This window comes from Gouania willdenowi, chromosome 22, assembly GCF_900634775.1.
Source record: "Gouania willdenowi chromosome 22, fGouWil2.1, whole genome shotgun sequence".
NCBI classification, from domain to species: domain Eukaryota; kingdom Metazoa; phylum Chordata; class Actinopteri; order Blenniiformes; family Gobiesocidae; genus Gouania; species Gouania willdenowi.
In genome coordinates this window covers 23,441,632-23,709,137 of record NC_041065.1, presented here as the reverse complement: position 1 = coordinate 23,709,137, position 267,506 = coordinate 23,441,632, and the positions used below count along the sequence as shown (strand labels likewise).

The following is a 267,506-nucleotide window of genomic DNA, read 5'->3' as shown; positions in this document are numbered from 1 at the left end:
GCATCACGGAGACGGGATGAACCAAATACGTATCGGAGGGATGAGCGGGAGATAGTGAGATTGTGGTGGACCGGTGCTTGACCACATTCCAGGAGTATGAGGTGACCGAGTGTTGACTGGCCCACGAGGAACCCCTTTGATAGTACTGCTATCTGTCTGAAAAGATCAGTACATGGTGCTGATAAAAGAACATGGCTCACATCAAAGCCTGTGCCTGCCACAACATGGAGGAGTAATAAAATCTCAATTATTAATGAAGGGGAAGGGTCTCCTTTCAAGTGGGAGAGAATTTAGATAATGAAAATTAGGATAAATCCATTGTCACCAAATTACATCCCCGAGCTATTCGCATAGTTTCAGTATTCTCAAATCCAGCAAGATTTTTATCTTTGGGTTTTTTTGCCGCTTGAGATCAAAACTCTGTGTGAAAATATGTAACCTTCCCACAACCTTCATACAACATAATTCCACAGCTGCCATGGCCATGAGCCCGTAACCTTTACCCTTTCATCACCCTGGCATCTGTCACTCCAAAGCAGGGATGTGCAGATCCATATTCACACGTACCTGAACCCTCAGCACCTCACAGTGGCTCACGATCAATAAAACGCCCCCAAAGAACTGTTTGTTCTTTCATGTTTTGATTCAACTGGTCAACAAAGTTTTTTTTTTAATGGCTTAGTTTCAGTCTCGCTGACTTTGATGTTTAATCTTTTGATGCAGCTTGTCAGACGCTATGATTTATTGATCAGAATACTGCTGATAATAAAGGAAAAAAAGAGGGCTGGCTCTGCACTTAGGACCCTTCAACTGTTATTAGAGAATGCAAAGCTTCATAGCATACCCCACATGGTGGCGAGGATGTTAAATATTGATGGTAAAAAACTCAACATATGGATTAACATGCATATTTTATGTTGCCAGCCCCATATGGAAAAGAATTGTACTGTACACTGCCAACAGGCTTCAGAGTAGAGAAATGTTTTTTTTTTTTTGTGTGTGTGCAGTCTTTAAGCCTTTTTACTTCACCCCGAGGCAGATTTGTGCTGTCTCCTTCCTACTGTGGTGAGAAAACACAACAAGGATGATCACTAATGAACCTACCAGAGAGTTTCTGGGTCGTAGTTTGCTGCGAAGTTCACTTGAAAGGAGGTTTATTGATCTCTTAGTCCAGACTGTGAAGTTTTCTCTATGGTCCCACCTCGAGCCTCACACCCTCCTTACCTCTGCTGGTGCTGGTTTGAGTTTGTTTGAGGGTCGACGTTGCTTATCTCCATCCAGCAGCTCTGAGAAAATAATCTGCGAGAGCTTTTCTGTCTCATTACATCCAGTATGAATGAAATCCACTTCAATCATTCAGTGATAACTCGTACATTAGGACAGACATGCATTGATTTAACCCTCAGAAATAACCAAAGGTTTGTATGTGCTTCAAATAGCAAATTATTTCTGTGACAGAAAAAAACAAACTACACTTGAGTTATATTGTTGCGAAACAATGTATTTTTGTTATTTGCATTTTTTTTTTGAGGTAATCAGCACATCCGATCCTGGGGAAGCCAGGGTACCTTTCTCCTGCCCCCCCCCCCACCCCCTGTTACTTATCACAATAGCACTGATTCTCCAACTCACAGCAGGGAGCTCCTGGCCACCTGCGGCTGGAGGACAGCCCAGTAATGGACACATCTTTAACAAAGGGACCTCTTTTAGGGTCAAACTGAGATGCCTTTTTGCAGCAGCCAGAGAAACACTCAACAGCCCCAGGGAGGCTGGGTGGGGAAAAAGTTAGAGATTTCTTTTTTATAATTATGTAAAGACTCTTAAATTGAAAGTGATTTGCATTAAAACAACTAAATATATAACTCCAATATATGTATATATATATATATATATATATATATATATATATATATATATATATATATATATATATATATATATATATATATATATATATATATATATTGTTTGTAATGTAAATGTTTATGGTAGACACACACATTTGATTAAAATCAGCAAAGTGCGGCATTTGTTTCAGACTTCATGCCCTTCTGCATGCTGTGGTTGGTGAAATTGTTTTTTTTTAAAATAATGAATTAATTATGAAATTATTATTGACTCAATTCTTAAACTTCCAAATATCAATTATCTAAATGTTTTACTGTAATATAGTAATTTGATTATTTCAGTTACACTATACAGTATTGAAGGTGCTGTGAGATGTTACCTATAAGAGATGTTAAATAATTCAGCAGCTAATGTTAAATGGAAGATCTTTCCTTCCTTCTTTCCTCTGCTTGTTGCTAAAAATTGCTTAATTTTGTATAAAATTACCTGCTCAGTTGACGTTTCGTTTATTTATTCCATTTAGGTTTTTTAGATTATTTTTTTTTTCTCCTGACATGTTTCAACTGACAACTGCCAGTCTTCATCAGAGGATTTCTGCTGCATTGCCTTTGAAGTTTCACTTGACTTTGTAATGTAATGTAATAGTTCCAGCGAGATTAATTTTGTCATTTTTTTAAATTTTTTTATTTTTGATAGTATCTTAAGATATGGTTTCGTTTATACAGACAAGGTTTTTCAGGAATTTTTTTTATCTTCTGACATGTTTCAACTGACAACTGCCAGTCTTCATCAGAGGATTTCTGCTGCATTGCCTTTGAAGTTTCACTTGACTTTGTAATGTAATGTAATAGTTCCAGCGAGATTAATTTTGTCATTTTTTATTTTTTATTTTTTTTATAGTATTTTAAGGTATGGTTTCGTTTATATAGACAAGGTTTTTCAGGAATTTTTTTTTAATCTTCTGACATGTTTCAACTGACAACTGCCAGTCTTCACCAAAGGCAGTTGACAATTGAAAATTGAAACTCAATGAATCTCGCTGGAACTATAAAATTACCTGCCCCGACAATTGCTGTGCAGCAGCTATAATTGACATGGGGTGATAATAGTGGGCTTTTTAAAACCAATTTATTTTTGTCTACACAATGTTTACCGCATCCATAATGATGTCACTGTTTTTCACGTCATCTGTCCCAACAACCCAATTTGTATTTGATCAGTAATTCTTTAAATGACGAGTATTAGTTGATTCAAATATCTTTAATCTAATGTCATCTGATCCTATGCTGTTGTCATTATTTCATGAGCCAGTCAGGTAGGGATTTCTGGAAAACACCAGAGAGACACAGACAGACAAATAAAGCTGCAGGCATCTTTTCAGACAGATAGCAGACAGTCACCAAACCATAACCCAACACACGCCAAGAGAATGATGTCATGCTGTCTCCTGCATGGCAGCAGTGGCCCTCCACAGTCTATTTTACAGCTCAAATCAGAAGTGTCTGCAAGAAATAAGCCATTTCAAAGGCTTCTCAGAGTCAGGAAAAGGACTCATTGCATTATTAAAAACTAATTATAATTTTTTTTAGTCCAATTTCTTTGAAGTATTCTAACAGCCGCTTACAGTAACTCGAGCCCAGTGTGATGAAATTGTCAATTCATGATGAAAGAGGATCTATAGGCGTTTCCTAAAATGAGATCATTCCTCTCTTTATTTGCCCCCTTAAACCAACCTCAGGGGATATTTAGGCACAAAAAGGATGCATATGGTCAAGTGAGGGAACAAATTAGAAAGTGAGGTGAACTTTCAGGAAAAGAGGCCCCTGTGTGTTTTCATCTTTTAAATACATTATACTCACAAATGTTAAGGTGACAAAATCCCATTGGACAAAATCCTATTGGACAAAATCCTAACCCAATATAAGAAAATGGACCAACTCCAAGTCTCATGCATGAATATGAAATGATGAAATGCATTAACTTCCTTTTTAAAAAGAGTTAGTTATGGTTCGGGTAAGGCATTTGATAAATAGAAAAACTAATTTAAACTGGGATTTTTCCCCATACTTTAATAAGGAGTTGGGATTTTACCATGGTTACCTCAGGACTAGAGGAGACGGATTACAATATAGCCACACTTTAAACAAAATGCACTTCCTTATACTGTAGTTGAAATCCAACACAATACAGAATCAATCAGATTACTCATTTATTTTAAACAACATCCCCACAGAACTACTAAAATGCTGTAGCAGATATTCAACACCTCAATCAGGCACCATCCTCGTACCATGAAACATGAAGATGTGTTAATGAATATACCAACTAGAAAAGGGGAAAATAGGTATGGAAGACTTCATTTTATTTTTAACCTTTAGATCCATCTTTGAATCTGAGCCAATAACAAGTTGCTAGGAAATGCACAGTGCCACATTAAAGTTGGAAAATTATTTATTGGTGTAAACAAATTAATTCAATTCAAATTGTTATGTTGATTCAGTTCAAACTGTAAATGCTAAGCTTATGGCTGGTGTTTTTGGGTGAATTAGAGGAAGCTGAGGTTGAACTTTTGCTTTGTGTAATGTTTGAGTTGCCATTACTGATATTTAGATCTGGGGATAGCTTGACTTTCAGGAATTCAATTCATAGTCAAAACGTAACTTATTGATTTCTTTATCATTCAATTTTCAATTCAAATTAAATTTCTTTTTTTTATTGACATGACAACCATGTTTATCACCTTTCTGACACCTACAGAAGACCCCCCCATTGACCACTCATCACTGTCCTCCCTTTTCTCACCTCCATGACATTTATCACATACTTTCTTCTTCTATTGTAATGCGACATCTTTGTTTCGAGACCCCCTTCTGGGTTCTTCACACCTCAGTGTGGCCTTCTCGCCCAACACCTGAAAGCAGATTATCTGACCATCACACCATCTCCCCTCCTCCTCAACGCACTTCCAGAGTCTCCTCACTGATCTATCTCATCCCACCCCCCCCTCCGACCAGCCTGTCTTTGTGTCATACATGACATCCAGTATAGAGTTACTGTGCTGGGGGTCGCTGACACGAGAAGAGGCAAGTTATTGGGTCATGCGGAGGGGAGAGAGACCCCCTGCCTGTTTGCGCACACTGATGTCATGATAAGATGCCCTGAGCATGAGGCACAAAGTGCTGATGTCATAGCATGTTTGAAAATCTAGTGGGTGGGGGGTATGCATGTGCTCATGATTTGTCAGATGTTGGAAAATATGGCAGAGAAACTTCCTGTTTTCGATCTCATCCTTAAAGATTTTCTTTGGGAAACCACAAAATAAGTAAGGATGCCAAATCACTACATTTTTCTCAGCCAAGGACTTTAAAACCATTTGCTCAGATAGTCCAGATAGTAGTCGGATCGTAGTGTGAACACCAACAAAGTCTAGAGCATTTGTTTTTGATGGACTCGGAGCCTACGACTTTTCAGTTGGGCCGTGAACTCAGACGCACTCGGCTCGGACCAACAACAGGAAGTAACAAAGATGATGTGAGCGCATTGGCATTGTGGGCGGGCAAGACAATCGGCCAGGGCATGAAACAAAACATTAAAACCACCAAACTCACATCAACCTGTTGCTGCTCCATTGTTGAATGTTGTGAAAGAACAGACAAAGAAGGAATAATTCTCTGCGTGCTCTTACGCGCTTGCTTTGACCAATAGACGAGACTCTCTTCTTCTGTTTGTCTGCCCAGAGAAGTCTCTACTTTAGTAACTGTGTCCCCAGGCAACTAGCTCATACAACAGCATCAAAGGCTGTTTGAAGGGGATCAAAAACTGGGCTGTGAACATAATATTATCAAGGTGGTAAAATGATCAGCTGTTCTCCGCCTATTCGACCTGAATCTAGGACTATTATACTGGTGTGTGTAAGCAGACTATGAAGGCTAATGATGAAACCACCATAGACTTCATCTCCATCCCACAGTTTATCTGTCCTGTTTGTTTATGCTTGTTGGTATGATTGTTTGTTGGAGGACTGGTAAGGAATAGTGCAGACCAGTATAGATTGCAACCTGTGACCTTGTAAAAGAGAAGTGATGAAATAATAATGAAGGAAAGTCAACCATGTGCTTTCACCTGAAAACAAGAGGGAAAACGTTGTTGCCATGGTTATTTTTGATCCATCCACTACATTCAGAAACCCAATATAAAACACAAACAACTCTAAAGATACCACTGGGGCTCTTGTTGCTTATGAATGTTTATTCATGTCATTTACAGAAGATGTAAATGTGTTGATCCATAATAAACTCATCCCTGTGGTGCAGTCAAAAACTAACACCGAGTGGCTTTTGGAGTGTCATTATGAATTTATGCACTACATGAAGGCTTGAATGTGAAAAAATGCTAAAAATCCATCTCAAGGCCTTTAAAACTCTTAGGACTTCAAAACACTTTGATTACAAGATCCATTTACGACACCAAGCCGATGGAAACATTAGTGGGTGTATTTTGCCTGTCAGATAGTTATAGATTTCATTGTATGGAGGATGAGGTCACCAAGCAAATGCATAGCCGCTCAGACTCACTGTCACTTTTCTAATTGGAATGACAAGCAGGGTCACATCTCTCTTGTTAAGATCCTTATCGACTCAGCAGGATTATCGCCGACAATGTTTTATACCTAAAGAATGTAAATATTGACACGCATAACTAAAAGTGTATGTGACATTATCATCAAACAAAATAGACATTTTTGTCCTGAATGGCAAGGCGTGACATTAGGTTCATGAACAGGACAAAGGGAGAAGGCTAGAGCTGCATGTGAGGACTGTGAGCATGTGGATCTGGCACATTGTCCTCCCCAACAAGCACCAGCATTTGCCACCAGTTTACAGTTAGTCTGCCAACAGGCGTGAAGAAATCACTGCAGCTGCTGTTTGGTAAAGTTAGTATTACCAGGGAAGTTTTCCAGAGTGGATGCCGATCACACAGCTCCACCTTGAAAAAGAGTGGTAGTAGTCAAAGCAATAGCCCAGACATGAAGGGAATGCTGTGTAGAGCTGCCAGAGACGATCCCCAACATTTTTTTAAACTGTAGGCTACCCGTAAGTCATCCAAAAGTTGTTCTCATCCACTACTGATGGCAGCCTGTGCCCAAAAACAGTAGTAGTAGTTACTTCCCAACCCATTTGTCACTTTGGACAAAAGCCTCTACCAAATTCACTTGTAGAATTGTAGAATTTCTGGTGCTTTCACAGATTGAAAGTTGACAGATGTTGATTTTGTAACCTGAATACAATAGAAAATGTACATCTCGCTGAGTCATATCACAGAAAACACCATTAACAAACAAAAAGAACAAAAATGGCATCAAGTGAAGAATTAAGTAAAAACGCTAAATAATAAAAGAGTATCTAAACTCGAAAACCACTTTTTCCTGCTGAATACATATGTATTTGGGTATTAAGTTGATTGATCCTGATCCAACTCTCAACATTTTAGTCAAAGTATTTCAATTTGGTGTATTTTGTTGTAAAATGTAAGAGTGGCTGCCCTATATAGGTTGAAACCCAGCTATTAGAAATGATTTTTGCTCTTGGTTGAGAACAAAATTCTGTGATGTCATTGAACCATTGTGCATCACAAACAAGCACTGTTAACTCCACCCCTCCTATAAGAACTAGCACCTGTGGACTCTTCACTCTGTGTTGAGTACATAATCTGAATTAGGATAATTGTGAAAATAGAGTTGGGTATTAATTAGCTAGTTAGCATAGCAGAGCTTGTTCTTTGGATATATTATAGTATAGACTGGGCGTGTCTCAACTGCTCCAGGAGCCCCGCCCATAATCAAAGTATTTTTTTAACATTTTTTAAATGTAACTTCAAACATTGGCGTCTAACCTCGTATCGTGAAATTAGCTTGATAACATGAGGGACTTCATATAAGATTATCCTTGCCAAATCTGTCATGGGACTTTTCCGCTTTGGTTCCATTGTTGCATTATTCAGCAAGATTCTCAATCCCACGATACAATTTGCGAAACTTTTCCGAAGTTTAAACCACACGAGCATTTGTCAACAAACCCAATGTTTGTGATGGAGTCAAAAACCATAACAATGAAGCATTTTCGACCTGTGAGTAATTGTTCCCATTTTGCGAAAGAAATAGCTTTGATTTATTCGCTCTATGAAGCCCACTCTGTCTTTATCAGTGTTAATTAAAGAGGTAATATTGCAGCTATAAAATCTTCATGTTAACATAGGCGTTTAATGGAAAGTGAAACTCTTCTGCTCAGTTACAAAAGCTAATGACCAACAGGCTAATAATGACCAAAACAATGACATCATAGTTCAATAACTTTGGTTAAGTTAAGACTGTCAATAAAAACTCCATCAAATGAATCCAACCAGGTTTGTTTAGACTACAATCAGGTTTTCAATGTGTTTAGTGCTGCTGGCAGACAGAGTGGAAATGAGCTTAGCAGGATAGCTGCCTGGCTATAACAAAATTATCAACCTGTTAACAACCGCAGAGGCACTTGAGCTATTCCTGCTATCTGTCAATTTATTGCTAGCTCCAGTGTGGTTTGTCTACCGTAAATTGTTTAGCAAGATTTTAGAGGTTTTAATTTGACTTTTTATTTCAAAGGAGGAAGCAGATCTGTGTTTGGATGGGGGTTTTTTATTCTAAGGTGACCCAAGCAGGGCAAAGAGTCCTGCAAGGATGGCAAAGAGGATTAGGAGAGATGCGAAACACCCTATCATAGTATAATAGTACACTACTTTAGAAACTATATGTACCTTTTCACTACATTTGCATGGTTGAAAAAAAAAACACTCATTGAAAGGGTCTGCCTCAAAAACCTTTAGTTCCAAATATTACAACATAAATTAGCAAGTTTTGCCACTTCCTAAACAAGTCGACGTGTTATGGCCACAATCAGGGAATCTATACACAATATCTAATCAATACTCCTAATAATATGGCTCTTCGGTTCTCATGGAGTAAAGCAGTGGAGCTCAATCTATACTCTTAATGTTTTGAAGTTGATACAGTGTGTTTTTATACTAGAATATCAGTGTTTTAACTTTAGCAGTGCTTCTTAAAGGCTGATATGAGAAATACGCAACAGAGTTCTGCAGTTTCAACTCTGTCAAAACATATTATATTGATATTTAATTCTTGTTCATTTCTTGCAATGTTCTTTTAAAAAAAAATTTAGCATCACTGTCTATAAACTAGAATAGTATAGTACTACTTATATGTAATAGTATATTATTACTCTGTTATTACTTTCTTAATTTAACTACTTTGGTAGGGTGACCAAATAGAAAGTTTCAGGTAGGCAGTGCATGAAAGTTTCTTAGTTGTAGCAAAGTAAAATATGACTGCCCTCTATTGGTCAATGTACAAAATTTATTGTTAAATGATATTCTGGAACTGAAAGTACCGTATTACTTTTATACAACTGCATAAGTGTGATAGAAATATGTGTACATTATGTAGGCCTTTTAAGAATAAAGCAACACTTAAAGCCACAGCCATTTATTTAATTATCTTCTTTCTTTTTTCTTTTTTTTCTCCCTTTTACTTGAAATAAACAGGATTTTTTTTAAACTAACTGTACCTTGGGCAGCTCACTCATGTCACCATGCTTTTTTTTTTTTTTTTTAAAGGACAACATCACTGTTTTTATTTCCTATATTTTCACAATTGTCACAAAGCAGCTATCGACATATAGACTATATGTTGATAGTTGCTATGTGAAAATTGTCCTCTAACACTGTTCTTTATTTGACACAAGATGGCAGCATTTGTCTTCCTTCTCTTTTCTTAAACGAGAGTCGCTCCAAACTGAACACTGTGACACACCACTGATCTCTGTTGTACTGCTGGACAGCGGCGCACTGCATGCACAGAGTTGACGTCACCGGCCGCCATCTTGGTATACTGAACAACTGCTAGTAGGGCAATATAAACAACAGCTGAACACGGATTTATGATTCAATTTGGCGACATGTTTCACTTCTCTGATGTTTAAACTTGGACATAGTCACTCAAATAAAATGTAAAACAATTAAGTGAAATTAATTATAAAAAAATAAAATATATATTTACTAAAACAACAATCAAGTTGGTGGTTGGTCTAATTATATATTTATATTTGAAATGTGTTTGATTCCAGTCCATATGCCCTCTCTATACATACTACACTGACATAGCATCCATATACAAACTGACGCATGCTTTGAATTATTTGGAATGTTAAATCTTTTATTGACGTTGTTTTTCACTTTGACTGTTTCTACGCTCTTTCAATGTTTTATATTTGATAAATTCTTCCCGTTTCTGCTTTGTTTTTATCAAGACTTTTTTTCTTTCTTTTTATCACTTTTTTAATACTTTTTAAAATTAAATTACATCTGTGTGCATTAGTCTCGAAACCTTTTTTTTTTTTTTTTTTAATCATTTTGCCTTTTGTCAATTACTTTTATAAAATCCTGTAAAGCACTTTGGACTACAATTGAATTTGTTTAAAAGGTGGTATATAATCAATCTTTGATTGATTGACTGCCACATACATATACGACACTGACAGTCAATGACCTTTAATGTACAGTAAATTCTACCATCTTTTACTATTTTTCCTGAAACGTATATCCTTCTCTCTTTTTATTAGTTTGGTTTACTAACAAACTTTATGTAACTTCTAAATTCTATATTCTCTATTTTTTATACTTCTTATGTTGACATTGTTTTAGTAATTAGAAATGTTAATTCAGTAATACTGCCCTTCTCTGTTTAATGACCATATTATTATTATTATTATTATTATTATTATTATTATTATTATTATTATTATTATGGACCATCCACACATCCATCCATTTTGAAGCCCACTTGCTCCTTTCTTTCCCCTGGGTCGTAGGGGTCTGCTGTAAGTTTAACACATTGGTGGGCCAGCAAGGCCTTTTCTGCTGGCCTGAACATCATCAGAATATTAATTTAATTTTGATATATTTTTCCACAAACAGTTCTTGGTTGTACTGCTTCCAGCCTCAGATTGAGATTTGAAGGGCTGGCCTTTATGTTAGAGCTTGTATTCAATCATATTCAGCCATCATGTGTTGCCAGGGTCTAAAATCTGCGCACAGGCCTTCAGAATCAACAGTGCGGGCACCTGTAGCTTAAATGAATGGAAATGAAACTCGGGGTTAACCAATCAGCTTTCGAGTTGGCTTTTGTAACCTGAACTGCTGTAGCGCCAGTGTAACACTGGAGCCAGCTAGCGTGCGCAGTACATTTTGATTGAATACCGTCAGCTGGTGGAATCAGCTTCAGCTACGTCTGCGGGTGGACTTGACTTTGGCTGCCTGACACGCAATAACTTCATATTCAGAGCTGGGATTGGGCCGTGCCTGGTATCAGTGGATGGGTCTGGTCCTCCAGGGCCCATAAATGTCTCCTGTGGTGGTAGAGTCTGAATTGAGCCCACTGGAGGCAGAACACACCCTTTTTGGTAACAATGAAAAACCTTCTAAAAATGGACCTGACCCGGTCGCGTCTGCTCTCAGTCATGTACGCCCCCTCCTTGTCCTTGTTAATGAAGTTGCTACCACGTCTCCCACACACCCAGGACACCACCCCCCCACCAGCGACATGAGGACAGAGAACCGGCACGATTCGATCAGCTGTTTTAGATGAGTCACACGAAGAAGCGGTGACATAGTTGACAGTTCTGAGGGAGGCTGCGTTGACATGACCAGCACAAGTAGTGTCAGGGTCGGTATGTACCAAACTCGCTGAAAGCCCAGGTGTGAAATGCACTGAACATAAGGTTTGGTCCTGATATAGGTGGTTTGCAACTGACATCACATATCCCATGATTGTCTTTGATTCGCTTGGATCCGCCATCTCTTATGTATACAGCTGCATAGCAACACATCTTCAATGGCGGATTCATGAGATTTTTCCCAAATTTATGAAGGATTAGATATTCCAGATAAAGCTAGGTATCACGGCAAGATAGAGTGCGGTGGGGGTTGAACCCTACAGCAATTCGATGACTGTGAGATACACGGACATCGTGAACTACTTGGTACTCACTACAAGTTTTGTAACAGGGAGACAGATGAAGGCGCACAAAAACCTCTCCTCATACAACTTTTTTGTGTCAGGATAAGTGAGGAATATTGTAGTTAAAGAGACTCACAAACAAAGGAAAATTATATTGGCCAGGGTAGGTAAATGTGACCATATTTTCTTATTATTTCTTTTAGTACAGTTGAGCCAGACAGAGAGACATGCCTGGTATTATGAAGTGGAAGATCCTGTTATTTTAAAAACACACAAGTCAGGGTAGTCATGGACAAAAAACTTACCCTTCACAAAATACTCTTCACATACTCGTGTGTATTTGTAGCTTGAAGGTTTGATGTCCGATCTGTGCAGATTTGCGAGCCACTGTCTTTGACGTCTGCAAGTCAGTCCTTTGATTTCTGGCCCTTCACGCTGTTTAACAGTAGGTAAATGAAAAAACTTAACATTGTTGAGATCAGAATTGTTAGAACACCCGACAACTGCACACATAACTACCATTTTTGCGCTTTTCCCAACGGCTACCGCCGTGTTGTAAATAAAAGTTGTCATAAAAGATGGCGGAAACTAGCAAATCAGAGAGAATCATGGGAAATTTGTGACGTCGTTGCAAATCTCTTCGTATACCTAGAGCATATGACAAGACAGATAGCGGACATGTGTGTAATTATAACAACTTTATACTATACAGCCTGTGCCTAGCTACATAATAATGCCTTGATTTACATTCCTTTTTTTGTTTTGTTTTTTTTGTCAGTCAACGTTTTCCTTAAAATGTACTGGTATTTTTGTAGAGAACCAGTTCTGAGTAATACTTGAGCATTTTAATCCCTGTGATTGTCTTCTTTTGCAATATGATGCATTCTGATTTTAAAATTTGCAAACAGATTAAAAATCTGCTACCCCCCCCCCCCACACACACACACACAGACACACACTGAAAGACTTTGACACAAAGCAAATGACTGGTATGATTCAACACTGCTAACCACCTGCACACTTTCTGGCTCAAAACTCACAAGTGTTATGACTAATCTGAGTACAAACCACAGAGATTAACAGTTTTCTCCTGGTAGCCATTAGTGGGGATGTCATGGTGTTTCTACACATGTCCGGATTTACTCAGGAATTGTTGTGATTCATAGAATCAGTGCTACAGGCATGCACAGTGCATGTTTCAGAAAACAAATACCAGCCACTTATGACTGATGTGAGCGTCATTCATGCTTGTCTTTACAATCTAAAGATGGCAAACCAAACGCTCAAAAAACAAGATGAAGAGAAGTTTTGTCCCTCTAAAGGAGGGGGGAGGGGGAGGGGGGGGTGCAGTTAATGCATTGCGTGCCTGCAGATAATTACCCCGTGCCTGTAGAGAGTAGTCTTTCCTGTACAGGGAGCTAACTGGCAAACAAGAAATGAGCTCATGGCTGCCTATAGTGATAAGACGCCTGCAGGCATGCCACAATTATGGAGATGTTGTCCAAAATGTGATCTTAATATGCCTTCAGTTAAATAAAAGGACCGGACCGAGGGTCTTGATAGAAAGAATTTCATCTAAACAGAAGTGATTTCACGACTTTTTGTTGTGACAAGACAAGGAGTCGGACACAAGTGCTATCAACAATATGCCACTGGGTTTCTATTTGTGTTTTTGTACTGTAAGCTCAAAAGTCCCAGGGACATATTACCTCAAGTCTCAAGATTGTTTGATATGGAACCCAACACATAAAACATGTAGAACTTTCTAATGAACTTTTAATGCACAGAATATAATGGGGAAAATACCATTTTACTATTATGTTATAATGATAATCTGTATTATATTAAAGCACATCGTCTTTATTCACAGCCCAGCCACATTGAGCCTGAATGACAGATTTATGACATGTCTGACGACGATGTTGAACATACATTAAAAAGCCACAAATGAAATTAAGTCAGAAATTAGGTTTCGTGTCTTAAAACTTTGAATTTCCCAAGATTCATTCAAGGCCCAAAAGTTTTTAGCAGAGTTTGCATGTTCTCTACAAATCAGTAGAGTCCAAAAACATCAAACAATCACATGTGTTTCTGATATGCTGTCTGTGTTAGCCGCTCTTGCTATATTAGCGATGACCAACGACGTGACCTGGCTCACAGAACGGGCCTTATCCCTCTGTGACCCTGATCAGAGAAGAAGACAAATGGAAGTTTGTATGAAAATAGGCTAAGTAGGTTGTAGGCACTGTATATTTAGAAAATAACAGAACTTTTGCTGAGCTAGTAGCCTAGCTGCAGCGATTGGAGGTGTAGTATTTTCTTTTGCTTGATTCCCAACTTTGGCTGGAGAGATATTCAGATGGAGTTAAGTCTGTTTATTTATCCATGACTGATTAATCTTCTAAATGACCGCAACGTGCCAGCCAAACCTGGGGTAATTACTGCCATACACATCTGACTTGTGTTGCCCCCAAAAAGGCCTTTCATGCCGAGCACAGCGGGCCTCTATGGCATGGCTGCGTGTGTCCGAGGGTTGAGACGCACAAGGTAAGCCACAGCAGACACTTTGAGGGTAAACTGAGCTTCTACAAGCTGCGATTACAAATTACCACGCTGTGTTAACTGACAGCGAAACACATACAGTGTCAACAAATATTATGGCTTTGAACATTGGTGTTTGACCAAACAGAGAGAGCGAAGTCATTCAGTAGCATAACTTATAGCAGTTCCTTAGTTTAAAGTATCAAATTACGTTGATACGTATAGAATAATTTTATTTATTTGAAAAGGAAAGGTTCACGCAGTTGGCCACTACTAATGTTTTTTTTTACAATTAAAATGGGATGGAATGTTCAGATTTCACGCTCTGCTGTAAAACTTCTACAATTGTTAAAATGTGGCCACCACAGTAAAATTTTACACGTGTTGATGTGTTTCCATTGGTGGAGTGAAACTGAGAAAAAGAACCTTTTTAATTGCTTTCAGTTGCAAACCACATGTACAGTATAGAGGCCTGCAGAACCTTCCTGTCACGCATGTACGTTTTTATGTAGCCGGCTCAAAGGCGGAAAAGAAGTTTATATACCAAATTAAAAATACAGGAAATGGAATTTGAAAACATATTAAAGAGTACAGTGCAAGCGTAGCTCTTAAGCACTCCAGGATCCCAAATATGTTCTGAGCGTAAAAGCGTCTTCCTATCTCAGTACAAAATATAAACCGATACATATTCAAGACTAGGCCGTCAGGTTCATGTTTGTTTTATTAAACAGAGTCAAGACTAGAGTCACGTACCCTTTTTCTCTTAGCTTTGAATCAAAGTACCCCTTTGTCTGACAACTTTTTGCTCAGAATACTATGAAACACTACAGAGTGTAATGATGGAATGAATGAGTGATGACACACATTTGAGAATATCTAATTTTGTAAATAAGTGGAATGAAACAGTATTTAGTGCCTCCTGAATTTTTTTTATTCTGAAATGTCTTTCATTTCCGGTCATCTCCCTCCTGATGTGAGACCAAGATAGATCCTTGTATTTTCAGTTCATGTTTCAATCAAGATAATTACGATCATCTTTTTGTGTGTTTTTGGTGTCATTTTGTGTGTTTTGTTTTAGTTTTTGTATGTTTTTGGGATCATTTAAATTATACTTATTTAAATGTCTGTTTTTGGTGTCGTTTGTTTGTTTCTTATGTCGTTTTGTATGTTTCTCTGTTATTTTTGTGTATTTTGTTGTGATGTGTGTTTTTCTCTCATTTATTGTGTCTTTTTTGTTGTTTTGTCTGTTGCTGGTAATAGTAAGTATTTTTCTCTCTTAGTGTGTGTGTTTTTGCTGTCATTTTATGTGTTTTTTAGTTCTTTGTTTGTTCTTTTTATTATTCAGTATATTTTCCCGTATTTTTTTTTTGTTTTGTGAGTTGCTGGTAATATTTTGTATTATTTTCTGCAACTATTGACAAACATTATAAAATCCCATATTTTTAATGCTTTCATTTGTTGCTGTAAACTAACTCATTGGTGATTTTATAACTCCTAAACTGCACGATCTTGTTCCAGTATCTTTGTGTGTGCAGAGGAAATGTAATAGTGAAATCCATCTGCCATTAACACAAGAAGTATCTTTAACTGAGCTAATTACACCATATATCTGGCATTAATGATGTTGGGGCCTTAGAAATGATCTTTAAACTCTCAAGTTTCCAATTGTTCACTGGGTCATTGCGGCCTCACCGGGGCGCCTGTCTTGCTTTTCTTTTTTCTTCCCTTCTTAAAATGATTTATTTCCTTGTAACCTTGCTTGTGAAATTAATGTGAAGCCGGGGTCTCTGTAGAGTCTGGTTTCCCCCCGCAGGCCGCAATAAAATCAGGCTGAGGGCCAGGAGCGGGGCAGGGTTTGCGTGACTGCAAAACTGGCCATAAGTCTCTGTGGAGGGGCACCTGTGAGCACCCACGTCACAATGTGGCCCCCAGACTCCACACTCAAGGATGATGGATTTGAGAACTGGGAAATGGAGTGTGCAGATTTATGATGGCCAGTTCCTGCGTGTCAGGGAGAGTGTGTTACTTTTGCAAGGAGCACGAGATGAGGCCTCTTACTATCGGAACCGAGGTGGAAAAAAAAAACTCTAAGGTGCTTTTAGGTTTCATGGCCATGACTTTGAGAACTCCCTAAACTACAAAACAACTTCATGATGGTTGGCCAGATGGTGTGGAAGCACACACAGTGCTGCACAGAGATAAACTGTCTTCCCTGACACTTGTACGTCAGTTGAAGCTTTCTCTTTGTTTTTCTTCAACATCTTTCATCTTCTGTGGAGATATGGTAAATGGGGGTTAAATTAGAAAGGGTCACGAAATAGGAGACAAAGAAGGGAAAGGGAAGGGGAGGGAGGTGAGTAAGCAGGCAACCTCTCGAAGCATTCAGATTGAGAATTTGACCCTTGATTTTTCAAGCCTCTCCTCCCCACATTTTCCTGCAGCTCTCCTTCTCACGTCATGTGTAACAGCAGGAAGCGTGATTGCGGCTCATGTCACGTAACATGCCTCGTCCTCCCGTGACCCTTCGCGACTCCTCATCAACCTCATCACTCACTTGCCACTTCATGAGGCACTGGGCCTGATACGTGAAAATGCTAAAGACTGGTACACATGCAAGGGTGTCCATCACATGTCACCATTTATCAAAATCACTCCATCATGCAGTTTACACATAGGAGCAGAGCGCTTTGTTAGCACGTTTTGCATGCAAAAAGGAATTTTGTGGTTAGTTTTGTAACAAACAATGATTAAACACAGATGCAAAGTTTATTGTTTCTTTCTATACAAGATTTTAATAAAACCACAAGCCAAGAACTTGTAATTTTTGTTGTAATTTGAGGATGCTGAGATTTAGGAGGAAGCTAAATTGTTCACATGATTTGATAGTGTCCCGTGTAAGAAAACTGACTAATCTGTAACAGTTTTTCATCTATTTTGTAAATGTTTTGATATCCTAAACATAAACTTTTAGAGCAAAAATGTATCAAGTTATCATATCGACAGGTTGTGTAACAAAAATCGTGGACATGAAAACCATGAAAGCACGTGTCCCAGGGGTGTCTTGGTTCACTCATGCCTTGCCTTGTTTACTGCTGGTACTTGGCTGATTTTTGGGTCTTTAAATCTGCACTTAGAGGAGTTGTGACATCGTCCTCACACTAATCAGGGAAGGTTTTAAACAATTGACTAAAGAGTTGACTACGAGATCAAGTTTAGTGCTGCAGAAGAAGGCCGTCTTGTGAAGTCGTACAGAATCCCTTATAAGATTTGTCGATTGAATCTACGATAAGTACCATAAAGGCCTCATTGATCAATAAATTGAAGATCATTTGCTCAAAACAAACTTAAAAGCTTTGCATTTCCGCTTGAAAGTTTGTTTTAATCTGTTGTTTGATCGATTGTGCTCAATGAATTGTAAAAGGTTAGAGAACAACAAGCAGAGCTATAATATGTATAAAAAAAAACTTGTGTAAGTTTTTTTTAAGGAATGAAGGTGCAAGGAAGGAATTCATATGAGCCTGCAAATATATGTCCACTTCAGGCTTGATATTTCAAAAAACCGCTTAACCTATGGCCAAAAATGTGGTATTGTAAGCAGCTAGACAAGTATACCTACTATTTTAGAGATAATTAGGACTGCGGGTTTTATATTTTGATAGTTAGGCAATTTGTTTGCAAAGATTTAACAGACATCTCCACTCTAAAAATGGGATCAGAGCTGAATACTCATTGTGGTTAAAGAGCTGTAAGTCAAAAACAGTCAAAAATAGTGAAAAGCTGACAATATTAGCTAAAAGGGAACAAAGAGTTGAACATTTTAAAGGTTGAACAGTTGAAATCGGTTGAAGAATGGCTGAACAGTGGAACTTCAAATTTGAAGGCGATAGGTTGTTGAAAATTGGTACTTTGGTTGGTTAAATGAATGGGAAAATGAATGTTTTCCTTCCAGTAGTATCAGTCTAATGAAAATAATCAGTTGCTTGTTTTAATTAAGATAAATGAAGCAAGTGGCAGTCTTGGCCATGTAAAGTTACTAGCCTGCTAGTTAGTTTAACATACAACTACGTTCGAATGCCAAAGGCAAGTGTTGTTGACACACCTCTTAGGAGCATAAAAACATGCATATGAAGTACAAACGTCTTTTTAGCCCTTAGGGATTCGACTTTATTCATTGATGCTAAGTTTATCAGAAACATCCAATCTCTCTCCAAAGCTACTTACAATACACCCAAGTAAGAATTGAGTCTTCTGAGTAAAGTGTTAAATAGCCTAAGAGGAGTGAGAATCGCAGTTCCTCGTGTGCCAATCCTCATCAGATCGTGTTTATAGCAAAGTGTTTACATTTGGGTTATTGGCATTTATTGTGAAGGACCACCAGAAATGTTGGTTTCCTGGAACGGCTGTGGATGGTGCTTGTTTTTTTCACCCACTTCATTTCTCATTTCTTAATGTTTTGTGTTTGTCATTTATGGCTGTCTCATGAAATAAGGATGTGGCTCTTCTGTGAAGTTTTCTTTTTTTTTTTTCCCTGACATGTGGTCCAGCTCTTTCATCAAACTGTACCGGACAAACCACACAATTTGGCCTTGATGAGTGTTCATTTGGAACAAATAAATCTGCCTAAGATGATGGTTTGAATGTGTCTTTGAAAACATGTCATGGAAATGCTGTTTGGGTCCAGTGAGGCAGAACGTTGTCAGGCTTTTCATGTTCAAATATCCTCATGTAACTTTGAAAGGTTGGAAATTCCATGTCATTTTGTCCTAGCAGAGCTATTTACTTAGCTCACGGCAGAGGTTCATTTAAAACATACTGGTGACTGACGACCATGGCAGGTGGTTTGTGATCTGTTCCAAACAGCAGAAACAGGATGAAGAGCGGCTGATTTTCTTAAATATTTTACGTCACAATTATTCTCTTTACTGCATACATGTCAACTCCAGACAGCCGTCAACCATAATCAACCATAATCTAAGAATGAGGAAAGAGTTTGTTATTTTGTTTTACTTGTTACTATACAATCCTAACTTGGCCTTCTATGAACAGTTTGATGAAATACTAGAATTGCAAGAAAGTGTCCAATTGTTTTTTTTTTAAGTAGGCTACTTGGAAAATATTTTATCACTAAAAAAACACTCTGAGGGAATGATGTACTGCAATGAATCCATAACTATGTCAATACTCAATAGAAATGGCAAAAAGCCATAATAAATAGGGATGTTCCAGTCTAGCTTTTCGCCGATATCCGATATGCTGATGTTGTTTACATTTTAAATTTCCAATATTAACTCATTCACTGCCAGCCATTTTCAGAGCAGCCAACCACTCAGTGTCAGGCGTTTTAGATGATTTTCACTGTTGATTTTTCAAGGCCCACAGAATATTTTGTCCTATGACAACCTGGCATCTGAGATTCTGAAAGATTAGACTCTCTACCTTCATCAGAAAAAATAATTTTGTTTCTAGCTTGTTTGGTTCTTCCGTAATCAGCAGTTGAATGGCGGCAAGTTTCACACAAATCGCCAGTTTGTGACAAAAAGCTGAGAAAAACGACTTTTTCTGAAAAAACCTATTAGCGGAAAAAAAAGGTTTTTCTTGTATGGTTGTTAAAATAAAACCAATAAAAGGAAACAAATAACATGTTAAGTAGAAAATACACTGCTGTTATATCATTATTTACTGATACTCGTCTCTAATGGTTGTTCTTGAGAAGCCAGATGTTTGAAAAGTGGATTTTGAGTCATTAAAGTTTTGGCACCTCTGTTGCAGACACTAAAAATGAACTGTATTGGTTCATCAGTGAGCTCAGAAAAAGTCTTTTTAATGCACTCGCCTCAAATGAACCAATTCCTCTTTTTTGGCTGTTTCGTGTCAGCCCCATTCTCTTGTCTCTATCTATTTCTATCTTCCTATCTATTTGTATACCCAGTCAGAGTATAATACGAGAACTTGGCAGGATAAAGAATGTGCAGAGACATGAACGTTAGCGTGAGCATTTGTTGGATTAAACCAGTGGGAACAAGTGAACTCCACACGCGGCTGTGATCGTCATGCTCTCTTTATCGCTGGCAACTCTGTGGATGGCAACTGGGATGCTAACCTCAGATTGACCTGCCTTTGCATGTCATTCCTCAAAACACATAACACTGGGGCATATTTCCTTTTGACTGGTCAAGGAGGTCGCACAATCTGATACACCAGCCACGCACATGCAAAGCACATAGTAGTAACTGCTTATCCTTCCGCCCCCTCCTATTAGCCTACACACACACACACACATCTTCACTATCCAAGATAACCCCTCCCTGAGCGTGGTCAGAATGTGCCTTTCTCACGGGCGGCTGGCCAAAGCAAATAAACCTGCCACATGCCAGCTAACGAGGGCATGAACGGGGTCGGGGGGGGGCTTGTCGAGAGGTGCCAGGAGTGACAGTGGGAGGGACATGGTCACGCAAAGAAAACAAGCCCAACAAAAACCAGTTAGCCTTCTCACGCAGGGGCTGAGACGTGTGTCTTGTCATGCAACAGCCACCCCATCAAGCCAAATGAGGTAATAAAGCAAAGGAGTGATGAGAAGAGCATTAAAGTGAGATGGAGAATATAATGTTGGCCTTTTATAGAACACTTATAAAATATCTCCAGTGACCTCAGTACACCCCAGAGTAGCAGGCTATTAGCATGCTAATGCTGTGCCAGGTGCATCCATCTTATTCACACAATGTCCTCAGTTAACCTTTCATGAAAAACACTTCTTGCTCCAAAAAAGCAGGAGGTTAACGCCTAAAAGGCTGAAATGCAACATTTGTGTTTTGTACAAATTTCTTTTTTTACATTTAGAACTACAACCAATATATTTTGTTTGAAACAAGAGCTGACAATAAAACATGAGGTTTCTTACTGGTCACCATTGTATTCTATAGGGGGAAAATCATGCTGAAATCCAGTAATAAAAGTGCCAAATGATGCTCTGTTTGTCATTCATTCCTAAATTAGGGAACAATTGAACTCAAATCCAAAGAGGGTCATCAGGCCTTTAAGCTGCACTGCTGGATATCCCTAAATTTTAGAGGTACTTCTGCTGCAAACCTGTCAATAATTCTCAACATCTGTATTACCTCTGGCAAGGAGGTACAATTCTCACCAGCATTTATTTATTTATTTATTTGTTTATTTGTTTGTTAGCAGGATTATGTAAAACGTTATTTTGAGGGAAGCTTGATCAATGTGCTGATTCTGGATCCATTTGAAAACTGGAAAAATCCTAATCTCTCATTATTGGTGAAAATACAAAAATTAATATCTTGGTGCGTAATATACTGATCTTTATGATTTATGTCTGGTATGTTCCTCAATTACCCATCTGACTTCAATGCGGATCGTATCTGGATTGCGCATTTCTTTGGGATTTATCAAGAAAATGGTTACGCCCATACATTTGGACCTACTGTATGGTTATTAATAGTAATAGACATTTTTTTCCGAGCCTTTAAAGTGTGAATGATCATGGTACCATGATCAGGATCACTGATCCAGATAAATGCCAATATCTGGCAAAGAGGGTATTTGGAGGTTTGGGATCTGAGTGCATGTTTTCTTTGAAATCAGTCATTGGGATGAACCTTGCCTATAAATACATTGTGTCTTCTGCTTGCTATCAGGAAACCTTGATATTAAACTCTCTTCTGTCTCACATGTTGGTTTTTTCTATATTTACATTTTATAATATACAAAATGTAATATACTCACTTGCCAGACAAAAAGTTAAACCATGATGACAAAATACGATAATAAAAAACCACAAAATTTCTTTCAATAGTTTTGATAAATGAGTCGTACCCTTTCATTAAACATCTTGTAAGTTTGATGTAGCCTATATCAAAGATGCCAAAGTATTGAACTATCGTGCGTCCATAAGCAAACATGGTGCATGTGGGCATGCACATCAGTCTGGCAAACATTAAGTGTAAAGTATCATATTGATTATCTGTAATTATAGATAAACTCATTGTGCTTGCGTGTCCCTGCGGTGCAGAGGCAATCACAGTCTTCAAAGTAGCACACCACCGATGAGGCCTGCCTCCTTCCACTGAGCGGCAGCTGGTCTGATGCACTGAGAGGGGAGCACTAGTCTAGGTGGTCCCTTCCAGATGTATGGTTTAGGGTCCCTCTCAATCTTTGAGGCAGCATATGGAACAGATTGTGTGTGAGGAACTACTCCGTCACGTACTCGTTGGTTTCCGAGTCTGCCCTCTGCTCTTGCCTTCGGAAACTGTGCTGTTTAGACCAAAGAGGCTCACAGAGCACGTAGGGTCAAACTGTCAGGTTATTTGTGTCTCGGTGGGAAGTCTCGGAACAGTCAAGCTTTCATTTGAAATTACACCGTCCATTGAATAGTCAAATTCGAAAGTAAGTTGTGCTTGGAAGCTTGAATTACAGGAGCTTTAGTACGCCACAAAATCACAACCACATTCCGTCACACAATACAGCAATCAGCCCTCTCAACTGCCTAAAATGTCTCTTATTGCGGTTACCCAACAATGTCAAAGAATTACTAAAACATAATGAAATTGGTAATAAAAGGTATCTCATTGCATATAAAACCAATGGATCATAAGTCTTCAAAGTGAGTGTTCCTCGAAAAGACAAGGCGCTGCTCGGCATGGCCTGGAGAGCATTTAGAAACAGACTCCAGTGCTTTCCGCTGACACGTCTGGTTCACTGTCTGTTCTTCAAATTCACAAAACCTGGACATTCTATTTTGCAACAGTAGTGTCAGTAGTTGGAAAAAGTTTGTAGGAAATAAAGAAATTCACTAAATGGCAAATTTTTGTTAACCTGTGCGAGAATAAACACTGGCTTGAATAAATAATGGCTCTGCCAATAGCTTCTGCTTGCACAAAAGCAAGCGGTTCTGAACTTGCACTGTACTCAAACACAAGAGATAAAATGTGATTATTTTCTTTTCTATTTCAAATTCTCGAGTTGCTTGGCTGAATCATGAAGAAAAAAATCAAAAAGAAGAGCATCTTAGTCACGCAGGTCACACACAGTTTGTGTGTGGGCATACTGTATATGAGTGGCAGAATAAAAGTCTCCTAATGCAAAGATATGAATGGTTGAGCGTGTGTGCCTGTGACCATTGTTTCTTCCAGTTATTGCGACATGCACAGGGCTGCAGGCTTTACAAGGCCTATGAAGTGGATTCAGCTGAATAAGAATGGGGCAGTAAATGTGGCAAAAACAACCTTTCGTGAGAAAGAACATATTCATTCATCAGGAGGCCACAGTATTAAAAAAAATGGAACATATCACTTTAGTTTAAAATTGGGTGACCAGACGTCCCGATTTACCCGGGACAGTCCCGGTTTTCAGAGTTACATCCCGTGTCCCGATCAATTTCCCCCAAACCATTGAATTGTCACGGTTTTTCACAAGCTCAGTGTTTGTCCCGTTTATTAAAAAATGGACGTCTGTGGCCGCAGACAGAAAAGACCCTGAAAGCCGCAGCTCTGTGGACTGTGCGCTGTCATCTCAACCGTTGCCATAGTAGCGCATGCAATATAAACCAATTAAAAAGATCAAAAGTCCTCCACGCCTTTGCAACTCGATGCTGATTGGTCGACGGCATTGACAATATTACTCGTTTGCTTCCTCTCATGCTTTCTCCTTCAACATGCCAAAAAGAAAAACTTTTTTTTATTATTATTATTATCATTCAAAACAAATAGTTTCTTTTGAAAATCTGTCGTCTTCTTTGGTTAAATGACTGTAATGGTTTTTTTCAACATATATTCAAACCTAAGCAATCACTTTTGGCAAGGAAATCAAATGTCTTTAAACCTCAGACACAGTGTTGCAATATGTACATTGTAACATCTACTATATTCATATTGAACAATATCACCTGGCACCTACAATGGGCGCTGCACTAAGGTAGAAGAAGAGCTATGAAGCTATGGTATATCTACAGTATACAGTATATGTTATGTCTTTGTAAGGTCACTTAGAAGCTATCCTCTCAATTTTGCTTCTGATAGTTAAAAGAATAAACTATTAACAGCAAGAACAGATAATAAACATGTGTGTCACTTGTGTTTCAGCTAATGCTAGCCGGCCGGCAAATTGTGTGTGACAGACAGTTTTATGAAAACCACCCATTGGAGAGTCCCTGTGGTCTGTTCTCTCCAGCACACAAACGTTATCTGACCCACAGAAGGTCTTGGTGAATGTCTGGGTTTTCTGTCATCGTAAGCCAAACACATCCCTCCCACTTGTGAGAAACAACAAAGGCTGCTGGAATTGTGATTTTTGAGCAAAACAAAATAAGTCTTGTACTCGTCAACATGAACGCGAGGACTTTGGCAGCTTGTGTGAGAACAGAATGAGAATGACTCAAAAGAGTCGAACTTCTCTTATTTAACACATTGTTTTCATTCCCTTAAGGTGTTTAAAGTTGTTTTAAGGTTTCAGGCAATAAATAAATAAATGATTTGCAAGAATATGACCTGAAATGACCTTTCAGGAGCGTGACTCATTGTTTACCTGCAATGAAAGTCTTTGAAAGACTTTTCTGCTCCACAATAACTACCCATTGAATAAAATGGAATACTGTGGATTTGGTTACATTATAATAATCTATTTTCATTCTCTTAATTCATTGAAATCAGTCCTTTTGTAATGATAATAAAGGATTGAATGAAATTGCAAATTCAAATCTCCTTCTCGTTCATGACCGAGCTTTGTATTCACTCCTGAGGTTTGTTCAGGGTCTCGGACAGTGGATGAATTTATCATTGAGGACCCCGCCCCACTGCTGTCATGACACCATCATCTCATTTGTTCTACTGGATCAGAGGAGACGGGCTATAACTCGACCGCTCACTGACCCGGCTTCGTTTTCAGGATGCTAAAATGCATCGAGCTGCTCAAGCAGAACATGTGGAGGTGCCAAAGAGAGGGAATCACGGAACATTATCCGCCCAATTACACAATGAGAAGAGCTACCTGCTGCTAGTATCCCTAGTGCACGTAATGTTCAGTGTGCTGATAGAGGAGCCACTGGTCTCTTTCAGGCTAGTTGAGCCTCTACACCTGCAGGGATTCCAAGCTGGGACAGTTTACCTCACAAAAGGACAGAAACAACACAGCTCATACATAGAGATAAAAGAGGGTCATCCTTTTTTCTCAGTGACGTGCAGTCAGGGCAGGCAAGGTAGGCAGTGCCTACCCAAGGGTGAATTGATATTTAGATTATTTGTTTTAATTATAATATAATTTCCGATAGTCTACAGTACCTATAAGTTTGGAAGTGTCAGCATTTTGTGCGTTTCATAGCCCAAATGACTAAACATCGTTATTTCCTGGTACGGCAGAGATGCTGCACAGTCTCACTCCACTGTAAGGCAGTAGGAGGCCACACCCCCTCCCAAAAGCACATTGCTGATCTGCCTCTGTTCCCATAGCGTGTTTTTATGTGTTTGCGCATGCGCAGTCAGTTCCCCAAGATGAAAACTGCGCAATGCTAAATGCTATACGTAAGTTCACAGTGCATTAGTGAATTGATGTAATATGGCCGCTGCTACAGTCAGGATGACAGCGCAAGAGACAATTAAGAAACTTTCTTTTGAGGGAAAATGACAGCTTAAAAGATGGGAGAGCAACACCTGAGCTACCAGACCTTCAGCAAAGGAACGCTCAGAAAATTGTTCGTACTTTTCACAGTGAATGGAACAAAAGGAAGGATTGGCTTTGTGGATGCGCCTCACTGAGGCTGTTCTGAGTTGTTGTTGTTGTTGTTGTTGATGTTGTTTTTTTTCCATGTTTCTGTGTTTCCAACACAAACAACGAATGCGCTGCCGTGTCATGAGATATATAATTGTTTATGTTTCTTTATTTGGTGTTGATTTTGTTAGATTAACACTTGCCAGCAGAAACATATGGATTGTCATTGGTGTCGACATTGGTGGTCTCGATTTGCAACGCCCTGCCTACCCAACCCTAGTGCTCACGGCACGTCACTGTCTTTTCTATATATGTAGATTTGAAACCTTCTCTGTGCCTAATCATAGCAATATGAGCAAATGCAAGAGATAAAATGATGTCACGGAAAAAAAATCTTCCTCAGAAAAGGTGATGATGTAATGGCATGATCAGATTAGGAGGCAGAAACCTCTAGAAGTGCAAAGGTTGGTCAAACTCCAGCGTAAATAACTTAGCTTTACATTTTTGTTTTTCTTTGGGGATTTTTCAAAGAAAAAATTGAAAGTAGTAGTTTAAATGTAATCTCATATTAATCATCAGATTTTTATTGTTCAAGTTATGTTTCAGTCAATTTAATTCAAAAATTATAATTTAAATGGGAGGATTCTGATTTAAAGTATAACTAAACTCCCCCAAACCACTAATTTCGGCTAAAAACAAATGTATTTTGGTATGAAGTAGTGTTGCTGATTCTAGTCCAACTTATGATAATTTAGTCAAAGTATTTTAATTTTGTAAATTTTGTTGTGAAAATGTGAGTGTGACTACCCTCTATGGGTTGAAACCCGGCTATTACAGTTGCCATTGGCTTAGAATGGTGGCTTGTTGTGTTTTTGTGGCTTCTTATATAAACTAGCATCTGTCAACTAATCTGTGGTGAGTAGGTTGGACTGAGAGAATTGTGAATAGAGAGGTATATTGAGTATTGAGTAGGTAATTAACATAGCATAGATTGTTCTTTGGAGATTTTATAGTATAGTCTGGGCATGTCTTAAATGCTTCAGGAGCTCCGCCCATAATCAAGATATTTTTTCGAATTTCTAGCTTAGACGCCCAGGGTTCAGGGTAACACTTTACTTGAAGTTACATAAGGCTGACATAATTTAATTAAATTCTGTTCAAATGTATTTATATAGCGCAAAATACAACAAAGTCATCTCAAAGCGCTGAACAGAATATAAAGTTCATAGTAAGAATGAAAGAACCCGACAAGATTCACATGAACAAGCATTTAGCGACAGTGGGAAGAAAAAAGTGCCTCTTTTTATAGGAAGAAATCTCCAGCGGAACCAGGTTCAGAGGTGGCAGCCATCTGCTTTGACTGGTTAGGGTTAGTGAACAGAGGGACAAACAGAATAGGATAAAAGGATAGTCCATCCAAGTGTTCCAGACTAGTTGAGTCGCGAACCATTGATCAGGTACTGCCAGCTCCAGCATCAAGACATCTGAAACAGAAAAGAGAACAGAGGGCGAGGAGAAGGCACAGACTGCAGGAAAAACATGATACACTATGATACACTCCTTCCTAGTGGTTAGGTTAACATTAAACGTCTTGTGGCATCCTCCATGCTCTGAAATGCTACCACTGCAGACAAGGTTTTGTCTTGTACTGGTCTCATGTAATGATATATGGGGTGGACATCAGTGTAAATGGTGTGAAGCAGTGTGGGCAGTATGATGTTTGAATATAATGTTGGTGTTCTACTATATACTGTAATCTTAGTTCTTAGTTCCTATTTTATAGATTTATGGCTTTTTTCCTAGTGGTTAAGTAAACGCTATTATACAGTATAGGCTTTAGCTAATAAGTAGGTTTTGAGTTTACTTTTAAAGGTGGAGAGAGTAGCAGCCTCCCATACTAAGACTGGGAGCTGGTTCCAAAGGCGAGGAGCCTGGTAGCTGAATGAGGGGGTAGGGTAACGAACGACACTTCATGACAGCCTTCATGACACCTTATTCAATGATAGGTGTCATGTCACATCTACATCATGACATTGTGGAAAACATGTAAAGCTTGCACCAGTACCTGATTTAAATGAGTTGTTGAAACTGGTGATTTTATGATGCATGTCTGGTTAAAGTGTCTGTTCAAACTCTTACACAAGGGATCATTTAACACAAAGTTTGATGGGTTTCCTGCAATTTCTATCTTCAGATGCCAAATTACCTGTTCTGCCTTTCCCCCGAGCACCCCCCCCTTTTTTTTTTCTTCTGTACTTTTTAACCTTCATGTAAGCCACTTTGCTGACTGCACATCAAATTGTGCTGCCATTGTGTGGTCTTTTCTCCAACTATTAGGCATGCATATGTGGTTCTTCTGTCTGAGAGGAGGTGAGAAATGCGTAATGAACTGTGTCGTGCCCATGTCTATGCCTGTCTTTGATGAGCTCAGGGACTGGGGTTCATGTGGAAGCCATTTCTGCTTGTGCTTTCTCACTCATCTCATTTTAATTACTTAGTGAGCCCCACTTCTCCTAAAACTCCTCCATCTCCTCCTCCAACCCCAGCCCGCTCCCCAGGGGAGTTGGAGTGCAGTGACCAGAGTCTGCGCACGCCAGGCCACCATAGCACGCAAACCCACCCCCACTTATACTTCTACGAGGCACGCAGAAGAAACCAAATGGGATTAGAAGGAAAACTTTTCTTTCTGTACGTTCGGGCTCTATTTGTGGTGTCACGTGCAGTGAATATCATGCAGTTTGCTTCTAAAATAGAGGAAATATAGGAGAAGTCATAAGCCACGGGGGCTTCAGTCATGGTTTTTAGAGCTGATTAACTATTACCGTTCACTGCACCAGGATTAGCTGTTAGCGGTCTCTTGTAATAAACAAATTATGTTTCAAATGTAAATGGTGACACTAAATTACAACAAATTATATCCACCAAAGAAGTAAATAAATGGGCCGACGTTTCATGTCTTTGAAAAACGGAATGAATAAGTTATTCCGTACACACATTTCGTAACAATTTTTTTTTCATGCTGCTTGGAAGGATTTTCAAATGGAAATTATTTCCACGACAATCCCAATAAAGAAAATCCCAACCACTTATTAGAAAAAATGGACAAGGGTTATGGTTAGGGTTATGGTTATGTATTTAACTGCAAAATACAATTTAAACTGTCATTTTGTATACTTTTCTAATAATGCATTATGATTTTGTCTGTTGGGACTTTGTCAGGGATTTGTGCCATTGAGTGACAATCAGCAAGCTGCAAATTTTACATTTTGAGACACAAATTGCCGAACTAGTATTAACATTTTAGCTGAGCATTGCAGTCATGTCAAATCAACTGCTTAGCCCGGAGGGTTTGGGTTTTTTGTAGAAATGTAAATAAAATCCCCAAAATTGAACATTGGACATACAATATAATAATGTAATTTGTGATTATACTAGACAAGGCTTTAAAATAAAGCTTGGTGATAGTAAACATGGAACCTTTTAGAAACTTCAAGAGTAATCTTGGATCAAAAAGAGCTGAAATATTGTAAAAAGACGTCATTATTGAAAGTTCACATTGTGTACACAGGTAAATTTCAGCTAAGTTGACGTCTATATCAACAGAACACATGAGGTTTGTGTGCAGTATAAACTGTATCGTGGGGTTTGGAAATAAATTTTGTGTTCAGTACCTTAAATAAGGCCTCTGCTGAAACCACAGTAACCACCAGTCCATTTAACATCCCCCCCCTGAAGACAAATGTGCTCAGCTTGTCTTTTCTCAGGGTTTTTTATGCACAAACAACAATCAAGTCAGACAGTCACAATTTTCCCAACTATCTTTTTTCTCATATTGTGGTCTGGCAGTAGAGTACGCTCTTATTTCAAACATCACCATCTCTAACCAGCAGTGTCCTGTGGTTACACTCTGCTTGCCTAAAGTGGCGCTAGCTCACAGGAAGTTTTTGTTGGTGTGTTTACCAGCGGTGTCTTTTGGTTGCATCTTTTTTTCTTTAGTCACGGCCAGACTTTTGTCCTTTCAAGCTTTATATCCTACATTAAAAGCCTTGCTGTTCACCTGGTGTTGCTTTCCCCCAAAGTCCCTCGGCTCCCCAAATGCATGTTGGACCCCTGCCCTTTCTTTCCCAGCTGCCTCGCTACCCCCATCCCACCCCCCCGCCTTCCTTCCTCCCCGTCGGTGCTGTGCGTGACAGTAGCTCACTGAGAAGTGGAAATGAGACTAGTAAACGATGATTAGCTCCAGAGAAGGGGCAGCTTGGGCTGCTATTGGTCCTGTCTTCACTCTGTGAGCGCCCACCCGCCGGCACACAAAACGTAGCAACTCACCCTCCCTGCCTCCACCCCACAACCCCCCCTTCTGACTACTCCCCACCAGCACCACCCTCTGCCAGAGTCAACGCAGGGTCACGGCCATCACTTCACACACTGGTAGAGGTGAAAGTAATGGATTACAATTACTGTAACGTGAATACTTGAAGTACTCACGTTACAGTCATTGAGTAGCTTTTATGCGTAATTGTACTTTTTTAAGTATGTTTTTAAATCAGTAATTTTCATTGTACTTAAAGCTGCAGTATGTAAGGTTTTTTTTTCATAATTTGGTCAAATATCCATAATCAACTTTAAGCATATTGTAATCCATAGTATTCTGAGTGGACAGTGAATCTCTTCTCCTTCTCCTGGCCCTGTAAATTAAGTTTATAAATCCAGGAGGGTGATGCTGGATTGCAGCCAATCAGAGATCTTTCTACAAACACGTGTGCTCCATGGGCTGTTTTCAGCATTACTATTGGCTGCTCGACTGAAGTCAGGCGCGTTCACGTACCAAGTGTAATGTTGTAAATGCTAGCAGAAGTCTCCATTGCGGCGTTAGACACAACAGTTACACAGCAAATCAAGCAGAAAAAGGCAAACCGAGGTGGAGAAGCAACAGTTTAAAGTCACAAAACATATTCGGGAGGAACGGACCACTTTGTGTCCTTGCGGATTTCCGTGACTGCGCAGGTTCTGCCGCACACTCTGGTGTCAGAGGGAGAATGAGAAGAGACGGGATAAATTGCTTGTAAACCTACGAGAAGCTTATCCAAGGTAAAATCATTTTACAGTCTGAGCTTTCTGGCAGGGACGAGCTGGCGTCAGCAGGCGCTGCTCGAGGCAGTAACTACAAAGTGATATGTGCATTCATGTCAGAGTCTCTAAAACATCAGAAAACTCTCCAATAACACAAGATAAAGTCCATACATTTGTCACTAGTCTCTATTGAGAAAAAAAGTCGCTCAGAGCATTCACAAAAGATACCGGTAAGGTTTGGTTTTGGTTTTGAAACGGAGCAACGAGAGGATTCTACATACTGCAGCTTTAAGTACTTTTTAAAAGAAGTGAAGTAATTTGTTACATTTATACACCCAACCATTACTGAGTAAATTATTATTTTTTGTGATATGTTTTTTAAATTCTGTTTCATTGCACATTAAGATTCTTAGTCGTGCAATTTTTGATCAACGCCCACCCACTTTCTTGGGTTCAGATTGGGTTTTTTACTTATTATGTTGTTAACCACATGCCACATTTGGCATGGCACTGTTTTAGAGTTAAAAAATGTAGCTACTCTGAGAGCCTGATAATTTTTATTTTATTTTGAATTGAATACATTAGTGTTATTTTATTTAAAAAATAATTGTACATTTTGACAATTTTATTTATTTATTTTTTTATACAGATGCCTTTGTGGGAAATAAATTAAGTTCAAATTGTGCAAGATTTGGTCTCTTCCTTTCTAAGTTTATTCATGAGATGTTTACTGTATATAGGGGAATCGTGAAAAGATTTATTACCAAAAATAAATGTGGGTGGTGAAAGTAACTAGTAACTTTTGCTTGGAGTACTATTTAGTTACACTCCTTTTTACTTGTACTTGAGTATTTAATGTATGACTTACTTAAGTAACAGTACTTCTACTTGAGTAGTCGGATATATCAGTACTCTTTACACCTCTGCACACATGTCATTAGGAGTAATAACAGTCAAACATGGCAGCCACATGACACCACACCTCTTAGCCTCTTCCTGCCTGCTTGTAAACCCTTGACTTTCCCAATACACACAAGCACAAACGTCCCAACAACCCTCCGTGCTGCCACCTTTTTCTTTAGCCACAAACCTGGATCTGATTACCGTGATGGGGATGCGAGTGGCCACATGGTCATAAGGAATGACAGTGTTGGTGGGGAAGCTGCAGGGGCAGATGCTGGACTAGGAGGGGGTATTTCCCTTCATATAAGAACAAAGCAGAATAAACACAGTCGCTCTCATTATAAGCAGCGTATCTGAGAGACACTGCTGTGTCTCTGGTTAACTGAGGAATCACTCTGAAGGGTTTTGGTGTTGAGCCATACCACATTTCTCAAGACTTAACACAGAAGATCCTAGAAAACTCTTGACATCTGCAACAGGGTGTTTTGGACCAGTTATTGAGGAAGGATGACACACACACACACACACTAAGTAGTCACACTTTAACTTCTATTATATTTCAACCTGAGAAGCTATTGTTTGATATTAATTTAAAAAAAAAACAAGTGGTTGGACAGCAGACATAGGCAACTGGTGGCCCAGGGGCCACATGCGGCCCCCAGAGTAAATGCACAAAATGACTCGAAATGCACACAAAATGACTGAAAAATACATGAAAGTACAACAGAAATGGACAAAATGAATCTGAAAACACAAATCCACAACATAAATGCACAAAACGATACATGAAACACAAAAAAAAAAGGCAACAAAAACAGAAAAATACAGACAGAACAAGAGCACTCAGAAAGCGTGAGCCTCCACTTAGATTAAATCAGCTCACCAAATTTTATTTAAATTTGTTCATAACTTTTTGAAATATCCTTGCTCAAAGATTTCTTCTTTATCTAGAGTACCTTCCAGATCATCTCCAAAATCAAACTCCATCTTTCTTTGGACGTTGTCTATCAGCTCATCAAATCTTACTTAAATCCATTCAAAACAGACGAGCGGACAGACAAAAAAACACTGGTGAAAACATTTCCTCATTCGCGGAGGTAATGACAACAAAAACAAACAAATTCTTTGTTCTTTTCTTTACTAAAGCTCAGATTGGCTGACTGACATTAATGTGATAAACATTGCTGTTTAGTCAAGAGTTTAGTTGAGTGACATTGCATCTAAATACAAAATCATGTCTGATTTGAACCAATATGTTTGATGTTTAAGGTATGACAAAGTTTATTTCTTTAATAATACACACATTTAATAGGTGTGATATTATTTCTTCTTCCCGCATCACCTCCCAAAACGACTGCCTATGTGATAGCAACCTCTCTCAGACGTAATGTGTCGCTTCAGAAATGTTTTCGTACCTTCAATTAGGGTTATTACCTCAGTGCAAAAATAAACTTCACAGCTGGTAGAAAAACACGACTCAAAGTCTGTCCTCGGTGAAGAGAAGAAAAATGTTTTGCTTTGGTATAAAGTTCTAAAGCTTTAGCAGAATTTATGGGATTTACATGAAATCCTTTCCAGTGACTTAAGAGAGGAAGAATAGAAAAACGAGTGACCCAAAGTTGAACCGCTTCCTCTTGGCTTCGTTTTATTGTGCTTTTGGAAACCGTGCGGATGTGTTTGATCGGAAACACCTTCGTATATTTTCATTGACTGTGAAGGGTGTCTTCGAAATCAGAAAGGCCTGTGCCAATGCGTAGCAAAATCAAATGTTTTAGAATTGGCACCACATCATGAAAAAACAAACACAATCTTGTACGATGGCGGAAATACCGTAGAAATAAAGAAAGGACTTTATATTGAATATTGTATCAGAGAGGCATAAAAAAGATACATAGGCAAAAAATATGCATGAAGTTATGTGAAATTAAGTGGTGATTAAAGAAGGTTTTTGGGAGAAATTACATAAATTACCAGGCATAATTTTGCAACTGGTCCAAGCCAATCTCTCTTTCTCTCTCTCTCACAGCAGTCACTCATGCTGCTTGCTCGCAGCGTCCCCTAGTCAGCACTCTGGTGCGTGCGCCTGCAGAGATAATATTGCTAGGTCTGCAGGACAACCACAATGGGAGGAGTGTGAAAGTTTTCCCCAGCCCTGCCCACCAACTGCAAAACATATAAAAGGCAGAGTCAAGCAAAATACAGACACTTAAGCCTTAAGTTGAGATAAAAATCCTGAAAGCTTTACTGTTTTTCAGAATGACCTCACTGTCATTTGATGAACACACATAAAAGACATTTTTTTCCATCTCCTATGGTAATATAAGAGAAAAGGAATTTCTTTGCAAATATTTTTTTTCTTGAAAAGCTATACATTTTTTGGATTTCAAGGATCAGATCTTGTCCTTTCTTTAATGATGGCTCATTTGGATACTGATTTTAGTGTCAAGAGCAGCAGCATCATCAGAGAATGGAGTGGGCAGGTCCATCCTGCCCTGGTCGCTTCCTTTGTTTTCCTTTTCTGTCTGGAAGCCTGTCTGTGGGTCAGGAATCTGCGGCTCAAGAGAAGACTGCCGGGACCATTTGCCTGGCCCGTTGTGGGCAATGTCATGCAGCTGGGCCAGATGCCTCACATCACCTTTGCCAAACTGGCCAAAAAGTACGGAAACGTGTATCAGATACGTCTGGGCTGCAGTGATGTTGTGGTTCTGAATGGAGACAGGGCGATACGTGAGGCTCTGATACAGCACAGCACAGAGTTTGCAGGCAGGCCAAACTTTCTCTCTTTCCAGATGATATCTGGAGGCAGGAGTATGACATTTAATAATTACAGCAAACAATGGAAGGCACACAGGAAAATAGCCCAGTCAAGTCTCAGAGCATTTTCCTCTGCAAACAGCCGGACTAAAAGTGCTTTTGAGCAGCACGTGACAGCCGAGGCCATAGAGCTGGTGCAGGTCTTTTTGCGGAACAGCGCGGATGGACGATATTTCAACCCTGTTTATGAGTTTAAAGTAGCTGCTGCTAATATCATGTGTGCTCTCTGCTTTGGGAGGAGATACGGACATGATGATGAAGAGTTCAGAACCTTATTACAAAGAATAGACAAGTTTGGGGAGACAGTCGGGGCAGGCAGCTTAGTGGATGTCATGCCCTGGCTTCAAACTTTTCCTAACCCTGTCCGAAGCATTTACGAGGACTTCAAGAACCTCAATGAGGAGTTCTTTACCTTTGTGAAAGACAAGGTGGTGGAGCACAGAGAATCTTTCAACCCTGAGGTCACCCGGGACATGAGTGATGCCATCATCAGTGTTATTGAACATGGAGAAGACAGTGGACTCACCAAAGAGTTTGTTGAAGCAACTGTGACGGATCTGATCGGAGCAGGTCAGGATACAATGTCAACAGTCATGCAGTGGGTCGTCCTGCTTTTGGTCAAATATCCAGAATGGCAACTAAAACTGCAAGAGCTCATAGATAAAGTAGTGGGCCAAGATCGACTCCCCTTAATTGCGGACAGAACAAAACTGGCACTAGTAGATGCTTTCATCTATGAGACCATGCGCTTCACCAGCTTCGTCCCTCTCACCATCCCTCACTCCACAACCTCTGACGTGACTATTGAAGGTCTCTACATCCCAAAAGACACTGTAGTCTTTATCAATCAGTGGTCTGTCAATCATGATCCCCAGAAGTGGAAGGACCCACAACTATTTGACCCCACACGGTTCTTGGATGAGAACGGGGCCATTAACAAAGACAAAACCAATGGTGTGATGATCTTCTCAACAGGTAAAAGGCGCTGCATTGGAGACCGCATTGCCAAGGTACAGGTCTTTTTGTTCACCGCTGTCTTGCTGCACCAGTGCAGATTTGACAACGACTCCTCTCAGACCCTGACTCTGGACTGCTCATATGGGCTAACACTGAAGCCCATCACAATTGGTGTCAGCACCAAACTCAGGGGGAAACAGCTTGGCTTAGTGTCCCCAGCATGAATGAAAACACCTACACACCCCCACCCCCAATACTGTGACTCCAATGAACACTTTTTTTTCTACCAGTTACATTCCCCAGTGACTATCAATCCTTTGAGAACAAGCATCTATACACCTGCACCTAACAGTAAAGCTATATTTAAAAAATGTATTTAAGTGACATAACATGCTCTGTAATAAATGACTGTGCAGCATTGAGAATGTGTGTTGGTATTTGTTTCAATGCAATAATAAAACATGCATAGCTATTGCGCTACATGTAGTGTTAACCTTCGATAGCATATGCAGACAAGGTAAAAAACAAAACAAAAAGAGAGAATGTATTTTGACTACAAAGTCAAAATTTAAGCTATTTTTGGGGATAAGTATTACATTTCTGCTTCATGAACTACTTTGTACACATATTGCTATGTTATGTGCCATGAATAAGCATATGTAGGTATTCTGTATGTGCACAATTATTATACTTGTATAGATTATTTTTGTGAAGGTTTTTTGACTCATTGTTCTCATATTGTGAAATGGAAATGTTACTCATACTCTTTGCTAAATATAGCAGTTAGATGTGTGTTTTATAACGACAGTGAATTTATTTCAAAATCATAGGTCTCACTAGCTACTGTACTCCAAGCAAATGAACACAATCAAGGATGCATGTTGATCAAAGAGAAACCAAAATTGGCATGTTTATGAAGCAAGAAAGAAGCCTTTCATCAAGGACCTTCCATCACTTTTCAAACACCACTGTGGACCATGAACTCTTCACAGAGCACGTGTATGCACGCTTTGGTTTTCACTGTGCTAGTGCTGCAGCTTCCCCAGCCAAATACATCTCACCACTACAACAAAACATGTGTGCAGTAAATTTCTGGCCCTCGTGAGGCATTCATAAAAACACATTTGTTTACAGTCAGGTTTTTTTTCTTTTCCAAGTTGCATGGAAGCCACTGCACAGCAAGACACTACTACAGTGCTAGAGGAGTGCATTTTTTTGTGTCTGTGTCAAGGCAACATTTTACTACTCAGCAGGCCTTGAATGTTAAAGCATTCATTCTGTCATAAGTACTCTAACATTTGGTGACCACCAATGTTTTCATTAATGAAAAAATAAGCTGCAACTGAGGTGAATAAAATGAATTGTTAATAATCAATGTGTGGCCTTTCATTTCCAATTTGTATATACTTTGCTTTACTGTATTTGGAGTGGACAGTGCACATTAATGAACACCAGTGCAATAAATGGTGTAAATGTGCCATATTTAGCCATGAGCTACTTTTCATCCGTAGTTCTCATACATTTAAAACAATGACAATAAAAGATACAGACACGGACACAGTATACACACGGACATGGACATAATACATACATTATTTACAACCAACTAAGCAATTTCTTATCGAAAAAAAACTTCCATAGGTGATTACGTGACTGATTTACTTTTAACCATTTTTTCAGCTCTTTTCTAAAAGCTGGAAAGGTGGAACAGTCACGAACATTGATCAGATTTTAAACTTATGTGAAATGACTTGTGTAGTCTCACATCATTCAAAGACGCTGTCAGAGCTGTCCAATTTGTTCCAGCAGTGTAACATTATGCACTGCCCATGTATAGATGTCTGTCATTACTCACTGCTCCAAGAATAGAAACCTCTGGAATATTTGACTTAAGACTAAAAAAGCTCAAACCGGTGTCTTTTCCATCATTCCATCATCATTTTTGCATCCACATGAGCAGATTTACTACCAAAGTCATAATAGCTAAATTATTCCAGAGATTGATGTTAGCATATCACTTTTACAGTTCATTGTTATATTAGTTGTTTAAGTGAAAAAAATCAAAAGCCCTTTTTCTGAATTGTTATAATGAATAAATAAATAAAAAGAAAGAAACCGTTTTATTGTAATTCGTGAAAACACATCATGGCTTTGGAAAGTCCATAGGAAAGAGGAAACAGCAAATACAATTTCTGTCTTTAGAACTACTATATAATGCCTTTATTTACATTATATTTGTTTTCATCTATATCTGTTTACCTCAGCCAGTCTGGGTCTAACAGGTCGTAGGTCACACAAGTATTGAAGAGTCTGTTTATCCACAGTTTTTGGCGACACAGCAGAATAGGTAGATGCTTGACAATAGCTGGAGGGAGGCCACAGAGGGAACAGGACGAAGGTCTGGAGGCTGTGCTCTGAATGGGAGGGGAGAGATAATAAAAAACCTGAGTCTCTAAGCCCTCCCACCATAGAGATACATATAAGCCAAGTGTTAAAGCCTGAATCCACATTTCTCTTGAGTGGTCATCTGAAGACGTCCAGCTCCACTGAGGTCTACTCAACCTGATCCCGTGAACGAAGAAAGACCACGTAAGCCCTGCGAGATCCATTATTTCATTTTATTGTATTTTCAGGTGTTATATTATTGAAAAAACATTATTAATATTTAATGTTTTATTATTTTAGGTGAAAACTTTGTTGGATACAGTGAAAACAAACTACAAAGTTTCATGATGACTCATTTGAATGGAGAGTTTGGTGTGAAGACCAGCAGCATTGTCAGAGAATGGAGTGGACAGGTCCATCCTGCTCTGGTTGCCTCTTTTGTTTTTCTTTTCTGTCTGGAAGCCTGTCTGTGGGTCAGGAACTTTCAGCTCAAGAGAAGACTGCCGGGACCTTTCGCCTGGCCCCTGGTGGGCAACGCATTTCAGCTGGGCCAGATGCCTCATATCGCCTTCACCAAACTGGCCAAAAAGTACGGAAACGTGTACCAGATACGTCTGGGCTGCAGTGACGTTGTGGTTCTGAATGGAGACAAGGTGATACGTCAGGCTCTGATACAGCACAGCACAGAGTTTGCAGGCAGGCCAAACTTTGCCTCTTTCCAGTTTGTGGCAGAAGGGAAAAGCATGACTTTTACAAATTACAGCAGACAGTGGAGGATGCACAGGAAAATTGCTCAGACAACAATCCGAGCGTTCTCGTCTGCAAACAGTCAGACCAAAAAAGCTTTTGAGCAGCAAATTGTTGGCGAGGCCACAGAGCTTGTTGAGATTTTGCTTAAATTGAGTGCTCAGGAGAAGTATTTCGACCCAGCTCATGAGCTGACAGTCGCTGCCGCTAATGTGATCTGTGCTTTGTGTTTTGGAAAACGCTACGGACACGACGATGTTGAGTTTAGAGAAATATTACACAAGGTGCATCAGTTTGGACAGACGGTGGGTGCAGGAAGTTTGGTAGATGTCATGCCGTGGCTTCAGACTTTTCCTAATCCAGTTCGGAGCATCTTTAAGAAATTCAAGTGCTTGAATGAGGAGTTTTTTGCTTTCATAAAGAATAAAGTGGAGGAGCACCGACAGAGCTTTGATCCACAGGTGACAAGGGACATGAGCGATGCCATCATTGGCGTCATTGACATGGCTGAGGGCGACATGGAGCTCACTAGGACCCATACTGAGGCCACGGTAGCGGATATGATTGGCGCAGGGATGGACACCGTCTCCACTGCTCTTCACTGGCTCATCCTTCTGCTCGCCAAGCACCCTGAGATTCAAACAAAGCTCCACAAGGTGGTTGACAGCGCGGTGGGACGGAATAGACTCCCGTCTCTTGAGGACAGAACACACATGGCTTACGTGGAAGCTTTTATCTACGAGACTATGCGTTTCACCAGCTTCGTCCCCGTCACCATCCCCCATTCCACTACCTCTGATGTCACAGTCAATGATCTGTACATCCCCAAAGACACGGTGGTCTTTATCAATCAGTGGTCTGTCAATCATGACCCTGTGATATGGAAAGACCCACATACCTTTAACCCGTCCCGTTTCCTTGACGATAATGGCGTCTTGGACAAGGATCTCACCAACAATGTCATGATCTTCTCAGCAGGGAAGAGGAGATGTATTGGAGATCAGATTGCAAAAGTGGAAATATTTTTGATCTTTGCGATCCTACTCCACCAGTGCACCTTTGAAAAGTGCCCGGATGAGGATTTCTCTTTAAACTGTACTTATGGGTTAGTACTGAAACCTTTAGGTTACAAGATCAGGGCCAGATTCAGAGGAGAGTTGGATAAAAGCCAGTAAAAAGTTGTTTGTGTTTCACAGCGTAAGAAAAGAAAAGCTATGTTTTTTACTATTAAAATGTTGATTCCTTAATGCTCATTTTACAGACATGTATTTTACCTGACATTTAAAAAAAAAATGTGAAGAAATGTTTCATAGAAAGTTCTCAGTATATTATTACTGTTCAATTTAAGCTATATATAAATAATACTGTTACACTTTTTTTTTAATAATATTTTGTTTGTCCCCTGTGGAATGTGGTCAATCTTGCAGTGATTGATATCACTAGGATTTGGGAAATGGTTGTTGGTTAAAGCCATTGTGGCCCAAGATGTTTGGTCCAGATTGTTACACAGAAAAGAAAATAAAGACAACATTTTACTCGATAACCAGGATTTTTGATTGTCTGATTACGTTTCTACTTACACTGAATACATATGAAGACATATCTGTAATGATTTAATAAGACACACTTTTGTCTCGTTATTTCTTCTAAATATTGTGCACAAAACATCTTTATCCATGCATGTACTAATACATCACGCCTATTAATGATATATTCAAATATCTAAATTGATATATTCACAGAATAATTTCACATTATGTGCAAAAGCCACAAATTCAACTGCAGGTTGAATAATCCTTCTGTTGTTACTGATTCATAAGCTGATTCTTTGTTTTGTATGAAATCAATGTGAATAAAGAGTATGCAGAAGTGTGGAATGTCTTAAATAATCTTCTGCTGATTTAAAGACAGTCAGGAGTGTTGATAACCACGAGGGTCAGAGGTCAAAGAGATAACTTTGTGTCTGAATGTCTGGGTTCTGTGTTGTTGGAGAAGTTTAATGTGAGTTAAAGTTTAAATCAATGCAGGCGGTCACAAAGTGCCCCCTCGCCAATATTTAACAGAGATCTTGCTGTACTTTAGACCTGTTTTTTTAGGAAAACATTAAGACAAAAATCTGTGTTTGCACAATAATTAGGCTACTGCTAACCAAAGTTTAGCAATCATGCAATAATGAGATGTGTTAATGCAACAGTGAAACCCACAAAATATGCATCATAATGTCTGTAATGTACTTAATCAGTGAACATTTGCTTTAAAATCATAACAACAAATGATAGTAGTTATAAAGGAAGTAGAAAACAATAAAGTTGGTACATTATTAACACGTTTCTCTTTTTTTAATCTTTTTGTGCAGCAAAAGCTTCCGATAACAGCTTCAAACACGTGCAAAGTAGTTTCAGCCCTCATTCTTGTGTTTTCTGTAGTAAAAAATGAAGCGTTAGCAAAGAAAATGTGAGGAAAAGCTCAACAAAAGCCTAAATGATAAGGGAAATCAAAGAAACAAGGTGAGATCTAATGTAAACACTGCATGGGAAGCCATGACTTGGCATCACACCATGCTGAAAATGAAAATACAATCCAAAACACAAGTTTTGTTATTTGGTAATACCTTCAACATAATTTTATGGATAAAATTTTTCCCACAACAGATATCTTTCAACTAAAGGAGATAATGATGATGATAATTAATGTACTGGATTTTAAAAAATGAATACATTCTAGTAGAGGCAGTGAGCTTTTGGTTATCAAGCAGTTACTTATAACCAAATATAATTCCTTTTCCAACTCCTCTTCAATGAATTTTCAAATAAAAATGAAAAGATTCCCCCAAAATGACCAAGAATATAAATATTAGTTTAAGAGTGTCCCTGCAGCTTTTGGTTTGCTTCCTTGCTCTTTTTATTCTGATGCATCCCCTCAGTGAGAGGTGGTGATATCTACCTCTGCACTCACAGCAGCAAACTGAGGTTCACACAGCTTAATACAGAGCAGGTTGGAGACATTCTGTACTGCTGCAGGCTCACTTTCCCCTTTGCTTTGACACCGCAGGGGTCCCAGGGGAGGCGAGGCTGCTTGACCTCCCTCATTTCCATCAACGCTTCCCAAAGCATCCATGAAATGTGTCTGGCTGAAAGACTCCCTTTCACCCCAAGTCACCCGCGAGTTGCTTCCCATACCCCGCAGCCCTCGACCTGCTGAGTCTCACTCAAAGGAAAACACAAAACTATATTGACTGATAATTTTTCATCTCAGAATTTAGTACATTCTGCACGTACACATAGCCACAGTCTGACCTCTCAAGGGTTCCAGCTACCACTAAATACAGCTCGGGATCTTATCCAAAACTTCTTTGGCTCCCACTAAAGGACTTACACGCTGATTAGTCACTGTGTGTGTGTGTGTGTGTGTGTGTGTGTGTGTGTGTGTGTGTGTGTGTGTGTGTGTGTGTGTGTGTGTGTGTGTGTGTGTGTGTGTGTGTGTGTGTGTTACACGCGTCGGCATCTGAATAAGAGAAATTACTTCCTGCTGAAAATCCTCCCTCTTATCCATTGCCATCTTTTAGCTGGAACAACACAGCAGAACAAACGAGGTACATTCGGGAGTGTTTGTGTACTTACTCAAAAACAGTTTTTCACATACCACAGCTCCCATTTACACTACAGCAATCACTGCCCTACCCCAGCCCAGGCGCCGAAACGCAGCGGAGGACTGGTCACTGAACAAAAGATATAAGGCCGAGGAACACGTGTGCTCTCTTTCTATCATGGCAACTGTTAGTTGGTGGGTTTTTATCAGGCAGCAATTGAACATCTTGTTCTGAAAGTGAACACAAGATAATGCTGTGAGATGCAGTGAAAGCAATTGCATACAAGACAACAAAAACTGGAGACCAATTGAAGTTATAAATTTCTTAGTTATGTTAAATACAGTAAATGCAGCAAAAAAAAAAAAAAATTTAAAAAAAAGGCTGAAAACGGAAGAAAATTTGGCAACACTTGGAGTTTTATAAGGCTGACATTACGCTGTCATTATCTGTCATTAGCATGAATAAGGTGTCACGAAGGCTGTCATTAAGCTGCCATTAAGTGTAGTTTGCTAAATTATAACACCTTTCACTAAATGATGGCACTTTTTGAGCCATGTTGGCATTTTTGGGTTAGGTTTCTCATCTCACCTGGATTAAAGTCCTCCTGGAGCCGAAAATAACACCTTCTCAATGAAGACAATACGGTTTATTCAATTATATACAGTTAAAATTATATAGAATATTGTTTGATTTAATTTGATTTGATTCATATTGATCATGTTAATGCAACAATTTAAAAGAAATAACAACAAAACAGTATCTCGCATCTTCAAATTCTTACACATCTCAGTTTACATGAACACAATGTTATATAAAGACGTTTTTTTTAGCTAATGTATATAAAGGGCCACAAACAGTAACTTGAAGTTTGATAACGCATGATCATTGCTAATTTCTTGCCACACATGAAGCATGCATATTTAACTGGCACATTGGCAGTTAAATGAATTAAAATGTGTATTTCCAGAATAGTGTTTTTGTTAGTTTAGTTATCTTAACAGGTATTTAAAACATAAGGTTCGCCACAGGTGCAGGAAAGTTGATAGTCTGTAGATTTTTTGTTTTTTAAGCTTTAAAAAAAAGAGTCAAAGAGCCACATCAGGCTCCAGAGCCACAGGTTGCAGACCCCTGGGTTAGGTGGGGGGATCTAGTGCGGTTAGGTAGTGTTAAGGTATAGGGTTAGGGGCTAAGGTAAAGAAGGGTTGGGTTAGGGTAGCAAACAATACTTAATGACAGCCTTCATGACACCTTATTCATGCAAACGACGAGTGTCATGTCATAATAATGACAGCGTAGTGTGTATAAAACTTCAGTGTTGCCAATTATTTCCAGCTCTGATTTCGATGAGCTAACATTTTCAGCTCTCATGGTATTAAAACCAAGTGAAGCCGTTGCAATATTACGTTACGGTTTCATTTATTTAGACAACTCTTTTATGATGCCTCTGAGGAAGATTGACAGTTGGCAGTCGAACCATGTCAGGATATCAAGACAAAATGAACTTGCTGGAATTAGAACCCAGTGCAGTATATCTCAGTGTTCTGAATGCTTCATGATGTACTAGTAGATTAGAGATATTTGGCAGTGCTTCACATGCCATATTTTAAAACTCTTTCTTCCACTCACTGAGAGCCAGTGCAGTGATTTAAACGCTGGTGTAATGTGGTCCATTTTCTTGGTGTTGGTGAGGCTTCTGGCAGCAGTGTTTATGAGCAGCTTTAGCCCTGTAAAGACACTATTACAATAGTCCCGCCTGCTGAGAAAACTAATGGATCTACGTGAGAAGTGAAGGCATGTGGTCGGTTTCACAGCTGAAGTAATCAGTCGCGCTGGTTCTGATGGTAACAGATGATAATACACAGCTCGTTGCTGTTTGTTATCCACAATGATACACCTGATATATAAATACAGTAACCAGAAATGAAACACTTTCTTTAATAATAAAACCAAAATGCCTCACAGTAAAGATGTATTTTAAAGCAATTTTAGTAACAGCAGTATTTTTAAAGAGAAAACCACTTTTTTCTGCTGAAAACAAATGTATTTGGTATCAAGTAGTGCTGATGATTGATCCTAGTTTAACTTAACTTCATATTTTAGTCAAAGTTTTTCAATTTTGTTGTAAAATGTCAGAGTGACTGCCCTCTATGGGTTGAAACCTGGCTATTACAATTGATTTTTGGCTGAGAACAAGATTCTGGCTGTGTTCGAAACGGCATATTAACGTAAGTCTGACGTCAAAATAAGTATGTAGTGTGTTCACATTATTAATAATAATAATAATAATAATAATAATAATAATAATAATAATAATAATAATTCATTTTATTAAGAAGTGCCTTTTAGGCCACCCAAGGACACTTTACAGTAAAAACAGAATAATAAAAACAGTGCAATACATTAAAAACAGTATAGTACAAAGAAGACAAAGGAAAAGCAATGTCGGTGAAATTAGGGATGATGATTTACAGAGAGTGGGTTGATTGAAGAGATGGGTTTTGAGACTGGATTTGAAGAGGGGTAAGGGAGTTCTAGAGGGTGGGGGTGGGGGTGGGGGGTTCTGGATGGCCTTGAAAGTGTACAGGAGGATTTTGAAGTTGATTCTAAATTTGATGGGGATCCAGTGGAGTTGTTGGAGGACAGGGGAAATGTGGTCAGAGGAGGGGGTTCCGGTAATGATAGGGGCTGCAGAGTTCTGGACCAGTAGGAGTTTATAGAGGGGATTTGTGAGGGACACCGAAAAGGAGTGAGTTACGAAAATCAATCCGGGAAGTGACGAGGTTGTTATGTTTTTGATGTGAGAGTGAAATGATAGGTAGCTGTCAAGGATGACACCCACACTCTTGACTTGATGGGAGGGGGACACGGTGGAGCTGTCAATGGTGAGGGAGGAAGAGTCCGTTTTGGAGAGGATGGATTTGGTACCAATAAGGAGGAGTTCTGATTTATTGGAATTAAGTTTGTGGAAGTTGGAGGTGAACCAGTTTTTAATTTCTGAAAGGCAGTGGGTAAGGGAGGAGGGGGGGAGAGTGGTGTCAGGCTTACTGGACATATAGAGCTGGGTGTCATCTGCAAAGCAATGAAAATGAATGCTGAATTTCCTGAAGATATTGTTGAGTGGAAGGAGATAGATGATAAAGAGAAGGAGGCCCAAGACGGAGCCCTGAGGAACACCAGAAGTGACGGGGGAGGACTGGGAAGTGACGGTTTTGAGTTAGATTAACTGAGTACAGTCTGAGAGGTAGGAGTGGAACCAATGGAGGGGGGTGTGAGTGAAATGTTTTCAGAACTTTCAAAGGTGGCGAATCAACAGATATTTAGCCTCAGTGAGCTTCAGCTTTTTGTCATTGTAAGTTTAAAATGCATTACAGGATCAAATTTATCACTTTATTTAAGTTAAGTCCCATTGATGATAAAATATTATTGAAAGTGAGACCGGGAGTGTGTCCAGAATATGAATGAATAAATGAATGTGTGATTTAGCAGAAGCTCCACAACCCTGATGTATTTTCATTATTATTGCGTGATTCAATTTGTTTATGCATGCTTATAAACAGATGATATATTGTGTGCAATTTTATTACAATAATGTTTTACACTCAGTGGGTAAATATTCAGCGGGTTATAAGGATTTCCACTTTGATTGTGCAAATAATATCACCTTCATATTTGGACCTCTTCCATTGTGAAGAAAAGCTTTTCATATTCATTCACTGCACAGATAGCTTTACTTAGTCTATTTTTCTCCAAAGGGAGGTAAAGGACAAACCTTGGTATGGCTGTGTTGACATATTTCTTTTCCTATAACCATCAATCATGTTCTGGCGCAGCGTCAGGGAGTGATCCATCTTTGGTCAGCATATATGAACACAGCTTGAATGTGGTTTAGCTGATGGCCAAGGATTTAAATCATGTTCTCTGACGTTCATTTGTATTATTCGTGTGGTCAGTTTTGTTTGGTGTGTCTTCTATTATTAGTGATAAGTGAATCACGGTCATGTTATTTGGAGTGAAAGGAAAGGCTTACGTGGGACGAGGATTTGTTCAATTAGGAACTTAAAATTTTAAAGCTGTTTAATGTTGACAGGAAACTTTGCTCTTTCTGCTGTATTGGATTTGTATTTATCACAATAACAATAGAAATCACATTACTGTTGTTATCCTGTGCACTTAACTCTGATTAATCAATGTCCAACATCTTTGGAATGACATCCATCTTCTGCATGGTCAGAGATAACAGTAACACCACACACAAGCAACACAAACATGGACATTTTCCAGAGGGATATTGAAGAATTAAAAAACGGAACAAGGCGTCGTTCTCTCGAAGGGAATGAAATAAATCAGCTTGACGCTCTAGTCCAGTGGTTCCCAAACATTTCACATTCCCGTACCCCTTCAGACATTTAACGGTACCTGAAGCCATGTACCCCCTACTCCTGCACTCTAAAAAACATAATAATGTAATGTCACATACAACATAGCCCTACGGCACAAATATGGCCCTATAGACCATCAAATTTTGGCTTAAAAGTTAAACAGACAGAAAAAAACAAATAATTGTCCAGATTACCAAATAATTTAGTTGTAGATAAATCAGCTAGGATATCTCAGATATCTAAATACACAAATTCAATGTATATTCCACAATATTTGGAGAATCGCAATTTTCCCCATGCTTTTTTCCCATGACTGCAGTCATTCTAAATTTAAAATTGTTCAAAAAAAGTCAACATTCCTGCAATGATTTAACACAATTTCCGCAAAATTAATGAAATTTGAAAGAGCAAATCCTGCAGGGACTGATATGTCACTTATTGCTTGGATATTATTGGTACCTTACATACTTTATGTATGATTTATACGTCATGTAAAGTACAAACTTGGGTATATTAATCAATGTTTTTTTTTTTTTTTTTTCCCATATACGTACCCCCATGACAATTTGCGTACCCCTGGGAGTACACGTACCCCACTTTGGGAGCCTAGGCTCTAGTCTATACATTGTTTTTAGAGAAGAAGAGATGTATCATGCAAGAGTGAAAGAGAGACTTGAATTAAAATTCAGTTGGATATTTCTTTATACTTGAAGTGAATTAATATTGATGGTAGGTGTCCAAATAAGAATCAGATATACAGTACTTTATTGATCCCAGGGCAAAAATAGCTTTTTTACAGATGCTCCATAAATATTTTGAATGAAAAGAAGAAACACTAAACAAAGAAAAGAAAAAGAAATAAAATGTACATAATTAAGTAAAAGACTTTTAATTAAATGTCAGGAAATGAAGATTGAAACTAAATTAAATAAGATAGAATGCATTAAAATGAAAACAGATACAATTTACAAATTAAATTAAAGTAAATTAAACTAAATAAAGTTAAATGCAATTAAACAAAGTGCAATACAAGGAAATCATTGTTATTTAATTAATATGAACTTAAATGTGAAGTGGAAAAATTGTTTAAATAGCTATATACAATAAGAGTATAGTATGGTATGATAATGTACTGACGAAAAACGAAAGTTTCAAGCTGTCAAACCTTTGCTGTAAACAAACCCTCATCCTTCAGAGCTGTATTCCAAAATTAGGCATGAACCAAATTTAAATATGGAATTCTGGATTACATTTTTAGTTGCAGAGAGGATGGCATTATTTGAGCATTTAAAAGCTGGTTGGGTAAGAATGTCAGCATTCAGGTTCACTTCAGACAGGCTATTTAAACATTAGGATTTTCATTTAACACTCACTGTAAGTTGAAATGTTAGAATAGCTTTAGTCAGATAATGAATAGTCATTTCTCCTGAACATCATAATTTCTTGCACATTAAAAAGTGGTTTATAAAGTTACTTACCACAATGTTCCCTGCCATCCGAGCTAAGTGCGTATCTTTATTTTTAAATTTCTTTCCATATTCCATGGATATTTTAAGGGTGTTGCTCACTGTCACTTTAAAACTTTTTTCCATTGCTCAGTCTGTGCTCCTTTCTTCCACCCACTGACAAAGAGTAAAAGTAGATTACTCACTTCATTGGACACTTTAATAGTGCATCACATCTCTAACAGCACATTATTATATCCTATGTGTTGGAAGTATAAAATATAGTATAAAGTATAAAAATAAATTAAACATAATTAAAGGACATTTTGAGATGCCTCAATGAGTTTTTATTACCCTTTAGGAACAGCAACAAACAATAATAATAATAATAATAATAATAATAATAATAATAATAATAATAATAATAATAATAATAATAATAAAGTTGAACATCTACATTTTGGGTTCTGGAGACACATTTGTCATCTCAAAATGCCATTAATCTACAACATCAATATTAATAGGTTTCTATAAACCAAAACAAGAGACGGAATTAAAGAAGCCCCCCAATATAGAAAGTTGAATTTTAAAAGAAAAATCAATTGATCAATTGTAAATCGGTCACAATTGTGTTCCTCCAGATGAAAAAGTACGGTATGTATTCCAGCAGTAAATGTTTAGTGGGTGATCTCATTGTATTATGTAAGACAGCCGTGCCTGAGCCAGATCCTGAGTTAGTGAGCAGGGGAGACACTCAGGTGCATGAGGCCGAGCACGCACTCACGTCTTTGCCAACCATACTTGGAAATAGTTGGTCGGGTCTGCTTAACTCCATTACAATAATAGTCCTCAGGCAGGCCTTTTAAAGATTAGAATGAGACAATTTTTGTTTAAAACAATTATAGTTTTAGTTTACCATTAAAAAGCAACTTTATGCAATCTTTAACCCACATAACTAAGAGATACCTTTGTAGTGTACCAAGATACCAAGACTTGCCTGAGACCAGAATGCACCGAGACCAAGACTGCCGGGAGCCGAGACCGAGTCAAGACCCTCAAAATATATAAATAAATAAAATTATGACAAGGTTCGACAGTTAAATAACATTCTCTCTTTAGTTTTAGTTTATTTTAAATACATTTGACGGACAAAAAAGGTGCCTGCTAAAAATTTACTAAAATATTAAAACTACTACTGCTACTGATAAATTCACAATTATTCTACATATTTGAAAACAACATTTTTATGTCAGCTAAATGTACAGCAAGTGTTTAAAAGTATTTCTGCCAAGAAATAATGATTCTTGATTCTGATTCTTTGAGGTGTGCAGATCAACAGGTCACAGAGTTATAATAGATAATTTTTTAGTTTGAAAAAGCCTTTACACAGGCCATTTTTATTAATTCACTTATTGATATAGTTTAATTTGGTTGCTGTAATATAACTAGGATATTCAATTACAAAGGTTTCCAACTGTAACTGTAAAAGTGAAACATGCTGAAATAAAACTACAAACAAGTTGTCATCAGTCTGAAAAACATAGAGCTACAGGTAGATGTGAAACTAAATGAAACAAACTCAAACCCTGGAACAGTCATGTGACAAATTAATCAATAGTTCTTGTTGAGAAAGATTATTATTATTTTGGAAACAGAAACTATAAAAAATAGTTATATTGTAAACCTGTTTATATTGTGGGGAACATAATATATACATACATGTAATTGGAGTCTAAAGCCACAAAAAAGACCACTTTAAAAGGATAATAGACTATTATAAGACATCTTTGCAGTTATTTGAGTCATTCTGCGCTTGTGCAACTTGTGGTGATGACGCGCTGGTGACGACATAATCCAAGATGGAGGCGGCCCGTACGACAGCCAACGTAATAAAAGCCTTAAAAGACATGGATATAATGATAAGAGTGGATGGACAGAGGCATAAACATACAGACTTTCACACGGACACACACGGACTTATTAAACACACACAGACCTCGGTAAACGAAACAGGCTTCACCGGACGGCAGGCACTAGGACCCAGAGGCAGAGTAAATGCATCCCCATACTGCTGCACAGGCTGTAATATCACCAGTTTATCATTTTACCAGTTATTAGAGCTACTGTCTTTACCAGGGAGATAATATTTATTCATGGTGATTGTTTTCTGGAGTTTTACTGGGATTTTTACCGGTGATTAGTTCATATCTCCCTCGCGCTCCGCGGTCCAAACTGAAACCGTAGCCACACACACACATACACACGCACACACGAGTGTGTCACACACGTCACTCAGTCACATTAAGGAAGGTTGCGGTCATCATACGGGGTGGATTAAAGAATGAATAAAGGATTGTTTTGTCCCGTTCTTCTCCTTGTTATTATCACATTATAAAAAAATTTAAAAATTGCAGGACTTAGTGCTGGTATCGAACGGTCTTGAGGGAGAATCCTGAGTCCTGGCAGCCTGAGTCCGAGACAAGACCGAGTCAAAATGCTTCCGACTCCGAGACGAGACGGAGACCTTTAAAATTTTGTCTCGAGACCGGTCTCGACTACTACAACACTACTCCTTTGTAAAGGGATGATTATAATATAACCCACAGAAGGAGTTAACTCATCTGCAATAAGCTACTTTTGTGTGAACCATAGTGGATGTCGGCTCTCTCACAAAAAGCGGCCGTTAAGCCATTAATGTGTCAATGCAAACATTACCATAAACCTAAAACACTTACTGGTATAATTTCAGCTAAAACGCCAGTATTCTGACACTTTGAGGTGAAGATTGCTGACATGGGAAACAAGTCAAAGCAAATTATAGCAGCAATTTAAAGGCGTCAAAAAGCTGCTGGACCAAACATTTGGCTGAACATTTGGAGGTAAGTTTACTATATATTTATAAAGTGAATGACTTTAAGCCTTTAAAGAGCAGATCTTGTGTTCAGCTGCAAGTATAAACTGCTGTCAGTTCCCTGAGACCTGAGCCATTTGATGACTCGGAGAAAGCCATAACTTAGCGAGAAGTGAAGGTCGGTGGCTCCAATTTATGTTGACGTAGCGGTAGTTGAACCAAAAGCCTGCTGTGGTTATTACGAGCAAAATAAGGTGTGATCTCATCCCTTACTATCACTATCCACAAACCAGCCTGGCCCCATCGCACCATCACACCATCACAGTGGGCAAAGAAGGAAAACAGAGTCAGAATGTCTGCTCCACTTTCCCAAAGTGGGATCACGTAGCAGAGGAGAATCCATTAGGGAAGTCTGGACTTTGGATGACTTCTCGGCAGCACAAGGCCTTTCGTCATACCCGGTGCACTTTCTCCCATCCTTTTACTCCTCCCTAGCACACTCCCACCCACCAACTGCTCTCCTGCCAGATCAACTGCCAGGAACTGAGATGTATGGGCCTCTACAGAGAACTGCCTCCAAGGTAGCACTTCTCTTCACTGCCAGCAAAAATAAGACATTTTGCATTCTGGCCATCTCTACCTCCCACCTCCCCATCACATCTCTGCTACAGCACCTCCCCATCACAGCCATCACAGAGCTGCCAGGAGCTGCAGCCAAGAACTACACTGCACTCTGGCCCCTCATCCCCCTCTGCCTCTGAGAAATGTCTCCTCTGCCTCGGACGAGTTTAGTAGATATAAACTGCTCTATTAGAACGATGTACAAACTCAGACCGCTGACTTTTTACATTTTGTTATTAGCTCAGAAACCAGTCATTACATGAAATGAAGGATATCTTGCCTCATACCCATTTAATGATGAAGATTACTACCATGTATTGTGTATCTGTAGCACTTGTTTTTTAATTGTTTATCCAGTAATTCCAGAGAGAATTCACATATGTCACACCTATAAAGCCTGGAATATTTTTGAGACATACTTCTACATTATAATTTCACTTTTACGAGTCAATTAATTCATTATTGGGTGACCGTAGCGCGGGTGGTAGAGGGGTCTTCTTCTGATCCAGAGGTTGGGAGTTTGATCTGAGTACTATACCAGTCTATGTGGAAGAAATTGAACCCTAAGTTGCTCCTAATGGTCGACTAGCGCCTTGCATGACAATTCAGTCACATTGGTGTGCGAATGGGTGACTGACCTGATATTGTGAAGCTCTTTGCGACTGCCTTGGTGATTGTGAAGCGCTACATAAATCAAGTAATTTTACCATTATGCTGCAAAAATTAAATAAAGTTTTTTTAGACAGTTCTTAGAAGTCCTCACACATCTTGGTTTTCCTCATAACATAAACCAGGCAGAAAATTCTCCCTGTTCTCGATGTTGGTTTGTGAGCCTTGTTATTTTTAAACTCTAGGCTTTTGATTTTGGCTACAGAATTGTGTGATATGGATAAGCCTAGTGACCGGAAGATGACTCTGAAATCTTATTTGGTCCTTTAAAGTTGCACTCCACTCAAGGTGGAATAACATTGATAGCAAGACCTCTTATAAAGGTGTGCTACGGTACTTTTCATACACTGTTGGAAGTGGAAATGTCATTCCGCTAAAGGATAAATATAAATATAGTATCTACTAAATCCATGCACCTATGTACCTTACTAATAAGTATACAGTATATGTATAATTCTGGTCCAGGGTTGTGACTTCCTGTTGGGCTACACAGCAAAATGAGAGCATATAGGAACAGGTGTAAAAACATACAAGACTGCAACTCTCCCGCACTATGTTTGGACATTCCAGCTTCGCAGCTGGTCCCGCGGTTTCTTTAGCTAATGCTGGAGCAAAGAAACTTGGATGTTTGAATATGAACTGGTTCAATAGCCACCATTAGTTCCCTAGCACACATGTAGACATCGGAGTGCAAAGAAACTGCTGACTGTCCTCCCTAGTGGTCCAGCTGAGCAAACACTACATCAGTCTGTGTCTCAATGAAAACTTTCCTTAAAAAAAAGTCTTTGCTTATCTCCCACGGCCTGGAGGGTCTACAGCCAAGGGTTGACATCACACCCAGTAATCATTTTTAATACAATGCTCGAGATGAAGTATTTTTTGGACTGATTTATGACAGGTGAAGAAAAGACAGACTCTGTTGCTCACTCTCATCCATTTCTAGCCTCATGCTAAATTGTGAAAATCAATATGATAGCATTGGGAATTGTGAGTAATCCTGCCTTACAGATAATAGCTTCAAACTTCAGTCCTTCTGTGTAGTTTGCATACTTTACCAGAAGGATGATTTTTTTTTGGCGTGTTCTATCCAGGGCCTCAGCTAAGATAAGCTTCAGCGTCTTTCTAGCAATACAAACGAGATAACTACTGTAGGTTGAATGATCTGTGGGTGACAGCTGATTCTGAGGACCTTCTGGTTGTTGGATCTAGACCACATCGAGGAGAAAGGGTTAGATTGATGGAGTTTCCTTTTTTCCAAATACGTGCAAGAGCACATCCTTTCATGTAGAGCCACAGTCTGAACTAATGAACCCTAAAGAGCTTTGGGGATACCAAGGTTTTATACTGTGGGTTTGTGATGTTTACATGTCGTAGGGATTAACATCATCAAAGGGACACGAAAGGGCTTCCCCTTCCTCTGTGATGGGAAGGAAAAGGAGAGGTGTTGAAAGACACATGGTAACACCAAGATAATTCACATACCGTAAGTCTGCACTCTATTTCATTTTAGAACTTATCCTTTGATATTAAATCCTGAGCCAACGTACAGTAAAGGAAAGACCTTAACTTAAGTATCTTCTCTTCATGCTTTTGAGCAGTTTTGTTTAGTCTGACGACCATCATCAGTGTTTCTTGGATGAAGAGTGTTGATATAAAGGCAGAAAGGATTGTACAAGTGGGGGCTCTAAAATAAACAAAAGTTTCTGTACACGTCTAAAATAAAACACCAAACACCTAACACTCAAATGGCAACGCAGATGTAGCTATAGAAAATGTTTAGATATAATGACAGCCTCTCAGCTTGAAAATACAGGAGGCTGTAGCTAATAAAACTTGCCGTTGCCATGTCACCTTAGGTAAGCTTTCTAGGGGCCTTCAAGGATTGTGTCTTATTAATTCCCCATTTCTTCCAGGTGTTTTTGCAGATTTTAACAACTGGTTTTTGGTTTTTCTACTTTTCTTATTCATCCACTAACCTAAAGTAATCCAGACAGCTGATCTTCATACTCACTTACTCATCTGGAATTGTTGAAGTTTGTGTTGTAATTGGCCCAGAATGATCAAAGTTTCAGTGTTTAAGGCTGAAACATCTCCTTACCTTATTCCATACAGCTGTTACAGATGGATGGCTGAAAGGATGTTAGAGTGGATTCAGTGGATAAAAGCTTAGACATTAACTGTGAAACTACAAATCTAAGAGATTGCGAAAATTCTGAGGTGTTACATCATAAACAAAGGTCCCAAGCTTTCATCCCACAATAAATGAGTTTTAAAGGGCTGTGGAAAGTGTGGATGTTCTTACTTGTGACATTTGTGGTCATATGGATGTTTCAAATGGAGGACAGCGATGTTATGCATTATCCTGTGATTCAATTGGAAATGGGCACAATTTGACAATTTGAACATTTATGAAACATATTATAATCAATCAAAGTCTGAACATCATTTATATTAAGTGGCAAAGTTTGTTTATTTTGAAGAAGAACAAGAGATACAACTCATTGATTCCATGGTGGAGCATCTGAAACAGTGTGGAGTTTGCGTGTTCTACCCGTGCTTAGACAGGTTCTGTCTCAGAAACACGTGTTATTGTTACATGCCGTCGTGTGTGCCTCTGTTCATCGGTGTATGGGTCTTGTCAGTGTCTTTTTTTTTTGGTGTGTGCTCATTTGTTGCAGGTGTGTTAACCAGGACAGGTGGTGCCAATCAGAGGATCTTATAAAAGAGCAGCTCAAACAGGCAGAGCTCCCAGTGGGTCCAGTTTGATGCCTGAGCAGGTCCTCCTGAGCCAGTGGCTCCAGCTTGTGATTAAAGGGGTTAAATGATGAGCCCTTCAGTGGTTCTGGTCTGATCTGACAAACAGAACCTTCTGTATTATCCTTGGTGAATGTGTGTCATCCACTGCTATCCTATCATGTGGTGTCCCCCAGGGTTCAGTTTTGGGCCCTCTTCTCTTTGCCCACTACCTCCTGTCCCTGGCCTCTATATTCAGAAAACATGACATACTTTTTCATTGTTATGCGGATGATATACAATAATATCTACCTGTTAGGAAAAACTCCCAGTCCTCCCAGTAGAATGCCTAGTGGACATAGGGGCTTGGATGTCCCTACATTTTCTTTTTTTTTAATTTTTGACTGTATGCGGTAATTAGTATAACATCTATCTCTCGTCTCCAGGGGGGTATTGCACAAAAGTCAGATAAATACATCAAAATCTGGTTGGCAAATGGTTGATATGGAAGAGCAGTGCTGCTGAAAAGGAGAAAGAGAGACTGGCAGACAATAGTGACCGTATTAATGCGTAAATATCACAAACATGTAGAATTAATAAAGTGAACTGCTATAGTGACAGTAAGAGGAGGTGGAGCTGATCATTTTTCTAAATCACTGATTATTAGATTTATAGAATAGACCTCTATTGATCTCCCAGAGGGGAAATTCACAAAATAAAAAAAATATTCCTAATAAACCGTCTGTCTTCTCACTTTCATTGCTGGAATATTGTCCTTTTTATGTTCTTCATCTTTATATATAAACTATGATGAAACCAAAAGTCAACGGACAAATGAAATGACTATTTATAATATTTGGGTAAAGAAACCATGAACATTCTGTAAAACACTAATTTCTCACGGCAGAGCCACAACAGGGATAACTTTATCCTGGTTGTTAACCCGCTCTGCAGTAGGTTTGCTGTAGAGACTAAATCACCATGGTTACTTGTTCTGGATAAACTTGCTCGGCTTTCGTTCAACCGACTTAAGGATGAGTCTATCCAGGATAGCCAATTTTTCAGGCTTTTTCCCCTATCCTGGTTTTGTGCCGTTTCTGAACGGCTTTTAACGGGCACGAGGAAATGTGAGCACATTTCCCCTGTCCAGATCACTTTACACTGTTCATTTAGGATTGATTTTAAACTCCTTTTTGTTTGCTTTTAAATCAATACATGGCCTTGCACCTAAACATCTGGCAGACCTTTGCTCGGGCGATTAGATCGACTGACCAGCTACTGCTAAGGTTGCGACCGAGCTTTTGCAGCTGCGGGTCTGAAGCTGTGGAACGCACAGCTACTTCACATCAGACAGGCTTCATCTCTGCCTGTTTTTATGTCTCTTGTAAAAATGCACCTTTTTATTTTGACATATGGTTTTTTAATTGCATGGATTTTATGTACACTGTTTTACATTTTGTTTTGTTTAAATTGTTTTATAGTGCATGCACTATATATATATATGTATGTTGTCACCTTGTACACCACTTTGTCCTCCTCTTCCTGGGTTTTAAAGCGATTTATAAATAAAGTTGGATTACGATCATCACTGTTATATGATAAATGCACTGAAATATGGTTTTTTCTGTTAGCGTGAGGTCTTTTTGTCATCCTATTTGCATTATTTTTTGTTTAAGTGTTGCATCTGTCTTGGGGTTTGTTCGTTTTTTTTGGTCAATAAACCTTTGGTTCAGTTTTACACCCTGTGATTTCTGTTGTAATTATTTCTGGATTACACTCGTTTCTTTTAGTCCTTAATTTGCCCCTCATGGATAAAGGTGAGGACATTAACAGTTGTGTTTTTTTGATGTGAAGTGAGTATATGTGTGAACTGGAGTACCAGCTGACCTCCTACTTAGTATGCCAATGACAAAGTACATGGATGTTTATCAGGTAAATACAACTCCTGCACAGTGCAAAGGCAAGAGTCCAGGGCGCAAACACGGCTAATAATTAAGTAGGAAAAGGTTTGTAGTAAGGAAAATTCTAATGTATAATTTAGGCCCTTAATTCCTGATTTAATCAGGAAGGCCCTGTGTTCATTATTCCTATCTTTGTTTTTTTTTTTTTTATAAATGTCATTCTTAACCTTTTAATAATTGAAACTAAATATAATGCCCAGCAATAACACTCCTGAGTTTTAAAATAAAGTATTTTTACTTTTGAGGAACATGAAAATAGCTAATGCTAAGTAGCATTATATGAAAATGTTCTTGGTTAATCTGATATGTAATGACAAGTGTTGAAAAAGGAAATTGGCAATAAAGAGAGAACCATATTGAGAATAATCAAACCTTCAAATGTTTTCTAACATCAGATACGTGGGAATCAGTTTCAAACTTAGTGTTGTGAACATTGCTTTAAGAAAGTAATTATATATACTTGTTCCAAAAAGTAACTGAGTTGGTAATTGAATTACTCCATAATAAAAGTAACTCATTACCAAGGAAAGTAACTATTTGCGTTACTGTTAAAAAAAAAAGTTGTTATATGTCAAAGAATTCAGATTTTGTTCATTGTGAGGTGCTTCATTAAATTTAAGTTGCTTACAACGGATGTCGACAAAGTCTTCGCTCCTGGATATAACGTACACTTCACGTGCACGTTCTTGCCTTTGACCACAATTAATTTAAAGTAGTGTTTGTATCGCCACCTTAAAAATGCAAACTTTTCATCAGACTGCTCCACGCTCGCCATCTCTGCTGCTTCATCAAATCGTGTGTGTGTGTGTGTGTGTGTGTGTGTGTGTGTGTGTGTGTGTGTGTGTGTGTGTGTGTGTGTGTGTGTGTGTGTGTGTGTGTGTGTGTGTGTGTGTGTGTGTGTGTGTGTGTGTGTGTGTGTGTGTGTGTGTGTGTGTGTGTGTGTGTGTGTGTGTGTAAAAATACTGGCTCTGATTGACTACCATGAAACATGATGCCGCCTTAGCCAATCGTAATCGCTCACCTTGTTTTTAACCCACCTCCTCACTACAGCTGCGTATGAAGCCAGGGGTGCTTTCGGATAACAGTTTATTCAATCAAAACTTTACTAAAAAAAAAAAAAAACGCCGTTATTTTAAACGCTTTTATTCCAAACACTGTTCCAACCTGTCAGAGTGCAAGGAGGACAACAGAAAGCAAACTATGATTGTAGTTTAGTAGAAAAACACGAGGACAGAGCATGTATTTACCAGGGCAAACGGCCAAGCCAAACACCCAAAAAGGCAAAAGGTCAAATAAAGTATACAGAGAGCTGATGGGACAAGGCGAGACAAATGCCATTACATAGCATAAATGAAAATATGAGAAGCCAGATGGGATCCTGGGGCTTGTAAGAGTGTTTCCCTTGAGCAGTGGATGGAGCTCTGGTTGCACAGGAACATGGAGCCACCTGTTTAATGAAGCTGAACATCACTTTCTGTACACAAACACATCCCAACCATGTGGAAACATACGTATGCTGCACAGTTTCTGAACTCGTTTTCTTACACACACTATGCAAGCAGCCTGTGTGCTGTTTTTTTTTTTTTTTTTTTTACACGAAGGTATATGTGCTGCCAAATCACACAGCTTGAGCAACAGGGAGGTCTAGAAACCCTGAGGGAGATGGTACGTGACCAAGTGCAGACTGCACAAACCTGTGCATGTGTGCGTCGCTGTAGAGACGCCAAAGTGGATATTTGGCAACATTACTACACTGTAGTATCCTGAGAATGAGTTTGTTTTCATTGACGGGAAATGACGGTAAAGACACTGGACCAACACCGGAGAGGGGCACAACATCTGATGTCCACATGTTCACTGGACTAAAACATTTTAATCAAGCTTGTAACTGCATGGAACCACGTAGCTGCCTGTAAATGAAAGAATACACACAACATTCACCCCTCTTTTTGTTAGTTTGAGTGTATTCGTGTATATGAACTCACCAGGAGAAGGGTACACAAGGGATCACGCTCTCTCTGAAAGTCGTTTTTTTTTTTTTTTTGTATCATGCAGGAAATGATTAATTAGGCAGTGGCCCAGTTGGGATCACTCTGACAAGGAATAAGAAACAGCTCCTAACCCCAGGCTGGTGCTTTTTGAGTTTGGACTAAGACAAAGGGGAAGATGGCACGCGGGCCATTAACGCAACAATGGAAAGCAGCGATGTTGTAATGGCACGAATGGGTACAGGAGGAGGAAGGAAAAGAAAGATGGATTAAAGGAAGGAAAGACAGGAGGAGATGGAGCCTTCGTGGCTTTGAATCCATGTTGCAACAGTTCCCGCAGACAAACTCCTACTGGAACATCACATGGCAACTCAGTCTAAATGAGAGGCTATCGTCCCTCACAGCGTGTTAAACACATATTTGCTAATAGTCTGAGCATCCTGTCTGTATTCCAGCACTCAGGAAACAATGCCCATGCAAACTTTTTAATTTGTAACCTTTTCAATTCATCTGTTTGCAGTTGTTCTGGGATTCATTGGATGCAATTTTCTCTTCTTGCACACAACCTTTGTTTATTTGTCTTGTATTTTTATGATACTAGGATGAATGGGGAAGTGGCAATTTTGCCCTTCAATAAACATTTTTGAACAGCCCTGAATTAATCAGTCAACATTAAAAAATCTCAACAGAATTGAAAAGTCTGAAAACGTTTCATACAGATTTCTGAACTATAGAAGAAAACGTATGGCTCCTTTTTTTTTTTTTTTTTTTTTTTTTTTGTTTTTTCCTGTGGTCAAATGCTTTGCGGTTGCAAATATGTCACCTATCCTAGTTTTAAGGAATTAAACATCACAGAATGTGTCAATATTTTAACAACTTTTTATTTTTAAGTGCAGGTATGTGATTCTTTTCCTATTTTTGATTTTTCCTGTGAAACATGCATTGTCCATCCATCCCACTCATTTTCATACCAGCTTTGTCCTATCTCAGGGTTGCGGGGGGTCTGCTCACACTGGACAGGGCGGCAGTCCATTGCAGAAATATACATTATTTGCCCGTTCCAAATTTGAAAGTCTTTTCTCCTTCCACATCCCAAGGTGACCTTATCCAAATGTTAGTGCAAGATAAGAAGAACCTGATGTACGTGGAATGCAGTGTTATTTAACAGTGAGGAAGATAAACTAGATAGTTTCTAAAAGCAGTTGAAGGTGAATTAATAGAATACCAGCAGGTCTGAGTGATAAGAGAAAGTCTGGATAATGTTTAGCCTCATTATTCAAACTTCCACTCAGTTTGAGACCAAGTGAAAGACGTGGTAAATATGAGCACAGGCATTAGTGTATGTGAACGGTTGTGTTTGCACGCATGTGTGGGTTTCCCTGTCTGTGAGCTGGTGCCACTTGCATTTAAAACATGCAATAAATCATCCAATCAGGGATTAGATAAGTGTCAGTGAGCTACTGGCGTGGGAACCCTTCAACCATCGGATTACACCGCATTTAAGACTGTCTCTCTACCGTCAGCATCTTCTGACATCCTGTAAAGCCACAGCGGCGTGTGTGTGTGTGTTTCCACAAACTACCACTAAATTGCTCACAACAGTCCAGTCACTCTTTACGCCCCTCAAACAACCCAGATAAGATGTGGAATGGTTGGATTCCGGATGCGTTTTCTTGACAGATTCAAGATCCAAGATAGTAATTTACTTGTTATCTTTCAAAACAATAGATCTGCACATGCCTAATGGTTAGTTACTGATGTCTTACACGGAGGCTGTGTTTTTTTGTAATCATCATGACAAATTCCTAATGTTAGATTTGTTTTTGTAACTAACTGGGGTTGTTGGTAAAAACATTTTCCCCACATCCTTGGTTTGCTTCAGCTGATGTCTGTATACTGTTCATTTAAAAATCCTGATTTTACTTTGAAGGGCACACGAAACAAAGGATACAGTGAAAACCTAAGTAGACCTGTGGTTTTAATTCCTCTTGATCTAATGGACTCCTATCAGCTGTGGAGCCATTGATTCTTGAATGCATTTATTTAAGTTCTCTATAATAATCTCAGTCATCTCTTTTCTTTACTAAATTGATACTCAATTACCTTTTTGATGAGGAATAACCAGGTGTTTTGCTTTAAATAAGAATGTTTCCTTTCTTAAAGGCTACTTTCACACCGGTATAGTCTGGACTCGAGTTGAAACAGCTGATTTTCTCACCTTGATTTGGCTCAGTTTGTGTTCACGGTGCAGTTTTTGATCCGCTCCAAACAGCTTCTGATGCAGGTGCATGAGCTAGTCGCTTGGGGACCCTGTTACTGGATTAGAGACGTATCTGGTCAGACAAACAGAAATTTAAAAAAGTGGCTCTCATCTATTGGTTAAAGCATGTACGTAAGAGCGTGTAGAAAATTCTGCCTTTTCCACCTGTCCTTTCACACCATTCAACCATGTTTTGGATGTTTTGTTTTGGTCTATAGCCAGTGTCTTGCCCACCCACAATGCAGTGCGCTCTATGTCATCTCCAATACTTCTGTGGTCATTCCAAGCCTAGAATGTATGTGTTCACGGTGCAGCTGAAGCAACTCTAGACATCAATTCGAAAAGCTCTGTGTCCTGCCAAAACAATCGTTTTTTAATTCACCAGCCTGATCCGTTCCAGACTTCGGTTGTGTTCACACCATCCAAACGAACCGGACTATCCGGGCAAACTAATCTTTTTTTTTTGTGTTTTGTAAAACTTGGTTAAAAATGTTCTGTAAAATGAACAATTCTGTACTTCTGTGATGATAGAGTTTGGAAACCAAGAACGATGGTGTTGTGGTTACAACTTTTTAAAGTGCGTTGACAACGAAGAATCCTGGAGCAATGAAAATACAGAATACTTTTTGTTTGCTTTGATAGTCTGCCTCGTTTGAACAGTGTGAGCAAAATCAAAGTCTCGATTGGATCAAACTGGCGAATTCGAGAACATTTTTAATTAAGTTTTAGTCTAAAACTTAAAGACACGCTGTGTACCTTTTGACCACTAGGGGCACTAAACCTGTAACTTTCACATCAAGTGCCCCTAGTGGCCACAAGTGCCGCATCACTGTCGCAAAAATCAACAGTCAGTCAGTCGGACCAGCCTCCCTTGTCTTTTGATTGTGTATGCAGACAGTAGTTGACCTGTAACTTCAGGATAAAGATCGGTCAGGCTGGGGTGCGAAGAGGGGATGGGCTTGCACCGTGGCTGGAGGAGCAGCCACCGCCCTCCTCTCCCCACCGCTCAGCCCTCCTCGCCACTGTCGTCGGCCTCCTTCGCCAGGGGACGGGCGGAACGGCGTGCGCCGGGCGGAAGGCGGGTTGGTGGCGGATCTTGGCGGCCTCCTCAGAAGCAGTTTTAAACATTTTGCTTGCCTCGGCCATGACCAGGAGTTGATCAGGTGGAAAAATAGTAGCAAAAGCCTTAGCTTAGCTCATGAGTATATCAGAGCCCGTGGTCACGTGACTGCTGTAAAGTGATAAGTTCTCCAGACATTCTCCAGGTCACATGACCTGCCAAAGACGGTCCGTCTCCTCCAAACTTACATGGTCGAAATTTCAAGAAGGAAGCCCCACTTGGAGCATTGTCAAGCGCTGTATATTAGCCTGAGGAATCATTTAAAATAACTCATTTGGGTCAACTCTTAAGGTCAAAAAGTCATCGTGTGCCTTTAATTAAACATTTTCTGTTCAATTAACAATTCTGTACTTCCAAGATAAAACTTTTAGTCATAGTCTTTTGATTAAAATGCAACTTTGTTTTTTTCCAGATTTTTTTAAAGATGTAATTACCATTTATCAACTTGATATGGAATGGTAATAATGTTTGTAAAAACAGATTTGATGTGACCGACACTTCTTCATACACACGTCATCATACACAATCAGCAGTAGTAGTTTTGATTGGATATAGGGATGTAACGATTGATCATGTCAGTTAAAAATCAATTCATAGGTATTACGATTCACATCGATACTGTGAAAATTGAATCGCAGTATTTTTTTTAACCCAGAAGTGTTGGCGGCGGGTGGAATCTGCAAATACTTTCTTTCTGGCCGCCTTCTACTTTTAAACATGTTCATAAATGATTCCTTACCCCTTTAGCACCAAAAAACATCTGTATTATTACGTGAATATCTGTAAAAGTCACGTTTTTCTATTAGCTCTGTCTGCTAGCATAGCATCTCTTCTTCACTGCAAGATATCTGCATGCCAACCGACCACTGGGTTACCAGCACCTTCTGCTGGTCCAAACAAATATCTGACCTAAATACAGTGCAATGACTGTTTTTTTTTTTTTTTTTTTTTTTTTTTTTAAAAAGAACTATTATGCAGTTTTGCATTGTTTACTATAGAACCAGAAGTTAAATTAATAGGCTTCTTCTTCATTTGTATTATTCCTTTATTTATTTCATTCAAGATTTATTTTTAGTTAAATTGCATTGTTTTGAATAGTTTATCAAGGGATTCTTTTGACAATGAAAATTAAAAGGAAAACAGTATAGTTTTTTAGTTTTTTCCCCCAAAAAAATAAAGGAATATTTTTCAGTCATTTTTCTACAGTCCCATTTTGTAAAATAAATCGTGAGAGAATCGTATTGTGAATCGAATCGTATCGGGAGTTGAGTTAATTGTTACATCTCTAATTGGATACCTTCAAAACAGAAACTCCATCGTGCTCGAATTTTGTTTTTTTAAGTTAACGAAAGTATCAATGTATTTTAATATATTTTTTTGTATTTTAATTTGTCAGAGTCTCGTGATAGTCTGTGAAAATCGTTAGTCAATAAATTGAACACTGATGTACTAATGGTGGTTCACTCCATGCTTTCAGCTGCCATTAGTATCTGAAGAACACTGCACATTGTTGATGGCATCATGGTCTGCAGTCTGTTCACTGCAGAAGCATCTCTGCACAGATCGTTTGGCTCTAATGGAACAGAGTCTGTTCCCATGTGCACATAAGATTGCTTTAAATCAAATGCTTTTGTTTTAGGTAAAAATTCACAGGATGGAAAATATCAGGGTGAGTTTGAGTAGTTTTGTGGCAGTCCAGTGGTGCAGTGGTAAGCTCTGTTGCCTCACAACAGATGGGATGTTCTGGGTTTGACCTCAATCATTCCTGCTTTTACCCAAACAGCTTATGTTGCCATTGTTTTCTACATTTCTTTGTGGATTTTTCGTACATTTCTAAACTCTCTTTAATTGTCTAAGGACCAGTCTGTTTTGTTAATTGGGGGATTTTAGTTTAGCGTGTGTGTGATTATTTCTCCGTGTGTCAGACCAGTGACAGGGATGTGGGACTCAACCCAGCTCTTTGTGATGCGGGTCTGGATAAAAGCTGTACTGATGCTGGGTGGTAAAAAGGGACGTAATGTTTCCTTCCTTCCTTCCTCTCTGGATCCTCTAAATCAAACATTGCAGAGTTGACAGTGTTGACAGATAAAATAAATGATAAAAGCGTGAGTTTAGCACAAGTGAGTGAAAACGCCATGGCAACAAGTGATAACAAGTACTTCTTAGCTCAGAGTGGATTAAGCAGAAGGAGTGACCCCCTGATGACATCCAGCGCTCATGCAGCTGCTTCCCCACGTCATCCTAACCCAGCACCTCATACAGCGTGTGCGACGGGAATCTGCCAGGTTAGCGTTCATGCTGTCCCTGTGTTGTTGCTCTGTATTGAACAAAACCAAACTGTCCCCCCTCGCTTCTGCCAAGCTCATTGTTGTTTCCGTTTTTCTAAAGGGGGGCCCCATCTCTTCTGTCCAGAAGCTGCAGCGATACACTGAGCAGATACTTCTGCTGCTGCACTTATTCATAAATAACAACCACATGCCACAACATTTAATAAGAAACATGACAATAACCACAGGCTCGATGAGAGTCATGATTTGACTCAGTCCCATTGGTATTCACTCATTCTGATGTTTCTCTTTGTTTTTTCATTTCTTCTGAGATTTCATTCATCCTATCACCATTTGCTACGAGCACACTGAAAGGGTGAATGTGCCAATAGTCGAGGTTTCAAGAATACTGTAATATTCTGTAGCAAAGAAAAACATGGTCTTCAAATGAGGCAAACCAGGACACACTGGTAGTGATGTAAACACCCTAATTGCAGCACAATCTTGAGTTTGCAGACATGTTGTGAAATAAACTAACCATGCACAAACCGGTCATAATAACACATTGGAATCCAGTGAATTGATTGCCTGGAAAGTAAATTGCTTTTCAATTTTCAAGTAGTAAGGATTTACAACCCTAAAAACTGGCAACTGGTTTCCAGTGCACATTACCTGAAACCAAATGTGAACTAAGATTGTTTCCAGTGGGAAAATGTGGACACGCATCATGTGTAGATGGTTGTTAGGTTGTTAGGTTGTAGGCACGTTGATCAGCGTCTCAGTCAGTGGCTCAGTCTTCTTAAACTTGTAGATATAACAACATGACTAATGCATTTACGCAGAAAATTCAGCCCTAATATACACCTACAAACCTCCGAGTTGCCAGGCAACGGTCAGTGTCATTTCTTACGAAACCAAAAGCTGGAAGTGACGTACACATTATACCATGTAATTTATAAACAGAGTTCATGCACACATAATGAAAACGACCGAGGTTATAAGAAATACAATATTTTGTGATCTGAAAGTTATCTGGTAAAACAGGAAGAAGAAGATAATCATTTATCGATCACCTGTTTGGATTTTTCACTCTCACTATGTTTCATTCTTTTAGCCTGTCTACGATCATCCTTTACAGGTCTGTGAACGAATATGATTGGTTCAGTTCTGCTCCGGGAACTAATGCCTTGATGTAATGATGATTTTACTGATGATTTTAATTGATTTTACTGATGATTTTAAATGTTCTTATTGATTTTAAACAATTGAATGTTTTATCATGTAAAGCACATTGAGTTGCCTTGAGTATGAAATGCGCTATACAAATAAATTTGCCTTGCCTTGCCTATATTGCAGTGATTTGTTCACGGCATATTTTAATGTGCATGTCATTGCAGAACAACTTCTGCATAAAACATGTTAAAGGTACAGTCTGCAATATTGGAAGATTTGGGACAAAGGGGGGTATGGCTCAGGATGGAACATTAAGGCATCTGATTGGTTCTTTCCATTCAGACCGAATGGCAGGGATTGATCAGGATTCCAGCCTCTATAGAGAGGTCTAGTTCTTTGGTAAGACTTTACTTGAAGTTTTATACATAAAGGCTGATATTATTATGACATGACACCTGTCATTAGCAGTAATAAGGTGTCATGAAGGCTGTCATTAAAGGGCCCATGTTAAGGTAAATTGACTGTTTTTTCATTGATTCCCTCAATCGTTAGTTAGAGGGTGATTTGCTCCTTTCTTACTGCAGGGTGAGCCCAAACACCTCGCTTCATTTTGATGACCCGTTCCTACTTTAATGACAAATTTGACTCGGCACTGAGCTGGAGAAGCCGCGCCTCCAGGAAGCTCTCTGCCGTGATTGACATGTAAACAGACACGCCCACGAAGATGAGCATGTCAGCATTCTTCGCGCAGTGCTATGTGTATATTTTCTACAGTCTATGTATGTACTGGTGATCGCCCCGCCCCCACGCTCTGTCTTGTGTTTATAAAGCAGCATGAACTCGGTTACGGAGTGGGAGGGGAGGAGGTAGTCAGTGTCCCGTCTATAGACACGCCCACTGATGAATATGCATAAGTAGGCCGCAAATCAGCCTGTTTGTGTAGAGTTGCTCAGAATGTGACTTTTCAGAGGCTAAAACTCTGGAAAATAAACCTCAAATACTATGTTTTTGGGTTCTTAGAACAAATGGAGATGGGTGAAAAATAGCATGATATGGGACCTTTAAGTGTTTGTTACCCTAACCGAGATCCCTAGCCCCACTAGATCCCTCCACCTAACCCAAAAAATGCCAACATAGCTTCAAAGGTGTCATAATTTGGCAAACACTTAATGACAGCCTTCATGACACCTTATTCATGCTAATGACAGACAATGACAATAGAATTCAGGCCTTATGTATAAAACTTCAAGTAAAGTGTTACCAATTCTTTTCATTGCTTTTTCTATATACATAATGTATTCACTGCTCTAAGGATGGAATCATTGGATGGAAAGACCAATGATTTCACCCAGAACAACATAAATGGTTTCTGAACATAAAAGTAGACGATACGTTTAAAAGAAATCTATATAGGGAACATGAGCTTGATTTTCTTTAGTCATTGAACTTCAACGCTAGGACTGGACTTAGATACTCACAATGCACAGCAGTGATTGCAATCAACCAAATCTTTGATAGCCTGGGCTTGCTAAACCTCTACACACACATGTTAGTGTTTCCAAATGACGTCAACCTGGTGATATATCCTGACTGCGATTTACAGCCATTATATATGTTGTGTAATCCCTTTTAGATAAGCACTCATCTGAGAGTGCAGCGTTACAATGTAGGAGGTAAGGTGAGGTAAGGTAGAAATAAAGAATGACAGGAGATCATTTCAGAGACTGTGATGCAGCTACTTTATGTAACATGTCTCTGTGCAGCAGCAGATTTATCACTCCTACAATAACAGGCTGATAAAAAACAAAAGAATAATTTCACAACTATGTAAGTCTGAGGGAGAAAAATGTCTGTTTAAAACAGGAATTTATCACAATTAAATACATGTAAGCCTATATGGTGAGTAACCTTAACACTCCATTTATCACACAGCGACCTGTTGTCTCTGCTCTCCCCCAGTTTAAGTCTCTCTGCTGAATAATGGGATATCACTCTTACATACACCTACACTAAATCATCAGATGCACGCACTGTCTGCTGTACTTTTCATTTGAATTCACTTTACCTCCGAGCTTTTGTGTTCCGCTGCTTTAGCAGCACAACCCTTCAGTGCGAGGTCTCCACCCACACGCATTCACAGAAAGTAAATCCGTCAGACACATTCATCACAGGAAGATCCACATTGCATGAGATATGGCTGAAAGACTGTGAATGTGACCTTCCTGAGGATGATTGCATCTACATCACGTAACACATGCTATATAGGCTTGGGTGCAGGAAATAAAGAGTATTTCTGATTTATTTTACACCAGTGGTTCCCAAACTTGTAACTGATGAGCTATATTTTTAAAAAAAAAATCAAATAAAACAGGATGATGCTCCAAGATCCTGATTCTTAGGCATGAAACAGAATCAATCCTCTATTTTGAACATGATTGAAGCCAAAATACTCCTTCCTTTGACAATATGCATCCTTCAGGAAGCCAAAATGACTCTTTATATACAAACATGCGACGTCTCAACCAGGCAGGTGATGAGCGCTGTCATAATAAATAATAATTGTATTGTAAAAAGAAGAGGTAGAAAAGGAAGAGGAGAGAGAGAGAAGGAGATGGTTCAGTAAGATTCCAATCAATCTAATGTACATCTTTTTAAGCTGGACGCTAAGGAGAACATGCAAATTCCAGTACTGTTTGGTTCCGCGGAGGCATGCACGGAGGTCTTGCCGTACACAGTCACGTTAACGCCGAGTAAATAAATGTCACTGCATCAGCTGAAATTGCAGGGAAGTCAAGCTGGTCCTGCCCTTCAGCTGTCAGTAGCTGTAACTACTGACAGCATCCATCCCCTAATTCAGTTCATCATCCAGCTGATCATGTTCCATGCTTCCCATTGGTTAGAGTTGGTCTCACTGCTGTATTTAAACCACGGCAACGCGCCTACTTCCGCACATTTTTTCCTCAAACGCCTCGCAACCCCCAGCCACCCCAGCTCCTCCTCTTCTGTCTAATTAAACAATGTCTGTGCTTCTGTTCCAGGGGGGTCCTGCTGACCGCTCTCTCTGCTTATGCCTCTCCATGTAGGTCATCGAAGAGCGAGGAAGAGCTCCCTTCGTTTCCACATAGCTGCTGCAAGGGCAGAGAGGTCTCACCTTACCGCCAAATCTAAACTGCATGCTAAATAAAACAATTTGACTAAAGTATTCCTGACTGAACTGCTATGAAGAGTTGACACACATTACCCTAATCGGGTCACTTATTTCTTGAATCTGTCCTATGCTCCTTTAAATCATACTTCGGGATCACCCAGTGGGTTAAAAGTAATCTTGCAGCTGACACTCACAATTCTTTAGCTGCTAGAAAAGAAAGCAATGGTATCATCAAAAAGATCAAAGTGCTTCCTGTTGAGCCACCAGGGATGTGCTCCATTGTCACCACAGGTCAGAGACAAGCTGACCCATGGAGCCGACCTTGGACTGCAATAACCAGCAGCAGATGAGCGAGTGCAGGAGAACACTGCAGGAGCACAGGAAGTGTCTCGGTAGGAGCGTTCTCAAAGATCATGTTCTGCTTTGGTAAAAACAGGGAGGGAGGTCTCTACTTAGCTTTTTTGTTGCCTTCCTGTTTTGTTTTGGGTCCAGGTTTTCGGGGGCTAAATAAACATGGAAAAAAGACACTTTTGTTTATTTCTTAATCTTCAAATGTGAAAAAACTACTTTGTCAAAGTCAGAAATGCTGATTTCTGCCAGTAAACAGCACATAAAAAAACAGATGAAATACAAATGCAGTGATAAAAAAGGTACAAAATGTTTTTCATTTGATGATAACCTACTCTATTTATTATTGTCTGTAAAAAACATAACAGGCTATTTCTGCCTCAGCTGTGGTTTGAAGGAGTCCGGATTCATGTCTGTCTACAATCACAATATGATGAAGCGATGAGGCTTTAAATGATCCGTTCCTGCTGAGCATGACATGCAAAGCCTCACTGAATGTCTGCTAGGCTTCTCTGGCTTCAGTGGGACATTACATTTATATTACTGATTTTTATCGGAGTCCTCGCCATTGCTGCTTGCCTTTCATTTCCCTTTTTGTCACACGACTCAATTCAAATTTTATTAGAGAGAAGAGGAGGGAATTATTAAATTCCATGAAAGGCCAAAGCTCCTGATGCATGCTTGCATGAACTTGTGTCATGTTTTTTTTTTTTTTCTCAGTAAATGCACTCAGTGAGCTGCATCATTGTGGCGTTAGCATATCAACTCAGCACTTGGAGAGTAGTTTTACTCTCAAGCACGGGTGTCAGTTGGGTCAGTAGCAAAGTGACAGGCGTGGGACAGACGCTGGTGTGGTGTCTCCACAAAGACTGAGTGATAACAGCAGGACTGTGGAGGATCAAAGCACTTTGATCGGCCTTTGAAGGGAGCGCAGTCACCAAATCAACCCCACAGTTAAAGAGGATTCCTCCTCCATCAAAGATGCCTCATGCTTGTCATTTTGATAGTTTGATTGTGACCAAGTTTCTGAGTGTGAAACAGCTTTGTTTGTATACAAAACATCTTGCATACCTTTACATTTTCATAAATAAATATGGCATGAAGACAAAATCTGCTACACAAGGTGCATTCAAGCAATATGCAATGGAATAGTTTTTTTATTTGTTTTTATTTAACTCCTCATTAGCTATTCTGCAGTAGCTATTCTTCCTGGCTTCTACATCTCAGATTATATATGCACAGTGTAGGCGTCATGGGAGGGGGTATTGATAAAAACTGTACCATAATATACATCACTAGAAACTGCTCCCTTTCCTTAGGGAGGGCTGGTGATGGTCACAACTAGGCAATAAAATAAATCAATGTATTTTATTGCAATAACAAAATATGCATTGCTGTCTCATAATGATTGCACTTCCTGTGGTGTTGACCTTTGACAGCATGTGCAGACAAGTAAAAAAAGAAAAGAAAAGAAACGGCACAACCAATAGGTGGTTTTCACGTGACGTCAGTTTGCTGCATCGCGAGAGCGCGAAATTCAGATGGAAGGCAGGAAGTGAAGTAGCTTGAGAATCGGCTGTCTGGAATAATCAAAAAACCCATGTTATGTGTAGTTTATGGCTGCTCCAATCGTTCTAACTGAGAAAAGGAAAATAAATGTATAGAGTATAGGAGATTGTCGTTCACAAAGGTGAGAAATGTAAAAAGCTCACAGGACAAACCTACCTCTGCGGTCGGGAAGAGCAGAGTCTGCCTGTGTCTGTAGCGTTCACTTTCTCAGAGGTATGTTAGCGTCGCAAGCTAACTTTGTTTTTGTGGCTGTGTTTATATAGCATTAGTTTGTCGTTAAATGCTCATTTACTTTTACCTTCTTTCTTTCACCCCTGCTACACACTGTGCACAGTAAAATACTTTTATACGCTTTCATCTGTTGTTTGGTGTAGTGGGATCATGTTTAAATGTTGAATAGTGTTTGACGTTTATTTTAAATGTTGGTACGCAAATAGCGTGCATAGCTACTGTATGTGTGCGCCAGAGAGAGCGAGAGAGACGCTTTCATCAGCTGTGGTACAGTGCCTCGTTTGTGTGAATTTGAGCTTTGCACAATGTTTTGAAGTGAAACTTGCTGTATTTTTAAATGGCAAACATATATATATAATAACTCCAGGAATAAACAAAAATTTGTGCCTCCTGCAGTTTTCTTAATGCCCCCCCATTGAATTTTGTCTGGCGCCGACTATCTTAATGCATGACAGTTCCTGAATACAACAAACAGATTAGATAGGATGCACAAACATTCACACAGAATTTTTTTTTTTTACCAAAATAAAACACAATAACCAAAGGATACCTACATAACAACCTGAACCGAAATACACTCAAAACTCAGTTACAAAAATTAAAGTGAACTAATAATCGCTCATTTAAAAAAAAAACTCTGCCTTTGTAAATTCTGTTTGTATTGCGTTAATCAGAACCCAAAACAACATTAGCCCTATTTTGATTTTGCTGCGTCAAACGTGGTCTGATTAGGAAATGCAGCTGCAGTTGCTAACTTGCTGCGCTAGCTAACTGTTATTAACTTTGCATTCTGCGTTTACATCCACTGAATAAAGATTTACGCTCTGCATCATTGTAACCTTTTCTTAAAATTAAATAAAAATGTATTGGTCCATTGATATATTGCTGAGACACGACAGAACCACTTGAACGAGTCTGCAGTTTAAATGGTTATTGCCGCCTCCTCGCGCCTCGCTGTCATGACTCTGTGTGTCCCCCAGGTTTGCTACCACTGTCCTATGGCAATCAATATGACATTTATGAAAGTAATCGTTTATTAAATTGAACCATCTTGACTCTCCATTGCCCACTGGAGACTCCTCACTCCTACAGCATCTACCAAGAAAATTCTGTCCCTTCGGCAAATGTGCTTGATGACCATGTGACTGCTGCTGATGATGATGATATAAGAAGATTGAATGAATGAAGGTTTCTGGGATAACGTTATAGAAAAACAAGTATTTTTTGTTATTTGCAGTCTTAAATATATATATATATATTTTTTTTTAAACAAACGAGTAATTCTGTTTAAAGCTGTAAAGGTGTGAAAAAAAATTCTAAGTGTTTAGAGGATGAGGAAAGTTGGAATGTTTAAGGCTATTGTGTATGGAGTTTATTTATTTTTATTTTATTATTTTTTTATGGTAGGATATTGTTTTTTTTTTTTTTTATATGTTTAAGGCTATTGTGGGTTTTTTGTGTCTATTTCCCATCAAACAAAAGGAGGCCAACTAAATGTTGTAAATTATGAACATGGAAAAACGTTGCTTATCCAGTTATTTGTGGCCCTTGGATTACCATTAGTTTACCACTACACGAAGCCACGATTGAATTGAAATCAACTTTATTTCTACAGCGCCAAACACAATTCATCTCATGGCTCTTGTCACAAAAATACAGAGTTACGAGTTTTAATAAGTTCGAATAACATTTTTGATGCTGTTTTATTGTGAGGAAGTAAAGTCAAAAGCCACTTCCTTGGCTGATATTTTCAACGTTAATAAAAACTACTGATCCTTGGTTGAGCAACATATGCGCAGCTCTGGTCTGTGTTGCTGCTGGAGGAAAGGCGAGTTGTGATTGGTCCACAGAGGTGGGCGTTTCCCCCGCTGCGCGCAGAGCAGGAGCGCACCTTGGAGAGAGAGCACGAGCAGGGACACCTCAGCACCTAAACCCGGGGAGTGGAAAAGACTGGAGGCCGAACCGCGGGGATGCCTTTCATGCTCATCAGCACACAGATCCGACTGGTGCGTATCACGCGTCTGTGAAGCTCTGAGCTTCAGCTGATTCTCCTCTGATTTGCCTGCATTGCGCACATTAAAATCACTGTCAAATATAAACTCCATCTCTGCATTAACACGCTGGAAAAACAGATAATACATGCTTTAAAAATCAGTTTGTACATCTAGTTGTTGTTTTTTTTTTTTTTTTTGTAGCCTGCCCCCATTTTCCATGGTGCACCAAATCCAAAGCACATGTTTTGATGGCTTTGTTCCCTCTGCAGTCTGCATGCATGCATGCAGCAGCCCAATATCCTCAGAGTATTGGATCATCTATTATTAGCCTCTCCACATATTAGAGATTATGATCTGCACCTGTCAGGTGCTTCAGGTGATGTTCAGCCAGAGCCGCACAAACAGACAGAGTCCCTAATACAAACAATGGACAGTGCATAATGCATTTAAATACTGTCTTTCAGGAAACTGGTCCCACTAATGTAGGGGATGAATTCTCAGATCCTGCACTCATGAATTACCTCGGAGCAAGAAAAACAACCATGCTGGGAAATAACTTGTGAGTACTGAGTATGAGAGGCAACCAAACACATAAAGCCCTGTCCTTCACTGCCGCCATCATCTTCATCATGGAGTAGGAGACTCAATGTGCCTAGACACAGAAATAAACACACATCAGCACTTCACTCATATTGGCTTGTGATCAACGTTCCTTCTGTATGAGAAAAGCAAACAATATCTATAAAGCTGTCATTTCCAGGTTGGAGTTTGTATTTTTAATCATATCTTTATTAATGTTCAATTTTCATTTTTAAAACCATAATATATGATTTAAAAAAGAAGACAGAATGAGCATGCTGGAATAAATACACAGAAGTCAAGAACACATCAAAGTAATCAGCAGACGCCTCTGAAGAAGACTGGCCGCTGACAGTCGAAACATGCCAGGAGATCAAAGTAAATTTCCTGAAAAAACATTGTCATAATTAATTAAACCTTAACATTTTATTAAAAAAGAAGACAAAATGAACTTGCTGATACAATAATGCAGAAGTCAAAGACACATCAAAGTAATCAGCAGACACCTCTGAAGAGGACTGGCCGTTGATAGTCGAAACATGCCAGGAGATCAAAGTCAATTTTCCTGGAAAAAGTTGTCAAAATTAATTAAAACTTAACATATTATTAAAAAAGAAAACAAAACAAACTTGCTGAAATAATAATACATAAGTCAAGGACATGTCAAAGCAATTAGCAGACACCTCTGAAGAAGACTGGCAGTTGACAGTCGAAACATGTCAGGAGATCAAAGTAAATTTCCTGAAAAAAGTTGTCAGAACGTATTAAACCTTAACATAATGAACAAAGGTGTGCGAGAAAGTGGACAATTAACAGCAATAATATATGGACCCAACCCACATCTGTGTTTTGTATGCCCACTGCAGCTCTGAGTACCACGTTGACGAGCCGGCCCGCCTGGTGCTGGACAAGCTGGAAAAGATCGGTTATCGTGTGGTGTCCATGACGGGCGTGGGACAGACGCTGGTGTGGTGTCTCCACAAAGAGACTGAGTGATAACAGCAGGACTGTGGAGGATCAAAGCACTTTGATCGGCCTTTGAAGGGAGCGCAGTCACCAAATCAACCCCACAGTTAAAGAGGATTCCTCCTCCATCAAAGATGCCTCATGCTTGTCATCTTGATAGTTTGATTGTGACCAAGTTTCTGAGTGTGAAACAGCTTTGTTTGTATACAAAACATCTTGCATACCTTTACATTTTCATAAATAAATATGGCATGAAGAAAAAATCTGCTACACAATAGTACAGTAATGAATCATTCTATACAATAAACCTTGCAGCTTCCATGTCAATAATGAAAGATGCAGTTTGCACTGAAAGGAGATAAGGACTTATCATGCAAAATAAGCAATACGTAATAATGGAAAAACTATAGCAAACGAATGCCAGATATGAACGGAGGTCTCTGTGATTGTATTTCCACAATTTTCCAGAAATATGTGGATTAAACTATGGAGTACCACCCATAACCATGGAGGACAGTATAGCTCTGCTAAAATTACAAAAAGAGGAAACATGACAAAAACCTTTTAGAACAGGCTAAACTTTAACTTTCTGTGTGTCACTTTTTCATTTTGCAAAGTCATATTGTCTTTTAACAATAAACGTGTTTCTCTTTCGTGTTGGTGTAGAAGTTAATCAAAGCTCCAACTTTGATCAGCACTAGGTGCACTTCATGTAACATCATTGCCACTGAATTTTAAATACAGAAGTATCAAGATAGTGATAAAATGATTTTCCTACCAAGATACGTCAATTAAAAACAAATAAGCTCTTAGAATATGGGTCAAACTCAAGGTACGGGGGCCAAAAGAAATCCAGCCCTTTGAAGGGCCCGCAGGAGAAATCATGAATCATTTTGTAAATTGTTGTACTTATCTCAGACTGTCCAAATACACAATTTCAATGAATCTCTACAATATTTGCAGTTGATTGCAGTTTTCCCATGCTTATATAATCACATGACTGCAGTCCCTTTTAAAAGCTGTTTTTTTTTTTTTTTTTTTTTTTTTTATAAACAAAATCTTTCTAAAAATCTTTCAGTTTCTCACAAAACTGCCCTGAATTACCCAAAAATGACACATAAACTCCAGGAATTCTTAAGTGAAGATCTTGCAGGGAGTAATATCTGTCTTTTATTACTTGAATATCGTCATTGCCTTACACACAGTATTTATCATTTACATGTGGAAGTGCAAACAGTAATGTTGAAACGCATTCCCAGGTGGGAGAGTTTGTATTTTTATTAACATCTTTGTTCATTTTCTCATCATATCATTAAAGAAAATACTAATTTAAAATGCTAAATTCAAATTAATATGCCGATGGGAAATAAACCAAGGTTTTTCTTTTCAATTTCAATGAAAAAAAGTGGAAGTCAAGGATATAGCAATGCGATCAGCAGACGCCTCTGAAGAAGACTGGCAGTAGATCAAAGTAAATGTTTGTGTGAGGCAGTACGTTGATTGCATATTTGAGATTCTGGACAGACTGTTAAAAAAAAAGAAAAACAAATCACCACCGCAAGTCATAATTATGAGACAGAAAGTCATAATTATGAGATACAAACTGAGCAATTGCAGCAGTCTACTGACACTGTCACCATTTTGAATAATAATTCATTCAAAACATATATATTTGGCTGTTTAATCACTTGTAATTCAACAAATGGTACATATAATGTAGAAAATAGTGGAGGTGCATGAATACGTTTTTAGTGTAATATGAGTCACATTTTTGTATGTTTCTTTGCAACTTTACATTAAAAACAATATTTTCTCATAATTATGACTTTGCTAACTCACAAGTTGACCTACCATAGTGATTATTATTTTTTTTAAGTGGCGGAAACGGGCTTCCATAGCCTCATGCTGCATGTTCAGACAAACCCAGCTGGTGACAGGAAGACCCTGCTACTGGTGCATGAAAGTGCTAATCCTGCTCCAGTAGCACAGTTAGCAACAAAATAATTATTGTTTTATACCTAACCAACGCTGCTCACAGAAAGCTCAACAATTTACAAATATCACACAAATCCGTAGACTTTACCAGTCCACCTGCTGCCTCACACACGTGTGACCTTGTTCTGACCTCCACATCGGGGATTAAGAGAGTGCACCTCCAAGCGCAGTGACCGCAGAGACTTCAGAAGCTGTTTGCCATAGCTGGGTTTCACTGTAATCGTTGACAGCACACCCCACACTCACCCTCCACGTCTGGTTTGCACGCAGCACAAGCAACTGTGGGCTCAAGGCAGGGTTGGTGGTGAATGGATTTCCTGTAAATGTATTTCCTCTATTGTCATTTGGCCTGAGTTTGTGTGTTCTTTGGGGTTTGTGTTTTTGATTTTTTTTTCTCTCCCCCTTGCATTTCTGGATATTGAAATAAGGCCACGCATAAACAAAACCATGTGATGAGGGGAATTTGCAGGAGGAGAGTTAGAAGAGGAGCAGATGTCTCTCACCACATCGCTCTGCTCCACAGCTGGACATTGTGTAACAGAGGCAAGCGCAGGAGTGGCAGGGGGATGAATAACTGGATTGGATGCTGTGGAGCCGCTTTGCTTTGTGGCCCCTAAATAACACAAAGACAGGATCGGAGCATCCGCCACACAGGACTGTAAAACACAGACAAACCATGGCACCATTGCACTGCATAGTATGAAAAATAAAAAATAAAAGTATTTGGAAGGATTAAACATTGTTCCAAATGAGGAACGGGTCAGTCAAAGTGACCGTCGTGCTCTGGCACTATAATATCTGATTTAATGTGGGTCCCTAAATACATGTCTTCTATTCATCTTTTATATAACACTATTGGGAAACAACACGGGAAAAAAAACACACACACAGAGGACAAAACACATTTCTAAGAAAGTGTTTTGTTTTTGATTTAAGGATAAAATATGGGCTGTGTAAATGTTTGACACTGATAAAAACACTGATTTTGTAACGTTGCTCTAAAGGAAGTAAACACATGGCTTCAAATCCTCAGATAAATTACCTCCTGCCTCATTAAAAGAGATAAAGAATAATAACTAAGCTTTAAATGTCATTATTATTTTGAAACATGTTTGATTTAAAACTGATTAAATTGCAACCAATGGCAGGTGAAGTGAATATATCTGACCTCTATGTGCACGTGTCAAACTCAAGGCCCGGGGGCCAAATGTGGTCTTTTCGAGCATCCAATTGTGCTTACAAAAGAAAGTAAAATAATTAAAAACAAAAAAAACCACATCAATCATTGTGTAAATAACCAAATAATTCAGTTGTACATATCTCAGCCCTTCCAAATACATAAAGTCAATGAAACTCACATAATGGCAGTCATTTTAAACCTCAATTGTTCTAACAAATCTAGATCTTTTTTGAAATTCCTGCAACTTTCCTCCACTTATTACACAGAATTTCCCAAAATTAAATAAGTTTGTCACAAAATCAAGGAAATTAAAGGGAAGATCCTGCAGGAATTAATTTCTGTCACTCATTGCATGGATGTTGTCAGTGCCTTATATGTACTTTACACATAATTTAAACGTGAAAGTCCAAGTTATCTGTGGCACCTATAATCTGTGACCCACTTGAGATCAAACTGCTCATTATTTGGCACCTGAACTAAAATTACCTAATGGTATAAGATTACGCATCAAGTGAATATTCTCGTGTCAAATTGAATTATGAATAGGAGAATGAAATACAGTTCTGAGCAAATGAGTGGATTTTATCATTTCTTTTCATTAGTTTTCATGAACGGGCATTTTCAAATCGTGTTAATTAAATCTGGGCCATTAAAATGTCATTAATTTCCAAGTAATGCAAATGCAAATGTACTTGTCTCTGTTGTGTAAGAGGACAATGTGTTTCCATACCCTCACTTTCTACTTTTACTACATTTAAAAAAAAATGCAAGATTTTTTTTTTTGCGGGTGTTTTTGAGGTGCCTTCAACACTTGAAGTGATGTAAATAAATAAGCTTAAACAATAAATCTGTTTGACAGAATCAGTTGCGTCTGCAGCTCCGTTGTGGGAAAAACCTTACATCAAGCTATACACAGTCTAGAGTACAATCATTGAAACCGCACAATATAGAATGCAGGGGCCTCTAGAATCAGTTCACTATTCATCACATGAGGCCACAGAAATTTCCAGACAAGTCAACCTAGTGGCTTGTTTGGATGCAGACTAATTGCAGCTTGATTACTAGTTTAGCATCAGGAGGAATGATTTCCATATAGTGACCTCACAGTCTGCGGTTTGGATAACTGCTAATACTCAGTTTCTGAGGATGCAGACAACAAAGAAGAGATATTTGATAAATCACCAATTTGGCTATAATATTGGGGTAATGAGACATTTAACCCATCATCATTAGTTTTATGATTCTATGGTATTGCAGGGCCAATCTTACCTAAATGTTTCTCAGTAGATAATTTATATCCCCAAACACCTTCATCTTCCTTAATACCATTTATTGTGTTATTTCTTGATCGATGGTTCGCGCCTCAACTCATCTGGAACACTCAGATGGACTGATCAATGGATCATGGCTCAACTAGTCTTTAACACTCAGATGGACTGATCAATGGTTCATGGCTCAACTAGTCTTTAACACTCGCATGGACTGATCAGTGGTTCATGGCTCAACTAGTCTTTAACACTCGCATGGACTGATCAATGTCCATCTGAGTGTCCCAGACTCAACCAGTCTGGGACACTCAGATGGACTATCCTATTCTATTCTGTTTGCCCTTCTGTTCACTAACCCAACCAGTCGAAGCGGATGGCTGCCACCTCTGAACCTCGCTAAATACTTGTCCATGTGGATCATGTGCACTATTATCTCATTATCATTATTATTATTACTAGTATTATTATTATTATTGTCTTATCTTGTTATATTATCTTATTTAGTTTTGCACATATTAGTCTAACTACTGTTTATATTTATGTTTATATATATTTTTTCTAGTTAATTGTTATTATTTAATGTTATTTAATGTTTACACTACTGGAGAGAGAGCACAGTTCACCAAGTCAAATTCCTCGTGTGTATAACTTACATAACTTGGCCAATAAAGTTGATTCTATTCTAGTCTATTCTATTGTTGGGTTCTTTCTTTCTTACTATGGACTATATTTTGTTAAGCGCTTTGAGATGACTTTGTTGTAATTTGCGCTATATAAATAAAGTTTAATTGAATTTACAACACATCTTGAGAAATCAAGCATATGCTTTATTAGACTGGCAAATAATAGTAACATAGAAATTAAAAAAATGTAGCACAGCTTTATGAAACTAAAGTCTGACGGTCAGGTGGTGCGGCACTATGACGTGGCAGCTTGGTCCTCGTCGTCTTCTTTCTGCATTTGCTCTATTAGTCTCTGACGCTCGGCTGCCTGCCTCATCCTCATCATCACCACACTCTCGTAGTCGCGCTCATTTTTCAGAGATCCCTAAACAAAGGAGAGACAAACAATTGTTCAATAAACAAGAAAGCTGAGTCAAACAGAGTCAGAGATGGGACAGATAAGAGGAATGGGACAAAAGTGAAATAAGTTTAGGTTAATGGTGCATCTGGCCTGCAAACAAAAGTGTGTCAGAAATGTCACTGAAAAGGCTGAAGTCGATGTTACGAATCACATTTTGAATTATTAACCTTTAAATTCTTCACCTCACATAAAGTATATGCAATACTTTTTACCAGAGGTGGGAACAAGTCACTGCTTAACACTAATTTAAGTCTAAAGTAAGTCTCGTCATGTCACTAAAGTCTCGAGTCAAGTCTTTTTTTCTGCACATGCTGTCAAAGGTCAACACTACAAGAAGTGCAGTCTTTCTTAAGACAGCAATGCATGTTTTGTTATTGCAATTAAATAAATGAATTTATTTTATTGCATAACTGTGACCTGCCCTCCCTATGAAAGGGTAGGAAACACTTTATTAAAGGGAGGATCTAAAAAAAGAGGGCAGTGTTACACCTTGGTGAGGGGGAAGGGAACAGAGAGGAGAGACTCAAGGTAGGAAATGGAAAGGGTGGGAGAGAGTTGATTATTTTAAAGTGAGAATGAGATGTTAAGTTGTAGTTGTGCATATTGTGCTTATTGTGTTGTGTAATCAAGGCTGTCAAGTCAAGTCTCAACAAGTCATGAGTACATAATCTACCACAGCTAGTGCCATTTTACGGAGCAAGTTTATTCATCTGATACAAACAATGAATTACTTGAATAGAGTACTTGTTTGTCACGTAATAGTGATATAATCTGACAGAATGCTATAATAACAAATCAATCCAGCATCGTTTTAGAGTTTAAAATGTTCCCTGTTTACCAAACAAACAAACAATCATACTGGTAAGTAGAACAAGGTATAATTACTTTAAATCCCAAATAATCACTCTTGAAATCATTTTCTATGCTCGTGCGCGCTCGTCTCAGCCCAGCTTGATGTTTTCAGCTGCTTGCTGATTGGTCAAAGGTGGACCTGTCAATCAAAGTGCCATCCCACAGGGGTTTAAGCAAACTTATTGATCAATAATAATACATTATATTATTTTTGTCATGGTAGTAAATCAAGTGTTCCTGATTCAATAAGTTCAAGTCCAAGTTAAGTCAAGAGTCATTTGTTTTCATTTCTAAGTCGAGATGCAAGTCCTTCTTTTGTCAAGTCGAGTCTAAAGTCATGAAATTTGTGACTCGAGTCCACACCTCTGCTTTTTACAATCTCTCTTGAAGTCTCGAGAAAAGTGTTGTAACCAAAATGGCAATAATGTCTAATGATTTTATGAAATACTGTCCAATGTTGAAAAAAACCACAAATTTCTCTCTGCAAAGAAGGCTAATCAAAACATTAGTATAATGGCAGGAGAATCACTGTGACAGCGTAATCCTCATGATTGAGCTCATCAGGATCTCTAATGTGTCCAGGAGTCAGGGCTGGATTTTGGATTTATTCGCCAGCAGGTATTAATTTATTTTCTACCTTGCTGTATTTTTGCAGCTATCAAACATGTATTATTATAATTAATGTAGGGTGTATTGTTTTTAACATATGGTTTTAAACACGCTGCAAAGTGTTGAAACTGATTTTCAGCGTAATTGATGAGGTATGAGCTTATTTATGTGTTTTTAAATACACAAATTCCACGTGAGGAAGGCCATGTGTCCACAGACTGAGCCATTGTTTTAGGATTATATCAAGGAACTCAGTTGGGCCAAGGAAGCGTCTCTTTAACAAGACAGTGAGCTGCAGGAGGAAGCGGGAGTCTGCGTGTGTGTGTGTGAGAGTCTGTGTGTGTGTGCATCAAGGCCCGTGAGAGCGCAAAGAAAAGCAATTTGAGGAGGAGAGGTACGTTTTTGTCAATGCACTCCCTGAGCTGAGGCATCTGGAAAACATCACAAGGACTCCAGCATCCATGTGCAGAAAGAAAGAGGGTAAAGTATGGAGGAAGACGAGAGCAGAGGGTCGGTGAGGGGAAGTCACCCACAATACCCCCCCCCCCCCCCCCCTTCCCATCCCTGGATTGAGGAAAGCTGCTATTATCATTCCAATATTATGAGCTCAAGCCCCTGTCTGACACGTAACTCTGAAATATCACGCAAACAACACTGGGTAATTAAACAAGTCTTGTATAAAACATGATCAGGTATAAAAGACATAGAATGCTCAACAGTAAATAAACACATCTACTATAACGCCCTCTATTGGTCACAATGCTGAAATCAATGTGAAAACTCTTAGGATTTGGCCTGACCCCTTGTCCACCCGCTGTGTTCATGGACAGAGCGCACACTGCTAATGATGGAGGGGAATTCTGAGCAATAGCAGGTGCTCCTTTGTCATTCTGATGCATTTCTTTCTCACGAAGAAGGACGTTTCCCTGTTTGGTAGTGTTAACTTACAATGTACATGTTTAGCTAGTGCTTCACTCTGTAACCAAACACTTGGCATGTGTGTGTGTGTGCGTGTCAACGTGCATTGCTGCAACACTGGGGCCCAGAGTCTGAAGGAAAACCACAAAACACAAACAACGTGCCCCTAAAAATGTGAAAGTAAACTGCATTTCCCAAAGTAAACGCAAGTGAGGATGCATAAGCGATACCCCTTAGAGTCAGTATAACCCCTTAGCATCACTATATCCCACAGTATAACCCTTCAAGATCAGTATAACCCCTCGGAGTCAGTATAACCCCTCAGAGGCAGTACAACCCCTCGGAGTCAGTATAACTTCTCAGAGTCTGAATTACCCCTCGGAGTCAGTATTCCCCTCAGAGTCAGTATAATAGCAGGGGTCGCTGTGGAGCCGATATAAACTGTATGTATCTTTACTAACCGCAGGGGGCGCTGTTGGAATTTTCCAATAGGTATGAATGGGGAAAAAAAAATAATAATTAATTTTTCAAAAATAATCAATGACAGTTAAACTTACGAAAACACCAGAACATAGCAGGAGTTTCCTTAGTATTCTGTACACTGGGGTACCCAGGTCGATTAAATCTGAATCTTGAAGATTTTTTCTTCAATAATCAACTACACAAAAACAATAAAGCATAGAAAGCTTGTGTGCGACAACACTTGAGGAGCATCTATAATGATACATTATTCCTGAGAAGCTCGTGTATGCTTCCTGGTTCTTAACTTTGCAGCCTTGATGGTTATCTGTATGACTTAAAGAGCTGGATATTAGCATCATTAGCCCTTAAACATCTCCAACCACTAACTGTACCAAGAAGTGAGTTTATAGACTTCCAAGAGAAGAATTGCTTTTGCTTTAACAAGGCTGCTTTGTGGTCAGAGCTAACATTTCTGCCTCTAATGCACTGTGGTGAAGTTAATCAAGAAGCTATTTATCTGGAGCTTGTGTGGTAGCACAGAGGGTATTTCTACGTGTGTGTCACTGAGCTCCACCGAATGTGATTGATGATCGGCAAATACTTTTTTTCTGAGTGTGTGTGCGTGTGGAGGTGCTGGCTAATTCAAACAAACAGGATCATGGCACTGTACATGTATTAGTGCAGTAGAGGTCGAAACTCGAAGCTCAGAAAAAAACATTTGGTGAGTAGATTATTAATCACCAGTCATTACGGGACTCGGCAGACACAAAAACCCTAAAGGTTTAGTCTATTACGATGTTTTTGTTAGTGGAGAACAAACACTTAATAGAGATTAGGGCTTAAATCTACTTCCTGTATTAACCCTTTACCTGCACAGACTGCTATATAGATTAAACTCCGACAGAGTACCTTCTTTTATGTGATGAAATGTGTCGAAACAGAGAAGAAGAAAAAATTGCATACAATCTTAATGCCTTCACTAATTATGTAATTCATTGTTTTAGAAATAAATTGCCTTGAAAATGATTAAACAAGATTACTTCATAATAAGTAATAATTTTGTCTTTTTTAAAAAAAATATGTTAAGGTTTCATTTATTCAAACAACTTAAACAGGAAGTTTACTTTAAAATTTGCTTTACAACCTGTTACAACTTCTGTCAGTCTTCCTCAGATGCATCTATACATGGCTTTCATGTATCCTTCAAAGGATGAGGATGCATCAAAGCAATTCTAATTCTTTGAAGGATAGGGATATGTTTAATTTATTCAAACAACTTTCTTCAGAAAATTTACTTTGAAATTTACTTTAATATCCTGACCTGTTTCGACTGCCAACTGCCAGTCTTCCTCAGAGGCATCTACTGATTGCTTTGATGTATCCTTCAAAGGATAAAGATAAGGATACATCAAAGCGATCCTTATCATTCAAGCGATAAGGATAATGATACATCAAAGCAATCCTTAATCCGTCAAAGGATAAGGATACATCAAAGCAATCAGTAGATTCCTCTGAGGAACACTGACAGTTAGCGGTTGAAAAATGTTAGGAGATTAAAGTAAAATTTAAAGTAAATTTCCTGAAAAAATTTGTCTGAATCAATTCAAACTTAACATAAGATTATTTCATTATTAAGTATTATGATGACATTATTTTATTGAAATATTTTTGGTTCAGGCTTAGTGAGTGTAAAGATGGACATAATATCTGTATCAGACAATTAAAAATGTAAATAAAATGTTTTCTTTAAGCTCTCAAACCAATGCATTTTAAAAGTAGATCTGTTGGGAAGTCGTGTGTGCGTGTGTGTGTGTAATCATGTGGTTAAAGGTGGTCACGGTGTTCATATGAGTGAAGGCCCATTGGGTGTAGACAGAGAGCGCCTTTGGAATCGGTAAAACTAAAAGAAATAAACTGTGAAAAGAAAAATGGGAGCAAAGACTTGAACTCCTGATGCCCTGGAATTTCTCTTCATGATGGATGAGCTCAGGGATTCTAGAATTAGAAAATGTAGGAGTTTAATGTCCAACAATACATAGTTATAAAAGCAAAAGTAGCTCCTTCAAGGGCTAATTTTCCAAGAAAAGCCCACTGACTGTAAAACAAAAGAAGCCATGAAATCTGGACATTGGAAATGTCAACAAAAAAAAGGGGGTGAGGCAAAATGAAAGGAGGAAATAAGAAAAAGTGTGAGATCCAACATCAAGAAGTAGAATTTTCAATTTGTTTATTTGTACTAAAATCAAATCTAAACACTGTAATCTAAATCTAAAGATTAAAATATTTACAATTCTTTATTGACCACACACACACAAACACACAACTGGGAAAAAATATCATGAGTTACGCAATACTGTATGTGCAATAAAGGGTTAAATATCTAAAAGTGGTTTCAAGCAACATGACTTTTTATGTATTTACAAGAACCAACGAAAAAAAAATACAAAGCTAAAATATTTCCCGAAATCCATCGAGTACACCAGCACATACTGGGGGAAAAAGTAGACCTCACTGAGGAAATATCACACGATAATGTGCATATGGTTCATGTTAAGAGGTGGGGAATTTTAATCGATACATGGTGATGTAGCTGCAGGCAATTCAGCATCAATTAGAGCGATGGCCCATAATCGATTACAGCCTCCTTCCTGTCGATACAACACATGGAAATGTGATATTTTGAACGGCTCCACCAGCTAACTACAACTACTGCAACACTGACATCATCCACAGTGTTATGGTCTATAAGAATATCGTTAGTATTTAACGATTTAATGAGAGTGAAGGTAGTCATGGGTGTCATCATTTGTTAGACTTTGGTTTTTCAACCTTTATGACTGAGTTGTGGCTTTGAGTAGAGCCGACTGATTAATCGGATCGATTTTAGCTATCACCGATTAATCGACATCGGTCCATAGCCCACACAATTGATTGGTCAAGCTAATATGTATCTGATGTATTAACATTTTTGCTGTGTGGAAATTGTGTGGCTCTGTGCTGTGTCGTGTTCATTTTGGAATATGTTTTTTTTTTTTTACATTGTATTTACAGTTTGCACAAATTTGCCTTTGGCTTTATAATCCCTATGTCGACATTGTTAATAGCTAAATAAAGTTCCCTATTTTAATTTTGTAGAGTTTTGCTTCTTTGTACTGAATCATATTGTGGTCATATAAGAATTTGTGATCATGTACACTATACTTTTAGGCTCAACGATTAATTGTGTTTGCAATATTATCGCAATATCATAAAATGCAAAGGCTGCAATTTATTTTTTATTTTTTTAGTAATAATTTATTTAAAGTTCTTTGGGAGTTTAATTTACGTAAAAAACGTCCAATTGGTTAAAACAGATATTAGTTCTCCTGACTTTTCCTGCACTTTAATGTGTGTGATGTTACTAACTAAATGTTAGTAAGCTTTATAATTTTTTATATTTGTTTATTTTATTTATTTATAGACTGTCCTGTTAAGTTCAGAGAGCGTTTAAGAAGTGCAGTCCACATGTTTACATGTTTCATGAAGTTAGTTAGTAATGTTGAAGAGGTAAAGCCACAGATTTGTTTGCTCTATTGCTGTAATCTGTGATTTAAAATTTAAATTTTATATTTATTTGAAGTTTAAATAAATCTGAAATTGTTTGTTATGAAACAGATTGATTTAGTGCTTGTGTTTATTGAGGAAAAAAAAATCGCAATTAGATTATTTTCCAAAATCGTTCAGCCCTACTATATATCCTGTGTATATCAATGTTCTTACTTCATATGTCGGCCGATATATCGGTTATCGGCAGATACATCGGATAATGGCTTTTTAAAACCCCCGATATCGGGTTTTAGCATTGACACATCAGTGGCACACCAAAAAAATTATGAAATATAACAATGCAACACCACAACACTGCCACCCAGTGATATGGATGAGTTTTGAGTTTTTCACAGTTTTGGATAGATGTTAAGTTTGCATGCGAAACGGGAATGACGTTGGAACTTCAAATCCACAGTGTTGGTTTTATATAACCATTGTATTTATTGATATATGGGATTTTGTCTATCAAGTTTTCAATCAGTCCATTTACCAAAAAAGAAAAAAAAACAATATTTCTCACATAAAAAAATCAAAAATCAAACAGTGCTTCCAGTAAATCTGAACCAAATGCCGTCCGTCTAGTTGCGATATTGCAGAAGATAAAGAACACATAACAAAGGGCCAGAAAACTGTCCAGTCTTCTGGTGCCAGTCAAAGCAATATCTGGAAACACTTCTGATCCATGGTCAACAACAATACGCCGTGTCCCCAATTTCAGGCCCAGCATTGCTGCATCAAACCACATTGCCCACTATGGTTAGGTCTTTAAAAAAAGGCATTCCCAGAAATCCAGCTCTGGTTGAACGTGTCGGTTTGAAGGCTGCGTAGCATGTGAACACATTACACTACAGAGTAAATGTCTCGCCATGGTCAGTCTGGATTGCACACTGTGTAAAGATGAGGCCAATTTTGTTATTCGCCAACTGTTTATTTAGTCAATGTAAAAAGAGATTTGAAAGATCAAACATGTCTTTCACACCCAGTTTGTTTAGGTTTAGTGATCAAGGCCGAGCATTCAAAATGAGAACGGGAACATCCACAATTTTCCTCGCGCTCTGTTGGATAACTTCAGGAATGTTTTAACTTTCTGGATTTAATGAATTATTCCTAGTATTTCTACAAGCCAAGGAGATTTTTAACAAAACCACTCATGTCCAAATGAGGAAGATGGTCAAAACTTTTTTTTGCCAAGTTTTTTATGCTAACAATCATGCTTGGAAGGGCATTCCTTTGCAACAGCATCATGCTAGAGGAGTGAGAATTGGAAAGGCAACATGTTATCTTGTGAAGCCCAAAATGCATGCTGATACATGTCTGAGTGCTACACTGCAAGTTGATCACACAGATAAGCTATTGGCCTCCAGTGAGGCAGAAAAGCCAGTCAGTGCAGTGGGCAGCACTGGGGGGCTCCCCACAAGCACGCAGGAAATCACCAAAGCATTGGAACAATGACATAGATTAGTGATCAGTTAACCCTTTTTGCTAAAAGGCTGATCTGTTTGCTCATTGACTATGACTTCCTTTTTTTTTCTTTTTCAAAATGCATTGCATTCCAACTCCTTCAAACACAGCCTGCTGCCCAGTCGAGCTGATTCTTAGCCTCTAACTATCACATTTACAGTGTTATAGGGAGTTTCTGTCAATCAAGCTGGTACAAACTGTCCTACGGGTGACGGATGCACCTAACAATTAAACACTGGGATTTACTTACCACCTACAATTCAAAGGTTGAAACACTCCTTAGTACAACCAAGAAGGAAAAACTTTTAATGGGATTTCTGACCTCGGAGGACAAGAGGGCTTGTCTGTGGCTTATCAGGGAGTTGAAACAGACTTTCATCAGCCACATGCCTCGGCCGTGATCTACAATACAGTTGGAATTGTATTCTGGGAAGGGTTGGCAAAAAATGGATGCACAATATATACAGTAATGGTAAGTAAGAGCCTTTTTTCAATGTAAAAAAAATTACACGGTTTAAGCTGAAGACTGCTTTGTTTATCTCGGTGATGAGCAATGTACTCTGTGTAAAAGTCGGCAAGCCCTGTCATGTTCAGCAGGAGTTTGTCAGGCTGTTCAGTTAGAGACGGCTTAGTTTCCTGACAGAGACGGGTGTGCATGTGTGGGCTTAAAATATCCTGTATTGTCTCAGACCAACAGGTAAGAAGAAACGAATCCATCTCAATTTTATTGCTGCTTATTTTACCACATTGACTGCATGCAGAGAAAACCACTATAGTTATTCTAGCTCAGAGTAAAGCCTTTATCAAGGTGATTCTATGGAGATACCAAATGATTAAAATGTGTTTTGTGGCCAATCTGTTTTAATGGACTTCTTTAGTTTTTACTTGGCCATGAAGAGCTTCCTGAGCATAATACCCATGGCTAAAATCCTACGACTCCTCCTTGGCCAAACTGACAGCCTTGGAAAGGAATGCTGTTATGTCCACACTCTCCAATCTCCCGCTGCTACTAAAGAGCCGATAAAACCTTTACAGGCCAACAAAACCTGTTTGCTGAAGTGGCTTACAAATTTACAGAGTGAGTGTTTCAAGTCACGAACACAGATCTGATGTGCAAAGCTGGTGCGAGAAGATTATCTAACCAGCACTCCTGCATTGATGAGCAGAGGTCTGCTTTGTTTAATGAAATGATTACGGATCACGAAACAAAGGAAATTTATGGGGAGATGTTTTCTTTTAAGTTTTCAGTAAAAATAAAATTACTTCATCACAAACCAAAAACTTCTAATAAGCTATTTACATGAAAGTAATTGTTAATTTACTTAAATAACATGCTTGCTTCTTTTGCTTTGAGGTTTGGACATGGTATCATTTTGAGATTTAAATTTCTGTTGGTTTTGTTAATGGAGAATCTGAAGGCTAACCTAACTTAAAGGCACACTGTGTAACTTTTGGACACTAGGGGTGCTAGACCTGTAACTTTCACGTCAAGCGCCCCTAGTGGCCACAAGCGTAGCAGCACTATCGCAAAAATCAACAAATGTCAGTCGGGCCAGCCTCCCTCGTCTTTTGATTGTGTATGCAGACAGTAGTTGACCTGTAATTTCAGGATAAGGATTGGCTTTAAGGGCTGGGGTGCGAAGCGGAGCTGGGCTCGCGCCACGTTGGTGGCGTTTCCCCCCCTACTCACCATCGTTATCCCCCTTCGCTGGGGATCGGCACGGCGGCCGGGGGCGGGGTGGAGGTGTAATGGTCGACCCGGGGTGCGTCGGCGAGCAGAAGGCGGGTTGACGGAGGAGGCCGGGTCTCGGTGGCGTCTTTAGCCTTTTATTGCTTGCCTCGGCCATGACCAGGAGTCCAACAGGCGGAAAGATAGTAGTAAAAGAATTAGCCCAATGAGTATATCCGAGCCTGTAGTCACGTGACTGCCGTAAAGTGATACATTCTCCAGGTCAAATGACATGACCAAAGACGGTCCGTCTCTCCAAACTTACATGGGTGGTATTTCAAGAGGGAAGCCCCACTCGGAGCATTGATAGTCAAGCGCTGTATATTGGCCTGAGGAATCATTTAAAATAACTCATATGCGTCAACTCTGTAGGTCAAAAAGTCTGCGGTGTGCCTTTAAATATATGCAGCAGACCACACCTGAACTAAGGGAAAGAGGGTTATTAAAATTTTTTTATCACAATTGAAGGGAATAGAGCAGCAAAGGTTGATATATTGTCATTTAATGTTGAATGGGACTATGGCAACAAGCACTTATTACGTTTCTTCTTTTTGTTTTGTTACAGAGAGATTAAAAGAAATATAAAACTTTGAAGGATTTTTGGAACAAGCCAACGAGACAACTGGTCAGTTTCAGCCAAACCAGATCAGCCAAGATGCCTCTTAGAGCATCTCTGCACAGAAAGCCTTCCTCGGGCCGTTGGGCCGGCAGACACTCCAAGCGGAAGGAGGTGCTGTCCGTCAACATGATCAGTCTGCCAATGGCCGATTTTCGTCACATCTCTCACATTGGAAATGATGTCCAATCAGACAGCTTTGGCGATCTTTCCTTTTTAAAGAGGGGCCACCGATTGCTTCTACAAAGTTCCCAAAGTGAGCAGAACATCTTCCTGGCCTGTTCCCCCCCTCCAAAGCCACCCCGAGTAAACCTGGATGAGCCGGATAGCATTGAGAGCCAAGAGTGGTCCATGAACCACCAGCGCAAAAGCCAGAAAAGGATCAAATGCAACTCCATGCCGCTACTCGACAGCAAGGATAGAGAGGATATAGATGAGGAGCAGGACAGGTACCAAGAGGAAAATGAAACGCACAGCACAGGTCGGGGCAGCAGGAGTTCAAACAGAGATGGAGACTTTACAGAGACCGGAAATAAAACTGTGGGGCAACAGAAGGACGAGGACAGTGGATTTTCATTCAGCCTGGACCTAGGCCCTTCAATCCTGGACGATGTTCTCCAGGTTATGGACAAAGAACACAACTCATTATAAGGAGGACACTTGTGATTTTTGTGGGCACAACAGATATTGAGTATTTTTCCTGTGATCACATCAACTCTAATTAGCAACTATTCTCACAAAACGTACGACTTTATTGATAGGACTGAATAAAGAACAAGAAACTAAACGTAGTATATTCAGATTTATACTTGTTTCTTTGAAAGGTGTTTCTACAAAATTATTGTACATAGTGACATTTTGACCTTATTTGTTCATTTCATTTTTTGCTGCTGCTTTCCGTAAAACCACACAGTAGAACACTAAAGTCGGCTGGTATAACTTAAAAGTGTTGGGTTTAAGGAAAGAAAAGCTAAGGCTCGAATCCAAGGTCCTCGAGCGGTAATGTCTCGGCTCTTGGATTGCTTGCCAATGTATTGTGTGTAGAAGGCAATTTTTACTCCGCACGCATCCCAGAGGCCCCACTTTAGGTAGACCAAGGTACCCCCCATCTCTCCTTCCCAACAATGCAGTGAAAACAAACACTTAGTTCTGCTTCCAATGAAAGCCTGCCAGCGGTGGCAGATTGGGCTGCAGCCCAAACCAGGCCACAGGTCCAAGACCTTAGAAAAGAATCTCATTGCACGCTGTTTTCTTAGCTGCAAATCAGAGTCTGATGTTGCAGTAAGTGTCGCACGAGAGGGAAAGTGGTAAAGGGTAACATGATACTTCCACATACGTGGGGGGTGTCAAAAGAGCAGGGCCACAGACATCCATTACTTCAGCAAAAGTCTTGATGAGGTTTTAAACACTAACGTCTGACCAAACAGACCCAGAAACAGCATCTCACACACACGGTGAGTGTCAGCACTCACCGAAATAAGAATCATGTCCCTTTTGCTCATGATAGAGGAAACATGACAAAGACCCAGTCTGTGCATTAGTTGGAGGTTGCCAGGTTTGGATATAAGCCAAACCAAGAACCAGACAAATTCCGAAATGCTCAATGGGTCACGCGCCAGAATACAGAACTGTGAGAGTCCCGCTTCGAGCAGTAGATTTTGACATCCTTGTAAGTCTAAACAGAAATGGCTGTGGCTACAACAGACTCTAGACACTATATATGTTTTTGTATTTCCCACTTTAAAGTGGGTATCACTATCCCTGCTTCTTGTGTTATGACAGAAAGCACTTGAAGAATGAAACATTTTGTATTTTGGGTGTATAAAAATATATCTATATCATTTAAATTCCAAGATTGGTGGTTTTGTGGGTAGAAGAGTTTCATGTGAACATGTTTTAAGAACTTGGGGGCAAAGATTGTTTACACACTCAAAGACTTTACTGAGCTTTTCATTGACAAATGCCACTGAGAGGGCTATGTGCCTTGTCTACAGAAATAATAGCTTTAAACATTTAAACAAAACAAGCAGCAGTGTTCTGTTCCCCAATAAAAACACACCATTTTTAACTTGGTACAAACTGCAGGGAGGTCATCATGTATAGTGTATATTATAATACCAAAGCTAATGGCCTTTGACTGCTTGGTTAAAGTAGTTACACTGATCTTTGGACAGCTCTCATGGGCCAAGGCTAATGTCGGTCTCATGTGTTTGTTCCACGTACATCAGCCCCCTTCAATATTTAAAAAAAACTGTGCATTAGTTAATCTGAATTTCTATACTAACTGAAAGATATAAGATCTGTGTGCATTCATATGCTCATTACCACTCCCAGGGAGGGAATATTTTCACATGCATTTAGTGATTTGTTTGTCTTTTGCAAATTTATGTTAAAAGGACTTGTTTGATTTTGACAAAGTTTTAACCAAAGATAGACATAATTCCATGGAAGATTCCAATACATTTTGGAGGGGATCTGGATCAATATACTGATTCTGAATCAGTTGGGTTTTTTTTTTTTTAAATGTAAATCCCTATCTCTCATTATTGGTAAAATTTCAAAAATTCTTATCTCGGTTTGTCATTAACCAATATTCATGAACTTTACTCAGGTATGTCAGGTTGGTTTCTCAATTATCCGATTGAGTTTCATCCGGATCAGATCCAGATTGCGCATTTCATTGTGATTAAAAAAATTAATAAAAAATGTTTATCCCATTATATCGTTATTATTGGGGGATAGAAATTTCTTCCAAGCTTTTAAAGTGTGAATGAATTAAAGATCAGTGATCCAGATTAACTGCCAATATCTGCAATATACACTGTATAATATATAGATATTTGGCGCTTGGTGGAGGTTTGTGCTCCAAGCACTCTAGTTATTATTTGCTCCTCCTATTGTATCAGCCCCAGTTTTAACGCCAACTGGTCTAGTGTTGACCATGTCTTATTTTCATCCACAATATCGTGTGGATTGTAAAACAAATAATGTCAGAAAAGCAAGCCATAAATCAGCCAATGCTGATAAAATATATGATTCCCAAATGACAAATTCATGATGATAACCTTGAAAACAGCCACATGACTGACACGAAAACAAAGAGCCAGTAATTGGAGACAAATTATCTTGTCTGCACTGTGAAAACTGTTCGAACTGTGACGCCCCTCCGATCACATCTGGTACCATTTACCTCCCGCTAAAAATCATACGTGCTGTCATACAGAATTATATTAAAAAAAATAACTTGTCATCTCACTGAATAGTATTCTTATTTTTGGGAGCGGATTGCTAATTAAACCTTGTGAAGAAAGAGAAATTGAATTAAATCTGAGGTGTATTGCAACTTTTTTCCAATGTCATATCAAACTAAAAGATGAATTATTTGTTTTTCCATCTTGTTAATTTAAACACGACATCATTAAATAATCGGTAATTGCTTAAGATGAAGAGAACATTTTCTATTTTGTTCTGATAATTACAAAACACATAAGACTGCTGGCCTCCATCCCAAATAAGCTATTACCTTTTTTTTTTTTTTTTTTAGAAAAAGGTTCATTACGCCTACAGCACGGCCACATACAGTGCATCTCATCCACACTAGAACATTTTAACACAAGCTTACACACTCCAAGAACTAGCAAACCAGTAGTCTGGAAAAACAATCCCAGGACAGTGGATCTGCTGCATCTGGTTTGTGTCGTGACAACCAGCCAAAGTCTCCCTCCTTTCAGAGGGAGGTGGCAGGCATTGGAGGCTTAAATTTAAATCCTTTACAATGGCTTCACTTCAAATAATAAGCAAAGCTAAACTGTGCAGTAAACCGTAAATAAAAACTTGGTGATTAATGATGGCATTGTATCTCTGGAGACACAAACATCACATCAGCCAGGGACAAAGCAGACAGAGAGGGAATCTAAATTCAAGAGTACAGTCTGGGAGCTGGTAAATTATGGGTTCGACCCTGTGGAATTCATACAGTCTGCTAAACAAGTTATTTATTCATATTTAATGAAGCAGCAGATGAAAACAGGGGAAAAAACTCTAAGTTTTGCTGTCTGAATTTCCACCCTTGCCACCACTATGATAAAATGGCAGTTATTCCTTCAGTTTCAATTACTAACAACAGTATACCACCCACTGCAGAAAACATACAGCGCATTATGAAATGAAATGAAATTTTATATCCTACAATACCTCATTTTGCAATCTTTACCAATGAACAAATGTCAGTAGTCCAAAGGGGAAAGACAAAACGGGAATAAAACTAATTAAAAGAGACATTCTTCAGAACATGAGTTACTTAAGTTAAATGCACATGGAGCAACTCCACACTGTGAAGGAGTTAAGGCACCTACCTATTCTCAGATATTTAATTTCTATAACCAGAAAAACAGGGTGAACCCAGTAGGACCAGTTATAAATCATAGCTTACACACTCTGGAGTCAAGCAGAACAAAAACAGAGCCAGGAGTTCAACACTGCCCTCTGTGAGTGCAGTGACAATTTAACACACTGCAGGACAGTTAGTCATGTTCTGCTTCTATGAACTCTGACGGGGGTCTTCGTGGGGGATTTCAGGCCCCATATTTTTATCAGACCCCTCACATTGGCCTCAAATTCATTTAATGAACCCAGCAGAGGATTGAACTCATAAGTGTTAAGTCATTGGCCAGCTTACTCCATGCCCGCTGATGTTTCGGCACAACCAAAAAGAAGATAAAAGGAGAAAAGTTGGAGTTTTTGATCCAGGTGAGTCAGAGAAAAAGGACCAACCAACATGATTCGGGCTTCTAATTACCAGTACCTCCATCTCTCTTTCAAGGCCCTAGCCCCCACTGAACCAGGCCCACACAACTAAAATCCACACTAATTCATTCATTATGTCACCAAGAGCCTCTTTAGCCAGAAGTACTCTCACTGACAGCTAATTAGCAAATTACCTGGCCATCTATTGTAATGTTTTTGTTCCCATTTGCAGGCAAAAAGATGAAGCAATCAAGTTCAGATATGTGAAAAGCAAAACCAGGTTCCCATAATAACATTTGGTGAGATTAGTATGACAAATCCCACAGCGCAGGTCTCAAATGTGATCTCTGGAATGGGGGTCTGAGGCGGAGGGGTGAAAACCAGTTCAGCAGCAGCTCTGGAGACACAGAAAAGTGGAGGAAAGGTCTGTGCTAAAAGCCTGATGTTTTCATAATGACAAGAAAAAAAAGGAAATTAGAGTTTAATTGGACAAGGAAGATATTGAGGCTGCCTTTTCATGTGTTTTGGACCATTGTGATTCCATAAACCACTCTATCCAATAGAATGGACATGAAAAAAGACAAGTACTGGACTGTGCAAAGTAGATATTTGAAAATGAAAAATAGAACTCCCCAAAAAAGTCCCTCAGTTTTAAATTTCACAAACATAAAACTCAAAACAATGAGAGTACATCGATGTTAAAGTAGATTTTAATAATAAATACTAATAAAGACGGACATGTGGTCCGTCTCATGTGCCAGGCTTTCATTATTACACTGGAATAATCACCATTCCTGAGGTCTCCCAGGTCATTTTCAGTAATGGGAGCTTGACCTGCAGCTTTGAGTCAATGTCAGGCCAGCGCCTCGACACTCCAAAACAAGCAAATTGAGCTCCATTAAACCCAACACATTGCTGTGGGCCAGCTGAACAGTGTGTTCTTTGGGGTAATACTTATATCACTAACACAAAAATGTACAAACCTCTGCTTCAGGGCTCCAGTTGAAGCCCGAGTCCGTGTTGGAGGGTGAGCAAATGGGAAGACATTGTAACAAAATTCTGACATGTTTTATGAGGGAAGGAATTGCAGCAATGTGTTCTGCTGTTGTATCGGTACCTGTGGAGACATGAAGTGGCCAGATTGAGATGCTGCAGTGAAAACTTCAGGCTGTCCTTCGAGCCATGAAATCTTCAGAGGGTTCACGCTGAGGCCACTTTCATTCTTAGCAGCGAGTTCCTAACAAAAAGAAAAAAAGACATGAAATATCTATAGGTTGAAATGTTTTACATAACTGTATCTCAAAAAATGTATTCTTAAAATTGAAAAGCTTCACGAGAGCAACATCTGCAACGATGAAAAGGAAAATATCACATTGTGCCGTTAAAACAAAGTCTTTTCAGCTTCAGTTTTTATTCTAACAACTCCAATATGTATGCAATAAAAAATATAATTTTTTGTCCAAATTGTCGCAAAACCAACAAAACAAAAACACAAAAGTAGCTCTTTTGACCTTTGACCTTTATTGGTCTTGGTCTGAAGTGCTAATTGTAGGAAACCAAAGACCATTAGTTTGAACTGACAGCAAAGTAGCCAGTCTCATTATGTTATTATTAAGATACATGATATCATAAAACTCCATCACCCATTAAAATTTCAGTCATAAAAACTGTTGGAAACATTAGTGACAGCTTTTAAAAAAAAAAAAAAACTTTAGGATATAGATTGTATCTCACATGATTGTGTGGGAGTGAGAATTAAGTTGACTTTGTGTAACCAGATATTCTGCAACATTAGCTATAGTCAATGTTGAGTATATCAACATTTATCGTAAATGTGACAGGAACTGAACATTGATGGGTTTATGTTTTGAAAGTTGGCAGTGGTTACTGTTACCTTCTCTTGGTGTGAGGTTGTGGGTTCAAGTCCCACTGATAGAGCTGTCAATTGGGGTTCTGCTATGGGTCAGCTACCTGTCTGTTTGTTTTTTTTTGTTTATTCCATTACTTGAGTCAGGTTATTCTGTGTTTTCTGTCACTGCTGGATGTAGGTTTGAGTAATTAGGTCACCCTTCCTCCTCCACACAGGTGCCTGTACTGTTTAGGGTGTTTAAAGACTGAACTTCACGTGTCGGCATGTTCTCTGCTTAGTTACCAACAAGTCTACTGTTTGTAGTTTCCAGCAGCAAGTGTTTTTGTTAGTTGTTTCCAGTCTTTGGTCTGCACTCTACTTTTGTTTAGATTTGAATTAAGAGGACTTTTGGATGACTCCACTGTTGCCTGCTACTTTGAATTCCTGCAACCTACACCACCCAGTCTGACAATAGGTACTAGACGTAGGGAATAGAAATTATATTTGTATCTAATCCAGTTTTAAAACCAGACACAGAAACATAGAAGCTATAATCTTATAGATTATTTGCATATGTATTCTGCATATGGTGTGTTACGTAGAGCGAAAACATATGTCAGAGTAAAGTGCTCACGACAATAAATCCTAGAATCACGCGAGCAGGATCATCTCACGAGGAGCCAGAGTCGCATAAAACAATGGAAGCCCTACTGTCCAGTGGTTTTTTCATCAGCAAAGAGATTGTTTAAGGACAAAACAACAAGAATTTCAGTGGAAGTCTCAGACACTATCCCAAGGCTCCAAAGTCCTTGACATGTTTCAATCCCAACAGTAATCTAAATCAGGAGGTGACTCAAAGACAATGAGACTGCAGTGAGTCATGAACAAGAGTGCTTCTATGGAAATGTGTCCCGAGGAAAAGCTTTTTTTTTTTTTAATATTGAACAAACACAATGAGTGCACTAAGGAGTTACATACTTACAGCTGCTCTCACAGTTGCAAATTCGACCACAGCGCTTCCTTTCTTCTTACTCGATACAATCACATTCAAAACATCTCCGTACTGGAAGCAAGAGAGCGGAGGAGAAAAGAAAAGCAAAGTGAATGAAGAGGCTAGAAGCTGAACATTTGAATTAGTGGAACTAAACACTAGCACGAAAACAAAAAGCACATGTAGACTTAGGCTGTGTTGGAAATGTCATACTAAGTTTGACGTCAAAATTAGTATGCAGTCAGTTCACATTAGATAGTATGGAAAGACTGAGTACACTAGAAATACCCGGATGTAAACTATATCAGGACATTTGTTAAGTATGCACGGTGGGCACACTAGTCATACTTATCCGCCTCATGATGCATTTCGAGCAGAACATAAAATCGTCCTGGGACCGGCTTTAACCTAAAAATCAATCAAAACAAAAGCATCTCGTCTTCCATTACTTTTTTAAAGCTTTCATAATAGTTTTGAAGTTTACCCCAAAGTTTTGTCAGTAGCACAATGGTGGGTCTCCGAAAACCTCGTAAATGTCGAAATGAAATGTGTTTCTGCGCGTTTTATTCATCCATGACCACATGTTGTTATTCTACTACTAATACCAAGTAATTCAGTTGTAGATACAGTATCTCAGCCTTTCTAAATTCAATGAATATCCACAATAATAGCCAGAGCGCACAGTTCCCCCCACGTCATTTTTAATCGCAAATTGTTAAAATAATAAATCTTCATCTTTTCCAAAATCCTGAAATTTTATTAAAATTCTTCCCCAAATTTTTCTTAAATTGAATAAAAATTGGACACAAACTGAAAGAATTTTAAAGATTTGATATTGCCTGTAACTTCCATTACTTTACATATATTTATAGGGTAGAATAATGTTGAAATTGCTTGTTTTCCCAGCTAAAATTTGTGGCTCACTTTTAAAATGGTCAGTATTTGGCCCTGTTCTACTTGGTCACTTTCTCGCTTAAAATGTTTTCAGAACTTTCAAATGTGGCGAATCAACGGAGATTTTTAGCCTCAGCGTGTTTCAGGTTTTTGTTGTTGTAGGTTTGAAATGCATCTTGGGTAACTTTGAAGTATACTTAAGTGGGAATGGTCAACATCCTAATCATACTTATAGTGTATACGGTAGTAGTATATACTCGTGCATAGTATGAAATGTGCCATTTCAAACACAGCCTTAGACATCCAAAGCAATGTCAGCTAAATCAGACTTCTGGCATTCACTGTGTATTCATAGTTCATATATACATATATGACCTGATAGTATTTATTTATGATGTATTTATGACGTTCCTTTTTTTAAATCTCTACAGCTGGGAAACGGTTTGACCTTAAAACAATGGAAGCAAAATCAGAAAATCCATGAATTTAAACTTAAAGTGGGAGAAATAAAAGGTACACTTCTTTTTGATGATCAATGCGTTTTCATCCTTAAGAACTGCTGGCATAAAACTGGGCTCATGAGTAAGAAGGCTTTTGGGAATTTTATTCTGGAAAACTGTAATTCACTGGGAAAAGGGAAGTCCAAGAATGCTAATGCTCACTAGGGACGCTCTAAAGCAAGCCAACAGTGACAAACAAGCCTCTCAAAAAGGCCTCTGTCTGCTAAGAAAAAAATATGCAAAAAAATCTTTCCCTTCACAAAGAGATGTTTGAGTTTGATGCAGCCAAAAAACACAATTTTGTACACTTACGCAAGCTCACACGCATTCAAGTGATCGCACACAGCCGTGGATATTTTTAGTCCTCAGTCATTTGAGCTCGCAGCCTGTAACTGCATTGAATTTAAAGAAAAAAATCATAATTTCCCATGTTTGCCTGTCTCTGATATTGATTGCGTGCACATAGTCATAAATGATGCCTTTCTTATTTATTACACTTCATCTGACATCATTGAGACTTGACCAATGCCAGTTTTAGGCCAACCCATCCAGCTCCAAAAACCCCATATGACTCGGGGTGTGACGGGGTTGCATGAGAAGAGCACATTTCCTAATGCCTCCCTTGGCTCTCACCTGGCGAGCGGGGCACAAACAATGCTGTGCATGGCTTTAAGAGGGCGATGCAATATTGCCCTCAGCAATTTCACTACAACAAAACTTAATGGGCCTTGTTTAAGGGGGGGAAATAAAACATCTACAGCACTGATGTCATGCAGACCTCAAATGTGGTCTCACTACACATGGTTATTAGCAAACGTAAGTGGACATAAAACTGCTCATTAATTCAATAATTTTATCTCATAGTCATATACATGTGCACCACACAAGAATTCTTAGAAGATTTTATTGAGGAGCATTTTATGAAAACAAAAGCTTGCTATTGTCGTTTGATTTCCCGTCTTTAATCATGAGTTTATTTCGGATTTATCATGATCTTCATATATAAGGACTAAAATATTATTGAAATTTCAAAGCATCTACCGATTTAACGTTACAATATGTGAGAAAGGGGGAAGCACAATTAATCGCATCCAGGCCTGGGCAATATGCCAGGAAAATGTATCACGATATAAGTGTTTTATATCAGTCGATATCGATAGTTTTTTTTTAAGGAACAGAAAATAAATTTAAATCATTTAAATATTATTTATTTTAGTTGTAATATTTTACATTAAACATTTAAAAAGAAGTGAACAGAATTATGAAAAAAAACAAAAAAAAACTTCAATTAAATATACAAACTGGTCAATAAATGCTTGATCAAACAAAATGTGCAGCCGTTCTTCTGCCTACATCCCCCAGACGGAGTTTTAACAGAGTTCAGTGAATTTATTGGACATTCTATCGCACATATTTTCTATTGATATTGATCACACATCTATTGTGATACATATTGTTATTGTTTTTATCGCTCAGATTTAATCGCATCACGTTAAGACATTTTGCTCACCTTTTGAAGAAGTCTTAAAATAACGTCTTGAGAATAGCCTCCATTCATCTCATCATCTTTCTTACACTTCCACTTTAACTGCAACAAAATGAAGAGGGTTTTTTAAGCTGTTAATAAGAAGTTTACATGCAAGACATGGTATAATCACTTGAGCTGCTGTGATTAAACTCAGCTGACACAATGAGGCACAGCGAGCCTCGCCTGATGTGCCTCTGATCAGACAGATTGCTCGAAGCATCAGGAAAAGCATGGAGCTACAGGAAGGAGGCATTGTTAAGATCTTGGAACGTCACTGTGGCACCACCTGTGAGACCTGCAGTCAATTTCCTTTCATGCCAACAGGCCCGACAAATGGGTGACGCTTAACACATGGACTCCCAAGCTCAAAAAACACATTAGTCAAAGAGATAATTTGGCCAACCTGGACATGTTGGTGTCCTTAAACCTAGGCCAATCAATTTCATATTTTTATATATAATTGATTTAATTAGATTTGATAGTTGCTGACCTGACTGCATACATATTCTAATTCTGCCCCAGAAGAAGCCTTGAAACACTTCAAGTAAAGTTAATATATATCAAGGCTTAATTCAGCAGGTTCTAATAACAGTGAAAGAAATAGGTTTTTAGGAACCATTTAAACACTTTTTTTTCACAATTACATAAAGTAATGATGAATTTCTCTCAAAAACAGACTTCTACACCTACTAATAGCCCTCATTCATCTCTGAGTGAGTTGTTAAAACAGTTGAATGATGTGATGTCTGTATTTTCAGCCAACAGTCCTATGACATGGCTGTGTTTAATCGGGTTGTAAATAATGGAACAATAGAAAAGCTGCTGGCTGATCCAAACACTTCTTTCTGCGCCGATTGTTTCCAAACTAATAAAAATAAAAGCGAGGTCACAATTAAAAAGGATTGCTTTAATTTACATTAGGATAAGCAGTAAAAACTTGGGTTTTATTCTTAACATTGGATTTACAACTGAGACTAGAAATTGGTGTAAAAAAAAAACTACAAAAATCATATTATAGTTTATTTAATGTTTTTAATTGATGATTTTGATGTTATTATTGATTTTTAAACTGTTTATTGTTTTCTGTTGCACTTTTAATCATGAATTACCTTATGTATAAAATGCGCTATACAAAAAAATGTGCCTTGCTTGCCTAACACACAACTTGACAGTGAAAATAGAAACCTGTATTACATCAGTGTCAGTTTGACACCAATTTCCCCATCAGTGTACCTGTTTCCTCTATAGGCAGAATTTAATGATGATGGGATGTTCCATCTGTGGTGAAACAGTTTATTTTGTCGCCAAATAAGGATTTATAAATGGTATTTGTTATTATTTGCCAAAAAACAGCAAACCTGGCCTATCGGGAAAGTGTTATGTCTCACTCAAACCTCTCATTAGATATCCTTACCTTCAGTTTAGGGGTTACATTACTCCTTGAAAATTTCTCTGAGCATCCTGAGTCTGAAAAAAAAAAAAAAAAGCATTAAAGAGACTGTGAAGTTCAAAGAACAAAATGAAAAAACAATCAAAGAATTTAAAAAAAGAAGTAGTCTTTTTTTAAATAGGGGACTCAAGAGTGCAGAGGACTTTAGCAGATAAACAGCACTTTTTATATGGCTGTCACATGTTAAATGTACAGGCTGAGTGAGAACTGATCCAGGGAGGACTGTGTGCGTGCAGATGGAAGAGATCCAAAAGACGTGCTGACTATGCATGAGTGATTGTCCAGCCACTAAAATTGTGTGTGTGTGCGTGTGTGTGTGGGGGGGTTAGTTTAAGGCCAAGATCCATTACTCCCCTAAATACACACGCTCTATCATCTCATAACGCAAAGACTTGATTGACAGTGCTGTGTGTGCGTGTTTCACAGTAATCCTCATCCTATGAAGTCGTTTCAAAACTGAGTTTTTCTCTCGAGTTATTTTAAAAATATGCCTCTTCAAGCATGAATTCACTTATTGTTATTATATATAATGTGTATAAACCACAGGGTGCCTGGTGGCCGCTGTGGTTAGACTGTCAGTGGAAGAAGTGAAGAGCTATGATAGTTCAATTTGCTGAATTTTCTTTTTTTTTTTAAAAAAAAAAAAACACTGTTGGATGTTTGGGTCATCATAGCGCACGCCGGTCTGGAACGTACTTGTCTGAGTGTGGTATCCCATTTCTTCTCTTTCTCTCTGGATCTGCTCTCTGATGAGCCTCTGTTCCTCTTCTAGCTGTCTGGATCCCTCCTCTCTTAGCCGAGCAATCTTGCAGAAGAAGAAGATAAATCAAAAATATTTCACTAAGTCGACTGTTGTGCTTTCATTATTAAGGAAGCCATGGCATCAGGGTTGGGGTCAATCATAATTGTAATTGCGTATTTGATAGTTAATTACAATTATGGCGTAAATACAATTGTGATTGTAATTTTAAAAATCTGTTGCTGCCGTAATCTTAATGAAATTGTAATTGAGTTCAGATAATTGACTCTGTAATTGTAATTGCCATGAAAATTCTATAAAAAATTGTCAATTATAATTTAACGCAAAACTGGGGGACCATGTTACAGTTTTACACACATGCAGTTAATTATTAAAAGGTGTTTCATATCAAGCTTTCCCACATTTTACCATTTAAAATAAATTGAAAACGAGGGGTATATTGACACAAAAAAGGCTTCAATTCCCACACCAAAAATATTAAAAAATATATTTTCATTGATTAGGAAGCTTAACTAGGTAACAAATAGATAGGAAAGAAATTAGATGATAGATATTTATTTTTTATGTATTTTACAGCTGATTTAGGACCCGTTATTATAAGAGATGCTAACAGAAAGCTAACACAAGAGTAAGGTTAACTTTTATCAGGTTATTTATTTCAGGCTCAGGAATAGTGATTAATTTTTATTCAACTTTAGTAATTGACAACACAAATGTAATTAACAAAATGCTGGTAACTGTAATCGCGATTGTAAATGGGTAATTGAAAACATATTTGTAACTGAAAAATGTAATTGACCCCAACCCTGCATGGCATTAAAAATTTCATGACAACATTGTTGTAATGGCGGCGAAGTGAGAAAATTATCAAAATGTTAATATCTCTGGAAAAAAAATTATATTTGGTTGCAGAACATAATTTTTAAAAATACATGGAAAACCTATGACTTTTTTTTTTTAGAAAGTTCAAGCTGTATGCTCAGTTTATGCACAACAGATTTCTGTTGTTTGTCAAGAGTATTTTCTGCAGAATGACAAGTCGTTACTATGTGATAAAGCTGTTTTATTGTTATTGTGTTTATTTGACAGGGGTGATGTACATTCATAAACATTACAGTAAATGTACCAGAGTTAGCCTGATGGCTATTTTTCATCTGCTGTCCCTGAAAACAAAATCTATCCACATTAGAACAATAAAACTTTTTAATTCACCTTACTAAAAATGTATAATTCAGTTTCAATAAATAGTTCAATACATATTTTATATGTAAAATAAAATGCAAGATAACTCATTACTATCAGGGCTGATGATTGCAGTTACTGATTACATTTTCTGAAGCTAACACTGGCAAAATAAATCACAATCAGGAAAAACTACAAGTAACTGGATGTGCTTCAGCTTGCTGAGGACGGAATGAGCTGAAACATCCACTAATCGCTCTAATATTTTTTTCTTAGAATACTCAAGTAATAAAGTAATGAAGAGCTGCAACCCTAATATAAAGCAGGATTGAGTTCAGCATATGAACGGCTCTTCAATAGAAAATAATTGCTCAGCTTTGATTTGGCCACACCAAGTTATGGCTGTGACCCATCTTGAAAACATGCGCATCCCCTCATTTATCACTGGCGTCCTGAGAAAATCGCATCAAGTCATGCAACATCACCTCATGGGCGTCGTGATAATTAGGACAAGTTGGTGATAAAATAAAAAAAAAAAGTCCCTGTGATAAAGCCTTTGTTGTCTGACCAAGTCTTCGCACGGTTTTAAGTCAACCAGGAGCGAATGTTTGAGGCCAATAAAAACACCTGGTTGTGTTTCAAACACTATGTTCCCATGTGTACAGCTGTAGTGGAGATGCTTTGTTTTGTTTTGTTTTATTTTGTTTTCAAACTTCTCTTACTTCTTCCTCAAGTGTTCTGGTTATTTGCACCTCCTCCTGGATTTGTTCTGCAGCCAGCCGCTCTCTCGCCTCCAAATCTGTGATATCAATACAAAGTAGTATCAGTACTCCATCGTTTTCTCATCCTGAGCCATATCAACTCATACACAAGTTAGCATTTATTTATTTTTTTCTTTTGCTCAGAAAAATCGAGGAAAAAACACAACCCTGAGATAAAATCTAAAAAAAATGACTCACCAAGCCTAATCTTTTTTCTCTTGTCGTCAAGTTTCCTGTTTCTTTCCTCTGCTAGTTTCTTGGCTTTACAAATCTTGTCATAGGCAGCCTGAAAAACAGCATTGGGGAGAGATAATCAGTCGTAGTTTAAAGTTGTCGAGGTTTGAAAGGTATTTGTACACTTACCTTGGCAGCAGCGTCAGTGAGCACCTCAAGGGCTTGAGACAACTGGTGAAAAAGCTCCACTGTTGAATAAATAACATAAATACATAAATAACTGATGGACAGGAATAATCGTCTTCTGATTCTGAAGGACTTTCTTCATAAAGTATTACTGCATTTATCATTTCAATTAAAAGACCAAAAAATAAGCAAAACATCCACAAGCAGTTCTTAAAAGCATCCTTTCCTGTTAAATAATAGACAAGATGCTGTGATGGCCCATTGTAAAATAACTAATATGTCTTTAAATCAGTGTTTTTCAAACTTGGCGTTGTGACCCCATGTGTGGTTGCCTGAATTATCTAGTAATTGATTAGACAATACTGATTCAAAGTATATAACATATGTTTTTTAATCATTATTAAATTATTATTATTTGTATCATGATTTCATTGTTATTCTTTACCAAACACAATCTCAAATATAAGTATTCTATACTTCCATCCATCCATTTTCTGAACCGCTTGCTCCTTTTTCCAGTGTCGTGGGGGTTTCCTGGTTCTTATCTCCAGCTCTCAATGGGCAATTAGGCGGGAGTACACCCTGAACAGGGCGCCAGTCCATCACAGAGCATATTCTACTTTCTCAAATATAATTATAGTTCAAATAAAATGCGATAGAAAAAGAATATCTGAGCTAGCGCATCTTGTCACTTTGTGAAAACATGATCAAAAACTAATTCTAGGAAAAAATGTCTCGGGGGTCACGCATTATTTGTGATATAAAATGGGGTCATGATCCGAAAACAGTTGGGAACCACTGCTCTAAGTTATTTTTTATCTTATGTATCTCTTTATTTTTCTGTAAATAGCTCTTATATTTTATACCTCATCTGTAAATATTTAACTTATGCTTTTATTTTCCATCTTATTTCTTCCCAGTACACTTTATATTTGATTTTTCTATCTTTTCTACCTTGCACAATACATACAGCATATATTTATTACTTTTTACATTATTATAATTATTGTAATTGTACTTTTTACTATTGTTATTATGCTTTTCTTTGTTTTGTTTTGCTCTTTGTTTCCAAATTGTTTGTTTTTCCTGAAACATGGGCTGAGATGAACTTTTCATGTCTTAAAAAATCCCAAATTCCCCCCCCAAATGACACAACCTCATTCCTATTCATCTTCAATTAAATGCCACAAGCATTGCTATCCCTGTTTGTCATCCCAAACACACGGACAGACACACACGAGGAGACCATAATCCCCTCCACGTCTCCTCCAAACGTCCCACTGCTGCACTATACTAGCCGGGCCTAATCATTCACTTATGGGAGGCCGAGCAGACCGATTCTATTACCGCCTGTAGGGACTGGCAATGCACTCTAACAGGAGGCTCTAGAGATCACGCTACCAGTAGAGGCACTCAGGTTACCTACACACATATAATAGACTGGAATGAAATCCAACTGGGGGAGACCTGCCATGCCCACTAGGCAGCTCGGAGTGTCACAACACAAGGGGACTCAGGAAAAACCAAGGATTGTGGGGGGTATCGTAAAATCAGTGAAGAATCATGACCCCAATGTCACCTCTTACACACATGCAACCATTCCTTTAGGGCTAGCGAGTCCCAAAACTTGATTAGCTCTCGTGCAAGAGAGAGTCTGTGCATGAGCGGGTTCAAGTGTTGAGGCCCTCCAAACCACTTCTTTTCCATTTCTGGGAAACCGACCCCCTGCCTTTCTATTATCCCCAACCCAACCAATTTCCCGGTTTCTTTTTCTTCCTGTCATAATCAGCGATCGTCTACATAAGCCTCACTTAAAATACCTCATTTCCAACCTTTTGTCCAAGGTGTCTTTTTTTCCTCCAATTGACAGAAAACTGCTTCGATGCCAGATTTGATGCTGGCAGCTGGTCATGAAAGGACTCTTGGACCCAGTGAGGATTGTGATGTTTGGGACCCCTTGCTGGTCTTAACTGGGAATAAAAACTAGGAAAAACTAGGCACTGGTGTAAGCTTTTGACCAAAGGATGGAGTAGCTGCTTTTAAACCTCACAGAGTGATAAACTCTATGCTGTTCAGTTTTTTTGGCTTCATAGCTTCATCACAAGAGATGATGGAAATCACATGCAATAAAAACACTGACTGTTGGACACAAAGTTCAGAGAAAATAATCTAATAAACAGTAACTACCAGTACTCACTCACTCACTCACCCACCTGCTTTTGGGTTGTCTGGGTTCTTGTCTGGATGGCAGGTCAAAGCCCTCTGTCGATAGGCTTTCTTTATCTGTAATCATAAGGGGGAAAAAAAAGAACTAATATTATAATGACAATCTGATGAGGAAAGAGAAAAAAATTATCCACTTCAGGATTGATTAAGGCCATGAAATGAAGGAAAAATCCAGCTCTCAGTATGAATTATGTTTATCCTGTCATTCTTGGCCTAAAAGCCCAAAGACTAAAAGTACAAAACATTGATCCAAATGAACTATACTGGCCAAAGTTAAAGACTTGTGGTGAAATGTGCTCTGTATTTGAATGGTTTTGTGTTGTTTGAAGCCAATCAACACCTGAGCTAATCCTCTGCTTTCTGTCCTTCTGACAACTTGTTAATAGTTTCCATCCACTGTGTCATACCCAAACATGAACTCCAAAATACACTTGGACTGTTTGCCAAACAGCAAGTTAAATACAGCCTGAGCTGCCAGAATTGTCCCGATTCAATTATTCACCACCGGTAACACTGTTTCTGTATGCCGTATACAGAGATGAATGTTAGATAATGTGGCCCTTGGATTAGACATATACATTTTTGTGGCCCTTGTTGTCAGAGAAGTCTCCCATATCTGCTGTACAGGCCCTGGGTGTTCAGGGCAGAGTACTGTAAACCAATCACCAGTGTTTTGCAGTTCCAATGTGGAGACAAACACATTTACACATCAGCATTTGCCTTTCCCCCCCTAAAAAAATTATGAAATAGTAAACATGTTTTTAAAAACAAAATCACAAAATAGGAGTAAAGTGTTATTAGTGAATAGCACTAGTTTTTAACGGTAGGGGAAAAGAAAACCAAATTTTGTAAAGCAAGAAAATAATTTATTTGGACTATTGTATTGTCTTCTAAGGTTTCAGTTACAGCTGATTTCTTAACTCCAAGTCATTGCTTGGAATGGTAACCACTAACCATTCAATGGTTCTCCTAGGAATCACTTCATGACAACATGGTTTTCATTACACGTCTGCTTTTTTGGCAAATTTAGCAAAAACTTTCCGTGGAGACCAGAGGGGGCTGTAGAGTGCCATGCTGAGGCTCTGAAACACGCATTGCGTGCAAAGCATTTGACATGTCTCCTTATACATCCAGACTCAAAACAAACACAGCCAGGGATATGCATTTCCTCACACATCTAAATCAGCCATGCTAACACTGCATGTTTTCACCAACCGCCACCCCCGTGCACCAATCCAATCTCCTGCCAGTAACACTCTGGCCCACAGCAAGCTGTCTGAGAAGCGTTTGCATTGGACGCTTTTGTCTTCAGGCAAATGCACTGTGTTCCTGCGTGTTGTTTTGCAAAATTTTATCTTTAAAATGAATGCCAGAGAATACAAGGCTAACTTTCCAAAAAGTGGGAAACAAAAGCTCAGCACGGAACGAACAAACTAGAATGGAATACATCACCATCTATTTAACAACCTCTCCACCATGACAGTAAACTTGGACACATTAGCCTTAATAACCACAATGGTGGTCCAAGCCAAGGTATGATATTGCAGAGAGGTTATTGTGGCCTGACAGCTTCTGTTACAGGCCTTTCTTCTATCACAACTGAATTTCTTTGTTCAGTGTAACTCAAATGGTAAATGAGAACTTAGTTCACAGAGAGGGCTTTGAGAGACTTATCATCATTAGGGATATTGACTGCTGCAGCTTGGAGCTTAAAGCCTTGAAACTGAGACAATGTGAAAAAGACATCTTTCTAAAGGCCAAAACCATAATTCCCCTCTGTAGCATCTTTCTGCCATTATTGCCTTAATATTATTACTAGCTTTGTTCAGTTACAGTACCTGTATTTCATTTTTTTCTATTATGGGACATAACAAACACTGTATGTTAAAAATCTTATCAGTGCAATACAATTAATATCGTAAATTGTAGATTTCCATTGTTAAATGATTACCGGTAGGGCTGGGCGATATTATGAGCCTATATATATATATATAGTATTGAAATACTCATTTTAGGAGGCTCTACTAAGGCTGTGCAATTAATCGAAATTTGATTACGATTTTGATTATTACACTCAACAATTACAAAAATAACATAACATTTATATATATATATATATATGTACATTCTTTTTTGTTGTTTTATTTTCTAAATAAAACATACTTCCACGAATTCGAGCATCTGAAAAGAATGAAGCTTGGCATGAGAAAAAATTATTATTAATACTAACTTTGAGTTGTTTAATGCACACGCATGCTAGCTCCTCTGCCCCGCCCCTCTAAGCTAAAGCTAAAGCTAGCCTGCAGGCCAACACGAGGAAAGTTGTTGCAAGCGGTCTTGAAACGTGGCAGGAGAAACGCAGCAAAAATGCTTTATAAACAAACCAGGCAAGTCAAATTCTCTTCTATGGGAACATTTTGGGTTTGATGATGAAAATCTTGACTAAAGACACATCAAGTGCAAGAAGTGTTTTGTTTTGTGCAAAAAAGAAAATACTTGATTTTAGTGTTTGAAGAATTTTATTTATGTTTAAAAGATATATTTTACATTGTTTTGTACAAAAAATAAACAACTTTTTGGTTGACAAAAAATCATTTGAATGATCGTGATTTCAATTATGACTAAAATAATCACGTTCAAGCGGCCCTAGTTTCTACTGTCGCTACTTCTCAGAACAGCATGAAAGGCTCGGTCAGATTGATTTCTGAGTACGTCCTAACTCAGACCTTCCCCTAAACAAGCCACACTGCAGAACTCACTCACATATGCTGTCTCTTTATAGGAGAAAAAGGCAAAAGTGTCACATATTATGCAGCTGTCAATAAATGAGCCTGTGTGGCATTTTGCATCAGCAAATTTAACCTAGAATTAACTTTCTGGTAAGACTTTATTGAGTTAAAAATATCGATTTATATCGTATATCGTCATTTAGAGAAAATATATCGAGATATGAGTTTTGGTCCATATCTCCCAGCCCTAATTACGGTGATATTTTTTAGAGGTGGGATGATACATTGAGTTTACAATACAATAGCCGACAATGGGCTCACGAATCATGATACAATATTTTGGAAAAATTGCAGTTGTAAAAATAACCATGCTTTTTTACTTTAACTAGTCTGGACATACCTAGTAAGTATTACTTACATACTTACTCTGGGTGTGACCTTTTCAACTCAATTGGAATATAAAAAACAAACACAAACCATAACAATCTGGTGTATAGTAGATCATGTACCCTTAACCTTTAACGATACATCTTGTGACATTTTCATATCGACATGTCATTGCACCTTTAATAATTATATATAATGGACTTCAACAGACCTTTTACCATTTGTACCATCATAAATGTCTGTTTCATGTATTTGAGTTTATAATAACCTTTCCAGATTTCTAACAGGTTTTAAAGTAGACTGGCTTACAATGACAATGGCTAACACTCTAATCTTAATATTGTCATACATTAAAATGATGACAATAGCTTTATACTAGATTTAGCTATGAAACAGGCCTTGAGAATTACTAGTTAAAACAGAGTTCAAGGTTTAACAATTAAAAAAAAAAAGTATTACAAAATATTACATTTGTTTAGTTTGGAATTTACGTGTATACAGGAGCCTTGAATGGGTTATGTAACGTTCATTCCAACTATTACCCTCAACCCCTTGAAATGTATGACAAGTTAAACATGTCTGCACATCACCAGATGCTTAGTTGTTGGGACAAATATTTAGCTAGCTGTCATGACTGTTATAAATCTGGTTGGAAACCCTCAAAATGGGCCGAACAGCGGCAGCACAGTGTGTTAACTTTAGGATCCAGGTTTTTAAGTCTCATCTGCATTTAAATGTGACTCTTTTTCCCAAACTCATCACCTTTTCTTACTTCTAACACCCTTCACCATGTTTTGAACTCTGTTGCCATTCATCTTTACACTCCATGACTGCTCCAAAGGACTATTGCTTAAAATAAATATGTCTTGGAACTTGGAAGACAGTTTACGGAAACCTTTAGAAAGTACTGTGTGAAGACCAAATGCAGGCCCATGTTGTTTTTCGATTTGCACTCCATCGTCTAACTCTTCAAAATCTAATGTGGCAATTTACTTGTTCTCACAGCAGACTACACATGATTGTGTTTGTAGTTGGGAGAAACACAAAATCAAAAATAATGCCGGAATCCTGCTGCAGCTCGCCAACAGTAGCCTCATGATTAGAGCCCTCATGGTGAAAAACAGACGCTTTTCTTGCCCAGATCCCTGTTGTGCCATAGTCTAACTAGAAGCCAACATCTTGTCTTGATTAGAAAGACCTTTGGTGTCAATTACAGCTGACAAACTGGTCCGAGTGGCTGCTGTGGATGCACCAAGTCTGGTAGGAAACAGCTCTTGTACAGGATAGGACCTCTGTCTGATTAGCTGTGTTGTTTGCCATGGGCTCATCTTTAATTACAATCCTACTCAATTCTATTTACAGAACATCAGCAGGAAGAAAAAAAAAAACAATCACAGGCACAGCAGAGACACGCAAAGAGACAAGCGAGGACAGGGATTGATCGGATATGACTACACAGACAAAACAGTGCTCTTAAGGCCAAACATTGATTGAGTAAAAGTAAGATAAACAGGGAGACTCTGTGGTTGACCTTGCTTGTGTCTGGCTGCTGATGAAACTTGACCAGACATATCAACATTTAACAACTTCAAGTGATTACTTTGTTAAATCCTGACATTTACGTGCTTTTCTAAGCACGTTATAAGAGAACAGCTGCATCTTAAATTAATCGCCTATGAAGTTCTGAGAAAACTACCACAAGCAAGCAACCAAAACATGAAGTTACTAGATTTAACAAAAACACATAGGCAAATACAGTGTTTTTCAAACTTTTTTGGCCCATGTACCCCCTGTCTCTTATTTCTGAATCAAAGTACCCCCCTTTTCCAACTACAACATTTTTCTCAGAATACTGTGAAAAAAACAACTATAGAGCATAATAATGATGGAATGAATCAGTGATAACGAAATGTTATGTCTATAACTTATGTTTCCTGAAGGAGAGGAACGAGGTACAACACATATAGTATGGGATATCACGCCCTCATACTATATGTGTTGTACCGAGTGAATCAACTGAAAGGGAACCAAATGTTATGTCTATAACTTCTGTTCCCTGAAGGAGAGGAACAAAGATTTTATTTTTTTAGTATCCTTTTATGATGCTGCTCCTATGATGTAAATGCACCCATGTTTTATTATTCTTTTATAATAATAATAATGCATCAGTTTTATATAGCGCTTTATCATAGACACTCAAAGTCGCTTTACAGAATTAAGGCATTATTCTTTCACTCCACACTTAGTGGTGGTAAACTACTATTGCAGCCACAGCTGCCCTGGGGCAGACTGACGGAAGCGAGGCTGCCATAGTGCGCCATCGGCCCCTCCGACCACCACCGACACTCACTCACACTAGGCAATGTAGGTGAAGTGCCTTGCCCAAGGCACAATGACAGATACCACTGGGTGACTGCCACCCCACTGTGGCACCTGGAATTCTCAGTGGTCTCCCATCCAACTACTAACCAGGCCCAGACCTGCTTAGCTTCCGAGATCTAACGGGATCGGGCAATGACAGGCTGGTATGGCCACATGATGTTGCATATTGCATAGAAGTGTCCGATCCGATATCAATATCGGATATCAGTCCGATATTAGCTTGAAAACGAATATCGAATATCGAATTAAAATTTCCGGATTTTCTGATTTTTAAAAAAAAATTTATTTTATTCAATTGTAACCTAATGTTGCACCTGTTCTATTAATTTATCCACTGCTCTGTACAGCAATTTGTGATTTTATCTGCAAAAGACGCTTTATAAATTACTTACTTCAAAAATCCCAGTTTAAATGAGTGGAAGGAAACAGTATTTAGTGCAGGGGTCACCAACCTTTCTGAAACTGTGAGCTACGTCAAAGGTACTGAATAATATGAAGGGCTACCGGTTAGAAAAGCATTTCTTAAATACGGTTTCACTGTAATTAGAGGCTATGATAATAATGAAAGACAGCAGTAACTTTAAAAAGAAGGAAAAGTTTAAGTTTCATTATGCAACATTTCTCTTAATTTGTACAGTTTAATTTTCATTACATGATTTCATACAAAATGATCATCTTCCTATTTAACAAACAAACTTTTAACTAATCATATAACATGTGAAATTTGTAAAATGTAACAATTGTCATATTTTATGAAAATCCAACTTGTGTTTTTAAAATTATTATATTGTACTGTATATAACATACCATTGACCATACACCAAATCTGCAACACTAAAAAAATATATGTTTTAGTGAAAATAAACATTTAAAGATGGTAATTTAATACTAAAACTTTATCATCTCCAGCAGCATTTAACTCTACTAACTTAATATTAACTACAACTGTCACCTGTATGTATCTTTGTTGGTTTGAATACTGGAAAGTAAATCAGACTTTAGTGGAGCTCATTGGTCACTAGAGCTTCTGAGGGACCCTCACATGGTCCATTAAAAATAAATCAGGGATTTCACCTTTATTGGTCATATATGTTTTTACATACGTATATAAAATGTGTTCTCTGCATCCCTGAGGAACAGTGGCCAGCCATGTTGTGGCACAGTTGGGGGTTAAGGGACTTTCTCAACATCCCACATTGATGGCCTGGGTGAGATTTGAACCAGCAACCCTCAGATGACAAGGCCAGCATCCTTAACCACTAGGCTAAGCCCAAAGGCAATTTGGATGGGAATTAGCTTTGCCTACAATCCTGCATATTCACAGGTACATTTTCTTATTTTTAATATTCATTGTCCCTTGAATAAATAAACAAATCAAACAAAAACACAATTATCTTTATAGTTTTTATCATTTCTGGTCATCTCCCACCTAGTGTGGGGCTAAGTCTGACCCTTGTATTTTCAGTTCATGTTCTAATCGAGATCATTTTCATTGTCAACTAAAAAATAAACATAAAAACAGGTTCTGTGTGGTCTTGACTGTTTAAATGGTTGAAGGAAACAAACTGTGGTAGGTACAAAAGGCAGAGAAAGCATCTCCCTCTGAGGTGTTACCAATAAGCAAAGGTTTAACATGTCGTTTCCTCTGCATTTATCCTCCATCCAAAACAGGAGAGGATTAGATGCAAGGATATTGGGGGAGGAAAAAAGCTAAATAAAAGCAGGAGGTAATGCAGAATGCTCATCAACAACATCAATGCGTTTGGCAGGCTCTAGTCAAACCTACATAAACAGAATTTTCAGTGCGCTTCTTCCCAAACGCACGTGATAAACAACAGGCCTAATAATGGCCACGGTCAGATACACACACTACTTGATTGACTTTAGAGCACCCTACCACCCAGAATAAATGCACTCACACATGCACAGAAACCCATAATCTCTCTCGACCATCAACAGCCTTCACCCATGAAGCCGTCTCCGTTTTGGAGCCTTGACTGTACCCAAACCACAACCGCTAACTTCCTCCAGGATAATCCTCTCGGGTCAGACATAACTTTGTAATCCACTTAAGAAATTAACTTGTTCCCTTATTTTGGCAGCCGTTGTAATTTCCTTTAGGCCTGAGGATTGTAGAGGGCGGATGGTGGATGCATGGAAAACTTTTTTCGCAAAGGTGGTGTTTCGGGAAAAACTCGGGTCTGGGAATTTATTCTGAGATTGTATATCAAATATTGAATTAAAGATCTCTACAGAATCTCTACTATTCAAACACAAGCCTGTGCCTGAAAGTTAATGTAGTTTTTAGTATAATGGTAAGTTGAAATTTGGGGGGAAATTATCTTATTTCCTCACATATGTTGTATTTAACTGTGAATAAGATAACTTTAACTCCTTAGATATTATCAGATATGTGAGCTTCAACAGTGATAAGTGAATAATCAAAAAGGATGCAAACATGTCATTACTGCACTTCACACTGCAATGATTTACTAATACAACATCACAACCTAGTGGCCACAACAGGGTATGACACTTGTGAGGTTTATCATTTGTAAAGGATCCCTTTAAATATGAAGAAAGTGTCTATTTGTACGGACAACCCCCGGTGCTATTGGTACGGTACACGTACGTAGCGTTTTAGGGTTAAGTTTAGGGTTAGGTTATAACCCAATATCGCAACAATTTTTAACATAGAGTTAGGGTTAGGTTTACTCGTAATCAAGCGACCTAAACTGACCAATGACTGATACCCTTAACTCTGGGGGCTATATGGAAACGTATCAATAAACACTTCCTAAAGGAAAATATGTTCATCCCAGTGTTCAACTGATGGAGTATTAACTGCAATGGTAAACCTACTATTACCCTTATTAGTAGTACACTGTGTCACTTTAAAATAAAACACGACAAAAGAAGACCAGGTAAGCAAACAGTGAACGCCTTTTTGCACTATTCCATTTCTACAATGATTCCCTTAAACTGTGATACATTAGCCCTCATAAATCTACCAGCTAGCTTAGTCACGCACCTCTTTAGCTGTAGCGGTGCTTTCAACGCCAAGCAAACCGTATAAATCCATTTGTAAGATTTCTTTGGCCTTGCCAGACATCTTTGTTTGCAAATTGATACAATAACTACAAAGAAAATGTGAATATAACACTGATTTCTAGATATAGTGCTGCTATTTGTCGTTCTTGTTGCTCTTCAGTCCAGGCAGCATTAATATGACGTCAGCGGTGTTTTGGTGCGCGTTGCAACCTGGGAAATGTAATGTACGACTATTTTTTTTTTGTCTTTTGTAGTTTTCTTCTCAACTATTTTTAGGGCCGTTTCTGTTTAAAAACTATTCATAATTTGAACAAAGATCTTAAATGTTTGTATTTGTTAAAATAAGCTCTCTTATTGGTATTTTGTTAGCTGTTAAAAGTATGGGTCAGTTGCCCATTCTTTATGCGCAAATAGGATTTACAGAGGTATTAGATATAGAGCCAAGAAGGTATTGCTACAAGAAAGAAAGAAAAAAAAATCTATCGAACACAAGTTTCCCTACATTTTGTGTTAAATTTATATTAGATATTATATTATATATTATATTAAATATTCCCATCCAGAAATATCATGTTTTTAATGATTTGTCAACCTCAAAAATGAAAAGCGACTTTACAAAAAAATGAATTTCAGATTAAAAAAAAAAAAAAAGAAAAAATGTGTTGTAAGATAAATAATGCAACTGGTCGTCTTGGTGAAAAGTACAACAGCAACCTCTAGTGGTCAGAATATTTATTGGCAAAATGTCTTATTTTGAAGTTGCATTCAATTCTACCTACTGTTAAATCTTATTTACATAAAAAAAAAAAAAAAAAAAAAAAACTACCTTACCTCATTTTGGGTGGACATGGTTTAAAACAAACATGAATTTGTGACCAAAAGGGACAAATGTTCTGTATGCGTGTGTAGTAAGTAAGTAAGTAAGTAAGTCAGTAATTAAGTAAGTAATATTTATTTGTATAGCACCTTTCGTAGACAAAATGCCACAAAGTGCTTCACAACACAGTTTAACATAAAAAATACGCTAAAATACACAGTTTAGAATCAAAAACAGTACACACATTATAAAAATGGGCCAGGACAACACAAAATCATAGTGTGTGTGTGTGTGTGTTTTTAATAGCTTGCTCATAGCCCGAGTGTGTCCCACTATATGAATACATACCGCCGACGGGCACTGTACTAGTAGTAATGATGATAGGACTTAGAGAAATGCACACAAAAAAAAGAATAGAAGAATAAAATTGGAAAACAAACAAAGACATTTTTTTAAAATATATATGTGTGAAATTGATTTGGGAAGAAACTATGAATCCATTTTCTGACCCGCTTGTTCCTATTTTTAGGGGCGATGAAGAAACTCGCTACATCAAATTTAAATAAGTTATGCTATTTAGTTTTCAGTTTGCTTGAATTATATATTGTGTTTCTATTTTATTTTTATTTTTTTATATATATATTTTGAAGGATGGGGTTTCCAATGGTCTTACATACTTTAAGTTACAGTTTCACATAAGTGAAGATACATTTTTACATCCTCTTGTGATGACTTTCTCTCTGATCAGTGATCATGGTACCTTTTTTGAACACAACTTGAACATCCTGTGACTACTGACATGAGGAATAATGGGAAGGCCCAGTATTTGTTAACCAATAAAAATATGGACAAAGACCATTAACTCTGTACACACTGTGGCTTTTATTATAAACCTGACGTGATGTTGATTTTGGATGCAGCAGATGAAACGATTAATATCGAGAGATGCATGACACAAACCAGTCTGGTTGAACAAGCTCTACAAGTGGACTGTCTAAATATTGGCTCACTGAGCCTATTTATTGTTGTTCACTTATAAGCAGTCTAATGTTAAACCATTATATTCTCAGTGACGGGCGGTAAACAAAGCTATCCACTGGTCTTTGTTCTTGTAACTTGAGCACTAAAGCTGCTGGATTCTCTCACACTAACTCAAGTCTTGTTCTCTCTTAATTACACTGTTCAAACTTCAGCTCAGGGGGGCCTAAAGTTGTCAGAGATTGTCACCATCTTCTAACGTTTCATTTTTTCTCGTCAAAAGCGAATTCCCTCAGGTTACAGATAAAGAACAGCAGTGTAGGAAGAACCTTCAAACACAAACCAGAGGCAAGGTTGCTGCTTTGATCCTGTCAGAATTAGCCTCGAAAATCACACAATTTCTGACTCATTTCTTGTCTATGTGCCAAAATGTGTCATTAAATGGAGTTGCACCCTTTCATCCTACATCTACATTAAATGCATGATGCAGAACACTTGCATATTATATTAGTTGGTCGAGAATTTTCCAAAATTCCTTAAACTATTTGAGGAATGTTGAGTCTCCAAATCCTGTCTCTAACTTTCATTCCAGGGCAAATGACATGCATATGACGTTTCCCAGCTGGGGAAAAAAAAAATGCACTAACTTAGCTGGAAAATAGAAATACTTCAGTAGATTGCTCCATTTGTACCAGTGTAGATATTAAACACCAGTGTTTTGATGGTTCATGTTCTGGGAGTTTCCTGTTTCTGCACATTTTGCAGACATGAGTTGTTTAAAAGTGGAAATGCAGTGAACTCCACATGTTTTTCCTCCAGCTGTTGCCTTTGTGGGGTCAGATCCTCTTGCTGGGATGGGGAGTGTGAGGGGAAGGCCCAACCAACCCCTGGCAGCATTCAGCATCACAAACAGCATCAAGTTAGATAACATCAGCAACGTCAAACCCGGAAATGAACAAGTTTAGCTTTCAAAATACAGCTTATGCGTGTTCTAGGTATGACTTGGATAGGATGTGGTTTTATGTTGTGTTGAGAGGCGTTGACCCTGCAAACATTGCTGTTTACTAAGTGCACACAGTTGTTTTGGGGTTTTTGAGGTTAAGTTTGCCCAGTGGGTGTGTGTGTTCTTAATATTTCCAATGCTTTTTGAAGAGTCTTGGTCTTTGGTCGACCATTATTTACCTGCTAATTAGCTACATTATTTATTCTTTTATATTTTTGCACTGTTATCTATGTTGGTATTTATTTCAGTTTCTTACTGCATGCTCTTTGTTATCCGGTTTAATAATGGTATATTCCACATGTGTCAAACTCAAGGCCCGGGGGCCAAATCTGGCCCTTTGAAGCATCCAATTTTGCCCGTAGGAGAAATTAAAAATGACAGAGAAAATGTGAATCATTGTGTGAATGAAACTCAACAATATTTTCAGGGGCTCACAGTTTTCCCGGTGCTTATATCAAATGACAGCAGTAATTTCTTTTACAATTTTTTTCTCAAATTGTTACATAACATTTTCCTTAATTAAATAGAAATTTGTCACAAAATCAAGGAAATTTAAAGTGAAGATTCAGTTGGGACTCATATCTGTCACCAATTGCTTGGATATTGTCAGTTTCTTACATGTTTTGGATTTTATATATACGTAGAAGTGCAAAGTAGGGCACAGTAATGTTGAAATTACTAGTTTTCCCGAATAATATGTAGCCCCTAAACTAAAATTAGTTTCATTGTATTCTATTCTATTCTATTCTATTCTATTCTATTCTATTCTATTCTATTTGTTGATCAATGTGACTATAAAGATAAAAATGCCCTCAATATTGGAATTTGGTATCTGGCAAATTAGTTGTAAAATGTCTGCATATCAGATATTGGCCAAAAATCCAATACTGTGAATTCCTAATATGGTCCATGTGATTGCTTCGTTCTCTACGTTTTATTGTGAAAGGTCGGGCTAAAGGAAGTTCCTCCATCACTGCTGCTGTCTTCACAGCCTCAGTCTGTCACAGTGAGTGAGGTCCAGGGGCTGTGGCGGTCTCTGAGCGGCACTGATCGCTCTGCAGACGGGCTGTGACCCTCCTCTCATCGCTCAGCTGATCACAACCCTTTAATTCCATTATAAATAAATAGATAAATTTAAAAAAAAAAAAAAGAGTGGACTGAACCAGAACCAAAGCGTCATCGTCATCTCCCCCAGGAGTCCAGAGAGGACGTGTGTTTAATGACATAAATACAGGTAAGGGGTAATTCATTCCTGTCATTGATGATGAATATAATGTACATATGCGTTAATATGAGCTTTGGGCAGGAGTGATAGTTTTATGTTGCTTTTCTGCTGCTGGTGTCCCGTTACGTCCTGTCGGTATGGGATGAAAATCTGTGCGCAAAGTGGCAACGATGAACCGTTATTGACGTTTTAAATCTAAATGTATCCTGTACCTGTGGCTATTGCAGACTGGTTCAAGTCACCTGTTTGTTGCTCCATTGTTTTTCTTTAATGATTATTTTTGTCTTTAAGGCAAGGGAATGAAGGAGGCAGAATGTGAGTGTATGGGGTGCCTAAGGTAAAAACTCGGTCACTTCATTTTTCTTTCATTGAGAAAGAAATTCAAGTAAAACAGCATGTTCTATATGATTGTTATAGATGGGTACACATGAAAAATCAATATAAATCTAAATCTAAATGTTAAATCTAAATCTAAATTTTAAATGTAAAACTAAATGTTAAATGCAACTCTAAATGTTAATTGTAAATCTAAATGATAAATGAAAATCTAAATGTTAAATGTAAATCTAAATGTTAAATGAAAATATAAATGTTAAATGAAAATATAAATGTTTAAAGTAAATATAAATGATAAGTGTAGATCTAAATGCTATATTTATATCTTAATGTTAAATCGGTCGCCAAGTATAAAGCTAAATGTTTAGAAATTAATAATTTTTCTTTAAAGATTATTTTTGTCTTGAAGGCAAGGGAATGAAGGAGGCAGAATGTGAGTGTATGGGGTGCCTAATGTAAAAACTCGGTCACTTCATTTTTCTTTCATTTGAGAAAGAAATTCAAGTAAAACAGCTTGTTTCCTTATGATTGTTATAGATGGGTACACATGAAAAATCAATATAAATGTAAATCTAAATGTTAAATCTAAATCTAAATTTTAAATGTAAAACTAAATGTTAAATGCAACTCTAAATGTTAATTGTAAATCTAAATGATGAATGAAAATCTAAATGTTAAATGTAAATCTAAATGTTAAATGAAAATATAAATGTTAAATGAAAATATAAATGTTAAAAGTAAATATAAATGTTAAGTGTAGATCTAAATGCTATATTTATATCTTAATGTTTAATCGGTCGCCAAGTATAAAGCTAAATGTTTAGAAATTATGCAAAGTGAGCAGCTCAGCGCCCACACTCCACACACCCCACCACTCACTGAGCCGCAGTCAGTTGTGTGGGCGGGACCACGTTATTGACAGGTGCTGACCAGCCCGCTTTGTATAATTTCTAAAGATATGGCTTTATACTTGGCGACCAATTTAACATTTATATTTAATATTTAGGGTTACATTTAACATTTATAATTAACTTTTACATTTAGATTTATTTTTTATGTTCACACAGATACTGTTTTACATACACCAGCTCCCTTTGTGTAATTTCTAAATAATTAGCTTTACACTTGGCGACCGATTTAACATTTATATTTAGATTTAATATTTATATTTAACATTTATATTTAACTTTTACATTTAGATTTATTTTTCAAGTTTACACAAATGCTATTTTGCATCAAATAAAAGGATAATGAGCTAAATGTGAGTAAAGTATGATAAAAGAGTTCTTACATTTGGCACCCCATCTGCGCTGCAAAATGAAATCCTCACAGATTGCAGTTACAATGCTTTGTGAAACAAGTCAGTTGGTTTTTGTCAATGTGCTGATAGGACATTGGACCTGCAGTCACATTTAGACGGACACACATCACTTGGTCATCCATGCTGCAGACTTTGCAGGTTATTTGCTGTTGGGCCAGTGAAGTGGAGCAGGTAAGGTTGTACTCTGGATAGTTATAAGTAAGTGCCAGATGGTTGCTGTTAAATATTTATCTTTGCATGATTTAAAGCACAGGTTGTCAACATGTGGGTCAGGACCCAAAAGAAAGTCATAGGTCTGACTTCAATGGGTCACAGTCTCATTTATTTCCAAGGTGATTCATTTTGGCAATATTTGCAAGAAATGAAAATCGATTTAAATCAATTTCAATGGCACAATATCGATTCGTGAAATCCTGAAATCAAACATTTATTTAGTCTTTTTTTTTAATCAGGTGTGATGCAATGCTGTAGGCTCAATTCTTAATGGAAACATGAATATGTTTATTACTGCAACACGCTAGAGCTAGTTTCTACTGTTTACAGAATTCATTATCTGAGAATCTCTTCCCTATGCTATCCGGATTGTTAACTCCACTCTCCTCAGTTAAAAAACTTTAAAAAAAAAAAAAAAATCAATCTGCACATTGCACTTTGACACCTCTGGACACTGTTTAGATTTGTCTATATTTTTCTATCCTGTACATTCAATAATCATTTTTCATTTTTTTAACTATTTTACATTGCTATTTAGCTGGACCCTGGTCACTATGAACTTTTTATATTTAACACGTTGACACTTGCACTGTCTACAGTATTTGATTCTGTATTCTATGTTTGTGCATTCACATAACTCTTTTTATTTTTTGCATTTATGTATATTACTAGATTGAGTGTTTGTTGTTGTTGCATGGCCTTGCGGGGCAGTCTTTTACATTTGTATTAGCATGTGACAAATAAAAATCTTGAATTTTGAATCAAGTGAACTTGGTACTGTAACTAAAAAAATCATTAACCGAATCGAAAATTGAAAGGAAACAACTTGAATCGGAACAATTTGGGAAGTCTGAGTCTATACCCGGCTTATAGAGCTAAAGATCTTTGCCTGAACCCAACGGTTTATATGGGCTCGCAAAGTTTTTAAAATGAATATGTTTATTCGTAATTGACTGATCCTTAATAAATCTGACTCGGTTATGTCAGGTTGGTTCCTCAATTACGCCACCAAGTTTAATCTGGATTGCGCATTTCATCGCGATCTTTTGAAAAAAAGGGGGGTCCCTCCCCATTCATTTAGATCTACTATATCATTGTTAATGGGGATATACATTTTGGTAACACTTTACTCAAAGTTGTATACATAAGGCTGACGTTACGCTGTCATTATCTGTCATTGAATAAGGTGTCATGAAGGCTGTCATTAAGTGTCGTTAGCTAAATTATCACAACTTTTGCTAAATTATGACACCTTTGGAGCTATGTTGGCATTTTTTGGATTAGGTGGAGGGATCTAGTGGGTTAAGGTAGGGTTAGGGGCTGGGGTGTTGAAAAAAAATTGGTTTGGCGATATATCGCAATATTATGTCGCGCAATTCTCGGATCGATTCAAAATGCATCCATATCGATTTTATTTTTATTTAAATTCTTTTTTAAAAACCTGGGCATGTTGACCAGCTTGTGTTTTTTCAATAAAATCTAAAAAGAAAGAACTAACTTTCTGCATTTATTTGTTGTTCTAGGGCATATACCTCAGTTAAGTTGCACTAAAGTCAAAGTTGGTTTTAAAAGCTACAGGCAGATTGTATGTTATTTTTTTTTATTTTAAGTTGCTGGCACATGGCATGTTAAGGCCAATGTTTTGAGTGTAAATATGCCAATAAAATATAATTCATGCATAATGTTCATGAAGGTGTACACATTTACAGACTAGTTGTTTCTAAAGTCATATATTTAAAAATCGCAATAATCACTTTATAATTAAATATTGGGATATATCGTATTGTATCGTATCGTGACCTATGTATCGGGATACGAATCATATCGCGAGATGCCAGGCAATACACACCCCTAGTTAGGGGTCTGGTTTAGGGTCAGGAGTTAGGGTAACAAAGGGTTAGGGTAAGGGTCACGAACGACACTTAATGACGGCCTTCATGACACCTTATTCATGCTAATGACAGGTGTCATGTTATAATAATGACAGCGTCATGTCAGCCTTATGTATAAAACTTCAAGTATAGTGTTACCAAAATTTCTTCCAAGCCTTTGAAGTGTGAATGATCATGGTACCATGATCAGGATCTTTGTTCCAGATAACTGAGAATGTCTGTCAAAAAAGGAGATTTGCTTTGTTTACTAGTCTTTTTGTTTTACTGTATTTATTGCTTTATTATTGGTTTAGTATTTCTTTTATTCCAAATGGATCTTTGAGTTTGGAACAAGTTTGTTGACGACTTTTTTCTGGTTCCTTAAAGGGCCCATGTTACGCTAAATTGACTTTTCTGTGCTTTAAACATGATAAAAGTGCTATTTGGGCTTCATACACATGTCCAAAGTGTTTTTTTCATGGATTCCCTCAATCGTTAGTTAGAGGGTGATTTTCTCCTTTCTTACTGCAGGGCGAGCCCAAACACCTCGCTCCAATTTCATGACCCGTTCCCACTTTGATGACGATTTTGACGCAGCACTGAGCTGCAGAAGCCGCGCCTCCAGGAAGCTCTCTGCCGTGATTGACATGTAAACAGACACGCCCACAAATGTGCACATTCAGCATGAGCTTGGGTGGAAGTCAGTGTCCCGTCTATAGACACGCCTACTCATGAATTGTGTAGAATTGCTCAGAAAGTGACTTTTCAGAGGCTAAAACTCTGGAAAACAGGCGAGTTTGGGAAAATAAACCTCAAATACTATGATGTTGGGGTTCTTAGAACTAATGGAGATGATTGAAAAATAGCATGACATGGGACCTTTAATTAAGACAACTGGACTTGAAGACATTTGACCTCATATCTAATAAGTTGACCAGTTGGGAGTCTGGGATCTACACTGGGGAGTTGATGAGCCTTGATTAACCTTTTGTGTGGCTCAGTGACCCTGGTATCAGTTTGAAATGAAGAAAGTTAAGAAATGATGGGATTATATAGATAGTCCTCTGTTCAAAGATGGCCTTTTGCACTCTCTCCCAACCCGTCACTTTAAGACCTGAGGAAGGGTACAAGCTGAAACGTTTTCATGCAAAACTTCGACGAAGCTAAAAGAATCATCCTTATCTGGATTACTGAGAACTTTCACAGACATTCTGCCTACTTTGTGCTCCTATGCAGATTTTCTTTCTGTACATACGTCAGTCCTTGGATGTTGAAGTTTTCTTGTGTTTTCCTTTCAAAGGAGAGGAATAGGTACAGCAGTCTGTAAAGAGCTACAGGCGTGGGCTGCTGCTGTTGCTGCTGCTGCTGCTGCTGCTGCGTGGGAAGCTCAACCAGAGGCCAGCTGAGTAGGCTTGTCCTGTGTGCTGTGAATCAGCCTGCTATTAGCGGTACATGTGGGGGCTCTGGCAGACAAGGTTGACAATTCAAAGTTGCACAAAAGCCAATTGAAATGCGGTTACCTTGTGGTCTTCATTGGAACTAAAGGCGAATGTTTCATTTTTGAGTATGAAACAGCAATTTTGAAAGAGGAACTGGATCTGCTGCAGCGTGTTTATCTAGCCACGAGTTTCTGCCTGTGACCAGCCCTTTCCTTCCTGAGTCATTCCATGGAGCAGAGGCCTTATATCACATCGAGGGCCACAAAAATGTGATTGTCTGATCATTTTCCGCATTCATGTCAACATTTAGAATAATGACCAATCTGAGCAGAGGGTTTTTTTCTATTTTTGAAGTCATTTTGTGTTGTGTATATGTATAGTTTTTTTGTATTTTATTTTATTTTTTTGTCATTATGTATAATTTTCTCTCAATTAACATGTTCCTCCAGTCACTGTGTATTTTTCTTGTGATTTTGTGTTTTTGAAGTGGTTTTCTGAGTAATTTCTGTTGTCATCCTGTGTAGTTTTCTCTCATATAACTTGTTCTTCAAGTAACTTTGAGTATTTTTGTTGTGTATGTTTCTGGAGTAATTTGTGTGTGTTTTTGAAGTCATTTTTGTGTGTTTTTGTTGTAATTTTGTCAATTTTTGTTGCCATTGATAAGTTTTTTGTCATTGTATGTGTTTTGATGGTCAATTTGTGTATTTTTGTCATCCTTGTGTTTATTTTCTTTATTTTGTGTCATTTTGTGTGCTTTTATTACATTTTGTGATGAACTTTTATTGTCATTCTGTATAATTTTCTCTCATATAACGTGTTCTTTGAGTCACTTTGAGTATTTTTGTTGTTGTTTGTGTTTTTACAGTAATTTGTGTGTTTTTGACGGCATTTTTGCGTGTTTTTGTGGTTATTTTATCCATTTCTGTTGTCACTTTATGTGATTTTGGGTTCAAATTCTGTATTTTTGTGGTCCTTGTGTGTATTTTCTTTATTTTGTGTTTTTCTGGAGTCATTTTGGGTGTTTTTTGCTGTCATTTTGTGTATTTTTTCCATTTTTGTTTTTCATTTTGTCTGTTTTGTTCATTTTTGTTGTAATTTTTGTTTTGTTTGTTTTTTTTGTCATTTTGTGCATTGATCCATATTACCACTGAGTTAGTAACATCCTTATACTCGACATGAAGCTTGCATAATGTGTACTTAAGGATCATAAAGAGTTTTTTTCTGGCCAGAAAATGATTGTCCTAAATAGGAGAGGAGAAAATCCTGCTTACTCAAGGCTAATCAACACAGCACAGTGAAATGCATTGAGAAATCACCATTGTAAGAGACCATTGTGAGTCGCTCGCTGCCACGGTAACACTCTCACACTGGCAACAGCTCTGAAGTGCTGCAGTCAGGCTCCTTCGCCAGAAAATGTGAGAGAAGAAAAGTCTAATTTTACCTTGATTTAAGAAGTACATTAAAACTCAATTTGTCAGATTTTTCACAAGTCATTACTATTCGCTTTTCTAACATATGAGTCATCCTAGCTCTTAGGAAGCTGTTAATAACTACGTGGCTTTCTTAGCCTCTGACAAGCAGAAAAAGTCAAAATTCCTGAGGCAGGACTCACACGGTCAGGCATGGAGTTTGTCATAGCTTTAATTTTTTTCCGAGCTGGTGATTGGGTTGACCCTGTGGCGAATATTTTCCTTGTCTGTGCTCATCACTCCCTGTCTTATATGTTTGTCTAATCTCTGCCAAGTGTAAAGTCAACAGCAGGAGATGGAGGGATAATGCTGACCCACCTTACAATAGTTTTTTAGCCCTGAGTATTTTTAGAGTTTTAGAGAAAGTTTCCCTTTTTTGGATTCAACCCCAAGCCCTGTTGGTTTTATTACAGTGTGGGAATGTGTTTATATTGGTTGTTTTCAATAGTATTGGATAGTTTTAGGATGCCTGGGCCGGGGTTAGGTATGTTGGTGAAAAGAAGGGACTTTGCGGTGGAAAAATGTCAGGAGGAGGGGACAGTTTGGACCATATGTGTGCACTTTAGTGACTTTTCTTGTGTGCGCTGGAATGCCAATGATTTGTAAACACTTAGATTTATATTGCAGATAATAATTTTCACTGCCCAGACATGACCGGGCCTGGGTTTTGCTGGGTTTTGCTGAGCGAACAGTGAGACTCTTTCAGTTAGGATTAAGGTGGAATGTTTGGGAGAGCGGCCGATGGCTAGACTGCTGACATATTCACACTTCAACTCACCCACAATGTGCAGAGCTGTCATTTCCTATTCTTGTTTCCTCTCTGATATGGCTCGATTTTTTTCTTTTTTTTTGCCTGCTTCCTTTGAAAAGGATAGCAATGCCAATCAGTCACTGAGCATGACAGTTGGACGTCCACAAATAGATGCAAACCGGAGTCATTTTTATTCTTTTTTTTTTTTTTTTAAATCTGATTAATATATTTTTTAAAAATGCTTGATTATCTTTACATGCTGTTAAAACAATCATTTCATCTTAGGTTGAGTCTACATGCAATGTAAACTTTTCAAGACGAATGCATGTTTTTTTTCTTGGAGAAAATATTGTTATAGAGGGCAGTGCTACTCCTGAGTACAGGCAGCACTTAAAGGAGAAGGAAACAAGGAAAGAGAGAGAGGGTTTAGGTAGTATTTAGGTGGTCCTGGTCCCATATTGATATTGGACATCGGTCCAATATCAACAAAAAACGATTATCAGATTATGTCAGCCTGCATTTAAAATTTCCAGTAGAAGCACTCAAATACAATGTAGAATGTAAATTGTAGAATATTCTCATGTTTAATTTACACTAGTGCTTATTTTTCCCTTTAAAAGTACTAGTGCAGGGCCCATAGGAAGTATGTATTGCTATAGAAAAGTGGATTTTTTTCATGGATGGCCAAATGAGGTTGTGTTTGAAGGTGAGATGTTAGAGACATTTAGGTTTGTTGTGAAATGTGTAGTGTGATAACTATTGTGTTTTCATATATTTTGGCTTTTAGCAAGGACACTGTAGGGGGTTGATCCCCAACTATTCCGATTCCAGTTTGTTGGCGGTTTGCCGGATCTCCTCAGACCGGAACAGAATCGGTCCGGACTCGTTTAGTGTCATTATTCCACAACAGTCAGTTTAGATGCACACGGAATTTATAGAGCTTTTATAAAATCATTTATTAACGGTATCATTGCAGTCCAAACCAATGTGACGTAGCACACCTTTGAACCAAGCAGCAGCCATGTTGAAACTCTCAGGTCAGTCTGATCTTTTCTTTTCTTGACTGCAAAAAAAAAAAAAACAATCCTACAGGATTCAGTTTAATATTGGCAAATGACAATGTTTTGTTTAGAGTTGATGAATTTGTCTGCTGTCATTGATGTCTAACTTCACCACTATTATCGTCAGTAACTATCTAAACTGGTAATTATAGAAGCCGATCCGCAGAGATATTTGACGATCACACACACACACACACACACACACACACACAGACATTCTTCTCCTTCTTCTTGCTTTTGAGGGAAGGACTGATGACATTTATCTATAATACATTTGGACCATTGGAATATTAGAACATTAGAAGATTGGAACATAGGGATGACATCATCACTGTGGAGGACCAATGTTCTAATGTTATATAACTGATGACATCATCACTGTAGAGCTTACTGTAGAGCTAGGACTGATGACATCATCACTGTAGAAGTAGGCCCAATGTTTTAATGTTATAACTGATGACATCATCACTGTAGAGCTCACTGTAGAGATAGGACTGATGACATCATCAGTGAGTCCGTCGACTCAGGAGGTGGGGCACGGGGGATGGGGCGTCCAAACAAATCTGACATTGCACACCCTTGAACCAAGCAGCAGCCATGTTGAAACTCTCAGCTTAGTCTGATCCTGATCTGCAGATATTTGAGGAACACAGACAGATTCCTCGTTTTTATAGATAGATTTTTTTTTTTAATTGGATTTATCATCTGACTGATTTTTTTTATTTTTCTATTTATTCATTTATGACAATTGTAGAATATTCTCATGTTTGAGGTCAAAATGTATGTAACCCATTGGTTAATAATTAATGCTTCAGATAACCATAATGCATTGGATTTTATATAGCGCTTTATTCTAGACACTCAAAAAGCTTTACAGAATTAAGGCATTATTCTCTCACTCCACACTTAGTGGTGGTAAACTACTATTATAGCCACAGCTGGCCTGGGGCAGACTGACGGAAGCGAGGCTGCCAAAGTGCACCATCGGCCCCTCCGACCACCACCAACACTCACTCACACACTACATTCATACTAGGCAATGTGGGTGAGGTGCCTTGCCCAAGGACACAATAACAGATACCACTGGAGCACCTGGAATTCTCAGTGGTCTCCCATCCAGCTACTAACCACGCCCTGCTTAGCTTCCGAGATCTAACGAGATCTGGCAATGACTGGTATGGTATTTTGTCATACCTACTGGGGCTGACTATTGTTCTCTGAATAATATCACTTGATCAAGCTTTTTCTAACATTCCATATAACAAAATAAGTAATAAAAGTATGTATAATTTGTGCTGCTATCGGATCAGATTGGTTCAATGTCAGTATCTGCCAATACAATACTCATGGCAGCAATATCGGAATTGTAACGAAAGTAAAAAGACAACCCAAGTGTTAGTAATGTTATGAGTGGTAGGTTGAGTAAGGTTTTGCTTCAAGTGTATAGTGAACTATAGACAGGTGTAAAGAGTACTGATATACTCCTTCTACTTAAGTAGAAGTACTGTTACTTGATTGAAATTGTACTCAAGTAGAAGTACAAGTAAGTCATACATAAAATATTCAAGTACAAGTAAAAAGTAGTGTAACTAAATACTACTCAAAGTAAAAGTTACTAGTTACTTTCACCCCCCATGTTTATTTTTGGTAATAAATCTTGCCACGGTTCCCTTGCATACAGTAAACATTTCATGTATAAACTTAAAAAGGAAGAGATAAAATATTGCACAGTTGGAACTTAATCTATTTTCCACAAAGGCATTTGTATAAAATAAAAGGTTTGTCAAAATGTATTAAAAAAAAAAAAAAAGAATAGAATAACATCAATGAAACCAATCCTCAGACTGAAATAACCTCCGTTCAGTACTGTTTTAGCGCCGTGTGTATTACATTTAATCTGTTGGTCATTTTTTTTTTATAGTTTAACAATGTCTGTTAATCATTTTAAAACAAAAAATAATAATGTACTCAGTAACTGTTGGGTGTAGAAACGTAACAAATTACTTGCTTCTTTTAAAATGTACTTAAGTACAAGTAAAATGACTGATTTAGAAATATACATAAAAAAAAGTACAAGTACCCATAAAAGCAACTCAATTACAGTAACGTGAGTACTATCGAAGATGCTTCACCAGTGCAATGACTTATTTGGATGCTTGTCCCAATGCTCAGTTATTATTAGTCTTTGTATGTGTGAATAAAATGCCTTTAATCCATTCTGTGCAGTTGTCCCAGCCATCATGTCAGTAAAATCCGACGGGAAAAAGAAGTGGGCGGCGGTCAGGGGTCGCCTGGGTTCCTCACAAGACTCTGACACGACTCAGGAGGCCAACCTGGAGAGTGCCGACCCTGAACTGTGCATCAGGCTGCTACAGGTCCCCACAGTGGTCAACTACTCCGGGCTAAAGCGTCGCCTTGAAGGCAGCGACCAGACATGGATGGTCCAGTTCCTGGAGTTATGTGGGCTGGATCTCCTCCTGGAGGCTCTGGATCGTCTGTCTGGACGCGGATGCTCTCGCATTGCAGACGCCCTCCTGCAGCTCACCTGTGTCAGCTGCGTCCGTGCAGTGATGAACTCATCAGCAGGGATCCACTTCATCATTGAGAATGAAGGATACATCCGCAAGCTCTCTCAAGGTTAATAGCATTCATTTAAAACACATTATGCAGATTAATAGAATAGAATAGAATCAAATCATTTTATTGTCATTGCACAGCGTACAATGAAATTGCACATGCCCCTCCCAACAACAATCAAGTACACTTCAAAGATTGACAGACACAGTTATCATAAAAACAATATAAGGTATGGTAAAAGTCTCTCGAAATAAAAAAAGTCCATCAGCTTAAAAGCGCATGGGTATAAAATATTAGAAAAGAAACAAATTTAAAAAGAGACAGTATTTCATTTTCATATATTAGTAGTGATGCTGGTGTCTATGGTGTTAAGAACAGAGGTATTCAATCAAAAGCACTGTAAAAAAAAAAAAGAAATAAAATAATTGGATAATACATTTTAATTAAATTTGTTACTTAAGATAAATATACAGGGTTTTTTCCTTAAACCAAGAAGACTTTGCACTCATGAATCATTGTCAGAGGTTATGCTGAAAAAAATCAAAAAAGGCTAAAAGAGCTTAACCCTTTAATGCAGGGGTGTCAAACTCATTTTGGACCAGTTTGAGTTTAAGTGGGGCCACAGTTTTTAGGTGGAAAAAAAGAGAAAATTCAACTTTAATGTGCCCTGGTTTGCACTTCCACTTATACATGATATTCATTCTTCACTTAAATGTCCCTGATTTTGGGAATTTGGAGACATTTCATGGAATAAATTGATGAAAATGATTTTTTTTAGTGATTTGAGGTTAAAAATGACTGCCGTCATGTGATAATGGAACTGGGAAACTGAGATGTGCAAATATTGTGGATTTTAATGGATTTTTTGTATTTGGAGAGGCTGAGATTTGTTGGTAATTTACAAAATGTTTAATGTTTCTTCTATTATTTTTACATTTTCGAGCAGGCCAAATTTGATGCTCTTAAGGGCCGAAATTGGCCCCCGAACCTTGAGTTTGACACAAGCAGAATTTAGCGTATCTCATTTCACAACGGCATCATAATGTTATTATCTCCCTAAAGTTACACAAAACACTGAGATAGTGTTTAATTTAAACCATGTACAGTAATTCCAGTACACATATTTAAAAGTATTTTTTGCGTGTTTGTTTGTTTGTTTTTACGTAATCAATCCGCAATTTTCCGGGATTTTTATTTTAACATAGATTTGTGTACAAATACAAATCATTGAGGTTACTTAAGGGCATTCCACGATAAGTAAAGTTAAGTGACGTGCCTATATTGGATTTCTCCACTTTCAAACACACATTACACAAACAAACACATGTTTATCTCACACGCCACATCTTTAGAGGACAGAGTTCAATGCTGTTCCGTCTAAATGAGCAGTCAAACAAAGCCTCGTGCAGTGGTTAAGGCACAAGCGACAGAGACAAGAGGGACAAGTTCATCTCAGACTTGGGGAGTGGGAAACACATTTTTGGGGGGGGGGGGCCAAATGCTATCATTAACCTGTACTGTCTGTGATGTGCCTCATGTCGTAGCTTTGGACACTTCTAACACCATGGTGAAGAAGCAGGTGTTTGAGCTCCTTGCAGCCCTCAGCATGTTTTCCATCGATGGTCATCGCTTGGCACTTGATGCTCTGGATCATTACAAGGTATGTAAATAAATAAAATACGACTCTTTGCATTTACTGCCACATTAGCTTGATTGCACATTCCTACATCACCAGTCTTGATTAATGAATCTCACAACAAGGCGTTTCATCTGGTGCAGAATGATGTTCTTTTAATGTTTCCACGCACTCAGGGGGTGAAAACACAACAGTATCGCTTCAGCATGGTCATGAATGAGCTGCAGGCAACAGATAACATCCCTTACATGGTCACACTCCTCAGCGTCATCAACGCGCTCATCTTTGGGACGGACGACCTCCGGCAGAGGGATAAGATGAGAAAGGAGTTTATCGGTAGGGTCTCTGTTCAGCTGTCATTAAGAATTAATGACTTTACCGTCCTATTGTGTGTAAAATTACACTGTGATTAACTGTTAGCGTCCAAATAAATGCTAAAATGGGGGAAAAGCAGGTCAGCAGTTACAAAGATCTTTGTCGGGCTAAGAATAGGTCAAGTGACCTGATTTTACTGATTGACAAAGGGGAGGAAAAGATTTGGGTAAGTCTATCACAGCGGGGGCCACAAAAAGGTGATTGTATCTGATTTGAGGGCCACATTATTAATATTCATGTCAGCATTTTAGAATAATGACTCATTGAGTATTAATCCCAGGTTATTTTGTGTGTTTTTGTAGTCGTGTGTTGTTATTTTTTTGTGTTCTTGTTGTAATTTAGTGTATTTGTCTGTCATTTTCTGCATTTATGTTGTCAATATATGCGTTTTTGGGGTCGCTTTCTGTATTTTCGTTGGGTTTTTTTCTGTATTTTCCAGTCATTTTGTTTCATTTTGTTGACAGTTTGTGTGTCTTTGGAGCTATTCTGTAATACGTTGTTATTTTGTTTGTTTGAGTGGTTGTTGTGTCTGTTTTAGTTGTGATTTTGTGTATTTTTGGAATTTCTTTGTGCGTTTTGCTGTCAATTTGTGTGTTTTGAGAGTTATTTTGTGTATTATGTTGGGCTTTATATTCTTTCCAACTTCTTGAAATACAATCGAAATATCTATACTACAGTGGGCAGCCATGTTTTTGGTGATTTTTCAAGGAAATAATGTTTGTGTGAACAAAGTATGATTTTACAGAATAGTGATTATTATTATTATTATTATTATTATTATTATTATTATTATTATTATTATTATTATTATTATTATTATTATTATTATTATTATTATTATTGTGTAGCATTGTGGTTCCCAAACTGGGGTACGTGTACCCTTAGGGGTACTTGAACAGCTTTCAGAAGATACACGAAAACATTTGTTAGTTCATTTTTTTTTCCAACATTATAGATTTATTTATTTTTTTACATGCACACAGACTTTTTTTTTTGTCTCATCCATCAATAATAATTTGTGGCACAACTCTTAAAAATACACCAAAAAGGTGAAGTTCAAATTCTAAAATGAGCAAAACCTCAGAAAGAAATGAATTAAAAAAAGCCCAATTTCAAGGTTAATGTTGGACAACAGGAAAGAGTTTAGACAAGGCTGCAGACACAAATAAATAATATATAACATGAGCTAAGGGGTTCTTGCGATAAGAAATAAAGGCTAAGGGGTACATGGGGCAATAAAGTTTGGGAGACACTGGTGTAGTACATTTCAAATTCACGCAATGCATTAAAACATGACATTGCACAAAAACAAACAAATAAATAAATAAAATTGAAGTCATAAAAAAAGAGAAAATTTTAAAAAGAAGCGTTTTAAATGCATTTTTAGTATGAAAAAAGTTTGTTTAAAACCAAATTGGAATAACATAAATACAGCTGTGTTCCACAATAGCGGTATAAGTAAACTGTAAACGTGGTGAAAATTGTTATTTCCTAATGTTTTTTGTCAGTTAAAATGCTTTTAAACAATATTTCACCAATGGTTCTACACAGATGTAAACATTGTTGTTTGACTTCAAACGACTGATTCTCGAATTATTTTCTGACTTCACCGAGTGGGAGCTCCGACATCAGCTGGCCTTATAGTCACTTTTTCAAGTAGGAGGGCGAAAAAGTCTGAGTCGCCTTGAACGCAGCATAATCAGTCTCTTGGCTAGCCACGCCCCTTTGTGATTGCTCACCTGTGACTCTGCCACTTTCTCTAATCTATAAGATAACCTGAAGAAAACTTGCACTCTCTTAAAAACCAAATAACTGATTGTGGTGATTCTCAGGTCTTATTGTCTTTTTGCCTTTGTTTGTTTGTTTGTCTGTCTTTGTGTAGGACTTCAATTACTTGATATCTTGCCAAAGTTGAGGTAAGAGTTTCCTTCAAACACGTTTGTCTTAAGTTTAAGCAAATTTCATCACTTTAGGGAAAGAAAAAAAAATGAATAAGAAAGCTTCTAATCTAAGAAAGAGATTTGGCATTTAGATTCAGTAATGGCAGTGATTGAAGCGAAGGTCACTTCTGACTGCTTTTGCAGATAACGTTTGAGTGATTTGCGTGTTTGGTGTGCAGGGAGCAGGAGGATGAGGACTTGATTATTCAATGTGAAGCGTTTGAAGAAGCCATGGCTGAGGATGAGGAAGAGCTGCTGCGAGTGTATGGGGGCATAGATATGAGCAATCACCATGAGGTCTTCACCACCCTCTTCAACAAGGTGAGTGCAGACCATTCAAAAGCCCTTTATCAGGAATACTCATTTCAATCAGAGCACTGATTTTTTTTTAAAGGGTGGGGGTGAGCAATGCTCTGCTCTGTGCTCTACAAAGGAACAGCAACAGTGTGCAAACAACTTTCTTGTCGTTGCGTATTTTAAACTCTAACTAACTCCACCTCTAATTTTTTATAAGGCAGTGGCAATCCGTACGGTTGCCGTATCAATATACCGACATTCTATCCGTACGCAGCGCCCCTCATTGGCCAGTTTAGGTCATATAATAGGTCAGTCATTGGCCAGTTTAGGTCATGTGACTAAGACCAAACCTAACCATAAGACGCTATGTTTGTGTACTTCGGTAAACGTACCAATAGCACCGGGAATTTGCCCGTAGGGTAATCATAGAAATAGACACTACCAAACTGACCTGGGATAGGAATGTCACCATGCGGGAAGTTGTTTATGTTCCTGGGGCCACAACTTCCTGTTTATGGGTAGTGCTTCCTGTATTATTAAAAAAGAAATAAAACCTTTTTTTTTTTTCAACACAGTGAAGTGTGACCTAGACACTGAATATAGTGTATCTATATAAACATAACTTTATTTTATGATAGGTGCTGTTAGATGACTTATTGCTATATTTGCTGCTATATAAATAAAGTTGAATTGAATAGCGAAAGAGTTGCATTAGATGTAAGGCTGTATTATAAACAGTAAACTCTGACCTCTTTAATGGCTTCTTTAAGAAAAAAACGGCGAAAGTAAACGACTCACATTGTTTTAACACTTATTTACTGCAAGTGGTTTTACCATACAGGACTATAACAGTAGCACCTCCAGGAATATGGTGATTTCTACACATGTAGAAGGTAAAAAAAACCTACTGCCATCTACGATGGTTGAACTGGGTGGGTGGGTATGTGTGGTCCTCTTCCTCCTCATTGTCATAGTTTGCCTTAGTTACTTTCATGGTTTTTCACTGAATCATTTTACTTCAGTCATTTGTTGATGTTGTTTTTAGTTAGTGGTATTGTTTGTATGTTTTTACTTGAAGAAAAGAGCACACAAAAGTTGATTCATTCTATACTTACAGTGTATGTTTATATACTGCCTGAAAATGCTCTCATAAAAACATTTGAGAAAAAAAAAAGAATTTAATGGTTGGCAAAATGGATTATTTAAAAAAAAAAAAACACTTTTTTTTTTAATGGGCTTGTGTAGGTGAGCAGCTCTCCAGCCTCGCTGCAGTTCCTGTCCATTCTGCAGACTCTGTTGGTGCTCGGACCCAGCCGCACCGACATCTGGCTAGCTCTGGAGAACATCACTAACAGAGCTATACTGTTAGCCCACGACTGTGAGTTGGTGAAGAGTCAAACCTGAGCATTGTAATCAAGTAAAGTGTTGAAAAGCCATCCCTAGTCTCAACCCCAGACTAGTGTCTCTGGTCCTGATCTACTCAGTGGCCACTTCATTTGCATCAGCCCTCCCACACACAGGATGTTTAAGTTGAACACAGATGTTTGAGGTTAAGGAGGTAATGTTTTATATCTGATGTGGATGTTTGTTAGCAGGATATCTCAAACAGTTTTCTGGATTTAAGTGAGATTTGGTGAGCTGATAGGCACGGGTTCATGGTACTGTAGATACAGTATCCAGGAGAGGTTTTTTGAGCAAGGATATTTCAAAATTAAAATTAAATTTGGTGAGCTGATCTGAACTTGCAAACCTCTGTGTGCTCTTGTTTATTACTGAAACTGTTTCCTCATACTCTGAAAAGTGTTATATTGTAAAGTAATTCATAATCAAGCCACACAAATTATTAAATCTTCTTTATTTTACAAACACAAAGTAAATTTTGCCCTTTTTAAAACCATCATTGTAACCCTGATCTAAATTACTCCAGTCCTGCATGTTTTAGCCTTAAAACACAACATATTCACACTGTACAATCTGAGTTATAGTGCATCAGAAACAAGCCGCAGTTCAATAACTAACACTTTTGATTAGAAGATGTTTTTGCAAATGCTGGGTTCATTTGTGTGTGTGTCTGTCCTCCAGCCCAGATGCAGTCCAGTGAGAAGATCTTGCAGCGGCTGATGTTTTTCAAAGGGAGGAGCTCTACAGGTCTGCATGAGTTGGATGGACAGCTGGTCAAAGTGGACAAAGCTGTGCAGACTGAACTGAGCTCATTCGAGGTGGACAATCCCATTAAATGCACAGCCAATAGGCCAATTTGTGCCTCTCCTCCTCCTCTACCTTCTCAGTGCCCACCTCCTCCACCGCCCCCTCCTCCACCAATGCCAGGAGGCCCAGGTGCTCCTCCTTTGCCTGGACTTGTTCCACCACCACCACCACCACCGCTGCCTTTTAGCCAGGGCATGGCTCCTCCTCCACCTCCACCACCTCTGCCAGGAAGTGGAGGATGCCCACCACCTCCGCCTCCCTTACCTGGCATGGCTCCTCCTCCACCACCACCTCTGCCAGGAAGTGGAGGATGCCCACCACCTCCTCCTCCCTTACCTGGCATGGCTCCTCCTCCTCCTCCCTTACCTGGCATGGCTCCTCCTCCGCCTCTCATGGGATTGATAATGGCTCAGAGCAGCCAGACTCTGGGGTGCAGCACTCCCATGAAAACAAGTCGATGCCCGACTTTGAGAATGAAGAAGCTGAACTGGCAGAAACTTCGTGCTGTTACAGGTACGTCAAGCATCACAAGCATGGATCATTGTTGTACTGGGAAGCTACCATTTACATTAAAAGATGTGGTAACGCTTTACTTTTAAGTTTTATACATAAGGCTGATGTTAAATTGTCATTATTATAACATGATACCTGTCATTAGCGTGAGTAAAGTGTCATAAAGGATGTCATTAATTGTTGTTAGTTACCTTAACCCCAGGGGTGGACTGGTACAAAATTTAGAAATTTTCTGTCTAAACCAGCCCACTACATTATTAGCGTACACCACGTAGAAATCATCGTTAGTAATGCTCAACATGTGGCTTTTTGTCTTAATTTTAATTATTATTCCCCCAGAAAACCTTAAAAAAGAGAAACTGTTTAACCCATTTTTACCCATTTCCTTTGTCCCATTTTTGTTCCTCTTCAAAAAGTTCTGACACTTTTTTCAGACTTTCGCTACCTTTTGCCAATAAATACTTTTTTTTTCCTATTTTTGGGCTCATTTTCATCTAAATAACTTAACTTTTGCGCAATGAATACCACTTGTTTACTTTTTTCCTACAGCCTCCTTTTGTTCCACATTTTGCCCATTTTTGCTATTGTTTGCCACAGTTGGCTCTTTTAAGCTACCCTTTGCCATTAAATACCACCTGGGTTACTCTTTATTTGCCCATTTTTTTAATTTTGTTTTTGGCCTCTCTTGACTGTTTTTTTTTTTTTTTTTTTTTTTTTTTTTTCCCATTTTAGTCACTTTATTCTCTCTTTTGCCTCGTTTTTTGCCGACTTTGGACCATTTTTGGTCTCCTGTTACCTTATCTGCCTCCACTTGCTCCATCTAACCCGAAAAAAGGCCAACATAGCTCTAAAGGTGTCATAATTTAGCAAACAACTCTTAACGACAGCCTTCCTGACACCGTATTCATGCTAATGACGGATAATGACAGCGTAATGTCGGCCTTTTGTATAAAACTTCAAGTAAAGTGTTACCAAAGATGTTAAAGCAAGTGATTTAAAAGCGGACCTCTCATTGTTTTATAAGACACATTCAACAGAAGCATCACATCAGCTGATAGGTCGTTATCGTGTCCCTTTCTGCACACAGATGGTCACTCCATGTGGGCCTCGGTTCAGAAGGAGCCAACATCTCGGGAGCCGGACTACAGCAGTATCGAGCAGCTCTTCTGTCTCCCGGTGACAGAGCACAAAGACAAGGGGGCAGCTGCTCCTGTCAAGAAGGAGCCTAAAGAGGTTTGCTCAGTCCACACTCCACATAGTTCCTCTAACACACACGCGCACACTAAAAAAAATTCTATTTTTTCCTCTACAGATTACTTTCATTGATCCAAAGAAGAACTTGAACTTAAATATATTCCTAAAACAGTTCAAATGGTGAGGATTTCCAGCTTTATGTATTTAAAGAAAGCGAATTTTTACTGATTTAGTAGATTGTTTGTTTTTTTTACTTCTTCTTCTATCCAGCAAAAATGAGGAATTTGTAGCCATGATCCAAAACGGAGACCGGAGCAGGTTTGATGTGGAGGTGCTTAAACAGCTTCTGAAGCTTTTACCTGAAAAGCATGAGGTGTGTTAACATCACGTCTGTATTCTCACCTTAAGAGTATTACCTGCCAAGTAGGTGCCCACCTGAAAAATGAGTTTACATTTGAGTCCTGTCTTTTTTTTTTTTTTTTTCATGTAGATTGAGAATTTGAAGTCCTTCCAAGGAGAGAAAGAAAAGCTGGCGAATGTCGACCGCTTTTACACCTCCCTGCTCACTGTGCCGAGGTAGCTTTCATTATTGCTAACAGTTACGCTGCCTATATGACATTATTATATAAGTGATGGTCTCACGCCAAGTTCATAATTCACATGTCAAACTCGAGGCCCGGGGACCAAATCCGGCCCTTTAGACCATCAAATTCGGCCTTCTTGAAAAAGCAATAATGATAGAAACTAATTGTATATCTCAGCCCATCCAAATACAAAAATTCAATTAAAATCCACAATATTTGCAGAGCTGTTTCCCAGCCCTTATTTCACATCACTGCAATATATATATAAAAATATATATAATATATATATATAATATAATATATATAAAAAAAAATATATATATATATATATTTTTTTTTTTTATATCTCACATTTTGAAAGTACTTTTTCCAAAATCTCGCAAATTTTCTTCTTCAAAAAAAAAAAATTTTAAATGCACATATGTATTTTTTTTCTTAGCTTTTATTCCTGTGTTTCATTGTTTTTGTGTGCACGTCTCAGCGGGAGCCCTCCTGAATTTCATTGTACCTTTACAGGGCAATGACGATAAACAACTATTCTATTGTTATTCCACAAAATTTCCCCAAATCAGGGAAATTTAAGTGAATATGCTGAAGGTACTGATACAGGCTACTCGCACTTTATAAGTGCAAACTAGGACACAATAACATGGAATCTTTCTTTTTCCACCTAAAATCTGTGCTCAAACTGCTTCGTATTTGGTCCCTGAACTAAAAAGAGTTTGTCCTAATTTAAGTGACTTTTTTTTGTCCCAGTTATCAGCTCAGAATCGAGTGCATGCTGTTGTGTGAGGAAACTGCGTCAGTGTTGGAGATGCTGAAACCCAAAGTCACACTGGTGGAGGAGGCCTGCGAGGGTGAGCTTGTATTGATCAACCTGATGTCCCCTGCATGCAGCTGCCACTTTGTACTATTCCATCTAACACACGCCGTCCCCTTTTCTCGCTCAGCTCTCAGAACCAGCTTGCTTCTGCCCAGTTTCTGCAGACTCATCCTGGATGTGGGAAATTTTCTCAACTATGTGAGTAACCACTTCCCACATTTCATTTCCACTTCCACTGCCGAGTTTGCATTTTTAATCGCTGTTCTACTTCCAGGGAAGTCACACGGGGAATGCGGAGGGCTTTAAAATCAGCTCTTTACTCAAGCTGACGGAGACGAAGGCCAACAAAAGTCGCATCACGTTGCTCCATCACATCTTGGAGGTACACCGAGAGGCTGCAAGCTGCCATATTTTTTCTAAATCAGTCATGAGCCATGTTTAATTACACACTGTGGCTTATTTTGCAAAGGAAGCGGAGGCGAACCACCCGGAGCTGTTGGCACTGCCGGATGACATTGAGATATGTGAAAAAGCAGCTGGGTATAGAAGTCTTATTCCGCCATCTTTTATTTAATTTCTTATTTTTTTTTTGTAAGTATTAACAGAATTCTTTGCATTCAGGGTCAATCTGGACTCCGTTCAGTCAGAATCCAGTGCCTTACTCAAACAACTGAACGAGACGGTCAAGAAGGTGTCCAACTCTCTGGAAGAGCTGAAGGAGCAATATGCAAAAGTTCTGGATGTGAGATTTCCTCCTCAATGATTGAAAAATGAATGACTGAAATATTTTTAGGGTCAATGAATCAGCGTATACTGGTCCTTTTCCTTTGCTGCAGGAAAATCTGGAGGCTTGCAAAGCTTTGAACCAAAGGTTCACTGAGATTGAAGTGATGAAAAAAGAACTGGCTGTGTACTTGTGCGAAGACGCTAACAAGCTGGTGCTGGAGGAGCTTTTTGGAACAATCCGCACTTTCCGAGGACTTTTTATCAAGGCTTTGAAGGTCAGCGAGCGCACAGTTTTACTTCTAGGAGTAGAGAGTTCTCTGCAAAATATAACTCCGTCTGCTGATAAGTACAGAATGTGACTAAATGATACCCTGACAAAAATGGCATTAAGTGTTTTGTACTGCAGTGACTGACTTTCTTTATGTGACGACAGGAAAACAAAAACCGAAAAGAACAAGCCGCAAAGGCTGAGAAGAGGAAGAAGCAGCTGGCAGATGAGGAATCAAAGAGACAAAAAGGAGAAAATGGAAAAATAAGTATGTATCAATTTGTTCAGTCTCTTTCATCACTAAGCATTTTGATTACTTTTTTTTCTTTTTTTTTCTTCCAGTCAGGAAAGGCTTTGTACCTCAGAACGACGGCTGCATTATAGACCACCTCCTGGCAGATATCAGGAAAGGCTTCAGCCTAAGAAAGACCCGGCCCAGGTGCGATTCGGAAAGCCTTCCTTCTAGTGAAATACATAAGAATGCCTGCCCACCTGGTAAGGGTAAGAGACCGTGGCCTTCACCTGCAGCTTAAAGCTCCGCCATCCACACTTTACTGCATCCCCAAAAAACAGCTTTTTTACTTTTACTTTTGCATGAGCCTTACTATCTTATTTTGTACTTTTTATTATACCTTATTTTATTTTTTTGTCGACAGTTTTATAGGACTCAAAAATGATTTTTAGGCCTACCAGGAAATAAGTTAAAAGTTAACCCAAATTGCCTATAAATTAATGTTTTTAAACCAAAAGTAAAAGAAACAAATGCAGTTTGTGCTGCCAGATGCAGTTTCATGCAGTGCACTGACGTATACTCTAAATATCTTTATTTCGTACTCCAACTACTCCAAGATTTTTTTTTAGTCATTGTTCAGAGTAGGATCCAGCTTTGCCTCCTTAGTCAGTGAGAATGGTTAGGGAAACATAACAAACAATAGTGGATCTAGTTTTACACAAAGTTGAAGTTTTCTGCCCAAATATGATGAAATAATATCCCTGTCCACATGTTTTTGTTGTACTAAAATTTAAACATAAACGAGTCACCAGTTATAATGATCACCAGTTGGGCCGATACGCCGACACTTAAAATGGTTGGACACACTGGAAACACTTTGCCTGTTGGTGTTAGAGTTCCACAAGTGATCATGTTATTGAGTGACTGATTGAAAGTGTTCATGAGCAGCTCCCATTAATTCAAATATTGATACTGTTAAATTTTAACCATTCAATGTAAATATGAGTGTTAGAGTTCCACTGGTTATAGTCTTGTCTTGTGACTGGTCAACATAAAATTTGTGCGTTAAACATGGACTTTGTAACAGATTATGGCTGTTTTGGAACAAACTAAAAATGTCTGTCAATGTAGCTAAAAGCCAACTTTATGCTACTGCAGCAACTAATCTATCATATACTCTGCATCCATTTTCATAGAGAATAACAGTATATTTGGAAAGTAAATTGTGGCTTTTAAGTTTTTTCATGACTTGAACTTAAACTGAAACAAAGCAAAAAAATATTCCTGTGTCCAAATAAAAAAGTTTTCAAATTGTGAATTTAATCCTCGAAAAAAAACAAGAGTAATGGCATTATTTGGCACAAGAGCAAAGTAGGAAGGGAGAAGAAAGGAGTGTTGTGGTGAGTCATTTTCCCAGTGGAATAATTGTAAAAATGACAAAGGCCCACAATTCTTAAAGTAGCGTGAAGTTTATATGCTCATCACCTTTTATGTTTGGGTTTTTTTTAACACTACTTTTCTTTTTCTTTTCTTTAGCTTTTTTTTGTTCAAATATGTGCTCTAATTCCAATAGAGAATGCTGAAGAAAACATTACTTGGCTAAATTACATTCAAAAATTGTAATTCAAGTAATGTGAAGCACAACAAAATACACAATCAGTCCAAAAACACACAAAAGAGCAAAATACGCGAAGCAACAACAAAAAAGACACACAAAACGACATATATACAAAATTACACCAAAGAAACACACAATGCTAACAATTACACAAAAATTCCAAAAAGGCACAGAATGACAATAAACAAAATGCAAACATAACACAAAAAAAACAAACACATAAGGACTAATAAAAAATACAAAATGACTCCAAAAATGCATAAAATAACCAAAACAATGATTAAAAAAAAAAAAAACCTTTGTTCTTTCCTGTTAATGCTCAGATTTGTAGTTATTCTTAATAATAGCATGAATGCTAATAATGTAGCCCTCGGATCAGAAAATCACATTTTTGTGGCCCCGCTGTGATAAGTTTCCTATCCCTGCTTTAAGTCTTGATGGAGAGGGAGAAACTATTTGATAACTTCCTCACAGCATCACTTGTGTTTAAATAACAGTTGTCCTTTTGCATATCTTACATCAGTCTAACCTATTCTTTCAGAAACAAGTGTGAAGCCTGTAGACGAAGAAGCCGACGAAGCAGCCACCATTTCCGCTCCCACCAATCCTCAGGCAGAGGATCACCCGTCGTGCGCGGGAGAAGTGAACGGTTATCACAGCCAGTCAGAACCGGCTCCACTGAGTGGAAGGCAAGACGAGGCAGCCATTCCCCCCATGGTACTGCCAGGAGGAGTGAGGCCTGTGGTGCTGCCGGAGGGACTGGACTCACAGACGCCACCATTAACGACGCTGGATGTGACTCATACCCAGCCTGGGAGTGAAAGTGAACAGCCTCCTTGTCCCTCCACAAATGGCTTCACAGTGAGTTCAGCTGAGACCAGCGTCCTCAGTCCGACTTCTCTCTCAGATTCAGACCTGCTGTTGGAAAACCTTTCTAGCCCTTCAAGTAATAAAGACACCGATGTCACAAAGAGCCTGATGAGCAATACAGTGAGAGATGAAGGTGAAACCAGGGATGAAAAAAGCCATATAATACTGACCACAGGACAAAAGGCGGTGGAAAGAAAGGAATGCATCACAAGGCCGTTGAGTCAACATGACGTTGTGGAGCCCATGAAGAGTAATGTGATTACACTAGATGAGGGCATCGAGGGGTGTGATGTTCCAGATGGAGTGGAGCCAGAAAATCTGCCATCAGCATCTGAAGTGGTGCATCCATCCCCCCTTAAACCTGAATCAAAGAAACCCTTCGGGCTCTTTAAACGAAACAAAAAGAAAAGTACTCCAGGTAATCCATCCATCCACTTCAATAAAGATGTTTGTAAAGCTAGAATCACCACGTGTCTCAAAAAGAAGTCTTTATTGGTTTTGCTTTTAACACCTTTAACATTTTACATTTTATCTATGGGTTATAAACATGTGTGTCAATAAGTATTTTATATAGCGACGTGTCTTTTTATTAAAGGATAACAAAGCCGTGATGTAGCAGTTATTAAAGTCATTGTTGAATGGATTTAAAGTCTGGCCAGTTTGTTTGAATGCTCTGTTTTCCGTTCTGACTCTCTGAAACACAAGGTAACAGTGGAAAAGGACACAGTAAGCATAAAAAAGGCTGTGTGTTGCAGTGAGGTAGGTCCAATGGGCGAACTGTGAGCAGGAGTATCCTCCGCCTTTTTTAAACCCAATCATCATCCCAGCTTTGTTCCAAATAACACGTCATCTGTTGATATAACTGGAATCTGGATTCCATTTGTCTGTGTTGTCCAACTTATAACACTCGCTTGCTCTAACGCTGAATTTACAGTGAATATTAAAATCTTGATGATTTATTCCATTTTGTTTAAGGGGTAACAATAAATAACAAGAGCTAAATAATCCTTTTTAATCAGCAGCAACATATTTGTCACTTCTTTCTCCTGATTTCCACTGCCTTGCAGCTTTTGAAGTCATCTGTGAAGTCATTGTGGACTGAGTCGCTTCATAAAAGTTGTCACTTTTGTGTCTTCTCTCTCCATGTTTTCTCGCTCTCCTTAAAATGTTGTATTGTTCAAGCTAACAATTCTGTCATGTGCTTTCTGTGTAAATGTCCTGTTAATCAATTTTTAATAAATGAGTCTTTATCCTAAATTGCAGCATTAAAATGTATTCCTTAACATTGCAAAGTTGATCATTTGGATTGTGACGATAAGGACTAGTTTGTTTGGCTGTAAATGGAATATTCTCAAAGGGAAATAAAGTGCTTTGCCATGTTCGATGGCCCTCATTCATTCCACTGTTTGTTTCCGTAGGTGACTCCAGAAAAAGGAAATCAAGAGGAAAGAGAAAATGTTAACCCTGAACTGGAAGAACATAGTTTAGTTTTAAAAATGGCGACGGCAGGAACAGTAACTTTTCCTGGTGGATGTGGAAGTCTTCCCTCTGCACTATTTTCCCGACAAAGAAGAGTAAACATTCCACGGCTGGGATTTTATACAGCCTGGGTCTAAACATGGCAAATTATGTAAATATTATTTTATGTATATGTGCAAAACTATTCCAAAAAAAAAGTGGCTGCGCTTTCTGTTGTATATTTGTTGGAATATGATGTGATTGTGTGTTTTCTTTGCTAAGAGCTTTCTTTTGCTGCTCCTGTAGATACGGATGCAGTGCTGGTGCAATATATTTACATTAGAACTATTTGGATCTTAAAACTTTTTAATGTGCTGTGTTGGATTGTTTCGAACACAGTGAGAGGATTGTATGGATTGTAACTTTTAATGTATGGTATATTTTAATAAAATTAAATTTACTGTTTATGGTGTCAAGTATTTTCATCTGTATTGGAATTGATTTTGGAAGTCACCCTTTAATTTTTATTGTGTCATAATCCAGCAGCTGTCTATGGAAGCCCCATTTTAATCAGTCATATATATGAGATACAAAGTCATAATTATGAGATATCTATACTATCACAACACATTATCAGTGGGGTAAAACTAACCTGTGTCATGACTCTCTAAACCAGGGGTGTCAAACTAATTTTGGTTCAAGGGCCAAATACGGACAGTTTGAACTTAAATGGGCCACAGATTTTAGTGGGAAAAGGACCAAATTAAGCATTAATGTGCAATTCCACTTAAAAATCATTTATAAATGATAAAGTACAACAGTCCCTGCAGGATTTTCACTTAAATTTCCCAAATTTGGGGAGTTCTTTCAACAATTTCAGATTAACAATGACTTGCGCCATGTGGTAAACTGAGCTCTGCAAATATTGTGGATTTTAATTGATTTTTTTTATTTTTATTTGGAGGGGCTGAGATATCCATAATTCTGCCGACTCTTAAAAATGATAGAAAAAAACATTTTGTAAATTACAACTGTAGTTGTAATTTACAAAATGTTTTTTTCTATCATTTTTAAGAGTGGGCCGAATTTCACCTCCGGGCCTTGAATTTGACACGTGGTTTATGAGATACTAAGTCATAATGACTTACAATTATGACTTAAGAATTTGTATTATTATTATTTTACTTTTCCTAATTTTTGTTTGTTTTACTGGTAGGAATAGGCTTCCATAGCTGTCTTCGTGGATAAGATGAAGAAATTGTTTATTTGTAATGATCTTTGGATGCATTTTGCTCGAGATTATGAATGTCATGAATGGACAATTTGTGTCAGGTGTCAGCTTTCCACTGAGGGAGTGTTTGCAAACACTCCAAGTGCTATAAGTTTCCATTGGACATGTCAAAAAAGAAGCGATCAGACAAGCTAGAGAACATTATTGTGAAGGAAATGCTCTCTGTGTTAACATTACTTCAACTCCTATATCTATTTTTCTAATTTCAGTTACAATGTTATATGATTTTTTTTTTTTTTTTTAATACCTAAAGACAAAATGAATCTCTAAAATTTATAAAATAAACATGTGGTAAAAGCAGCTTTTGGAAGAAAAATAATAATATTGGAGGTTGCATATTACGGAGTTTAATTTTGTTCCAAACATCTGGCACCATAAGATGACAGAGTAGATATTAAGTTCGAGTAGCTTTTTGTGATTTAATGTTTTTTAATTTTTTTTTTTTTATTGAACAACAAGATACAGTCTTGCAGTAGTAGAACAACTATACAATTCATCACAAACCAAGCAAAGAGACAGTAAAAACAAAAACAACACCCTAACACACACACATCACATATTGTAAAGCAGAGAAAAATAAAAAACAAAATGTATACATTTAAAACAAAAGTAAGACAGATAAGTCAGATGTCATTTTTGTAGCATGGTCAGTTTTCAACAGTTTTATTTGGAGGTAGATTTGTGTCTTTATTATCCAATCCAAAAATAATAATAATTTGAAAATCAATTATTTCAAAAAAAAAGTTTACTTCAATCAAAGAAAAAAGTCAGTCATCTTTATTGTCAAATCCACTGTATGTACAAGACATGTAGAGATTCGAAATTATACTATTCTCTCCGCCCCACACATTTACAAACACAACACGACAATGTAAAATATATAAAATATAAAGACGGGACAACAACAACGCAACAAGCATTATTCCAGAGAAAAAAAGAGTTAAAATGCAATTATTTGGGTTTTCATGTGAACACTTTTTTCTTTGACTGAAAATATTTATTTTTGATTTAAGTATTTTTTATATATATATATATATATATATATATATATATATATATATATATATATATATATATATATATATATATATATATATATATATATCTTTATTGATAAAATGGTTGATGTAAGGGGTGAGACATTCTCCACTTACAGCAGTGTATATATTTTGCAAAGAGGAACACAATATTCACCTGAATACAGTCCTGTCACTTGAAGCGCTCTGCTGTGAAGCCACAGCGCGTTATGCGCCCCCGCGTCCCCGCTTTGCGTCTGGCTCTGACATCACAGCCGTGCACTTACAGATATGGCAATGCCACTCTTGGAAACAGTCGAGTCGTCTTGAGAGCCATACAGACTAGGAACCGCCGCCGTCATGTCGCTCACCTGGTCCGCTAAAGACCACAAAAACTCCAACCAAGGGGCCGCCGCCACCGGACAGAAGCGGCCGCGTAACGAGTTTGGGAACAAAGTGACTGTGGTGCTCGGTGCTCAGTGGGGCGATGAGGGCAAAGGGAAAGTCGTTGATTTATTGGCCACTGAGGCGGACTTTGTGTGCAGATGTCAGGTAAAGCATTGGGTGTGGAATTGATTTTATCTGTGGTGGTGAAAACGTATTTTCTGTCAATAAAACGAGATGTGTCTGAAATCAGGCACTAACATTCCTAACAACGTATTTAACTATGATTCAAAAGATCTTATTGATATGTGGTGCATGTAAAAAAAAAATAATAATAATAATCCACTCGAACCTTATCAAATACCGATTATATTAATATTCTAAATTAATTTATAATAATTTGACATATTGATTAATCAAATCAGCCTTGAAAAGTCACTTTCTTTCCACACACACTGCAGTTACTTCAAAGGTCACTCACACAGGACACACACACAGAGACCTGCCAACAGTTGCTGTGTGAGGCCCGATGGCCACGCCCACTAGGCTACAGGGGTCACATTCCCAGGGTGGCTGGACATGTGAGAAGGCCAGGTCTCAGACTGGGGGGATCCACACGCACACCAGCCAAGCCATTAAAAGGGGTTGATGGAAAATCATGGAAAATGTTAACATTTTCTGGTTGTTTTATTCTTAGTAAAAACAATATGAGACTTTGGTGCATATACTGTAGCTGTGATACATGATGTTTTGTTTTTTTCATTGAAATGATTTGCTGTATACATTCACTTATCTTGACTTGCAGGGAGGCAACAATGCTGGTCACACAGTGGTGGTGGATGGCAAAGAGTATGACTTCCACCTGCTCCCCAGTGGAATTATTAATCCCAAAAGCATATCCCTCATTGGTAAACGCTGTGATTTATCATGTTTATGGAGAATACATGGTTAAGTTGGTCATTTAAGTGAATTTCTCACAATCATGTTCTCTGTCTAGGTAATGGAGTAGTCATCCACCTTCCTGGTTTGTTTGAAGAGGGAGATAAAAATGACAAGAAAGGTATTTGGGATCTAAAATTGTGAAAACTTTTGTAGATTTGCACCTGTGTGCACCCACTTAAACATAATTTATCTTTTATTTGCAGGTCTGAAAGGCTGGGACAAGAGACTGATTGTCTCAGACCGAGCTCACATTGGTATGTGTCGATAGAGGTTTGTTTATCAATTACCAATGTTCTTTACAATAAGAATTACGCTCATTTTCTCCAGCAAAGAGGCAATATTTTCACTAAAGTTTATTTATTTGTTTTGAATTGCTTCCAGTGGTTGATTAGCGCCTTGCATGGCAGCTCTGTCCCTTTGGTGTGTGAATGTGAGTGTGTATGCGTGAATGGCTTGATCTTGTGAAGCGCTTTGGTACTACCTCGGTGGTTATAAAGCGCTATATTATAAATCAAGTCCATTTACTATTAACCTTATGTCATGGAAGATTCCATTACATTTCGGAGATGATTCCTATCAAAATACTGATTCTGGAACACTCAGTTATGTCCGGTGGGTTCCACAATTGCCTCACCAAGTTTCATCTGGATCGGATATGAATTGCTATTTGAATCGCAATTTTTTTCAAAAAAAACAATGGGGGTGTCCATACATTTGGACCTACTGTATTGTTAATAATGGGAATGGAAATTTCTTCCAAGCCTTTAAAGTGCAAATAATCATTGTATCATAATCAGGATCACTGATCCATAACTGTAAACATCTGGCTAAGAGGATATTTGGCACTTGGTGGCGGTTTCTCTGTTTGACAACAGTTTGCCATGTCTTTACAGTGTTTGATTTCCATCAAATAGTGGATGGCTTGCAGGAAAGTGAAAGACAAGCACAAGAAGGAAAAAAGTAGGCGTGAAGCTGGAAAATGGCTTTGAAAATACATTTGTCAATAAATACAACAAAAGTAAAATGTGGAAGCATATGATCTTATGCAGTATATTTATCATGGTCTTCATAAACAGCATTGGAACAACAAAGAAAGGAATTGGACCTGCATACTCCAGCAAAGCCTCTCGCACTGGCCTTCGTGTTTGTGACCTTTTGGGCGACTTCAAGGATTTTTCTACCAGGTAGCAATTTAGAACATTTCTATCCCATTAATCGATGATTAATTGTTTGATATAAAGTTCCCTTGAATGTTTTCAGGTTTAAGAACCTTGTCCGCCAGTATCAGTCCATGTATCCTTCCTTGGAAGTCGATGTTGAGGACCAACTGAAACAACTTAAGGTAGATTCTGATAAAGTTGCCCTCTCCAGATTGACTTCCTGTTATGTGTTCAATGATAACACAAGTTTGTCATGTTTGGCCACTCTTAGGAATATGCTGAGAGATTGCGGCCAATGGTCAGAGACGGAGTGTATTACATGTACGAAGCTCTACATGGACCTCCGAAGAAAATCCTTGTTGAAGGAGCCAATGCTGCTCTGCTTGATATTGACTTTGGTAGAATCACACACAAAATCTTTGTTTTTAAGACAAACTGCTTTTGAATTTATTGTGTCTTCTCCTCAGGCACGTATCCCTTCGTTACATCGTCAAACTGCACTGTAGGAGGGGTGTGCACTGGTCTTGGCATTCCTCCACTCAACATTGGTGATGTGTTTGGTGTATCAAAGGCCTACACAACCCGAGTTGGAATTGGAGCCTTCCCCACAGAACAACTCAATGTGAGCTAAACCATTAGCTTCCCAAAAAGTACTTTTACAATTAGTAATTGTCCAAATGTGGTTCCTTTATTATTTTATTTTTGCTTTTGCTTTGACTGTGGGGAGACACATGAGAGAAGTTATGTAATCGTCTGATAGACAGCATGGCATGTAGCCTTGTAGGCTATGGTTTGTGATCATGTGACCAACACACAAGCAGCTGTCAAATGTTGTGAGATGTACTCAAACACACTCTTGCTAATGACACACAGTCGCATAAGGATAAAATTAGGGTTGGAGTCTGTGTGAGGGATCTAAGTTGGGATTGTCTTACTTGTCACGGGAACCGAGCATGGGCCAAAGAGAGGAAAATTTAGCCTGTCCCGTCATGTTTTGTTGTACTTCGCTGGATGTTTTGCTGATGATGTACAATAAATGTCAATGACAATGAGAAAAAGAAGAGGTTAATTTTTTTTTGGTTTCAATTATTGCACAGGCAGTGGGAGAGCTCCTGCAGACGAGGGGCCACGAGGTGGGTGTCACCACAGGAAGGAAGCGTCGATGCGGCTGGTTGGATCTGGTCATTGTCAGATATGCTCACATGATTAATGGCTTCACCGCGTGAGTGATTGAATTAAAAAGAAACAGTCTCTGCAACTCACATGTACCATCACGCTCCTATTCTTATCCAACAGCATTGCTTTGACGAAACTAGACATTCTAGATGTGCTGGATGAAATTAAAGTCGGAATTGCCTACAAACTGAATGGCAAGAGAATTCCTCATTTTCCAGGTAATTTACCCAAAATCGCCATGTATTTTATCACTTTTTTCTTCCAAAAAAAGTTACATTTAACCTTGAGCCACCATTGAAAGATGGTCCACAATCCACCTTTGGGTAATAACAGCCCAGTTGAAAATGCCTGTGTTGGATCATCTAAAGGATTATCTATAGTTGTCAGTAATTGCTTGTCTTTTTGTCGTCACAGCCAACATGGACGTATTGCACAAAGTGGAAGTTGAGTATGAGACGTTCCCTGGTTGGAAGACAGACACGTCCGCAGCCAGGAAGTGGAATGACCTTCCATCCAAGGCACAAAACTACATCCGCTTCATTGAGAACCACATCGGAGTCCCCAGTATGTGTGACGCAAATCATCAACTTTACATTTCTTAAGTTTTGCTTTCCAGAACACTGAAAACTATTAAAATCAACATACAGTCATGTTGATCTATGTGCAATGTGATATGATTTGGACTGATCTTTACTAAACTTTATCATTCTCTCTTTTTTTTTTTTAGTCAAGTGGGTCGGCGTCGGAAAGTCCAGAGAGTGCATGATCCAGATGTTCTAAGCCTTTGTCCCTCCTTGGTGGAAACAATCACCCTTTGGCATCATTATGGGGCAAATTATTGTCACCCAAATGTGAATTATATTCTTTATTTAATCATCACATAAAATCTGTGAGCTGTGGTTTGTGTTCTTCATTGCCATCTTTGTGGATTTTAGTTCAGTTACTGAAGCATAATATGCCAGGTTTTCAACAAATGACAGCCCTATTTATGAGTTATAAACCTACACACATGGCTTTTGGATTGTTGAATGAAGCCTTTTTAGTTTTAATGAGGAAACATACATACTCAGCCATCACCTGATGACCTTCCAGCTGTGAGGCGGTGCAGAGTGTAAATCACCAGTTTCACGACGATACAATATATAGATTCGTTGGACAAGACACATATTTGAAAGTCTGTAACGAATCATTTCTATTTGATTAAGAGACCTCCAATCAATTTAAGAGATTATTATAGGCTAAAACCATTTAACACAATAAGTTACATTTCACTAAAAGCTTGAAAAAAAATACCAAGCAATTATGATGTTTTGATAATTTTATTGGTTAAACATTTCATACATTTATTTAAAAACCAATCTTTAACAAATAAACACAAAAAACGATGCTGCGTTGCACTGACAATGTTGATTGATGGTTTGAGTTCCCATGGATTTGATTGGATTGTTGTCTAACTAATCAATATATCAAACCAGATCGATGGATCATAACAAACAAATAACAAATAAATGTCTGCTTTGAAATATTTTTTGATTAATACCATTGCTACCTAAACTGGAACAAGTTAAACAGATAGTTAGGCTTTACAGTGGCTGTACTTTGACTGGTATTTTTCATTGTCAACCAACTAACTGTTATGGAAGCCCATTTCCCCCAGGAAAAAAAAAAAAACAACTTGGAAAATTAAAATAATAAAAATAGTAAAAAATTATGAAGTGATAATTGTGAGATACTATCTCATATCTATGAGATATTAATTCATAGTATAAGATAGTATCTCATACCAGTAATTATGATTAAAGAATTCTTTTTTAAATTTTTTTTTTTTACTATTCTTGTTTTTTTTTTTTTTTGGTTTTTTTTACTGGTGGAAATGGACTTCCACAAACCAAACTTTAACTAATAATCCCAAACAATGAAACCAAAAATTTAAATATAATTCAACCATTAATGTCTTTAAATTATTATTATTATTATTATTATTATTATTATTATTATTATTATTATTATTATTATTATTATTATTATTATTATTTTAAGGGAAGTCATTTTTTATTTTATTTTTTGTATTTATTGAACTTTATTTTAATACTAACAATACAGAAAAAATCTGATATTAAATTAAACTGCAGTTTTTAAATATACACAGAAGAAGGCAGCAGCAATGAGTAATGACGCAGTTTGATAGAAAAAAAAAAAGTATCAGCCACCACGTGAAAGCAGTACGGATATATGATTGGACCTCAGGTTGCACATGATTACAGAAAGGTTTGTGATTGGCTGAGCGTTTACCGCTGGGTTGCTCATTTTCCCGCAACAAACAAGTTTGTAAGTCGACGCTTGGAGCTGCGCAGCATTCTTCGCGGGCAAAAATGCCTAAACGAGCCTGTCCTTTCCCCGAAACCTTCTCTTCTCAGTACAAAATACACGTTGGACCGACAGAGCTGAGTAAATATGGTGTATTTGGAAACCAATACAGACAGGAAATATACGGTAAGTGAGGGTTTGTGGCTGTGGTGTAGCTTTAGCTCGCGTTAGCTTCAGTGTTTTGCTCTTTACTGTGGTGGTCGGGACAGCTTTATGATGCCAATGCGGGACTACTAAACTATTTGAACACAAAATAAATACTGTGTCACTCAGTAATGCAATAATGAAGTTTATCTCCACTGGTATATTTCAATGTCCATGTCTTTTGTCACGCAATACAAGAAACAAATATAGCGGTTTCCCCACATTTTACCACTACTCTAATTATTTCTAAATCGGACCAAAGTAATATTTACGGGAACATTGCTGACTAAATACTATGGTGTCGGTTATCTGGGTTAGAGCCTCCTACTGTGAGGGAGAAAATGACAGCTAATGTTACGCAAGAAATGTACACCTACTGTCAAAGTGATTTACTAATCCATGATAAATGTATACTTCTTAATATACCCATAGATTCTAAGCCTAAAACCCAGTGGTTCACTGTACAATTTTTTTTTTTTTTTGTAAATCTAAATCATCAGAATAAACTATAAACCATAGGCACATCACTTTTGGGTGGTTTCTTAGTGCCTCTTTGCCATAGTTCATTCACACCAACACTGAATAATGTGACATTTAACCTTAGTTTGACCTCATAAAATAGATACAAACAGAACATTTTCTGTCTTCACAACCTCACGAAATTTGAAGCTTTAAGTTGTTATTTGTGTACTTAACATGCCTGCCCATAGAATATATTGGTGACAGCTTTCAGTATTTGTTAATAGGCCATGGCTATTGATACGGAAAGGTATTCATAGACCCCCAGTCTATTCATACGGAGCGCCCCTCATTGGCCAGTTTAGGTGACGCACCACGTGACTTAAAGTTCCGTCAGTTTTATTTTTGCTCATATTTATTTTTAGCTACCACACTAACCCTTTTATTTTAACCCTAACCTACGAAATACCGTAATTTTTTATTTATTTATTTTTTCTTGTGTATGTATTTTTAAAGGTGGAATTCGCCGCGTTAAATATGTTAAAATGAAAAAATATATTTTACAAAAGTGGGATTCAAACCCAGAAAAAGGAGCCTTGAGTGCGGCGCCTTAGACCACTCGGCCATGTAGAAAAGGTCTGGAAAACGTACGTTTCCGTATCAATAGACACTTTGTTGAGAATATGTTGATATTGGATCTTTGTTTAAAAAAAAAATACAGATTTTTAAAAAAGCTGTAATTGCAATACAAACTTATGGTTAAAAGATGGATAATGCACAATCCTGGTAGACTTGAACAAACAAAATATTATTAAAGTGGGTAAAGGGAAATCTTTTGTTTTCCACTTTCCCAATTTGCAGGCTTATGTTTACTTTCATTCGATTCAGATCAACTTTATTTAGTTGCACCAAAAACAATAAGTCGTCTCAAGGCACTTTCCACAAATTCTAAAGCTATGAATTAATGAAGTTGGTTTTCTCTGCTGGTTCTTATTATAACTGGCTCATTTTGAATCAGTTGAATTTCTTTAACATCTGCAGATTCATTGATGTGTGCATCTTTCTTTTTTTCCCCCTTTCTAGATAAGACCAAGAATTTGCTGTTTGTGGGTGCCAAGGCTGTGACTGAGAAAATCTGGTCAGGAGACGATCGGCAACCCACAGCACACACTGATGAATCGTTGTCCAACCACTCACTGCTAAGAGGACAGACTCAAATTGGACAGAATGGACGACTGATGAGAACGAGCTCCACACAAGGTAAGCAGTCCAAAGTAAGTGTTCAGTGTAAGGGAAGCAGGTTTGCTCATATCCTTCTATGTTTTATTGAAATACACTCTCATTTGTGGAAAACACAAGGATCAATTCTTGAAATCAGTCTGAGCATTAAAAATCACAGTTTTGTTTATTTAATTTCAGCAAAATCTGAAAGTCACTTACATGCCAGGGTTCCCGCGGATCCTTTAAAAGTCTTAAAAGGCATTAAATTCATGAATCTAAAAATGAGGCCTTAATTGTCTTTAAAATGTTTTAAATCAATGTTTCAAAAGTCTTAAATTTTAACACAAGTATGATTTTGTGACTGTAATTAGTCTCAAAATAAGTGGTCACATTTGTTTTTTGTTTTTTTAAGAAAATGTATAACCAACTTGGGAAAATGTAAATTTAACAAAAATTGCCTGTCCAACAAATATTTTTCTTAATGGTTTTTATTTTTGTTGTTTGAGATTTTTGAAGTTAATTTTGGAGTTAATTTAATAATAATTAATTTAGTGTATTTTACTGCGTTTATTTTGGGAGCCACCAGTTAGACATCTGCACTAGACACGAGAAAGAAATGACCCTAACCCTATGTAATTGATGTGGATTTTTTTTTTTTTTTTTAACCTAATTATGTTTACTGTGAAGTTGGTAAAACCTTTGTCCTACTCTCTGCTACTGTCCTGTGCTTGGTACAGAAAGTGTAAATAAATAATACAGTATTAATTAGTCTTCACTGCCAAATAGATTTAATTTGCTCCACCTGCCAATGAACTGATCCATGGAGCTGATAGAATTAAATAGTAAATATAGTGAAGTTTCCTCCAATGGTAGATGTTTTTTTTTACTTTTACCACTAGATGTCAGTGTTGTTTTAGGTTTTGTTGTTTAGTGAGTTTTTTAAGTTGATTTAGTTTTGTGCTCTACCTCAGGTTTGAGTTCATACGTGTTTTTTTTTCTTATTTTCTTTTCTCTAGCTGTGCCAGGGGCTTCCACAGGCTGCTGTGTGTGTCAGAAGAACCACGGTTCAATGACATTGTGCTCACAGTGTGACCGTCGTGTCTGCTCCTCCTGTACTCGACAGTGCTCCAGCTGTGTCAACCTCTGCTGCTCCGTCTGCACCATCATTGAGTATGTGTGGCTTGAATTTCCTACTTTTTAGACTTACATGTGTTACTTCAAAGATATTTTAACTGCCATGCAAACATATTGCATTCTGCCATGTTTGTTTGTTTGTTTTTTTTCCCAATTGTGTTCATTTCCAAAAACACTGAAATACAATTATTTTATTGCCTTAGCATTGTGGTTACAGTCTAGTAGCAACTGTTAAAACTAATTTTAAAAAAGAGACTCAAAGCAAAGTTTTCACTCAAAAAATCTGCTGTTGATAAATTATTTTTTATAATAGCAACAAACATAAGTTTGGTCACATTATGTTTGGGTTTGAGCAGCTTTTTCCCATGGGTCATGATGCACTGGCTGTGGAGGGTGGTGGTAAGCTACTATTGTACCCACAGCTGCCCTGGGGCAGACTGACACAAGCGAGGCTGCTATAGTGCATCATTGGTCCCTTTGACACCACCAACACATTCATTCTAAGTAATGTGGGTAAAGTACCTTGCCCAAGGACACAAAGATGACTGGTTAGAGCGGGATTCAAACCCCCCCCAACCCTTCGGTTATTGAACGACCCACTCTACCACTGAGCTACAGTCACCCCAATAGGCCCCAGTAGGGCTGTAACTATTGATTATTTTATATCATCTATTCTAATACTATCAGGGTTGTACAGTCAGTGCAACACATTTTGTCATATTTACCAATAAAAATCTTTCTGTGTGGACAGAAACATATATATACTCCAACACATATATACTGTACATGGTAGTTGGCCACATGTCTAAAAAAAAAAAAATATTACTGATTATTATCCGATACAAGTACATGTTCGTTGTTGGTTTGTAGTTCTTGATGTATGATGTGTAACATCTAAAAAACTACATTTCCTACACGTTTCTACTACAGTCTGTTAAAGAGAGAGAGATTAATCATGAGAATTACAACGCAATAGATCACATGCAGCAGAGATGCAAACCTCGTGTCCAGTCAGCTAGGATTGTAAGGGACAGTCTCCGCTTTTAGCGAACAACTCAGTAAGCCGAACAAGGACGTACTAAGAGAGCTGAAAATAAAGATGAACTTTGCAACCTGTAGAGTAGCTGCCCTGCTTCACAAGAAGAATGTTTAAAAAAAATAAAAATAAATAAAGGTCAGTGTAATGCATGACAGACGTGTGCAGTGCTGAAATGACCAAATTAAATACTGCTGACAAAATTAAACGTGAGCTGACCACTAAAGTGGAGAATGTTTCTAGAAAGGGGTGCAACGTAGTGTAAGTCCGGCTCGATGATGAGAATACGCTCGTCAGTACAGCACGCTCATGCTGTCAGCCTGCAGCGTGGTACCTGTGTGTGTATTTGCCAATCCTGAGTTCCAGAAGATAATGCCTTGCTTCATTTGTATTTAGGAAATTTGTTTAAAAAAAACACCCAAAGAGGTCTTAAAGTCTTCACCGGGGCAAGTTTTGTGGCAATAGCAACTGGTAAAATATTTACCTAATTTAGCTGAGGTGTCTGACCCATATCTGCTCATTTTCACTGTTTCTGTAGTAAAAGAGCTGGAACTGATTTAGATTGTCACAGACTGATGTGAATTGGAAACATTCAACACTATTAATTTTTCATCTTTATTACGGTTCAATAATATTTACCTAAATATCTGATTAATATGATATTGATTCCACCCATAAACATGTTAGCTAACTGTCCATCTGGGAGTGCTACTAGGTGTGGCATCACTTTTATTTCATTTCTTTTGAGGATTTTTTCAAATGCATTTTAAACATTGTGCTGATGTGAAATAAGTTCACTAATGTTTTTCTTGGCTCCACAGCTACAGCGGTCGTTACGATGAAGTACTTTGCTGCGGCTGCTCGACGTAAATGAAGACTAAAGGAAGGATCAGAGGTTTATGCATGTGGATGTGGAGCTGCCACCCATGAGATGTGGACAAGACTGCATTTTTACGTGTAATTTATGTAATCCAGATGTCCATTTTGTATATATGTATGTATGTCATTTATTGCAAATGTATCTGAAATAAACTTGAATACTTTTATCAACTTAACAGTTTATGGTTATCTCTTGTGTTTTAACCACAGTTAATGAAATTGACTGTGGGTCAACTTTTTGGTGGTAAACATCAGTAGATGGCAGCAGACACAAAGCTGATCCCATTCACAGCTTTCTCACTGTGTTGACGCTCAGCTTCTACTGTAAAGCCAATAAGTGTGAATGTAGTCTTTGCAATGATGATAGAAGTCAAGCCTGTGTGTCCTGGGGGTAAAAAGGTATTCAAAGACAAAGGCAGACATTTGCAGAAAATGATTTAGCTTCATTAACTAATGCTTTAGCCTCAGGTTACAGTTGGTCACTGATGGATGTTAAGTTTTCAGACTCACTTTTTGTACATTTTGAGTCTTGGTGGTTAAAGACTGCTGCAAATCTCTGTCCCATGACTATTGTGGTGTTGAACTTGCATGAGTGCACCTCCTGGAGCCTATTTACATGTGAGCCGTTGTTGACTCGCATCCTGCTTAGCGGGCCAGTTGTGGCCCTGGGCTGTGGGGACCGCTTGCAGTTGATGTCCGAGGGCCAAAGCGCTTGGTTTCTGGCCGAGTGAGCAGACAGCTGTTGGCAAGCAAGGCGACACAATGTCTGCACATTTCTTGACGCTTTGATGAAGTCACAGATGGATGTTCAAACAATTCACTTTTGAACGTGCATTGTTGTATAGAGTAGATATTGGACATCAGTGGCTTTTCATTAAAATAAATCAAAATTATGTTGCTTAAATGCAAGATTTGGGTATAGTGGTTAATAGTTGTGATTTGGACAATTTCAAACTTTTTTTTTTCTTCTGAGGTGCACACAATAAACCTCCATGTTTTGTGTCTTCTTCATATTGACAACTAAAGAGTTTGTTGTATCAAAGGTTCAGATAAAGTGCAGTGGAGGAAATACATCCCACTTCTCTGTCTAGCAAACTTATGAACGAGTCTGGATTTGGTGGTTGCCAGGAGAATGCTCCATGCTAAACACCATTGTGTAATGAGTCAAGTTTGGTAAGGGGAGGGTTCGGGTATATAAATGTTCATAAGAGGTTGAGGCTTCACTGAAAACAGGTCTGAGGGTGACGCATACAAAGATGTAATGAATTGTACTCTTCACTATGAGCAGACAGTTTAAGGATGGTCCCATTCTGCCCTAACATCATCCTGCACAGAAATAGATCCATGAAGGCAAGGATTAGTGTGGAGGAACTTTATTGCAAACTGTGAAGCAGGCCTTTTCATCCAACATCAGTGCCTGAGGTCACAGATCATATTCTGACGCAGCTTTAGCTGTAAATGGTTGGTAAGCGGGTGCACGGTGGATTAGTGGTTAGCACATCAGCCTCACAGCAAGAAGGTCCTGGGTTCAAGCCCTGGGGATGACACTTGGGTCCTTTCTGTGTGGCGTTTGCATGTTCTTTCCTGGTTCTCCGGCTTCCTCCCACAATCCAAAAACACGTTGAGTTGATTTAAGTCTCTAACTTGAATGTGTGAGTGGTTGTCTGTGTGTGTTGCCCTGCGATGGACTGGCACCCTTTCCCGGGTGTACCCCAGCCCAACACCCAGTGAGAGCCGGAGATAGGCACCAGCAGACCTCTGCAATTCTGAAAAAACAAGCAAATTGATTAAGATATGGATATCAGTTGTGATATAGGCTATTTTCTATAATGAAAACTTGTATTTTTATATAAAATAAAGAACTTTATATAATAAACGTTGCATTTCTTATAATTTCTTGGGTTTGGAGGAAAATGACGATGAGGACTTTCTGCACTTTTTCTGACAGGACAGTGTAGCTGTTACATTCCCAACCTGGTTTTAATTAAATTCAAGATCTGAGGAACTTGTCCTCTTGTTGGGCATGCTTGGTGTGGGCTGGGTGTCTGGACAAGGAGGCCACATGATCCCCCCCACCATGCAGCAGCAGACAGCACCAACTGCAGTGGAGCAAAGGGAGCACGTGGCTTTGTCTTTCACCCATTCTTTTGGAGACCAGCTGTGGTCTGAACGCAATGAACGTCAGGACCAGTGTGATGTTGCTGCTATAAATATGCATCAATGAGTGTGGCGTAAGTGACAGCTGTGTGGTGCACCAAGGACACTGTCTTGGAGCTGTCAGAGGGAAAACCAGCCCAAAAAAGGGAAACAGTGGAAGCACTGGTGGGTTGATTTTTACAAAGGTGTCATATTTTAGATTCAAGATTGATCTTTTGGCATAAATTACAGTTTGAAATGTTTTAGGGAAGGAAGGGGAGGGCGTGAGTAATAGTGTTATATTATTAGGTGTAATTCAAATCAACATTATTTGAATTAGATTTTCTGAAAGTCAAAAGTATTGCTCCTCCGAAATTAAGTGGATGGTAACAATATGCATGTGTTGATATTGAGGCGAAAACACACAACTCATGTATGCATGTGTGTATTGTCAGTACACAAGGGCGTGTGTGACTGTTTGTGTGCCCTTTTCAAGTGTGACCACCTGTCTTTTGTTAAGAAATAAATAAATAAGCCCGGGCCACACCAGCTGTCCCTGGCACTCAGTCCCTGCAGAGGTCAAGGGCTCCCACCGCTGGCCTTGTTGAGAAGGTGGACACCTACAACTTCCTTTAAAGTGTTTCTAAACACAGTGAGATACACACAACAACACAGGCCAAAAAAGCCTGAGCCTCAGAGAGGAATGTTTTATTACTTGGTGGAGTTGCATGGCACATATCCCAGCTCCTCACCCTGCAGCTAAGCCCCATCACATGGCCTCTGCTTTCCATGTGAAGGTTTGGGGCCTATAAGAAACACACACATACACACAGCAGGCTGTTTAGGCTCTGGATCCTTGTTTGGCAGATGTGAGTTGTTGGTGCCAACACGCACCCTGAGGACCTGTGGCTGTGGATGTTTTGCAGTGTTGAGGTGGCCACAGCATTGCACACGGCCCTTATTTACTGTGAGCTGGCTGAGGCTGTTTGGGGTGTTTATGATTGTTCTTGGGAAGGACATTGTTTTCTTTATGTTGGAGCTGCCCTGGCCAGCGCCGTTGTGTCGTCTGTGCATAAAGTACGTGCTGGGGAGTTGGGCCAGACAATAGCCTGGCTGAGCTACTACCCACGCACACAATGGAGTGGTGGGATGAGGCTGAGGTTTGGGGGCGAGGTTTTGGGGACTGTGGGGTTGGAGGTTGGATATAGATGGGGGCAGGGGCAGTTGGATGCTGCTCTTATTCTATATTCCCAGAAGGGGTGAGCTGGGATTTGGGGGAGGGTGGTGAGAACCCTAGCACATCCCTATTGGGATCACGTAGCGGAGCAGCTGGATTTCTTTCATGGTGCAACAGGGAAATAATTAAAAGTTGTGGCTATTGAAGATGTCCAGTGAATTAGTATAACGTTCCCCAGACAGATGCACATTTGTTATGCATTTATGCACCAAAAGGTGTGTGTGTGCTTGCCATATCCTTTGGTGCAGCAGACATAATCAATTGAAGTTCATGTAATAATTACACCTTGGAGTTAACTGGCTTTGTTACGCCAACTTTTTCTCCTTTGGCAACAGGTCAGGTACAATAGGAGCCCGTCTTAAAACTGCGGCGTCCTTGAGCTCAGTTTATGGTTTCAGAGGGATCGTGCCTGTAAGACCTGCTGTATTATCACATTCTGTTGTCTCTGTACACATGGAAGTGCAGCCCTCACATCAAACAGTCTGCCTGCTTGTGTACTACACTATTTAACACATCATCATGTCTCTACAGCACTCCTACTCTTTCTTAGTGTCCAAATCTGCAGTTATCAAAGACATTGTCAGTGCAAATAAATCAACTCCACACACACAAGAGAAAGTTCCTCCATTTAATTCTATGCATCATCTTAATAAAGACCTAAATCAAGATTGTCACATTTCCACAGCACACACACACACACACACAAGCACACTCGAAAAGCGGCAACAAATAAAAATGCACATACAGTTATAGGTCAAAGTAAATTGCCTCATTATCTAAGCAATGTCAATTCTGCCAAAAAACGATTGTCTTCTAATCTCTACACCACTAACACTGAAGCAATCGATTACTTTAAAATATACATTTATTATTAGAAAATTATATTAAATTCTAATGGCACTTCTAAAAAAAATCTATTTAAAAGATTTTCATTTGATATTCAGAGGCTTTTTTTGTTGTTGTTGTTGTTAACCAAATTAAAACAGCGACAGTCAAATGTTGCACAGGAAGCCAATGCAATAAATATTTCTCATGATTATACACAAATTCACAGTTGTAACCTGCAGAGGAAAAAAGTTCCAGTATCAGTACAAAGTCATTTTTTTTAGACTTACAAATATTACACAGCATGAGATAGGCGATAATAGCCCTCGATCAACAGTAGCACTGTTTCAAGTCAACAATCAAAATCTCTGTTTCAGCGGCATTTGAAAAGAAAAACCAAAAAAAAAAAAAAAAGAATCAAGAGCAAATTTATTCATACAACTTTTTCAAATCCTCACAATGAGCAGCACAAGAGTGTTCACTTTATTTTGAACTTTTTTTTTCTTCATTGACTTTTTTTTTTGGATTTGATTGAAAAACAGTGGAGCATTTCAAGTCAGCGGGTCGCGGTCGCTGTGACGCGAACTTCGCCATCTCAGTCAAGGAGGACCAAATAAATGTACAGTGTTTTCAAAAAAAAAGAGCTTCTCCAGATGCAACACTCATTAATGTGTCTACAAGGCACGGATGGTGACCATCCTGGAGGTATAAATACAGACTGCAAGATTACAAAGAAAACTTTAGTGTTTCTTCCTCTGTATAATACAGAACTTAATGCTCACACTAAATAGAAAAGTTTCTTCTTTTTTTTCTCAAAAAAATGTGACCCAAACCTACATTCCTGTGTGAACTGATTGAAATATACATTATCAGCACTGTGCAGAGTGAGGGGAGTGCTTTAAACCAAGAGTCAGAACATCCATCTCTTTCAACCAGTAGTTACTAGACAATCGCAGGCACACAAACCTCCACTAATCCACTCTGGATTCAAGATAACCTAATGTCTGTATTTTTGCACAAACGAAAGTGTTTGAAGCCACATGCAGGAACACAGCAGAGGCTAATGCGTCATCTTGGAGTGAAATTAAACCATTTCCTCTTACAGACTTCATCAGGTTCCTGTAAAACCACTCATGGAAGTGAATGCAGAAGACTTGAAATGAAGATTTTTCCACAGTCGTCCCAAATACCTGACAAATAAAGTGTCAAGTTTGAATGTTTTCTAGATCTAGCTTTTTTTTTTATTTGTCTGGAAGTCATTGTAAATCTTGTTAAGACCTGCACCCTCATGTGGAGAGACAATGAAGCATCTATCTACTGCCTGCTGGGAAAGGTGGAGGAGGGGTTGGGGTTGTTCTTGCTACCTCCAAACAATACACCTGTTTACAGTCTCCTTGGTCTGCCTTTGCTAAATACATTTCTCACATTCCAGCTGCTCCATTCAATAGAGGGGGAAAAAAAGTGCAAAGAGGGACGGCGTTTTCTTATTACAGCACAGAGGGAGAACTACCTGGGACTAGGTGGTTGAGATCGAAAATGGACAATGACTATATTGTCTTATGTCCTATATAGGTAGCCAGAATGTATCAGTGTGCTTGTGTTGTGAGCGACGGTTTCCTCTGCCAGAACAGCAGTCAGAGATATTAACCTACACTGATTTATCAGGTAAAGTCATTAAAGTCTTGATTTCGGACCAAACTTGTAGGAAAGAAGACGTGACACTAAGAGACATCAGCCTCCATAAGACACCTGACTTGTGTTCTTACAAACTATTTGATAAATATATTATATTTACAATAAATATACAAACAGTAAAGAGATAGCAGCCTAGACAACAATAGTTGAACCTACACTCATGCTAAAATCAAGTGCTTCTCTAGAATTCCATCATGAGGCCAATTTTGAATAATCTGCCGTGATCTCTCCGCAATATATTAAACCTAAGTTACACAACTCTGTTTACAGAGAGAAAACCGACAGCCGCAAAACAGATGAGTAGAGTACCATTGCTAGGCAAAGTCATTCAAGCTTATAGAAATAACAAACTACAGCTACAGTAAACCCTGAACCAAAGTCAAACTAATAAATAAATTCTGATCAAGTCTTCTCAGGACAGATTAGTCGTCAACTTTTAGCGCTACAGCTCCGGTTATGCACCCATACTGCAAAATACACCAACAGATGGAAGAAGTATACATCTTAAATCTTAGCGGGGGGGGGGGGGGGGGGGGGGGGGGGGGGGGGGGGGGGGGGTCTCCTTCAGGGTCAGAATCATTAAACATTTCATCAGTAGTAACCTAAACACACATCAACAACAAAATGTTAAATCAAAACAGTTTTAACAAAGTGGCACAGATGTAAATGAGAAGTGATTCAAATATTACCAACTTTGATCAACTTTTTCTAATCAACAACACTTATAGCTACCTTTGATAATTAATTACATGACCATTTATCTTTACCGAGTACGAGCATGCATTCGATGAAAAAAGGCATGACGATGTAGCTCCATTTGTGCTTCAGTAAGTAGGACTGGGTGAACTGACAAGAACTCTCGCAGAACCAGAATCCACAAAATAAAACTTAAAACTTCTCTTCGAACCCTCCTCTGATTATACAGCTTTGAGTAAAAAGGCCGATACATCTACATGTTTTCGTGTGCGTTAGCAACAATTGTTAACAAAGCAAATAGAAAACAAAGTCATTCTCTTCACAAGACATTCAAACTTCATTTTTGAACAAGTTCTACCTCATGAAAAGAAACGAAGGAAAACTAAACACAACATACTTCCAGTAGTCAGACTTCATTAGTTCTGCTGCCTTTTGATAACTTACCAAAAACGGCTAAACAATAAATCCCCCTAATAAATAATTTTTATGTGTGTTTCATTAAATATGTTATATTGCTACTGATGGACGGCTCCGGTCTCCCATGCGCTCTAAAGATTGTATTAACGTATGTTTAGCACCTTTATCCACAGGTGCTTTTACCTATTGACATATAAACATGAACAGACTTACAACTATAGATAAGTAAACAAGTGCATCATCTGATTTGTTCAACTTTGTCCAAACAGCCTCTGACCATCACACACACACACACACCTGTGACACAGTCCAGCTCAGGGAAAAGCTCCAGCATTAAGTTGTTTTCAAATCTTTAGGATATAGAAAAAAATGTCATGATAGTGTAAAATCCAACAGAGAAACTGTTCAGTAGTAGATTTCAGAGGAGTGAAATGAGAATGTCCTGGCACTGGTGACAGATGTGTTTCATCCGATGGAGAGAGTCTTAACAAGGCCGCAGTGAAACTTCCTGATGTGGCGGTAAAGGTCCCCTGACTGAGTGAAGCGCCGTTCACACCACTTACAGGCGTGCGGCTTCTCACGAGTGTGGACTACAGCGTGCCGACTCAAATTATGCGAGTACTGGAAGCTCTTGCCGCACTGGCCACAGGTGTAGGGCTTCTCGCCAGAGTGTGTGCGTTCGTGGCGCTTCAGGGTGTACATGCAGGAGAAGGTCTTGTTGCACTGCATGCACGTGGGGACCGAGCCGTCGGGGGACAGCTTGGACCGAGCTCCGTCCTTCTCTCTGAAGTGTGAGCTGAGGTGCACTTGCAGCACGTGGGGGCTCGGGAAGACTTTGCTGCAGAGCGGACACACGCACACCTGTTGGCCGGGGGGCAGGAGCACCCCGCTGGAGGTGGAGATGTCTGAACAGGCCAGGTCGTCCTCCTCCTCTTCCTCGCTGTCCCCCAGCAGTCGACCCCTCCCATCCGCCTCCCTGCCCGAGACGCCCTCCCCCTCCTCGTCCATCAGGTCCTCCTCCTGGGAGAGCAGGGCGGCTGTGGTGCCGTTGTTGCCTGGGAAGAGGGCAGCGAACCCTGTCACCACTGAGCTCCTGGCACTATTCCCAAAGCGCTTGCTCTCAGGGCTCATCGGCTCACTGTCCTCCTGCTCTGACAGCAAGTCGTGTTCGTCTTTAACAAGTGGCTCAGTGCCCTGCTGCTGGCTGTCGAGGGCCAGCTGTCCCGAGACGTAGGAGGGGTGTAAGGGATCTCTGCTAGACAGAGGCTTGAAAGACAAATCCAGAGCACAGTCCATGTCATCCGAAGCCCGGGACCTCTGGGACAGCAATATGGTGGAACTACTGACATCAGCTTTTGTTTTTCCAGCTGTTTGGATGCAGGGCTCGGCCTCTGCTGACACATAATTGACACCTACAAGGTCCGGGGACCTGCCAGAGTGACCGTTTGCCTTCTGCCTGCTCAGCGCAGACCTATCACAATCTGTGATAGACAGCCTGACTTCGCTTTTGTCCATGTCAAACTCATCTGGAGGGGGGGCCTTGATAAACCCCTGAGACAGTGTGTGGGGCAGTCGCCGGATGACCTGCTTACTGTGCAGCTCGCTATCCAAGGAATTCTCCTTGTCCAGACAGCCAAGTCCAAAACTGTCTTCCATCCTTTCATCCAGGGAGGACAACTCTTTATCCTTCAGTTTACCTTTGCACACTTTCACTATGTCATACATGTGGAGATAACTGGCCGCCGCGAGGACATCCTCCACCGGCAGAGTGCTGAACTCCAACTTCCCCTCATACATGAATTCAAGGAGCAGACTGAAAGCCGGGGCTGTCACAATGTCATTGTTGAGATGCACAACGTCCCTTTTGTCTAGCTGGTCTCTGTAGAAGAGATGGAAGTACATGCTGCAGGAGGCCAGCACGGCTCTGTGCGCTTTAAACCGAGCCTCCCCAACGAGAACAGTGCAGTCACACAGGAAACCTTGGTGGCGCTGCTGACTCAGACACTGCAGCAACTGGCGGCTATGGTCTGGGAACTCCATTCTTCCTTCATAACCTAGTGAAAAACAGGAAAAACAGGATACTGGATAAACGCAGTAAAGCCATCAGCAAAGGAGGAATGGAGCTTCTGTGTTGTGTCCAGGTGCAGAAAAAACAATCACAAGTTGTGCCAAATTTTCAATTGTTAATAAGTTAGTAATAATGTCACCAAACACTTTATATAGTTTCATTCAAAAGTTAATAAATTAAAAAATAAATACATAGCTCATTCATTCAATGAAAAACCATCCCCCTCTATGTCGAATAACTTTGTCCAACTTTAAAACAGAAAATCTACATTTGTTCCAGAAGTGCTGCGCTCACCCACCCACCCATGTATCCCGGTTTAAACGGATCCCGTTCCCAAAGTGTCCCGGGTTGTGGCGCTTTTTCTCTGCGCAGTGACGCGCCGGTTCGTCCCTCACTGTTCACCGGAGAAGTCAGAGGGAAAAACGGACCTCAGTGCTCGTCCACGGGATAAGGAGGCAATAAATAAGCCCCCGGTGCAAAGCGAGCAAACTGGTCTTCTGTTTGCTAATTACACTGCAAGCTGTGGAGTCAGCTGCTCTGACATCACCGCAATGGAAACGGTACCTCCAGCTGTGCTCGCCTTTATACCATATGTTTAACCACGGGGCTGGGCTGTCCAGAAACACACGCAACTGGGGCAAAAACGGTGATTTTAACTTTTTAAATTACATTATTGACAATGAAACTCCCTGTGGTCCTTTTTGCGCACCGGGAGTGCGTGTTTAAAAGAGTTTAAAAAAAAAACATTTGAACAAGATCAAAGCCTTGTCTGGGGAAAAACAAAAGTCAGGATAAAAGTGAACAAGTATAAATGCGTGTGTTTTTATGGAAAAAAGTCAAAGTGCGGGTGGCTAGAGGCGCAGTAAGCCGAGCTCCATGTCCGCGTCGGGAAACGAATCGCTGGGAGTCTTTTAAAAGGAACTCAGTGGCGAACAAGGACACGCTCTCTGTCTGTCTTTTTTTTTTTTTTTTTTTTTTTACTTTCACTCCTTCTTTAAAGTGTTAAACATAGTACTCACACGTATTCCTCGCCGCCCGTTTCCTGCTCTACGAGCCCCGGTGTCCCTTCATGATGTGCGGCCAGATGTTCGCTTCGCCGTGCTGGTTTCTCGAGCTCCAGTCCGACCCTGGTGCTGGTGAGGCAGCCGCACTCAGCGCTGCTGTGTGTGTCAAGCAGGTTGATAATGAGCCAAGTCTCGCGATATCACAGCTCTCCCCACAGTGTGTTGTCTGCTGCTGCGTGAATTCACACAGCGGCAGAGCTCGCCACACCACGTCAACTGGCTTTCCTTCTAAAACACCTGCCCACACACACGCACACACACGCGCACGCGCAAAGTGGAATCTGCAGGAGGTTTGCATCGTGAGGGAAGTGCATTGACTTGCCTTAAAAAGTTGTATTTTGAATGAATGAAATACATTATTGTGTTTATTGGCGTAATCCATTTTGATAAGTGGCCATAAGATTACGTTGTTATGGATACCCATTCCTGCCAGTAAAAAAAAAAAAAAAACTAGAAAAGTAAAATGATAATAATAAAAATGGTTTATTTTCTTGTTTTTTTTTTCTTCTTTTCGAGCAATTTAACACAAACAGAAAAAGCTTTAGTAGTACATTTTTCCATTTGTAGCTTACATGGTTAATATACATGATTAACATTCACATAAATACTGTCGATAACATAAATAAATACTGCTTGAAATGAGATACTTAGTATCGCATAAATATGACTTAGTATCTCATAATGATTTGTATTATTATTTTATTTTTTCTAGTTATTTATTTTTTTTATATTTTTTTTACTGGCAGGAATGGGCTTCCATGCATTTGACACTATATAAATATAAATTCATTGAACTCAGGAGTGCCAAACTCATTGTGGTCCAATTAGAAAAATCCTACCAAGATTTTCTTTTAGCAACATTTACGGTACATCTAATTATATTTCCAATTAACTTCTGTGAAAAGTATTCAATAACTAATATATGGAATTCTTTAACAAGGCATCTTACTTAATAATCATTGTTTTTCTCTGTGCGAAATCATTTTACGGGCCGAATTGGATACTCTAACAGTCCCAATTTGGCCCCTGGGCCTCGAGTTTGACATGTGTATTAAAGGACGGTTCTTCATGCTTTGCTTTAATGCAAACCGGAATTTTAACATTGAAGTATACTCCTGAAAAAGGAGATGTTCGATGTATAGGCTATGTTTAAATAAGCTGAATTTTTTTTTATCATCTTAAACAGTTGAAATGTCATCATGAAAGGTTTAGAGTTTAAAAAAATAAAATAAATATCAACCTCCAGAGTTTGCTGCTGAACTGAGTAACATCTGAATTATACAGCTATTTTCCCCCAAGTATGATGTATGAGAAACACATTGAAGGTGAAATTTAGGCATAAATGCTCATTTTGATACCTTATTAAGTCTCACAAAACACAGTGTTTTCATTTTAAATAATAAGTAAAGTGCTGAGAGCACTGTAACAGTGAAGGTCTTCTTTTTATTTCTTTGGTGAAGCTTTTTTTCTAATCCTGCTCAGAATTTTGGAATTCCTTGGCTCCGAACCACCTTGAGCCTTTGTTTTTCTATAGACAACCTGCATGTGAATTTTTGTGGCTCAAATCTCCTGAAGTTATTTTTTAGTTCTAAAATAAGTTTTGGAGAAAGTGTCCCAAAAATGTTAAAGATAATGGCCCAGGCAGAGGAACAGAGGCTGGAGGTTGCAGCTGCTCATCCCATGCTCATCTCCCCCCCACCACCCTCAGTCCCTCCCCATGCACCCCCAACTGTCTCAGTCACCTTTGCCCTGTGTTCCAGCTGTCGTGCGTTTTGAAAGGGCCATTTGCAGCTCCTCACAGCCTCCTGACACAGAGGGGAATGAGCAATGTGACGGGAGGCGGCAGCCACTGGTCGGAAGGGGCCACCAGCTAGATTCTTATCCACTTACAGCTTTATTCCATTTTTAGTCTGCCTGTTACTGTTACAGAGGCCGGATGTCATAGGGCCTGTGGTCGTGTCCAGATGATCGTAAGCCAGACAGCATCATGATCTTCTGATATGAGCAAAAACTTTTTACTTCTATGTCACTGCAGTCAGCCAAATGTTTTCACAGGAGTGTCAGATGTGCAACCGCATGAGAAACAATCTCCAATTCACTGCAGATACACACACACATCCAGGGGTGGAGCAGCAATATTTAAAAGTGAGGGTGTTCTAAGAGTAGACTCACAATTTAGTTTATTAAATTAATTTACTAAAACCATGATAAAACTGTTATTAAGTCAGTGATATTCAACATATGGCTTTTTATGTCTGAATTTTACTTATTATTTCCCCAAAAAACCTTAAAAAGAGGAAACTTTTTTACTCCCTTTTTACCTTTTTGACTCTTTTTGATTTTTTTCAGATTTTAGCTTCCTTTTGCCAATAATGATTCCTTTTCCCTAATTTTTGTAAGTTCTTTTTGACACTTTTATCCATTTTTTGTCGATTCTTTAACCAGTTTTTGACACTTTTCATCCAAATAAGCTATAACTTTTGCCCAATAACACTTGTTTCCCTTTTCCCCTACTTTTTTCTTCATTTTGTTCCACATTTTTGCCCCTTTTCACTATTGTCTGCCACATTTTGCTCATTTAAGCTACCTTTTGGCATTACTTACCACCTTTTTTCTCTTTTTTTGTCAATTTTTTTGCCATTGTTGATCGCTTTTGTCCCATTTTAGTCACTTTTCACTCTTTTCTTGCTCCACTTTTTCCACTTTTGGACCATTTTTTGCCACCTGTTACTCATTTTTTGTCAGCTTAATCATTGCTGTGAACTCTGTGTTTACCTTCTTGGAACAGCAGCTTCGTCAAATAACTGGCTGTGATTGGCTTGATCACCATTCAGTCAATCTAACTGGACCAATACATTTTCAACAATGAATCCCTCTGTAAAAAGTGATGAATTTTAGTTTTTTATGAAAGTGCGGGTGTCGCATCCCCCCACTTCCCCCACGGGTGAGACGCCCCTGCACACATCATCCATGCAGCAGGAGCAGTGATGTGGACTAGAATCGAAGCGGTGGCCCAGTGTTTCTCTGACCCTGGCCAATGCGGGCACCCAGTAGAGGAGGGGTGTGCGTTCACAGGGCAAGACAAAGCAGTGGTTGTGCCTGGGGAACTGTGGCCTCAGAGAGAGAGGCTCAGCATTGGTGAAGGTTCTCACACATGGAAAAAAGACACACACACACACACACAAGGCAGAGAAAAGGGAGAGACAGTGAACGAGTGAGAGAGAATGACAGTGGGAGATTGGGGGAGCTAGAAGAGAGGGAGAAACACTTCCTGGAGGTTCATTCTTCCTCTGTGCAATCATCAATGGCATTCTCCTCCTGACCCACTCCTCTCTCAGACAAACAAAAGATCCCACATTCCAGTGTAGCCTGACCAGCCAACCAACCAGCCCTGCATACACACGTTCCAACCACATCACTCTTCCACTGGACCTCATCACAGTATATTAACACCCCCCCAATCTATTCCTTTAGAAAAACCTACTGATATTCCAGAATAACAATAACAATTGTTTCAAAAACACACCCAATAATTTCATTAATATTTACAAGTTTTGTCCAATCTATCACCAATAAAATCTATGTTTTCACAAATCAATTCATGACCTGGACGAAAAAAAAATTTGTTTAAAAAATCACTTATTAGCTCCACCAAAGAGGTAATATTTTCAAGAAAGTGTCTATTTGTTCGGTTGCCATACAGACAACCTCCGGTGCCATTATTACAGTTACCGAAGTACACGTAGCGTCTTAGTGTTAGATTTAGGGTTAGCTTATAATCCAATATTGTAACAATTTTTAGGGTTAGGTTTTGGTTTACGGTTAGGTTTAGTCTTAGTCACGTGACCTAAACTGGCCAATGAGGGGCGCTGCGTACGGATAGAATGTCGGTATATTGATACGGAAACCGTATGATAGCCATTGTCTATTTTCAATATTTTATTTATTTGTTTGTTTGACTGTTAGTAGGATTACGTCAAAAGTACTCAATGGATTTTGACAAAATTCCAACCAAAGATAGACCTTACACCATGGAAGATTCTATTACATTTTGGAGATCCAGTTCAGTGTTACAGATTCTGGATTAGTTTGAAAAATCCAATTATCCCTAACTCTCATAATTGGCGAAAAATTCAAAAATTCATATCTCGGTTTAGAATTGACTGATTTTTATTAAATATGACTTAGTTACACGGGGTTGGTTCCTCATTTACCTTACTGAGTTTCATCTGGATTGGATTCAAAATGCACATATCATTGCCATTTTTTGCAAAAAAAAAAAATGTTCATACCTTTGGACCACTGTATATATTGTATAATGGAGATAGAATGTATGTTGTGTGTGAATGATCATGGTACCATGATCATGATCACTGATCCAGATATTTGGTTCCTGGCAGAGGTTTGTGCTCTGTGAGTGCTCTTGTTTATCTATTTTTTATTTTATTTTATTTTATTAATTCATTTTGACTTTTAAATAATGTTACTTATTGGCTTTGAACTTTGTAGGACCTTGTTGTGATATCAACATTTCTTTATTACTCTATTGGCCAAAAGTAATCATACAATTCAAGAGTAAGACTTCTTTTCATGCGCCATTTATGTTATTTTCATACTGTACTGTTTCTTATAACCTCTTTTAACGTATAATGTAGACAGACACGAATCAGATTAAATACAAATATTGTCAGGGAAGACCTTAGGAGAGGAGGACAACTGAATAACCTCGTTAGAAAACATGCGATCCCTCAGCGAGTCCTGTTTGTATGACAGGAACAGCTTGGTGAAATGATGCGGAGCAGCAGTGAGGAACACACTGCAGAGTGAGCGACAAAGAGCGGAAATGACAGACACAGAGGGCACAGGCCAATTGGTTTTTCATCACAGAATGGCCTCAGACAGCTGTCCCCCCAGTTATTTTGATCAGTTATAGTGTAACTTTTTCAAAGTCTTTATCTTCTCATCGCTCTCGTGTATTTATATTTTCTCTCATTCCAATCCTGCAATAAAATAAATGACCAATACCTAATATAATTGAACCTATATTTTACCACTCACACACTGAGGTGAAGGTCCCCTCCTCTACTGACCCATACATGACAAATTATAACGCACTGACACATTTTAGGAACCAGCACTAATTTATTCAGATTTTCAGTCATTGGGTTGAACATTAAAAACCCATCAGTGGCCCCTGCTCACATGACCATACACTGCTTCCTTTAATAGGGACCACTTTGGACAGACACCCCCCACTACAGACTGTCAACAACCAATCACGAGGTTCTTTGGCAAACCACATCAACTTTGTGATTAATATGTTTAATTTCTGCCTGAACAATCCTACGCTCTATAGAAGATACCATGACAACATGCTAATAGGACAGAAGTCATACTCTAGTGCAGTGGTTCTCAAACCTTTTTAGTCCGCGACCTTCAAAATAAAGGTTCCAGGGGCCCCCGCTGTATCTGATGGTGGTTAAACACAAACATGAACATTGAAGAACAGTCATGTGGAGACAGGACCATCTGTACGAGGGAATAAAGGGGACAGCTGTTTGGGATCCATCCATGAAGTCTGCGTCCATTGTTATATGTATTTATTTAATTATCCGAATAATTTCCACTGTTATAAATCAGAAATTAAAAAAAAGTTAAAAGTGACAAAAATGGTGGAAAAGGTGGTGAAATGGATTTTAAAAACCACTGACATTGGTTAAAATTTTCAGAGTGGCTAAAAATGGACAGAAAAAGTGGTAAAAAGGGTTCAAAGTATCAATATTGGCTTACAAGTGGCAGACAAGGGCATGTAGGGTAATGTAATTAAAAAAGTTGGAACAATTAGTTTAAACTGGTAAATAATGGGCATGAGAAATCGGGATTGTGGTTGAATTGGCAAAAATAAGCATAAAAGTGACAAAATCAAATGAAAATTTGATGGAGAAGTGGCAGAAATGGGAGTAATGTAGCAAAAATGCATTAAAAGGAGCAAAAATATGGCAAGAAAAAGAGATGAAAATAGGTTATAATATGGCAAGAAAAAGAGATGAAAATAGGTTAAAATATGGCAAGTTTGGTGTAGTTGCAGAAAAAAAGGGTAAAAATAAGCATAAATGGGCTTTAATTGTTCAAAAAATGTTCTTAGTTTCTTGACTGCATCTGGCAACCCTCTCCCAGTGTCTTGCGACCCCAAATAGGGTCCTGACCCCAAGGTTGAGAATACATTTGTTTTTATATAGTTCCCACACAGGCAGAAGAAATCTGTTGACGTTTCCAGATGATTAATAAGCATCATAGTTTCTGTGCTACGGGCAGGTAAATTATGTCTATTTCTGATGCTTCCAGACTTCTTTGAAACAGACTGAGGTGGCCAGCCTATACATGCCCGAAACTGGTTTAACTCGTGCTTCTCCAGCAGCGCACGTTTCATTGTATCTGCTCATGGCAGTTATTTCTAATTTTACACATCTGATGTGATACACGTTGGATAATATGTAACGTGCTGGGCTTTTTTTTATGATCTCAGGTTTTGTTTTTCTTGATAAAAGTATTTATTTCTGCCTTAAAAAATTAAATTAAAAAATAAATTAAAGTATAGGCCTATTACAATCCAACAGACAAAATGTGGTTGCAGGTTTGCTCTCTTTATTGTAGGCACATCTGAGTCAGAAAACATACGTGATTTAATCGCCTGGGAGGCTTGTAGTAGAAATGTCAATAGCCCATTTCAAAGAAACCCAGAGAGGAAACATGTCTTGTTTCGTATCAGCAAGCTCAACTTCTGTTATGCTTTTACAATCAGGTGTCTCCAAAACCAAGTCATAAATCAACCAGTCAAGCCACAATGTTTCAGAGCTGACACAACAGGAAGTTCATAGAATTCCCATCCTTTCCTGTATTTCTTTAGGTAGTTTCTGATAATGTATATCACAGTGGTTGCCTGAGATGCAGACATGTTGATTTAATGTTATACATGAACCATATTTATCCTTTTCCTGTGTGAAACAGAACTACAACTGCAGCATATGTTAGTAACAGAAACACCCTAAATTGATTTTATTATTATTTGACCAAACAGTCATTTGAAAGAGCTCAAATGCACTGCATTAAATAAAAACACAAATTCTGAATGATTGTTCAATGTACTAAAATAACCATTACAAGTTATTTAAGGTAAACCTGGATTTACTTTCCTAATTCAAAACTGATTGCTGTTTACTTATAGCTTTAAATGCCTGAAATTTGAATTAATTGGATTCAAATTAACACTGTGTATTGACATTGCCCGGTTAACCTTCTGTTTTATATATATATATATATAATATATATATATATATATATATATATATATATATATATATATATATATATATATATATATATATATATATATAAACAAAAACTATATCAAAATATATTTATATTTTCTTCTACTAATAAATACAAAACTATAATTTTATCATATATATAGGAACTCTGTGTGTATCTACACACAATAATACCATCCCAAATCAGATTGATTAAATGGTAATTTAATCTTTTTTTTCCAGCCATAAACTATTTTCATGTATAATTAACTAAAATCTTCATGTAATTTAATGTTGGCATGTCTTTTATTTTGAAAGACATTTTCCTTTTTACAGGCATGCTGTGAAATGCATGTTGCACAGAAAAATATTTGGATTTATGTTTTGAAAAAAGATTAAATGTGTGTGTGTGTGTGTGTGTGTGGTGTGTGTGTGGCTCGATTGTGTGTGTGTCTCTTTTGTGTGTGTGTGGGGTGTGGGTGTGTGTGTGTCGTGTGTGTGTGTGTGTGTGTTTTCATCAGCTGTTTTTGAAAAACTAAATTTGGTTGGTTGAATTCTTAAAAAAAAAAAAAAAAAAAAAAGTGGGTAGCGATTTAATGACCATAGCAAAACGTGGGTCCCAGGGTGAGATCAGTTGAGAACCCCTGAACTAGACTATATCTGAAATAGTCCTGATGACTAAATTTGGACTAAAACTACATTGTATTTTAGTAAAAAGGCTATGACCAAACAAAAAATGATGATACAAATCAATGCTTGAATTCAGAAGACCCTCGAGAGTGAATTCTTCTGTCATCAATGATGTTCATCGATTTGCATGGCGATTTACTTGATTTTTTTTTTTTTTTTTTTTTACATAATGCCCTAAAAATAATTTAAACTCAAAATTAAAATTATTTGAAGGCGGTTCCAAAAATTTTTATTTATTTATTTAATTTTTTTTTGCAGTATGTTGTTGTCTTTTTGTTTTTTTTTTTGTTTTTTTAGTCAGAAACATAGAAAAAATACAAAGTCAATTCACAAAATCTGATATCACAACAAAAAAATAAGCAGTGATATTTATACCTCCAAAAAAATTTTGGGAGCAAATTGCACTTCAACATTCATCTGAGAGTATTTAAAGAAACATGTTAAACTATCGTGCAAGATTGTAAAATATTCTAAAAACTAAAACATTTCAATTAATATAGTAAATTCACAGGAATAAATGGGTAAACATAAAATAAAGGATATCCATTACATAGGGGTGTGTATTGCCTGGCCTCTGGCGATACAATTCGTATCCCGATACATAGGTCACACTACGATACGATATATCCCGATATTACAGTATGAGGCAATGATTGCGATTTTCTTTTTTTAAATATTTGATTTAAGCAACTAATCTGTAAATGTGTACACCTTTATGAGAACATTATGTATGAAATATATTTTATTGCTATATTTTACACTCAAAACATTGGCTTTAACATGCCATGTGCCAACAACTTGAAATAAAAAAATAACATACAATCTGCCTGTGGCTTTTAAACCAACTATAACTTTAGTGCAACATGACTTTAGTGAAACTTACCTGAGGTTTATGCCGAGAACAACAAATAAATGCAAGAAAGTTCATTTTAGATTTTATTGAAAAAACACAAGCTGGTCAACATGCCCAGGTTTCAGTGCACTTCTTTGTGTAGTTACAATGTCTCCTGCAGTGGAAAAAACTTTCCTGGATAAATGATGGTTAAAAAATTAATAATAATAAAATAAAAAAAATTAAAAAAAAATCGATATGGATGCATTTTCGACGTAATATCGAGATATATCGCCGAATCGATTTCCCCCCCAACACCACTATTATTACATAAGTTGTTGTGTATCTGTTCCCTAATGGGACCGCTGACAGTTTACTATGACTCTTCCTCTTCCTTTGCAGAAGCGGCCGTTAAAACGGGCGGCGCTAGGACCCGGTGGAGCGTGCTTTCTCGGAGGCACCGCAGACAGCGCGTGAAGGGAGGTGTAGTGGAAGAAAGGCTGGAGAGAAACGGAGTCAATGAGAGCACTTTTCTCCAGATTGTTGAAGGACTTACCCACTCCAAACACCGCCGAAAAGGCTCGCCACAATGACACGGACACGCTGTTGACTGCCTGTCCAGGTAAATGTGCTCGTTTTCCTCCGCATGGCTCACAACAAGAGGTCGACAGCTAGACAGGGTAGGTCCCCATTGTACTTAACATGGGATGCGGTTATTCTCACTCAAGCTGCCCTGCTAGGCCCCATATCCTTTAATCGATTAATGCAACTATAAAATCAACCACTCTCCTCACATTCTCCTCAAATTATCCTCGTAAAGCGACGTTTAGGGGACTTACACCGCCTGCTTGCTCATCTACAAACATCTCGTAAGCTCTTTAGCAGGTCAGCCATTCATTTTCTTCTTCTTTTCTTTACAATGACTACTTTCAGAGACGCAGCCCTCAGGCTAGTCATGTTACTCTAAACGACTCTGCTCTGCTAGAAAGTTGTTTTTGTTTGCTTTCTGGCCCAGGAGGCAGGGAAACGAGAAGCTCAAGCAGGCTCATTCATTGTTATGAACCTCTACTCAGTTTGTTTACCTGAGCGAGAAAGCTGCAGCTAAGCTCTCATTTAAAACCAAGGCCATTATACACACTTGTATTCACGTCTACACTATGTGGCACACCATAAAGTCCACAATTGGGATCTTTTATGTCATATTAGGTGTTATTTTTCCTGTTATGAGGTTTTTTTTTCCCATGTGGGATGTTGTTTTCTGTGATCAACCCACTTACAGAACAGAATTGTGTATCTACACTAAAATATGTTAACTACAGGGTTTTACAAGCATGTTTGTTTTCATAGTGTGTGTGTGTGTGTGTGTGTGTGTGTGTGTGTGTGTGTGTGTGTGTGTGTGTGTGTGTGTGTGCGTGTGTGTGTGTGTGTGTGTGTGTGTGTGTGTCCAAATCACAGGATCGTTCTGCTCCCCATCAAAACAGCACAAGTTTAAAAAACATGGACCAGAGCGCTCACATTACTCGCACTTAGGGATGTCGCGATACGACTTTTTCACTTCACCGATATGATGCCGATATTGCAGCCTTGAGTATTGGCTGATATCAATTCGATGCGATATCATACATACTTTTATTACTCATTTGGTAGTGTAGAATGTTAGAAGAGGCTGGATCAAGTGATGTCACTCAAACAGAGAACAATAGTCAACAATTCAATTTCGCTTCAGTTGTTTTTTTACGGTCAATTAATGGTGGGAACAACTAAGGGCGGGGACAAAAACCTATCGGAGCGCTTAAATTGGAGATTTTAGATGTAGTCCGACAAAATCCCTTATTCGTTTTGTGGCTGATAACGGACCGATATCAATATCGGATCGAGACACCCCTACTGTCTGCTTTTTTCCTTCATCTCCCAGGGTTCATGGTGCATGTAACGTCTAGAAACAGAACATTTTCCCCCCGGGTATGTGGTGTCAAAATGTGTTTGTTTTTTTTTTTTTGAGACTGTGACGGTCTAGTGTGTGTGTATACGCAGGAGGATTCGACATGTGACCTGAAGAAGACGCAACAAGCTGGTCCAATGATGCACCCAGTGACATCCCACCTCTCCTTGTACTATTTAGAAAAAATACCAGTCACCTCCCACCCAATCCCAGGGCAGCACTCTTTGACGCATGTGCCACCAGTTGCATGGAGAATCTAAGGAATGTTGTTTGAATTTTTGTCCTTGTGAATGGGCAGACTTGCAGACAGGCCTAGGAGTCTTTAAGATGGTGGCTCAGCCTATCCCAAGTCTAAGCCTGACCTCTAGTTTGACCAAGCCTGGAGTGGGAAATAATCTGGGAGTTTGTATAAATTGAAAAGCAGAGCGTGCAATGAATATGTTTAGAATCCAGTGCTTTTAGATGGTTTTGAAATGAGATAAACTTAATATCTATAAATATTTTGTGTCCTTATTCATCTTTGGTTGAGGTGAAAGGAATTTGGGACAACAGCACTAACAGACTAATTTAAATAAAATCTAAATAAAATAAATCAAACAGCTAAGCAGGAATACAAATAGACCCACGTGACTTATATCACTAAACATGTAACATTTTATTCCAACAAGTTCATTTTGTCTTCTTCATTTGAATAATATGTCAGGGTTTTTTCAGGAAATTTCCTTTGATCTCCTGACATGTTTCAACTTCCAACTGTCAGTCTTCCTCAGAAGCGTCTGCTGATCACTTTGATGTGAAACCATAACATATTATGTGTAACATTGCGTGAAAAATCCCTCCACAGGTAGTAGATCCTTTAGAAGTTAAGTAAAGTTTTCGTTTATGATAGAATATATAAAATTCTTTAAAAGTAATGTACATCAAAGGTTAAAATCACAGTAGGCTAGGCTAACAGTATCCTAACAGGCTCCTAAGCTCCTCCTCCAAAGCAAAGCACTTTCAATAATTAGTCAACCAAGTTGTCATCCTCTTTTAAAAATGTGAAATTTCCTGGGACAAGATCATATAGCAACTCCTTATGAATAATGCTCAACATAGTTGAACATGGGCAGTATTTTCTCTCATCCTTATTCTTGACATAGGGCCCTGACTGTGGAACAAGATGCTGTATGTTTGTGTGATAATGTATGTGTTGTTGTAACAAAACTATAATTTATTTTAATGTAATGTGAATAAGTGTCAAATCCATGTGAACAGTTTAGCCCTAATTGCATTAAGTTGAGTTATGGTGAAGTTGTTTGTCGTGACAGGGTTTTTTAAAAAAAAAAAAAAAAGCAGGTTTATTTTGTCTTTTAAGGTTGTTGTTGTTGTTGTAGCTGTTGTTTGGTATTCAGTAAGTCACAGACACGTTATTCTCACCATTAATGGTGTAATTTCAGGGAACTCAAAAGAGGAACTTCCTACTGTACTTTGGAGTGTACTAACTCTTTTCACCATGGTGACCTTTTACAATAACAACAAATGTAGCTCAAGGGACAAGTAACAGGTTTGTACAGTTGTTTTTTTTTTGTTTTTTTTTTTTAAAAATAGATGATTTGTTCTACCCTTTTCAGCCATATTCTAGTTCAGGGGTTCTCAACTTTTTTAGAATTCAGCCCACCAAATGTAGTTTTTCAAAAATGGCTGTGGAAAACAGACATGTAATCTTTTTAAAAAAAAAACATAAATCTATATATTTTACATCTCTCAGAATGCCTGTCAAAAGAAATGGTTTTTTGGAAAAAAAAAAAAAGTCTAGTCCAAAATGAGGCACAGTATTTATTTATTTTTGACTAGCTATACGCGACCCACTTTTCGGACCTGACCCACCAGTTGAGAATCGCTGTTTACATTCTTGCTTACTCTCGGCATGAGTAAACTACTACCACATCCTCATCTATTGATCTGTTGGGGAAGTACTCTATTGATATCGGGTTGATTTTCTGCTTCCTGTAGTCAATGAGTGTTGCTCTCATCTCGGACTCAGTGACAGTCTCGCTGTGTGGCATCTTTCTCTCAATGGCTTTCATTTGCATTGAATGGGTGGGTGGGTGTGTGGCCCCCCCAAGCAGGAGCCAGAAAGATGAATGATTGAAAGCTGCATTGACTCAGAAGGCGGGCGAGCGAGTGAGTGAGAGAGCGAGTGGTGATGGCGGCCCAGAGGCCTGAAGAGCATGTGACCTGCTGCCAGGGTACTGGGTTCATTCAGTGGCTGCTGGCTGTAGCGTTGGCAGCGCCCCAGCTTTTCCACACAGGCCGCAGCAGCAACAGGTCGCTCCCATTAAAACATCAGCTCTCTGTTGTGGCTGCAGAGCCAGGCTCATGCATGTGTCATTTTTGGCTGTGGTGCGTGCGTGCGTGTGTGTGTGTGCGTGTGTGTATAGCGTTTGCATGCCTGTGTAGCAGAATACACACTATTGATCAATCAATCAATCAATCAATCAATCTTTATTTGTATAGCGCCAAATCATAACCAATGGTATCTCAAGGCACTTTACAGTAGAGCAGTCTTAAGGACGGACTCTTCATTTTATGGATACACACATATGCATATATACGTATATACACATACATATGTATCCCACACCCAACATGAATTCATCATGGCGGCAAGGAAAACCTTCTGTTAAGCAGCAGGAACCTTGTGTGGATCCCATTCCTATGATGAACAGCCATCCACGTTATGCTGTGTTGGGTGTGTGCAGAGAAAAGGGTGGAGACAGAGCCGCTGAGACTCTGTAACTCCACACTGAGGATCCCACGGACCTGCAAGACAAAAGCCAGAAGGAGTACAGGAGCAAACACACAGGGGAGTAAGCAGACATAGAGGGAGTGTTTGAAAGAGGAATGGGACCCTCTCCGGTCCCTCTCTAACCTAAATGACCTCTCTCTTAACGCCCTCTCCAACCTCTCTCCAACCGAGCATGCCAGACCCCCCCCCCCGGCAGTCTATGCCTATTGCATCTTAATTATGAGCTATGAGCTGGTTCCTAACTAAAAGCTTTATCAAAGAGGAATGTTTTGAGCCTAACCTTAAAGGTAGAGAGGGTGTCTGCCCCCCGAACCGTGGTTGGTAGATGGTTCCAGAGAAGTGGGGCCTGATAACTGAAAGCTCTTCCTCCTATACTACTTTTAGAGATGAATGGAACAACGAGTAGTCCAGCATTTTGAGAGCGTAGTGTTCTGGGGGGATTGTATGGCACTACAAGCTCCTTGAGATAGACTGGTGCCTGTCCATTTAGGGCTTTATAAGTGAGAAGAAGAATCTTGAATTCTATTCTATATTTTATGGGAAGCCAATGCAGAGAGGCTAATACAGGAGTAATGTGATCTCTTCTCCTAGTTTTAGTCAGTACACGTGCTGCAGCATTTTGAACCAGCTGAAGTGTCTTAAGCGACTTGCTCGGGCAGCCTGCTAAAAGAGAATTACAATAATCCAGTCTAGAGGTAACAAAAGCATGGACTAGTTTTTCGGCGTCGCCCTGAGACAGGATAGATCTGATTTTAGCAATGTTACGGAGATGAAAGAAGGCAGTTCTTGAAGTTTGTTTTATGTGAGAGTTGAAGGATAAATCCTGATCAAATAGAACCCCAAGGTTTCTAACAGTTGTGCTTTGTGCCAGAGTAATGCCATCTAGGGCAGTTAGGCTAGCATAGGTTTCTCTAAGGTGTCGCGGGCCCAGTACAATGACCTCAGTCTTGTCTGAGTTGAGAAGAAGAAAATTTTGGTCCATCCAGGCCCTAATGTCCTTTAGACAGGCCTCAAGTTTAGATAGCTGATTTGTCTCACCTGACTTCATTGATACATACAGTTGGGTATCATCAGCATAGCAGTGAAAGTTAACAGAGTATTTTCTCATAACATTACCAAGGGGGATCATATAGATACAGAAGAGGATTGGACCTAGCACAGAGCCCTGAGGAACCCCGTAGCTTACTTTAGTGTACACAGAAGACTTATTATTCACGTGTACAAACTGGTACCTATCAGATAGGTAGGACTTAAACCAGTTTAGGGCAGTCCCTGTGATTCCAAGTAATTTCTCTAATCTCTCTAGTAGAATATAGTGATCTATAGTGTCAAAAGCTGCACTAAGATCTAATAAAACCAGCACTGAGAGTCGTCCTTCATCTGAAGCCCAGAGTAGATCATTAGTTACTTTAACTAAAGCAGTCTCTGTGCTGTGTTGAGCTCTAAAGCCTGACTGGAAGTCCTCGAACAGGCTGTTGTTTTGAAGAAATTCACAGAGCTGAGCTGCCACAACTTTCTCAAGAATCTTTGAAATAAAAGGAAGATTAGATATAGGCCTGTAGTTTGCTAAAGTGCTGGAATCAAGAGTAGGTTTTTTGAGAAGGGGTTTGATTACAGCTACTTTAAAGGACTGTGGCACGTAGCCTATTGATAGGGATATATTTATTGTCTCCAACAAAGATGGGCAGACTAGGGGAACAACTTCTTTAAACAGCTTAGTTGGGATCGGATCTGAAAGGCAGGTCGATGGTTTGGAGGATGAAATAATAGAGTTAAGTTCCTGAAGTCCTATATGTGTGAAACAGTTTAGGTTAGGCCTATTTACATTTAATGGTACAGCAGGCCCAGGTGAAGGCAGGGAGTGGCTAATTTTATCTCTAATCTTGTGAATTTTATCGTTAAAAAATGTCATAAAGTCCTCACAGCTGAGGGCTAGAGGAATCATGGGCTCAATAGAGCTCTGACTTTGTGTTAGCCTGGCTACAGTGCTGAAAAGGTACCTCGGATTATTTTTATTTTCTTCAATTAGTGAGGAGTAGTATGTAGATCGACTATGTCGTAAGGCTGTCATGTATTTACTATGGCTTTCTTGCCAAAGTATTCGTGACTCCTCTGTTTTATTGGAGCGCCACATTCTCTCTAATTTACGGGTTGTTTGTTTGAGTGTGTGAGTTTCAGAGCTAAACCACGGAGCTTTCCTCTGACGTTTAATAGTTTTTTCCCTCAATGGGGCAATTGAGTCCAAGGTGGATTTTAGTAGACTAGCAGAGCTATCGACAAGCAGATCCAGTTGAGAGGGGTTATAATTAATATCATAGTTATTTATTGGATGGTGCACTGAGTTTAAGGCAGCAGGAATGGCCTCTTTAAATTTAGCCACAGCACTGTTGGATAGATTTCTACTTGTAACTATTTTATTGCACAGTGCGAGATCCTCTAGGATAATGTTAAAAGATATTAAAAAGTGATCTGATAGCAGAGGATTTTCAGGGTAGACTTTTAGTTCATTAATATCAAGGCCATATGTTAGAACAAGATCAAGAGTATGATTTAAACGATGAGTAGCTTCATTAATAGTTTGAAAAAAGCCAACTGAGTCTATTAGGGACATAAAGGCTGAGCTCAGGCTATCACTATCTTTGTCCACATGGATATTAAAATCTCCTACTATCAGTATTTTATCAGAACTGAGGACTAAGTTTGATATAAACTCAGAGAATTCTGATAGAAATTCAGAATAAGGGCCTGGAGGACGGTAAATTATCGCAAATAAGACTGGCTGGCAGGTTTTTGATTCGATATGAGATAAATTTAGAACCAGGCTTTCAAAGGAAGTGTAACTGGCCTTTGGTTTAGGATAGATTAGGAGAGAGGAATGATAAATAGCTGCTACACCACCTCCACGGCCTATGTCTCGTGGCATATGAGTATTTAAATGACTGGGAGGAGTGGCTTCATTTAAACTAACATATTCATCTTGATACAGCCATGTTTCAGTTAAACAGAATAAATCAAAGTTATTTTCTGAGATAAGGTCATTTACTAGTAGAGATTTGGATCTCAGTGATCTAATATTTAATAGAGCACATCTAATGGTTTTATGTTTTGGTGTTTCTAGATTTGAGATTTTAATTTTTTTCAGATTTTTATAATTGATAGCTCTTTTATTTGATTTTATGTTAAAATCATTGTGAAATATGGGTCGGGGGACTGACACCGTCTCCATAAAATAATATTCATCACCATCACAACAGTTGTCATGGCGATGAACACAGCTATCCTGATAGCAATGGGAGGGAAACTGTCCTAAGGCAAGCGCAGAGGGGCGTGGAGGACTCCCCCTCTGTAACATGGTCTCATTCATGAGATGTCATAAATGATAAATGATAAATGATCCTGAAAGCATGTAGTTTGTGTGATCCTGACTCAGTTTGAACTGTACTCAGTGGGTTTCGGGGTTGGGGTCAATTACATTTCTCAATTACAATTACCTTTTCAACTACCCATGTTCAATTATGATTACAGTAACCAGCATTTTTTCCAATTATAAATAAATTATAATTATCATTTTTACCCTGAAAGACAATTATGTTCTCAATTACTAAAGTTCAATTACAATTCTGCTCTTTTATTCATATAGCATTGTGATGATTATGTTTTTTTGTGTGTGTATGATGTTGTTTTAGCATCTACATGTTTACATTTTAGTGCATTGATTATAATATGTTTGGAATTTAGCATTTAACTATCTCTTTGTCCATTCATATTATTGTGACTGTAAAATTTTATTGTCACTAAAATTCTATTCTATCCTAACTCTAACCCTTTCCACCTATGAGTGTGAAAATTAACTAACAGTTAGTGGGAAAGCTTAATTTGAGACGTATTTTAATATTTGTTCATGTGTAAGCCATACACCTGTTTTGCATTTAATTAAATTGTAGTTGACAGTTTTTTTTGTTTTTTTTTTTTTTTAGAAATTCCATGGTAATTACTATTACAAAGTAATTATCTGAACTCAATTACGATTACAATGGTGACATATTCTTAAAATACAATTAGTATTATAATTATGCCATGATTGCAATTAATCTCCGGGACAATTTCAGCATAAGTTGTGGAGGAACACAACCTCGGTGCAGTAAACAAACACTGAGCCAAACAAACCTTGTTTTATTAACCTGTTTGCTGTGTGTTTGCTTGCTGAAGTGAGGTGAAGTAATTGGAAAAGTGGTGTTGAATGTATACTTGCAGACGGATGTAATCAAGCCTAGGGCTGCGCTGACTCGTGGTCTGTCAATAGTGACATTCACTTCCTGTTGTTGTCCCCTTCAGTAAGCTGGATGAGGCCGCTCAAACAGAACTCTCTTGTGATGACTGTACTCTGATGGAGCGGCAGGAATTACTTCTGTCTCTGGTAAGAGGTTGCAGACTGCTGTAGTGTAGTGTGTGACATTTGGGTGAACAAAGGTTGCAACGATCTTTTGATTCTTGTGATTTCTCAGTGAATTAGAACAGGCTTTATCTTGGTTTGGAAGTGATTACATCAAAATGGTCAAGTGTTCTTCTTTGGATAGCCTGGAATTGTAGTTTTTTTAAAAAGCGCTATTGATTGGTATGTGATATATCTATGATAAAAATGATGCTGTTGAATGTCAGTAGTGTTTTCTTTGATTCTGTGAAACTGTTTGACTTGCTTTTAGTCATCTGCTCCCTCCCTCCCTCACTTATATATGATTTATGTGCTGAGCTTTACCTTCTCAATCCATTTTTGATGGATAACAAGAATGTACTTTGAATTTCTTTATATGTATTCTGTTCATGTATAGATTGACTTTCTGCTTTTTTTTGTCAACTGTTTTGGTCTTAAAAAAAAAAAAAAGATCACCATCTAAACTTACTCAAACAGATTTGTAGCGTAGATAGTAGAGCCACGTTGTTGTTGTTCCATAAACACCCCTATGACATTTGGCTGTTTCACATTCGCATAACAATTACATCATCCGACAGCTCTGTGGGTGTTTTCAAGGTAAACCAAATATGAAAATGAGGCACAAGTGAGTTCTTCTCACAATAATAAATTATCATGCCTACAATCTCACTTCCAGGTCATTTATAACTATGCAAACTTCCACTCTTATCACTTGGTTGACGTTGTGAAAAAGTTCTGTATTGCAGTAAACAAAAATGTATTTCTAACACTCCAACAAAAAAAAAAAAGAAATTCATATGAGTTCTGCAATCACATTATAGGACTTTTACACCACAACTTTTATAAAGTGAAACTTTGTTTGAATTAATAAATAAATAAATAGATAAATAAATGAATAAGTAATTACTGGTTTAAAAAATTACATTAAAAGTAGAATTGTTTTCTATGTAATTTGCCGACTCTTAATTTAAAACTGATTTTATTCCATTACACTTATGAGAAACTTATGTTTTCCTACCATAAGGCTCACTTTGAAATGAAAAGGGTAAACTTTGATTTGAAATTGAAACACATTATTTATTCACATTTTTTTTTAAAAATGTGTATTCAAAATGAGTTTTTTTTTTTTTTTTAATCCAGACTTTCAGCTACTTTTAATTTTCTTTAGGTAATTTTTTTCTATATCACTTTTCCATAATTTTTGGCATTATCATTGTTAGGGGTGTGAAAAAAATCAATTTCACGATATATGGCAATTTTTGGTCGATTTTAAATTGATTTTTTTTTTTTATCGATTTAAAAAAAAAAAAAAAAAAAATGTTTTTTTTCTGATATTTAATCAATATTTTTGTAAATGTATTTTTCACATTTTTGTGGGCGTGTGTTTTCTACTCCTGGAGACATTGTCACTTAGCGGAGCAGCCTAACTACTGGGCCTGTTGACCAGCTCCTGTTCCTACATAAAAACCTTGAAAATTGTGCCACTTCCACACCTCCACTCCGATAGATGGTGCCGTAGATATAATAATAATCAATTTGTCCTCTGAATGATCAATATCTTCTGTTGAGCATACAGTATACAGCAACTTGATTTTTCACCTCTGTTTAATTTTGATGTCAACTGGGTAGAATATTGTGATATCAGTTACGCATCATATTGCAATATCTTTGCCAATACTCAACCCTAATCATCGTAGACTTTATGACTCACCTTTTTTCTCATTCCACATATTCTTGTACTTTTGAATGTTTAAGTGAGAAACACTCATCAAATCCCGACAACAACAGAATAATTATGTAAAATGAGAGCGTATATATCGTCACTAGCTTCAAGCTTCCATGTCTTTAAATGTTTACTTCCTCAAGGTGTCCACTGTCTTCTTTTTTATTTTAAATGGGAGTTGGCAACTATCCTGCAGCAATGTTAGTTGCCTGGTTGCAACACATTAGCAGGTTAAAGTGGAAATCCTTTTTTTCCTCTCCAGGCTGGTTAGATTAAAAAAAAAAAAAAAAAAAAGCAATCCATTCCATCAGGAATGGCTCCCTGTTGTAAACACTAATGAATTGTCCCCATGCTAGAGATTTCAAACTACAGCCTTGAACAGATATTTGTACCTTAAAAAAGGAATGGTTCTATTAAAAAAAAAAAAAAAAAAAAAAAAAAAAAAACACTAAGAACCTGTTTGGGTTCTAGGCTTTCCACTACAATGTTGATTTGAGGGTTAATATTCATTCAGACCAACAGTAAACTCTTTCACCTCAAGGTAGGGCTAATTTTTACTTCTTTTCATCTAATAGGTAACCACCATTGAGAAGGCGGCTATAAAACCCAGGACCCGAACTCCAGGCTCCTGCAAAGGATTCACTGAAGGGAACTTGGGAAACAGAGTTGGGTCTCTCTCTGTTGGAAACCTGGACTCTCCACCAACATGACCAATGTGGTGATTGTCAAGGAGGGATGGCTGCACAAAAGAGGTAAATTAACCTTTGGGTTTTTTGTTTTGTTTTTTCAGTTGTATTCCAATGTCTTTTGACATTTAATGTCATTAAAAGATGGGGTTTAATTTGGTTTATTAAAAATGATAAAATCTCATCAAACTCTATACACTTGAAATCCTTCACGTACAAACAAGCAATAAAACCAAGTTGGCACAGAACGCAAAATATGTTAAGCTTCTGAATTATGTTGAAATCCTCCTGTCAGTGCACTTCAAAGATAAAAACAAATTGGTGTTTACATTTTCCGCTGTAAAATCATTATAGTGTACCAACAAATTAGATTTTTTATATATTTATTTAATACTAGTGTAACAAATCAACTTGTATTTTATATATAGATGCTAAAAAGATAAAGTTATGGAGAATAAGTAAATGTATTCAAATTGGGCTTTATGTGTGGTATATTTATTTTAAAAAGCCAAACAGTTGGAGAGTTCCCTCTGGGCCCCATTTAGCAGCTCTGACAGTGCTGTGTAGCGTGGCGTAGTTTAGTGTCGGGCGTGAGTCCTGTTGTTTGGACGAAGAGGCATTCCTCGCATACCTGCTGGCTTTGAGCAGCTTTGTGTGTGCATACTAACTTTGCCTTCAGCTGTGGCTGCCTCAAACAGAGCCCACTACACCACCACTATCATCTGGACCACCAGTGGCAAAAATGGGAAAAGGAGCTGCACCAAAGCAACTGAATTGTATCAAAGCTGGGGATGAAAACATTCAAAGTTAAAAGGTCTAATAAAGTTTTTCCAGTTGGGTTCATTACAACAACTTGTGAGCTCTTGTCTGATTTTGATGACTTTGTTAAAGAGCTGTGAGCTGCTAGTGCTCTGTAAATAATAGGCTTTCTGTCTCACTAGACATTTTATGCAAACTGTTAGTCATCAAATGTGGAAAAATATTTCTGTTCTACATCACACACGAGAAATGTAATGTTTCAGGCTTTAGTTGTTAACAATGTTAACTAAAGTCATGAGCAGGTCAATTCAATTCAACATGTCATCTCATAGGGCTCCATCACATTATATAGTGTTTTTTTTTTTTTTTTAAAGAAAAAAAACCCATTATTTCCACATAAGCAGCAACAATGGAGAAGATAAACTCCAGACTCAGAAGTAGCTGACATCTGCTGGACTGTTTGGGGTTAGCGAACAGAGGAGGAAAGACTAGAAAAAATAGAGAGAAAACTAGACGTGTCCCGATCCGATATTGATATCGGATATCAGCCAGAAAACGAATATTGGATGTTATCGGACTCCATCTAAAATCTCCGATATAAGCTTTCTGATAAGTTTTTGTTGTTTTTGTCCCCGCCCTCAGTTGTTCCCACCATATACTGACAGTAAAAATTAGCTGAAGTGAACTTGAATTGTTGACTATTGTTCTCTGTTTTAGTAACAACAGTTGGTCAAGCCTTTTCTAACATTCCACACTACAAAAAAAGTAATCATAGTATGTATGATTTGTGCTGGTATCAGATTGGTATGGGCCAATACCCAAGGCTGCAATATCGGTAACGTATCAGAAGTGAAATCCAAGAAATACACAAACTGCTGCTGCTATGAATTTCAAAGGGAACCTCTACTCTATTAAATAATGTTGCTTCAAATGGTCTCTATTGTTCTTAGCCAAAGAGTCATGCTTTTGAATGTTTTACATAGAAACATGTTATGTTTAATGTCTTCCAAAACCAATTCAAGATCTTGGGATTGCCATCTTGATTGGCACGCAAAGTATTGTGGGTTGGTGACGCCGTTACCTTTCATAGTACTTGAATGTGTTTTCTCATGAAAACGATCAGCAGATTTTACTCACGGGAGCGGTCCCAACTTTAGAAGACATATCAGATTTTGTTATTTGGGGCATTTTTAAGGAGATTTTCTTACAATCACAATAGTATCATTTAGGGCTACAGTTGTGAATAAAAACCAGAGAAATTATTTCTACCAAGTAAAGATTTGTATTTGAAGCCTTATAAGTGGTTTCTAATGCAATATTATCCAAATCTTGTTTGATCTGGCCAAATCAGTGAAGTTTGTCAGTTTTAAGTAAATTATTTAGAGTAAATGAGAGTTTATAATTTACACGTAATCAGTCAATTTAAGTCAACAATTTAAGCATGGGAATGAAAACATTTTATAAGTGGTAAATGATCACTATGGAACACATTCCAAGTGAAAGGCAGAGTAAACTATATCTGTTAAATTGACTGTTTAGATGCACACATTAATAGGTTTTTGTTCCCACAAACATGGACACACGCATAGGGACACTCAGACACCCTTGTAGTTGTGACAAACACACTAAAACAAACCCTCCTTGAAGGATAGTGAGTTGGCATGCTGTCGCTGGCCAGCAGCTGTGCCCTGTGAAATGTCACCCAGAGCCTCAGTGTTTTGATCAGAGGGCGTTCTCCTACTTTCTTGACAGAGAGGCTTTTAGTGTCACTTCACTGTCACACAAGCTTCGCCCCAGAGTCACTGCACAGAAGGTGAACCTACTGCAGCCCCGTCTCACTGTCCATCACCTCAATGTGGTAGCTTAAACCCAACAACTATTTTCCCAGCCTGCACCTTTAGTGTAGGTTTCTGTGCACTGGGCACCACCCAAGCAACTCAAATGTCCATGTGGGCGTGATAATAAATGGGTTATACAGCCTTTAAGTGTGTTCTCCATGCTCATTACTCCCTTGTTTGCACTCAAAACACCAATTTATTCATCTATAAAGAAGAGACCACAAACAGTACTGTGTGTGTGTTCCATGGACCTGGTCACAGATTAAAATACTCCTTTTAGGGCTTTATAAAATGCACCAAGTTAGAGTGACCTTTCAGTAGCATTCATTTATGCACTCTTCATAATGATTAAACTTCACAATGGGTCGGCTGCATGTATCAGCTAAACATAGTTGTAGCACTCAAACTCACCCATTAATTCCATTCTGATTAGTCATCTTTGGATTACACATGGAAACTGTGGTAAGATTCCACAAGAGAAAGTATAGGAAGTATTTTGCCTTGCAACTCATCACCTCCACTGGTGTTAATCTGCTATAATAACTCTATAGTGTCATCTTTGAAGTGCTCTTACATTTGTTCCAGGCACTCCTCTGTATTCTCTTTGTAAGCAAGCTGCTGAGAAGGCTGAGCTGTGTGTGTTCAGAAATACATAATGCAAATGTTTGCAGGAAGTGCATGCTCCGTATGCCCTGCCAGCAGAACCTTACCCAGTGCCATTATTGCACAGGCCACATGGCAAGTAATTCTTCCAAAAATACAGTTACTTCATTGTAACTATCGTACCCAGTTGTTATGTGTCCCCAAATGATACTTTGCTTTCATATCCTTTGTAGGACGCACCCACACACTTTGAATGTGCTTACGGCCTCTAGTGGCCACAAAAGCCAAACGGCGTGGTATGTCGTTTCCAAGTGTGTTGTCCTAAAGTGGCTATTAAAGCCAATGCATCACCAGACACCAAAGAGGCAGATTGTGTGATCCCGGAGTTTCTAGGGAAGCATTGTGGCCAAGAACCCAGTGAGTTTAAGCAGGACAGCGCATGCTTGTCCTCCCCTTTTCCCTGCCTCTTGTTTGTTTGACTCATTTGCTCCCTGACAAGTATAAAGAGCCAGCCCCCTCGTTAGGCTAACGAAGGCCACAAAAACTGTTGAGCTTGGATGCACGCTCAGCTGGCTCTGAGTCATGACGGGATGGGTGAAAGGAGGGAAGGAAGGACAGAGCAGAGACCATGGCCGTAGAGATGGCGAGTGAGAAGATAAAAGGCCTAACAGAGAAACAGAAGTTGAGCAGCGTCGTCGTGATGTTCCCAGAACATTGTTCAGTGACCCTTGTTGGCCTGGACCGTGCTGATAGATGTGTGAGACGTGCCATAGCTGAAACCCCTTGTGGACTGCTCTGGTGCTCGACAGCTGATTAGTCCCTGATTGGATGAAGGACACTCATAAGCAAAACCTTGTTGGCGGTTCAGGAAAAAGTGATAATGAGACGGGGAAGTCACAGGGTGCTAAGGATAAGGAAGTTATGAACTGACAACTATTTATATGCAAACTTTTCATTTACACTGACAACCTCCTTTAAATCAGTTGTCTATTAGTATGCTCCGTTAGGTATTCTTAAAAGAAGCATTGTTGAAGGCCTCTGCATGGTTCACAAGAACAGAGGACTTTGTTCTTATTCGTGATGTGGCAGGAACAAGAGGTAAGAGATGGGAGATGCACTTTTCCTATTAGGCTTTCGCCAAATCCGTTTACTAACCTCTACCTAGGAATAGAATTAGAAACTAGAGGCAAGGCACTCTGAGAGTGCAGACCTCTGACACACGATAGCAGTCCCCCCGTATTATATTGTCACCTAAATGTTATAAAGATATTTGGAGAATCTGTTGGTTTACCCATAATGGTGGTTTTCTTCCAGATCCGAATGAACTTGATGGGGTGATAAAGGAACCAACCGTACATGCCTAAGTCAAATATCCTTAAGATCAATCAGTTTATTGACTAATCATTATGATTTTTTTTTTTTTTATTATTATATTTCATTATTCCAAGAGGGTTCAGCTGCAGAACCTGAGTGTAGAGGAGCTGTAGCTCAACCCCTCTCCAATTATTTATTAAATAAAATATTTATAAAATAAAGATTTTATAATTAAAATAAAACATGTTGAAAAATAAATCAAGATCAGTCAGTTGCTTAAGGCGGGCATACACTATGCGATTTTTGGCCCATTTTGAGCCGATTTTCGACTCGTGCGTCTATTTTGTGGGATTGTGTGAGTCTCTGCTAGATCGTGTGTCGTGCATCGTGTAGTTTACATGGGGTCATGAGAAGCGATGAACACCTCACGAAATTTTGCCAATGATGAGATATGGATTTTCTAATCACTTGTCCATTTCGGATATTTCCTGAAAATGTCATCAAATTCAGTCCGTTAGTTTTTGAGTTAGGCTTATTACAAACTAACAAATAAATAAACGCAGGCAAAAACATAACCTCCTTGGTAGAGGGAATAACACAAACCACACCTGTCTCCAATTTCTTAGCAACACTACAACAATTAAAAAAAAGAAATTAAGAAATAGGGAAAGCTGCAGAATCTCCTTTCTTGCAAAGTCTGGCTTTTTAAACGCAAGGAGTGGTTGGCTGGCTACCCCTTGCTACAGCATTAGCACATTAGTACTGTACATTGAGGTCCTGAGTCACACATTTCTTTGCCAACGTAACATGCTTCGATGACAACTAGTGATCGTCTCTGAACTGTTAAGGGAAGAGGCTTGTGAATAGATGCAGGAAAAAGTTTGAGTTATTGTTTCATGTTGGTTGTACTGCACATCTTGCTAGTCTAAACTTCTGTAGGAGCCTTTAAGTTGTTTGCTGTACAAGGGGGATTGTTGGCTAACCAAACCACTCAACTGTTCTGGATAACGTCTTAGCTTTGGGCAAAGTTCCTACGAACAGGAAGCCAAAAAAAAACAGTTTTAGTTGTTGCTTTTGTACACTCACAGTCAAAAGAAACGCATCCAGTCATTTTAATTGTTTCTATAATACAACACAATACCAGTGAATTTCACTACTGACGTCTACGGAATCAGTTTGTGTAATTTCAAACCATTTCACCACTGATGCCAACCAAGTCACCTGATTTTTCACTTGAATTCCTCAAAAAGTGTGAATTCCTTGAATTGGACATGCTGCCTGAATGAAATTGCTCCAAGTAACACATTTATACTTAAAAGTAGACACAATACCAACCCAACTTTAAAAAAATTATTTTTGAAAGTGTAGATAATAGTAAATAAAAAAAATCCTGAAAGATTAGAGAAAATCCAAATTGTAACTCATGCTAAAGAATCACCAGTAGTTGTCGCTGTGGTGTCTGACAGACCCTGGAGTCGAGCCCCTTAAGGCAGCGTCCAGTAGCAGAGGGTGTCACACCAGGAAACCTGCACTGTCTGGACACATCGCTGTCAGCATAGACCCCCCTGTGCTGGTTAATGAGAAGCAGTTTTCCTGTTCAATGTGGTGGAGAGAAGTAAATTACTCAGATGCAGCTGTTGGCAGCATGCATGATGGGGGGGCACAGTGAAGCTGATGAAGGTGCCACCTCAACCTCAGCCTTGCCTCATGATGAGCCTGCTGTGTGCTTACTTTGCTGTGCAGAGCCCGCCTGCTCGCCACAACTGTGGTGCTTAGCAGCGCTCTCTGCCTCTAATGCTCTCGTCTGCTTTCTGTGTCTATACGTGTGGTTATTCACTTGTCCTTTTGCAGTTCTTTTTCTTCCTTTTTGGGCTTGTTTGCCATTTTCCATGCACCCCATGCACATACTCCACAAACTCAACCATCCCTCAGTCGAAACATGCACACAGACACAGACAAAAACTTCCAGCATACAATCCCCCACCATCCTGTTGCTAGGATAATAACCCTCCTGACAAATCAGGCCCATGGCGGAAGTGGCTCTGGACCAGAAAAAGCTCCCAGTCTTTAACATCAACCACATCACTGGCACCTCTCCCTAATTCAGGGCGGGGAGGCAAAAACAAGATGCTAAGCTGTCTATTAATTTTGAGTTTACTGTATCCTCAATTTGGTGATGGTCATGTTTTGATTCTGTTGCACAAACTGTACATTTTATTTAATATGTAACAAACTCAAATATATTTAAAAAATGGAGTTAAAAATGATGACGACTCATTATTAGCGTTTTTATATCATCTCGATCATTAAAAGTTCATTGACGCAAATTTGCTTCATACAATGCAAGTTTGTTTGTTGTGCAGTAAGTTGGTTAACTAATCCGTGGACTTCTTGTTTACTAAAGATGTGGGGGCAAATCCCAGACCCACTGTGGCAGGGGGCACTTCCCACAGTGTCTCTATGGTAATCAGCAGGTGTCACTCACCATAGAGAAGAAGTGAGGGCTTTCTTACGAGCGTGAGAAAGAGGGGCAGCCTCTATCGCACCCCCAACACTTGCTTTTTTTAAGTTAGTGTAGCAGCAGCAACCCCAGTGACATGGAGAGGGGGGGATAGAGGAAGAGGCAGTGAGGGCTCAACTGGAAGCTGGGGTGGCCCTTCAATACAACCGGTTGATGCTGCTGCCAAAGCCTTGGCAGTGGCGGTACCCCCCACCCCCCATCCAGCTGCATAGGAGAGAGTGTGGCCAAAAATGGATAGTCTAAAGTCAGAAAAGGAGATGGACTAAATTCCTGAATGGGGTACCCTGTGAGTCTGATGCTGCCTTATCTTAGAGCTGTATGACAGTTACAGGAGCACTGAGATTGTGGAGGCCGAGAGTGGATACTTGGAGCTCCTTGGTGAACCCCGCATCAGGGAGCCTCTTTTCCGCTGGAGCAGACAGCTCATGGTTCATTGAGATGCAGGGCACACGGTAGTAGGCCGCAGCTGCAGCTTATAGGCAGAACCCGGCAGAAAAGGGCCAAAGGGATGGCGGGGGCGACTGAGGAAAAACCAACAAAAGGCAAAGCCCCCCTTTTTCCTCCTCGCTCGCTTTGGAGTTCTAATTCCCTAATCCTCAACCTCCGCCTACCCCCCCACTTCTCATCCGATTCTCACCACTCAAAAACATAGACACCCACACAAGCACAGTTCATGCAGTTAGCACTGGCTCTGCTCCTCACATCCCCAAACCATGAATGGCCAGACGGGGACAAAACCCAACAGCAGCCCTCAGGAAGTCCAACCACTGGGTGTGGGCACTGAGGGGCACATTTTGTCTGACCCTCTTATTTAGTTCCCCTTACTCTGTGTGAGATCATTGAGCCACTATCCATGTGACTGTGTGTGCACGGTTTGTCTAATAGCTCAGGACTGAGGTGGTGGTCCTCTGTTTTAGAAATGAAGCAACATAGGAAGGAAAGGGGCAATGAAGCCATTTGTTTGGGCACAGTTCTAGGACACTGTGGCCTCTCTTTCAGGGTCTGCTTGATTAATGCTAGGAGATGTGTCTTATTAAAAGCCAACAAACCTCAGCAGCTGGGACCTCTGCATTCCTTTCACTGTCACATAGAGATGAATGAAACAGGATGCTCCTCAAGAGACGACGACTAACCTCTGTCACTCTCCCTCCCTCTCTGTCAAAAGCAATCCACAGTTTGCTCATTTTTAGGCTCCTTTAAGAGGACATACTGTAACTGCCCGCTTTTATTTTTATACATAAAAAATTATACGGTTTGAAAAGAAGAATACATCATAATGTATTTTCAGTGCATTGAATCAGGTGAAATTTTCTTTCTTTTTTTTTTTTAAATGATTTTTTTAATTGATTTTTACACCTTGCGACCCTGAAATAGTGGAACAAGTGGGTCTAAAAATGGATGGAGGATTTTTTACATATGAAAGGAGCGAGTACAAGGAAATAACATCAATGATGCATGGCAGTGACTGTTCTTACATCAAGAACGACCTTGATGCATTGGTAAATAAACCTTTCTTACAAACGGTACAAACAATTACACTCATTCACACAACAGACAAAAAAAAATTGAAGATTATAAGGCATCGACACGTGGGGACTGATAAGAGAATATAGCAAAAAAAAACAATGACTATATATATATATATATATATATATATATATATATATATATATATATATATATATATATATATATATATATATATATATACACACACACTGTATATTGATATATCTACATACAAAGAGAAAGGAAGAAAATGCATAAAATATTAAAAGGGAAAAAACGGGGGGGAGGGGTTAATAATATGTAAAACAGAATGAGGAAAAAAAAAAACAGCTCAGTTGTCAGGAGTCCATAGATATTAAAAAAGACTGCCAGATTTTATGAAATGTCTGTAGTAACTCATTCACACATTATAATATTTCCTGGATCCATCTATTGTGTGAGGTGATGCTGTGTGAGTCCATTTAAGAAGGATGTGTCTCCTTGCAAGTAAGGTAGCGAAAGCAATAATGTGTTGTGAGGGTTTGGGCAAACCTTTTAAAATTGTGATGTTGCCTGTCTAAATACATAATACAATGATTCACTCCTTATGACGCTAATACTTTTTAGCCGCCCATTGTTTTGCGGCTAAATCTAATATGCATAAACGTTTCATGCCCCTGATTTTATAAACACCGTGGCAAAACCTGTTCTCTCTTATGTACCTGTGCCCTGCTGTAGGCATGTACTGTATGTTTCTGTTGAGGATAGAGGGCATGGTTCTGACACGATGGTGCTGTTACACACAAGGCCAAGCAGCAGTTGGCAAATAAAGATGAATTCTGTTATGTTTGGCAGCGGTTGTAAGTTCATTATTTTCCACTTTACCCTGCGCACATCCTAGCCCTCAGCAGCTGCTTGTCATGTAAAGACACTCTATCAGGCCCTGACAGCTTCTCCCATATACACACACACAGACGTGCACACTGTGCATGGCTCATACACACACTCGATTTACAGTCCTACATATGTGGAGAACATATGCAGTGATCTGTCTCACTACGACTCCATTCAGCACGAGCCTTCACACACAGCATAGCTTTCTCATTCTTTCCTCTTGCCTCATCCTTCATCTTATGTCAGAACGCTCTTCTTCTGTCCTTTCTCTGTTTTTGTTGATTTGAGCCACATGTCTGCCATCTCTCTTAACTTGTGTTTGAAAAGCTTTTATTCCGGAAAAAATGCCAAAACTTTTCTTCACATGCCTGCATGTACTGTATCTCAACCTTATCCTTCATGAACTGATGAAAAGTTCATCTTAAAAGAGGACTTTATGATTCAGATGAGAGTTAATGTTTAAAGCCACAACAATACCAGTTCTTCATTACATCCCTTTGCTCCAAATGGACACATTTTCAGACTAAGGAGGATAATGATTTAATTACAGGCTTTTACTCCAAACATCAATACATTTAAAGTGTGTGATTTTACATGGTGCCACCGAGTATCTCAGTCAATCTATACACATAATACATGCAGAGTGTTGTAACCACGACTTCTTTTTTTGGAGTCTTATAGCTAAAAGGCATTAAAAATGCAACAAGCCCAAATTTGCAACATGTTGTGTTTATAGAATTCAATGTAGAGTAGTAGTCAATTTCTCCTGAGGAAAAACTCAATGTCCCTGTTGGTGTGTGCACATGGCACGACCAGAAATTTGATAGCTTAGCAACTCAATTAATCCACAAAGTGAAGCGTGAGATCAAAAACACATGTTTGCTTGTTCTCAAGTGGAACCCCTGGCTATAAAACGCCTACATTTCTTTTTTTAAGTTTGTCTAAAGCAAACATGCCACAACTGGTCATGCTGACTGCTGGAAGTGTAGCAGCCAGGATCACTCAGAACTGTCTGACCACCGAAAACATTCTGACACCCGATATCACCCCCATCGAACATCTTTGGGATGTTCTACATCGACAATTACGTCAGCAGAATCACCCACCCACAACTAATTAGGAGCTCCCAAATGCACTGTTGGCCGAGTGTGATCAAATTCAACGATCATGTCACATCAATGCCACAATGGGTAAAGGCATTTCTGGCGGCAAACTGCGGACACACACATTACTGGCACGTGTGATCTAGAATATTTTTTTATGCTCACGGCTGTTTGTCCATTCTGAAATTGTGTATATTATTTTATTGATATGGTTAAATATAATCACAAAATTATAGAAACAACTCGATGTTGCATTTTTAATGCCTTTCAGTATATTTGCAACCCCCCCATCACTGGCTGCTCTGCCTGCACAACTTCCAAGTTTACTCAGCCTGTGTCACAGTGTCAGGTAGGGGACTCATTATGTTGTCGTTGCATTGTGCACATACTGTCCCCTCAGCATTGGCTCAAGTCTGCTATCGTCAGGAGAAATTTCATTGAATATTCCTTCTAATACCCTTTTTATCGTCATCAATTGGTCACAACAAATGTTTTTGGTCAAGAGCTTCCCAGCTGCATCACTGATGCTTTGAAGTTTCATATTCAACACATATTTGAACCTAATCGACTTAGTCCAATCTTTGTACTGGGAAGTTAAAATCCAGGACATGCCTATCCTAACCAGGTTTCGCTGCATGGTAGAGCATTCCTCAGCTGCTGAAAGGTGCAAAAAACAATACATTTGAAAAGAGCACATTTTAACCTGGTGAACAGTTAGTCAGTGTTAATGCATTTTAACAATCACAGGCTTATATGTATCAATTGAGTTACTGTATCTTGGCTTATGTGATGTCTATCTATGTATGTATGTATGGTGTCTTTTAGATAGTTTTTTGGTTCAAATCAGGACTGCCCAGATACCTAGGGAATATATCTTTGTCAACGTCCTCATTCATTGCCATTGGTACTGCTCTGATTAGATGGATAGGATATTTCATTGACTCATTCGCTAGGGTGGTAATATTCTACTGCAAAAGTCTGCTAACGTTCATTCCCACATTCAAGTTTAAACTTAATCGACAAATCAGACACATTTGTGACCTAGAAATAACCAGAGAATCACTCTTTTATAAATGCACTGGAATGACAGTCGCTTAAGTGGTACAGGGGCTGTCCAACAGCCGGTTTTTGAGAACCGCTACAATAAAAGCACTATTGGTAATCTCTGCCCCACCAAAAGAAGGAAAAGAAAACCCCAAATATTTGTCATCTGTCAAGGTTATGCTATCTCAAACATTCAAAACTTTCAACCTTCTTTAAGAGTTTTATAGGTCAGACCAATGACATGTTACAGAAAATGTTAACATTATAAATTCTGAAAACCATGTCCTGTCTAGATATATTCCAGGTAAACCATTACACAGGTCCTTTGCTCAACGTTGCGTAAATGCAGTGATGGCGGCTCTGTAATGGCGGTTCAAGTCTAGTAAATTTTTAAGTGTGCTATACAGTATTTGGTGTGTAAATGCTTACTCTACAAAAAGCAAAATGAAAAATCTCCTCCTCCTGCCATGATGAAAAATGTATCAACGTATTGGACATCTGCTGTGAGTGTGGATTGAGAACTACAGTGTATGTTGCTGAGGAAAAGATATTTCGCTGTCGTAATCTGTGGCACAAGTTTGAAGCTTGGGTGAAGTTTTGTTCTTTTCTGGTCAACTTTGTGAGAATGATTGTTTTTCCCATACATCTAATTCTTCTCCCATTTTTATTTGGGAGACCAGATGGTGAACTCTCCCCAATAAATTTGATGCTTTTGTTTTTGTTTTACTAAAATGGTGAAAAGTGGATGTTCATCATTCTGAAATGGCATAATTGAGGAATCTTGAAAAGTGGTGTTCAGCCAGTGTTACTAATTCATGTGTTCTAATTTAATAATTTATGTGGACTAAATTGGAAAGCAATTAGCAGCTGATGTTTGCTGTGCACTGTCTGGTCTGTTTTTAGTTTCATCGGTCAGCAGTGCTTATTTGAAGAAGCTCATATTAACAGATCTCAAACTTCTCTATTTCACACACATGTACACTACACTCTGACAAAAACACACACGCACCACATTTTCTCTGTTCGAGGAAATAGGACAATTAGGGACAGCTTGGTGCGGCTCTGCATGGGGTTAATACGCAGCTCCGTAATTAAAAATAAATTACAGTTTTCTATATAAATATTCAAGTTCCACTCCACTGTGTGCCGCTGCCTTGTTATGGTATCCGAGCCATTTTTTTCACGCGTCTGTACAACATCTGGCACAATGTTTCCTGAAGCATCACAAGAATAAATTGAGTTTTGTATGACTGAGATGAATGCATTTGTCGGATGCTGTTGTTTCAAGATGGACACACACGATTGGATGTTTGGCTGGAGCATAATACTTATGAAAAGGAGTTTCAGGTTTTGCTAATAGTTGGTAATCAATTTGAAATTCGTATTTTGAAAATTGAGTGGGTTATAATGTTCTGCAAAAGATTAACACATTTGCAAATCAGTTGTAGCTTGCAGCTTTGTTAATTACATTATTCAAAAGAATGCTTCTTCTTTAAAGCACCTGTTAAAAAGTCCTGCGGTAAGCCATCACTGCCACCTACTGCCATGGAGGGTCAATTACACTGCATGTCACTACAAAGTCTAAAGGCTTCTCCATAGTCGTAAATTAATCTTTTATTTATTTCAATCTCAAGTTAACACTACTACACAGTCAGTCATTTATACCGACACCCTGGCTGAAAATCACTGTTCATAAATAAAAGAACTTTCTTAACTAACTTTCTACTGAAGTGAACACACTGGACCATAGAAATAGTCTTTACTTCTAGCAAACCTGTTTTTGACCTAGTATAAGACAATAAGAGGGTATTTTAAATGAGTGCTGGTTAACATCAGAGTAATTAGATCTTCTACCTAGTGGGAATTGGAAGAGACAAATAAGAGTTGGGTCATTAATCAATGAAACCACATCGTGAACAAGAGAGTTGTTCATTGTTCAGCTTTTATAAAACCTCAAAGCATGTTAAATGGCCTCATTTGTAAGTCAATAGCATCATCGGTTTGTTTTTCAATTGAGTCTTTATGACTCCATTGCCCTTACAATCTCTTTCTTGTTTCAGGAGAATACATCAAGACCTGGAGGCCGAGGTATTTTCTCCTTAAGAGCGATGGTACATTCATTGGCTACAAAGAGCGACCTCAAGATGTCGATCAGCTGGAAACCCCCTTAAATAACTTCTCTGTTGCTCGTGAGTAACAATGTTTGTACTTTTTGTTGGATGCTGTCTTACCATGACATTTGGTTGTAGATGTGTTTCAAGACTGTTTGCATCTCTATCAAATCGGACTCAGTCCTCAATAAAAAGCCAAATAGATAATGCAGATTTACTTTTTTATTTGAAACCGTTAACTGGTACATCTGGAGGAATATTTCACTGTTCAGCTGAGTTTGCGTCATATATATCTTATCTCCTTTTAATGTATGAATTGATAGCAATACACAATACACCTCAGGATCATCACAAAGTTTAATTACATCATATTTTTGCTCATCAAACCTCTGAATTGTAGGTCTTGCATCATACAGTTAAAGATGTTGATGCTTTGTGATAATGTTAGAAATTGAAGTGTTAAGTTTGGTAACACTTAACTTCAAGTTTTAGGCTGACAGTACGTTGTTGGAAAATTAACAAGCAAAAGCATTAAAAATATAGGGTTTTATAATGTTTATTTTTTAGTTTGAAATGATAATCATAATTTTGATGCAGCAACTGATCTTTTGATGAGAACATGAACTGAAAATAGGCATGAGACAACAGGAAACGATAAAAACTGTAGAAATAAATCCATTTAGGAGGCACGAATTATGGTTTCATTCCATTTATTTACAATGGCATTCTTTAAAATATGTGTTATCACTCGTTCATTCCATCATTATGCTCTATAGTTATTTTTTCATAATATTCTGATCAAAATGTTGTCGGACAAAGGGGGTACTTGGATTCTGAAATAAGAGAAAGGGGGTACTTGGCCTAAAAAAGTTTGAGAACCATTGCCCGAACCCCTAACCCAAAAAATGCCAACATAGCTCCAAAGGTGTCCTAATTTAGCCAACAACACTTAATGACAGCCTTCGTCACACCTTATTCATGCTAATGACAGGTGTCATGTCATAATAATGACAACTTATTGTCAGCCTTGTGTATACCCCTTCAAATAAAGTGTGACCAAAATTTCTAAACCCAAAGCTTTTAAAAAAGTAAACAATTTAACAATTTCAAAAAAAAAAAAAATATTTAATAAACACTTTATTTTTTAATCTTTCCAAATGTCTCTATTAAAAAATTAGCTGTCCCTCAGTTTGATAAATGATCTGTCATACCCTCTGTTTCTTCACCAAACAGTTTGATTTCTATAGCATCACAGAACACTACAGTGACGAAATGCCCAAAGCAGCCCAGCTTATTCAGTCTCCCCGTCAGACAAAGTTGCTGCGATAAGCTGCGCAGATGACTGAACACAGCAATTAGACAGCATACTGTTTGTTTAACAAAATGTTTCCTCCCCAACGCTCTTGAGTTATTGGCGCTATTAGCCGCCTGATTTCAAGTATTTTTTTGGGCTCCGCTCTGGGGCTCCGTCTTTATCAGCGACGGCTTTGCTTTTTTGTCACCAATGCGACCGCACCGCAGAGGACACATGGTACGACGCTGCTGACGGGGCTGCTGCAGCTGGATTACATATCCACCCCAGTGGAGCCATGTTGGATCTCAGTGGTGGTCCACTCCGAGTCTCCCATCTATCAGATGGAAGCCATTTTGTGTCACTTTTCTGACACATTTGCTGACATGTTTCATTTGGGAACAGATGTTAATGGGAAGTAGGTGCAGATGGAAATCTTCGCTGCAAAGTCAGTTATTAGGCTGCTGTTAGCAATTGTTTAGAAACTGCTTACAAGACAAAAATTAACTCCAGAAGGAGGGTGGACAGATACATTTTCTACAAGTTTATTTGATAAATTGTATAAAAGGAAAGAGAAGTGCCAGGATAGGGCACCAATTGACAAGTTGGGGGCAACCAATGGGACTTGAACCCACAATCCCTGCACTGAGAGGCAGCAATGCTCACCAGTGCGCCACAGAGTGACCAGTTTAGGATATAGATAGATAGATACATAGATTGATTAAAAGATTGTGGCGTTTATTTTGGGGCAACACACATTTCGTTGATTTATATAATTTTGTATTTATTGATTTTATACTTTTCATGTGGTGAAACATATTTCAAATTTAAAGAGTTCAAAAATTCAATTCAGAAATGAAAAAAAATGTTAATTGGACAATTAAACAGTTATTTATTACTATTCATATTCTCTCTTTTGTTTGTTAAACTACAAAAAAACCAGAGAGACAGCTCAACCAATTATTAACCAAAGCCACCTCCACGGTTAGTGATTAACTATTTGCTAACAGCTGTTGCTATCACGGCTGAAGTTGCGTTCCTAATAATTATTAGGGTTGTGTATCGCCACTGGTTTCTTAGACTCCCAGGTCTCTGGTAGAGGACCCCAGTTAAACGATGCAAACAGACCACCCTGAGAGGATGATTTTTATGTGCTGTAATGGTGTGAAGCTCATGGGCTTTTACTTACTAAAATAAGCTAATAAATTCGAGCCCATCTGGAATAGAGGGGATATGTTTAAAGCCGAGTACATCCTCATGAATGAATGTATCGATTAATTTAAAACACAATTCCCAATGCCATAGTACTTGGTTAATGAACTAATGAAATATTTTAAAATGGCTGACAAGTGAGGAATCAAAGTGGGATCTTCCACCAAAGTGCACCTGTGCTTCCTCAAATTAGCCGACAGCGTTTGTTAGGGTGGCAATAAAGATAAATGGTTGTAACCGTGGCTCTGTCCCTCTCTGCTGCTCTATCGCACACTGGCTGCCTTTCTCTTCTTCATCCCCCTTCTCTCTCCCTGGCTGTGGTCAGAGTGCCAGCTGATGAAGACAGAAAGGCCCAAACCCAACACATTTATCATTCGCTGCCTGCAGTGGACCACTGTCATCGAGCGCACCTTCCACGTGGAGACCCCCGAGGAGAGGCAAGCAGAAGTTCACAGCACTTTTAAACCACAAATCAATTTCATTGCTAAATGTTTTAATGTTGATTGAAAATACTGTATTCAGGCTGTGTTTTGGGGAAATTGATTACATTTCTAATTGTCTTAGAGAATAATTACGTGTCTAGGCTGTTAAATGTGTATGGTGCCAAATGTAATGGGCTAATGTAATCTCTGCTGCTTCTGTCCCTCCTCAGGGAAGAATGGACCAAAGCCATCGAAGCAGTGGCTGAAGGCCTACAGAAACAAGAGGAGGAGATGATGGACTCCTCTCCATACCCCATGGACATGGAGGCCTACCTGACCAAACCCAGGCTCAAAGTGGTATGGGACCATTTACAAATCCATTTTACAGTTGATAGATTGCTGAGTCAGCTGCCCTCACCTAGGCCTGGGCAATATATCGAGATTTTAGATATATTTCTAATTTGGAAAATAAAAAATATATCAATATAGGCGATATTGTAATTTTCTTAATCATTCATTTTGTATAAAAATACTAAATTTAGGAGTCGCTGCTTTCGCTACTTCGCTATATTGAGCCTGAGCCTGGTTCTGCTGGAGATTTCTTTCTGTTAAAAGGATGTTTACTCTCCCCACTGTAGCTGATGCATGTTCATGTGGTTTTGTTGGGTTTTTTTCTTAAGAATTTTATATTTTGATAAGCACTACAAGATGATTATTGTTGTAATTTGCACCATATAAATAACTGAATTCAATGTTTTGCAGATGTTTGCCTGTGTGGCATTTTGCATCAGTAAATGTAACTATATTAAGACTTTATTTAAATTGAAAATATGGAGATTTATATTGTATATCGCTATCTTGAGAAAAAATAGTGAGAGATACGTTTTGGGCTATTATCGCTCAGCCGTACCCTCACCATCAACCTACCTTGACTTATTTACTCTTTCACCAACATCAGACATGGGTGGCTTAGCACCAGATAGCATGTCTACTAGGTTTCACAACCCCCACATGCGTACTGACCTAAAGGTCCAAGGCCACCAGATTGGATGTCCACCACACAACCATTTTCTACATTCTCCTCGCTGCCGGTGTCAGAGGTTAACTGAGACACAACCGCATATAGGCCAAACCATTACAGGAGTGGAAATTTGCTCAGTGGGTGAAGCATTGCCTTTAAATGCTCCTGTGTTGTCAGTCGGATCGTGTGTCCCAACTACTGTAGTTAGTGCTTCTTGGGTTTGATAATGTTGCTCTTACTTACTTGATGTCACTTTCTGTTCTTTTACCTACCAGACTATGCACGATTTTGAATACCTCAAGCTTCTGGGAAAAGGCACTTTTGGAAAAGTTATCCTGGTGAAGGAAAAGGCCACAGGTCGCTATTATGCCATGAAGATCCTAAAAAAGGAGGTTATTGTAGCAAAAGTGAGTGATTTCCATTAATATGATGAGTTTGGCATTGTCTGAGTTGCATAAACACTTAACTTTTGGGTTAATCTTATTTTTGGATTTGCGAACTTTGCAAAGTCACTCATCCTTAGTAACATGTGCGTGTGTTGTTGTTTATTTCCAGGATGAAGTGGCGCACACACTTACAGAGAACAGAGTCCTCCAGAATTCAAAGCATCCGTTCTTGACAGTAAGTAGTATTTCCATAAACCTAAACTAGGCCCTATCTTAACTGGTAGAGATCCTCAGTGGCCTCTCCAGTCCCATCTAGCAGAACTCACTCAGAAAAGAAGGCAGTTCTACCAAGAAGCTTCTCAAGTGCTTTTGCCACAAAGGCTGCAGTTGAGTAGGGCCTATTGTAGTGTCGAGCCCTCTTTCTTTCTTTTCTGGTCAACTACTTTCTGTTTTCTAGGTGTAATTGAGTAATAGGTGGTGGCAACACAATGTGCAACAAAAACACACAATAGATATACGCAAGAGTTGTAGTTATTTATTTATTTATTTTTTTTGTGATTTTAAACTTTTGGCTGGATTAGTTCTGCAGTGGTCGACAACTCCTGAATCTGTTTAATAATTTTAATAGCTAACTTTGCTTAATTTCCATTGATAAGTATGATTAGGTTGGTGAAATTATGTGCCAATCAAAATATATATACACAAATGAATATTTTGCTCAATAGTTTAATTAATTTAAGCAAATAATTCGGTTTTCTTTGCTTCTTTGAGCGTTTTCAATGTTTTCTTAAAACATGCTGAAATTTATGCAATGGACTGGAGCCCTGCCCAGGGTGTACCCCCGCCTAGTGCCCGATAACTGACTGGATAGGCACCAGCAGACCCCTGTGACCCTGAAAAAAAGAGCAAGCAAGTGGGAAAATGAATGGATGGATGTAAAGCAAACTCATAAAACGGGGTTTACTGGTACTCTAATGCAGTGGTTCCCAAATGGTGTACCGTGATTTAGATCATTAATTAAGATTATATTATGCTATTAAATGTAGGTGATGTCTTAAGCCAATTATGAATTATTAATTTTCACTTAACAGACATGAATGTTTGTATTGAGGTACTTTTTTTCTCCGCAGGGGCTGAAATACTCCTTCCAGACACATGACCGTCTATGTTTTGTCATGGAGTATGCAAACGGGGGCGAGGTAAGCAACAAACAGTTAGTGAATGTGCACCTGAGAGCAAACTTGGTTCAGGTTTTTGACTGTTTTTTTCCTGAGACACGATTCCACTCATTTCTCACCTCTTTTCAGCTTTTTTTCCATCTCACAAGAGACCGGGTGTTCTCTGAGGAGCGAGCACGTTTCTACGGCGCTGAGATCGTGTTAGCACTGGACTATCTGCATGCTGAGAGAAATGTGGTTTATCGAGATCTTAAGGTAGGTTCAATCCTGCTTCTCTTGGCAGGATATAAATAGGGTTTTTCCTCCATCTAAAGCTGAGGCGCTGACAGTGATTATTGATCTACTTCACACTGATCAGTCTACGGATTTTGTGGAGTGCATTTTGTGCACTTTTTACTGAGGGATTCAAATATTTGTGAAACAATGGTGCAAGAATATTTTATATTGTGCTTTCATTAAGGGAGCAAAGTGCCAATGTTTTTGTCAAGTCAAGGTGAAAGGCAAATGTAACTTCTGGACTGTATTCCATGTACATCACTGATTAATGGTGCAGATTTATAGTAGGTTTGAATTAGAAGGACCTTAGTTCCTCCAAGGAGTTCTTAGTGCTGCAGTCCATCTGTAGTCCTGCTAATTCCAGCTGATAAAACTGTAACAGCCAGGTCAGCATAGCGCCCCCTTCATCTCTACCCCACCCCTCTCCCTTGGGTTTATGAGGCAAGCTCCCTGCCTGCTAGGGTTCTCCTGAAAATGCTTGGGTAGCAGGATTGGAGGATGTGCTGACTCTGGCCTGGGCGCTGCTGGCCACGTGTGAGCTACAGCTGCCAGGTGACTTTATCTGAGAGAAAGAGTGAAAGGAAGAGGACGTGCTTATAAAAAGCTTTGCAACATCAAGCCATGACAGTCCACAATGCACCTCTTTTCAGGCCTCCGGGGATATTTTATTTGTATATGTAAGACATCAGGTAGCATTAATCTGCATTTTTTTAAATTCAAGAAATATAAAGATAAAGAAGTATTTCTACTTTATGTTTGCATTTAAAAAATAACCTTAGTCTGAGACTTTATTATTATATTTTTGTTTTAGAGCCAGTGTTAATGTGAGCATGCAAATACATGTACTCGTATTACTTTACATCAGGACATTTGTTTTATTGGTGCTGCTGCTCATTCAAGACACAAATTCTGATTGTGTGGGTTTCTCTTTTGCTCTCAGCTGGAAAACCTCATGCTGGACAAAGATGGACATATAAAGATCACAGATTTTGGCCTGTGTAAGGAGGGGATCAAGGATGGTGCCACCATGAAGACGTTTTGTGGTACACCGGAGTACCTTGCACCTGAGGTGCAGTATATACAGCAGCCTTCCACCCTAAAAAACAGATTTCAATGACACATTAGAAGAAAACAACATTGTTGTTTCTGCCAGAAATGCTGGTGCGCAGCTCAAAGTTTTTCCTCATTCTCGAATTAATTGAACAAAATAAGGTTCAAGGTTCATTAATAACTTGCTTTAGCAGCCACATGCTAATTCTAGCATTCCTGCGGATCCTTAAAAAGTCTTAAAGGGCATTCAATTTATGACTTTAAAAATAAGGCTTTAATTATCATTAAAATGTCTTAAATTAATGTTTTAAAATTCTTACATTTTAACACATAAGTATGATTTTATGATTGGATTTAGTCTCATGTTTCAAAATAAATGGTAACATTAATTTTTTTTTAAAATATATACTTTACCGTAACATCGCGCAATCTTGACAGTGGAACCAACTGCAAAACGGTGACGTAGTTGCAGCGGGACTCTGTACAGATGCGCATCATGCTTATAGCAACTTTCAACAGCATGGGGAAATGTAAATTAAAGAAAATTGTCTGTAGTGTCCAACGAATATTTTCCTTCATGGTTTTTTTTTTAAATTTGTTTTTGTTGTTTTATTTATATTTATGATTTCTGGCTATTTTTGTAGTCATCTTGTGTGTTTTGAGTGATTTTGATTATTTTTTTTTTGTCAGTTTTTTTTGTCTGTGTGTATTTTACTGCAAGTTTGTGTATTTTTGTATGTTTTCTTTGGTGGCCGCCAGTCTGTACTAGACACCCTATGTAATTGTGGCATTTTTTTTCCCTAATTGTGTTTACTGTGAAGTCGGTTTAAATTTAATTTCAAATGGCATTAAAAAGTCTTGAAGCTGAAGGAATCCTGAATTCTCGCACGTTGCATCGAAGCATCCCGAACTAATCGGTGCACGTGTCTGTTGTCAAATATCATTGACTAACGTGCATTTGAGTGAAGTAAGAGCAGCTGTCCCAAATGCCTCTCTAATCTGCAGCTGAAGTCAAGTTAATGAGTGTACTGTGTGCACAGCACACTGCTCATATTTGTTGTATTATGAGGAGGGGCGTGGCCACTCCCTGTTGCGTGCAGGTATGACGTGAAGTGGGCTGTGTAACTGGATATTTCCGTGTGTGTAGTGTTTGTGTTTGCCTTTGCCTGTAGTAAAAATCTTTTCCAGGGAGGGGGGAGGTTGGGGTGGGGGGGCCTGTGTTGACACAGTTGCTGCATCGTTGTTTTTAGACTCCTATTGGAATTTTCTGATCAGGGGTGGAGGAGGAGGATAATTGGCTGGCATCACCTCAGGAAACGTGAGCTTCTGTCTCTTTAAAAAACCTAGTGTTGACTACAGCTGTTGAATGGCACCAGAGGAGCTGCTGTTGTTTGGTGTCCCCTACCCGACTCTCTCTATCTCACATTACTTACATGATCACTACCCAGACACAATTCTGATCTTTACTTTTTCTTTCCAAATTACCATTTTTTTTTTTTTGAAAAAGCTTTAACTTTCACGATCTTCTACAAACTCCTCCACCTGTCCTTCTCTAGCATATTCAAGCCTTCATTGATCCTTGACTGTGCAGCGGAGCCCATGACAGCTACAACCTCAGCAGGGGGGGGATATTGGGGGGCATTACCACGGCAACAAGGTCGCTGGCTAGCGTCTCCATGGAGTTGAGGCCAGGCAGTGTTACAGGTTGTTCTGCAGTAAACAATGACCTTGTTGTGTGTGCTGCACAGGAATGCTGTATCGTCTGGGAATATTCCACCCAGGAGAGGAAAACGAGAGAGAGAGGAGCGGAGGGAGGGACACTAATCTGCTTTTTTTTTAGGCAGTTGGTCCTTTGAGTAAAATACACCCAGTAACTTTATTATAATATTATTAATGTGAATAGATATTGTTGTTACAGCACTTTTGATTACGATTTGTTATAAAAGAAGGTGCTTTTTTTTATTGTCGGTTCGACACAGTCACAGGTGCTGCTGCTATGAGTTCCAGAGTGAAGAAGCAGAGATAAAGAAGGCTATGTTTGCCCAAATCCAGTGCAAAGGCATTTGAGAAGTGATGGGATGTTGTCTGCCAGTGGAGCAGGTTAGTGAGGAGGTGGGGGGCCTGCTGGGGGAGGCCTCTGAATAAGAGGAGATGGGTCTTAAACTGGATATGCTGAGAAAAACGGAGCCAGTAAAGTTTCAGGAACATAGAGGTGGGGGGGGGGGGGGGGGTTGTGGTTGCAAGTTTTTGGTTGTAGATATTAATACAAAGGGGTATTGGTTTATTCTGTATCCACAAGCTTGAAAGGTGCCTGTCACAGCAGAACTCTGGGAAGAAACAGCAGTTTGCAGGCCAGAGCTCTAAAGGACCAGCAGCGTGCGTGTGCGTGCGAGTGCGCGTGTGTGCGTGTGTGTGTGTGTGTGCACGCCTTTTATCCTCTGGCCTGTGGTCCTTCAGGGCAGAGTAACTGTTAGTTTGGGGGCTGGACCCCAGGCAGGCAAACAGTCCTGGTTATGTATATGAGGGATGAGCTTGGCTCCTGGGCTCCTGGCAGCTTCACAGCTGTGGTGCACTTCTACATATATGGGGCAGCTGCGGGCCCAGCTGTCGCACGGTGTGAATCACACGACGGCAGCGCTGGAAATAGAGACGGCCCAGTAATCCTAGCCCCACATCGGCTTCACGTTACTCCCTCTGCGCTTCCACTTCTCCTCCACGATGCTCACAATGCACTACAGACTGTGTGCACGCATATACGCACGCGCGCGCACACACACAGAGTAGTTCTGTTCCTTTTAAGGTCTCATTACTCCATTTAATTTCCAAGAGTCTTCCATTTCCTATTTGTCCATCTCTAATTCTAGTAATACGTCCCTCGCCTTTAAACCCAACTGTCTATTTTTAGGTCTAAATTAGCTAATTCGCTTCCTTGGCTTTAAGAGAACACACTGTTCTCCTTGTCTTGATTTCACCTTCAACATCCGTCTGGAAAGGTAGAATCCAGTACATGTCCCCTGGGACCTTGAAACAACTCTGCACAGCAGCGCATTAGTCATGCAACAGGTTGCACCGCTCACACAGCACAGCATGCTGGATTGTTCCTCAAAATAAGAATGTAAAAAAAAAATGCAAGTTACTAAGATGATATGAGTTAATATTTCCTTCTCGTGCGACTATGGTTTAGCACGGGATTCTGACAGATCACCGCTGCTTTTTCTTATTAAGGAGTCCCTCAATTTGCCTGCATGTTGATCTGTTTGCGTCTATGTGCGTAAGGCCCCGTGATGATTAAATATGTAGGGCTCGAGGGGAAACTCAATCCTTCGTCCTAATGTGAGATGTGAGTCAGTGTTGGCTGAGTCTGCCTCAAAACTCTAGACCAAGGGGTTGGGCTGCTGACTTTTCTCAGGGCAGCCCAGTTGTTTTGTGAATTTGAAAGTTCAGCTTATTTACGTCACTGCTCTATTTAGCTCTAAAGTTCATGCTGCAATGATGATGCAGAGGAATATAAAGCAGCACATTCAGGGTCAAACATCTGCAATAAATGATGCATTTTCTTCTCACTTGTTCTTTAAGGTACTGGAAGACAATGACTACGGTCGTGCCGTGGACTGGTGGGGTCTGGGCGTTGTGATGTATGAGATGATGTGCGGCAGGCTGCCTTTCTACAACCAGGACCACGAGAAGCTGTTTGAACTTATCTTGATGGAAGACATCCGCTTCCCTCGGACCCTCGGGCTGGAGGGACGCTCGCTGCTCTCTGGGCTTCTAAAGAAGGATCCCATGCAAAGGTGAAACTCTAGCAAACCTTGTCCTTGTGTTTCTACTTTGCTTTTGGTCACTTGTTGGAGTAAAATATTTGCAATAGTGGCAATGAATGCACTTAATACACATAACGTTTCTATCTATCAGTAGAAAGTGGTTTAATTTTGTGTGCTTATGTTTCCAGGTTAGGTGGAGGACCTGATGATGCCAAGGAAATCATGCAGCACAAGTTCTTTGCCGGGATTGAATGGCAAGATGTTTATGAGAAGAAGGTGAGTCCTTAAAATCTTTTGTTGTTTTTTTTCTGTTTTATTCTCTTGTTATGGCACCATTTTGGCTCATGGCTATCATTCTCTCTGGGATCAATAGAGTCAAAGCACCACCGTATAGACCTGATATAAATCGTCATCAGACTAATAACTGTTGCCCAAGCTGACTGTGGGCTCTGATGTCCTGATATGTCTGTCTCTCCTGTCCTCACAAACAGCTGGTCCCACCGTTTAAGCCCCAAGTTACCTCGGAGACAGACACACGATATTTTGACGAGGAGTTCACGGCACAAACCATCACGATCACGCCACCCGGACAAGGTAGCATCGAACGCACGCTCAGACGTTAACACAGGCTGCCAGAGGCTTTGCTTTCTGGTTCTTCATCAGCCTGCTTTTTTTTATATATACTTTGTTTTAAAAAGGTTTTATTACTTCACATTTTTTTTCCTCGAGATGTGCTGCATTGCTAATACCTCAAAAACATTTGAATTTCTGTCTTTAGGATGTTTTCTAGAAGATAAATCTGTAGCTGAGAGGCTCATTAGAAGAGTTAGAACTGAGACTTTAGCTAATTCATTAGCTTTTCCCCATCTCTACTCATAATGGTGTCAGGCATCTGTTGGTGTTGAGAATAGTGACACATTCTATCCAGCTCGGTTTAGTGGAGTCTGCCCTCTCCTGGAGTAGTGACGCCATTAATTCTGGTACTCAGTATTGATTAGTGGACTGAGCGCTTTCTTCCATTGTAGATTTTTAACTCTCATCCAAAGGGCTTTGTCAATTTTAATCAGGGGTTTTTGCCCCAGAAAGCAACCTAATATTCTACACCAGGGGTGTTAAACTTATTTTAATTCAGGGGCCAAATACGTAGCAGTTTGATCTGAAGTGGGCCAATGAATATTAACATTATTGTGTCATAGTATGCACTTCTACGTATACATAAAATATAAAATATGTAAAAGAAAAAAAAAGAAAACGACTATATCCAAGCAATGGGTAATAGATATCACTTCCAACAGTATCTTCACTTTAAATTTCCTAAATTTTGTTACCAATTTTTATTTAATTTAAGCTAATGTTAGGTCATAATTTGAGGAAAATTGAAGGAATTTTGTAAGAATTTAGTTTTCCAATAGTTTAAGATTAAAAATGACTGTAATCATGTGAAAACAGTGAGCCTTTGCAAACGTTGCGTTTCACTTACACAACGATTCATGTTTTCTCTGTCATTTCTACTTTCTCCTGTGGGCTGAATTGGATGCTCCAAAGGGCCGGATTTGGGCCCCTGGGCCTTGAGTTTGATACGTGTCCTACACTAACCTATCACGGCTACTATGTGAAAGCTCCAGACTTAATATCCTTCATATTTGATGTAAAAGTGTTGCTTTTGACTTTATTCTCAGGATATTGTGCAGATGCAGAGAGTTTTTTGTTCATTAGATTTTATATTTTTGCTCTTGAATTATCAGAATTGTTTAATCAAATCTAAGAGAGCAGAAAATCTGTTTTCTGGTCCTTGTTATTGCCCCCTATCATGAATCATGTACAGTGTTGAATGACTCATCAGTGCCTATCATCTACTCCAAACACTATGTAACAGATTGGTTCATTTGTTGCCATTTCCAGATGACTGTATGGAGTCCTTTGACAGCGAGCGGAGACCTCACTTCCCCCAGTTCTCCTACTCTGCCAGTGGGACAGCCTAAACACAAAGCAAAAGAACACATTCCTTGGGTACCACACATGCCCTCGGTCCTCTTGGTGTCGTCTGCAGACCCTGTTGATGGATGCAACAGTCCCAATCTGCAAGCTGTGGAGGAGGAAGTAGAAGAAGAATCAGAAAGTGCAGCAGTTGTCCTGTGTGGCCTTAGGAGAGCAACCAAGGAGAGAATACTACCATGCATTTTCCTGCCCTTATGCTGTATACTGAGCAGGCATCCTTACATCATAATGAACTGGGAAATGCTGTTAGGTTTATGCACAAATTAGGCATACTGCTATAAATCTTAGGATTTTTTTTGAAAAGGGCCATTTTTATATAAATATATATTAAAAAATAAAACACAAATGAAGCATTTCAGATAGAAAATAGGCATGCTTTGGACCAAAACCATCATATGAGCAGTGTGTTTGCAGTTGAGTGGGTTTTTGTATTATTATTATTATTATTATTTTTGTGTTTTTTTTTTTTTTTTTTTAAATAGTCCTTTCAGACATTTTGGTGTCAAAGGTGAATGTACCTTATCAAACAATAAAATCAATCTTCCTCCACTCCTAACTTGTTGTAAGACATGGCTAATTCTACCCAGACCAAAACAGCATCTTCTGGAAAAAAAATAGATCAACTTCCTGCTACTCATCAGTCTGTTGTGTTATCACACTGCACCACAATGAGTCTGATAACTGTGCAATACTGGCTGATGCGAATGCAGCAGGATTAATTGATTAATTGTCATCCTTTGGGTTTTTTTTATTAGTAGCTGTTTGCACATCAGGATACATTGAGAGAGCCACACTTTTTCCTGTTAGGGAAATAAATATTTGCTTCTCTAGCTCCCTCTGAAGTAAGTGCTTAGAGTTCCTGATGCCTTTTTAATCTTGATGCTATGCTGCAGAGACCTTTCAGCTTCCTTCTAATGAGGCTGATTGATCCATCTGAGACTTTTCTCTCCTCTGGGTTTTTCCCCTCGATGTACAGGACACTACTGGGTGCTTTCCTGCGCCCAGAGCATTCACTGCAGCCTCAATGAGGTCTCTTTTTACACCCTACTCTTCTTAAGGAATAGTTAACTACCTGAGCTTCAGGGCAAACCACACAAGGACTTTTGACCCTCTTTTTTTAAATATTTCGTTAAGATTCTGAGGTATTTATGAGACCGTGACTTCAAATGAGTTAAACTGTGCCAATGATATGCACTTTGCTGTCCCAAAATGATTGTATTTGGATTTTTACTTGTACTTTATGGTTGGCAAAGACTAAATTAGCGTATTGTCTAATATAAAAATCTCATTTGCATAAAAAAAAAAAACAAGGAAGACTCGCTTGTTTGGATGATGTCTTCACTTTTTTTTTTTGTTTAGTCTGTCGCTAAACAGACTCTAGGATAACAACTGTTTTCTTTCTAAGTGTGTTCCTTTTTTGAAAGTAATGTGGTATTTTATAAACGACAGATAATCGTCGTTTCCTTACAAAAGTGCATCATACATTATTGAATGTACTGGTTTTTATGATGTGTTTGCTTCAATCATTTGCAATGTTTTGTGCAGTCAACACTTTGTTTCTTATTCCTATGCACATTCACAGTTTGCTGTTACCTTCTGATAATAGGGAAACTCCTTTTGTACTTTAATTTTTTTTACAACATTTTTGTACCTGCCCTTCCATATTCCTGATACTGAGGACACCAGCTTTAGCAAACAAATAATATAAACTTTGTACACTGTTTGTACTTGTTTCTCTCAAATTTATGAAATAAAAGGAATTAACAAGAGCCGTGTTTTTTTTCTAATGGTGCACCTTTTTTTGTCGGTTACTTGGATATGATAAGAAATCAAGAGCAACAACTTTGGATGAACTCCGGCCAGGCCCGCATAATAGCACTTTCCACGTTCCCAAGAATTCAGTCAAATGACTCAATTCTACCGAGTAAAAAAATGGGCACCCTGGTGTCCCTGTGGCACATATGGAGAAATGGGCCCCATTCAAATATTGATGTGTCACCAACTGTTGCAATATTTGACTCACAAATAAATGAGAAAACGACTTTAATGGAAAGTGCCAAAAAGAATGTACAAGGCATAATCATATTCTACGTTGAATTACCTTTGAAACGATATATCACACGACTATGTTTACATAAATTTGGAAATTACCGAAATGGGGTTGGGCCCTCGGGTCCCATTTTAAAAAAAAAAAAAAAAAGGCTCCGAGCGTCACATCATATTCATTCATAGAGTGTTCATACCAAACTGCATTTTGATCCAATGGGAACTAACGGAGGAGTATTTCTTTGAAAAACGGGGGCCCCTGGCGCCCCCATGACACATATGGGGTAATGGGCCTCATTTACATATTTGTATGTGCCAATGATTTGGTACTACCAACCGTCGTAATATCTGACTCGCAAATAAATGAGAAATTCATTTATTTTTTCTTTAGAGCCCCCCCTCAGCTCCAAATCAAAAATCGGGTACCTAGCGTCGATGCGTACACGTCCATAGATTATAGCTACCAAATTTAATCGCGATCCGTTCACGAATAACAGAGGAGTAGCGATTTTAACTAGTGTACACAAGAAGAAGAACAATAACAACGAGAACAAAGTGAGTGGTATTTTGAGTCCAGTAGCCCGGCCTAAAAAATGCACTACTATTTTATGTAATGTACCTAATTTTACACATCCTGACCTAATAAATCCTAGCACACATTTTAAAAATTGCTTTGAAAACAAATTATGAGTAATAAATCAGAAAAAAGGTGCAAAAGTTTATCTTCCAGGTAGTTTTTTTTTCTCAATATATAAAAATCCAGCAGGCAGAAGTAGACATCGATTGGTTAGATTTGGTTTTTCCAGGCTTTTCTTTTTTCAAACAAACTTGTACTGGAAAATATAAAATTTTAAAGAACTGCAGATAAAATTAAATTGTTTCACACAAATGTTTCCTTGCAGTTTCTTGCATATTTGCCTTCGCTGCTTATAGTTTTTAACTATTTGCAATTAGGAATCCAAAATAAGTTGAACCGACGTTTATGAATATTTCTGTGTTCTGTATGGAGGTAGATTTGTGTCTTTATTATTAAAAACAAAAACAAAAAATTAATGAAAAGTGAAATCAATTCAATCAACAACAAAAAAACTTTTCAATCAAAAAAATTTACTTAATTCAAAAATAAATATTTTCAATTGAAGAAAAAATAAATTAGACGGAAATTTGAACACTTTTTTTCTTTGAAAACGATTTTGAAGTGATTTTTCTTCAGATTGAATAGTATTTTTTTTTATTGAATAATAAAGACACAAATCTACCTCCATAGTTCTGCAGACAAGTCGTTCATTTATAGATTGGGGTTTTTCAAAGTTCTTCAAGGTACATCAGTATAGATCTTTGTTTTATCAGTTACATTTTATGTAACCACACCATTTGACTCCACCACACCAATATGCAAAGTGTGAGGGATAAATGTGCCAGCACTCAGTGACACTGTCTTTGTCTTGGACAGTGTTTCTCTGCTGTTCAGGTCCACGTCTGGGGCTCTGCAGCTGGTCTCAGACAGGGAAAGCATCTCCCCCATGGGGCCCTGGGGCAGATGGTACAGTCTCTGGAGCAGATGTTGACAGCCAGGGCTTATAGGCTGTCTCCTGGCCAGATGCAACAAACAGCAAGGCCAGAGTTTGGCCCTGTGTGGCTTTCACCTGACAGTCGTCCCTTACCTGCCTCCAGCTGCACTGCCTGAAAACAACAGCAAACGGAAACAGAAGGGGACACAACTCTCTTCTGCTGTATATGGAATATATATAGAAATAAGCTGTTAGAACACACGTTTGGTGAAATCAACCATAGAATGGCCTTGGTGAACTGAAAATAGAACATGCATTTTTTTTATTTGGACTTTATTAAGACCAGTTGAGAACCAGTGGTTCTCAACTGGTCTCACATTTTGCCACAGTCATTTAATTGCAACCCACTTTTTTTTTTTAGAATTTAATCAACCAAATTTAGTTTTTCAAAAATAGCTGTTGAAAACACACATATGTAATGTTTTTTTTTTTTTTTTAAATCTATATATTTTCCTGTGCAACATGCATGCCTGTCAAAAAAAAAGTCCAACAGGAGAGACATTAAGTATTTATTTACAGTATTTTTGACTCTAGCGGTCTGCGACCCACTTTTGGGTCCCGACCAACCAGTTGAGAATCGCTGGTCTAGATAATGAGAATGACCTTGCTGAACCTTGTTTTGTTTTGTTTTTTACTTTATTAATAAAGACCTTCATTACTGTTCTATTTTTTATTTTATTTTTATTTTTAAAGGGTACACTTTTTTTTTTTTACCCATTTTTTAAAAATTTAGCGCTATTATGGCATCCCTGAAAGTTTTTCATTGTTCAAAGGGGGAAAAAGTTTGGGAACCACTGGACTCTAGACAATGCTTTGTCCTTCCTTTAACTTTTGCGTAGTAAATGGGACTATATAAATTAACTGTAGAAAAAAATCTCAAGCTTTAACAAATGAATCCCCATGAGAGAGTGTAAAATGTAACTATAGATCAACAGATAAAATATGAAAAAATGAACAATACATTCAAATTTGATATTCCATCAGAAATCAGTTGATTTCTATTTGTTTGTTATTATAGGCATTTTAGTATTGTGGTGGATTGCTGTGACATGAGATTCCACCTTTCAAAAACATGTATAAATGATCCATTATTTATTTATTCAATTAAAAAAAAATTTCCCCCATTTTCTAACGCGGACATGGTGTTAATTATAAGATGGACTGTCATTCAAAACTGAATTTCAATGAGGACTGTGTTTGATATATTCTGTATATTTTGTTGCATTGCCCTATACCACAGACAACAAACTACATCTATAACATCTATATTTTATTTATTTGTGACTTCCATTCGGAAAAAGTGAGTTTGGTTATAAGCAAATGACATTAACTTAATACTACATATAAACAGGAAAGTTTTTCATATGCTGAATAATATTGGAACAAGAGCGCCATCTTGTGTGTGTGTCAAATAGTGGTTAAGTAGCTTTTTCATGGACGATTTACATGGGCGTTTTAATTCCTCCTTAATTCAGAATAAAAGTTAAATCCTGACCTTGTAAACACTCAATTCCTAATGCAAATTTAATCTTGAATTACACACACACACATGCACGATTTATAATATAATTTATAATAATTATTCACTGAGGACACCTGATGATTAATTTTTATGGGTTGTTTTTTTTTTTTTTTTTTTTTTTAGGATATTAGACCCACTTTAGTCGTTATGCCAACCTGTCAACATTGAGCTGTTTAAACTTGTCCTGAGTTACCATGACTACCTGTCAACATTGAGCTGATCTGCAAAGATGCATTTTATGAAATAATTCAAGGACAGTATCATTGCAGTGCAAACAAATCCAACGTTGCACACCCTTGAACCAAGCAGCAGCCATGTTGAAAGTCTCAGGTCAGTCTGATCCTGATGCACTGAGATATTTGAGGAACACACACACACATAGAAGTTCCTTACTTTTTTATAGATAGATAGATAGATAGATAGATAGATAGATAGATAGATAGACAGATAGACAGATAGACAGACAGACAGACAGACAGACAGACAGACAAATAGCAGGGGAATTTTGCTAAGGTATACAAAACATAATCACATATTTCCTTATTTCCTTCCTGAGTTACATTTTTCATATTTTTTTTAATCTTCGGGATTTTCACAAGTACATTGAAAATGCACTTACACAAATTACACATTTTGTAAATATATAAAAAGTATAGCTACTTACGCCACACTTTCATGCTAACACTTTTAACACAGTTAAAAATAATTGTACTCTATTACACTTTATAGAATATAATATATTATTTTACAATATATTTTAACTGAATGTTATGTGTAATTTCTAAAGTGCACTGATTTGAAATTAGATTTCAGTATAATCAAAAATGCATGCTAAAAATTATTGCATCACATAGTGCTACAGAAATCTAAAGCTAAATGTTTAGAAATTGTGCAAAATGGGCAGGTCAGCGCCAGTCGATCACATAGTATAATTACATTTAGCTTTACACTTGGCGACTGATTTTTCCATTTAGATTTAACATTAAGATTAAAATGTAACATTTAGATTTAATATTTAGATTTACATTTAACATTTACAATTAACTTTTAGATTTAAATTAAACATTTACATTTAGATTTATTTTTCATGTGTACACATTTTTAACAATGACATAGAACATGCTCTTTTAAATGAATTTCTGTCTCAAATGAAAGAAAAATGAGCTTAAGGTTCAAATTATGTGGGACTGAGTGACTGAGTTTTTACGTTATATTCCCATATTCATGTACATAACAAAATGATGTACCTCTGTTAAGCCCTTATATAAATAATGTATAAATAAAATAGAAAAACACACAAAAGTATCATCAGCAGCAGCACGTGGCAATTATTATTAAGAGTTTAGTTAAATAACAAACTACAAACTCACAAAATTTAGACAAAACCAAATGTAAGTTTATTTTATTGCATTAAAAAATAAAAATGAAAATTAAAGGCACAGTTGGTGCCATAGTGTCAAATCCTCCACACCGTTGGAGTGACGCACAGTAGTCCCGCCCTGTCCCCCGCCCCTTAATTCTGGACCTGTCATGACGTAACTACGTCTGAACCGAGCAGAGGGCGTCAGAGTTTCGGCTGCTCGTCATTCCCGAAGAAACACGAAAAGGAAGAGAGGGTGTGCTCGACGTTTACCTGGCTGCTGCTACCTGTCCACCGCGTCCATTGTCGACCTTTCCCTTCGCTGCGAGGGGTGAAAACAGGCTGGCTTCACTAAGGAACAAAACGGAGAACACTTTGAATGTGAGTTGGTGGTGTTGTTGCTGCTGCTGTTGTTGTCTAAAATCCACTGCTTACTGTTAAAACCTTAGATAAACACTTTCTGTCGCCCACACGCTCCTAAAACATATATCCGGGGTGTTTAAAAAGAGTTTTACTGCTTTTATTACGAGCTTAGACATGTAGAATATTTTTACAATGACTTTTATTTAAATGTTACGTTTATTTAACGCAGTTTAGTGACGGACAAATCTCCTACCTGAAGTTTAACCGGTTGCCAGACGTGCTCAGTGGCGCCGCTGTGCAACAGGTTCCTCATCAGGCTTAATTAGGCACTCAGCACTAGTTTACTTTAGACCAGGGGTGTCGAATCGAACCATCTCAACATTATTGCTACTTTGTATGTCCATGTTATAAATTATATAAAAGCACGCACGTAAAGTATATAAGGTACCAACAATGTCCAAGAAATAAGTGACAGGCTGTGACAATATTATTTCAATTTGGGGTAGAGCTGGGCGATTTTGCCTAAAAAAACAATCTCCGAATTTTTTTTTTTTTTTTTAAAGAAAAATTCAAGTTTCGATTCGATTTTTGATTTATTTTTATTTTTTCAATGCACTTAAAAATAACTGCAGACATCAGATATATTGTCAAAATTGCAACTTTATTGCTGTGATTCTCCTCAAGAGTTAAAATGCATAGAACACCCCCCCTCCCCCCCAAAAAAAAGGAAATGAGGCTCTGTCATTCAACAATTTCAAGCTTTAACCCAGGTTTAAGCAAAAGTGCCACAGCAACTTCACAGTAGCTTACCTTTTCTGATTAGGAAATCAGATAACTACATATTTTATAACATTACAATTAAAAAAATAATAAACTCTTCCTTTAGCATCTCAGCATTGTGTGAATAAAAAAAAAAAACATGCCTGTGGCGCACACATAGCCTACTCAAAGATTAAACAAATGTAAACAAAGGGGCGGGCTCACATCTCGCTATGGTAACCCACATGGACGGCACGCGAAGAAATCCAAAGAAACTTTTTTTTTTTTTTTTAAACTCAAATTTGCAAAATAAAAAAGCGTTTTTATCTACAAATTCCACAAATCCCTAATTTTGGGGAACAAATAATTTGAGTGTTGAGCAGGATAAGGGGAAAAAAAATTGGTTGGTTCAACAATTCAAGAGTTCCATCAAGCATGGGAAAATGCCAACCCCTGCAAATGTTGTGTAGAGTTTCACTAAATTTGTGACAAATTCAATGAAACTCCACTTGAATAATTGTAAAGTTCTACTTCCAAATAAATCTGTTGGAATCTGATGTATTTAGGTGTATTATTTTGCATATATGCCAATATTTATGTTTGGATACGATACAGTGATGTAAAATCACTCCCAATTTCTAATATTCCCATGAAAAGTTTCTATTTTTTAATATTGTTCAAAATTCCCGAGCTCAAGTTCCTGTGGAAATTTGCCAGATATTTTACGCCCCTTTGCAACCATACTGAGATATCCACAATTAAATGAAATTGGTAATTCACACAATGATTGTTTTCTTGCGTTTGACACATGTGCTTTAGACATTCACCGTCTTTACTTATATAAACAACCATGCATTTATCAATGGTTACAACTAAACGCATGTAACATTGGATAAAATAAAAAAAAAATAGGATTAAAAATATACTTTGGTGTTGGTTACTTTTTGTCTTATATGTTAAACAGCTATAGTTTAGCTGTAAACCTCTAACATAAATATACATAAATAATAATTCATACAATCCTAGAATGTGTTATTTAATAAGTTTTATCTGATGTGTGCAATGCAGTGCTTTGAGCTCAATTTTCAATGTAAACATGAATGGTTTGCCCCAACTGTTACTGTGACTGAAATATCCTTAACTCAATTAAAAATTGAATGGAATCAAATTGAATTGTGACTTGATTTGTGAAATTTAAATAAATACCCAGCTCAATGCTTAGCAGCTAATCTCACCTATTTCAGTTTATCAGAGGTATCATCTGTCTTTTTTCATTTATTCAGACAACTGTTCCTTACGAAATCCACTTTGATCTCCTGCCATTTTTTGACTGTCAATTGCCAGTCTTCATCAGAGGCATCTGCTTTGAAGTTTCCTTGACTTCCACGTATTATTTCCAGCAAGATTGTTTTTGTATTTTTTAATATTGTAGTATGTTAGGTAGGTAGGTTTCATTTATTCAAACAACTGCTCCTCAGGAAATGTATTTTGATCTCCTCACATGCTTCGACTGTCAACTGTTAGTGACAGCTTCCTTCAAAGCGATCAGCAGACTCCACTGATGAAGACTGGCAGTTGACAGTCGAAAGATGTCAGGAGATCAAGTGGATTTCTTAAGGACCAGTTGTCTGAATAATTGAAACCTTAACATACTATTCAAAAAGAATCTTGCTGGAATTATCACCTGTCTGTTGTCACATCTATTAACGAATAAATAGCGACTATGATTTAAGAGACTTGATTGAATTTATTGATGTGACAAAGGCAAGTTGTTGGGGAAAGTGGATGTTAACTTAGCTGATTACTACATTAAATTGCATTAAAAGCATTATATGATGTTTGAGCTGTATTACAACATGAATTGCACGTTGACTTTTGGAAGTTTTAATTGCATACAGATGGGAGCAGGTTGGATAAACTGGTTTAACTTTGCTAAAAGTGTAACTTCCTCATACAGATTTTTAAATGGAAGCACATTTTCATTGCTGTCTGGTTTTTAATGGAACATTTAGCGTTGTCTAGATGCACTCGTACTAAGGTTATATCATCCTCTGTTGTACAGTTATCGTTGCACTTGCTCTTTAACAGGATGCTCAGAAGATCCTGACTCCTGGCGCCAACATGAGTGTGACATCATGGTTTCTGGTCAGCAGTTCTGGCACACGCCACAGGCTGCCACGTGAGATGATCTTTGTTGGTCGGGATGAGTGCGAGCTAATGCTGCAGGTGAGCATTTACATAGCAAACACCCACAAGGAGTCATTTAGAGTCCCGGTGTGTGTTCACTGTAGTATGTGAAAGATGGCCAGGGCACATTTCAATACACTGACAAGTAGCGTGTCACAGGTATGTGAAGAACCAGCCACGAGACTCGGACAAGCTTTAAAGCAGTGAAGCAGTGACTGGAGCATTCCTCTGAGTTGTTTTTCCCATGAATTGTAAATATAATTTCATTGTGGTCAGTGTTAATACTTCTTTTCCCTTCTACTTTTTCCCTCACCCTGTATTTAGAGCATTCAGAGAGGAATGTTGCCTCTGGAGTTGTTGTTTTTATTTTGTTTAGTTAGTGTTTACTGCTGAGAAAAGCCTTACCAACCATAGAAGCTGGACAGATTTAAGCATTTCCTCATGTTTGCGTTTAGATGATGCTGGATCCAGAACCCCAAGATTGTTCTTAAACATGGTTTCTTGTAAGTTTCTCTCGGAATCATTTAAATGTTAAGCTTTTTTTGTCTTTGCATTTGCAGCACGGTGCATTTTTCCTATTCAAATCACTGCAGAGGTTGTAACATGAGAATCCTGTCGGGTGAAGTGAAATCCCATTTAATTCTGCAGTTGAGGGCCTCAATTAGTGATCAAAACCTTCCATAACAACTACTGTTAAGATGGCATCATGGTTTTTCTTTAGCTGTAATTGGATCGTATGTTTCCTTCACTATTGGCAACAACCTTGTGGTTCTAAATTCGGGGGGTGTGTTTAGTCTTTGTAGAAGCCATAGTTAATGTTTTCCCTCTGATATAATGGGGGGGGGGGGGGGATGAAGCTGTCGTGATAGGTATGTGTACTTTCTTTGACACTTGTACAATCTTTATAGTGACACTTATCAAAAGTGGCTGATAGCACACTTTTGAAAGGTCACTGAGTGCAAAAGTCGACAGAATGTTTTACTTTTTTGCTTTAGTCATTGATTTTGATAGTTTAGAGTAAAATTCCCTACAGGTACCATTTAAACTCGATGTAAAAGTTTGAATTGTGTTTTTGTAATGTTTCTAATTAAACCTCCTTAAAGTCCCTGATCATCAGCTGTTCATGACACATTTATAAAAGCAATGGGAAATTAAACCATTAACAATGTGGTCGATGAGGACTGGCTTTTCCTCATGAACTTGGCAGCCATCTTCAGCCTTTGTGACAGAGTGACACAGAGTGCCTAATGAGCAGAAAAAAGGGACAAAGTCTGTCTGATTCACTCAGTGTGCACCATTGATTGAGGTATATCTCCACTAATGCTCGTCTCTTTCTTATTGTTGACATTAAGGCTGAAATAAGTTAAAGCTTGACCAAATCCATTTTAGTTCTGGTATTATTATTTTTTTTTTTCTTGTGAATAATTTTTTTAATGCTAGTTTTGTTAAATCATGTTCACAGCTAGAGATTGTCTTCAAATACCTTTTCCTTTTGGGATTAGTCGATAAAGTATTTAATCAGCCAGTCAATGTAAAGGATCACTATGTATTCATACTTCATGCAGAAAATAAATGTTGTCACTTCATTTCATCAACTAACAAAAAATATGTTTGATTATTTTTTTGCTTCAGAAAAGGTTTGGAGCCTGTCCAACACCAATGTAACCAACTGGCTAATTCTGTTAAAGAACACTTTTTTTTTTTTTTTTACAAACTGTAAAGTCACTGAGATGAACTGCTTTGTACATTAAAAAAAACACACATTATTGTGTTGCAGTCACGCAGTGTAGACAAACAGCATGCAGTGATCAACTATGTCACAAACACGGATGAGCACATGGTGAAGGACCTGGGCAGCCTGAATGGGGTAAGTAAGACTAAAAACTTATTCATTTAGATGTACTTGAAGCAGTTGGTAGAACAGTGACAATCAGGCTTCCCTGCTGGCCTGAACCCTTTTTCTGTCTCACAGCGCAGCCCCCCCCCCCCCCCCCCCCTCCCAATTTACTGATCTATTGCCACTCCACTGCATGATTATCCAAGTGTAATCCAGAGCTGAGCTGTGAGAGAAACCATTCATTGTTCTGAGAATGTTTCTTTTGGCCTCGTTAACCTTAACCAAACTAATCAGAGCAGAACAGGAGAATGACTTGTAACTGAAAAATTTCCCAACATTTTTTAGGTAATTTTTATACCACAAGATTGTTTTTTGGAAAAAAAAAAAAAAAAAAAGGAGCGTTATAGTATCGGTTAAGTAACTTCTTTTAATGCAGAGTTTTTTTTTCTGTCGCTGCAAAGGGGGTTGACGTAGAATGTTTAGGAACCACCGTGTTTAGCATTCCACAAAAGGCACCATTGCATAACAGAGTAATCCTATCAGTTTAATGTCCTGTAGGATTACTGTTTGATGAAAAAGGAGCCAATTGCAAAGCACTTTGCATCCTTTGAGTGTGAAGCACTGTAATATTGTTCCTTTTTGTTTTCATTCTTCAGCTAATGTTTTGTTGCCATTTCTCTGAATTGCAGACATTTGTCAATGACCTCAGGATCCCAGAGCAGACCTACATCACCCTCAAGCTCTCTGATGTCATTCGCTTTGGTTATGATATCCTTTTGAACGCTTATTTATTTCGCCCTTAAAACGAGCATCTTGATCTTAAGCAGCATTTTGGTAACAGAAGAATTACCCCCAATTATTTAAGGTCTGTGGGTTAGAAGTGTTTTCTTCATTCAAACAGTTCTTACTCATACATGATTGCGTTTTCTTTCACTTCTTTGGACTATTAATCCAATGAGGCATTTCAGTCAGGGGTTTTGGATTATGGTTAACTGTGGAAAACTTTGCCCTTTCCACCCTAAGTAGAGTAAGAAGTATTGTATTGTGGCATGTGGCACCTATCTCAGATAATTTGCAGGAAAACTGTTCAGTTCCTCTTATCAGAAGTGATTGTAAGATTTTATGCTGTCGGTTGTTTATATTTAAATTGTAGCCGCCCAAATGGATACTATAGTTCTCTTAGGAGAAGGGAAATGTTATTCACTGGAATAAAATACCATCCTTCAGGAAGTAACTCTATGTTAATTGTGTTAGTCTTGCATGTTTTATGCTAGTTTGTTACTTTTACCTTCAGCCTGATGCTGAACTATGAATTTGTGAAGTGGTTTTAGATGCATGAATACTTTATTGTGATCTTTAACTCCGTCTATACATGCACATGTGTATATCTTGGAGAAAAACCAACACAACGTCCCAGAAGAGGCTCTTAAAGTAAGTAACACAAAAAGCCCTTTATTGCTTCTGTAACAACTACTTTTTCCTATCATGGGAATAGTAAAATGTGATCATATCCAACTCTCAGAAGCTTTTAGGAAAGAAATGGTTTTTGATAAAAGTTAGAAATGTTGGATGTTGTAATTACTTGAGTTGCCTTCACATTTTTGTTATTTTCATCCATTTTTGACAAAATTTACTGGAACACTGGAAATATGAAGTAAAGTCTCAGATATTTGAACATTCCCGTTTTGCTTTCAAGCATAATCTTTTTGTTTAAGTAGTCATTTATATCGATTGATATCAACGCAAGCGCAATTGTGGTAAAATCCTTATTTTCTTTACAAAAATACTGGGATTAATCTTGTTTAGTTCATTGATTTTAAATTGTGTTGAATGTTGCCTCTGAGATAACATGACAGTGACACTTCAGGAATAATGTTTACGATGTAATTTTTTCTAGAGCAAAATCATCCCACAAGCCGAATTGGATGCTCTGGGGGCCTGAATTTGGCCCGTGGCCCGTGACTTTGATAACATGTCTAATGATATAAACTAATCAACTAATCTTTTCTTATATTTGCTGCCTGATTCTAAGTACGTGCTGCTATTCAGTTTAAAATATTTAATGTCTCAGATTTCTATTCAGTGGTTTTTGTTGGCAACTTCTGCTTGAAAACACACTGATCTTATTTAGTTTACATTAAGCAATGTTTAGGTTTCTCTTATAAGATTTGTTTTGACAGCACCACCACTTTCAACACTTTGGCTCTGGACTCAACCACATTGACTTTTAAATAAAACAATCATGACTTTATTTGTCTTTTCTTTTATTTTTTGGTTTTAATTTGATTTAAAAAAAAAAAAAAAAACTACAGAAAAATAAATTATAATTGACGTAAGGAATTTACCTTAAAGTGAAGCTGAAGTTCTCTATTTAAAAAAAAAAAAAGAAGTATTGTTTCATTATGAGTTGAATGTGGTTGCATAGAAAGTGGACAAAATAGGCATTTGGGTACTGTCCAAATATATGTGACCTTGTATTTCCTACATGCACAAAAAGTAAGGAACACTTAGTAACCTGTGTTTTTGCTGTCAAAACCATGTCACCTCTGTCTGTTACTTTAGACATTGTCGATTATGTATTTATAATGTAACTTCCAATTTAATGAAATTAAAAAATGTAAAAAAAAAAAAAAATCATAATTCCTAAAACATGCACAAAACTTCAATCAAAGAAGTAATTATTGGATGTTCTTTATAATACTGTCACATGCTGTTTCTGTGTGCAGCATGAAAAGTACACCAGCCAGTTGCAGATCAGCATTAAAGCCCTGGAAGCTAAAGCAAAGGAAAAACAACAGTTCCAGAGCTCGGCAAAAACCAAAGACTTTTTTTCTAATGTCAAAGCTCAAGAGAAGGAACGGAGAGCACAGTCACTCACAGGTAAACAGCTCTGTCAACACACTCCTCCCCTACAGATACAATGGAAATCAGCAGGCTTGGTATTAACTTAAGTGAGATCAGTGTTATTTTTGCTTGGTTGATTTAACTGCAGTTTGTTTGAGTGTTCTGCTCACACCAGAAAGTTGAAAGCTTTAAAATCTCCCAAGTGCTGCATGGCCTTTGCCAAAGGTCCCATGTGAGGGCGATGTGTTTTATTTAGAGCTTCTATAGTGTGAGATTAGGACACCATGTGAGGCAAGGCTTCAATCCTCTGTTGTAGATCTTTATATCCCAGGTTTGGCAGAATGTCTACACGAGTCCAGGCTTCTCAGCCAAGCTAGTAGCGATGAGTTAAAAACAGACAGTCTTATCTCATTTGGCCATAATGACTGTTATATCCACACGTGTTGTAAACAAATTGGCAAAGCCTTCAGACCTTTCCTGCTCAGAGATGTAATAAGTAAAAAGTGTTTCATAGTTGGTCAGGGATGGTAAGAAGCAGTGAGTTCAAACAGAGGCACTTGGTGAATGTTGCTCATTCACACTGACAAACCTTTTCCAGCTGTTGGTGAATTTAGCAGCTTGTGTCCCTTCTGCTCTCTGAGCCTAGAGGAATACAATTGTATGAATGAGTCTGCAAAACAGGATTGTACAAAAGAATAAACTGAAACACTTGTTAGCTTTTTTTTTTTTTAGGCCAACAGTTTTTCATAGAGAACTAATGATAATGTACTGTTGTTAAAATGTGTCAGATTTAGAATTTTTAATAAACACTTCCATTGTGAGTTTTTATACTGTATACACTCAAAAAGACCATTCCTCTGCTGTTGTGATAAGGATGGTCTTTGTCTGTATATCAGAGATAATAGACACATGGTTACAGTAGCCACTAGTGATAGGTGGTATATGCAAAACTGTCCCCTCTGAGTGCAAATCTGTATTTCTAACATTATTAGAGCAATGTCACAGAAAATGTTCTGCACTGTTTTCATGACTATACACTTCATTAAAATGCTAGTTTAGTATTTTAAACACTGTGCTTTAATGAGGTCAATGACTATATATTGTTTTTTCTGCTTGTCCTTGCATGTAATATCACAAACTTCTATATGGTTTTCTCGTTTCATTTAAGGACTAATGGAGCTGGGTTTTTTTTTAAGTTGCTTGTGTCTTTTTTTCCTTTCACCAATGCAGCTGTACAGGATGTGAAGTGTCCAACCCTTCTGCTGAGTGCAGGGCAGGATGACTCTCTTGTACAGTGTGTGACTCAGTCTGAATTCGTAGACTTTACCAGTATTTTTTTATTCACAAGAAAATACACATTATTTGGGACTCATTTTGTCCCTTGATACACTGTCAATGGTTTAGCATTTAATGGGATATGTATGGATTTATTTTAACTAACAGTTGGCAGAGAAGTGAAGAATTGGTTAACCTTATTTGGTAACAGAGTGACCCTCTCTGCCACTGTGTTGATTTCTTATTGTGTGTCCCGGGCAACAAGGATTTGTGCTGCTGATGCTTAGGATTGTACAGCCCTTACAATAAATGCCTAAGCTTTTGTTTATCTGGTTTATCAGGTCAAAAACCAACATTCAGATTATCTTATTATAATGCACTACATGCTGACTTGTCTAGACAAGCTTATCCACCAATATGTTATATTCAACTAAAGATAATATATATTTCTATAGAAGCCAATCATTATGAAGAGTATCCCTGTTTACAAATGTTTTTGCTGCCGTTATCGTGAGTTTCCAAATTCTGTATTAATTTTTTTAGATTAGATTAGCTAAATCAGCAAGGATTATGTCTTTATGGTGTTTTGCATGACACAGACGGTATCAGAATTTCACCATGTCATACAAGTGTGAGAAAATTACAATTAATCCTTTTTTTTTTGCAATTATTATGTACACATGTATGAAATAATTTAAGACCAAGCAAGTAGACCGATGCTGTATATGAAAAGACCGTTGCTATTTCTTCCTTTATGTTCTTACGGTTTTCTCCATGCTTTCCTCACACTGTGTTTTTGTGTGTCTGTCTACTAGCTGCCACAGACACACCAATATCTAAGCCCAGTCCTCTGTATGGTCAGCCCTCCTGGTGGGGAGATGATGAAGACTCTGTAAAAAAGCAGGCCAGAGGCAGAAAACTGGAATCTCCAGGTCAGAATATTTTATTGTTGTAATTCATATAACCTGTTCATGCCTGTACTGCTCAACTGTTTCTGTTTCAATCTTTCCACTTGCGTCAATGGGATCTCAATTTGTTTGTTGGGCCTTTTGGGGATGCAGATCTCCGGCTGCCATTTGTGGACTGTAACACAGACCATACAAGTGGAAAGTCTCAGTCTACTTTGTGATGGATTATGTCCCACATAAGCTGCCAGAGGGGGGAGGGTGATTGTCCTCCTCCTGATTCTTGTACTGGGAAAAATAGTTTGCTCTTAACTAATCTGTTCTGCTCTCTGAGCTTGCAGATAATGTATAATATGTAATGTGCATTTACATAAATATGAAATGTAATTTATATTTTATATTTTTACAAATGTGTAATTTATAGCCTGGCTATTGTTACATCAGAGCAACTTGTAGATATGGATTCATTGTCATGTTAACTTTTATTTTACTTTTTAATTGATAACAGAGCTGGGAAAAGACTCGTCCAGGTATGAGTCCGGTGGTTCCTTGTCAGAAAACCAGGCTAAATCAATTTTCTACTATCGTCGAGAGCCAAGCTACTTTGAGATTCCTACAAAAGAGTTTCAGCAACAAATTGCCAAGAAACCTGAGGTGCAGGTCTATGAGATTCCAACAAAGGACACATCAGATCCCCAATGCCCCCCCACCACCCCTCCTGTTGTCCAAAGCCATGCCTCCTTCACCATTGAGTTTGATGACTGTACTCCTGGTAAAATGAAAATCAAGGACCATGTGACCAAGTTTTCTGTCCGCCAACAGCGCCACCAAACCACCTCAGAGGTGCCTAGCACGCCTACTGAGGTGATGTCAGCAGCAAGCAAAGTGGCTGATTGGCTGTCCCATAGCAATACTAGCACGATGACGAATGGGTCACAGGGTGAAGACCTATGTAGCACAAACGGCGACTCATTTCTAAAGAACAGAAATGGTGAGTCTCTATTGATGCTTTTGTTTTTGCTGGTCCTAGCTCTGTGATAACCTCTTGCCCTTTTCTTATCAGAAAACTACATTGAAGATGGTTCCCACACTGATTTTGGAAACCTTTCTATCAATGGAAAGGATTATCAACTGGCTGAACATCAGACATTAGCTCATGTTTCTCCACAAATTCTGCAATCTTCACCTCTAAAACGCTTAACTGATTTCTCTGGGGAACCATCTTCTTACTCTTTACCAGGATCACAGTCCCAGACTTTTGGCAAAGGTGAGCCCCACCAAGCCTTTGTTATTGAATTCCTCGACGATAACCCTCGAAAGAAGCGCTCTCAGTCATTTACGAATAGTTCTAGTCCCCCAGAGCCCTCCAGCCTTGATCCGCAGCAGGGAACGGCAAAAAAATGTTCTGGCCAAATTGGAGAGAAACATATTCCATCTACGGCCTGCGCCACTCCGCCGACACAGCGATACACCATCCCCTTGAAGAGCCCTGCATCTACTGGCCCTCAGAGAGCTGGATCTTTGCGTAGGGAAAAGACTGAAGAACATCTCGGTACAGAGTGTTCGTCATCTTCTGTACCTACAAGACATTTTAGCAGTGTGGGCCGTAGATCTAAACTTGCCCAGGAATTCACTGCAGAATTTCTTAAGCAGGCAAAGCATAATTTGGCTGCTAGCTGGGGCAAAAATACTTCCCAAAAAGCTATCAAGCCAGGACCTGTGTTGGTGCAACAGTATGATCAAAGATCCACTAGTCCTCCTCAATCTACTCATTACCAGCCCCAGACTTCTTCACCAATTAACCAGCCTGTTCCCCTCAAGACTCCAGCTATGTCCCCGGGAGCTCAGAATATGAAGGTCAAGAGCCCTCAGGGAAATGGACAAAATGAGGAGGACGACACTCTGAGTGATGCAGGGACATACACCATTGAAGCAGATATTCAAGATAAAGACCTTGAAGAAGCAAGGAACAAGATCGACCTGGTAAGTGTTTTAAATAAATGTTCACAGTAAAGTTTCTTCTTGAATTGTTTCAATATTTACTAGTTTTCTCTCATTCCATTGAAACAAATTCCTATTGAGAATGTCCCAAAGACTTTAGCACTTCTTTCTTTCTGCACTTATCCACTTGCAATGCTTTATTTCTGACAGGTGTTTGGTGTTGAATGCCAAAAGCAAACCAACCTGAGTGAAGCAGAAACTACATCACCATTTAGGCCTACATTTGATCAGGGCAGGAAGCAGCATAGACAAAATAGCTCTGGGGATGTGAGGCAAGCTCCAGAGCAGGGACAGAGTCTAGTAAAGGTAAATCTTACTGCTCAAGGTGGTAGTGGTGATTTAATCAAAAGTTCATCATTTGAACACTGTTTTTCTAAAGATTCCTTTATGGGTCAGTGGGCTTTAAACTTTTAATTGGCATATTGATTCATCTTGATTTCTGGGTTTGTATTCTTTCATAATCTAGGATCTAAGGTGCTTTGGTTTCTTTCTTGCCTAAGCTTCATGTGCGAATTCTATGTTTTTTCTTATGCTTTTAACACCAATACCAGCTCAATCACTCCTTTATTGTATCAGAAAGGTTTTTAATAATATGAGTAAGTTTGTGGTTTTCTGTTCCAGGTTTCATCAGTTGGTACAGAATTACAGGGAGCACCTAAGTGGATGTCTTGCTGGGCGAGCTTGGTAGACAGTTACACAGAATCTGGCCCTTCGTCTGACCTCTTTGACATTACATCCCAGATGGAACTGTCAGGCGCGGGTAAGCCACCTGATGAGACAGTGGTCTGTTTGAAATGATAATGAGACAGTCTGATGAATATGAAAGATATTTGGTTTCATTATGTGTACTTAATATGCAATTAAACTGTTCCACAGCAACACCAGGCATAATCAACCACAATGCCGCACTTGAATGCAGCCATGACATCAGTGAGTTTGATGGTTCAAGAACTTGTCACAGTCTGATGCAGGTACCACCGAGGGACAAATGTGACCTTCCACCTCCCAGTACACATGTTCATTATGACTTGCAGTCAACATTTGATTTGGAAGACAACAGCTTGGATTCTAAAGAAAGTCTTAACAATTTAGCAGTGCAAAATGACGTTGAGCCTGATAGCCTGAGCGATGCCAGCAAGTCTGATGATGGCTCCATCATAGAGCACAGGAAGGCACCGCTGTCAGACGCTGATAAAAAGCTGAATGAAGATGATCCAAACATTTTATCAAAAACTACAACTTTCTATATCGAGTCTGATGAACCTTCGTCTAATTCCGAATTTAAAGACACAATATCCAGCTCTCCTAATGCTGAGAGGAAAAGAGTTGCCAAAACCTTCTCCAATGCTACTCTTACCAAGCTAAAGGGGACTGAAAAAGTCAAATTCACTGTATCAGAACCCGTACGGAGTCATGAGACACAAAGTACTGAGGTGCGAGAGCGCACAGTATCGCCATTAATCAGACAGGAAAGCTTTACCAAGGAGCGGCCAAGCAGTGCAAGGCTGCCCCACATCTCCAGCAACACAGACTTTGAATTATTTAAGGGAGTTAGCAGCCATGACACCCATTCTTACCTCAAAGAGACGGAGGATGTTCTTGCTTCTCTAGAGGCCAAACTTCAATCAGGACATTCTGAGAGCACACCGTCACCCGTTATGGATTCTCTCTCTGGGGAGTCTGATATGGACACCTCAAGTACAGTCAGCCAGAACAGTAACAAGACAAAGCCAAACACATTACTGAACAAGACATTTGTGAGTGGTTTCCACAGAGAAAGGTCATCAGCTAGCATAGCTAGTCAGGACTTGTATTCCAAGTCAACATCATCGGAAAAGAGCCTATCTCGGAGTGGAGTCGGCACCAATAACAGTGTGTCAACAAGGAGACCATTGGGGCTGCGACGAAGTACGGGCAAGTTTAGCTCTACAGACCTTAGTGATGAGCCGCACAGCTTACACTACTCTGATCAGGAGTCCAGCAACCATCCTGTGTCTCAGAAATACACTGTACCTCTTCAGAAGGAGGATGGAAAGACTAGCCGAGTGTCCAAACCCTTGGGACGTACCAACAGCTTGACAGCCCCAAGACCAACTCGAGCCTCTATGCTCCGCAGGGCTCGCCTGGGAGAGGCTTCGGACAATGAAGGTGCTGAGACAGAGCGGCTGACCCAGGAATCTGTGAACTCTCAAACCAGGCAGCCTCAGGAGGGCAAAAAACTGTCTAGGTTGGATATGCTGGCCATGCCCCGAAAGCGCACAGGCTCCTTCAATAATACCAGTGATACTGAGACAGGCAGAACCACTGGACCTTCCAGTCTAACTCGAAGGGCTTCTGCTTCTGGACCGAAACCTGCAGAAAGGCCACAAAAAGCAGCACTCACCAAAACCCCAGTGACCAGAGTACGCTCCTGCTTTGCCAAATATGCTAGCAGTACAGCAAGTAAGTGCAATACTGACTCTTTGATCAAGTGTTAAATGGTTAAAGTTGTTGTGTAGATAGAGTGAATATAATAGAAGTTGAAGCATTAAGACGGCTAGTTAGCCATGGTGAACTAATTTATAACCACAGGTTTTCCTAGCTTTGTAGGTCTTTCCTTCTGCTGTGCTTTTCGTGAACTTTTTTAACACATTTCTGTAAGCAGGGACTTAACTCCTATATAGAGTTTAGGTTCACTGAAAAAGATCCCACTTTCTTTTTTTCATCAACAAAAATTGTGAGGGTGGAAAAAAATAATGTAACATTAATATGTAGATATGTGTTGACTACACCTTACAGCTTGGAAAAGATTTTACTAAGACTAACAAACTAAACTTTGATCAGTTAAGGTTTCTCCCTCTTCCATGACTCACTACCTACATTGATGGTATTTGTGGCTATGTTAGTATGAGGAGTGATGCTATGAATGTGTGATATACTCATTGGCCACTTTGTTGTGTGTACTGTTAATTAGTGATATAGATATATTATTAAGGCACTGGAAACCCTGTTTGTGTATTTTTTGGGTCATTGGATTTTCTGTCAGGAAAAAAATATTAAAAACAAGTATGTTGTTTGATTTTAATTTTAAAATTCAAAAATTAGGATTGGACAATAAAACTGTGTCTCTGAGAAGACAACGTAAAGGCAGTAAAACCTCTTCCACCCCCACTTTGGTGTGATCTGTGTTGAGAGATTTCTACAAATTAATTCTTGTTGTTTCGCCAAGTCAAAAATCTCATCGGAGTATAATTCCAAAGACGTTTTAGCCTGGGTTAGGGAAACTACAGGTACAACTTCCAAATTTTGGTGCTCTTGCCCGAAACACAGCACGTTCTCATACACTCACCATATCGAAAACCAGGCTTTAAAAAAAAGAATGTAAAAAAGGTTTTGTTCATCCTTTTTTGATGCTGGTAACGAAAAATACCTTGAATTTCAATCTTAATTTATAAATTTTAAAATTAAAATCTAATGATCACCAAATGTAATCTTTTTTTAATATATATTCTTTTTGAAGTGAAAATCCAATCTCTAAAACATACACTGACCAAACCATATTGACGAAAAATAAACACCATGTTACACAATTAAAACAATTGGTGTACCTTATAAAGTGGCCAATGAAACTGGTTTTAAACTAATCTTCTGTAAATATGAAGATGAGCACTTCCCCTGTTCACAGACGTGAGAAGTAAATGGACATCCTTAAAAACAAATGAAGATGTGTAGTTAGTTCTTGCATGTCTGTGTATTTCAGGGAAAGGTTTTGTGACTGGAAAATTTTGGGTTATTCTTTGTTGTATTCTTTGATGGCCTCTATCTCCCTCTCTCTCGTGTTTCTCCAACAATTTCTCTATCCTTTTACGCTCACCCAAACTAATTCACCTCACCAAGGCTCCAGGAGACACCAGAAAGGCTCTGATTATACCTCTACCTCAGATGAAGAGTATGACTCAAACCAGAGCACCCCTAAACAGAAACGCTCCCAAACTTCCTCAGCTTCCCACAGCCCTCGCCACCAGCCTCGCTCTCAGCCCATGGTCGCCCTGCAAAACAAATATCGCCGCCAAGACTCTGAAGAGGAAAAACAGGAAGGAGAAGCCACCCAGAGTTGGTCCACACATAGCGTTGAGATAGCACGGTGAGGATTTTGATTAAAATGAACTGATACCAAGATGAAAAGTCCTTAATTGTAAAATACAATGCAATTACTAGATTAAACATGCTTTTGTGGTTTTTGAGTCCATAGGGGTATTTATAGAAACTTTTGTACTTTGAAAAAAGAACAATGAGCTATGGATAATATGACGTTTCCCTCCTCCTATTTATGGTCCCTCCTGTTTTCTCCCTGTCAGGTTGAGTCAAGACTTGGCTAAAGACTTAGCCATCTTGGCCAAGGAAATCCATGATGTTGCAGGGGATGGAGATCTACAAAACCCCGAAGTCGGATGCAGTGAGCCCGTCTCTGCTGTGACTGCTCACGAACACGTACAGCAAATATCTTACCCTATATAGTTGTTAGACTTTTTAATTGGCCTAAATATACGAATAATGATAACATAACATTATCGTGATCTTGTGAATTCCCATATAATCGTTAAAGGTGTAATCTAGCCTGTATACTGAGACTCTTCCTCTGTTTGATTGCATTGCAGCTAGTTCATATTCAAGACGCCGGAACAAACTACCAGAGGCCCCCCCCAACATGTGCATCCCCAGAGGACCCTGACCAGAGATCATTGGATAACAAGCAGAACTCCAGAAAGGCTCATAACAGAGACGAGGTATCATTCAATCTGCTGCATTGTTCCTTTTCTGTTTGTTGTGCAGTGTCTAACTTTTCCTCCACATCGACCAGGACATGATAATGCTGAATCCTGTATCAAAGATCATCGTTGTCATCAGCAACAACACAGAGCAACTTGCTGACAAAATAAAGTAAGAAGTACTCGCACACCATCACCACAGTCCAACACTGTAACTCTTTTATGACCAAATTGTATTGATCCTGTCTAACAATGAGACTGCGCTGAGCCTTTAATCTTGTTTTAACCGAGTCAGCTCGTAGACTGCCTGATAGTGATGGAACAGAAAATGATAAATGTTTGGATGTTATTTTAATCTATCCACCTCTTTGGCATTGTCACTTATGCATTCTAACCACTGTTCTCTGCATGATGTGTGTAGGGTTCTGTTCCAGGACAGGTTGGATATCTGGGAACAAATTGAGGCAAAGCTTGATTTTGAAAATGACGTCCCTCAAGACACAACCTGCAACAAGGTGAGAGACTTTTATTTTACTATGTTGTTTTCCTGCACTAAGACACTTTTGTGTACTTTAGGAAGTTGCTTCTATTTTAAAAGAGCTGAGGAGAGTTCAAAAACAACTTGAAGGTGGGTGATTTTACCAAATAGTTATGAGAAACAAAGTCTATTGTTTAGAATGTGATTGTAGTGTTGAGCTGTCTTTTTTTTAATTTTTATTTTTCAGTTATTAACTCGGTTATCGAGCCCAGCAATCACCTGGAAGCTGCCAGGACTTCCTCATCAGGTGCTTCTACCTTACGATCATCTCCCTCCGGAGACTGGAGGACGGTACATTCTGTGTCGAGGCGTGGCGGTGGGCCGAGGCCAAGCGAGAGCGTCAGGAGAGCAGCTGTGACTCCAGATGACATCAGGCAGGGTTATTTAGTCTAACAGGTGCTTCTTTTTTTGCTTCCTTTTTGTTTTAAACCTCAGTCGGTTTAAGCTCTCAGTATGCTGAATAAAACCAGAAGAGAAGAAGTGAAATTTTATCACCTGTAGGTCAACCTTGTGTTTTAAAGAAATTGAACAAGTGCTGCAGTGGTGTGATTCAGTCACATAAAGCTTTAAAGTACCTAAAACAGGCCGAATGGTCACGAGGTGTGGATTTTGGGAGAAATGTGAGATTTCTAACACCCGTGTTGGGTCAGTCTCATTGTTGTCGATCGTATTCCAAACAGCTGATGTGAGGAGCTTATTATTAATTCATGGTTTGTTCGACAATCAGTTTTAAGCCTCTCAGGGAAGAGACTCAAGATCCTGCTCACGGTCCTACGTTTGAGAAAACTTTCAGTTGCTCATTTGTTTCCTGTAGAAAGAACTTAAAGATGTTGGAGTACTGTATACTTGGTATTGCTGCTGCATTTGTGACACTTTAGCCAGTTTTTCATTATTAAACCAGATTTGTATAAAAAGTATTTGTTACTTCTTTGTGGCACGGTGGCATTTTCAAATGTTACCTGACATTAGGTGGGAGATTATCTTTTTTGTGTTTGGAAACTTGATTTTTCTACTTCTCTGTTTCTGCAAGCCCATTACAAAAGTGTCCTGGTTACCCTTTCCCTCCTCGAACCCCGGATGGCATTTATTTTATTCCTCAGGAATGTTTGGTCCCATTGGAGGGCAACTCTCTCACCCTGTAACCACAAACTGAAGCAGCAATAAACCACAGCCTAAAAACTAAACTAAAAGCATTTCATCTACCTTTTGAAATTTGTGTTTTGAAGCTTAAAAAATGTCTTTGGATGGGTTTCCTTTTCCTGTTGAGCACAATTACCTCTGATTATTGGCCAAAGACAATGAAGCGACTGATTAAAATGGATGGCTGTTGTGATCTGTTTGATGACTTTCTACAGCTCTGTGCCTGGAAGATTTTGACATTCATCCTCTGGGGTCATGAGCCCTCATTTGTTGGGTCTTTAAATGACACGATGTAGCATTTGTCTTGAATCGTACGTAATAGTCAATGGCTTCCTGATCAGTTTTGTACATGTGTAACGATAGCTTTGAGTCCTACAAATTACCTCCTGATCTTCATTCTTTGCACTAAGATGGTAAAACATTCAAACTGATTTGTTGCAGAAACCTTTATCAAAATATTTAATGAATGTTAAAGTAGAAAAGATGTAATTCCTTTTACCACCAAGTTTTCTTTTTAGTCTGTTTTTCCCAGTCGGTACTACTGGTAATCGTTATAGGGAATATCCCTCCAAGTGCTGCATAATCATTAGGGATGCAGCCAAATGCATTAGTTCATTGACTTGGAAAATTTGAATGTTTTCTTGTTGCTGCTACTCTTCTGTGGGATTGTACATCTTGTTTTTTGGCTTTATTCCAACAGTGTCAGAATGCTGGACTGAGAACCTTGTGTCAAATTTGTCTCTTTCAGTCAAAAGTGTATTAGTATTTAGAATTTGTGTTATTTGTTAGGAGTTGATTCATGTCTTGTTTACTTTAATAAATTTAATTTCCAGAACATTGAAAGTACTGTTTGTTTTTTTTTTATCTGCTACTTCCCTTTATTTTGGTCATAAGCAGATGCATCACTGAGCCTCAAATGAAAGTTAAAACCAGGAACTGTGTCGTGCTGCTTTTGTGAGCAGACTTTACCTCGACTCATTGTGGGGATGCATTAGGTTTGTTGTGAGCTCCAATAGAAGATATAGTACTTTCATCACTCTTTGTAAGTTACTTTTTTCTTTCCGTTTTAATGCACAGATCATTTTAGGTGTTTTAGATGAGAAATGTTTCCTGTGTTCTATTAATAGCCTTTTATTGTGACTTTACAGTCAACAGAGCACTACAGGAAAAGAAATGATTCTGTTAATGTTATTCTGGTTCCAAACACAGTCAGAAGCTTGAAGGTTCACTTAAAAAAAAAAAAAGGAAAATCTGAATGATTCCAACTGAAGCAATAAATCTAAACATTCAAATTTAATATCAAATACATTTTCTAAATGATCTTTTATTAGAAACATTTTTAACTATAGAATTTCTAAAACATTTATAGTGATTAAGGGATCGCAACTGTTTTACTAGTGTAACAAAAAATTACGTGTTGTAAAAATATGTTTATTGTATGTATAAAGATGGTACAATACACTGAGTTCACAATCTATAGACAATAATGGGCTTGCCATTACAATAATATTTTTGGGATGAAAAAAGGACAAAAGAAATTGCATTTAAACAAATGTGTTTAACACTGGGTATGACCTTTTCAATAGGAAGTTGGAAAAAAATTAACTAACCAAAACAATCTGGTGTGTAGTAGATAATATTAATCTGTTTTTATATTGTTAATATTGCAATATCTTATGGCTATATCATCCCATCTTTTAAATAAATACATTTTCATGTTACTTAGATATATAAATGACATATTTAGATACATGAATTACATTTTAAAGTTTGTTTCTAAGTCCAGTAGTCTGCATTTTCCTCTGTTTTTTTCCCCATCAAGCATTTTTGCTACTTTTGTTCGATTATTGATGTGAATAACTTTTAGATTTGTCTTTTCTTGGGATAAAAAAATAGTCTACATTATTGCAGTGTTCTCTGTTTTGAACGGGTTAGGTAGGTGCTGTGACCCAACCATGACTGTTGGGTATGAACGCCTTCATCTCAGTAATGGGCCCAACAGGCAGGTAGGTTGGTAGAACGTCCCACATTACCCATTATTATTGAGAGGTTGTGTTAATCCTGCAGATTCTGTTTTCCTGTTGACAGAAGCTGACCAGCATTGTAGTGTTACTGGTGCTTTTCTTATCTCTCACCGTGGCGGGGATCGTGCTGGCGTTTGCTGTGCTGGATAGACCACCATTCCCTCCAGATCCTGGGACTGGAAACTCTTCGATTAACCAGTGCAGGTCTGAGTCTCACTGTACAAACACATACACATTGTGGTATTCTAAACTAGTGTTTCTCAAATGGTGTTATGTGATTGCATTACAGGGGATACTTGAGAGAGAGAGATTACCACATTTTATTTTTCATTAAAAATGACAGTCACACTGAATATTATACCAGCCACTACCAATAGGACAACCAAAACACATAACATAAAAGAAAAATACGCTGAATAATAAAAAGAACAGACCAACAACAAAATGACACCAAAAACACACCCACTAAGAGAGAAGAATACACAAAAATAACAGAGAAACAACCAGACACTAAAAATACACACACAGAGAGAATAATTTTAATAATACCAACAACACACAAAAATTACAACAAAAAATATACTGAATAATAAAAAGAACAAACAACGAAATACACAAAATTGTACCAAAAACACACAAAATTATGATAGAAATGAAGGTGATTAGAACATGAACTGAAAATACAAAGGTCAGTCCAGAAATGATAAAAACTATAGAAATAAATCTATTCAGAAGCCACTAAATACTGTTTCATTTCACTTGTTTACAAAATGAGATTCCTCAAAAGCACGTATTCATTCCATCATAATGATGTATGGTTGTTTTTCACAGAATTCTCAGCGTAATGTAGTTGTCCAACATGATTGGGTGCTTGTGTAAGAGAAAGCGGGTACTTTGTAGTTTGAGAAGCACTGTTCTAAACCAGTCGCTCTAGTACATGCTTTATATTTTACTTCTGTATTTTCATTTCCTCTATTGTCGCCGTGACCGAACGCTTGTCTGGTGAAAATCGTCATCGTTCAGTAAACTATGCTGTTAAACTGACTGAATTCTGGAATCCTGACATTGCCCATTTTTTGTTCATGATATCAGATATTTTCATATCAGTCTACAGAGGTGTAAAGAGTATTGATATATCCTCCTCAAGTAGAAGAACTGTTGCTTGATTGCAATTGTACTCAAGTACAACAAGTAAGTCATACATGAAATAAAAAATACCCAAGTACAAGTAAAAAGTAGCTCAGTAAACTAGTATTCAAAGTAAAAGTTACTATATACTTTCACCCCTCACATTTATTTCTTTATAACAAATCTTACCACGGTTCCCTTCCATACAGTAAACATCTCATGGATAAACTTAAATCTTGCACAATTGGAACTTAATTTTTTTTCCACAAAGGCATCTGTATAAAATTAATGAAAAGGTTTGTCAAAATGTACAATTCTTTTAAAAATTAAATAACACCAATTAATTCAATTCAAAATAAATAAAAAAAATCTCTGGCCCCAAGTATATATACATTTATGAACTCTAAAACTGAGAAAATAACCTCCATTCAGTGCTGTTTTGGCACCTTGCATGACATTTAATCTGGTTGTGATTGTTGACTCGTCATTTTTTTTTTGTTTCACAAAGTCTGTTGATCATTTTAAAAAAAAAAAAACAATTTACTCAGTAACTGTTGGGTGTAGAAGTGTAACAAATTATTCTACTTGTTTCCAAACATACTTAAGTACAAGTGAAATGACTGATTACTGAAATATACTCAAAAAAGTACAAGTAGCCATAAAATCAACTCAATTACAGTAATGTGAGTAATCCATTACTTTCACCTCTGTCAGTATATCATGTATCGATGCTGGACACCTTAAAACATTCGCATTTTTCTTCCATGCTGTGGTTGTTTCCCTCCTCAGTATGGTTCTTGTGGAGAGCATTCCTCTTCATGTCACATACCAAGACAACGAAACACTTGGGATCCCACTAGAACAAGTCTGGAAAGATCTGATCTCTTTGGCAAGCACCCAGTTGGATGTGGTCTCTTTCTACTGGACCTTAACTGCAGAAGACATCGGCATTAACTCGTCCTCTGCCAAACCTGTGAGTTATCTGCTGCTACAGAAAAGACCAAAAAGTGGGACAATTGTTGGGGAAAATGTTACCTCAGTCATTAGGGAAGACTTTTTAGTTTGTGTGTTGACAAAAATGTCCACTCATTTCAGGGAAGGGACATCCTGACACAACTTGGAATGCTGCCTTCGAGGAACGTCTCGGTTCGAGTTATAACCAGCATTCCCACTGTTGTGACCAACACTACGGATTTACAATTCTTAAAGCAGAATGGTATGAAATATACAGTAACACACCTGGTCAAACCCTTCTCGAGTCAACGTACATTCTGATTCGATCTGTGGGGCAGATATTAATCACATAGAGTGGGTTTTATTTCATCAGAATGGTAAAACTAACTGCAACTCAGTCCCTCTTATAGGTGAACAACCCAACAATGACATCTCTGAATTATTTTACAGGCATTGCAGTCAGAATCATATTTTGATTGTTTTTAGCCTTATTTCCTCATGAATTTATTAGGATTTAGCAGCTGCTCCTCTACACTGCTGCCCCTAAGGTTTTCATTAAAACAACTCCATGCCCTGGAGGGGGTCACATACACAAACACGCTCCAGCAACTCACAAGTCTTCCCCTTCATAATTAGAATACATGCACATTAAATGAACTAGAGTAAACATAAGCAACTGGTATCCTTCAGGCTAATTTTGTGTGCCCCTTAAAAAAGTAAGTACAAAAAATGTATCTAAAAACACACAAAACAATAGAAAAATACACAAAATGTACTCCAAAAAGCACTATGACAACAAAAACACACAAAATGACACAAAAAATGGCACAAAACAACATACAAAACACACATTGCTATAGGAAAAAAAAAAAAAAAAAAACACACATCAACAAAAACGCACACAATGTGAGAGAAAAATATACAGAACAATATAAAAAAGCAAAATGAATCCCAAAAACACACAGTGACAAGAAAAATGCACAAAATGAATTCAAAAACAAAGAAAACAACAATGCATAAATCTTTAGTTCTTTCCTGTCTTAATGCTCACATCAATCATTCTTAATGCTGACATGAATGTTAATAATGTGGCCCTTGAACCAGACAATCACAGTTTTGTGGCCCCTGCTGTGATAAGTCGCCCACCTCTGAACTTAAGTAAATAATTCAACCATTGTAAAGAAAATCTCTCATTATTCCTCTCTGCTTTTAAACTCTGGTGGTTTTCTGAGGGTGTACCCTACCTTGTAGTCTTCATAATCTGAGAATAACTCCACTTCTCTCTCTGCTGTAGGTGTCCAGGTGAGGAGGGTGAACTTTGGACGCCTGACCGGTGGCGTCCTCCACAGCAAGTTCTGGATCGTAGACAGAAAGCATGTGTTCATTGGAAGTCCTAACATGGACTGGAGGGCGCTCACACAGGTAAAGACAACAATGAGGACACTGTGCTTGTTTAAATAAGATGTTTCCACAAACTCTGACCAACCATGTCCTGCTGTAGGTGAAGGAACTGGGTGTGAGGATCTACAACTGCTCCAGCCTGGCTGAAGACCTTCATAAGATCTTCCAGTCCTACTGGGTGATGGGAGAGTCCAGCAGCACCCTGCCTCAGCCATGGCCTGCAGAGTATGATGCTGCTTTTAGCAAACAACGTCCTCTACTGGTAGAAGAAGATGGTGTCCCTAGTAGTGTTTACATCTCTGTGAGTTTAAGGCAATTGAATTGTAATTGAGTTCAGATAATTAGATTTGGAATTGGCAGGAAATTCCTACAAAAACTGTAATTTACAATGTAATTAAACACAAACCTGTGAAACCAGGTGGTTACACTTCTATGGCTTACACATATGCAGTTAAGTTATTGAAAATATGTTTATTTTCAAGTTTTCCTGATCGTTTTACAATTTAAAAATAATTTGAAATGGGCGATTTATTAAAATGCAGAAGATAAGATGTGTAACTAATGGTTCAACTAAAACATTTCATAAAACATTGGGCATTTTTTTCAAATATGTTACTGGATGACTCTGTCTGTGGAAACACCAGGACTTTTTACATTTTATTTATTTATCTTTGATTTATTACATTTTGCATTTCAGGCTGAATGCTATGGTAGTGATATGTAAATATTCCTCCTCTGTGTTTCTCCTGTTTGCAGGTACAGGTTACACCTATGCATTCTTGTTCAGTTTTTCTTCCTTGTGCTTTATAACCCGTATATACTGTATACTCCGCTATAGTTACCTTAACTTTATACCATGTCTATTTTTTTTTTTTTTGTAAATCGTTGAATGGCCAAGCTTAGTTTTTGTTAGTTTGTATTATGTTTAAGACGTTGTCTTTTTACTTAAAGTTACTGTTATATTGTTTAAGATCCAATCGAACATACAGTATATCTGTATGTTTTAAAACTCAAAAAAAAAAAAAAAAAAAAAAAATGATAATAATAATTTGAAATGGAGGGGCGTAGTGACAGAAAAAAAGGCTTGGCACCAAAAATATTAATTCCAAAATGTTCATTGATTAGGAAGCCTAACAAGGTAAACAAGAGATGAAAAACAAATTAGATGATAGATAATGTTTTTCAGTGTATTTTACATCTGATTTAGGACATGGGTCAAAACTGACGCCCCACACCAAAAATACTAAATCTATATTTTATTGATTAGGAAGCCTAACTAGTTAACCAATAGATCAGAAAGAATATTAGATGATAGATATTTAGTTTTAATGTATTTTACCGCTGATTTAGGACCTGTTATCATTAAAGATGCTAACAGAAAGCTATCAAAAGAGGACGGTTAACTTTTATGGAGTTATTTATTAAAGGCTCAGTAATTGTGTTCAATTGTAATTGAACTTTGGTAAGTGAGAACGTAACTCTAATTGACTTTCAGGACAAAAATAGTAATTATAATTTTAAATGTAATTGGGGAAAAATGCCATTGAATGTAATCGTAGTTGAGTTGTAATTGAACATGGATAATTGAAGACGTAATTGTAATTTAAAAGTGTAATTGACCCAAACCCTGGTTCAAGGAAGCTGTTTTCTTTGATCGTCTCTGATCAGCAGTGGCTTAATGTCTGCATGTGTGTGCGCCAGTGCTTTCAAACTGCAAAGAAAATCCAACACAGTGAATTGTTTTTGTGTAACTTCAGGCTTCTCCACCATCGTTTTGTCCTCCAACAAGAACCCTGGACCTGGAGGCCATTCTGTCCATCATGTCAGAAGCTGAGGAGTTTGTGGACATCTCCGTCATGCAGTACTCTCCAAACACATATTTTACCAGACCTCAGAGGTAAATGTATTTCCCTGTCGTTTGTTTTGTTGTTCTCCTTTTGCAGCGTTTCCTCACCACGAATCTCTGACTTATCCGAGCAGATACTGGCCCTTCATCGATACCGCCATTCGAACGGCTGCTTTCGAAACAAACGTCAAGTTCAGGATGTTGATCAGCTGTGGGAGAGACTCTGACCCAGCCGTGCTGCCTTTCCTTCAGTCTCTGGCCTCGCTGGGCTCACCGTCCCAACAGCTCAACATCGAAATTGTGCGTTTATTCTTAGAACACAGTGAAGTTAATCTAGTTGTTTAAACCTGAGAAGCATTCAGAGAGACAGAGGGTTTGTTTTTGCTTGAATCCATCAGTTGTTTATTAGAGATTTAAAATCAACAGAATGAATCAACAAGAATATCAAGTCAATAGGAAAACACAGGAAAACCACAGCTGTGTTAAACAATTGCTTGTTTTCCTATTGACTTGATATTCTTGTTGTTGGACTCATTTAAAGCTGAACTAAAGACATATTTGTTTAGGAAAGCTTTAAAGTGTTAAATCTTGTGCAGTTTTATTGTGTTTTTAAATGAAGCACTTTGAGATTCCTTATAATGAAAAGTGCATTATAAATTAAATCTATTATTACTATTACATTCTTGTTGATTTTCATTTAAATTCTGTTAATAAACAACTGATTGATTGATTTAAGCCAGGGTTGGGATCAATTACATTTTTCAGTTACAATTACGTTTTCAACTCCCCATGTTCAACTACAATTCAATTAGGATTACAGTGACCAGCCTTGGTTTTTCCCTTTACAATTAAATTACAATTATTTTTTTATCCTCAGAAAGTCAATTAAAATTGTGTTCTCAATTACTAAAGTTCAATTACAATTAATCACAATTACTAAGCCTGAAATAAATAACCTAATGAAAGTTAACCTTCCTCTTGTGTTAGCTTTCTGTTAGCATGTCTTATGATAATAGGTCCTAAATCAGCTGTAAAATACACTAAAAATAAATATCTATCATCTAATATTCTTTCCAATCTATTGGTTAACTAGTTTGGCTTCCTAATCAATAAAATATAGGTTTAGTATTTTTGGTGTGGGGGCGTCTGAACCTTTTTGTGTCCGTATACCCCTGAATATACATAGAACTGTAACATGGTTCCCAAGTTGTGCATTAAATTATTACTGACAATTTTTATACAATTTTCATGGCAATTACAATTACAAAGTCAATTATCTGAACTCAATTACACTTTAATAACCATTATGACAGCAACAGATTTTTTAAAATTATAATTACAATTAAAATTACACTATAATTGCAATAATTTATCAATTACATGATTACAATTATAATGGACCCCAACCCTGATTCAAGCAAAACAAACCCTTCTGACTCTGTTTCTCTGAATGCTTCTCAGGTTTGAACTATAATAACTTCACTCTATTCTAACTGTATCTAATCATCTAAAAGCAAATAATGATTTTTTTTTTTTCCTCCTCAGAATGTTGAGTTTATTCACTGCCATCATATTCTGTTTCCAGAAACTGTTCATTGTTCCTGTCGGAAACCAGTCTGACATCCCCTACACCCGAATCAATCACAATAAATACATGGTGACGGACAAAGTGGCCTATATTGGTGAGATTAGTGGTTGTATCTGTAGGATTTCTGTAGGATTTAAAGTCAGTGCTGCTCTGTAGAGTGACTCAGCTGTATTAATCATTGACCATTGGCTGCACTGCTGTTTTCCAGGTACTTCCAACTGGTCTGGGGACTACTATATGTTCACAGCTGGAGTGGGTTTGGTGATTTCCCCACATGCTCCTCCTCAGACTGAAGCGACACCGACCCTGCAGATGCAGCTGAAGGCAGTGTTTGACAGAGACTGGCACTCGGAGTTTGCTGTGCGTCTCTCTGACCTCGGCCATCACCCTGACTGTGCATTAGCAAAACCCTTGGACTAAACCTGTGAACTTACAATCCAGTTTTTATTTGTCAGTAATGTATACTTTTAAAGGCAGTCAGCTAGGGTTCAATCATAATTGACAGTTTATTGCTAATCCAAGCTTCTTTTGCAGAGTTGGCATCAACAATGTGAGGCCCAAATGTAGCAGCAGATGGTCAGTTACAAAGAAAGATCTTTTAGTGTGATATTATTGTGTGATGATTACTAGCTTTTTGTCACAGTTTTGCTTCAATGTGTCGCTTTGTTTGTGTAATACCACAGGGAAATGCTCATAAACAATATCAATCATGTATAATCCTGGAGTCGGTCTCATGATGTCACAGCATAGCTGGGGCTGACCTTTGCCATCACTGGTTGTGTGTTAGACCCTCAGATACTCTGATACTACTGACAGCACCATGTGACCTACAGTATGTAGAGTATTGTGCTGTATATCATGTCTGGTTGGCTGGTATTGTGTGTTTGTTACATTAAGCCAAAACCTGACAAAAGGTGGATGTTTTTCCTACAGTTCAACAACTTTCTCCAGATAAAAAAATATGTATCATGTATCTTTAGTTACTGTTTTTCTTTTCACCTTTTGTAACTTCTACCTGGAGCCACTGACAAAGTAATTTTCCCCCGAGTTCATTAAAGTATATTTTGATTCTGATACTGAAGACAGATGCCGCATGGGCAACTGGCAGCCCATAGGCAACATGTTGATGTCAGTCTAATTTTGTGCAGCCCCCAAAGTAAATACAAAGAATGACTCCAAAAACAGACTAAATGGCAGAAAAATACTTATAGGACACCAAAAATTAACAAACATGACTCCAAAAACACAAAACGACAGCAAGAATGACTCCAAAAACAGACTAAATGACAGAAAAATACTTAAAGGACACCAAAAATTAACAAACATGACTCCAAAAACACAAAACGACAGCAAGAATGACTCCAAAAACATACAAAACGACAAAAACACACACACAAACCCATTGTTCGTTCCTGTATTAATGCATAAATTGGTAATTTCTCTAAATGCTGACATGAATTTAATAATGTGCCCCTTGCATCAGGCAATCACACTTTATTGGGGAGATATTGTAATTAAAAAAAGAAGGGGTAACCGTGTTTGTGATACGTAGTTTTAAAAAAATGCATTGCTAAAAACGCTCTTAATAAACAACTTTTGTGAAATATTCAAGGAATTTTGTGTATGCTTTGATTTAGAAATAATAGAGAAACAACAATAATTGATTCACTTACTTGGATATTAAAATGGATGACAAAATCAAAATAAACAGTAAAAATATGTATATATAGATTTTTATAAATGATGCTTAGCCTAATGAATAATGTCACAGTATAACTTTATTATCTCTATATATGGTATAGATACATTTATTTCCAGCAAGTTCATTTTGTCTTCTGTTTTAAATAAAATGTTATGGTTTCAGAACCTTTTTTTTTCAGGAAATTTGATCTCCCGACATGTTTTGACTGCCAACTGTCAGTCTTCCTCAGAGGCATCTAGTGATTGTTATGTGTCCCTACAAGGTTTTTCAAGGAAAGCATCAAAGCATCTAGAGTTCAACCAACCAAATTTAGTTTTTCAAAGATGAAAACTTGAATCTATATATTTTCCTGTGCAACATGCATTTCACAGCATGCCTGTCAAAAGAAAAGTTTCTTTCAAAATAAAAGACAAATCCAACATGAGAGACATTAAGTATTTATTTTTGACCAGCTGTCCGCGACCCGCTTTGGGGTCCCGGCCCACCAGTTGAGAATCGCTGGCTTAACATATATACATTTAGTCACTCACAAGTGAACAACGCTAATATTCCAGACTGTTTTTTCCAGTAGTGGATAAGAGATTGGGTTTCAAATATTTAACTTTCATTCAAAAATAGTGAGACAATGAATAATTATCAGTTTTGTGTGGGTGAAGCACATTTTGGTAATGAAAGTCAATTACAAAGTAATAAATCTGGTAAGAAAGAAGACACAAAGATTAAGTTGTCAAAATAGGAAAATAAATTTGGAGGTAGATTTCTGTCTTCATTATTCGATCAAGAAGGAAACTTTTCAATAAAAATTTTAAAAAAAATCACTTAAATCGAAAAAAAACCTTTTCAATCAAAGAAAAAAGTGTTTAAATGAAATTACTTTGGTCTGGTCTTTTTTTTTTCTTTGATTGAAAACATTTATTTTTGATTGAATTAAAAATTTGTTTGATTGAAAAGGTTTTTTATAATTTTTTTTAATTTTATTTAAGTTATTTTTTTGATTGAATAATAGAGACAAATCTACCTTCATAAAGAAAAAGAGTGCGAAATTACTGCAAGATTCCAGGAGAGGGCGGTAGTGTAACTACATAAGTGAAAGCTGCCAGAAAACACCATAGAAGAAGACGAAGTGCGTGCGCTGGGTGGGGCTTCGGCTGGCAGTACGTGTGCTTTAGTTAGCGTTCCAAATTGTTAGCTTCCATTAGCCTTCAAAAGACTAACATGGTGCTGCTGGAAAACGACGCGGTAAGCTTTAAACAAACACATTTTGGTTATTTATTGGCTTCGTATTAGAAACACACGCTTCACGATTCGGCTGTTGAATTGATGGATACCTTGAAGCTTGAACATTAGCTTAGCATGCTAACTATGTGGAAACATCAGTGACTCAAATGATAGGCTTTTCAAAGTCTGCCACTGCCTACAACCACTCTGCTTTATATTCAATTAAATTATACATTTGTGCTTACAAAATTCATTTTAAAAATATATTTTTTTGGTTTAATTTCCTCAGTGGCTTCGTGTTTAATGTGTCCTGATTCCACACGAGTTTCCACGTACACTAAAGCACACATTAGTCAGCGTTAATCCTTTAAATTACAGGTCGTGTTCTAAAATTAACTTTTAATCAGCCTTTATATAAACGTGGAAACTGTAAAGAGGTTTTAGAAACTCACTTTAATCTAACCCTGGTGAACTCAGGCAGCCTCAGTAAATTTCTAACAAATAATATAAAAATACACAGAAAACATTGTAAAGAAGGAATTATATATTATTGATCAAACGTATCAACCAGTAAAATATTTTACAAAATAAATCGCCTCACAATTGTACTTCATGTCACTACAATATTAGTGAAAGTAATCTTTGCCTTAAGTTTCAGTTCCTTCATTAATAATTCATAGGTCACACGTGTCAATTCTATAAACAGTAAACCAATGATCAAACAATTGTTGGGAAAAAGGGAGAATTTAAGTTTGTGGAAAATTCCAAACCATCACTATCAAGGAAAGACATGATTAAATCACTCAAAATTTGCTCTGTAATCTGTAATATACAGTGACTACTAGCTATTTATTGAGTGATTTCATTCTCATCATGGCTGCTACTGATTCTACATGGTTTAGTATTTGTTCCACTGGGATGAAAAGGACATTATTGGAATTACGGATGCACTGATATTAAAATTATTGGCCGACACTGAAATAAATTATTATTCAAATTAAAAGTCCCATATGTATTTACCAACCTCACTAAAATGTAAACATTGCAACTGGATAAAATAACATTTTTAGGTGAGTAATATTTTTGGAGAATAAAACAAATTATAAATATGAAAATATTTATTTAGCACGGACATTCTACCAATTAACACTATAAAATAAAAATGTTTATCGTAATCCCACTCATACATTAAATAATATTGTACATGTCTATAACTGACTAAGCTGCTGAAATGTTCTCTCAATAAAACACAAAGTGCATTGAAGTTCTTAAGCTTTGTTTATTATCCAAGCATTTTCACGCTAACTGCAGTGTTTGTGCCCGTCTTTACAACATCCTGTTTTGGTTACAAAGTAGTGTTTTGGCCGAAAAACCGAAAATGTACTTTTGAGCCATTTTCGGTGGTAGGAATTTTGGTGTGCCACTAATTGGAATCACACTTAATTATTTTACTTTTCCAGAATTTAAGGATCAAACTGAACCAATGGAACTCTCTCTTTGTTAGAAATACTAAATAATACATCAGTAGTGTTAAACTAACTAGGGATGTCCCCATACAACTTTTTCATTTCCGATATGATACCGTTAATGCAGCCTTGCGTATCGGTCGAAACCGATGTTGATCATGAATCATACATACTTCTAACTTTCTATTTTTTTTTTTTTTTTGAATAAAAAAAATAATTATTTTGTGGTGTGGAATGTTAAAGACTTGATCATGTGATGTTACTTAGAGAACAAAAGTCAGCAACAGTAGGTATGAGAAAAACAAAGCCATTTATTATTAACCAATTGGTTACATATATTTTAACTTCGAACATAATATCTACAGTATTCTACAATTGAATAAAATACATAAGAAAAAAACAATTAAATTGGAAAATCTGAAATTTTGAATCCGATATCTGTTTTCAGGCTAATATCAGACCGATATCGAATCGGGACACCCCTAGGTTAAATAGTGACCGTATTCATGTCTGTAGGACGGAATGTTTTTAATGATGTAACTGTTCTCTGCTGTTCAGTTCCTTACAGAGCTCACACGGCTTTTTCAGAAGTGCAGAACATCAGGCAGTGTTGCGATCACCCTAAAAAAGTGTAAGTCGTACCTTTTGAAATCCCTAAACAGCCATGACAATGTTGTTTGACTCCCTCAGACGACGGCAGGACCAAACCGGTGCCCAGGAAGGGTCACTCGGAGTCGTTTGAGCCTTCAGATAATAAATGTCTCCTCAGAGCAACTGATGGCAAGAAGAAAATTAGCACAGTGGTAAGATGAACCTTTGGAATTACTCCTGTCTTTATAAATATGAATATAAAATCATAAATAGTATTTCTTGTTTACATTTATTATGTGTTTTCAGGTCAGCACCAAAGAAGTCATTAAGTTCCAAATGGTAAGTGGAATGTGAGTTTGCCATGTTTCTCAGGGTCTGATATTCAGTCTCTGTGCCAGGGTTGGGGTCATTTATAATTGTAATTGCATCATTGATAATTCATTACAATTACGGCATAGTTATAATTATATATGTAATTTTAAAGATATTTTGCTGCTGTAATTTTAATTAAATTGTAATTGAGTTCAGATAATTGACTTTATGTATAATTGCCATGAAAATTTGATAAAAATTGTCAAATGTAATTTAATGCTAAACTGGGGAACCATATTAAAGTTCTATGTACAGTTCTAAACATGTAGTTGATTATAATGTTTCATATCAAGCTTTCCTACATTTTACCATTTCAAATATATATATAAATCGAGGGGTATACTGACAGGCAAAAGGCTCAGATGCCCACACATAAATATTAAAACCTATATTTTTATTTATTAGGATGCTTAACAATGTAACCAATAGATGGAAAAGAAATTAGATTATAGATGTTTGTTTTTAGTGTATTTTATAGGTTATTTAAGACCTGTTATCATAAGAGATGCTAACCGTGGCTCAGGTGGTAGTGGGTCGTCTTCTGATCGAGAGGTTGGGGGTTCGATCCCAGTACCTGACTATGTGTCGAAGTGTCCTTGGGCAAGACACTGAACCCTAAGTTGCTCCCAGTGGTCGACTAGTGCCTTGCATGGCAGTCCTGTCCCACTGGTGTGTGAATGTGAGAGTGATTGGGTGAATGAGCTGATATGTAAAGCGCTTTGAGACTGCTTCAGTGTGGTGATAAAGCGCTATATAAAATCAAGTCCGTTTAGTCCGTTAACACAAGAGGAAGGTTAACTTTTATTAGGTTATTTCAGACTCAGTAATTGTGATTAAATAATTAACTTCCTGAAGATAAAAAATAATGGTAGTTGGGAAAAAATGCTGGTAACTGTAAATAAATTGTAATTGAACATGGATAATTAAAATCGTAATTGACCCCAACCCTGCTGTGTGCTAACTATTGGTTCTTCCACACAGGCGTACTCCAACCTTCTCAGAGCTCACATGGATGGATTAAAAAAGAAAGACAAGAAAAGCAAAAGCAAGAAAACCAAAGCCACTCAGTGAGCGACAGACTCTTTGAGAACGCCATGGGTTCATAAACTGGCCTGTACAATCTGAAGGAACTGGAGATGGCTGCTTCAGACTCATCGTTCGTCCACCTAATGACTGCTTCCACATCATCACACCATTGTTCTATGGTGACCTCTCGCCTGTGCCCCGGCTGTCCGGTGCCATCAGTGATACGAACGAGAGAAACTAGATCATTTGTCCGTTCAGCAAGAAGCAAGCCAACCTCATAGAAGTTCCATCGTCTCTGTTGTAGAAGATGTTCTCTCAGCCACGGCACATGGAGCCAAATCCACAAATAGTCCTTATTTATATTACGTCAACAGATGTACGTTGGTGCAACAGGACATTTATTTCCTCTGACTTTCTGTGTAATTTTTTTTCTTAATTTCATTGTGATCATGCTCAGAAGATTTAGAGTAATACCGATTATTAGACCCTTTAAAAAATACAAATGAAAAGTGTTTTTAATTTGATCTTTTTAAATGCAGTTAACAATAATGTGTCTACTTGTTTTTCATGCCAGTGCCAACCTGCTAAACTGGCTGTACTAGATTATTAACCATGTATTGTACATTAAAGGTTGACTCAAAGGAATGGTTTAAATATGAGTATAAAAACAAGTATGAATTTCAGTTTGATTAATGGCAGGTCCTGTACTTGGAGGTGTCAACGACAGAAATAAAGAGCTTTGTTACAAATTACTGCATGTTTAGATCCATCTTACCCAAACAGATACTAATGATGAGCTTGTATAAAACAAATGTGTCCACGTGTGTAGTGAGTGTCTGTGGAGGTTCATAAAGCGTTGTTTTTGGCTGCCCTGTCCTTTGGGGACAGGCTGAGGCTCCGCTGCAGGGCGCACTCCTCCTGATAACCCTGTGTCATAAGGCCAGTCACAAACTGGAACATGGTCTATATCAGAAAACACAAGAGGTAAAGTGAAATAACACATGATGTAATAAATATACAAGACAAAGTACACAATCTAAGAAAGATGTAACACCACATTGTCTCAGGTTCACCAGAGAATGTAAGTTATCCTTGTTTTGGAGCATTTCAATACCATGTATGTCATTAAACTGGGTGCTGCCAGCTGTGGTTATAGAGCTGGACTGTCAACACAGCTAAAATTAATTAATCAAAGCAATGCAACTGAAACATGATCTCCCTGTGCTTCAATGAGATGGAAATCCTTGTCTTACCTCTGAAAAGAAAAATCAATTTTTTTTCCATTTTTATGCCTTACTATATAGCCTTACTTCTGATTTGGGGTGTTTGTTATTTTTTCCTCATTTTTCATGCTTTACTGCATTTTAATCCCAGTATAAGTATGCTAATCATATTCAGACTAGTTTTTAGGGTCTTGTGATAGCCTTATCTCAGAAAGAAAAAATCAAAAATGTTTCCATTTTTATGCCTTACTATAGCCTTACCTCTGATTTGAGGTGTTTGTCATTTTTTCTCATTTTTCATGCCGTACTGCATTTTAATCCCAGTATAGGTATGCACATACTATTTAGACCAGTTTTTAGGGTCTTGTAATAGCCTTATCTCAGAAAAAAAAAAATCAATTTTTTTTCCATTTTTATGCCTTACTATAGGCTTACCTCTGATTTGGGGTGTTAATTATTTTTTCTCATTTTTCGTGCCTTTCTGCATTTTAATCCCAGTAAAAGTATGCACATAATATTTAGACTAGTTTTTAGGGTCTTGTGATAGCCTTATCTCAGAAAAAAAAAAATCAATTTTTTTTCCATTTTTATGCCTTACTATAGCCTTACATCTGATTTGGGGTGTTAATTATTTTTTCTCATTTTTCATGCCTTTCTGCATTTTAATCCCAGTATAAGTATGCACATACTATTTAGACTAGTTTTAGGGTCTTGTGATAGCCTTATCTCAGAAAAAAAAAATCAATTTTTTTTCCATTTTTATGCCTTACTATAGCCTTACCTCTGATTTGGGGTGTTAATTATTTTTTCTCATTTTTCATGCCTTTCTGCATTTTAATCCCAGTATAAGTATGCACATAATATTTAGACCAGTTTTTAGGGTCTTGTAATAGCCTTATCTCAGAAAAAAAAAAAAATTCCAGTTTCATGCCTTACTATAGCCTTACCTTTTTATGCCTTACTATAGCCTTACCTCTGATTTGGGGTGTTTCTCATTTTTTCTCATTTTTCATGCCTTACTGCATTTTAATCCCAGTATAAGTATGCACATAATATTTAGACTAGTTTTAGGGTCTTGTGATAGCCTTATCTCAGAAAAAAAAAAATCAATTTTTTTTTCCATTTTTATGCCTTACTATAGCATTACCTCTGATTTGGGGTGTTTGTCTTTTTTCTCATTTTTCATGCCTTACTGCATTTTAATCCCAATATAAGTATGCACATAATATTTAGACCAGTTTTTAGGGTCTTGTAATAGCCTTATCTCAGAAAAAAAAAAAAAAAAAAATTCCAGTTTCATGCCTTACTATAGCCTTACCTCTGATTTGGAGTGTTTCTCATTTTTTCTCATGTTTCATGCCTTACTGCATTTTAATCCCAGTATAAGTATGCACATAATATTTAGACTAGTTTAAGGGTCTTGTGATAGCCTTATCTCAGGAAAAAAATTTGAATGTTTTTTCCATTTTTATGCCTTACTATAGCCTTTCCTCTGATTTGGGGTGTTTGTTATTTTTTCTCATTTTTCATGCTTTACTGCATTTTAATCCCAGTATAAGTATGCTAATCATATTTAGACTAGTTTTAGGGTCTTGTGATAGCCTTATCTCAGAAAAAAAAAATCAAATTTTTTTCCATTTTTATGCCTTACTATAGCCTTTCCTCTGATTTGGGGTGTTAATTATTTTTTCTCATTTTTCATGCCTTACTGCATTTTAATCCCAGTATAAGTATGCACATACTATTTAGACTAGTTTTAGGGTCTTGTGATAGCCTTATCTCAGAAAAAAAAAAATCAAATTTTTTTCCATTTTTATGCCTTACCTCTGATTTGGGGTGTTAATTATTTTTTCTCATTTTTCATGCCTTTCTGCATTTTAATCCCAGTATAAGTATGCACATAATATTTAGACTAGTTTTAGGGTCTTGTGATAACCTTATCTCAGAAAAAAAAATTCTAAATTTTTTTCCATTTTTATGCCTTACCTCTGATTTGGGGTGTTTGTCTTTTTTCTCATTTTTCATGCCTTACTGCATTTTAATCCCAATATAAGTATGCACATAATATTTAGACCAGTTTTTAGGGTCTTGTGATAGCCTTATCTCAGAAAAAAAAAAATCAATTTTTTTTTCCATTTTTATGCCTTACTATAGCCTTTCCTCTGATTTGGGGTGTTAATTATTTTTTCTCATTTTTCATGCCTTACTGTATTTTAATCCAAATATAAGTATGCACATAATATTTAGACCAGTTTTTAGGGTCTTGTAATAGCCTTATCTCAAAAAAAAAAAAAAAAAAACAATTTCCAGTTTCATGCCTTACTATAGCCTTACCTCTGATTTGGGGTGTTAATTATTTTTTCTCATTTTTCATGCCTTACTGCATTTTAATCCCAGTATAAGTATGCACATAATATTTAGACTAGTTTTTAGGGTCTTGTGATAACCTTATCTCAGAAAAAAAAATTCTAAATTTTTTTCCATTTTTATGCCTTACTATAGCCTTACCTCTGATTTGGGGTGTTAATTATTTTTTCTCATTTTTCATGCCTTTCTGCATTTTAATCCCAGTATAAGTATGCACATAATATTTAGACTAGTTTTAGGGTCTTGTGATAGCCTTATCTCAGAAAAAAAAAAAACAATTTTTTTTCCATTTTTATGCCTTACTATAGGCTTACCTCTGATTTGGGGTGTTTGTCTTTTTTCTCATTTTTATGCCTTACTGCATTTTAATCCCAATATAAGTATGCACATAATATTTAGACCAGTTTTTAGGGTCTTGTGATAGCCTTATCTCAGAAAAAAAAAAATCTATTTTTTTTTCCATTTTTATGCCTTACTATAGGCTTACCTCTGATTTTGGGTGTTTGTCTTTTTTCTCATTTTTCATGCCTTACTGCATTTTAATCCCAGTATAAGTATGCACATAATATTTAGACTAGTTTTAAGGGTCTTGTGATAGCCTTATATCAGACAAAAAAAAAAATCAAATTTTTTTCCATTTTTATGCCTTACTATAGCCTTTCCACTGATTTGGGGTGTTAGTCATTTTTCTCATTTTTCATGCCTTTCTGCATTTTAATCCCAGTATAAGTATGCACATAATATTTAAACTAGTTTTAGGGTCTTGTGATAGCCTTATCTCAGAAAAAAAAAAAAATCAAATTTTTTTCCATTTTTATGCCTTACTATAGCCTTTCCTCTGATTTGGGGTGTTAATTATTTTTTCTCATTTTTCATGCCTTTCTGCATTTTAATCCCAGTATAAGTATGCACATAATATTTAGACTAGTTTTAGGGTCTTGTGATAGCCTTATCTCAGGAAAAAAAAAAATCAAATTTTTTTCCATTTTTATGCCTTACTATAGCCTTACCTCTGATTTGGGGTGTTAATTATTTTTTCTCATTTTTCATGCCTTTCTGCATTTTCATCCCAGTATAAGTATGCACATAATATTTAGACCAGTTTTTAGGGTCTTGTAATAGCCTTATCTCAGAAAAAAAAAAAAAAAAAAAAAAATTCCACTTTCATGCCTTACTATAGCCTTACCTTTTTATGCCTTACTATAGCCTTACCTCTGATTTGGGGTGTTTCTCATTTTTTCTCATTTTTCATGCCTTACTGCATTTTAATCCCAGTATAAGTATGCACATAATATTTAGACTAGTTTTAGGGTCTTGTGATAGCCTTATCTCAGAAAAAAAAAAAAAAAAAAAAATTCCAGTTTCATGCCTTACTATAGCCTTACCTTTTTATGCCTTACTATAGCCTTACCTCTGATTTGGGGTGTTTCTCATTTTTTCTCATTTTTCATGCCTTACTGCATTTTAATCCCAGTATAAGTATGCACATAATATTTAGACTAGTTTTAGGGTCTTGTGATAGCCTTATCTCAGAAAAAAAAAAATCAAATTTTTTTTCCATTTTCATGCCTTACTATAGCCTTACCTTTTTATGCCTTACTATAGCCTTACCTCTGATTTGGGGTGTTTCTCATTTTTTCTCATTTTTCATGCCTTACTGCATTTTAATCCCAGTATAAGTATGCACATAATATTTAGACTAGTTTTTAGGGTCTTGTGATAACCTTATCTCAGAAAAAAAAAAATCTATTTTTTTCCATTTTTATGCCTTACTATAGGCCTACCTCTGATTTTGGGTGTTTGTCTTTTTTCTCATTTTTCATGCCTTACTGCATTTTAATCCCAGTATAAGTATGCACATAATATTTAGACCAGTTTTTAGGGTCTTGTAATAGCCTTATCTCAAAAAAAGAAAAAAAAAAACAATTTCCAGTTTCATGCCTTACTATAGCCTTACCTCTGAATTGGGGTGGTTGTCTTTTTTCTCATTTTTCATGCCTTACTGCATTTTAATCCCAGTATAAGTATGCACATAATATTTAGATCAAATTTTTTTCCATTTTTATGCCTTACTATAGCCTTTCCTCTGATTTGGGGTGTTAATTATTTTTTCTCATTTTTCATGCCTTTCTGCATTTTAATCCCAGTATAAGTATGCACATAATATTTAAACTAGTTTTAGGGTCTTGTGATAGCCTTATCTCAGAAAAAAAAAAAATCAAATTTTTTTCCATTTTTATGCCTTACTATAGCCTTTCCTCTGATTTGGGGTGTTAATTATTTTTTCTCATTTTTCATGCCTTTCTGCATTTTAATCCCAGTATAAGTATGCACATAATATTTAGACTAGTTTTAGGGTCTTGTGATAGCCTTATCTCAGGAAAAAAAAAAATCAAATTTTTTTCCATTTTTATGCCTTACTATAGCCTTACCTCTGATTTGGGGTGTTAATTATTTTTTCTCATTTTTCATGCCTTTCTGCATTTTAATCCCAGTATAAGTATGCACATAATATTTAGACCAGTTTTTAGGGTCTTGTAATAGCCTTATCTCAGAAAAAAAAAAAAAAAAAAAAAAATTCCAGTTTCATGCCTTACTATAGCCTTACCTTTTTATGCCTTACTATAGCCTTACCTCTGATTTGGGGTGTTTCTCATTTTTTCTCATTTTTCATGCCTTACTGCATTTTAATCCCAGTATAAGTATGCACATAATATTTAGACTAGTTTTAGGGTCTTGTGATAGCCTTATCTCAGAAAAAAAAAAATCAAATTTTTTTTCCATTTTCATGCCTTACTATAGCCTTACCTTTTTATGCCTTACTATAGCCTTACCTCTGATTTGGGGTGTTTCTCATTTTTTCTCATTTTTCATGCCTTACTGCATTTTAATCCCAGTATAAGTATGCACATAATATTTAGACTAGTTTTTAGGGTCTTGTGATAACCTTTTTTCAGAAAAAAAAATTCTAAATTTTTTTCCATTTTTATGCCTTACCTCTGATTTGGGGTGTTAATTATTTTTTCTCATTTTTCATGCCTTTCTGCATTTTAATCCCAGTATAAGTATGCACATAATATTTAGACTAGTTTTAGGGTCTTGTGATAACCTTATCTCAGAAAAAAAAATTCTAAATTTTTTTCCATTTTTATGCCTTACCTCTGATTTGGGGTGTTTGTCTTTTTTCTCATTTTTCATGCCTTACTGCATTTTAATCCCAATATAAGTATGCACATAATATTTAGACCAGTTTTTAGGGTCTTGTGATAGCCTTATCTCAGAAAAAAAAAAATCAATTTTTTTTTTCCATTTTTATGCCTTACTATAGCCTTCCATCTGATTTGGGGTGTTTGTCTTTTTTCTCATTTTTCATGCCTTACTGTATTTTAATCCCAATATAAGTATGCACATAATATTTAGACCAGTTTTTAGGGTCTTGTAATAGCCTTATCTCAAAAAAAGAAAAAAAAAAAACAATTTCCAGTTTCATGCCTTACTATAGCCTTACCTCTGATTTGGGGTGTTAATTATTTTTTCTCATTTTTCATGCCTTTCTGCATTTTAATCCCAGTATAAGTATGCACATACTATTTAGACTAGTTTTAGGGTCTTGTGATAGCCTTATCTCAGAAAAAAAAAAATCTAATTTTTTTCCATTTTTATGCCTTACCTCTGATTTGGGGTGTTAATTATTTTTTCTCATTTTTCATGCCTTTCTGCATTTTAATCCCAGTATAAGTATGCACATAATATTTAGACTAGTTTTAGGGTCTTGTGATAGCCTTATCTCAGAAAAAAAAAATCAAATTTTTTTCCATTTTTATGCCTTACTATAGCCTTTCCTCTGATTTGGGGTGTTAATTATTTTTTCTCATTTTTCATGCCTTACTGCATTTTAATCCCAGTATAAGTATGCACATAATATTTAGACTAGTTTTAGGGTCTTGTGATAGCCTTATCTCAGAAAAAAAAAAATCAATTTTTTTTTCCATTTTTATGCCTTACTATAGCCTTACCTCTGATTTGGGGTGTTAATTATTTTTTCTCATTTTTCATGCCTTTCTGCATTTTAATCCCAGTATAAGTATGCACATAATATTTAGACTAGTTTTTAGGGTCTTGTGATAACCTTATCTCAGAAAAAAAAATTCTAAATTTTTTTCCATTTTTATGCCTTACTATAGCCTTACCTCTGATTTGGGGTGTTAATTATTTTTTCTCATTTTTCATGCCTTTCTGCATTTTAATCCCAGTATAAGTATGCACATAATATTTAGACTAGTTTTAGTGTCTTGTGATAACCTTATCTCAGAAAAAAAAAAATCAAATTTTTTTCCATTTTTATGCCTTACTATAGCCTTTCCTCTGATTTGGGGTGTTAATTATTTTTTCTCATTTTTCATGCCTTACTGCATTTTAATCCCAGTATAAGTATGCACATAATATTTAGACTAGTTTTAGGGTCTTGTGATAGCCTTATCTCAGAAAAAAAAAAATCAAATTTTTTTCCATTTTTATGCCTTACTATAGCCTTACCTCTGATTTGGGGTGTTTGTCTTTTTTCTCATTTTTCATGCCTTACTGCATTTTAATCCCAATATAAGTATGCACATAATATTTAGACCAGTTTTTAGGGTCTTGTGATAGCCTTATCTCAGAAAAAAAAAAATCAATTTTTTTTTTCCATTTTTATGCCTTACTATAGCCTTTCCTCTGATTTGGGGTGTTAATTATTTTTTCTCATTTTTCATGCCTTACTGCATTTTAATCCCAGTATAAGTATGCACATAATATTTAGACTAGTTTTTAGGGTCTTGTGATAACCTTATCTCAGAAAAAAAAATTCTAAATTTTTTTCCATTTTTATGCCTTACTATAGCCTTACCTCTGATTTGGGGTGTTAATTATTTTTTCTCATTTTTCATGCCTTTCTGCATTTTAATCCCAGTATAAGTATGCACATAATATTTAGACTAGTTTTAGGGTCTTGTGATAGCCTTATCTCAGAAAAAAAAAAATCAATTTTTTTTCCATTTTTATGCCTTACTATAGGCTTACCTCTGTTTTGGGGTGTTTGTCTTTTTTCTCATTTTTATGCCTTACTGCATTTTAATCCCAATATAAGTATGCACATAATATTTAGACCAGTTTTTAGGGTCTTGTGATAGCCTTATCTCAGAAAAAAAAATTCTATTTTTTTTCCATTTTTATGCCTTACTATAGGCTTACCTCTGATTTTGGGTGTTTGTCTTTTTTCTCATTTTTCATGCCTTACTGCATTTTAATCCCAGTATAAGTATGCACATAATATTTAGACCAGTTTTTAGGGTCTTGTAATAGCCTTATCTCAGAAAAAAAAAAAAAAAAAACAATTTCCAGTTTCATGCCTTACTATAGCCTTACCTCTGAATTGGGGTGGTTGTCTTTTTTCTCATTTTTCATGCCTTACTGCATTTTAATCCCAGTATAAGTATGCACATAATATTTAGACTAGTTTAAGGGTCTTGTGATAGCCTTATCTCAGAAAGAAAAAATCAAAAAATTTTCCATTTTTATGCCTTACTATAGCCTTTCCTCTGATTTGGGGTGTTAATTATTTTTTCTCATTTTTCATGCCTTACTGCATTTTAATCCCAGTATAAGTATGCACATAATATTTAGACTAGTTTTTAGGGTCTTGTGATAACCTTATCTCAGAAAAAAAAATTCTAAATTTTTTTCCATTTTTATGCCTTACTATAGCCTTACCTCTGATTTGGGGTGTTAATTATTTTTTCTCATTTTTCATGCCTTTCTGCATTTTAATCCCAATATAAGTATGCACATAATATTTAGACCAGTTTTTAGGGTCTTGTGATAGCCTTATCTCAGAAAAAAAAAAATAAATTTTTTTTCCATTTTTATGCCTTACTATAGGCTTACCTCTGATTTGGGGTGTTTGTCTTTTTTCTCATTTTTATGCCTTACTGCATTTTAATCCCAATATAAGTATGCACATAATATTTAGACCAGTTTTTAGGGTCTTGTGATAGCCTTATCTCAGAAAAAAAAAAATCTATTTTTTTTCCATTTTTATGCCTTACTATAGGCTTACCTCTGATTTTGGGTGTTTGTCTTTTTTCTCATTTTTCATGCCTTACTGCATTTTAATCCCAGTATAAGTATGCACATAATATTTAGACCAGTTTTTAGGGTCTTGTAATAGCCTTATCTTAGAAAAAAAAAAAAAAAAAAAAAAACAATTTCCAGTTTCATGCCTTACTATAGCCTTACCTCTGAATTGGGGTGGTTGTCTTTTTTCTCATTTTTCATGCCTTACTGCATTTTAATCCCAGTATAAGTATGCACATAATATTTAGACTAGTTTAAGGGTCTTGTGATAGCCTTATCTCAGGAAAAAAATTAGAATCTTTTTTCCATTTACCTCTGATTTGGGGTGTTAATTATTTTTTCTCATTTTTCATGCCTTTCTGCATTTTAATCCCAGTATAAGTATGCACATAATATTTAAACTAGTTTTAGGGTCTTGTGATAGCCTTATCTCAGAAAAAAAAAAAAATCAAATTTTTTTCCATTTTTATGCCTTACTATAGCCTTTCCTCTGATTTGGGGTGTTAATTATTTTTTCTCATTTTTCATGCCTTTCTGCATTTTAATCCCAGTATAAGTATGCACATAATATTTAGACTAGTTTTAGGGTCTTGTGATAGCCTTATCTCAGAAAAAAAAAATTCTAAATTTTTTTCCATTTTTATGCCTTACTATAGCCTTACCTCTGATTTGGGGTGTTAATTATTTTTTCTCGTTTTTCATGCCTTTCTGCATTTTAATCCCAGTATAAGTATGCACATAATATTTAGACTAGTTTTAGGGTCTTGTGATAGCCTTATCTCAGAAAAAAATAAATAAATTTTTTTTCCATTTTTATGCCTTACTATAGCCTTTCCTCTGATTTGGGGTGTTAATTATTTTTTCTCATTTTTCATGCCTTACTGCATTTTAATCCAAGTATAAGTATGCACATAATATTTAGACTAGTTTTTAGGGTCTTGTGATAACCTTATCTCAGAAAAAAAAATTCTAAATTTTTTTCCATTTTTATGCCTTACTATAGCCTTCCATCTGATTTGGGGTGTTTGTCTTTTTTCTCATTTTTCATGCCTTACTGTATTTTAATC

At 38.0% G+C, this 267,506-nt stretch overlaps 13 protein-coding genes and 2 pseudogenes across 26 annotated transcripts in view; 11 read left to right on the top strand and 4 right to left on the bottom strand.

Annotated features, from left to right (window-relative positions):
• Positions 1–34,374: 34,374 nt before the first annotated feature.
• Positions 34,375–37,294, top strand: LOC114456736 (cytochrome P450 1B1). Its single transcript, XM_074783794.1, has one exon. The coding sequence runs from the start codon at positions 34,564–34,566 to the stop codon at positions 36,145–36,147; it is 1,584 nt and encodes a 527-aa protein (XP_074639895.1). The 5' UTR covers positions 34,375–34,563; the 3' UTR covers positions 36,148–37,294.
• A 1,105-nt stretch (positions 37,295–38,399) lies between these two features.
• On the top strand, positions 38,400–40,598 carry LOC114456740 (cytochrome P450 1B1 pseudogene; annotated as a pseudogene).
• A 32,664-nt stretch (positions 40,599–73,262) lies between these two features.
• gchfr (GTP cyclohydrolase I feedback regulator) lies at positions 73,263–75,458 on the top strand. Its single transcript, XM_028438413.1, has 3 exons — positions 73,263–73,413; positions 73,866–73,960; positions 74,847–75,458. The coding sequence occupies exons 1-3, from the start codon at positions 73,378–73,380 to the stop codon at positions 74,974–74,976; spliced, it is 261 nt and encodes an 86-aa protein (XP_028294214.1). The 5' UTR covers positions 73,263–73,377; the 3' UTR covers positions 74,977–75,458.
• A 4,737-nt stretch (positions 75,459–80,195) lies between these two features.
• dnajc17 (DnaJ (Hsp40) homolog, subfamily C, member 17) lies at positions 80,196–116,679 on the bottom strand. Its single transcript, XM_028438459.1, has 11 exons — positions 116,484–116,679; positions 107,942–108,011; positions 105,732–105,790; positions 105,567–105,654; positions 105,330–105,406; positions 103,362–103,470; positions 102,630–102,682; positions 101,198–101,275; positions 98,285–98,365; positions 96,571–96,690; positions 80,196–80,436 (listed from the first exon to the last, which is right to left on the bottom strand). Exons 1-11 carry the CDS (start codon positions 116,562–116,564, stop codon positions 80,308–80,310), a joined length of 945 nt encoding a protein of 314 aa, XP_028294260.1. The 5' UTR covers positions 116,565–116,679; the 3' UTR covers positions 80,196–80,307.
• Positions 88,304–93,957, top strand: LOC114456593 (cdc42 effector protein 3). 2 transcript variants are annotated; one of them, XM_028438462.1, is made up of 2 exons: positions 88,304–88,834; positions 90,657–93,957. In XM_028438462.1, the coding sequence occupies exon 2, from the start codon at positions 90,747–90,749 to the stop codon at positions 91,356–91,358; it is 612 nt and encodes a 203-aa protein (XP_028294263.1). In that variant the 5' UTR covers positions 88,304–88,834; positions 90,657–90,746; the 3' UTR covers positions 91,359–93,957. The 2 variants fall into 2 exon arrangements, with proteins under 2 accessions (XP_028294263.1, XP_028294262.1); XM_028438461.1 differs by lacking the exon at positions 88,304–88,834 and adding an exon at positions 88,989–89,059.
• LOC114457015 (uncharacterized) lies at positions 113,492–113,609 on the bottom strand (annotated as a pseudogene).
• A 3,614-nt stretch (positions 116,680–120,293) lies between the features above and the next one.
• LOC114456597 (inverted formin 2) lies at positions 120,294–146,771 on the top strand. Of its 8 annotated transcripts, XM_028438476.1 has the most exons (23): positions 120,294–120,535; positions 131,214–131,624; positions 133,109–133,224; positions 133,377–133,536; positions 135,458–135,491; positions 135,695–135,836; positions 137,058–137,190; positions 137,895–138,533; positions 139,621–139,766; positions 139,846–139,907; positions 139,998–140,100; positions 140,218–140,303; positions 141,068–141,168; positions 141,262–141,332; positions 141,409–141,516; positions 141,604–141,674; positions 141,756–141,876; positions 141,971–142,135; positions 142,294–142,396; positions 142,471–142,623; positions 144,520–145,266; positions 145,554–145,607; positions 146,267–146,771. In XM_028438476.1, exons 2-22 carry the CDS (start codon positions 131,228–131,230, stop codon positions 145,604–145,606), a joined length of 3,711 nt encoding a protein of 1,236 aa, XP_028294277.1. In that variant the 5' UTR covers positions 120,294–120,535; positions 131,214–131,227; the 3' UTR covers position 145,607; positions 146,267–146,771. The 8 variants fall into 8 exon arrangements, 7 of the variants coding, with proteins under 7 accessions (XP_028294277.1, XP_028294271.1, XP_028294275.1 ...); XM_028438472.1 differs by lacking the exon at positions 120,294–120,535 and having other exon boundaries at positions 131,228–131,624; positions 142,471–142,629; XM_028438470.1 differs by having other exon boundaries at positions 142,471–142,629; positions 144,520–146,771.
• Positions 146,772–148,821: 2,050 nt separating this feature from the next.
• On the top strand, positions 148,822–153,174 carry adss1 (adenylosuccinate synthase 1). The gene is made up of 13 exons (XM_028438805.1): positions 148,822–149,165; positions 149,803–149,905; positions 149,995–150,057; positions 150,143–150,193; positions 150,833–150,899; positions 151,016–151,123; positions 151,200–151,281; positions 151,371–151,497; positions 151,567–151,721; positions 152,197–152,321; positions 152,396–152,493; positions 152,690–152,839; positions 153,003–153,174. The coding sequence occupies exons 1-13, from the start codon at positions 148,974–148,976 to the stop codon at positions 153,053–153,055; spliced, it is 1,374 nt and encodes a 457-aa protein (XP_028294606.1). The 5' UTR covers positions 148,822–148,973; the 3' UTR covers positions 153,056–153,174.
• Positions 153,175–154,585: 1,411 nt separating this feature from the next.
• siva1 (SIVA1, apoptosis-inducing factor) lies at positions 154,586–159,691 on the top strand. The gene is made up of 4 exons (XM_028438345.1): positions 154,586–154,768; positions 156,329–156,505; positions 157,483–157,636; positions 159,458–159,691. Exons 1-4 carry the CDS (start codon positions 154,648–154,650, stop codon positions 159,504–159,506), a joined length of 501 nt encoding a protein of 166 aa, XP_028294146.1. The 5' UTR covers positions 154,586–154,647; the 3' UTR covers positions 159,507–159,691.
• A 3,811-nt stretch (positions 159,692–163,502) lies between these two features.
• Positions 163,503–169,822, bottom strand: zbtb42 (zinc finger and BTB domain containing 42). 2 transcript variants are annotated; one of them, XM_028438742.1, is made up of 2 exons: positions 169,609–169,822; positions 163,503–168,575 (listed from the first exon to the last, which is right to left on the bottom strand). In XM_028438742.1, the coding sequence occupies exon 2, from the start codon at positions 168,559–168,561 to the stop codon at positions 166,987–166,989; it is 1,575 nt and encodes a 524-aa protein (XP_028294543.1). In that variant the 5' UTR covers positions 168,562–168,575; positions 169,609–169,822; the 3' UTR covers positions 163,503–166,986. The 2 variants fall into 2 exon arrangements, with proteins under 2 accessions (XP_028294543.1, XP_028294542.1); XM_028438741.1 differs by lacking the exon at positions 169,609–169,822 and adding an exon at positions 168,892–169,584.
• A 9,102-nt stretch (positions 169,823–178,924) lies between these two features.
• On the top strand, positions 178,925–218,095 carry akt1 (v-akt murine thymoma viral oncogene homolog 1). Of its 4 annotated transcripts, XM_028438222.1 has the most exons (14): positions 178,925–179,104; positions 189,946–190,122; positions 203,681–203,809; positions 206,560–206,671; positions 206,887–207,013; positions 207,953–208,084; positions 208,233–208,298; positions 209,194–209,262; positions 209,371–209,496; positions 210,458–210,586; positions 214,144–214,358; positions 214,517–214,604; positions 214,820–214,922; positions 216,231–216,457. In XM_028438222.1, exons 2-14 carry the CDS (start codon positions 190,077–190,079, stop codon positions 216,308–216,310), a joined length of 1,422 nt encoding a protein of 473 aa, XP_028294023.1. In that variant the 5' UTR covers positions 178,925–179,104; positions 189,946–190,076; the 3' UTR covers positions 216,311–216,457. The 4 variants fall into 4 exon arrangements, with proteins under 4 accessions (XP_028294023.1, XP_028294018.1, XP_028294019.1 ...); XM_028438217.1 differs by lacking the exon at positions 214,820–214,922 and having other exon boundaries at positions 216,231–218,095; XM_028438218.1 differs by lacking the exon at positions 214,820–214,922 and having other exon boundaries at positions 178,925–179,162; positions 216,231–218,095.
• Positions 218,096–223,021: 4,926 nt separating this feature from the next.
• Positions 223,022–242,259, top strand: cep170ba (centrosomal protein 170Ba). Of its 2 annotated transcripts, XM_028438192.1 has the most exons (19): positions 223,022–223,206; positions 226,036–226,173; positions 227,912–228,001; positions 228,661–228,739; positions 229,344–229,402; positions 230,698–230,851; positions 232,906–233,022; positions 233,504–233,986; positions 234,059–234,978; positions 235,147–235,302; positions 235,618–235,756; positions 235,873–237,438; positions 238,873–239,119; positions 239,334–239,466; positions 239,634–239,762; positions 239,837–239,916; positions 240,166–240,259; positions 240,321–240,372; positions 240,470–242,259. In XM_028438192.1, exons 2-19 carry the CDS (start codon positions 226,069–226,071, stop codon positions 240,673–240,675), a joined length of 4,809 nt encoding a protein of 1,602 aa, XP_028293993.1. In that variant the 5' UTR covers positions 223,022–223,206; positions 226,036–226,068; the 3' UTR covers positions 240,676–242,259. The 2 variants fall into 2 exon arrangements, with proteins under 2 accessions (XP_028293993.1, XP_028293995.1); XM_028438194.1 differs by lacking the exon at positions 235,147–235,302.
• Positions 242,260–242,357: 98 nt separating this feature from the next.
• pld4 (phospholipase D family member 4) lies at positions 242,358–251,334 on the top strand. The gene is made up of 11 exons (XM_028438231.1): positions 242,358–242,464; positions 243,358–243,428; positions 243,511–243,650; positions 245,364–245,547; positions 245,670–245,790; positions 246,823–246,950; positions 247,030–247,230; positions 248,687–248,826; positions 248,910–249,075; positions 250,361–250,457; positions 250,572–251,334. Exons 2-11 carry the CDS (start codon positions 243,378–243,380, stop codon positions 250,781–250,783), a joined length of 1,440 nt encoding a protein of 479 aa, XP_028294032.1. The 5' UTR covers positions 242,358–242,464; positions 243,358–243,377; the 3' UTR covers positions 250,784–251,334.
• A 1,828-nt stretch (positions 251,335–253,162) lies between these two features.
• srp14 (signal recognition particle 14) lies at positions 253,163–258,054 on the top strand. The gene is made up of 5 exons (XM_028438253.1): positions 253,163–253,304; positions 255,308–255,380; positions 255,440–255,552; positions 255,647–255,679; positions 256,694–258,054. The coding sequence occupies exons 1-5, from the start codon at positions 253,281–253,283 to the stop codon at positions 256,781–256,783; spliced, it is 333 nt and encodes a 110-aa protein (XP_028294054.1). The 5' UTR covers positions 253,163–253,280; the 3' UTR covers positions 256,784–258,054.
• Positions 256,844–267,506, bottom strand: part of xgb (x globin) — a 20,337-nt gene continuing 9,674 nt past the window's right edge. Inside the window, exon 5 of the mRNA XM_028438248.1 lies at positions 256,844–257,701. Coding sequence (XP_028294049.1) covers positions 257,585–257,701 — 117 coding nt within the window. The 3' untranslated portion in view covers positions 256,844–257,584. The remainder of the gene's footprint in view (positions 257,702–267,506) is intronic.

Coding starts and splice junctions, on each gene's coding strand:
- LOC114456597 (XM_028438470.1), top strand. CDS start 131,228: ATGTCAGTAAAATCCGACGGGAAAAAGAAGTGGGCGGCGGTCAGGGGT. Junction 141,169..141,261: donor GGTGGAGGAGGCCTGCGAGG/GTGAGCTTGTAT, acceptor TTTCTCGCTCAG/CTCTCAGAACCAGCTTGCTT. Junction 141,517..141,603: donor TGCTCCATCACATCTTGGAG/GTACACCGAGAG, acceptor TATTTTGCAAAG/GAAGCGGAGGCGAACCACCC.
- LOC114456593 (XM_028438462.1), top strand. CDS start 90,747: ATGCCTCTTAGAGCATCTCTGCACAGAAAGCCTTCCTCGGGCCGTTGG.
- akt1 (XM_028438217.1), top strand. CDS start 190,077: ATGACCAATGTGGTGATTGTCAAGGAGGGATGGCTGCACAAAAGAG. Junction 206,672..206,886: donor GTGGAGACCCCCGAGGAGAG/GCAAGCAGAAGT, acceptor GTCCCTCCTCAG/GGAAGAATGGACCAAAGCCA. Junction 209,497..210,457: donor TGGTTTATCGAGATCTTAAG/GTAGGTTCAATC, acceptor TTTTGCTCTCAG/CTGGAAAACCTCATGCTGGA.
- cep170ba (XM_028438192.1), top strand. CDS start 226,069: ATGAGTGTGACATCATGGTTTCTGGTCAGCAGTTCTGGCACACGCCAC. Junction 233,023..233,503: donor CAGAAAACTGGAATCTCCAG/GTCAGAATATTT, acceptor AATTGATAACAG/AGCTGGGAAAAGACTCGTCC. Junction 237,439..238,872: donor ATATGCTAGCAGTACAGCAA/GTAAGTGCAATA, acceptor CACCTCACCAAG/GCTCCAGGAGACACCAGAAA.
- dnajc17 (XM_028438459.1), bottom strand. CDS start 116,564: ATGTCTGGCAAGGCCAAAGAAATCTTACAAATGGATTTATACGGTTTG. Junction 105,791..107,941: donor CCCAGACAACCCAAAAGCAG/GTGGGTGAGTGA, acceptor TTTATTCAACAG/TGGAGCTTTTTCACCAGTTG. Junction 102,683..103,361: donor GGGATACCACACTCAGACAA/GTACGTTCCAGA, acceptor TTTTTTTTTCAG/ACTCAGGATGCTCAGAGAAA.
- gchfr (XM_028438413.1), top strand. CDS start 73,378: ATGCCTTTCATGCTCATCAGCACACAGATCCGACTG. Junction 73,414..73,865: donor TCAGCACACAGATCCGACTG/GTGCGTATCACG, acceptor ACTGTCTTTCAG/GAAACTGGTCCCACTAATGT. Junction 73,961..74,846: donor ACCATGCTGGGAAATAACTT/GTGAGTACTGAG, acceptor TGCCCACTGCAG/CTCTGAGTACCACGTTGACG.
- srp14 (XM_028438253.1), top strand. CDS start 253,281: ATGGTGCTGCTGGAAAACGACGCG. Junction 253,305..255,307: donor TGCTGCTGGAAAACGACGCG/GTAAGCTTTAAA, acceptor TCTGCTGTTCAG/TTCCTTACAGAGCTCACACG. Junction 255,553..255,646: donor AGAAGAAAATTAGCACAGTG/GTAAGATGAACC, acceptor ATGTGTTTTCAG/GTCAGCACCAAAGAAGTCAT.
- adss1 (XM_028438805.1), top strand. CDS start 148,974: ATGTCGCTCACCTGGTCCGCTAAAGACCACAAAAACTCCAACCAAGGG. Junction 150,194..150,832: donor CTCAGACCGAGCTCACATTG/GTATGTGTCGAT, acceptor ATGTCTTTACAG/TGTTTGATTTCCATCAAATA. Junction 152,840..153,002: donor GAACCACATCGGAGTCCCCA/GTATGTGTGACG, acceptor TTTTTTTTTTAG/TCAAGTGGGTCGGCGTCGGA.
- pld4 (XM_028438231.1), top strand. CDS start 243,378: ATGACTGTTGGGTATGAACGCCTTCATCTCAGTAATGGGCCCAACAGG. Junction 245,548..245,669: donor ACTCGTCCTCTGCCAAACCT/GTGAGTTATCTG, acceptor CACTCATTTCAG/GGAAGGGACATCCTGACACA. Junction 246,951..247,029: donor ACTGGAGGGCGCTCACACAG/GTAAAGACAACA, acceptor GTCCTGCTGTAG/GTGAAGGAACTGGGTGTGAG.
- siva1 (XM_028438345.1), top strand. CDS start 154,648: ATGCCTAAACGAGCCTGTCCTTTCCCCGAAACCTTCTCTTCTCAGTAC. Junction 154,769..156,328: donor ATACAGACAGGAAATATACG/GTAAGTGAGGGT, acceptor CCCCCTTTCTAG/ATAAGACCAAGAATTTGCTG. Junction 156,506..157,482: donor GAGAACGAGCTCCACACAAG/GTAAGCAGTCCA, acceptor TCTTTTCTCTAG/CTGTGCCAGGGGCTTCCACA.
- LOC114456736 (XM_074783794.1), top strand. CDS start 34,564: ATGATGGCTCATTTGGATACTGATTTTAGTGTCAAGAGCAGCAGCATC.